General features: G+C 46.5%; 2 protein-coding genes and 1 long non-coding RNA gene across 7 annotated transcripts; 1 reads left to right on the forward strand and 2 right to left on the reverse strand.

Moving 5' to 3' along the window:
- Nucleotides 1–2,039: 2,039 nt before the first annotated feature.
- On the reverse strand, nucleotides 2,040–6,581 carry B9D1 (B9 domain containing 1). The gene is made up of 7 exons (XM_085237788.1): nucleotides 6,206–6,581; nucleotides 5,999–6,067; nucleotides 5,816–5,927; nucleotides 5,652–5,748; nucleotides 5,196–5,258; nucleotides 4,808–4,875; nucleotides 2,040–4,646 (listed from the first exon to the last, which is right to left on the reverse strand). The coding sequence occupies exons 1-7, from the start codon at nucleotides 6,326–6,328 to the stop codon at nucleotides 4,501–4,503; spliced, it is 678 nt and encodes a 225-aa protein (XP_085093914.1). The 5' UTR covers nucleotides 6,329–6,581; the 3' UTR covers nucleotides 2,040–4,500.
- Nucleotides 6,582–8,898: 2,317 nt separating this feature from the next.
- Nucleotides 8,899–211,393, reverse strand: CACNA1H (calcium voltage-gated channel subunit alpha1 H). 5 transcript variants are annotated; one of them, XM_085237778.1, is made up of 36 exons: nucleotides 211,010–211,393; nucleotides 210,465–210,745; nucleotides 120,072–120,183; nucleotides 119,082–119,215; nucleotides 115,159–115,256; nucleotides 111,965–112,124; nucleotides 104,099–104,414; nucleotides 92,504–92,596; nucleotides 89,822–90,611; nucleotides 85,527–85,939; nucleotides 61,209–61,360; nucleotides 60,001–60,186; nucleotides 59,212–59,329; nucleotides 57,585–57,740; nucleotides 53,634–53,724; nucleotides 51,290–51,498; nucleotides 49,149–49,583; nucleotides 48,316–48,416; nucleotides 47,781–47,904; nucleotides 47,580–47,648; nucleotides 47,298–47,482; nucleotides 45,081–45,207; nucleotides 44,391–44,516; nucleotides 43,598–43,687; nucleotides 42,477–42,669; nucleotides 35,350–35,501; nucleotides 33,546–33,655; nucleotides 32,256–32,389; nucleotides 31,596–31,666; nucleotides 22,625–22,703; nucleotides 21,079–21,200; nucleotides 20,121–20,459; nucleotides 18,821–18,967; nucleotides 15,082–15,265; nucleotides 12,516–12,694; nucleotides 8,899–11,929 (listed from the first exon to the last, which is right to left on the reverse strand). In XM_085237778.1, exons 2-36 carry the CDS (start codon nucleotides 210,728–210,730, stop codon nucleotides 10,820–10,822), a joined length of 7,371 nt encoding a protein of 2,456 aa, XP_085093904.1. In that variant the 5' UTR covers nucleotides 210,731–210,745; nucleotides 211,010–211,393; the 3' UTR covers nucleotides 8,899–10,819. The 5 variants fall into 5 exon arrangements, with proteins under 5 accessions (XP_085093904.1, XP_085093903.1, XP_085093907.1 ...); XM_085237777.1 differs by having other exon boundaries at nucleotides 42,456–42,669; XM_085237781.1 differs by lacking the exon at nucleotides 18,821–18,967.
- LOC146543232 (uncharacterized) lies at nucleotides 211,179–219,576 on the forward strand. Its single transcript, XR_014886849.1, has 3 exons — nucleotides 211,179–211,291; nucleotides 216,651–216,684; nucleotides 217,237–219,576. It is a non-coding gene; the product is annotated as an uncharacterized LOC146543232 (long non-coding RNA).
- Nucleotides 219,577–288,358: the final 68,782 nt, after the last annotated feature.

The raw sequence follows: 288,358 nt of genomic DNA on the forward strand, positions 1-288,358 counted from the left end.
CATGATGTTGCCAGGCCCATGTGGGCCAGTGATAGGGCTGGGCAGAATTGAGCTGAAACTCTTGACTTTCAATCTGTTTTGTACCTCAGGAGGCTCCTCTTCTGTAACCAGCACTGCTGCAGGGAAGCACTTGTCAGCTTGAATCTGTCTGCAAGGCACTCATTTTCAGATGGGGATAATTTCTAGCTGCTGCATTACTGCTGTTGCAAAACAGCCTCAGCAACCTGAGGACCAAGGCAGCTGGCACCACAGCATGGAGCAGTTCTCCATGGGAGCATGACTCAGGTGTCCTTCACACAGTGCTATTAGCTAACTGTCATTAGAGATCTCTAACATCCTCCTCAGAACTGCCACGAGAGGGCAGGAGCTGATGTTGCTGTTTCTGGTTTTGGTAGAGCTGCAAAGAAATTTCTGACAGGTTTTCAAGTCAGTGTTCAGACCACATCCTTTGCTGCTTCCTTCCAGGGCAGCTTCCACCTTGTGGCAGGAAAGCTCTCCCACAACACAAGGACAGTTGGTCCTGAGCCCTCTCCACAGGGGGATTGTTTCCAGGTGAAGTTTGATCTGTTCCCTGCTCTGTGTGGAGCCGCAAGAACCTCCATCCTCTCTATTGTTTTTGGTATTGTCTGCCTGGCAAGAATGCTGGGGGGGACTGTATTTATTGGGATCTGCATGTTCACTAAAAATCCCCCATGTGCTCTGTCAGTGCTGTGTTAGAGTGCAGCAGCTGCTGTGCTAGCACTCACATCCCCACCACCTGCAGAGTAGCTGAACACAAGTTCCAAATAAGCAGGAAAAACTCTTTATGTGGAATTAAGAGGTTAATGGCCAATTTCACTGTCTGGGAGAGATTTAAGTGGAACAAAGCAGAGGCTGCAGTGCCAGCTGACAGCTTTGTACAACCATCTGTCTTACAAGCACTGGGAACTTCAGTCCAGGGTTGGAGAAGGGAGAACGATTAAGTAGTAAATGAGGAGGGTGGGAACAGCTGCCTGGAACATGGAAGAAAGGAAATTACTTCAGGCCTCCACTATAACTTTTTTTTTTTCCCCTGGGTTTTGGCTGTTCTCAAAGCATGGGTTCTTTAACCTTTCATATATTAACAGCAACTGCAGTGAACACTTACAGATCGTAAATCCCTTCCTTATTAATGTCAGCCACAGCATCGCATCTCTGTTTTTTTGTCATGAGAGCAGAGAATCCCTCCAGTGTGAAACAGCTGCAAACCCTCTGCCATGGCTGAGTAGCAGAGACTTAAAACTGAGAAAGTTGTCCAGAAAATCATAATGGCAACAGCAAGCCTGCCTCTGGGACAAGAACATGTTTATTAGATAGATCAACAGTCATCTTTTTGAAGAAATAGATGGCATTGAACTCAGGAAGCTGTTATTGAAAACATCATCCCCACATGTGCCACTGCATAAGGAGCAGACTGCATCAGTCTGAAGAGTTCCTACAGCAAAGCCTCCATGCACTAAACATATTTTAAGACCTTTCAACCAGGTATCACTTCAGATGGTAGCACAGTGTGAAGCTGTATGCAGGTAAATTCACTGCAGCCCTCTGGGCATGGAGTTTCGACTTCATCTGCTTTCAACTGTATTTTTTCATGAGTAGAATCTCTGTTGTGCAGTTGTGCTCCGATTAGAATGGGGGCAGGTAATTGTACTCAAGGGAAAAGATATTTGAGCAGTGGTAGCTGGTGATGTCTGTGTGTTCCAGGTCTTTCACACACAGCTATTTATCCTGCTACTGTCAATAACTGCTTCCAAAATACTTTTGAAAAGGAAAGAAAATTCCTCACATCTCTTCTGAGCCAGCAGGAAATACTTACTAATATTGATTCCATTGTGACTCAGCTGAGAGATTACAACAGTTGCCAAAACAACTGGTTTTACACTTCTAGTAAAGGGATCCACCAACAAAAACATGCCAGGATAAAAGCACAGAGATGAAAAAGATCTGCAATCCCATTTGGAGAAGTATTTCTCAGTATTACAAAAGATGCAAATGCTCACAATAAAATCCCAGTGCTCCTGTTATCATTTTAGAAGTTATATTTATTTGGTGACACTGCACAGAGTGAAATAACCACATCTAACTGGCTGCTTTTCTTGGTATTTGTTCTGGAGGCTCTGCAGCTCAACACTGAGCATCTTTATTCCTACAGTTTCAAGGTCTTGGTAGTTCACTTACTGGTATCACTGTAAGCCCTTCTCACAGTCACCTCCCGATACACGCATTCAAAACACATGAGGTTACATGTCCACATGTAAATATGAAGATGACTAAGCAATTAGTCATTTTACCACAGCATATACTTTTATGCTGTTCTTATAGGTACAATTGATACCTTGGATGATTCAGGACTTAGAAACATCCATGCTGGCACAAACAAAAACAAACCCTAGGCAGCTGAAAGACAGAAACAAAAACATTTAGACACAGGGGTTTGTTCAGCCCACAGGAAGAGCATTAACAGTAGCTTATAGGAGGATTCAGTGAAAGGCTGTAGTAAGATGTGAGAAAAGAAGCTGTTCAGACTAAGGAGCAGCTTTGTGTCCTCACACTGAAGGCATTTGAGAATAGCTTCAGAGCTTCTGTCACACACTGTAATGCTATAATGTGATGGAAAGTACAGCAGTAACAGCTGAATGGCAAAGTCTTAGGCTGCAGCAAGTGAGAACAAACCCAAATGCAGCAGAATAGGATGCAGAAACAATGGAAAAAAAAGCTGCTTACCTTCGGAAGGTAGGCAGCAATCTCCAGCAAGATAGCTTTGCTTCCACTGCCAACCCTTAAATGTGGTGTGGGAAGAGGTGGATCCTGGCTCCACCCCTTCCAGCCACTCAGATGCATTGCACACACCTGAGCTCCCCTGGGTTGGCCCTGCCTTTCCACCAGGTGCTCAATCACTGCTTCGGGCCCTGACTTAACATTTCTGCTACACACCAATAACAAATAACATGGTTTGGGTCATTCATTTGGGTTATGCAGTGAGAAAACCTAGTTACAGCAAACATGAACATTAATTACCTAAGCAAACGCCTTCCTCACACTCTATTCTCTCTTCTTTGAATCCATACTGTCACAACTGTGTGTGATCTGAATGATTATGTTGGCAGAAGACTATTAAAAAAAGTTGCAGCTTAGAACCTTAACTAGTGTGAAACACCAAGATCTGCTGGCCTGGAGGGACCATCTTAAGCAAATGTGGTCTTTTCTGCTACTCCTGACTGTCCTGTGCAGCACAGTGCCTCTGGTAACCAGTGTGACTTGGAGCTAAATACAGCACACATGATTGGTTGGCTGAGACTGTAATTTCAAATCCTTCTCTAAGGTTTATCATTTTAGTCAGTAGCTGCACATGAAATTCTCTTTGTTCTGTCAGAGGTTAAGAGCACGCAGCAGGCATATATTTAACACCATGATCTCTCTAACACTTGTAAAACAAGCTGTCTTTTTTTTTTTTTTTCCCTCCTGCAGCTTGATGCAGAAATACAGTCTGGCAATGAAAGAATCATCATCTTGTTCTTAAATACAAAAACTCAGGTTGCTCCACTAAAAATGTGGAAGGGTTGGTTTCTACAGTGCACAACTATTTTATTTTATTTAGTTGCACCAACTAAGTACTAAGTGGGATTATAAAGATACCTGCTGTGGCTTTTGCAGACAGAACGTGTGGCACAGAGAAAAGCGTGTGTCCCACTAGAACACTTCCATACTGCCTTCTTTTTTGGAAGGTGTAATAATTTCAGTAACTTCCCACTTGTACTACAAAATTATTAGTAAAAACAACTTGGATTTGGGATTGCACTGATGTTTTCAACAAAGGAAAATTAGTACAATCACAAACCTTCCTATTCATGAAATATAAAAAGACAGTATAAAAGGCTGTTACAAAAATACTTGGCAGGTCTTCTTTTGAGACAGTCCAGTATTACGCATAAAAAAGCTTGTACAATCAATAGGTGGACAGAGGTTAGGCTAAGTAGAATTATTGCAGTGGAAAAAATAATAAATGAAAAATGCTCACCAGTGTTGTAGGCTCACAATAAACTCCAAGAAGAGCAATCTCCAGAAGGATCCTTCCTCAGTGGCAGTCAGCACTTAAATGGGATCTAGGAGAGGTGGAGCCAGGCTCCACCCCTTCTGGTAGCACAGGAGAATTGCCTTCACCTGTGCTCCCACAGCTGACTCATTGCTTGCCTCAAGTGGTCAATCAGAGGTTCAGGCCTGATCAACAGTTCCCATACAATGCTAAACAGATCTGACAGCATTAATTTATATATTTTCTCACCCTGTATCCTTCTGAAATAATAATATTCTACGTAATTACTCCAAAGCCTTATGGGTTAGTGTTTTGTTTTTAAAATGAAGGTCAGGTAAAATGTTCTCAATTGAGTCAGGTGCTCATTTTCCATTTGAAGGAAAAAAAACAAAACAACAATTCCCAGTGCTTAACTTCTGTGTGTACCTCTGACCGTCTCACTTCTGAGTTCAATACTTATGAATCCTTTCTGTAGCAGGCACCAGAGAGGGGTTCTGCATGTCGCTTGGGCTCACATCATAGCCCAGCTTCTTCATATCTTTAGTCACGACGTTGAAGGAAATGGTGACAAAGCCTTGAGATCGTACCCTTGTTACTAGAAGAAAGAAGACATGAATAATGCTGGTTTGCAGCAACTTTTGAGTCATTGCTGAACTCAGTAACAGGGCAGGACTGCTTTTCCAAGAGGAGAAGCAGATGGCCAAGCTGTGGCCTGCTGTCATCTAAGGGTTAGAGCAGGAGTTCCTGCAGGATTACCTTCTCTTCCTTCTCCCCGTGCTACCACTTTTGGATCAGTAAATTCTGGACGTCTCCCTGTGAACCAACTTGGAGAAGAGAACAGAAAATAAATAATTGGACACAATTGGTAAAAGAATTCAGGTACCAGACTGCTGTCCTTTTTTTTCAAACCAACAATTTTGAAACGTGAGGATGAAAACCCAACAAGTTTGACAGGCATTTAACTCAGTTAATAAAATGCTTCAAAACACCCAGACACCGGAAAATGTGACTTTACTTACAAAGCTCAAAACCGTCTGGTTATGACAGAAAGAATGCACACATACTCATCAGTGAGCAGATGGGCAGACGTTTGTGAATAAAAAACCATGAACTACTTTAAAAATAAGCAGTCTTAAATGATTACCTTGTAAACTTCTGCAGCTTGGATGTGGACTCTGGAACAAACATAGCAATGGTTCTTTTATGCCTAAAACAATTCAGACACATCAGAGCACTGAACAAATTAAAAAATACTTCTATCAAAAGTGTTTGCATAGGAAAAGCATAACTGAGTCAGTTTCCAGGGGTGAGAATGAAAGCTTAGCATGTGCTGAGTGTAATGGAGGGAGAGCTAACGTACTGCTCTTCATTTGTAGGCTGACTTCAGGCAGTTCTAATTTAAGAAGTACCAAAATCTTAAAGGATTGCCAAAAACTATTGGATAACATGGGACTACTGCTAGAAATTCCGTGTCCCTTCTGCCTAACAAACAAGACATGGTAAGTAGATCCAGGGATACTTTTGTCTCTGAAATGACTCGGTACCTTGGAAATTCATCTCTATTTCAGCCCTGAAAGACGACGGGGCTGTCACACCTCACCTTCCCGGCGTGAAGGGAACGTGAACGGCTCCATAACCTCTGACCACATCATTTCCAAAGAAATCAGGTCCGTAGACGCTCACTACAATCTGCGGCCCTGCAAAAGACGTGGCTGTGAGAGAGGCTCCTTGCACGCAGGCTGGCTCCCACCCCGCAGCACCCACAGCCGGACGGGTTGGTGCTCTTGAAGGTGATGTCGATGGGGAAGTTCCAGACGAAGGTGGTGGGCGCGACGTCGCTCTTGGAGGTGATCTGGGAGATGCCCTCCTCCAGGCCCTGCGGGGAGAAAGCGGCGTGAGCCCGGCCCTGCGCCGAGCGTGCTGCCGGGGGCGCAGAAGGGGCCTCACCGCCGCCGGAACCCAGTCCTGGCCGTAGACGAAGCAGAACTTGCAGTAGAGGTCGTCGAACCCGGGGAACTGCAGGAGAGAGGCTGCGTTAGCGGGGCCGGGCCCGGCCCGCCCGTCACGGACCGGAACTGAGCCGGGGCCGCGTTACGGGGCCGAGCCGCCGGGCTGGGCCGCGCTGCTCACCGCTCCGAGTCCCGCCCCGCTCACCTGTCCGCTCTCGATCTGCCCGTTGACGGCCACCATGAAGACGCTGGGGATGCCGGCGGCGGCCATGTTGCCGGGGGCCGTTGCCGTGGAGACGGACGGAGCGGCGGAAGGGACAAACTTCATCGGGGCGCGGCGCTCCGCGGAACGGCGGGGCGGGGTCTCGGAAACCTCCCGAACTCGGGCGGCTCTTTCTAAGCCGTTCCTGCCGCATCAGGCGCAGGGAAACGGCCGCTAGGTGCTGCTGCTGGGCAAGGAGCCGAGCCTGGGGTGTGCGGGGGGAGGAACGCTTCGGGTCGGGGCTCTCTGGGGCTCCCACGCCGTCTGGTGTCACCCCGCGGGGTCACGGAGCTGCTTTGTCCCCACAGTTTCCATCGTTATTCGTTCCCACGGACGCGTTCTCTGCCGACATTCAGTCAGATTTTTCAGGTTGTATTCGAGATTTCGACGCCCAGCAAACAACAGCCGGGCAGCAGGAATGGATCCAGGCGGAGGGACGGGAGAGGATGGCCGCAATGTTATCCTTTCCCTCCTGCCCCTCAGGAAGGTTTCAAAGAAAATCATGTATTTCATCCGAAAATTGTCAGGGGGAAAAACAAAACCGCTCCCGATCAGCCATCCATCGCTGCAAGCGAAGCCATTTAATTAACGCTCCTTTTGCGGCTGTTTGTCTTGGCTGCCGGCTACCTGGGCTGGCAGCTCAGAGCAGCCAGGAACGGTTACCGATATCCCCCTGGAGCAGAAAAGAGCAGCAGAAAGCCAAAGCAGAAATGTCGGCCTTTGGTGTTCTGCGCCCACCCCTCGTTATGGTGGGTAATTGATGGGATTGGGGTCTGGCTCTGACAGCAGCTGCAGAGCATTGCTATGAGATGCACGGTTTTCTATTCAGAATTAATTTGTATTGGAATGTGTTTCCATTTGTGAGACCTTTTTTTTTTCTTTTTCTTTTTCTTTTTTGATTAATGAGGAAAATTAATTAGGGCCTCCATCTGAGCCATGGAATAAATTAGCATGCCAGCCGGAATAGGGAGAGAGTGAGGAGGAGGACTGAGGAGCTGCATTTCAGGTTTGGTCAGGGCTGGAGGGACAGGAAGAGTGAGCAGCTCTGGGGATGGGAGTGGGAGAAGCTTCGGTCTGGTGGGATGCAGCAAAATTCTGAATGAAGACCCTGCCAAGAAGCCATAGACCCAGCAATTAAAACACAGCCCTGGATTTAAAGCTTAATTGCAGTGGTTTAATGGATAAAGTCAATTTGATTATTCAACCTAAGAAGGATTGTACAAATATCAAATAGTTATTAGTATCAGTGCCACCCGCGTGATCTCACAGCACTGATTGATTAAGGGCTGTCTGTAATTGCATGGGGATGTGCTGCTCTCATGCGCTTATTCTCTCAGCTTGGCTGTTTCAGGTCGATGCCATCTGAGATTCAGCCTCAAGGTCCTCGCTTGCTCCCCTCCCCAAGGTCCCTGCAGGCTGCACTTTGGCCAAATGATAATTAAAAATGCAAAAGAGCAATCGATCCATTTAAACAGTAACAATTCACATTCATCCGGTGCTTTTCACTTCCAATCTTCAGCAACACCACCCTTGCAGGCAGCCTGGTGGAAATGGCTCAGTACTGTAGAGGTTCAGTGAGCAGGAAGATCAACACTGAGCTCTGCTCTGTTGGATATGGCCACATCTGCTGCTGAGGCTGCAGCTCGGGGCTCACGGATGTCTTTTCCCCCCCCATAGGAACTGCTGCAGTTCTGGTGCTGCCTCTGCTCCACAGCCAGAAATGAGGTCTGTGGTTGGCCAGAGCCACCAGTAGGGTGCTTCAGCACGGGGGTGCCCCAGTGGGGTTGCAGCAAACCCCTCCTTCTGGCTGTCTCAGTGCCTGCTCAGCTCCCAGCCATCGCAGCACATCGAGGCGAGTTGTTCCCATACTCACAACTGTGTCCTTCCAGATATTTCATCCCCTTGAGAAAAGGAGAGCCAGGAAGACATGGGCAGGTTCCCATTGTAGCACTGGCCGGGGGGACGCTGGGGATGCAGCATCCCTGAGCACGGGGTGGAAGAGCTGCACTCAGCACACAGGTGATTCCCAGATCATCCCAACACCAACACTTCCAGGCTGCCCACGTGGACAGGGAGAGCCATAGAGCAAGCCCAGAGCTTCACCCTGCTGCTGATTTGGCCTCATTGTTATTAATTACCTTGGAAAGCACATGTTGGCCAACCAGCAGATGTTTTAGCCTCAACCTGGCTTTTATTCCTCAGCAGGAACCCCCTGGTCAGCAGCAGCAGGCAGCAGACAGCTGCTCTCTGTTGGAGATGGGTTTGTATGCAGCTCACTGCCCACTGCAGTGCCTCGACTGGAAATCACAGAGCAGAGCAGCACTTTGTGGGACAGACCTCCATCCGTTGCCGGGCTCCCATCAGCCTGGGTCCAACCCCGGGGCTTTGGAGAGTGGCAGCAGCACTGCGGGACACACAGCATCGCTGTGCTCAGCTCAGGGCTCAGTCCACATCCCCTCCTCTCCTCAAAAGGACACAACCACTGCCCCCAAAGCGCTGTTAGGAATTACCTTTATGGTGCTTTTCCAGAATCCCCCATTAAACCAACAGGAAGGAGTAACTGCAGTTATCCCCCCTGGCTGCTGATTGCACAGAGCCACGCGGGGCCCCGGGCTGCTCACAAAGTCAGGCCAGGCTTCCAGTTTATACAGTTTAATACATGTGAAACAAGATACATTTCCTTTTGAGTAATGAATGCATAAATAACAGAAGATATATGTGGATGCATAAATATGAGGCGGCATGGAATGAACCAAACGAAAACGGTTGCTTTAATTCTTTCTGTTGGTTGGTTGGTTGGTATTTTTCCCCCGTGTGTCTTTTTGCTGCTGGTGAGCAGTGCTGGGGCCGACTGACACATGATGTCAGTGCTCTGTGGTGAAGCTGTCCTGATCAGAGGGCCTGGCTGAGGAGCATGGAAGAGGCAGGAAATGGAGGCTAAGAACAGAAGATCAACCCCAAAACTAAATATGTGTATATTAAAAAATATTGAAGTGGTGTTGACTTGAACTTGAGAGGCTTTGGAGTGTGGCAGAGGAACCATGTGGGTGTGGGTGGGGTTCAGGCTGGATATGAGGAACAATTCCTCCTCTGAAACAGCGGCGATGCACTGGCAGCGCTGCCCAGGGATGATGGGTCAGCGGCCCTGGAGGCGTTCAGAACCGCGGGGATGTGGCACTGAGGGACGTGGTTTGGTGTCATGGTGGGGTTGGGGATCTGAGAGGCCTTTCCCAGCCTCACTGTGCTGATTACCACTCTATGAATAGAAGGGGTTACGGCCACCACTGTGATCTCATAGCGTTCCACCAGGAGGAGAACAGATCCCGACCTGCTCACGCAGCCCACCACCACCACCAGCTCTTTGCGCCTGGACATACTGTACAAATAACTTACTTTGAACTGCAGGAAACAAAATACATTTCTTAAATAATTTACTATTTATTTTTGTCTTTTTTTTTTTTTTTTTTTAATCTCTTCAAATTTAATTTTTGCCTTTTTTTAGTGTGTAATGCAGGACACCTTGTTTGTGCATGGTACTTCGGATTATTGCAGCGTTTAACCTGAATATCTGTTAAAAGAAGGAAGAAAAAAAAAATAAAACAAGCGAAAGGACCATTGTACAGACGAGAAGAATGAATAACTTATTATTGCACTGGCTACAATTCAGTAGTGATTTGGTTTCTTTCCGTTGTTAGGACACAACCTCTAAAGTACAAAAGAAAAATGAAAGGGGTGGCGAAAGGAGGAGCTGTGGGCTGATGGTGGAGGGGAACAAAGGGGAAGGAGAGCAAAGGAGGAGCAGAAACATTTGGAAAACGAACGGCTGTAATAATCAGTTCACATAAAACCCAAGGAAACACCACCCGGTCGCGGAGTCACACGTAATGCAAAAAACAGTATTGTTTCTCTATAAAAATATGTGCATTATGAAGAAGAAGAAGAGTTTTTGTGGGTACTTTTTTTTTTTTTGTCTTTTTTTTTTTTTTTTTTCCTTGTTTTGTATCTCACAAATACATTATTTCTATTTATATAACTGCTGATATACAGACAACGTACAGCTCCCATCTCCGGGGCGCTCTCACGGCATGTGACATCTCTAAAAGTGCCTTTTAAAAAGTTGAGCATCTTTTTAAAAACAAAACAAAACAAAACAAAACAAAGAACAACAAAAAAAAAACCCCACAACGAAACGACAAAGAGAACCCTCAGCCCCCATCCGCCACCACCCGGATCAATGTGACCGAGGGCGCAGAGGACCGAGAGCCGCCCCCCACCGCCTCCACTTTGCCCTTTAGAAAAGCCCCCTCTGAACCCCCGCCCCGAAACCCGGCACCGTTTCATCCGTTTGTTTGGTTTCTTCTTAAATAATAATAATAATTTTTTTTTTTTTTAATGTTTTCGGGTTTTTTTTTTGCAAACCTCCACAGCGCTTAAGAAGAAGGGACTGCAAGAAAGGGAAAAACCAGAGTGTGGCCACGTGGCCGCGCATTCCCTTCTGTGTCCAACCCCACGTCGGTGTCAAGCCCTTGAGACCCCCCACACCCCCATCCCAGACAGCTATACGGGCTCGTCGATGTCTTCTTCTGTCGCAACAGTCACCAAGTCCTGCATCCGGACGGGGCTCTTGGCCACGCTGAGCAGCTCTTTGCTTTTCTCGGCGTTGCTCCGTTGAGTTTTTAAGGGCTCCGGCTTTCTCAGTTCGCAGTCCGGTGTGGATCGCCCACTGTCCAGCAGATCCGAGAGGCTGCTCAGGGAGCCGCCGCCATCCGACTGCTCGAAGGAGAAGCCGGGGATGGCGAGGTGCTGGGCACGGCGCTCTGCTTTGCAGCCCGGCTCCCCCGGCTGCGCCTCCGCCGGCTCCAGGGGCTCTCGGTACGCCGGGAACTCGCAGGATGGGGTCCTGCGGCGCAGCATGCTGTTCTCGGAGGCTTTGGTGCGCGAGGCCGCCCCGCCGTCATCCTCCATGGGAGGATCTATAGAAATGCAGGGAGGGCTCATCTTCTTCTTCCTCCGGGCTCCATGGATGTACTCAGACTCCGGTTGGATGTGGGCGGGGGAGCGTGGCTTTTCCTCGGCGCGCTCCTCGAAGCCGCAGTCCCCATCACGGACGGAGGGGCAGATCTCGATGGAGTGCCGCCTTTGGTCATCCCCCCAGCTGGGCTTGGTGAGGAAGCCCTTCGTATCGATGCTGTAAAACTTCTTCAAGTCCCTCTCCTTGCTGCTGCCTGCTGCCAGGCTGCTTGTGCTGCAATTCTTCAAGGGCACCGGCGATGCGGCCGGCGAGACGAACGGTGACGTGGAGCAGCTCCCGGCCTCCGAGTGCTCCCCCCAGTCTTTGGCTGAGCTGTTGATGTGGCGAACCTCCTCGTCAGCCAGGTCGGAGGGCTCCAGGAGGCAGCCCTGGGAGCTTGGGGGGCTCTCGGTGGGACTGGAGACCCCGTGCTGGCTGCGGGAGTGTTTCCGAGTCAGCGATGGGTGCCGGTGTGGGGAGGTTGGTGGGGAGCGTGGAGGGGAGCACGGCAGGGAGGAGGCTGCAAGGTGGAGAGGGCTGGGGGTGAGGGTGTGCTGAGGGTGCTTTGGTGATGGTGGCATCTCTCCATGCTCTGCTTGCACGTTGTCCTTGGGGTCTGGAGGGTGTCCGTCCACCGAGTCTGTCCGAACGGCCTCCTGGAATCAGAGAAACATGAAGGCTGGAAAACATCTCTAAGATCAACAAGTTCAACCCCAACCCATCCCCACCGTGACAGCAAATCACATCCCTTGGTGCCACATCACTATGGTTCTTTAACACCTCCAGGAACAAGGACTGCACCACCTCCCTGGGCAGCCTGTGTGAAGCATCACTGCTCTTTCAGAGAAGTTGTTCTTTCTAATAGTAAACCTGAACCTGCACTGGAAGAGGAGAGAGATGGAGATGAGAAGAGCCTGGGGGTCTGCCACATGCTCTTCACTGCATGTGGCAGAGAAGTTGGTGCGTGTACGCAACCCTCACTGTGCTGTTGTGCCAGCTCCCATCAGACCATGGCTGTACAGGAGAACATTGTGCAACCAGCCCATGGCAGGAGATGGAGCTAGATGGGTGTTAAGGTCCATTCCAACCCAACTATTCCGTGGTTCTGTGATTTTATGTCAACAGCACCAGAAACATTTTGTTCTAAAAAGGGGAATGCTGCTGTCAGCTCCAAAAAAAGTGGAAAAGAGAAACAGCAAGGTGACTACAGGGGTTTCCCTCTCTAGTCTCTTGGCCTCTTACCTGCCGGCACAGCAGCTTGTTCAGAGTAGGAGAGCGGGGGACGATGTGCGGGGGAAGGACCTTCCAGCGGTGCCAGCCCTCGCGGCCGGGGGAGCGCACAGCCACATGGAGGGACTCGGGAGGGACCCTCAAGGAGGAGCACGTCCCCACGGGCTGCGAGCGGATGGAGGTGATGGACCCTGGGACACAGAGAGGGGACGGTCACTGCTGCTGCTGTGGCGCCTGTAGGCTCCAGCGTAAATGCTGAAGCATCTGCGTTACATGTGGCTCTGCCCTCTCCAGGATATTGCCCATTATAAACTTGATGCTCATAGCTTCTGTTTTCTGTTTCAGATAACAGAAACCTTCTCTTGCAACACCCTGCCCTGGCTTTTCCAGGAGGGGACAATTCTGACATGCACAGGGCAGAATTCCCATTTGCCACCACTCATACAGTCCCACCACTGCCTGACACGAGGCCGAACATGGCTGGCTCCCATTCATGGCACAGAGGCTGCTCCCTGAGCTCAATACCAGGCAGGAACTGCTCTCCTCCTGAAGAAGGCTCCCAGCTCCCTGGCTGCACCTAAAGGCAATCCCACCTCCCCATCCCCTTCATAGTGCTGCTTTACTGCGGTTCTACTTTGTTTGAAAGACCTTTGTTTTTTTATTTTTTATTTTTTTGGCTGCAAGATTTATAGTCCTCATTAGCTTGAAACCCAGCATCTGTTCCTACACTGCTGCTCCATGTTAAAAACACAGCTATCCATCACTTCAAGAGATCTCGCCCAGAGGTCAGGGAACTTGAACCTACAACAAAAGCCATCCAGACAGTTTGCAGTTGCATTTCAGAAAGAGATTTGTTGTTGGGAAGGAAGAAAACGTATTGTTTAACCACTTTTCTTTTGGAGTTTTTCTCCAGAACAGCACAGAAGCAGCAGAGCAGTGGGCTTCCCACCCCCCCAACCCGCCCCACTTCTCCCTCTTTTGTTTTTGGGCTCTCCTATGGGCAGAGTTTCACTCTTGAGTAGTGCTATTCATGCACTAACCCAGGCTTCACAAAACGTTTTTTTATGATGCAGAAAAATGCTGTCATAAAACCTTTTACAAATATAGTCATAAAATCAAAACCCTACACTTTCTTTCCCGTCTTTCATTGGAATTTCCTTCTGTTGGAAACTTTCCATCTAGCTCTTACATAGAAAACAGAAAAAAACAACCCTCTAATTAGCACAGTCAGGAGCACTGAATGAATCCAAACACTTCTGGATTTGTACACTTTTCTCCTGTTCTTCCAATAAATCAGCAAACTGCTTGTATGACCACAACAACCCAAGACCTGCTCATCTCACAGCACGTTCAGAATGTTGGCACTACGATATGGGCAGAGCAGCAGACATCCTTAACTAACAGTGAAAAGCCCATGAAAAAATAAATGCTAATGGGAATGTGTGTGTGCTCAGTTTTACAATTCATGTACCTTACAGGACTATGACTTAAGTAAGAGAGAAAATAAGCACCCATCATAGCCATCGTTTGAGTGTTCCTGGAGAGAAACTGGGGAAGGATGAAGAGTCCTTGGTCAGCTCCACCCACCCCTGCCCACATCACAGCAGTCCTATACTGGCATAAATCCTGATTTACACCCACCACAGAGATGAAAAGCATCCCCAGCCATCCAGCCATGAAACTCAACCTTGTTTTCTTTGCTCAGAGAAGAATTTGCAGGTGAAATAATACTAATACATACTGAGCAGAGAACATTACCTGGTATCCAGGCTGCTTGAGCAAATAGAATTAATTCACCTAAGGAAATCAGAGCAGACCTTGCCAGTCCCATCAGGGTCTGTAAACCCACTGCTTCTGTCCAAGCAGCACGTGCATTTCCAAATGTTGCAGTAGAGGAAACCAGGCTGGTGATGCCTGGGAGCCACTCAAGCAGCACATGTGCTTTTAGGGAGGCAGATAGTTTCTTTCTTATTGATTTCCCCTTCAAACCAACTCATCAACAAAGGAGACAGAATAGGGAAATGTATTTGGATGCAGTTTGGTAAATGTATGCTCCCAGGCCCTGCGTAGCTTGTGACTCCCTGGCTGCAGGGCCTCTGCCCAGGATTCACTGTAAGGCTGTGGAGACACCGGAGGGTGCTTTCTGATCTTTATGCTCCCAAAGAAACTCCTCCATCTATGAACTCAATGTACCATGCTAAAAGGAGCTGCTCTGAGACTGAAACAAGAGCTGTAAGGAGCTCTTCAGGAAGCACTGCCGACATTAGCTTTCATTCCTGCTGATTTTATTGATTCGTATCCCTGATGTCAGGGCTGATCACTCGAGATGAAATGTGCAGTTAATATCCTTTTCCTCAGCTAGCAGCCTGTCCTCCACGCCTCTCCCATTGCCTGGCAGCCCCACTTCTCCCCAGATGTCCCCACAAGGGGATGTGACAAAACCACAAAGCTGCAGTCCTGCAGTGGTGTCAGGACAACCAAAGCAACGCCCAACCCATACGCAGCTCTGGGGGCATCTTCCCCATCCAACCACCATGTGTGTGCTCCAAGGCTTCGGCTGGAGCCACGCGGATGGTACCTCGCTGTGACTTGCAGGGATACGTCTCCATCTCCACCTCGTGGAGGGGAAAGGGAGCTTTGGCTGGCATCACAGGCCGGAACATGTAGCTGTCATTGGGCAAGGAGTGCATGCGTGAAACGGAGATCTTGCGGACCGTCAGCAGGTTCTGGGAGTCCTGAGGCTGCGGGCTGGCCATGCCTCCCTGCAAAGCAAGAGAGAGAGAGGGGTCTGTCAGCATCTGGGTGGGTTTATGGCTTCTTTCTGCTTTAAAACCTCGTGCAGATGTTTCTCTTGGCATCTCACAGAGAGCCTGCAGCCCTGGTGACTGCAATGGCAGCACAGCTGATACAGAGTTCAGACTCTGGCTCGAATGAAACAAGGCACCAATGAGCCGCTGCTCTGCTGGCAGAGCGGGCCAGGCCCCACGTGCTTCTGGAAATCCATACATGATCTCCTCAAACACACACAGACAGAGGCAAACATTGAAACGCACACCCACAGCCCACAGTAACACCACTACAAACCCTGCGGCCTTTCCCTTGTGACATTTGGGCACTGCTGACCCCAGAGGAGGCAGCTGCAGGGCATTTCAGGGCATCACAAATGTGGGTGCAGAGCTGGATTCAGAGAAGAAAAGGGATTTCTGTGTTTGGCCTCAAGCAGGGCTCCTCAACACATCCCCCTCACAATTCACCTTGTTATCTAAAGTACAGTGAATCCCTCTGGTTTTCCTTTAATGTCAGTCTCCTGGTGACTGATTGAAAACATTTTCCCAGCTGCATGTCTTAAATTAAATGTATTTTGCTTTGCTCCTCTGGGCTGTTTTTTTCCCTCTGTGCAAGCAAAACCTGTGCCTGAGATCCCCCACTGGATAATTTGGAGTTCACCAAAGATCTGGTTAAATCTGCTTTATTTTATTTATTTTCCATACATTCCTCATGAATTTCTGTCCTCAGATCCCAAAAGAGACGCATTCTGAGACAAATTACTCCATGCTTTTGCCCTCTTGAAGTTGGCTGAGGAGCCGGGGGTCCAACAGTGGCTATTACAGATGGTGGGCATCTGGAGCATCCCTCTGGGCTCAGTTAGAGCACGGTGTGGTGACTGTGCCAGCTGGCCCTTGGCCATCACAGCTAACGAGCTCTCAGCTAACGAGCTCTGGCATCACAACAGGGACTGAATGGTGGCCATCCTGGTGCTGCATGTAGAAGAAAAGTCCTTGTCTCATTGTCTTAGTGCAGCAGAAGGATTGGGGCATTTCTCTAGGAAATCTCAGTTCACCTCTAAGGGATCTCACCTATCCGTCTTCTCTGGCTGGGACAAATGGACAGACATCCCCTCTGACATAAACAACTGCAGTTTTCAAGTTTTCAGCTATTGAGACCCAACTGAGGGATTTGGGTACATTCCAAGTGGCTCTGAGCCACTGTCAGAAGTCCTGTAACTATTAAACGTGTGCAAAGAGTTTGTTGGCTGACACCTGGTGAGCTGCTCTTGACAGCTGGAAAGGTCTGGAGCTGCCCCACCACCACTGCTCCTCCTCCTTGCTGGGAAACGCCTGCTGTGCTTGGGAGCTGCATCCACAGCAATCAGCATAGCTCCTTCCCAGCCCATGAAACAGTGAGGGAGGACCCCAGCACATGATGGAGAGGTGCAAGGCAGGAGCCCACTTGCTGTGAGTCCCCCCTCAGACCAGCAGAAATGCAATAAAGGAGGGTCTTGGGGATGCAGCATGGTGTTAAGCATTTTTAGTCAGTGAGCACTGCTCCCTCCTCCTTTGTCTGGGGATCAGAACGCTGTTGGAGCTCTGGTGCAAAAGGAACTCAAGAAAAAACAATTCTGCTAATCTCTCTGCAGGACATGACCTTTGCTGAGTGATGGAACGCCCAGAAGGTCCTCTGGAAGCAAAGGCAACCAGTGGGATGCTCTGCACTGGGGAACACCATCAATTCTCAGAGGCTTGCAGCCTGCAAGCTGTGGGCAAAATTCCCAGAGGAAGGGAATTCCTGATCCCAGGGCTGTGCATCTCCAGCACTGCTCCAGCTGTTGGGTCCTTACATGGGATGACTCTGGCAGAACCTGGGCTGTATGTCAGGTAACAAACTGTCACCTCTGCCAGCAGAAAGCCACAGTCCCATACAGCTGCATTTACAAAGTCACAATTATCACCTGTCCCTGGGAGATGCCTTCACAATGATCCTCCTTTGGGGTCCCACAGCTTTCAGGTGGCTCCATGAAAGGGACTTATTTGAGGATTATTCCTTCATATCACTCACTGCCTGTCTTGAGCAGGGATAACCTGCTTGGTGGTCTTCAAGAGCTTATTGTGAACCCAGAAATTGTCTGGGAATGCTGTGAGATGCTTGCCACTAGGCAGTGCTTTGACAGTCATATGAAAGAGGAAAATGGACCAAGCCTGATGCAAATTAATTCTGGGTGATCGCTGCAAGTCTTCTGATGGCAGTGGGTGTGCTCCCCACTGCTGCACGCACAGCTCCACAGCAAAGTGCTACACTGCATCTCCTCTTCCAGGCCCATTTGTGCTGAATGACTGCAGCCCATTGATTTAGGATATCCAGGAGGCAGGATGAGTGAGGGAGGAGGCAGAGAGATGTTTACTAGCCTGCTCTGTCTTGCTGCTCAGCAGTGACAGAGTGCCAGGGCAGATGACATGCAGCAGCATGGCATCTTGCAAATGGGATGGCGCAGGCAGAAGTGGGGCAGCTGCTCCTCTGCTTCCCAGTGTCTAACGAGGCTCCTCTGGCTGTCTGGGGCTGATGGTAGAGACCACCCCACTCTGAGGCTCCTAACATGATCTGCTCACCCACTGCCAAGCCAAAGTCAACCCCAGCGTTGAAGGAAGAAGCCTGAAAGCAAAGAGTGCAGGAAGCCGCCTGCTGTCAGCACACAGCTCAAAACTCAGCCCTCACCATGCCTGGCTCAGCTCCCCTTGGACACCCAAGGCTGACTGCATGTCCTCGTGCACAGGCCTGTGCATGGCACATCCATGCAGAATCTTTACGTGATGGGATCTGGGTGCCAGTCTGTGGGGCTACAGCTGTACTGGGGAACAGAGTGACCTCCCCAGAGCATCCCCTGACACCACAGCTCTGGTGCTTGCTGAAAGCCTCACAGATTAACATGCTGATCTGCTCATGCCTTGCTGGTTCCTCAATACTATACCAGAAACAAGGTCTTATAGATACAGTAAGATAACCACACCGGTCCAGTTCTCTCCACAAAGCAAGAAAAGACTCTGCCAGCTTCCAGCTCTCAATGCATTGCTTGAAGACAGACAGCTGACACATCACGTAGCACAGCACATCATAAAATCACTGAGTTTGGAAAAGACTTCCCAGATCCCCACCATGCCCACTGACCACATCCCTCAGTGCCACATCTCCACGGTTTTAGAGCACCTCCAGGTACAGTGAGCCCACCACTCACTGGCCAGCAGTGCCACTGCATCACCACTACTTTGGAGAAGAAACTGTTCCTCATATCCAACCTAAGCCTTTCCTGGCACAATGTAAGGCCATTACCTCTCATCCTACTGCTGCCACTGGGAGGAGAGGCTGACCCCCATCTCCCTGCCCAGCTCTCCTGCACATGCAAAGGCAGAACTAAGAAGGATTGAGGATGGGACGAGCGCTGCGGCCGCCAAGCAACAGGTGGGGGACAACTCAGACAGCCCTGCCAGCTGCACAGCACCAAAGCACAATGCCACAACGCAGAACAACAGCACGGAGCCATTCACCTCAGCCTCGCGGCCTCGGGGGTGGTGGGAAGGTGTCAGGACATGGTGGGAAACAGAGCAGAAGGACGGGATTTCCATCATGGGAGTCTCAGCCCCCTCCAGCGTGTCTGGGATGGCTACAGACACGTTCTCACAGCTCAGCGCCTCCTTCAAATTAGGGAGATAAAAAGCATCAGTAGCAGAGCAAGGCCGTCCCAGTGCTCCAACACGTCTTCCCCAAGGTGTTTTGCCCTGCTTGCTCAGAGCAGGAAGGAAGTGAAAAGGAAACGTGGGCTGCACAAGTGGCAGGACGTGGCAGAGCACCTTTTGACACCTCCCTGTGACCCTGCGTGAAGGGATGTGCACTGTCTTTCCCTGCTGAGAAAGGCAACGCAGGTGTTGGTTGTGTGTTTTCCTGCAGGAATCTCTATTAGCAACTACATTTATGTAGTGAATTCCCCATTGCTATGTAACTAAATTCCTTCTTACTCGACTTAATAGAGTCTGATGGATTTTACAAAAATCTAATTTAATGTAATTTAATCTCACATCCCCCATTGATTTTGCAATAGATCTATTTGCGATCATGGTGACAAAGCAATTCTGTTTTCACTCTTAATCATATGCTGCTGACATTGGATGAGACAATCATCTCACAGCCCCTCCTTTATTCCTCCTGACTTCTGATTGCCTCATTTTTCCAGAGAACTAGAAGAACTGGGGGGCAGATAGTATCTGGGAGATCAGCCCCAAAGCTTCAGCTTCTTGGTGGGGATGTGACAGCACCCAGGGTGCAAGCTGGCCATGCCTTAGGCAGAGCAAGAGCTTCAATTTGCTTGAGGCTTCTCTTGAAATCCCAGAATGGCACTAGAAAGAACCTGAGCAGGATTTCTGTTGTCTGTGTGAAGGGAATTTATGCCATCCCTCGCACATGTGTCAGGGTCAGAGCACCAGGACTTTATGAGATTGCTCCTTGGTGCTGCAGCTTGAGCTGAAACAACAAGGACCTGGAGGAACAGGATAGGGAGGTGGGGCACTGTGCTTCTAAACTAAAAAATCACAACCTTTGACTTTCAACTCTCCCTTAGAACAACATCCTGGACAGTGTTAGCCCTGGAGAACGTCACAAGTTGCCTTCCACCTCGGGGAAACCTCCTGAGATGGCTCAAGGCGTGGGAAGGCAAGCTGCCTTCCTCCCATGCTGCCTGGGCTCTGTGTCACTGGGACCAGGCTGCCCAATAGCAGGCAGCAGGAACTGGCAGGAACCATCCCCTCCCTACCCCGAGCACAAGAAGAGCAGACACCTCAAGCAAACCATTACCAGGGCTTGGTGCTTCGCCTGCACTGCTGGCTCTGACTTCATGGCCTCCTGGCTTCTGCAGGGTGCTCTACTCTCCAGGGCCACTGCACCTCCCCTGCTGCCACTGGTGGCTGATGTGCTTGCTCCTCGGGACATCTCCAGCTCGATCTCAGCATCCATCTCAGCATCCTCCTTGGCCTCCTTGTTGCTCTCCTCCAAGTGCTTCATCAGCACAGCCACCACCACGTTGACCAGGACGAACTGTGCGATGAGGACGAAGGTGACAAAGTAGACAGGAGAGATAACAGGCAGGTAGCTGAGGCAGTGCTTGTCTTCCCGGGTGCATTCCCGGAGAGTGTCCTGCAACAGAGGGAACAGGGGAGGGATTCATAAACTCTGGGGCTCCAAATTACAGAGAGAATAGTTTAATTTCAAAAACTATCAAAGGTAATTTTCAACCTACATATATTGCAACATATACCAGGCACAAAGGCTTGTGGGTGCAACCCAAACAAATGGAAGAAAATATAGACTTCATCTACAAAGAGGAGGATGGTGTTATGTCCCAAGAGATCAGGACATGGAGTCTGTGGTTACTTCTCTGAGCTACAGCAACTGGCACAATTTGGTTGTGGATGCTCCATCCCTGGAGGCATTCAAGGCCAGGCTGGATGTGGCTCTGGCAGCCTGGTCTGGTGGTTGGCAACCCTGCACATAGCAGGGGCTGGAACTGGATGAGCATTATGGTCCTTTTCAACTCATTCTACGATTCCATTTTCCTAAAGAATACTACATATGGTAAAAAAAATATGAAGTTTCAGGCTGAGCAAGACTTGGGTAATACTACGCTTTGAGAACACACTTGACTTTTAAGGAAACTGTTTTTGTTTTCAGACCAGAGGTGCCTACATTTGCCAGAAAACTGCAGCTCCATATCTATAAAGAAGAAGGATAAAGAAGGAAGAGAGATTGCACACACCTTCATGATACCATTCCAATTGTCCCCCGTGGACACCCTGAAGAGGGTGAGGAAGGCCATCCCAAAGTTGGTGAACGTCGCGTGCCGGCTCAGCCCTTCGCAAGGATTCTCTTCACTGCAGTCTGCACGAGGATGAGGTGGGAGCACATCAGTGAAGGCTGTTTGCCAATGCTCATTCAGAGCTGCCCCTGGGCCCCTTTTGCTGCGGTGTTTCAACAGACACTGCCCCTCACAGTGTGCTTTGTCTGTTATTCTCCTGATTACATTTCCCACCTTGATCATTCTTGCAGGGCCTACCTAGGGTAAGGTTTATTTCTATGCAATAAAATCAACTAATTTTCCTTTTTTTTTCTTTCTTTTTCCCCCAGAGATAACATACTAATGAATGCAAATTGAGCATACAGAATATCCTCTTTCAATAAAACATGAGCTCATTATGTTTTCCTGATAAAAGGCAGCAATGATTCTTGCACAGGAGTTTTGCCATTAGGCATTTTAGGGCTCGCCTTGTCCCCGCCATGTGCTGGGGTACCTGGGGGCTGGCACTGGCAAGGCTGTGCCTGGAAACACGGAAAGGATTCAGCACAGCAGAAGGTACCTCTGCAAATAAGACTCTTTTCCCCTTTGTGGCTGAATAAATACATATCCATATATCCAGACAAGTAATATAAAATGCACAGTATTTCATTTGAGGTGGACACAGGACCTGTGGAGACTGAAAAATAATTTGTCTTGGGTTGAAAGAAATATTCTGCTTTCAGGCATCTGTAATCTGAGCACAGGGCTGAACTCATAAAGGGGATTAATGACAACCATAAAATCACCATGGAGGATGGGCCCTTCTGATGCTATCTGGGATGTAAGCATTGGGAGGGCAGACACGTCTGCTTTGCACTACACGTTTACAGGCACTCACTGCCTTGCCCTGCTTGCCCAGCTCAGCCAGGTTTATGCTCTTCCCTCTGCCTCTGCCTGACTTTGGAGAGGTGGACACGTGCATCTTGAGCTGGAGGAAGAAACGACGCTGGACCTGCAGGAACCAGTGATGTTTCCTGATTTATGCAGAGAGAGGAAAGTGATGCTGAGAAGAACAATGGATGGACTAACTTGGGCAGCTGGAAGAGCAATGTCAGCCAAGTGCACAAAACTAATGGAGTGTGGTGGAAGCTGCAAGGAGGGAGGTGTTTATGGTGGCACTACTCCAACACGAATCTGACTGCCATCCAGCTCAGCAGACTCGTGTGCTGTCTGAAGTAGCAAGCTTCCATCTTTGCGAACACATCCACGCTAGACAATTATATTTAAACACTAAATAGCTCCTCTACAGCCAAGGGTGGTGTGGGACAAACCTCTCATGTGTGTGTGCGCATTGGATAGGTTCTGTATTACATCTTCATGTGTCACCCGTGACCCTGAGATCAAGAGAAAGCTTTAATCTTCAGACCGAGAGCTGTGAAGACCCAAGAATAAGGGGAAGAAAGGAAGCAGCTAGGTATCAAATAAATATCAACCGGATGAAATAAATTGTGGCAGGCACATTACTCACCTAGCTTGCCAAACAATTCCACTCCCAGGGCAGCATAGATAAAAAACAGGAGCATAAAAAGTAGGCCAAGGTTCCCTACCTACACAAGGAGAAAGCAGAAGAAGGGTCAGGCAAGTTGAGGTCACGAATTCAATTGCTCCATCACATTTTAAATACAAGCAACAGAAGGACACCAGTGGCCAGGGGCATTTCATCTCCTGGCTTCCAGCATCCTGCTGCCCTTCCACGATTCTGCTGTGACAGACACAGAGGGGAAGGAGCTCCTATGTGCAAAGCAGCCCCTGGGCCGGTGCCTCTCTATCCCATTTCCACTTACTTGGGATGCTGTGCTCTGCCATAACCTGGCCAGCCCACAGCTGCAGCCCCAGTGTCACTTAGCACTGCATTTCAGACAGGGGTAGCTTAAGGGATGCTGGTGGTTTAAGTGACTGTGTGCTCTGCTTTGAGTTTTAAGGACCTTTCCCTTCTGCTTGCCAGGTTTGCAATTCTGAGCATGAAGGCTGAAGGTTTCAAGACATGTTCTGAGCCACAGGAGGACTCGCCTGGTTTTCAACAGTTCTGCTACTCTGGAGGACTTTTGGAAAAGGAACACGTGTTCCAGTAGGATGTATATTCTCCCAGCCTTGCCAGAGACATTTACAGATTTTTCTCAGCAACAACTACCAGACTTCGAGCTTTCAGTGTCTCAGAGGAAAAGCCTTATTCCATATACCAGCACTTGGATGCAGCATCTTGCAGTCTGAACGCTGCGTGGTGTGCTGCTATCAGGTATCAGCAGGCATTTGCAAAGAGGCTAAAGGGGATGGTAACAGAAGTGCAACGATGCTGAAGTGAACCCAGAGGTTATTGATAATAACAGCATTACATTTATCCACCCCAGAGTCTAAGCCTTTAAAGCACCTCAGAGTGCAGATTATTGGTGATTCAGGCAGAGAACGCAAAGGGGAGAGTGACCTGACCAGCTAACTGCCTGCATTTTACCTGCCAGTAACTCTGGCCACGTTTACCTTTCCTGCCACTTTTAAATGCCTGCGTCTATCGGCTTGTGATGGAGGCAGAGCGACTGCTCCCCCATTAGATGTGTGTCGAGAGCCTCATTTTACCTCTGAGTAACAGCTGGGTGGTGATTTGGGTACCCAGGGGATTCACCATCTCCAAGGTGCCTTCCAGTTAACTCTTCAGTTTCAGAGAGTTTTCTTCTCTGAGGTGTTGCTGGATATTCCTACCATGCTGCTTAATGGCATCAGAAAAGTTATCAGGATAATAATGATAACCCAAATTAACACAGCTATGGGGTAGGTGTTTCTTGTTTCGTTTGGTCTGTTTTTTTTCTACTGAAGAAATGGGAACAGTCCAATCACCCAGTGGAGACTGTAATTGCAATAAAGCCTAAACAGGCTCCTACACATAGAGCTTTGCAATTCTACTAACACTGTTACCACACTCCAGGGAATAATAGAGATAATGCAGTGATGTGGATGGCTGCTCTGGGTTATTTCACTGCATGGATTTCTTTGCCTTCTGGAGTAATGCTTTCTAGCTCAAGTCTGCAGGTCCACTGACAGTTTGTAAGACATGGGGAGGAAGTCTGCAAAATGACTGCAAATCAGAAAACACAGGAAAGGAGGAACATGCATCCTGCCAGGGAGGCAAGTGAGCAAATAATAACATACAAAAGCGATAAACAAGTTTTCTAGGTTGAATGTAAATGAAAGACTGATGCTGTAGCACTGCAGAAGAGGAGCTTGGATTTTTTTTTCAAAGCAACCTATAAGCTGAAAATTTTACTGCTGTTTTAATGCTTTACAAGTCAGCCTGCAAACTTCTGGCATTGATGAAAATCCAAAGAATTTAGACTAACATCAAAGTTATTACCAGGTTATCACTCAACACTATTATCCAGCTGCCAACATACAAAGCACGGCAGCCTTATAGGCAGAAATGCTGATAACTGGTTGTTTTGAACTGAGCTGACACTTGCTCATAAACAATGTGCACAGTGAGAAATTGTAGAAGACTCTGTATTTAAGATTGTGAAAAATTACATTACTGAACCAACATGTCCCATAACTAGTTCAGAGAGCACTCACGGAGCTGCTGTATAGGCTCAGGACATCATGATAAGGCTGAGAAGTGTTTGAGGATGTATCTGCCCTGGGCTGAGAGCAGTCAAAGGGGCAGTTTCAAAGCTTGGCTGATGCACAGGATCTCTTGGAAAGGGATTGAAGTCTGACAGCAATGTGGAAATGTGACCACATAGGAGACAGCAGCAAATGAAAGACCCTAGGATGGCTGATGGCATCATCTTTAGTGCTAAACTCTATCCCATCCTGTATCTAGACATCCTGAGGTCACAGCTCCTGACTTGGACAGAGTACCAGCTGCTCAGCAGCCTTTGAACACCTGATGCTCAAGAGAAAGCAGCTGAGCAAAACGGATTACCTCTTTTTCAGGTGCTTCAGCAAAACCACTTTGCTGAAGTCTATTTGTGCAGCTTCTGGCTATACTGAATCAGTAGAAGTCAATGCCAGATTTAATAGTTTGTCTCTCCCAGCGTGTGGCTCTCTGGTCTGCATCTCTCAGTAAAGGAAAGGAGGGTCCTCGTCAGCCCATGGCCTTCACCAAGACATGAGCACAGAGAAAGACCCCAGGCACGTTCCTAAGATGAGCTGAGGTGGAAGCAGTGAGGTCAGCCAGCAGCTGCTGAGCAGCTAAGACAGCAGGCTGCATGTGAGCCTGTGACCTTGGGTGAGTCATTCCCCTCCTGTAACCCAGCATACCCATTTCTAATACCCCTGTGAGTAGGTAATTAATGTCTCTAAAGCACTTTGAGATCCACTGAAGCCAGACAAAAAAAATGCTATGCGTGAATCATGTAGCTGCAACCAGCAGGAAGGGGCAGAAGCACGTCCAGGCACTTTTCCCAGCATCCAAAGGCTGGGATGCCTGTGCTGGAATCTCCATCAAGAACAGACATCCAACTCTGGTCAGAAAGATCAGCTTTGGCAGCCAGTCACCCAGGCAGGCTCTGAAAAGTGGTTCTGCTCCAGCAGCTCTTAACAGGACAGCCCATGCTGTGTTTATCCATCAAGCTCCCCCTGACTGGTGCCTTTGGCTGGGCAGAGAAAACTACAAATAACCCCAGCCTCTATCAGCCAGGGGCTATCCATCATTTACTGTGGCTCCAGTACTGGGGGGAGGCTGGGGCCTGGAAGAAGTGAAGCAGAGATGAAGAACATCTTGGAGAAGTTGTTGGTGTCCTTAAGTACCTCACAGAAACCACAGGAGAAGATGGAGCCACTGGTAAATATTTGTGATTCCTCCTGGACCTTCACTCCCTGGCATTCTGGCTGCTATCTGCTGCTGGCTAAAGTGTGTGTGCCTGGGGCAGGGGATGCTGCGGGGAGAGAGGCAGAGCTCTCCATCCCATGCAGAGGAGTAGGGAGGCCCAGTGCAAGGAGCTCCCTCCCTTCAATACAGTGCATTCCAGCTGGATCTGTGGGCTGCCATTGCAAAAGTCCTGGAATAAACCCTGTTTAGCAGTGAGGAAAGCTACTCTCCATATTTCCAGCAAAACCCTTCTCCCACCACTCCTGCGTGACCTGGGAAGGCTGTCCCTGCTTTAGCTCTTGCAGACACCTCTGCCATTAGCTTTCTGCCTCTCCCTAAGTGACACTGTGGAACCACTGTGTGTCCTGTCAGAACCCAACCTCTGACCTATGCCAGTAAAAAGCCATTATCTGCAAGCACAGGGCTGCAGAGAAACTACACCAAGCTGTGCTAGCTTGATATGCAAGTGCTGTGCCTCCCAAGTGACACAAAGTGATGCTGGGCTGCAGGAGGCGTGACAGATGCTCCTCTGGACACAGGCCAGTCTTGCTGTCAACGGGATATAACAGATGAGATCTGAGTTCTTCCATTTCTCAGTTTCCCTCTGTATTAGATCACACTGCTAGCAGTAAGGCCAGTTCCCCTGTGGATTGCTGTGCCTCTGGTCCTAATCTGAATATCGCACAGACAGTGGCGTTCACTCCTTGTGAGAAAGCCCCTGGGGATGCTCAGATGCCAAGTGCTATGGGCAAGTCACTGTGCTCACTGTTAATGCACTGATACCAGGCACTTGGGCACCATCACTCCACTCTGCCAGCTGTGTGATCCTGCCCAAATCCCTCAAGCACCCACTGGTCTCTGCTCTCCCTGCTCTGGATGAGGCATTGATGAAATATTTGTCTTCTGGTGTCCCACTCCTGCAGTGGCTGGTTTAGACACACTGAGGTTCTTCTCGTGCCTCTTCCTGCTCTGACATCAATTATTTCTGCATCACTGGCCCACACCTTGGCATTTCAGTTGGCCATGCAGGCAGTGCACACAGGGATACCTGTCAAGAGCAATTTCTCATAAAATTAAGCCTCTGCCAATCCATTCCAAGGACATGAGTCTCATCTTCCTTCCAGCGCTCTTCAACGAGAGCAATAAGCTTGGAAGCAAGAAAACACAGGCTAATTTGTGCATTAAACCTAAGAGAAAATGGACATATTTGCCTGGAAAAGAGAGGCTATTTGTATGAATTCCAAGAGTAGTGGAAAAGGGCCAGCCAGACAAGCTTGAGGCTGTGATCATCTGAGTGGTGCAAATACAGGGCCACTAGCTGAACGGAATGAGCTCCCCTCCCTGTGTATCCACCGAGCCCCACAGTGACCAGTGCTACCAGCCAGCAGAGCAGTGGTTTCCTTGTTTAGTGATTTCTGCTTCTTTTCTCTATGGATATCTCTCGGGCAGCTCTGCAAGGCTTTCCAGTGTGTAGCATAACACATACCTACCTACCCATCTTCCAGAACCAGACTCAATTGAAACGCCTGCTGCTAAGACATTTCTATTCTTGCTTCACAGTCATTGTGTTTCCAGCACCTGGCAAAAGCAGGCTGTTGTGCATGTCCCATAACTGCCATTAGACAATGCCAAAAAATATGTTCAAGAGCTACAGATAAGCACAGAAACTGCAGCACTAAGAAGAGCTCAACTCCTGCACAGGAACAAACTATAGACTGTCCTTCAGGGGACGGATAGGATGAGGAGTTCTTCACTTTTTTTCTTGGCACAGACTGTACATGGGGGGAGTTCCAAGCTTTGAAGACAAGGAGGAGATACGCTGGACAGTCCTGCATTTAATTAATGTGCTGTCCACAGACCAAGTGAAAAAAAAAAAAAAGAAGGAAAAAGAACTCAGATTGTCTAAATAGATGGGCTGGATCTCAATCCTCGTCACAGTGGTGCAAATCAGAATTAGAGTGGTGCAGATGAGCATAAGAAAAAAGAAAACAAAGCTATACAGACCACCTTGGAAAATAAGTCCTTGTAGCTGTTCAGTTGTGCCCTGTAATTCCATGACTGTTTCATTTGTTTCAGAATTAAAAACCCTACGTTACTTGCTTGAAGTGAAATCATGGCATCAAAAAGCTCATGGATAAACCAACACCTTTTGCTCCCTTTGTGTCTGCTGCTATTCCTGCAAACAAGATTTGATAGGAAAAATCCACATTTTCCTCTTGTTGGCGGTGCAGAGCCAGGCTGACAACTGGGCTGGACTCCACTTTGTGCTGTCAGAAGCAGTGGTGGCAACTCAGCACCGCTGCATGTTACTGCCAACTGATACTAGAAATGCTGTGCAGACTGAGCTGGGCTGCTTGGTATGGGGACCACTTACACAATAAGCATCTTAACTCAGCAAATGCAAAGCTATGAGTCTGAGGGTCAAGGGCCAACCATGCTACAGAAAGAGTGAATTGTACATTGCGGGGCAGGGGATGTGAAAGAGACTGAGATTACTATTGAGTAATATTACTATTACTGTCCTACGGTGCAGACATTGCGTACAAAACCAATGCAGCCACCAGACATATAAGCAAGTGAATAGCCAGCTGAAGCGTGAGTGGTGTAATTCATTACATAACCTTAATGGGGCCAGAGCTCATAAAGGAGAGTGAAAAACTTGAAACAGGTCTTGAAAATATGCTTCATACTGAGAGATCAAAGGACTTCAATGCTCTTCTGTTTGTGAGAATGCGAGAGATTATTTTCTCTCTTGTTACCTCCAAAAAGAAGTTCTTGAAGATAAAAGCAAAGTAACATCCAATGAAAAAAACAAACATGGCTAATTCAGATTGAAAGACATCAGATTTTTTTTAGCAGAAAGAGCATATACCTATTGGAAGAATGCATTTCACCAACAGAGGATGGCTGATGCCTCAACACTTCCCATCCTTAAACAGGATAGGGTTGCTTTTAAGACACGCTGAAGTCCAGCTCAGAGCTCAGGGCCCTGTGTTATGCTGGGAGCTGGCCTCTGTGGTCACAAGGAAGTTTTCAATCTGTGAACAGCCTTGAACTGGCTGAGTTGGGTCTTGCAATATCTGAGTGGTGATGTCAGTGCTGGTCGTGCTAACCCAGCTCTGTTTTTAGCTGTTTGGTTTAAAACACTGGATCTATTTCAAGTTTACACCAATGCAGCAGATTTTAGCAATTTGTGCTTTACAGTCCATGACAGGCTTCTTTTATTCTCCAAAAGAGTGCACCACAGGTCAGAGCTGAGGCTGACTTTGCCTTTCTAGGTGACCCTGGCCCCATTACTAGCTTCACCTCTCAGTCAACCAGCTGTGAAATTGGAAAATGGATTCCTGTTTGAAAAGGAGATACTGTCCTAACACTGTGTGGTGGGGGTAAAAGAACCAGGACAGCACAAGCAGAGATGGCCTACAGCAGGGATGTAATGACTGATTCAAACTACCCCAAACACTTTCTGGGGCTAAGAGGGAATGGAGATGGTGGACAAAGATGGTGCCATTTTGAGATCTTTCCCTGACTGCTCTTTCTGTATCTTTTGCTTCTGTTTTTTTGCTCTCCTCCATTTCTTTTCAGACTCCTGGTGAAGGAGAGGGGCTATGTACAGGGGTAGACAACAGTTTACTAGAACAGGAGGATGCATCAGGGCAGGAAGCCCTTCTGCACTGGAAACAGAAGCTTGAGGTCAATCTGTATTCCAAGAGAAGAGACTCAGCCTGTTTTATGACATCCACAAATTTGGATCAAAATGGCCATGTCCCCCAGGCCTGGGGATAGTTGGTTCTCTAGGATTTACTCAGGCTCTCTCTGATGCTGAATAAAACCAAACAAGAAGGTGATTAAAGTAAACCAAAAGAGAAAGAAAAAGATGAGCACTGTAATGGTAATATCTTATGTTTGTAAGCCCATAAATGGGCATTCTACAAACACCAGATGAAGAATTTTCCCCTGAATGAATAAACATGGAATTAATTTTTCTTGCCACTTACGTACATTCAGTGAGGATCTCCCAGCTGTGGTTTTAGGCTATTAAAATAACTGGAGTAGGAACTCCTCCCCTGCCTTTGAAATGAAAACTGTAGCTTTATGAAAAGTGACCACTGTGGAAGTGGTCTCTCCAAACTTCCCTGCTCATCTTAAGGATTTCACTGATGGGCAAAGCGACATTTTTATCGGCACCAGATCTGCTTGGAATATCCCTGGGGATTTCCCTGTAAAAGAGGCTTCAGTTTGAATGTTAGCTGCAAGAACACCCAGAGGAAACAAAAAGCCTGGCCTGCAGCCACCCTATTGTTTGGGGGAAAGAAAAGAATGAAGGAGAGAAAATACACTCTGTAATCACAATGCTTTCGAAAGAAAAATAATAAGACACAAATCAAAAGTTTTCTTGAAATGCCAAAACAGGGGTCAAGTTGGTAAATTCCATGCTTCAGTCCCCGCCAAGATGGAGCTTTCCTTCACTGAAAAGGAGATCTGAATACCAAATGGCAAATGTCTCACATTAGAAACATCTTTATGATAGTGATGAAAAGTAGATGGGCCTTTCCAAGAAAAAGAAATTTCCCTTGTTTCCTAGCTCCTTTTAATAGATCATGCACATAGCAACTAGCTCAAAGAGGTATATTTGGGTAATTACACACACTAGTCCTACTAATTCCCTGCTTGATCCTTGAGGTCCTGAGACCCCATAATGGCACTTGTTTCTGGACAAAGCACAGCAAAGTTTCCTTTCTGATCTCAGAGCATCTTCAATCCATCTTGTTCAGGAGTGAATAAATCCACAAGAATCCAGAGTCCCTTCCCCACCTCCAGTGCTGCCTGCTATATATTCCTACATGAAATAGGAATGTGTAGGCAGCTGAACTCTAAAGACAGGAAGATCAGGAATTTGAACACCAAACCCACAAATCAGCAGAACACAAATAGTGTAAGATTTTAAGTACAAAGGAGCCCTAAACTTCTTGGATTTCTTCTGATGCACTTCAGATTTTTTGGGGGGAGGAGTACAGGTCAGCAAAACTTCTTTCCTTCTTTCTCCCCCCCCCCAAATAAATTGATCCTTAAGAAAGTAGTCCCAGGAACTGACCACTTGAATGATCCTGTCAAGTGCCATTAAGATTGGCAGAATCTTTGTTCTTCTTGCAGCGCATGAGAGTTCAGTGATTTGAGACCTCACTTCAGGCTTTTAATACTCAGAAATTCGTCTCCCACTTGGGGTTTCAAAGTCTCCTCTGTCAATATATGTCAATAAATGTGGCTGTTCCTGCCTTCCAAAGAAACCTGCTGAGCTGGAAGCTAACCAGTTCCAGAGCTTTCACCAATAGCTTTCTTTGTCTGTTCTGGTCTTTCCTGAACTTCTCAGTGAATTCTGTGTCTTAGAAGAGCTCTGCCTACAGCAACACGCTCTTTGTTAACTCTTTTTCCACCATCCTGTTTCTCCCATCTAACACAGACTATGTAGACAAGGCAAAACTCCTCTATCAAGGTGCTGGTGGCAGTGGAAAAAGCTGACATCCTTCCCAGCTGGCTTCCAGTGCCCACCAAGCTCCATGGCTCAGAGCCATCCCCAGGCCCAAAAGGCACAGACTGTCAGGAGGAACAAACCAGGCATGGATGAAGTCTGGGAGCTTACCTGGGGAAGAGCTTGTACCACTGTGTCCAGGAGAGCTCGCATTCCAGTGGCCATTTTAAGCAGTTTCAGCACTACAATGAGAACCAAATCCTGTTAAGCAGAGCTGGGAAACATCTCAAGAACCCAGCAAGGAAATCTAGCTTCAGACCTTGTAAATGAGGGGTCCCATCCCTCTTGCTTTCACATCATAGAGATGGCAAAATCACTGCATCCTGGGAGGGCCCACCAAAAATCCAAACATCCCTACTACATCCCACAACAACTAATGTTAGTGACACTAGTGAAACAAACCCAACGTCACAAAAACTACAGCATGCCCCAGCAAGAAAATGGGAGACCAATGGGGAGACACTTTGCTGGGGAGAAAGCATCATCTCAAGCTTTGATCCTCCACCACTGGAGGATCTCTATCAGTTTCTGATCTTGTCTGGTATTGGCACAGAAGGACAGGGAGCCCAGGTCTGAATCAGAGACCAATCTGAGACACCTCTTGAAAAACCCACAAAACCCCACCCGGCTTGTTCCTGAATCAACATTCTGCAGGCTTATCTCCTAACTGTCTCAAACCAAACTGAAACAGCAGGACTACAAGAACAAATGGCCAAACCGCTTCCTGACGTGTCTGGAGGGATGGCTGAAGACCTACAGAGCAGGCCGTACCTCTTGCTATTCTCAGCACCCGCATGATGCGTATTATTGTGGGATTGATGGGCAGTGCAGCGTTCATCTCAATTTCCTCCAGCGTGATTCCCACAATTGATAAGAGAACTATGGCCAAATCCAGCTGATTCCATCTAATAGACAAAGAGAGGAAGGACAATAAAAAGAAAAATTTAATTGCATGTTGACAGCCATCCAAAAACAGAGAATTAACTTTCAAAATCAATCACAAGCAAATTCTAATGGTCTCTCTGCTGTCATACCTTCTATGCCCGTGATCTTCTATGTGGTATAAAAACAACTCACTGAAGCTGGCACATAGCCCTGAGCAACAAGCTGCTGTTGGCTGGCATTCTATACTGGGAAGTGCTACTGCCAATGTTGGGGCTCCTATTGCCCCTTGGTATCCAGTTGGATCCAGTTGCAGGGACAAGATATTAGGCTAGATGGACCTCCGATGTGATGCAGCACAGATGCTACATGTTGTGTCACCTGTTCCTTCAATTAAATTACTCCACTTGAGTATCTTAACTGATTCACAGCCTAACAATTGCTGAGGACCTTCCACACCAGTACTGCAATACAGTGAGATGTGAGACTGAGTGTCTTTCCAATACAATTTCCCTCTTAAGCAACGTTGCTCATAGCAGCTTCCACCACCCAGGCACGGTAAATAAAACAAACACACTGGTTTTGTGGAAAAGTGTCTGATCTCACCCTGCTCCTCAGCAAGTTGCCAGACCATATCGTGCTCTCACACACTTCTGGCTTCTGGCTGAATGGTAGAATATGATCGGTAGGTCTCTGAAGCTAGGATCTGAAGGCAGTGGGGCTGAACACAACTGTCTTTACCTTCGCCAAGGGCTTCTCTAAAGCCAGCAGCCTACCAATGGAATGGGTGGGTCCAGCAGCAGAACAGACTTGCCTGCAGAACTCCATGAGTGCACACTGCCAAAACTACTCTTCTGAGGACTACATTAATGCCAACAGGTTTTCTGACCGCTAGGCTGAGCTGGTCAGGTCTGACAGAGAGGCAGATAATGGCAGAAGGAGGGGGTCTAGAATTCTGTAGGATTTCCTGAATTCCCTCTGCAAAGCAGTCCCAGCTGCTTTTAGGATTTTTAGTTCCGATACTATAAAGTTTGCACCCATGGAGAGGCAGCCCTTTGCTCTCCCCTGAGCACAGCATGCGGTACTACTGTAGTGATGCTACATTTATTCAGCAACTGGCTTTGAAACTGGGTCACTACAGCTCTGTCCCAATTACAAAGGAGTTTAAAATACTCTTACCTGTCCTTAAAGAACCTTCGAAAACCAAATGCCACCAACTTCAACACTGCCTCGAACACAAAAACTATGGTGAACACGTAGTTACAGTACTTCAGGGCTTCATCCAGGGACTGAAAAGAGAGGCAACAATTAAATCAATCTGCCCTTTCCTCAATCCAGTGCACAGGGACTGGCAGACACAAGGGTGGGAAGACACAGAGACGTAAGAACTAGTGATGTAATAGACTGCAGAACTCTGGTACAAAATTGCACTAAATTACACAGCAAAACACAGCATTAGACACTGATGCAGACCAAACCTTCATAAGCACTAATATTAGATGTGCTAAGAACAGTAAGAGCCATCAGTCCTCCAACTTCACTACATAAATTGCTCAGGGTCTGGGGCAGAGAGAAAATTGTATCACTTTCCCACTAAAAAAGTTTACTTTTTCTGAGCTGCCTTAATGGATGATTTCATTCCTGCATGGCAATCCTTAGGACAATAGCTTTGATTAAAGCACTCAGGAAAAATATATAATATTGGAGATGGATTAAGTCTTGCCTTCTTGAAAAATGTTACATCTCTAAAGCTGGGCAAATATATCCATATTTGGTGCAATGTTCACTCTCTATAGAGCTGCTCTCGGAAGTCAGGAATCCACAGTGTTTATACTTCAAGATGATGAGTGTTTATAATGGATTTGATTGGAATTAGAGGCCAACAATAGCAAAAGAATCTTGCTTGGATCTTAAAATAGATAGCTGCAGAATAAAACAGCTCTTTGGTTGAGTAAGGATTTGGAGAGAGGAGGGAAGGAAGAGGAATTTAAATGAAGTGCAGGTCTCTTACAATAAAAAATAACAACAATGAACTTCAAAACAGACACAGTTGGAAATAAAATGCATCAGAGGAGGAGAAAAAGGCTTTTCTGCTCTCTTGACAGAGGAAGCCTCAAACCACAGGAAAGCTGTTCTCCTCACACCAGTGTGATGGCTGTGCTTTGCTGACTCTAAATGCTGATTTTTTGGGAACAGGAGCTGAAAGTTTTTCAGATGTTAGAAATCCTCAGTGCACCACTCACTGTCCCTGCTTCTGTTCCTAAAATGGAATAGCTAAGTTAAAAGAATGTGGTACTATTTTCTATTTCATATAAAGCTCACTGCCTAAGCCCGAATTCTTGGACCATTTGTGAGGTTTGCTTTCAGGTTTACACCACGCTGTTAAGCGTGAATGTAAAACAAGTATAAATACGATCTCATCTGGATAAATAACATTTACATGTGAAACAGAGACTGTTATGTAAAGGAACGATGGAGGCAGAACAGCATTCAGACTGCTGGCGTAAAACACACACATTACTCTGTGGCTTGGTGCCCCCTGGCTTAGCTCCCAGGAGACATTTGCAGGTTACCTGGCAGAACGTGCAACACTGAAAAAGCAAACACTAAGCCAACAGCTCCACGAACAATAATGCAATGGAAGGTTAATATATGCTGCAAATGTACAGGCTATGTGATTTATACCAGAAGTTTGGAAAAAAAGGACTTGAGGATATGTGAAGGAAAAAAAGAAAGGCTATACTTAGAATTGGTTTATTTCAAACTCATTGAAAAAACGTTGCTCTGCATGCATTAGCTTCGTTGTTACATCCATTAACAGAATGTTCTAAAACCCTGGACTAAAACACAGAACTGTTTTACAGGCTGATAGTTAGTCAGAGCTGGGATAAGGAGAGAAAGTATTTGGACCAGCGTTTTCTTAGCAAAAGTAGAGTTTTGAGCCCACGTGGCTGCGTTTCACACATTGACAGATGGCTCTTACCTTTGGCTGGTTGTAGTGCTCCATCGACATAGTGATGACGTTGACTCCAATGATGAAGGTGATGAAGAGGTCGAGATAGTGGCTGGTGCAGAGGGTGTGAATGTATTTCCGTGCTGGAGAATAGTCAGCGTAGTAAGGCCTGCGCTGGGCTTCTGCAGGAAAAGACAAAGAAAGGCAACGCAATGAGCACAGGCCCTGCTGCTCGCTTGGCAGCTCTCACAACCACACCTTACACACACACAGTGCAGGCAAAGTCCTTGGGAGAACTGATTGGAGCACCTGATTGAAGGCAAAGCGCCTCTACTCAGCAGTGAGGTCTTCAAGAACCACAGTGGGGTTTCCAGGCTGAGCCAAACTCCTTGGGTCTGCAGAAGGGACCCCCATAGCGCTGACAGCCAGGTCCTCTTCTCCCCAGGGTTCCCTGTTCTTATTGCTCTGCCTCAAGCTAGGGGACAACCTTCATGTAATGAGACTCTGTCACAAACCAGGAAGGGTGGCAAGCAGGATGGAAACGAGAACCAAAAAGCTCCAAATCCAGCAAAGCTTCAACTCCAGTTTAGAGAAAAGGCCCAGGGCAGGTCTTATTGCTCGAGACTCCAACACATCTCTTCTCAACCAGTTGTTGACATGGTACGTGTAAGTAAGAGAAAAACATAACCTGAGCTCAACATCTGCATGAGAAGGCTTCTGGTGTGTCACTGAGGTCTACAGAAAACACAGCGACGCTGTGGCAAAGTGGAGCACATGCGTGAGGGTTACAGCACACAGGACAGCATCACCAGCAATGGAACGGAGTGCTCAGCGCTTCTCTCTACAGAGACCATCAGGAAAAGCTCCTCTGCAAATATAATAAGGGCATGATTGCATCTAGAAAACATTTACGCTCTGACCGCGTTAATTTTATCTCTCTGCCTCCGGTCATGGCTCCTTTCTTCTCTTTGAAACAGGGAAACTTCTGCACGTGACCAATTTTGCAGAGCTGTTCCAAGGCAAGCGTTTGGACGCTGCCCCATGACTGAATTCTATTTACTGCATGCATCTCTTAAATTAGGCTGTGACCATGAGTTGGCTGAGGCCACTCAGATGGACTCTCTTTTTGAAGTTAAGAAACGTAAATATTCAAAGAGTGGACACTCAAGGTCAAACTCAGCATTAGTGCAAGTTCTGCAAGTGGAAGAGACGTGGTAGGTCACACTATGCCAGAGCAGGATTGTTCATAATAAAAAGGGCAGTTTTGCAAATATTGCAGCAAATTCAGCTTTAAGTGTAATAACAGTTGGGAAAAAGGGTGTCGCTTCACCTTAAAAACAGGGAGGGAAATGAGGCTGAAAGCACTCAGTGCCCTCGTGAAATACATAATCCATTCCTCTCATCATGTTAATATCTTTCAGATGGAATGACTCTTGAAATGTGGTTGGTTTTGATTTTTTTATTGGTAGTGCAACTAATGCCAGATTAGAGTCCAAAACCTTAAAATAAATGAGATAAAAGGAAACGGAATCTGCTGCTCTCTTTCAACTACTCTATTTTTTATGACAGTTAAAAGTGGAGTGGAGGCATTCTGAAAACATTTCCTTCAGACTGAGGTCACGCAGACTTATTTTTTTTCTGCTGAAGGGTGTGGGAATACAAGGTGAAAGAAAACACAACTGTTTTTGAATCCATTTTCATGTTGCTTATGTGCCTAAGTCCTACCGGCCATCTTGGACTCTCTTTGCTATTGAGCTCGGCTGCTCTGGCGTGTCTAAAAAGCAATAATAAAAATACAAAATATTACTGAAGTCTGCAAAATATGCTTTTGTGTGTATTCAGGATTTTGACACACTTGGTTTGTTGCTTTTTTTTTTTTTTTCCCCCCTGTAAATGTCTTTTTGGAAATTGAAAAAACAACTTCTGGGAAGGTTTGAGAATACCCTCAACAGATTTTATATATAGTAAGGGTCTACTTATGAAGGATTAACAATTAACTAACAGACCTCAGAAGAACACTAGCAATGGTGGGCAGTATCTGGATCTGAATACCCTGCTAACCCTGGTCATCTGGTTGCCCATGAAACTTGGGACAGGTTTAGCTTCAGCCAAGATGAGGGAGCCCTAGGGAACGCCTTTCAGGGTTAGTATGTTCTGTACTCCTGAAGCCAGATTAACGGATGAAAAAAACATCTCCTGGGGGTACACATACAAGGACAGTCTGCGATACAGTCGGCAATGCTTGGAAACACATGCAACAACACTGTCATACTCAGTGCAGCAACCCATGCAATGTCCATTAGAGGAGATACTGCTCATGCGAGGCTAATGGTAGTGAGCAGGGCAGCGCAGGAAGGGCAGGGCAGCTTCTGCTCTTGGTGATGCTGGTATTAGGCTGGGGCAACCCCATGATGGCAAAAGGTTTGCAGGAGGGTGAAAGCAGAGAGAAATCAGTCAATGTAGCTACACTACAGCTCAGACCCTCCAGCAGTTTGGGTGGAAGTGTTCACTGCACACACCTGCAGCTACAGCCTGCTCAACCAGAGAGGTGGGCTCTGCAGAACCTGGACGGTGGGGATTTGGGCACTGCAAACAGGGAACACTGAATGCATCATAAATTAGAGCAGGCAAAATGCAACCTGTGCCTGGCTGCTCCACAGAAACAGCTTCTGTGATCAGACTCCAGCCGGCCAACTGGCAGACAAACATCAAATGCAGACAAGCATCCCTGCAGCTGCAGCTGATGGTTTGAGTTGGTGGAAACATGGGAGGGAAAGGGAACACCATCAAACACAGACAAAAGGAAAACCACAGTCTTGTCTCGTTTCCACTTCTGAACGTTGGCGAATGCTTGGAACTCACCTCTCTGACGAGTATTTAAACTTCTTTGCTTGTGATTCTGCTGACATAAAAATTAATGAAGCACTGTCTCCCAGCTAAAAACCATTTAGGTTGGCATTACAATTGCTTGCTAAAGCTCCTCCATTATTCTCCTCTGCATGAAACATTAGAAAGCCCTAATGGCTTTATAAGCATGCTTGGCACAGAGTAGCTCTATACCTGCAGCTGCCTGGAAAAATAAGCAAGATGGTTTGATAATTCCCTAGTTGGAAATATTAAACGCTAAGATATGCAGTGCCTGAATTTTTAGTTACAGCTCAGATGTTTCTGCTGGATGCACGGCATTGAGATAGGCTAATTTAAATACCACTGTGTGCTGCCCATGATTGCTCATCCCTAGAGAGAAAGGCTTACAGTGCTCTGAAAGGTATCTATGTCGGGTCTTAAAACAAAACCAGCCTCTTGCTTCTACAAAGCCCAGATGCTCGGCTCTGTGCTGGGAGATGCCACAATTGGAGTTTCTGCCCCGTTTTTGGCACAGAGTGTCCCCCAAACCCACTTTCAGCCCTTGAAGCCCAAGGTGCCGCCTGTGTCTGACCTGACCTCGCTCTGCTCAGCAGCTGCTGGCTTCACCAGATGCAGGTGGGTTGGGTTTGGCCCCGTGTGCCGAAGGCAGAGGAGATCAAACCGATCCATGTGACTTTAATCAAAGACTTCAATCTGGGGAGGCTGCTTTCAGTCGGTGTCTTCTGAGAACTTCATTAAAAGGCTTAGGAGCGGCAGGATGATTAAATTACCGCACTTATTTAAGTGGTAGATAGAGCTGATGGAGGTAGGGACTGTGTCAGAAAAATATTCTAGTTTATCTTTGCAAAAAAAAAAAGTACTCTGTGCAGTTCTATCTTTAAAAAACACACCAAATACATTTCTATGGCATATTCAACCCCCTGCCCTCTTTTTTTCTTTTTTTTCTTTTTTTTCTTTCATGTGAGCAGACTTAACTGGCAAGCCCACTGCTTACTGCAGTGCTGAAGAGCTGTTGCACCTATTTTGCACATGAACAGTGTCTGCAGTGCATGGATTACAAAAGCACTCACCAAGAGCTGATGGGAGAGGAGAAAGGGACAGGAACTGATGAGTCCATGTCACCACAAGCACCCAGAAAGGCACTGTCAAAACACTGATGATAGGGATAAGCAGAAAGGCAGTTCCCTCCTCTCAGTGCTGGCCATGCTCAGCTGGGTCCAAACCCTGGACCCAACCTGCACATCTTACAGTTCCTGCCTCGGGTCTGCTTGGATGGGGCACTGACAAGCTGAGGTTTAAACCTTTCCCAGTTCTGAGTTGCAGCCTACTATGCCCAAATGGTGCATTCCTGCATGCAGGAACCTACAGGTGCCCAAAGATTTCCATATACAGAAACACACACAGGGTCACCACACACAGAAGGCATCACAACAGAAAGGAGTAAGGACACAATGACAAGGTGGCACACAGATGGGCAACTCCAGGTGGACGGAGGCTGCTGTTAACAGCCCTAGTGCTTCTTTCCCCTACCATCTCTTCAGGTAGGAATGGCAGCTGAAGGAAAAGCACAGCTAGGCTGCCCATTGTGGCTTCCTGCCTCCTCTGCAGGACCACCTGTCTCCCGTGCACCATCCTGTCCCATGGGGACTGGGCTCTCTTCCACCCGCTCCACCATGTGGGTGAGAAGTACTGAGGTGGGGTACATGGTGAGCTGGGCAGTCTGCCCCTCGTCACTGTGCAGCATCCCATGCCAGCACACGCACACCAACAGTCCAGCAGACCCACGGCCACACATCACCAACCGCATCTCACATCTTTCTGAGACTGCTCCTTTTTCTTTTTTTTTTTTAAACCAAATACAATAATTTTCTAAATTACCCAGGAGGAGAAAACCGCTCCCATTTAAATAAAAAACTCCAAACATTCAAATCTATATAATACATATAAAATAACAAACCTCCAATATGTGTATCTGATATTTGATTTTGCCCCGTTAACAACGCAAACTTGGATGCTGAGTTCTCCAGGCTGAACAGAGGCAGGTAGGAGACCTCAGAGCCAGATGATCAGACGTAACCTCCCAGAAGCCCTGCACATGGCCAAATGTTTAGACTCTTGTTTGCTCTACTGGACTTGATCCCCTTCCAGAAAGCTGTCCTCCTCCCTGTGTGCTCTCAGTGAATTGTTACAGCCTATATCTCTGTAGTGCTTTGGTCTGCAGCACAAAACATCTTCTTGACTCCATCCTATCTATATCTAGCTGGCTAAAGGACAGCGTAACTGTGTCCATCACTTTGACAAGGACTGGCTCTTTTCAGTGCCTAGCAGTGAGCCACTGATGTGCTTGTAATAAGATTTACTTACTAATCAGGAACAACAATTGGCTGTGGATAAGCTACCCCACTTTACCTGTGCCTCAATCTATTTTCTCTAAGGATGCTTTATGTTCTTTGTCTGCACAGAAGTTATTTTTTTCGCATATAACCTTTGAGTTTATCTGAGCATCTTCTTGGGTCAGCACTCTGGGGTAGAAGAACTGCACATGCAGGAGGACTTCTCCTTCTCTCCTTCAGGGAGCCTGAAACAGATTGCTTTTATCATGCTTGAAATGCTGCCTTCAGGGTTTCCTCTTCTAATTCTAGCTGGAGCCCCAGACAAACTTAAAGAACAAGATGGGAAAAGAGAAATGAAATTGCAGTTACATTTTTCTAAATCTTCAAAGAGATTCAGAGGCTGTTTGTGACTGGCTAGTTTGACCGAGGTTTGATTTTAACCCACCTTCTTAACTCACAATAGCTAACACAAAATGGGCTTGGCCTTCAGTCTGGTGCCAGGTCAGTCTGTCATTAAGGCCATGAGGGTGCAGAAATTAGTGCTGAGGTCTCTTGTGACTCTAATAAAGAGAAGCAAAAGAGCAGGAGTGGAGCTGCAAGGGACAGAGCTGCCTGCCATCTGATTCAAGTGTGTGGATGAATGGAGGAAATTGGCTAGGGATGGGGTTTCTGTCAGCAAAACCTCTGATTGCTATGTTTTTACAGCCAGACAAAAGACTATTCAATCTAAATGCAATTTCCATGCTTAGAATGAATACCTATGGGTTGATGTTTGGGAGACAACTAGCCATTTAATCACAATGAGATATTATATCCTTATAAGAGAATTCACACACAGCATAGTGCTAGGCAAAGAGCCTTCTCTGGCAAGCGGGGCCAGAAGCACTCCAGCCTTATCCCTGATCACAGTGGCCAAGTCTCCCTGCTTACTCCTGCAAAACACTTGCCAGCATCTAACACAGGCCATCTCTGTTTGCTCGAACTGCCTGGGAAGTTACTGTGGCAGACTTCCTGGTGGTTTCCTTAGGAATACCCTCCAGGTGCTATAGGTTTATCCCTGGTGAAGCCTGCCAAGGAGAAGTGGAGGTGAGAATTAATACATGAGAAACCCTGGGAAGGTTTGAGTGAGGAAAGGAGCACATGCTCCAGTGTTTCTCTGGTCTGATCTGATCATTCCTACTGAATACACTAGTAAGCAGATTTCAGCTAAAGATTTTCTGTTGCACCTTAATGGTCCTGCATCTGGCCAATATTTGTACAAATACTGTTTGCACGACAAACAGAGTGCCAGCATGTAGCACTGAAGGACTTCCCCCAGCCTGTGATGGGGCAAGCATCTCTTGTAATGGACATCTTCCCAAGAAGGCTTTTCTGGACAGCCCCATCTGAGGGCTCTTGGTATGTTCATGCCCTCATGCATCATGGTTGTAGCATGCAGGGCCATGCACTAGGATGCTAAAAAGCATTACAACTACTTGGGCTAAGAAAAGAATTGATAAATGAAACCATCACCATCATCATATGCAAGCGGCACATTAAGCCTCAGGGATACCCTCAGGACCGGCCTTCACATGCACAGCAAGCATTGCAGCTGTTTACTCACTGCATCCCTCAGTCACACCACGAGCTTCTGCTTGGTGCTTGGGAGCGTTAGGGACACCTTTGCCTTGCAGAACGTGCCAGTTCCTGCTACAGGACACTGCTTGGAGGAGGATTTGCTCCCCAGCCAAGTAAACAGGTAATGCTTTACATCAGGCTTGTAGAGGACAATTCCAGGGTGTTGGCAACCTGAGACTTAAGGTACCGCCAACCAAGTAACGAAGCAAAACAGCCTCTTGGAATCCCATGGAAACAAAATCAAAGAGAAATGAAAAGTCTTGCTTTGGGAGCAGGCAGGGCTCAGAAAGATTTTGGTTTGTAACGCAGTCTACCGACCAGACAGGTACATCTCCTTACTCCTGCGCTTTTTCTCCAGGCGTCTCAGACGCTTCTCCTCCCGACGCCGGGCCTCCTCTGCCTCCTGGTGCTGCCGGCACTTGTGGAAGTTCTCCACCACCACCCCCACGAACATGTTGAGCACGAAGAAGCTGACGATGAGCAGGAAGGAGATGAAGTAGAGAAGCATCCAAGGGTTATGGTTCTGGATGGGCTAGTGAGGTGGAGAAGAAAAAAATGAGAGAGAGGAGAAGTGATGTGGATGAGATGTGTGCAAGTCGGCATATTTGGCACCACGTAGCTAAAAGACAGTACAGTACAGTACAGCTGTGTGGGGAGGAGGAGAGTGCTGGGAGGACTTACATTTTTCCTCTTATTCATTTTTTACTGACTGGAATTGTTCTGTTTTTTTTTTGTAAAACCTGCCCTACTCTCCATAACTTGGCTTATGGAAATTATTTATTTTGGCACTTACTTCACATAGCTTAAAATAAATCCCAGTTCATCTGTATCATCCCACCTGGGTGATTTTTTTTTAGGTAAAGACAGGATTCAGCTTATTTTTTTGAGATAAGTGCTCACTGTTAATGTTTCTAATGTTATTCTGAAGCAGGAGAAAACTGAATGCAAGAGTTACAAGTAGTTACAATCACGTACTACTCACTGAAGACTCTTGACTAACCTTTTCTGATGTCTCACATCACAGAATGCTTCTTTCATGACATCTCTGGTTGTCTTCCCGTCTCATGCATGTTTGCTCATTTTCATCAGGTCTTCCACAGAACCACAGTGCAATAGCACACATGGGACAACTCAAGAACTATCATTGTAATTAAAATCCCCATCAGTGCTTGGCTGTATACTACAAGGGGTACAGCCACTATAAGAGCTGTTCAGTAGAGGGCAGAAACCCTCTGCAGCCTGACATGGACCTCAAGTAGGTCCCGTAACTCTGCTCCTCTCTCTCCTCCTATGATTCTATCATGATTCTATGATTCTACAAAAATGAGGGTTGACTGGGTATATCACTGATGCTTGATGAAGTAAGAGATACAAATGTATGCAGGTTATGGAACTTCAAAAACCAGTCACCCAAGTATGGAATTTCTGATGGCAGCACTTTTAATCTCTCGGTACGTTACCTGTTGGTCAATACCCACAGCATCCAGACCATCATACATGATGTTCACCCAGCCGTCTTTGGACGAAAGGACAAACAAGGACATGAGAGCCTGTAAGAAGAAAAGCAGGGAAGATTGTTCTAGCATTTTAGCTCTCAAGGAGGAAACTAGTAATGGGCAATGCTCAACAAAACAACGCACAGGTCCTAACACATGATCTGGCCCAGAGTTGGTGGAGAAATGCAACATATTGTGGTTTGATTTTACCTGTTTGCATGTCTGGCTTAAAAGTGAGCAAACTGGTAACTCGACTTTTCCCTCATATATAGATTGATTTTTGCTCAGCCACATCAGGCTGCCCAGTTGCTTAAGCATGATTAAAAATCAATGTCAGGCTGCCCAAATGTCATGAGGTTTTATAAAGTAATCATACACCCCAGTTTCTACTGTGGACTTTCTAGCCAGTATAGAAGATCTTATTGTTTTTTCATTTGTAAATCTAACAACTGGAAACCAAAAGATTAAAAGTGACAGTTGAGACCCATACAAAAGGGACTGCATGCAAAAACAGCTCTTCTAAGACAAAACTCTCTTATTAAAGAGAAACTGTATAACTTTAGGCAGTCTGATTGCAAAACATCAACAGGTGACCTGATTCATTCCTACCCAAAGTCAGAGTTGTCTCTGATTGATGATATCTACATTGTTCTTGGAAGCTTCCTCTGATAGATGTTCTACACCTTTCTCAAAAATACATTTTAAATGCTCACTTACTAAAAACTGGTACAAAAAAATCCCTCAATGAGGACTTTACCTGTCCCAAATTGTCAAAATTGTACTTCCGCCGAACCCATCTGTAGTGTGCATTAGTGCAGTCAGTCTTTGTAGTGATGTTTTTCACATCAGGACCATCACAGTAGTAGAACTTGCCTTTAAAAAGCTGTATTTGAGAAGCCAAAAAGAAAGAAAACAAAAAAAGGAGCAGCTATGGAAAATCCGTCCCCCTGATTTATCTTTCTGTCCCCTCATAGAACCTTTTGCCAAGTTCAAATTCCTTTTCTTTCCTCCCAACTCAGATACCTGTCTTAACACACACAGCAGGAAATGAACTCAGGTGAAAATTCAGGTCTTGAGACAGAGTTGCTTCTTGCCTCAGACACAAAAGTAGGAAGGAGATCCTTCAGTCCTGCTCTGTTATGATGGGGGATAGGAATCTCTCCTGTAGAGGAAGAGCTATCCTATAAATCCCAGCACACAGAGCCAGGTGTTTTTCCCTTCCCCTAGCCAGGGAGGTCTTGTCTTCTAATCTTGTGCACCTTCCAATGAGCAGATGTCAACCCCACCCTTGAGCACTCCTTATAGGGTCTGGCTTTTCTTTCCTAACAACTGAGTGAAATCTTCTCCTGGAGAGATTCAAACTCATTACTTCCATCTTAACCCCAGGTGACAAAAACTCTTTGGCAGCAGGTGCTTACAGACGGCAGTGATGAGGGAAATACTATACCTGCACCCCTAAAATCCCAAAGATAATGAAGAAAGCACAGCAGATGAGAACAATATTCCCAATAGGCCTCAAGGAGGAGATCAAGGTTTCTACCACCAGCTTCAGACCTGGGGCTCTGCTGATGACTCTGAAAAAATAGCAAAACAATAAAGTCTTTTTTTTTTTTTTTTTAATACATTTCAGTATGTTTGTTTTTCCTCTCCTGCTTGGGCTGCAGTGAAGCTATCACAGCCCCTCTCTATCTGCAGGCAGCATTCAGAGATGATTACTGATGAAGTTAGGCAACCAGAACATCCACAGTTACGTTAGATGGAATTAAAAAGTGTAAGACACTGTGTTGGGCAACCACTTTCTAGTAACAGAGAGGAGGAAATACTCTCTACTGGCAAGATATCATGGAGGTTCCCACTACAGCTTGGTCCAGAGGGCTGGGTCCCCTGAAGCCCCTATGAACAGAGCAAAGGGGCACAAAGCAATGCCCACCTTGCCAGCACTAAGATTACCAGAAGCCTCAAAGGCAAGGTCAGAGTGCTGGGCTGCCCTCCTGGCCCAAGCCTTGTGACAGCATCTCAAAAATAGTCATTTTGATTCGAATTTCAGTTTGTGTAGTAATTAGTTCCTTAGCGGACTCTTCACCAACAGGGACTTGCAACCAACAGCTCCAGAGCCAAAAGGTCATCCCATTAAAGAGCAGCATGGTTTGCTTGCTGTGAGGCGGTAAGAGGCCAGGCATGCTCTGTGCGTGGCCTGGAGCAGGTATTGTGGAGAACAAGTATTTTCCTTTTCTGTTTAAATGCCTGGAGAATGGCTCTCCCATAGGTGTCTGAAAAATGCGTTTGCACTCGGAAGTGTAACCAGCCTGAGCAAGGTTTTCTGGGCAGGCAGGTGTACTGACTGAAGAACACCAAGGTTTTTTTTAGGAGGGGCCTGCAGAGCCCTTGCGGGGTAATGAGGCTTTCATACCTGCCAGACAGAAAAAACATCAGAACTGTATGCTGCAGGGACAGAGGGTTTCAATATGGTCTTGTTTGGCTGCACATAAAGTGGCTGTCTGAACTGCAGCTACAAAGCATTAGGAATGGTTCCTGGAGGAATCCTAGAAGCTGTAATAAGTGAAGCCTCCATCGGGTGTGATGGATTCCTCTCTATTAATAGGATCTGGCCTAGTTATTCTCCAAGGCCAACTCTTTTTTCCCCTTACATTTGCCTATGAGCTGCCTGCACCCTGACTTCTTGTCACTAGTTACGTGTGTCAGACAGGTGCCCTGAAACCAAACCAAGCCACAGTTTGTCCAGGGTGACCAGAGCAGCCAGCACTGCAAGGGGACATCGCTGCCACCAACAGAACAGAGTGTGGGAGCAAGAGAGGAGGCAAATGCTTATAAAGCTATTTGTCACCAAAAATACAGAGCAGCAGACAAATAGCTCTTGCACTGTCAGTCATGGGCCTAAACAAGATTGCCTCTTTCTAATATTCTCACAAGCAAGCAGCAAGCAGCTTTTCCTGAGATGGCCTACAGGCCTCTGGAGGTGCCTATCTTACTGCCTCTGAAATTTCATGAAAAAAGCCTTGTGTTTCTTTCTTGCTGAGCAGGATGGAAATAGAACAGGAGCCATGAGCTGATAAAAATCCCCCAAGCATTAACACTCTTTGTTATTGCATCACTGTAAACAAAATACAAATTCTTTTTATTTCTTTTCTCAAATAATGAAAGCATCTCTCAATCGTATTCCTAGCTGAGAGCTAAATTGTTTTGCAGTGATGTTAGATATGCAGGCACAGGAGAGGAGATATAGATGCCTGAGCTTATCAAATTATCATCAGCACCTGTTCAATTGCAAATTCTCTCCCAGCCAATGCTACCTCCTTGCTTGGGAATGGCTGCGAGGTTGCACAGTTTAACAAGGAGAGAGACTGATTTGTAAAACGGTGATAAAATTGCAGGCTGGAGGAGGCATTCAGTGCACTAACTGCCTGAGTATGATAACACCACTCGCTCCAAACTCCATCCGCTCTTCTCCACACTGGAGAAGACAAGTTATAATTAGAACTAATTTCACTCTTTTCAAACGGTTTCTGAAGATAAGAGCTCCCCAAAGATGATACCATGTTTCAGCTTTTCGTGTTATTAAGCAATGCCTTGATGGATGGATCATACACATTTTTCCCAATGTCCTGATTTATGGACACAAAACAAACTGTATCCAGGAACACACCGGAGAGGTCTCAAGGTCCGCAGCAGTCTCAAAACTCGAAGGACACCCAGGATCTTTGCTCCTCCTGCTGATGCCATGGAGACAATAATGTCTATGATGGATACGAAGACCAAAACTCCATCCAGGACGTTCCAGCTGCTCTGCAGATAGGTGTTCTCCCCAGAGAAAAAGCCAAGAGCTACTACCTACAGCCAGGAGAGGAGGGACATTTAAAACTGCATTCGTATCATAACTCTGTCAGATTTTCAGCCTCTGTCAGTCACGGGACAGAGATGTAATTACCTTAACCATCATTTCAGCCACAAAGATTGCAGTGAAGATGTAATTAGAAACACTCAGGAATATCCTCTCCTGTAAAACATCAACCAGCAAAAAACAGCGTGTTATTTGAAGAGGATAGGAAACAAACATCTTCTATTTTTCAGGGTCTTGCACTGACAAGATTAAGGTGTTCAAGTGAGGTCAAGGAATAAAATGACTCACGGTGCTGTGCGGATCTATGTCTGGTCGCTCCAGTGCTATTGTAATGCAGTTGAGAAATATGAAGACCAGCACCACATGATCAAACATTTTGTGGGCAATGACCTTCTGGCACATCACTCGGAACCTGGAGAAATGGAGGAAAGAAAAATATCCTTCAGATGTTTGGGTTGGAGAGAGACTCCCACCCGAACGGCACGTCCTTGAAAGCCACCAGCAGCTGTGCCACCAGCACCAGCCCACATGGTGAACTAGTCTCCCTCCACAAGCACAAAGTTTCTACCAGAAATAAATAAAGAGTAAACAGATGTAATAATGGCTAGTATAAATGACGGTTAAACCATTCTTGTTCCCAGACAGGCATGGAGTGGCCAAGCAACAATTCTGCCACAGTTAACAGAAAAGTTATCTGAAAATCAAGGGTCAGATTTATAAAACACTCAGTGCTTCTGCTTTGGAAGGATCTTTCCCAAGGGAAGGTCAGCTATAAATATCATATTCCTTTACTGCCCAGATGTGGTGGGCTGGGATTTCTTACCGATTCTGTGGGGAAAACAAGTAGAGGGACCAATCCTCGTGACTCTTGCACCATGCTGGTTTGTAGGGCTCCAGGACTTTACGAATCCGGTAGCAGTAACTCTGGATAGAAAAGAAGAAACACCTTTTCTTCCTCTTTTATTTTCCTGCCTCTTCAGCTTCCACAGTCCTTCTGTGAAAGGGAGCAGTACCTGGCATTTCAGAGTGCCTGAAGGTAGTCCCAGCACTGGGGCAGAGCTAAGGCAGGCATAGGGAGGGTTTGCCATATTTTTCTAGTGAAATAGGGAGGAAAGGAGGGGAAGAAAGGGGCTGCTTTACAGTGTGATACAAACATGACAAATCAAGGCTTCTAAGAATGTGTCATTTCTGTGATTCTGTGATTCTGTAATATCATTTTGAGATCCAGAGCTGTGTCAGAATCAAAACGGCCTCAAATAATCACGAAGTTAAATAGTGAAGAGAACTCTCTTTCTGAACTTCCAAGCCTTCAAGATACCAAACAGCTCCTGAGAGCAAAGTCATGAGTTCTGTGATCTACAGCTCATTTTTGGAGGCTTCCTGACCAAGAAGACAATAGCAGCCAGACAAAAAAATAGGTAAATGCCAGCACATTCTGTTAGAGACCACTGCAGTGTAACAGCCCACACCATTAGTGTGAAAACCTTTTGGGAAACAGAGGCCATAGATTGGTTTTATCTACACCAGCCACCAGGCCCCAACACATCTGAGCCTGAGCTGGATTTTTAATCAGCCTTCTTGGAGCGCAGGCTGATTAAAAGTGGCTGATTAAGCAGCCACTTAATGCACGAGTACCCAATTTTCCCCTCAGCTTACATCCTCCATGTCATCCTCATAGTCCACGGCCTCTTCCTTATGGCCATCGATGTGCAGGAAGAACTCACTGGGGACGTGCACCATCTTGCCATTGCAGTCTTGGTACTCAGCAGGCAGAACAGCCATGGGGCTGATACTGAGCGAATGGCGCATGGGGGGCAGCTGCAGCAGCTCGGGCAGGTCTAGGGAGCTGCGGTAATCCAAGGACTCTGCCCGGCGGTGCAGTGAGGGCCTGCTGACCGTGCTGGACTTGGCGTCATCGGAGTCATCATCTGTGCTGCCTTTCCCCTCTCCGGAGAGCAAAGACTCTCTTTCACCAGATTGGTTCTTCTTCTTGAGGCTTGGGGCTCTGCCCAGGCTGTTCCAGCTTGAGCGCCGGCTTCCCCAGTTGCTGTTGGTACCCCAGTTGGCACAAGGGGAACTGCGGAGGCTGGACTGAGAGAGGAGAAAGACATTTGAGGGTTTGTTTGCAGGAAGAAGTAAAAGGTATGGCATTTTCTCCAGACTGGAGGATCCCTCTTGTTGCCAAGCGTGTCTTCCCCTTCCAGCTTTCCTTACTGCTCCGACTTCATCACACCAATGTCTTTAGATGGGAACCAAGCACCCACTGTGAAGGCACTCCTTGAGCTACACCCACAGCTACCAAGCCTCCATGCTTTGTCACTTCCTACTGTCCTGGTAATGTCAGTTGTGCATAAGAACTAAACCCAAAGATGCTAACTGCCAAAACAGCATTTTCTTTCCTCACATGCAAGTGGTTTCAGCACAACCTCCTTGGCTTCCAGAAGGGTGCTGGCACCCAATCACCCAAGTGTCACTCAGAAACTGTGCCCAAATTTGCATTGCTTTCTCTTCAATTTGCTGCATAAGGAGGTAGAACGAATGTCTTTCTCACAGTGAATTTCTGGCTGTGAGCAGTGTGTTAGTGCCATTTGGTTGGCAGGTGATTGCTACACTAAGAACACTTAAGGTCAGCACAGGAAGACTAGAAGGAAAACTCCTTTTCCCTTTGTGGCTTCCTCCCAGCGCAGAAACAAGGCAAACTGCCTTTCTCGTCCTGTTCCTCAGTGTTGGCCAGCTCTCCTTTGACTGCTTCATCTTCCTTTGGCTGTTGGCACTGATGTGTTCTCAGAAAAGGGATTCAAACCATGAACAATCCTCTCCAACTACTCACAATCCCATGAAACCCCAAGGCAAACAGCAGTCATCTCTATTTTCTTTTCAAAAGCACTACCTTGACTAAGCAGCTTACCAAAGGGATAGTGACTGTCTCTGCATAAAGTGCCTTCACAGTCTGCTGCCTTGATTTGAACATGATATTGCAGTTACAGAGCAGAGGAATAAGACAGATAAACAGCAGCAGAAATCCACTCTGTCTATTAATTCTGCTCCCTCTGTTTTCACAGAGCTGCCCTCCTGCTCCCTGGTTGCAGGCAAAATACAATCAGTTGCCACACCAGCCAGCTCCAGCCTGATCTGTGCTCCATGAGCTGTGCCCAGTGGCAATCAGTCTGCTCACATTTTGCTTTCTCTACTTCCTCTCCAACAGAACTGCCATACAATAAAGGGGGCTCAGCTGTTGGGGTCAAATGCTTCATTTCCCGCAGATTCCAGCTCCAACCCTAAAACACTGATCTCACTCTGCTCCACGGGTACACTTGACACCATGACAGCATAGCATGGCCAGCAGGTTTGGCAGAAGCTTCTCCTCAGAGTGGTTTGCTAGGCCAGCTGCATGAACCTGTGACCTATTTCACATTGCTGCTCTCCAGGGAGGAGGCTTGGCATGGACTTCTGATCAGATGTTGGGCAAGAAAACACTGAATCTCAGCACATCCCTCTCTGCCTACTTCACATACTCACTGTCCTTGAATGTAATGCTGTCACTGTCCTGCCACAGTGTCCCACACCCACTCATTTCTCCCTCTAGAATTTGTTTTCCTGCCTTTCTGTACTTCCCATCCCTCTGCCTTCTCCACTTTACAGCAGAGTACACACAGTAAGGAGCACAGCAGTTGGCCCTGCTGCGTTGTGGCAGCACCAGAAGCACCAAACCAGAATCAGTGTATAGAACTTTATGCATGCAATATCTGTGCTACTTTCAGGCACTTGAGAGAGAGTAGTTAGTCTTGAAAACCTACCGAGGACTTCTGATCGTAGGTCAGGGGATCTAGAGAAGCATTACTCCCTCTCCTTGAGTCCACAAAAGTGTGCACTGAATCCACGTGTGGGGAACACTTCGGTGTGGGCATCGGTGTGGCAGCGGTGCGCATGATTATAGGGGGTGGCATGCTGCCCCTGCCCTCCAGGTGCCCATTCGGGGTGACAGCAAGTGAATACATCTTCATCTCTGGAGAGGAGGGGAGAGAAAACACACGGTGGATGTCCAGCCAGAGTGACAGAAATCACTCATCAAACAGGCATTGTTCCTCGGGTCTTTTCAGGAACTCTGCCAAACTGAGATGAAAAGTTGTGGGGAATACTGAGATTAACTGACCGCGTTGAAAGGCACAAGGCAAATACCACAGTGTTTTCTAAAGGGAACTGCTTTTGCTCGGTGTTTCTGGGGATTAGGAGAACGGAATCACAGGTTTTTGGTTCTGAGAGAGAGTTTATAGGTAAAGGGCACAGAGGACTGGCTAGACACCCTACAAAGTCAATCTGTTCTCCCTGACATAGCCTCCTGTGCAGAGATTTTTATGCTGTTCGGATGTGCTCTGAGCTCCTTTGTGTGGAAGGCACGAAGCAAACATTAGTCACTGCCTTTAGTCATCTGTTCAGAGGGCAGGAAATGGAAACGGCTTCTAAACATCTACATGCCTAGAAGAATAAACCTTCTGTAACAGAAATTGAATGGTGTATCCGAATGTGGTAATGTAGGAAGTATTTCAGCTATAGAGCACGTATGGACTGCTGCAACTGTTTTCAAACTGAGGACAAGCCAAATGTAATGCCTCTGGCCCAATGGAGCACAGTAATACCCCAAACCATCAGCCTACTTTCAAACACAAGAGTGAAGTTGAACTAACTCTAGTTTTATTGGGTTTAGTTGATTCTGGTTTAATAACTGTAGCATCACAGTCCTATGGAGGGCAAAGGATGGGACCACCTGTGATGGGCAGGAAAGATGGAGAAGTCTGCAGTGAGAAATCCAAGTAAGTGCATTACCCCTGCTATTTCTCCTCCACTGGCTGGTTTTGTAATGCAATGTGCTTCTACTGTATCATCTGTTTAGTTGCTGGCTTGGACACAAATATCTGATCTGCACCACAGAAGTCCCTGGGAACATTGCCACTCACTTCAAGGGGTGGAAGATCCAGCTCAAAATTTGCTCATCTGCAATACACGTTCCTCTTGCCAGTATATTTGTTTACAGACTAACAGCATTGTAATAGAATTGTTAATGTCCTTATGCTGTTTAGTCACTGGTTGGCAAATAGGAGGCTTATGGAGACACACCATTTCTCATGGACTTTGACTGACAATAAGCTCAGCCCTGTTTTCTATTCTTCTACTACCTGAGAAGAGGTGAAAATATTTCTTTCCCATAGAGCTCTCTTATTATTTGAAATTGTCCACCAAATAGTTGGTGCAAAGGAAAATTAAGCTGTGAGTCTCCTTGCCAGGTATTTGCAATGGAGATTCCTCTCCTCATTTGGTGTTTGGAATTTGTTATTTGATCTGCAGTCCGAGTAGCTGTGTCACCTTGCTGTGATCTAGCTCGTTCTCAGCTTTCTCAACAAATTACTTCTGTCTCTTCCTAAGCTGAATTCCATCTGTTCACCAAAATCAGCATCATTTCCTTAGCTGAAATGCCTCCTAGTTTAGAAGCATTTAAAGTAATCCTAACAAAAGCCCAAACTGAGCATAAAAAAACAGAGAAACTAAACTGGCTCCTGTTTACCACTGTAATACTCACTCTCTTTCAATACCTGATCCATTTCATTCCCCTACCTTGTTGCAAACACTACAGAGTGAAAACCATCACCTATTATCCCATGCTTATTGTACAGCAATACTAAATGCAGTAGTACAGTGTGGACTTATTTCAAATCAGTTGTCAGGTCCCCCTGCAACACAAATAATCAGCACCATTTCCATCAATCAAACCTTGCCTAAATGCTCTTGTGAGAGGAATCAAAAAGAACAGATGAGAACATGATTGATCAGAAAAGCTGCTGAGAAGTCGTGTGAGAGTACTGCTGTCAGCAAACTGTTCTGTGGTAATGATACAGAAGAAACGATGAGACATAACTAAATATTCTACTGAAGATGGAATGAGGAAAGACATTTGTTTAAAGGAAACATCAATGCTCATTTAGCTTCCCAACACGCTTCACGTAGCTGCTCTGTTAACACACCTATCAGACTAATTGTGAATCAAAAATGATTCTTCCACTTTCTTCCATACGTTTCATGAAGATGACTGTGGAGGAGAGCTGTAGCACAACTCAAATTCATGGGAAAATAGAAATGAGATCCTACCTGTTGCACGGAGGTCTTTCAGCTTCTCAAAATCATCATCAAAGTTGGCAGATGTCTTGTCCTCATCTGTGTCTGACCTATTGGCATCCCCCTGCAGAGAGAAGAAGGTAATTAGCAGATGATTCATTTCACCTTGAGCACAAAGCCATTTGGATTAGTTAGCAGCTCAGATATACCTCAGCTTATCGTGGTCAGTTAGAGCTCGGCCCAACGACCATGAGAGGAGACTGCCAAGCTCCCTCTATGTTTCCCTAGGGAATGACCCCTTTTCCTAGATATGATTTATTTTCATGCTTAGAAAGAATGATATTGTGATTGTGACAACTGTTCCTGCAGTGTTGTTGCACTGTTTCTTCACTGCCCAACCTGCCACCAATAATGACCAGCCTAAGTCATGTGCAAGCCTACCACCAAAGAGATACTGGCTGGTTCTCTTCTGCTGGTGGGTCTGCAATGAGAAGGGACTCTGGCAGGCTATCAGCATGGCTGGCTTGATCCACCGAGACCTCAGTAAAGCAGTGCAAACCAGTAGTAAAAGGCTGGATTGAAGCAGCTGAGCCTTGAGAAAGGAGCAGAGTTCCTTAACTGATGCCTGAACAAATTACTATGGTTTCTAGAGATGCGGTGCTAAAGCATCAGTGAACTTAATTTCATCCGTGAGGTATTGCTAACTGGTGCAGCCAAACAGACAGGATGACTGAAAGGTTTAAGCTCCTTTATTCATTTTCTCTGTTTCAGAGCAGAAACACCACTGCGGAGTAACTAAAAGATCTGCATAATTTTGGAAGGTTTGTTGGCTTCTCTGGAGCAGCTCTGGGGTAGGTTTCAAAATGACAGGGGAACAATGGAAGCACAAATATGCAATTATGGTCCTGTTTGAAATTTGGCTGCTTGTTGTCCTAAGCGTAAATGAGGAATAGTCTGTACTAAAAATGGTTTTGTGGCCAGTTAAGCCTATTCTCTTCTAGGGATACGCCTGCCAAACTTGCTCCACAAGCAGATCAGAAGCTGAGATTAAGCTGAGACTGTGTACTGTGATTCACAGTGTAATTTTTACTGTCCTTGCTGAAATACTGCTGATGGTTCAGAGCTTCAAGCCTCTTTAAAGTGCACTCTCTTAGATGCACAAGTCTCTCCCAGGAGTCACTCTCCACCCAAGGGAAAGAAACACCTGAGCCAAGGGAAGAGAGGTGCACATCACTGTCTGTCATCACTGCTAACAGCATTTCTTTGCAGGAGGGCAAAGTCAGAGAGGTCAAAATGCGGATTTCTGCCAACATACCAACAGAACTAGAGATGAAAAAAGAGAAGTCAGCTCCATCCAGCTCCAGTTTCTTCCTGGGAGTTATCCAAGGAGACTGTAACAGTCTCTGGTTTACAAACAGAGATAAGTTATGCATTTATAAGTGAACCGAGCTCTTGCAGCCAAAACACAGCCCTGAGAAGGCTTTTCTGTAGCACAGCTGAAACCTCACTGTGAGGCATCTGACAAGCCCATAGCCCCGATGTCAAATTCTATAATAAATGGAAGTGGAGAGCAAAATGTGCCCTGCAAATGTCAATGCCTGTGGTTGCTGGCCTTTTCCGAGGCAGCACTGAGTGAATAATACAAGCTTTGAAAAGTATCCTTACACATATTTAAATCGCAGTCCACAACAGCTCCAAAAGGAGCCATTAACTCTGAGCAAGAAGTGACAGCCAATCAGCCAGGTCTGTAATCACACACTCAGGGAAGATTGCACAAGGCTGCCCATTTCTGGCTTCGTATTAGCAGGTGATTCAGCCTCTAAGAGAGCAGGCAGGCAAGGAACAGGATCTATACAGTACAAATGTACCTGCGAGCTGCCAGGCTGCTGAGTGGAGAAAACCTTCTTGTGGCCTCAAACACACAGCATCAAAGGATGCTCGGGGGCTGCAAGTGTAACAGAGAAGCAGAGGACTTTGCAAGGGCCCTCTATTCATAAGTGTAAGACTTATTAAATCTCCATGCACTAAAGAGGCACAGCCAAGGGGACAGAAGTAAACAGGAGAACTCAGGGTTCCCAAATGTCTCCACTTTGCTATGAGCATCAGTGTATCAGCACAAAAGGAGCAGGAGTGGCTTCCAGTCATTCAGGTTACACCTCCTTGTTATCATCTATTTGGGTTTCCCTGGCATGTCCTCTTTTTTCCACCCAGATTTGCTGCTTGGTGCAATCACAGGAGATCTGACATATGGCTGCCCACTGAATACCTCTTTTCTGAATTACCATGTGGCCAACGTATCACTTGCTTCTAAATCCAGTTCAGAAAAATCTATTGCATTAGCACAGACTTCATTTTGCTATGGCCTGTGTTGTTTATCAACAGAATGAAGGTCAAACACAGCCACTCTCAATACAGCCAACAAATCTCCTAGAGGAAAATAATGTTTGGTCTGGAAGACAGCAGTTACTGCAGGGCTTGTAGAAATACTGGTAATTCTTTACTTTAGTCTCACTAAGTTAACGGCTAGAATGTACATCTTCATCTGCCACACATTCCTAGCACATGAATATGGCAAAGGTGTTACAGTACCCAGAGCAGAGCCAGCAGATGCTGAGGTCTGTGACACTAAGAAAAGGACATTAGTTTGAAAGCAAACAGCATTAACATTAGCTCTGACTCATGGGGCATAGCTTGCTCTTGGAAAAGGATCTTCATGCTCTTTGCAGCCAGCTGTGCAAGATCTTCAGAGCATGGGCCCCACTGGACAAGCCATCAGGATGCTCACTCATGCAGTGCAGAGCCATTCATTCTGAAAGAAGAGAGCTGGACCACTTGCATCTCCTCTGTGTATGCAGGTGGCACTCACAGCTCTCAGCATCCATGAAACAGCCCTCAGCAACATACAGCAGGGTTGTTTTTTCACAACCTGGGCCTTGGTTCCTGTTGTTTCAATTAATTTTCCTCTGTTAGTGCTGTGAGGAAGCTAGGAGGAATGTTTTAATAATGAATCTATGCAGACATCCTTGAAGGACATAATGTGGCTATGCTGGCTTGAGAGAAGGGAATTGTTGGTCCATGAATATTTCAATTATATTCCATGGTCCGTGATGGCTTGTCTAAGTGTGATATAAACACGGCAAATGAGAGCATGATGCCATTTCTGGGGAAAAAAATGAAAAGTGAAAAAACCCCATAAAAACAGAGTTTCTCTTCCCTCTTTCCCTTGGGAGCTAAGGCGGTGAAAACTGAAACCATTCTCTCATTTTGTTTCTTAGTCAGTGTGCTTCTGAAGCCACTCCAGCTTTTCCTTCTTGATGGTCACAGAAATAAAAAAAAGCAACAATTACAAAATTCCAAAGCGTGACATAAACCTTTCTGATAGCACTGTTCCCAGCTTTAACTGAGACTGGATGACTTTTGCTAAGTCTCAAATTCATTTCCATTTGCACTAGGACTTTGAAAAACAATGTTACAGACATTAATTTCAAGTGTGAGAAAAAATTTATGTAGCCTATATCATATCCCAAGTATCTCAAAATTTAGTGTTTGCAACCTTGCAATGCAGCTTTTTTAATTGCTGTGCCACTAGTCTCAAATAACAGACAGGGGATAGAGTCTCAAGCAGAGTCCTGGATTCAGCAGTTTGCATCCTACCTGCTCCACAGGACATGAGGTGCCTCATAAAGAAACACAAAAGACAGTATATATGTGAAATTTAGGCAAGCTAAATCCATCCTAAGTGATTTCCACCCTGCAGCGGATTAACCCAAGTGTTGCTCACCAAAGTCTCATGCCAAGTCCAGCTGGCCTTATTTGCAAGGACAGACTCAAATGAGCTCCACATGCCCAACCCAGCTTATCTGCACTGCTTAAAGTTAAATTTAGTGCTGCCTGCATGGTTGGATCCACTGACGTGAACTGATCCATACAATCCTGCCTGCGCATGGTTCGCATTTTCGCCCTCCCCCTGCTCAGATCTCTTACCTCTGCCTGGAAGCCTTCCACCAGAATGGCAACCAGAAGGTTGAAGAGCACGTAATTGCCAAAGGTCATCAGGGCCACAAAGTAGAGCGCTGCCCATGAAGACGTTGATGCCATTCCATTGTACAGGACCACATTCCAGTCCTCTTGAGTGAGGATCTGCAGAGAGGTGAAGGGGAAGACTCCAATTACTCCACTTCTCTCATCATAGCAGCTGCATCCAATTCCTCGCTGACATACTCATTCCTTCCTCTCCTTCTGACCTTTTCTAAGCCTAATTATGAGCAGGTCTCATGAGACAGACAGCAAAACATTCATTTAGTCAGAGCTTCGCACAGGAGAGCTCTCCCCTGACCAAACCTCCCCTCTCTGCAGGAAGATCTAGTGTGCTGCTGCCCGTAAGATGACTAGTTCAGATCCAAGATATAGCAATATAAAGGATATGGTAGTAAGAGTCCCATTATTTGATGGGGGTATTGCCTTCTTCAATAACCATCAATAGGTAACAGACCTGGGGCCGGGGCTGTTGTCCTCTCTACAGATGCTCTTTTTAAGGTATATTTTTAAGGGCAGGAAACGTAATATTTGACATGATTAATGACATGAGTTGGCTTAAGAAACTCAGAGAAGCAAAGCAGTTTCCACTGGGTAAAACTACTGACAAACTGGACAAAACAATATACATCTTTGCAAAGTCTTGCTCCAAGGGGTCTTCCTCAGGGATTCCTACTTTCCCAGCTTCCCTGGAGCTCAGAAATCCAGGGGCCTACAGAAAACAGATGAGAGCTGCATGCTGCTCATTAATTCAGGCTTGCAATGAGAGTGGCCTCTAACCCTCCTGAAAATAAGGTAGCTTTGGGGGTAGGAATGCAGTCAGTAGCGCTAAGCCACGTCTCTTGTTAACCTTCATGGGATGTAGGGCCAAATCCTTGTGCTCTGTGCTGACTCTATTTGTCAATGAAACTGTCAGAATAAATGCAGAAGTCTGTATTTATGTTGGAAAAAAAAACAAAACAGAACAAAACCAAACCAAATCTATGAGACTACAACTGATTTCTCCTTGCTTCTTTGCAAGAAGAAAAACTGCAAGAAGTTATAAGATTCACAGTGAAGGCTCCGGGCTGGTTTGCACCTTGCATTTAGAAACTTTGCTTAATATTGTTTACACTGTGCTCCATTTGCTGCACTTAGGCTGTAAGGACTGAGCTTTTTAACAGAAAAGACTAATCTTTATATTTAGAATGTCCTGGACATAGCAGCTTATTGCTCCATTATGGAATAGCCAGTAACTTCAAGTGTATAACAGACCTTGCCCACAGAGGAAACACAGCTTTTGGCACAAAGACTTCCCCAGCAAAAAGAGCCAGCAACACCAGTCCGATTTGTGATAGTATTCGCTAGTCTCGGTTAAATGAAATTGTTCAGAAAGTGCATTTTTTGTGTGTGCAGTGAAGAGAAGTGAGGAGACAGATAACTACACAACAGGAGCAGAATGGACAGCAGACTGTGGGTCTTGACCTTAACTACTATATAAAGGGAAAATAAGGGTGGATTTTTAAGTTTTCTTGACTTTTACTGACAACAGTAAAGTCAGTAAAGACTTCTACTGACAACAGAATTCAGAGCTTACCTGAAATACTGTCACAATGGCCCAAAGCAAGGAATCAAAATTCTTTCTATCTGGAACTGTGTCTCCTGTATCAGTCTTCAGACTGAACTTGCATCCAAAAAGATGCATGCCGAGAATGCTGGAGTGGGAGGAAAAAAATAAATAAATGGAAGAAATAAATTATTATGCAAAATACGGTTGCATGGAGGGTTGCAGTACTTTTTTAGGACACTTTTTCCCCTCCCAGTTTTCTGTGTGCCAGTGGTATCTCCCAGGAAGACGGGCCCTGCATTACCACTGACATACATGATCACCGATCAAATCCTGCTATTTGGCTCTTGTGTGTCGTGTGTCATTATAATTATCTATGCTGAAGTCAAATCAGGCATCTCATGTTTCTAGAAAATGGCAAATTACATTGCCAGCTGCCTAATCCATCCAGTTTCCAAGCACAAGATCCTTAGGAGCATTATGGGGTCAAACAGACAAAAGCTTTGGAGTCTGTATAACTTCCACCTCAAATACGAGGCTGGTAGAGTTCAGTTTCTGACAGCTTGCTGAGACACAGCTAAAAGAGATTCCCAAGAACTCCAGAGCAATGGTTTTACTGTTGTTGCCCGTTTGTGTTCTTTATTTATCTACAGAACTACAGTTTTGCACAGAAAAACAGAGGCTGCAAGGAAGTAAATAATCTGTTTTGTCAGTCTATCTTCTGTCATGCAGGCAGCCTTGCAGAAGTGCTGCATTCTCATCTATGCATTATATATGCAGAACGACTGATGGAAGGAGAAGAGCTGCAACCTCTGGTACCTGAAAATAAAGATGAAGAGCATGAGCAACATGCAGAAGGTGGCAACGTTGTCCATTGTCTTCATGAGGACCACCAGCTGGCGACGGAGGGCAGGCATGAAGCGCACCAGCTTCAGCACCCGGAGCAGCCGGAAAGTTCGGAGCACGGAAAGACCGCCGTCCGACTGCCCGATGATCTCCCAGACACTGCAGGAAGCCAAGAGCAACTATAAACAGCAGTCCTGTACACTGACAGCCCTAAGCAGGCTGGCTTCTTGCAGGATTTCATGCCATTTAAGTCCTAAAGGGGTAGTTTATTTGCTGCTGCTTTCTCACTTTTGAAAAACACCTTTGCTTCCAGCTGTGCAGAGCCACAAACTCATGCACAACCTATATCCTTTATAGCTGGTTTCTTGGTTCTTTAATTCCCTTGCTTGTGGCTATTCACAACACAGCATGTCTCCTGCTGTCACTACACACAGCCACAAACCTAGCCACAAGAAGTAGATTACAATTTTGTACCAAGCTAATATGCAGATGGATTTACATTTGTGGGGGTGGGTTGGTTTGATCTGTGTTTAATATTTAACAAACCACAACTGGCCTTTGTTCTGGGCCTTTTCTCTGTTTCTCACTCCTCTGAACCAAAGGGATGGGCCAACAGAAGTCAAGAGCACTATCTTGATTTACACTTTCTACGTCTGCCTTGTCTTCTCTGCCTCAAAGTATCGACCAAGGTATGAATAGTGTTGGTAGATTGAAACCCAGCATGGAGAGGTGCTGCACAACCTTCTCACATGCATGCTGTGCCATCCTCAGTGCAGGCTGAGACAGTATTGCCTTGGGAGACGAGAGCAGAGCACTGCCCTCTCTTGCCCTCCTGCTTGCCCTGCTCTGGCCTGAGTTACATGTTAATTTGGGAGAAGCACACTGCTGGGATACAGACACTCACACTATTCCTTTCCCAGGACCAGCAGTTCTGCACTCCAGTGGAAAATTAACCACAGTGCCAGACATGCGGCGTAAATAGACCTTACTCTCCATCTGTCAGGTCCATTTACTTTGGATGGCCCTTCTAGTGGTGGAAATATAAAATGGGGCATCATAATTATACCCCATGATAACCAGAGAACTCAGGATTAATACATGTCACGTCATTCCCTTCCCACTCCTCAGCTGATCCAAGCCCTTGGCAGAAAAGCCACGGTGGAGAAAGAACTGGCAGTGACCTGATGACAACTATGATCCCATCAAAGATGTTGTACGGGTTCTTGATGTAGCCGAAGAGGCCAAAGGCAAGGAGTTTCAGGAGCATCTCCAGGGCAAACATGCTTGTGAAGACGATGTTACTGATCTCCAAGGCGTTGGTCAGCTCGTCTGGCTATGGGGCAAAAAAGCAACATGGTCAAACAGATGCACAGAAGCCATGGGCTGATCTCCCTCTGGAATTTGCACTAATGATGCATTCAGGCCATGCTTTTCCTGTGTCCCCCCCCACAGTCCCCAGAGTCTTACTGGAAACATGGAATCCCAGTCCATTTTTGAAGCAGTGTCTGAACAAGTGCACTCAATATAAGGGCCCAAGAAACTGTGCAAAGGAAGGTGCTTGTCCATTCTTACAACAACATCTACAAAGGTAGTATGGCTTTTAAGTCTTCTATTTAGAATTGCATCACTCATGCTGCTTTTATTGCAGAGTTTTACAGGTCTGCTATATCCCATGCAGAAGCACTTTCAACACAGCATAGCTCTATTTACATACAAACAAAGCACTTTTCCTACAGATAGCTCTTAAAAGTATTAGGAAAACAAATATCTATGAAAGTCAATAGGATCAATAGTTTTATTTCCCTTGAGTGCCTTTAGAAATCACCCCTAAAAAAACCAAGATGATTTCTCTTTCTGAAGTCCTTGTCAGTAACTCACAACAGACCTTGTTAAAGAGACAGCAGTAGAGCTGTGAGTGCCAGAATTCCCTCTAGGATCAGAGTGGGTTTCTCTGATCGCACTCGTCTGCGTGCAGCTTACACCTAAGCACTGATTTTTCCATTCCCCTCCTCCATCATCAGCACCAAATCACCTTGGGCTACAATCTCATATTTCAGACACGACCTCAGAAATTCCCTTCCTGAGAGGTGCAGCAGTGCCTGCCCAGCACCTGGGCTCCTGATTCATAGCAAGAACCTGGCACAGCAGGGACACATCCATAAGGTTGGCTGGGGTTTGCTCCAACAGCACCAAGCTCTGCAGTGCGCATTTCTAATACTCACGACCCATTCCTTTGTAAAAGAAAATGACTCTTTTTCATTTCCTCCATGTAATAATATTGCCTAGAAAAAGGTGTTATTTTCATATCTGACTCATCTCCTGACTGATAATAACTTCCTTTATTCCCCATCCATCATTAGATGCTATGTTAATAGTTGGCAGTTTCTTAGGGATGTTGCTGCATTATTTGTGGCTCTGAAGGGAGAAAGCACAGATAATCCTGTGCCATGACCACATTTAACTTCACGCTCCGCAAAGTGGATCTCTGGCAATTGAAATAGAGGGGAAAAGAGTTAACTTGATGCTAAGAAAAGTCTGCACAGCCCCTACTATTGGCAGTCTGTGGGCTGCTAATGAACCATCACTCATAGGCTAAATTACTTTATGCTATAGACTGCCTTTTGCTCAACCATTTATCCAAGAAAAACAGCATGAAGAGCCTCAGTCCTAATGATTACAGTTCATATACACTAATTACTAAGAGACATCAGGGGAAGGACTGTGTAATTTCCATTCTTTAGTTTCCAGCAAAGGGTGACCCAGGAGGCTATAGGGAGCACTAAGACAGCATGGCCCCTGGGCTGCCCTCCCTACACCTTTCTCACTGCAGAAACAGCGATTCCCTCCCTACCATCAGTAAGCATTTGTCACACTATTCCCTTCCCCAACAATGCCAAAATGTCCTGGAAAAGCCAGCTGAAGAAAAGGACTGCTTGAAGATGGCATCTAACCAGCTCCCCAGTGGAGACTGCACCCGAAATAGAGCCCTTCTGGCTCTGCCAGCCCTGTGTAAAGTGACAGTGGTGACAGGACACCGTGCCCATGGCATCCTTGAGCCATTTGTCACCATCAGCACACAGTTGGCACGTTCCGCCTCCCCTCGGCTGGGGTTATGCAAAAGCACTCTTAAGAAGCAGAATAGCTTGCTAAATTCTTGCAGCCCTCTGGGCAGCAGAATGAGTGCCCATATAGAATCACAGAATATCCCAAATTGCAGCTTGCAGTGCTGCAGTTGTCTGATCCAATAGAGCCACACCTACCTCAGCACTCTCCCAGTTCATCTCACTGCTGCCGGATGTGCTGCCAAGAGCCACAATTTTATCATGAAATTGGGATACCTGGTGATCTTTTCAAAATCCCTAATTCAATACAACAACCTCAGGAGGTTTTACCAAAAAAGTCACTGTCCAGACTGAAAAGCGTAAGCTGGACAAACTTACAGACACCCTCTGGCAAATAAGAAGAATTTGCAAGTTCTTATTCTCTAAAATCCCATGGTTTCTAAGCCAACCCTATAACTTTTTGTGGCCTGTTGAACACATGGGATTGCAAGCAGTTAATGTGGCAGTATAACTGCTTATATTGATGTGCCAACTTCCTTTGACAGTTTGCTGCCCCTATTGTTTACTCTCCAGCTTTTGCTTTGTATTTGAGTTCAGAAGAAAAGCTGCAGAAATCTGTCATGGGCAGGGAGAGAGGGCATGAGGAAGAGGGAAAGGAGAGGACACAGATGGGATCATCAATAGCAGTGGTGAGGAGCTGATCCAGCAGATCAAGAATGATGACGGGGGAAGCCTGGGTAAGGTGATGGCATCAGGCTAATGCTGCAAAGCCAATAATCGTGCTTCAGATGAGATTTTCATTATCTTTCAGTGGTCGTATTTGGCATGAGGCAGAACTCATTTGGTGCCAAGTGCTGCTGGAATGTGAGGTGGTGAGAGTGCAGTCTCGCAGTGACCTGCAGGCAGAACCCACTGGGCAGTGAGAAGGATGGGTGGCCCTCCATGCTGGCTGAGCTGCTGATGTGAGCTTCTGTATTATTAGAGAGGAAGCTGAACAGCAGATTAGCCAAACATCCAGTGATACTGTCTTCAAATATAATTACCTTCTTTCAACATCAACCTAGAAAACAGCCTGCTGTGGGTATTTTTATGGCTTATGAAATAGTTTGTTGCTCTGAGTGCAATTCATTTCCACTTTTCTCACTTACTGATGAGCAAAGATCTAAAGGAGGGTCAAGGAAGAGACACTTGGAACCTAAGATGGATTTGGCCATTCCCCTGGAGTCAGCCACCAGGAGACACTGTTGTGTTGTTCAAATTCAAACCAACCCCAGAGCAGGAATTTTTCCAGGAGCCTTTTTTCTCTGGGAAAAACAAAATGTTGATTTGCTGAAAACAAAACTTTTCATGGCAAGGATTATTTCTGTCAAACTTCCCGGCTGGCAGAAAATGAAGGTGCAACAAAGCTTTCAAACTGCTGTGATGTCTTGTTTTGACCTGCTCAGAAAAGGAAATTTCAGACGTTTTGCTTGAGATGTGGTTGTGCTGTGAAACACACCTGCCTTTCCAGCAAGGAGTGGCTAACAAAGCTTGGCATCAAAACGATGCACATCCAAGAGAGTATTTCTAAAGCGGCATATTTTGCTTTTTACCAAATGCTTTGTAAGCCCTAACAGCAATGACAAGGCAACTACTTCCTCACTGTAAGGCTCCAATCTGTATCAGTGAGAAGTTCCTTTTTCAAAAGACAGTGAGAGTGCATGACCCCTCATCCGCTCTGGATATCTCTACATCTTTTACTGCTGCAATTCTTGACCTTTATGGTGATTCAAGTTTTTAGAAGCAGGACAGGTCAGGCAGCAACCAAGTAACACAGTGTGATGCTACAAAACATCCAGGAACCACCACAATGGATGCAATGCAGGACATGGTGGGTAAAGCTGTCCCTTGGGCATGAGAGACCACAGTGCAGCTCAGAAAGAGATGAAAGTGTCATGCTGAAGACAGCAGAAATGAGCACAAAGAATGACTAATCCACACGTACCTCCATCAGATCAGGTCCCAGGTAATGTCTGTAAATGGTTCAGATTCAAACACAAATCTCACAGATTTCAGACTCAATCCTATTTAGCTTCAGGAGTAAGCATCCCATCATGGGATCAATTTGCAAGATTTCAGCATCCTTGAATGTAAGTTTAAAGCAACAGTTAGCCTTGACTCCAAGCAAAACACGTCCCAGGAAAGCACAACCACCTCTGCTCACTTTTAGGCCATATTTACGCTGCAGAACATTGCAATGATTCAAAACCATGTTTTTATTAGGGACAAACCTCAAACATTTCAGCAGTTCATTCCAAGTTCAGATAAACAGACAAAAAATCCTTTTCTAAATAGTTTGGGTCTGAAAACCTCGGAAGGATGGTCTCCTTCTGAGAATCTGATATTTCTGCTTTTAGTAAGATGCAGTGCAAACCCAGAGCCTTCCTGGAATCAGGAGAAAAATCAATGAAAGAGAAACCCATAATGGTCAAATTATTGACGGCGCCTACAAAGAGAGGATGAAGACCATGAGTAAGATTTTGCAGCCCGAGATTCTCTTAGTGCGGCTGAATTACTGCAGTTCTTCAAGCAAGCCACTTTATCTCCTTGTACTTTCCTTCATCCTTTTGCCAATCTTCTTCCTTCCCCCTCTTGATTCCTGCATCCACAGAGACCTATTTTACATAGCTTGGGCTCAATCCCCAGCAGGTTGCCTCTGTGCTTTGGCTGGGAACCTTTTTGCTCTGATACTGAGAATAAATAATCATGTCTGCATCACACCGGAGAAAAGGGCTGTTAAACACCTGGTCCCTCCTGCTGAATGAACAGGGAAGGATATTTCTAAAGTAAAGGATGTGCTTTGCTTCAGCAATCCCCCTCAAGTCCAAAGCAGTCGTTCGGCTCCTCCTGAACAGGCAGAGCAGAGGCTGGCAGAGACGCAGAGGAGTGGTAAACAAATCCAGAACATTTAGTCTCATAAACATCCTTTGCACTTGTGTTGTTTTTTTCTCTAGTCCTGAGCCGAAAGCTGTCAATGGGATTCTGAGCACTTGTTTATGTTGGCTTTTCTTGTTTTATACTTTTAAGCTCAGTCTGCAGTGACTCTGACCAGGAAGAGGAGACATAATGAACCATCAATTTCCACTTTGCTTCCGGACACTCTGCATTTTCTCTCTTCACACTATTTTCAAGGGCTGCCATTTTCCAATTACCAGCTAATCCATTACAATGAATTTACCTGCCTGTGAGCTCTGGCATCACCTTTGTTTCATAATTAATACCTGAAGAGAATGCAAGAGAAAGGCGGGGAGCAGAGAAGAGGGGCCTTCAGGCTAATTACAATGAGGTAGAAGGAAGGACAAAGCACACAACTCTTGGCATTAATAAACCCAAATCGTGGCAATTACTACAATCCTGGATAATCCAAGCCAAGCACTAAGCATCTTTACATTTTAGTATGTCTACAGGTTGTAAAAGCATATCAAGACACCTGCAGCCTCTGTCACAATCTTACCAGCTGCAAAAAGGTGTGAATCCTACAAAATCCATGCAAAGAGCCCCAGGTGTAATGACACTCTCAAGCCCCTGCACTGCCTCCCAAAGAGCACCATGACCACAACCCTCTGAGCTTTCATCCCTTTGCCACACACTGGCTGCACACTAGCTACACTTGAGCCAGCTTTTCCTCTATGGGTGAGATTAAAGCCTGCTTGCTTCACTCATAGAAGCCACACAGCCTCCTACTTAACTAATCTATTTAACTGATGGATTACTGGGCTCCATATTACATTTGTACAGTTTACATGCTACTGTGAAAGCAATTGCAAGATGAAAGCCAGTTTTCTGGGACAGATTAAAGTGATGTTTGGGAAGAATTAGTTTAGTTTAGTTTTTTTTTCATTAGTTTTTTTTTTTTTAATAAGAAATAGTGGTCAAAAATTGTGGAAAATAGTTTAAACGAGTCTGGAGCACTGGCACTACAGGAGGGGAGCGAATCAATGAAACTGCTAAAGAGAGCTCGACATTGCAAAATATTCTTCTTTTTCTAAAAAACCAGAACATGTGAGAAATGTCTGTATAATGCTAATGCTACAGGCAGACTCTCATAGTGAGCTTCAGCCTGCGACGCTGGAGCTTTGTGCCTTCCACAAACCTAAGGTGAGGTGCTGGGTAAAACACAGCGTGGTGTTGCTGGAGGCTGGGTTTAATACACTGAGTGGGTGTGCAAGCTGCAGCCCATCTCCCTTCCTTCTTCTCCTTGGAGGTGGCTGCTCACAGCAGCTGGTGTTCCCTTACCTGCACCCAAATCCACATCACAGGCATCTTGCTACAGAGCCAATGCTGGCATCCACCTGAACACGAGCAAGAGGGCTCAGCCTCCTGCTGTGAGAGCAGCGCAGGCTTTGATAAAAGGCAGCCCCAGCTGGGCTGGGTTGCAGGAGGTGTTTCATGCACTGTGGTGAGATCTAAGTGTAACGCAGAAATGTAGTAACAGCTAACACCAGAAACGGGTGAGGGAGGGTAACCATAACCAAACTGCAGCAGAAGTGACAGGGCTGCCCTAAACTCTGCTAGCTGTGTGCTTGTTTTTCTTTGCAACTGTTTCATTCTTTACAGCTATTTCATTCTAGCATCTATAAAACAATTTGGGAAAAGGCTCTCTTGGAGGGAGTTTGAAGAGCCAGAAGCTCACAGCTGAAGCAGAGAGCTGTCAGGGAATGCAAGTGACATCTCAGAAGGCTGCCAGCAAATGTGAAGGCCATGTTTTAACCTTTTCTCCCCATTTTTTTTCTCGCTTGTCAAAGACCGAAGTGGATATAGTGATATTTCTATGGTGAAAAGAAAAGAAAAAAGAAAAATAAAGATAAAAGAAGAGAGGAAAAAAAAAAGAGATAAAAGAAAAGAGAAGGGAAAAGAAGTGAGAAGAGCAAAAGAAATGAGAAAAGGGGAAGGAAAAGGAAAAGCTATTTAAGACTTGGCTTCTTTTCTCCTTTTCATTCCTTGCCCTTAATTTGACCTTAAAACATAGGAAGAATAATGCAAGTAGCCCTTCGAGTTACTGCATTGTAAAATATTTCTTTTATAAACTGTCTTGATGTAGGTTATTGACTCTTAGGACTCTCACTATATTACAATCAACTTCAAACTAGTTCAGCTGATCTAGACCAAAGCACAGACAACAGAAATTGCCTTGCCTTCATATGATATGGCTTCAGTTACTAGGAAAAACTGCTTGGTTGGTGCTCTTCCATGTGTACAAGTGCAGATAAAAGTTATTTACGCTCTCTGGCCTTGGAAAGAGACCAGCAACTTGAACCAGGATGCCCCAGGTCCTAGAAGCCTGTCCTGGCCACCAGGATGTCCGCTGATCTGAGGTGCCTTCTGCCCTGTGTTGGATAGTCAACTAGGGTTGGGGTTAACAGGGTTAACAGATGGGGTTACCATCTCTGCTAGAAATGTGGCTTTGACAAACTTCTGCTTTCTAATGAAAAAAAATGTTTCGCTGAGAGATTTCCAAGGGTGCCCTACTTGTAAGTAGGCAAAGAGAAGGAGAGATATCTCTTCCTCATGTGTACTGATGAATGTTCTCTTTCTGGCTTTGCAATTATAAATGGCAATTTTTTTCTCTTACTCATCTCTACTCTCAGGTTTTATGCTCTCCTCTAAATGGGATCCTTCATGTGGAGCGATAATAGTTTAATTGAAGGTAGCTGATGGTAATTTTTCTTCCTTTCAATTGACCTACTTGATCTCCTAATGCTCTGTGGAACTGCTTTTACGTCTCTGCTCTGTGGATGAAAGTCACTGCTAATAATTTCTTACCTAACTGCATATTGTCAAAGAAATGCAAAATGTACCGCTCCCTTTTGGAGCTGCAAACAAGGCATCAGTGGAGGACTGGAGGAAGCTGCACAACCCTGATGAACTCCAGCATGCAAAAAAATAAAAAAGAAGGAAAAAAAAAAAAAGCCATTAGAATAAATTAGAATAAATGTTATCCAGCAATGACCATATAAACACCAGTTATATACAACCTGGGGTTACTGTACGAAGCCTTCACATTCACTTGGTATTGAATCCTGGGAGTGTTTTCTACTGAAGAAATCATGGCTGCCATACTTCTATCTCTTGTAACAAAAGCTATTGGTCAGGGAGTTAGCTCTGAGGGATAATCAGCTCCTCTTTGTAGCTTCCTTAGGAAACTTCCCGGGCAGAAGGTCCCACATGGCACAACATATTTGCTGTATTACTTTTCCATTTCTCAGTTTCATTCAGCAAAATGCAATTTCATTTCAAGTGGCATAAATGCCAAGCTGGATTAGATCAATTGCTGTCTTCTCCACCCTCAGGAGGAAAGGACTTGGGCAATCTGAATCGCTACCAGCAGTAGCATACAAAACTACAGCTACTATTCTTGAAAAGTAGGTCAATCAGCCAGATTATATCTTGATGGAAGATCACATGGCCTGACAGATGGCTGAAAAAATAAGACTTGAAATGAAATAAAAAAAAATAAATGAATAACCCCGCAAACAAGGCCCAAAGTGCTCAGGTTTAGTCATTAGGGGAGAAGTCTCAGGAGGAAAGAGCCAGCACTCCAGATAACAACCAGGGACGAAAGCCTGCAGCCATACGCCAGGCACTGCTACAGCCCATCTGGGGACAGAGGCCGGAGCACAGACTGTGAACTGGCTGCCTGTCACTGATAGACTGATCAGTTTCATCGAAATAGGAGAATAAAAGCAAATCTGCCTGAGTTGAGGATGACAAATGCCCAGTTGCTTCTACAGTGTTGGGTGCAAGTGAAGCAACTGGACTGCACCTACCCCAGCACATCAGAAAACACCCCTAGTGACCTGGCATTTCAGCAGAGGACCTGTTACTTCTGTCCATTCTCTCCTCTCTCGAGCAGCTGTTAAATATCATCAGGCTTCTCTCTGAGAGCAGGATGCCATCCATCCCACTTCGGCTTTGTTCCTTTAAGAGTGGCTGGCGAAATTCCAAGGAAATTATACGGACTGAATCATTCTCATCCATATGCTGGTGGAGTCCTTCAAAGAATCAGCGGATCTGCGAGGCACGACATCTCTTTGTGAGGCCTGTGTTGACTCTCGTCCAATATACTTGGCTAATCTCTCACCATAAAAAAATTATATATTCACACAATGGAATGTATTCACACCGTTCTTGTCTGTTGCAAAGCTTTTTGGTCTTGACCACTCTCTGTGCTGAAGTCAACAAGAAGTGGACAAAAATCATCAGCCTAATGCACCAAATCAGCTTCACAAATCATGCATTATTAAAAAGATAATGCATCATGGAATATGATTTTTTTTTTTAATTTATACTTGGGCTGAAAATACCTTGCTTTTCAAATCATTAACTAGAAAGAAGAGCTAGAGCCTACAGTTTCCTTTTAGATGCAAACTGAGTGAGAGGATTTCAGGAGGAGGTAGAGAATTTAAGATAAAGCACACAGTATTGTGAAATGTGCTATCAAAGAATAGACACAAAGAATATGCTACAACTGCTTTGAGATATAAACGGACACAAAGGAGTCTGCACAAGAAATCAAGGTTGATTTCATTTGCAAAAATCTTGCAGCCAAATTAGAATTGCCTATTTTTGACTGTGCACAGAATCTCTGTGGTTACAGCATTGTACATCAGAGGTTCTGTCTGTGGCCATTAAAGGTGGCAGATGCATGAAGACTGAGAGAATATAGAATTGTTTCTGAACAATTTGACTGTTCTGAAAGAGGCACCTTTAGCAATGATTATATAATCTTTCCCCACATCTAAGCAACAGGCTCGCTCACTGATAACAGACAGATCAAAAGCCTTTGGGTTGTCATTAGCAGACAAACTCAATAGAAGTTGTTTACTTCACCCAAGCTAATAGAACTGGAAATATTTAATCAAAAAATGGACACACTCTCTCTATTACTGCCAAGATGATTCAGAAGGGGCCACTTAAATCTATTTTGTCAAGACATTATTCATCCCCTGCTAGCAGACCTTTATGGAGAGCCCCTTTGAATAATGTGCATTCGTGATTTGTGGACTGTGTACTGGTATTAGGAGATGAGGAGCATCAAGAAAACACACCAGAGGACTGCTGATGGGAAGAACAGGATGGGGAGTATGTTTAGTCTACAGCTGACAAAGACCTTGACTAAGTCAACTATTAAGCCCAAGGAGAAGAAACTGAAGTGGGCTGATGGGGAAATAAGTTCAAGGAGAGGAGAGGATAGTTCTCTAGAAGTTTGAGCAATCTGCTGTAATTGAACTCTGAGCACGGGGTATAAAAACAAAAGATGACTAGGAGAGCTTTCCTACAGACCTTCATATAGAAGAAAACAGAAATGTTGGGTGGACATCAGGAGAAGATTTGGTGGTACGATTCTCACAGGGATTGTCCACTCGAGCCTTGATTTCTGGGTCATCAGGGGAAGGTCTAGTGTCTACATCTGGATGCTGAATGTCAGGACTCCCAAATTCTTTTCCTAAATCCCAGCTTTGTAACTGTCTAGTTTCTCACATGATCCTCAACAAGTATCAGACACCATAGCACAGGCAGAGTGCAGAGACTTTCTTTAACCAAGGACACCCACCTTATGCAGTTGTCCTAAAAGATATGAAATGACTTATGATCTTAATATATAAAGAATGGAACTTGCCTTAGAACAAGAGGATGAACTGGGTGAGTTGAGCTCTATTTGCTGTGTTTTTTTTGACACTGGCTGAAAAAGATTTCTTGGGTTATTAGATCCAGGCCACTAATATTGTGGGTAGCTATATTTTACTGCTGTATTTGTAAACTGATGAAGTTCGGTTCTCAGGGATATCTTCTGGGGACAAGAGTTGTGGGAACCTCCGGCTCTTTTATTCTCCAGACAGGACTGTGTTTGGTACAGACTTAGATTTGATGTAGTTTTTCTGCAGCTTCCAGAAACACTCATGAGCTGCTTGAGATTCAAAAGCTTCATCAGCACTGAAATGATTATCTGCAAATTCACATCTGTAATACAGGCAGCAACTCCTCTCTTCTCTGCATCAAAGACATACGCTGGGAGCCAGCAGAACAAATTCAGGGAAAATCCACCTTTCCTCCCCTCTAGCAAGCCTAAAGCAAACCAAGGAATTGTTACAAGGTCATATTTGTCCCTGAGAACACAATGCTACAAGCAGACCAGGGTGCTCTATCCTGCAGCCAAAGCAGGCAGATGGGAACTTCAGATCTGCCACACTGTTCTTGCAAGTGAATTATTGATACATTCTTCTTAGCCATGAGCATCACACTAAAGTGGCAATTAAAACCATCCACAACAATCAAAAAGAAAAGGCAAAAATGGGAGGGTATAAAACCAGACCGTATTTGCTTATTGGATGTAATGAAATCAAATCCCTACTAAGACAGAGAAATAACAATTACTTCAGCCCTAATAACAGAAGCACTAATTCAAGTTATTTTAAGTATTACGAGGTTGCTGTACCAAGCTGCCAGAGATATAGGGCTGCTGAACACCTGAGAGCAGGGACTCTCTCCCCAGGCTGCTGCAGTGGATGCATTGGGTTTTGGAAGCTGTTAGTTCAGCCTTGGTGAATTGGGCAAAGGGGACTGTCATTCTAACACTAATTACACTGCTAATGGCAACAATAACAACACCTCTCAAATCATCAGCACCGATCTCATGAATGCCAAAGCGATGCAATTAAGTGCTGCTGTCATTTCAAGTGGACCTGCAGAGGAAAGCAAAGGTAAAAGAGGCAGCACACACCTTCTGATTTACCAGCTTGTGGCAGTTTCCCTATGGAAGATGCCACGGTTGGCCCTCGTGCTTTGCACAGGCCCTGCAGTCCTTTGTGCTGCCTTGCACCACCACCCATAGCCTGCTGTGCCCTGACCAAAGCATGTGGCTCTGCCATCCCGTGGCCCACCACCACGCACTCACCAGGGGGGATCTGCCAGAAGGACCAGACAAAGTGAAAAAACGTATTTAATTTGCAGCCTTCACGCATGTCACACATGAGTTTTCCTCCTGGCAGCACTTCACACCCTTGCCATGGCTCTTGGCTGCAGGAATGATGCTCCTCTAGCAGCGAGGGCCAGGTGGATGGGCCCTTCTTCCAGCTGGACCTGCTGCCTGGGGCTTCGATCCACTCCCTGCCCTGGAAGCAAGGCCAGGCATCCCCTGCTGTAAGGCAACCCCAGGAAAAAGCCAAACCAATCCCTATCTTCCACACAGCAACATCAGTTTTCAAATGAAACAGACAACGCAAGATTTTACTCAAAGAGAGTGGGAGTGAAAGAGAACAGAGTTGCAATTTCCAGTGTAGTGGCTTTAATAAACTAGCAAGGCTAAGTCAGCCACACGCAAACAGTGAGCCCTGGAGAAAGCAACTGAGCTTGCAAAGATTCAGCCCCAGTGGGAATCCTCCTCATGGGTTTCCAAACCAGATAGACTGTGGTGAAAGCTGTCATACTACTTTATTTCTTAGCCTCTAAAGTATCAAGGGATGGGATACACAGTGGTTCTCAAGCAATTATTTGCTAAACATCGGGACTCGCTCAAATGCTCTCGCTTGAGAAGGCAATGGGTGTTTCCATGGCAATGAGCTATTGCCTTGGTGACTGTGGGCCTGGAAGGCCGCTGCGAAACCACTGTGACCCTTGGACACCCAAGCACAGCAAGGGGCTTCCTCCTTTGCTGTCTGATGATTTTTCTTTCATTTCTGAGCTCATCCCTGTCTAGAAGTTGCTGCGGCTTGCTGTGCCAGGGACAGAGGTCCAAATTATCACAGAAGCGTGCCCTCTGCATCAGCCTCTCCATGGCACAGCACAGAGCAGTCTTTGCTGCCAGCCAGGTGGACACCAGCCCTATGCCCAATCCTGGCTGCCCTGAGCAGTGCTGGGCCTCTATCTAAAAGCTGTAAAAGGAAGAAAGCAGAGGAGGCTCAGGACTTCATACATCAGAAGTACACCAATCTATATGCATCTAAACCTTTTAAGAGGGGTCAAACTGAGAGGTGGTGGTGTTAATAGGGTGAAGGCGGGAGCCTGCACACAAAGAAACAGCTTCACACCCAGACAGGCATCCTCCTAGGCAAGAAATTCATCTATACTTTGGTGTAAGACTGAAAAAAAAATAGGCATGTCTCTCTCTAAACAACCTTCACATAAACTTTCTGCTATCACAAAAGCTTCAGCCTGGGTTGATACAACAGAAAATTGTTGCATCTCTACCTTTGAGTACTTCACTGTTTTCCTTCCCAACTTTATCACTGAAACACACACTTCTTCCTTCCTGGTGACCGGCAGTCTAAAACCAGATCAACTCGAATCACTAGAGTAAATCTTTTCAAATTTGTTTAAGCCCTGAACTTTGCAACTCCAAAGTGGTTTCTATGGAGATGCTAAAAAAACAGAACGACACCTTCTGGGTGCTGCATTTGGCACAGCAAAAACTATGGGTGCGTGGCAAACGTGGGGTGAGAGGAGTGAGAGCAGGGAATTAGAGCCTCAGAATGTGAATGCTTACACAGAGCTGCAGTTAATGGGGTAAGTCACTGCTTCGTTAACCAAACTGACACGCTGCACTCAGCAACGCACAGAGTTTAATTAACTGCAGGTGATGGGACATTCACACAGGGAAAGACGGCCTGCACAATTTCCTTATGGTGTGGACATGATAGGGAGAGGGAGGGACGTGAGCATTTGCAAGGCAGAAGCAATCCTTGTTCATTAAGAGGTTTCTCAGAAGTGCACCGAAGCTGCATTTGGCTGCCTCTCAGAGCAGCTCTATCTCCTCTCCATCTTAATCTGCAAAACTGGGCAGAGGAGTCCAAATCTTGCAACTTCCTACACAATCTATTTTAGAGTCTCAAAAACAAAAACAACACACAACAGGAAGGATGTGACTACTAGAAATATGTCTGAACTCTCCCACACTCCAGCCCAATCAATCTCGACAGCTTCTCCATTTGCATCATTAGAAGGAGCTTTCCCAGCTCATCCCACTCCATCCCATCTGCACAGTCCCACTGGATCAGAGCTCGGCCTGCACTAATGCCCAGCTGCTCGTGCCAGGGCCCAGCTTGGCTCTGCTCTGCTTTTCCCAAGTACAGTGGGACACAGAGATATCCACAGCATGGCTGGAATGTCACTTCTCATGTTGAGAACTGCCTTGAGCCATGCTGAACATAAAACTTGTGCATGGAGACCCTACACAGACACAGCCATAAGCCTAATAGGTCTGACAAGACCTTCTATACCAAGTATACTATATTTAATACACCCAAAGAGCTGTTTAAGCAAAGGCCAAAAGCCATTTGGTCTTATTTAAGCAAACCTCCATAAGAATCAACCGAACTTCAAACTTCAGCCCAGGCACATGCAAGAGTAAGGAAGCACATGGCCATGGTGGGGGCACAGAGCAGCGTGCTGAGCCCTTGCTCCTCCAAAGAGAGGCAGAGGACCCCTTCCTCCAGCTACAGCAAACTGGACACCTGATTTTAAATGAGCACATAATAAATGACATGGAGCACTGCCCACCTCTCTGTGAGTGGTCACCCCTGGGATTTGAACGTACAGCTGGCTGCACTAAGTCTGGCCAGTGCCAATCTGATTCTTAAACTATTAAACCATCCCTTCAGGCTCTGTATCTTGTACTTCCTGTGTATATTGTACAAGGGAAAAAAAAATGATTTGGGGATTTGAGAATTTCAAATAAGGACTAACAATTAGAAAATTATTTGTTTCAGATGATGACAAATAACCTGCAGAAACTCAGAAAGTATCTGTTCTTTACTCCACTGTAATGACACGAGGTCCTCCGCAGTGATGTTTTACATGCTTTCCCAAGAGCCCAAGCTTGTTAACCTTCATTTTACTGAATGTTTTCAGAGAAGTGACAGCTGCAACAATAAATATGGCATGCAGATTTCATGCTATAGTTAGAAGATCAAATACGTATGAACACCTCTGCTACTGCACACTGAGCAAAGGGGGGAAAAGGAGTGAGAGGAAATCTATAGCATTAAATCATTTCTGAAACACAAAAGGAATTCTTCAGGCTTGGGTGGGAAACATCTGCTCCACCATTAGCTGCAGGGTCAGGATCTGTCTGTTAGCCTCAGCCTGATTGTCCATCAGTCACAGGTTAAGCAGTCTCAGAAACAGAGAGAACACGTGCATGAGAAAGAGAGAGGCATGTATGTCCTCAGTCACGTACACAGCAAGGGAAGGATTCCAGCTACTTTGGTGGGTACCTGCATATGCTGGAACTCTGGCAGCAGGAAGAATGGGATACAAAAAAAGAGAATTCCAGCTTGAACCTTGGGAGACTGCAGTGGCACAGGGGACAGAGCTAGGGAAAGCAGAGGGAATGAGAGGCAGGAGTGTATCTTTGGTATCTCTGCAAAGTGCTGTGGTGGTAAGCAGCCCTATTTTCACCTCTAGGGACCTTAGAGGTGTTTGAAGCTCCCAGTCCTCAGCACAAACTGGGATTTCTGGGATTTAATCCTTCTCTGCTTCCATGCTCTGCCCCTTCTACCTTGGCATACATATCAGCTGGTACCTACCAGGACTTCAGCACACCACACCAGTAGTTCTGTTTAAAGAAATCCAAGATGCTGATCTCTTATTTTAGCAGGTTCAAGAGACCTTAGCACAAATGAGAAATATGGTCCCCATAACACAGGTCATTCGGAAGAAGATAATTGCTCAGCAACTCTCACTGCTTTCAGACTCTTGGGCTGGAAATCATTTACACAAATGACTTGACACTGTTTGCACTCCCAAGAAGCACTGACCAGAGACAAACAATGCTAGCTAACACAGTTGATAGCTCTGAGCCCTCCACAAACAAAAGGAAGTCTCATTCCCTCCCATGTTGAGCAGCTCCCTGTGGTTAAATTTGTTTCTTACTGATGGGATTTGGGACAGGTTGGAGCTATGAAGTTTCTGCCTGGATGGGAGACTCCAGGTGGACACACTCCAACTCCAGAATAGCATTTATCACCCCATGGAAAAGCCCTTCCAACATGGAGAGCCATACCATCTACCACAGGGAATGAACAGCACTGCTGCGAGTTATGTTTTACCCAGAGAGCTAAGTGAGAAATGTGAGCACTGTCCTACGGCTCCACAGGTAGAGCTGCTAGAAGCAATCAGCACACTCATGCTTCACAAACCACCTCAAACCAAACTAATTTTAAAGCACAGACAAGTCCATGTATAGTCATGCCGAGAGCCAAAGAACTACAGGATCCGTCTGTCTGCAGCAAGCTCAATTCCCTTTGGAGCACGTAAACTAAATAAAAGACTTTTCCTTCTGCTGTTTTCTCCTAGGGGACTATGGTAAAAAGTTTTGGATTCATCTGTGCATGGGACAGAACAGGGAGAGTGGAGATATTCATTTCTAAAAGTATCGGACATCAGACAGCAGAGAAATGAAACGCCTTCACAGGGGGGGAGGCCTTGGGTCTTCCTGCCCCTGTGCTTTTCTGTGGCAGATTACGGCTCTAGCAAACGTTCCTGCTACAGGGCCTATGCACAGAGTGTTTTTCCCAAATTGGGACTCAGGCTGTCTTAAAGGCTGTAAACCAGACAGAGCAAACAAAAATAGAGCTTGAAAAGAATGCACACAGGCATGCCAAATCTCCCTCGTTTTTGAGTAAGTCTCGCTACTTTCAGATGCAGCTCTCCACTCCCCCCCACCTCTCCAACTCAGTTATAATAAAAACATCCTCATCTTGTGACAAAAGATTCAGAAGGAGGTTTCAAGGAGATGTTTAAAGCTTCATTCATAATTCTGGATAATCTCACTGTTCTAGCTGGTGAACCCTGGTTAAAACCCGAGGAAAACCCATGACTCAGGTTGACAGCAGCAGTAAACATACCTGCTTATTTCCTTGCAGTGATTCTTCTGCTCTGGAGAAAGAAGCTAGCTAGACTGCTACCTGGGCATCCTGAATCCTTTGCCTGCGAATCCTCAGCACTGAGAACATAGGCAGCACGCAGTTACCCAGCTACTGAATCTTTTCCCAGAGCTCACAGACTACATTGTCATCACTCCATACGCACTGCCAAACAGTAATCCCACTTTGCTCTTAGGTGTGCCATGACTGTCTTCCCTACAACTCCCTAACATTTTATCAGTTAAATGTATTTCCAAGTCTTCCTATATTTTTCTATATCTTCATAGAAAGAATTCCACTGGGAATGGTTGGAAAGTCACAAAGATATTAAATATGAATATTTCTTTTGCTAGCTGACAGTTGGGAACAACCACCCTATATGCACTGTTAGCCCTTGGCCCAGCATTATCTTGCACCACCCTACCCACTCTCCTCTCTGCATATCTCCCTGTGTTATGGTCCATATCTCCTCGTGTTATGCTTCTATTGCTTCTGGTTTGAATCTGGAATGTAAACTTGCTTTTGCAGCATCTACCTGCAACCTTCAGGCATAAATACTGGTGCTGAGAGAGGCACAGCGCTGTTCCCATTCCCACTGTTATTAGTTGTAATAACATCCAGCAAGCTGGGAGTCTCACATGGTGGGGTGATGTACACAGAACAAAACACAATCCTTGTTTCTGAGGAGCAAAAAAACCCAATAAAAGCAAAGAAAGATGCAGAACTCCCAGGACAAGCTAAGGCACTCCCTGCTTCCTGCCACTCCAGGGCATGTTCCTCTCCTAGTCTGGTAAAAGGTGGCACTCACTGATGGCCAGCAGGAAGGCACAGGCTCAGTGCAATGTCGTATTCATTGCTTGTGAAAACCACCTTCTTCATTACGGGCTCTCTCTTATCGCAGTCTCCCTTTGCAGCAAGCAGACACCCCGCTGTCCAGCTGTATCAAACCTCCCAGCCTTGGAGCACATTAAAGCCATTGTCAGTACAGCATTTGAAACTGGCTGCCCAGGGCTGTGATTTACGCGCATTTTTGTGATGAAATGCAGCTGGCAAATGCACTCTGCTTTCATTCTTGAGGCTATATTACACTTGGTTTATTTTACCTGCCAGTTGAAATGCAAACAATCCGTCTACATTCTATATATAACCACCCGTTGCCATCATGCGTGCTTGTGAAGCACGGGAGTTGAACGGGCTCAGCCACAGAAGGCACTGGGGCTGGCTCAGCTGACTTATTGCGTGACCCAGATGGAAGTAAAGCAGCTGGAGGGTCTGGCCACGTGCTGCAGGCCCATTGCTGGCACCGAGCAGAACACCAGCTTCCACACACTGTTTATGCTGGGAAGCACGTTACTGTCACCTGCTTAAGGAGTCATCTCAGCAGGGAGCGGATGCCATTTGTATGGTCAATCCCTCACACAGAGCAACTAGTGGCATAAGCGAGGGGAAGGAACTAAGCCATTAGTGGTGGGAGAAAATGTGCCTGCAGCTCTATGGGGAATAGCTCTGCATTACCCCATAGGCCAATGAGCACATCTATAGGAACCAGATCAGACTGCAAGCTCCCCTTGCCATGACTAGCTCTGCTGTTCTCCTGACTCTCCCGTGACTGCTCAGTATGTCAGCACTCAAATGAGTTATTATGCTCAGTTTCTGCACTGGAGAGGTGCTGTTCTTGTCTGGTAGGAGGCAGAGGAATGGAAGGATCTCTAGTATGCTTGCCCTTATATAGTAAAAAAAAAAAAAAAAATACCAAGAACATACAATCCAGCAGAGCAAAACAGAACAGCGGAGGAATCAGTTAAATTAACTTAAGTAAGAAAAAAGCCTCCATGAACACCATTCACAGCAGGCTTCCCAAGGAAGGATGTGATTTACACCCTTTGCCATGAAGGCTGCCAAGGTCCAACAGACGGGTATCCAGTCTGCAGCCGGACACCTGCCTCTGGACTGCTAACATTTGCTATCTATCTGCTATGTTAGGACAGAAGTACTTCACTTCTTGCCTGTGACCCTCAATTCCCTGTGATATGGGAATGAAATGTTTGCTGGATGTAAGCACTCACCCATGAGTTGCTGCTGGCTCAGATCAGAAGCCTTGCAGCCTGAACTCTGCAGAGAGGATAACAAACTTGGTGGCACTTTTGGAAATGTCCCAAGTATCTGTCAAATGAGGTCTGGAGAGCACTCAAAAAGTGGTATGATCTTGGTGCACAAGAAAATGGGAAACACTTCCCCAAAGTCTCCAGATAAAGCCCTTCATCTTCCTCTCAATGGTGAGGACAGAATTCAGCCGTCAGCAGGTGCTTGCTGAACGAGTTGAACTTCCATTGCTCTGCTCAGAAGACCCAGTACATGCTCTCAAAGCCTCCCTACCAAACCAGTGCCTGGGGAAAGCCTCAGAGGGAAGCAGGGATGAACTGGGCTGAATTCACACATCCTGGATTGGGCTGGTGGGTATCTGCTTACCTCAATTCCAGACAGTACGTGAGTACTTAAAATTGCATCACACGAAGTTTGAAGAATGAACAAGTTTTACTAGCTGAAAGTCAGAATCTCAGATCAGGATAATATTTTATTGACTCACAACTCAAAAGGAATTTAAGCAATTTGCTTCAAATGCTGCTGAAAGGTTCCATTCTGCCTTCTGAATAAGTGCGGAGCTTTCCAGGCCAAAACAATTTTTCAAGCCAAAATTGACAAATGCTCACCAGAGAAGCTGGTTGCTACCTTAAATCACACAGAATCACTTTTACTCCAGAATAATAAAATGTGCTACTCAAACCCAATACTTCTCTTACACTGATAAGCCATGGACCACTGGGTGCTCACTAAGGTCATCTCCAACCTACTGCAAAGACAGCTGCTCCGAATGAGACACGCCATGGGTGAGAGATCAGAAAACCAATTAGAAGCTCTTTGAACAGCAATAGCTTGGAACAAATACTAATTTGTACTTCTCTTCTGAGAAGTGAATATAAAATAGCATTTCTACTGCCATTTGATGTAAATTGAGCCTTTTATGTGGAATCATTACAAGTATCAGCAGCTACTTCTGCAAATTCCACTGGGAAGTCAAGTAGGGGTCTCTTCTAACAATTTAGAATAGTCAGGGGCCCTCAGGGATGGATTTGGAGCTCGCCTTTAAGGAGAGATATCACCAGCATTGCTCTTGGACAAATGAACAGGATTCTGTCCTTCTGCCAGATAATGGGGGAGGTGGGAATCAAGTTCTCCTAGCAGGGCTGAACTTGTCTCACTTTGGCCTTGACAACAGATGAGAAGGATTTGAGTCCACCACCCTTTGCCAGGGCTGAACTGACCTTGCAGCAGAAGCCAAATGAAACAATTCTTCAGACCAGGCACTGAAGCATGGGCAGGAGCTGACTCTGAGGCAGCAAGCTATCAGCTTTCAGTGTCAAAGAGGCACTCAGACAGCTGGTTCCTCAACAGGTCTGACCTGTACCAGGCTTCACACTGCCCCAGTGGCACGGCAGAGGGCATGTTTTTGGAATGCACTGTTCCTGCCTGGTTACTGCAGTACCATGGCACGTTCTCAGATACCCTGGAGAACTGTCAGCTGCAATGAATGCACAATAAAATCATCCAATTTATTGAAATTGCCTGGAAGATTAATGTGAGGATTGCCTTCCTCTTTGTACTTGGCTTTCCTCATCTGTGGGAGTACCTATTTGTGCTTGAGATAGAGAAATATATAAAGCATAAGAAAAAAAATGAAAAAAAAAAAATAAAAAGAACTCCAAAGCAGCCAATTAACCTTTGAAATACAAGTTGTGCTGATGCTAACTAACAGCATCCTGTAACTTCCTAATTACCAGCCTTGTACAACCTGGCAGTTGGAGATGTGCTGGCTGTTAACCGGGCGGATGCACTGTGCGGGAGGATCCGATTGCTGCTAATGACTGATGTCCCAGAGAAACTCGCTTGCCTTCATCAGCTGCCTCCTGCTACCCAGACCTCCTGCCACACACTGGCTGCACTGCCATATAATCCTCAAGTCTGGCTTCAGGAAGAGCTGCCTGCCAAAGGACAGCTCTGTGCAAAGCTGCTCCAGCATCTCCTCTTCCTCCCCATGAATTCTCTACTGCTATCTCACTTGTGCCTTGAGCCACAGGAGAGGATCCTCACCTAGGAGAGTATTATAAAAGGGCTGCATGCATTAAATGGGGTGCTGCCAGCTGTGTTAGCCAAGAACAGGCAGAGTAATTGTGTGAGCAGACTGCTGGGAGCTTCAGACTCCCATAAAAATGCACATTCAAGCCTTGAAGGAATTTGGATATGGACAGGTCTCTCTCAGGGGCTCCAGCAGTGCAGACAGAGAACAGCCAAAGCTCTGCTGTGACACAGGCACCGCACCTTGCCCTGCAGCTACTATGAGAGCCAGCAGGAAAGTGATGAGAACCATCAGGTTTTTCCTCCAGCCTGGCACCTTGCAACCTTGATTCCCTCCATCAAGAAGGGAGGGACAACGATGCTGCTTGCTTGCCTCCAGAGGGCTCCATGCGACTTCTCTGCAAAGTGCTGTCATGTCCCAGGATGAGAGGTAAGATAACGCACTGAGGATTGGTACTGCTCTCTCTTCCATGCTATGTCTTATCAGTGCCCTCCATCCAGGCCACATGCACAGGACTGATGCCTTGGCTTGGAACATCACTCAGCTAAAAAGGCATGTAGTGCACCCATCTATTTGCAAAGTCACTGATATCTGTATGAAGTCTGAGAAGCCAGAAAGGAAAAGGAAGCAGTTGTTAATGAGTTCTTTTGAAGGGACTGTGTATTTTCTTACAGTTGGGGAGATTTGGGGAGGGCTTCCCTGTGGCTGTTGCATTGATTGCAGCCCAGTTTAATAAAGCCAGATAATGACTGTTCAGTAAAACAAACGGCAAGAATCAGAACTAGGGAACTTGCTTAAGCTGCTCTACCCAGAGCAGATGTCTCCATGGTAGATGACGTTTTGCAGAGCTTCAGAGCTTGTGCTGCTGAGAGGGCAGGAGGCTTCCCCACAGCAAGCCCCTGAATGTGGCTTACTGTGAACAGTGAACAGCCCAGGGGAGCAAAGAAAGAGGAGAGCCAGGAGAATAGTAGAGGGTAGCTTGCCTTGTAGACAGGCTCCTAAACACGGGGGAATGGCCTCCAAGTTTGCCCTTTGGAGAATGGAGAAGGAGATGATGGAAATGCCTGTGTCTCGCTAACAGCCTGGAGAATGCTCACACCTTCACATCTTCTAATATCTGCTCTAAGCAGAGGTATGGAGCACCATGGCAGCATCCCTCAATCACCAACCAGAAAGCAATAATTAAACTTTATCCTGGCATGAAGCATGCTGTACCAAAACAAGCCTTTTTTTTTTTTTTTTTTTTTTTTTTAAATCTTCCTGCCCTCCTTTTCCAACACCACCCTGCAGGCTGATGACAGCTTTGCTCAGGCATCTTCTCCTTAACTTCCCAAAAAGCCAGCCCTGCACCTCAAGCCTCACAACCAATTCTCACACCAGGAGAACTGCAGGCTCTGAAATTACTCTGCTTTGCTTGCAGAAGCCCCAGACTTTTGTGTCAAGCAGTTCAGGAGCTCAGAGCCATTTTCTCTTGCTTTCAGATAATACCTCACCCTGCAGGTGATGTTGATGGGATAGTGTTTGGGTGAGGTGCATCAAGCCTGGGTTCTGACAGCTCTGCAGCTCATTATCCTTGCTGGGCACAAGCGACAAATTTCAGGCAAACACGTGGAGAAACTTTTACAGGTTTCACTTCAAAATTCCCCCCTTTTCATTGGACCCAAGCTGGGCAGTGCCTGTGAGCAAAGCTGGCATGAGCCTGATGCTCCCTAGCCAAAAGCCTCAGAATCTTTATTGCCATTGGTTTTGAGATGGTTTAAAGCAAATGTTTTACAAGGTAAGATCCCATAAAAATCTGCCGGCTGGAGTTTTCCTTCATTAGCAAGGACGTAATTATTGCAATTTGCCTTTGTACAAGTGACTGTGGACAGACTCCATGTGATCCCCAGGCTTTCTCTGTGCAGCCTGCCTAAAGCTTTCCCCAAGCACCCATCACAGCAATACCCAAGGACTGACAAATGTGTATCCGCCTGACAAAAGAGTATCCATGCAGAAATGCAGCTGCTGTGAGGAATGAATGGTTTATTCAAAGGTGACTGACAAGGTGTACTTCCTAATTTTAAAACTTGTGGAACAACTAAGCAGACAGAAAGCTGACAGTGACAGCTATTGCTTTGTTGAGTTTGGACTCTTTCTGCTGTAAGCATGAACTAATTTACTGTTGCACAGCTGAGGTTCATGTGTTTCAGCTGAGTACTCGCTTTTCTGAAAGAAAATATGCCTCAGACAGCAGAGTATGGCATATGGTCGTTCAAAACACCTAAGCAGGGAGAGAATAGAGGAGTAACACTTTGGAGGACTGTTTGCCACGGTCCTGAAAAGAACTGAATTCTGGAAAGTGATGGAGAAGAAAATGCAGAGCATCCTGCCTTTCTGCGTACCATGCTATTGTTTGCCTTTCCTCCTCACTCCTGAGCAGACGGCGGCAGAGAGGGGGAACAGCTTTATAGATACTGTCTTGTTCTTTACTTTGCAGGGGAAACCTGGGGGAACACCGGATGAACCCTGACCAGAAAATGAGTATGAGGATCTGCTGCCCTTCCTGAGGATATTTTCAACACCCAATGCAGAGGCAGCATGAGAAACTCCAGAGCACGTCTTCAGAAAACAGCTGAAAAGCAACCATTTCTTCCTGAGACAGAAAAGCATAGCCTTCCCCAGAGTGACCAGCTGAAGACATCAGATGACTCGCCTCCCTCTCCCATCGCATAGCCCCGTGGCTCCCATCAGCCAGCAAGGACAAGCTGTCCTCGGCTCCCAGCACTGCTTTCTGCCATTGCCACGTTCACACTAATACTGGGAACAGCATGATTTCTCTTTCCTCCCTCCAAGCACTTAAATGAAAGATCTACTTTGCACCCTATGAGATAAAATTAAACATGTTGGAGCCTTCAGGGTGGAACTCACTTTTTTTTTTTTTCTTTTTCTTTTCCCTCATTGCTTTTAGTATTGCCTGATAGCTGAGGTTCTTATTTAAAGGTCAAAGAAGATCCTTCTGAGTCGGTGGAGGTGGAGCTCCTGGGACGGGCAGCTTCGTACCCACACATCAGCAGCACAGACCACAAAGGGGCATTTCCACCAGAACAACTCATGCTCCTATGAATAATTCACAGCAGATAACTCTCAATCAGCCCCTGAGCTGCCCGGCCCTAACACCGGGCATTTCACCTCAGCACCTCAGTGCTGCTGACAACCACCTTCCAGGCTTTCCACACACATGAAAATGCTTCTGCTTCATACACGCCATCAGGATCAGGCTTCGGTCCCACCTGGCGTTTACAACTTGCACAAAACCCACTCTCCAAAATGGCTTTGCCACAGCCATCCCGTGCCACAAAGCTGCCACACCACGAGCACCCAGCACAGCAAACCCTCCAGGATGCTGAGGCCAGCCGCACTCACCTGCTCGTGGTACTCGATGCCCATGCTCAGCGTGTTGATGAGGATCGCGATCATGATCCCTCGGTTGAAGTACTTGCTCTCCACGATCCTCTTCAGCTTGCTGCCGAATGCCTTCCACAGGCGGGTGACCTTGTTCCTCTCCTTGGGTTTCTTTTTCTTCCTCTTCCTCCTGCCCCGCTGTTGCTGCAGCTGGTCCCTGTGGTCGCCGTGCCGCAGGTCCTGGGTGAACTCGTAGATGCCGTTGCTGTCGGAGTCGCAGCTGTCGGACTCACTGAAGGCGAACTCGGGGTCCTCCAGGAGGCTGGCGCAGAAAGGGCAGTCCTGCAGCTCGCAGCTCAACGTGCCGCCCGGCGGGCTGGGCAGTGGGCAGGCCACGCTCAGCCCTGACAGCCGGCTGGGAGTCCTCCGCAGACCTGCAGTGGGAGAGCGCACCGTGAGCTCCTTGCACCCGTGGCCTCCCTGCAACATGGCGGCCATGCCCTCTGCATCCCTATGTGGGTGGCAGAAGTGGCTTCTGCTACATCCTTGAATAAAGCCTTGCAGTACCCCATCTTACCAAGCGGCTCTCGATCCGCCTCATTTTTCCCTCTGTTCTGCTCTCTCCAATCCCCAACACCCACCCTTCAACCCTGTCCCAGGGCTGAGGGACCTCTCCTTGCAGTGTGATGGCTATTTTGTGCTCTGCTGCTTGGGAAGGACTGACCCACACACCTCTCACTTTCAATTATTTTTGATTATACCTGACCAAGTTAGCATCATTAGCGGTGATCTGAGTGCTATCAAGCTGTTACACCCGACTTAGGTAGCGCTTCCATTTAGATAATAATGAGGAGGGAGAGGGAGAAATGAACCAAAGATGGCTACAGACCACGGATCAGTTTGGAGTCACGTAGTCCCTTTGCTCTCCTTCATCCCTTCTTCAGCTTTTAATAAAGCTCAGGTGTACTCTTTATTTGAGGCACGGGACTGAGCGTTCAGGGTGTTCTAAAATCAAATACATCACCACATGTTTTGTGGTGTGAGGAAAAATGCTGAGTGTCCTCATGGGGCTGGGGCACAGTGATGACGTGGGCAGGCATCATGAGGATGAGTCAGGTGGAAAAGAAATCAGATTTTGTTTCCTCCCATTCAGGAACCAAATCCCCAATTTCCTCATATTTAGCAGCCAGATACTAATGGCAGGAAAAAAAAAAAGCCAAGAGGAATCAACATACACTTTCCTTGATGGAAAACAAAGTGCAAATGCCACTTTTCCACTGGGACATGTTCCTTCCTGGAGATTGGAGGGGGTACACATGGATGCCTTTCAGGGAGACCATGCAAAAAGCACCAAGCGGATGCTCCTGGCTGTGATCCCAGGAGCTTGGAGCTCACCCAGCAGTAACGCTGCTGATTTCAGCCACTCCTGGCTGACACTTGAGGACGCCTTCAAAGAGATGGCAGGAGCCCACAAAATCCAGCACCTTGTTAGACTGAAAGCTGGGTGGTGACAAAAGTCAGAATATATTTTACTTGCCTGAATGTCACTCAGATATCAGTGGCTTTCAAAATAGTCGCGTAGGAGAGGGCAGACCTCCTCTTGGTCTTTACATTGCAGACACCAGGCGAATCAGAAATATTTGCCCCCCTATGCAGCCTGTCAGCAGCACTGGTCAGTGTGCACATCAGCAAGGCATTTCTGACTGGGATTGGTCAGATGAGGAAACACTGCAGCATGGACCCATCAGCATGGATACAGAGGCAGTGGGCTTGCCAGTCATCCTGTATGCTATCAAAGTGTTAAAAATTGTATGAAAAACACTGGCGCCACAGATGTCTTCAAAATACCAAAGTCTCCTTGGCTGCCTGCTAAAATAACCTCACAGCATTGCAGGGCACGAGAATGCAGAGGAACAGGCTGTACTTTATGCTGCTCAATTCCACAACAAAAGAAGAGAAGAGAATACTCTCTCCCACAATTGCATCTTTCCCAGCAGACACCAACCTTGCTTCCAGCTGGGTTTGAGAGTGCCCTGGCTGCTAATACCTCCTTAATGTACTCAGTTATCACTTGTGTGCTCCCCTTGCACAAATCTTGCAGTGAACAGACTCTGCTTGTTGACTTGTAAGAACTAAGTGAAACAGCCTTTTGCTCAGAGGTGGAGGACAGGAGGGTCACCTTCCCTGCCTGGCACAGAGACTTAGCATGGCTGCTTTGCTAAGTTCAGGCAGGGATGGAGAACCATGAGTTGACCTAAGATGTTTGGCACCTAAAGATCCTCCCAAAGCCTGGAAGACAGTCTATCATCCACAGTGTACAAAAAGGGATGTGGTGCAGAAGTGAATCTGACTCAGGCCTGTGACAGGTGCAGGAAGGAGAACCTGGAAAGAGCTGGAGTTGTGGAAGTGAAGAGCTGGGCATTTGTACACTGAGATCTCCAGATGGACGTGGCCAGCTTGCTTCCTCTCCCAGCCCCTGTGCTGCCCACGGTGCTACATCAGCTGCTGCAACCACCACTTGCTTCCTCTACACATAATCACACTTGAAACAAAACAATCTCAGATTTGTTTAAAGCACTGAGGTGTCCTCTGGGCTGAAATGCTCTGTCAAAAGAAGGTATTATAGCTCCATTATTAATAGCAACTTCATCTAACCTCAGGCTTTTGAAGAACCACCAGAGGCCACGTGAAAATCTGCAGATTCAATGGAGTGGCCCTGGAGTGTTGCAGGCTTAGCTGAGACGTGGAGATTCGTTCTCCTGGAGAGAGTCCCAACAGCAGATCCTCTTGTGAGCACAGAGGACCAAATCTCTGAGCTGAGCACTGCCTTCTGCAACAGCTCTTCTGCTCGTCCTTGGTTTCCCAGCTCCAGACTTCTGTGAGCCTGGACTATTATCTCAAGGTAAATACACATTCTCATAATAACCTTCATTAACTTCCATAGTTAAAGATGTACCAGTGATTCATATAAAACCCTTGCTTAACAACGGAAGAACATTGGAACTAACCTTGGCCCTCCTGCCCTTCTGCTAAGCTCCAAAAGTACAGAAATATCTGCCGAAGGCAATTTCTATAAACAATCCACTTTACCCTTTTGTATGGTCACTTAAAAAAAAAATATTAACAAAGACAAGCCAACCAACCTATTTGGCAAGCAACCTTTACTGTGACCTCCCCCAAGCTAGGCTTGGTATTTTTTCAGCACATACATCACTAGGACAAATATTTGTGTCCACACATAAGCAGATAAACAGTTTTGGAAAACACACGCATTGATAAAAACAGATGATGAGTTTGTGTTGAAGATATAAAAAATAAACATGGAAGCTAGATCTTTTTGACTTTTTGAGGGCTTAAGACTATTTTTGACTCCAGCTTTGTTGAGAACTGGAGAAAATATGCAAAACTGGAGAAAATATGCAAAACAGAAACCTAAGAATTGCACATAATCACTACTCCAGCAGTGGATGATTTATATCAGAGTGGAGATAAAGCTACATTAACCTAGCAGTGCTATTGTGGCTGTAGTCTGTAGAGATAAGGATGGGACAGAGGTACAGAAGAGTCCCTAACATGTTTTTTATTCACTCAGACTGAATGGATCTCCAAATCTGCAGTAACGCTCAGTCCTACATTTCTTCTACACTGGTGAAAAAGAAGAGGAGAAGCCTGAGAGCTGCAGATCTGCAGTGCTCCTGCTCTCACATGAATCCTTTCAGGATTAACACAGAACTAGACTTTGCAGTGTCCGCAGGCCTATCTCCAAACCTTCTCCTCTTTCTTTCAAAAAGAAACCTTGGGCCTCAGAGCCCATCAAAGCAGCACCAGGGGGTCTCTGGAAGTATCTGCTGTAGGTTATTTCAACACTTCCCTGTTTTACACATCTTATATCTCCTTATACCTCATGCTCTCCCACCAGCTTCCACACACTATTCCTTTTCAAGACACTTTTTCAATTCCAGGGGCTGCACTGCTCTGTGCTTGGGTGGGAGCAGAGGAAGAACATTCAGGATATCACAAAGCACAAAGAAAAGCTCAAAAATACATGCTTTGTAACCATGGAAAGAGGCTTGAAGTCATTGCCTACATCATCCCATACTGTGCTTTACCCAATGACAGCAAATGCAAGGGTAGCAGGAACAGAGCTGTCAGTCTCTCAACCTGTCCTACTTCTGGCTTCTGTGATCACCTGAAATAGCATTCACAAAACAGCTTTCATCTCCAGCAACCTCCTTGGCTATCCTTAACATCTCTCTTGAGCAATCTGCCCTTTACCCTTTCCCCAAGCAAAAAAACATCAGCTCATTTGTCCTTACCATGCTCTCCTACCAGTTGCTGCAGCTTCCCATAAGAATCCGTGCCCAAAGTTACAGGGCTATTAACTACAGCCACAGGTGAATTGCCATTCTTCTTTCCTTTGGGAACTGGGACAGAACTGGCTTTGCTAGTTGGTGAAGGCAGGATGGTAGGATAATTCATGTTGCCACGGTTGGAGAGTCCAGTAGTGAGTTTAATGCTTGCAGGGGCATTGGAAGACTTACAGTTCACTTGTGGTCCTTCAACGTGACAGTCTGCGTGGTAAATGCTATGCACAGACTCCGAGTCTGGAGGAGGCGCCGGGCTCTGCAAGTTGGGTGATGGAGAAGGGAGCATCAGCTGCCCGCCAGGCTTCATCACCTTGAGTTCCAGGTCGCAGATCTCCGGGTTGGAGCGCGGCCCCCGCGGGCTCCCATTGCTGATGTGGTAGTGGTGGTGATGGTGGTGGTGGTGGTGGTGGATGAGATGGTGAATGGAGGTGATGCGCTTTTTGCTTCGGCGGCTCTGCCCGTTTGTGGTGTTGTTTGGGTTAACTTTTTTCCTGCGTTTGCTCTGCCAGTTATTGTACAGGCGTATCGTCCGCCGTTTCACCTTCCTGAAGATGTGGCAGATGTACTTCAGCAGCTCCTCGTAGCAGCTACCTGGCTCTGAGAAGCTGGCAATTGTGCTGTCATTGGAGAGATAACGGGCCCGCTGCTCCTGCATCAGCTGGTTCTCCCGCTGCTTTGTTTCAGAAAACTGTGTTGCTATCACAACCAGGCACAAGTTAATCATGAAGAAGGAACCGACCTGGAGAAAACAAAAAGGAATGAGCAGGGGCTTTACAAAGCAACGCATGCTGTCCGAGCTGGAAGTGTTGTTCTTAGAAATCCTGTGATTTCCAAATGTGACAAATCTCAGGGTCTGCTCACCAACATGAGCCTGAGCTGCTAAATTTGTTCCTAAACCATGGTAAATTATTTTGGCAGTGGCAAAGAAAGCTGTTAACAATAGCCTTCACCACTTTCCTCCTCTCAGCAGTGATGACATTTGCCACTAATGCAGGGTGCATGAAACACAACATAATCAGTCACTACAGCAAAAGAGATCACTAGGAAGCACCCAGCCAATCTCCAAGAAAAGATGGTCTGAAGTCCAATCTGTGCTGTACTGAGACTGTCTCTCCCTCTATCACTTCACACCCCGCACAGGGCTTCCTCCTTTCAAGGAGGACAATCAGGGTTCGTGTGTTGTAAAGCTGTACTCGTGTACTTTTCTGACATGGGGAAACTCATCTCTAGGAGATCTAGCGCTCCTAGAAAGGTCTGATTTACTGTCTGGTTGAACTGATGAATTCTTAGGTGACAGCAGGCTTTCAAAATGAAGTTCCAAGGACAAGAATGTGAAGTGACCTAGGACTACATCCCTCCCCTCAGCTGGTGAGTCCACTAACGGCTTTTCATCACTTGAGTTCGTAAATCAGGCAAAGGAAAATGTCAAATATTCCCCTTAGAGAATCACTCCCCTTACACGTGAAAGGGACTGACGTCAAGAAAGTACCAGGGCTTACCCGGCCAAACCTCTGTGCTGAGCTTGGTAGGGAATGCATGGATTTAATCTGGGCCATTGTTTGGTGAAAATCTCAGGAGAAGCCGACGGGAGTGCTATTCTCCAGTTTGTAATACCAGCCTGGAGAGTGCTTCAGAAGCAGCAAGGGTGCCCACCCCAACTCCCAGTGACCAGAGGGTTAGTCTGATGGCTTCTCTGCAAGGATCCATATGTAGAAAAGAACTCGAAAGAGTGGAATGCAACTCTCCATTATGCATGGCCCATTTCTAAAGGCTCAAACATCACCAGCTTCAGAATGCTGTATCCATTATTGGGAATCTCTCACACTGCCCTGATCCATGCAGTTGAATTAGCTGTGGTGGTCTGATTTCCAAAGGCTTTCAAAACCACAGAGGCAAGGACGGAGTTCTATGTAAAGAATATTCAGTCATTAAAACACTTGGAAATGCCCCTACCCCATGTCCTACTTGACATCTACATGAAACTTGTCCCTTGCACTCCTCCTGACTTAAATGTTTCTTTTCCACAGACGTACACCCCTGGGGAAGGTTGTGCCCTTTATAAAACAGAAAAAGAGCCTTGCCAATGTAGGGTAGCAGCTTCTGAGAACAACCTCAAGCTCCTTCAATGAATAACACTTTGTTTCTAGAAATGACAGCACTGTAAGACCTCAAAAAGTTGTAATTCTATTATTACCCTTGTTTAAAAGGCTCATGGGAAGTTCAGCAGCTCTTTTGAGTGCTCTTCCTTGATATAAGCTGCCCTCTGGCATGCTGAGGAATCTAAAGGAAGAAAAGCTGTATCTCCTCTACTTTTTGTTCTGATTAGCAGTTGCTTGGCCAAGGCACAATTGTTAGGACATACCAAGGTGACAAGTCCAAGACTGGTAGACTATGAAAGAAGACCATATGGCTTGACAAGCTGTGACTATGCATCACACGTGACACCAAAAAGGACAGAGCCTAGTGTAGCCAATAACCTGTCCCTAAGCACTAATCACAGCCCGAATCATTAGACTTTAGGGTGGGAGGAAGTTCTCCCATCCCAAATCCTAGCTGGCTCTCTTCTGTGAAAAGGGAAAATCTTTACCCCACAAGGACAAGGAATAGGAGCATTTCACAGTTCATACTTACAATTATAAGCAATATAAAATATATAAAATTGTAAAAAGAATGTGCATCCATCACATAGTACATGATGTCAACCCATCCTTCCAGGGTTATAACCTACAGGAAGACAGAGAAAGAAAGCGTGAGAACAAGAGTCAGTCAGTAAACATCAGTCTTCTGCTACTCATCACTCCTTAGCATCTCTCAGGACCTACCCAGACCTGCTGCACTTCTATTCCCAGTTGACTCAGGATAAACCAAAGGACAGTCCTGAGGTTTCTACAGAGATTTGGCACAATAAAAATGATACAACAATACAATAAAACATCTGAAACGCTGGTTCAGAGCCAGTGCAAATAAATCCCAAGGAGGGGTTACAAACAAAGCAGAAGTCTCTCTGTGCAGAGATCCGGGCCTCTACCTCAGCTCCAGGTTGTGTAACACTACCTGTAAAACTCTAAGGCTTTAAGCCAAATTTGTTTCTGCAGAACTGGTCTCTTTGTGATACCTACTGTCTCACCACTACACCTGCATGCCTAGCATCGTAGTTGCAAAGCATCTGAATGGATAAGAGTTACTTTAATTAAACAGAGAACTGTGTTCATACTTGTTTTCTCAATCTTCCTTCTCCTAAAGAAGCAGCTGAGGATTTAATTAACACCACACAGACTGTGTGCAGAGCAAAGCGAGTGCTGCCATGTAATTTACACTTTTTATTTAGATAAAACATACCAAACTTCTAGTGCCGTCTTGCTAGTGGTGCTAGAGCTGAAATTCCAGCACAACTTCCAACAAAATCAAAGCTCCTTCTGAATGTACTTGCACTGATGTACCCCTAGCACAAAACCCAGAATTACCTGCAGCCTCCAATTTCAGTGGCATCATTCCCGAGTTTAACTATGCTCACAATGATGGAACTGAAACATCAGTCTGCTTCGTCACTGTGTGAATTAGTTTGTTGGGAACAAGGAAAGGATCAAGCCTGAGCAGTACAGATGGCTGTCTATATGGACAGCACAGAAAAGCAGGCCGACAAAGCACTTGTCAAAGCAGTGAATAAACAATGTTCTCTTCACACCTGGAGCATCAGGGCAAAATGTTTTCAGGGAAGTCAGATATGAATTCCTGTCACTTTTCTCCCCTTTTTGTTTGTTTGTTTGTTCCTGGCAGAGCTGCAAGAAGCTCTTTGATATGGGTCTCTGGGACATGACCATATCTGCAAAAGGGAGAGCACTGCTGTGCTCACAACCATCAGTCCCCACAGCCTGTCTGAGACTGTTAAAGCTCAAGAATGCTGGAAGAACTCACCCCTGATTCCTCTCACCTTAAAGTCAGTGCAGTGATGACTTACCAGAAACTTTTCAAACCCAGTTCCTGTGTTGAAGCACACCCACCCACTGTGCAGTGGGGTGAGAAGGAGCCATCCCCAGTGCTCAAATCCCTCTGCAGTCAGCCTGCAGCCAGTCCCACACTAACACCAGTAAAGGTCATCTGCCAGGGAGCAGGTACAATTGTCTCTGCGGCTATTATGCTGTCAGCACTGCTAAAGCCTTGGAGCAGTCAGGTCTGATGACGTGCCAGCTGCATTTACACAAATTGCGTCCACCTTTCCTGGTCCCCATTACATGCATTAGATAAAAATCACATCCTTGTACAGGTATCAGAGAGCAATGCTGAGATCTGGTGCCATGGATTTAACCAAAAAAAAAAAAAAAAAAGAGAATACTCTTGGTCAATGTGAATCCCAGGGATTGAGCTCTGATAGGAAGCATTCAGCAACAGACACACCTTGTGTGTGGATGCAAGGGCTGCTACTCACCCTCACTCTGAGAATGGGCTAAGCTGTCTGGGCAGACACTGGCAGTAATCAGTCTGTTCAGTGGTGTGAAAGAGACAAGCAATCAAACTCAAACTACCTTTTCCTATCTTTCATTTAACACAGTTGAAATTGAGAGCAGAGTCCTTTCCAGCCCCATCCCTTGCATGCATGGCAGCAAAGCATCCCCACTCAGTGCACGTGCCAGCTGTTGAGGAAAGCGGAAGGATCTCACTGGGACACAAAGGTAAGCTAAATCACTGCCAGCTATACGAGAAACTCCTTTGTGCTGTTCAAAGTCCCCTCCTTCCATTCCCCTTCTCCTCAGCTCGAGGGGCATTTCAGCACAGCTGCCATAGCAGGTGCTCTGGCCATTTACACTCAGGGATGAAAAACGAGACTCCAAACGTATCAGATACACCTCTGCCGAATTCACATTTGGCTGGCAATCCTCAAATCAAATGTATTAAACCAATAAAACACAGCCCTCTCTACAAAAGATGTTACCTGAGGGCTGCCATTGGGCTTCTGCAGGCACTGCCAGCTCCCACCTGGGAACAGCTGCCAAGAGAAGTGTGAGAGCCAACCCAACATTTATCGAAGTATTTTTCTTGCATGCTAGACAGCAATTGCAGCAAGAATCAATCAACGTGCCACATTTCTCCTCTGGAGGGCTCATCCAGCTTTCAGAATATTTAAGATGTAATTAGAATTTGCATTATTTACTACTCACTTGTAAACCAAGTGGGACACAGGAGGAATAAACAGACCGCTGGGCTTTTGTTCTCCTGTTTGACATCATCGTGGATTCATTCTTGGACTCATCACCCAGTATAAATGCAGCAGTACCTAGGGGAGGATTCCCGAGCTGCCGAGGATTACAGAGTACTAGCAATCCTGTAAGAGAGCGTGCTCACAGACATCTGCCTTCTTTTTTTAATCAAATAGCTCTGGAGAAATGCAGGACAACACACATGCATGGCCACCTGTCTGGACTGAAACAGTCTCTATGACTTTTATAGCCTGATTCTTGCCATGCTGAGGACTTCTTTCATGCTGCCCTTTAAAGGGCTCCCAATGACTTTACATGTGCGTTTCTATCTGCTCCATGATCCCACTGCATACACCAAGCAAGGCCTTGGTGTAAATGGGAACCTGACCATTTGAATCAGCCAACAGCTGGTCTATCCACCACAAACTAAATTCCTTAACTATTTTTGGAACCAAGACAGAGGCATCTGCGCTGGTGCAAGGTTCACTGCTGCGGCACAGACTTTGATCCTACACATTCATTCTCAGACCAGATGAATTCAAAGGGAAAGCTAACAACTCCTTCTATTCTCTCAAGAATTCCAAGAACACTGATACATTTTTTTCAGTACTGCGTGGACTACTGTTCCTCCCTTGGGGCCTCCTGAATGCAATACCACCTACTTTGCTAAGCAGAAATGACTTCTTCCACTCTGCAGTTTCCAATCTGATTAATCCACTTGATGGCAGCTCCAGCATTTGGCCCTCCAAGCTCTTTATACATGTTTTCTGAGGACCTGGAGCACCTTTTCTGTGCTTTCCAATCTCAGCAATCCATTCTCAGTAATGAAATTATGTCTAAGCCACGGTTGCTCGCAGACAGACGTATAAAGCAGCCCCTTCAAATGCACCAGTTCAAAACTACCAATAAACGCAACATGCAATCATTTTTCAACAGAGATAAGATGGCAAAAAACACGCTTTCTAATTCTGCCCTGATGAAAAAGATGTGCAAGATATGTAGCACACTAAAATCATCAGCTGTAGGGAAACAACCGAAAGATTCAATTAAGATGATTGGCAAGGTTGCCCTTGGGAGTGCTGCCAACTGCATTTGCATGCAGCAGACCTGGAGGGAAAGGAGACATTGCCCCCTTTGCACAGGAAAAGGATTTTGGCCTCCAAAGGACTGAGGCTCTGGCCAGTGAACAGAGCCATCACCAAACCTCTGGCAGATCCTGTGTGATGCTCAGTGCAGTCCTCACCAGCTCACTCAGTCCTGTAGCTCTTACACAACATGAGCAGGGATAGGATAGGTTTATTTTTCTCCCATTAATACCTTTGAGGCAAAGTACTAAAGCCCTAAATCTTGTGTCGGAGCCTCTTTCACATCAGTGCAAGGATTTAACTGAAAGCTCACTGAGGTGAATGGAAAGACAGATTTTGACTTCATCAATCTTCAGCTCCTCCATGCAGTTCCCAGTCTGGCATTTCCCCATCACCACATTCAGATGGACAGGAGGAGAGCAGATAGTTGAATTTTATTTTCTAGTCTCCAGCTCCGTGATTCTGCTTCTCCCGGTTTGCTCATACCACAATAATCTCATCAGCTCTCACAAAGATGCTCATCTGATTTATAGCAGCATAACTGGGGACAGAATCTAGTCAAGCTAATCAGAATCAATGTGATACTCCAGAGTGAAAATCACAAGGGAGATGTAGATTAAAGACACTGGCAATTAACTCAGACCTCCTCATTGTTCCCAGGGAGACAGAAAGTTTACATTGTTTTTTTTTCCTGGGGTCACATGAAAGGTCTCTGCAGAACAATTTCTTTTATTATCCCAAGGAGTTTTCACCATAAAAATCTCTGTCCTTGCGCTCTGCCAACATTTTTTGCAAGTTCTTGGCTGTAGTCCATTGAAGAGCAGGTTATTTTTTGCTTTAGTGTCAGTTAAGAAAAAGGAAAAAATAATAAAAAAATAATTACCCAGGGAAAGGAAAAACCACCAAAACACCCAAACTTCAATCTAGGCTCCTCTAATTAGCAAAGCCAAACACTGAACTCTTTTCTGGATATCAGAAAGCACCCATGGCTACTGCCGGATGGACTGCTGCAGACAAACCAACCTCGAGGTGCCACCAATCAGTTGAAGGAAGTCAGGAAGGTTGTTGTGAGTCCAAGAACTGAAGGTGCAGCATGCAGAACTCCAAGCTAGCCCAGAGGCCGGACCTCTCTTATGGCAGAACTTCACTTCTCTGATTACCCGAGCCAGCTTCATATGTAGAAACAGCCTCCTTACGCACAGGAACCAAAATCAGCACATTGCACTTTTATCAACCACCATAAAACACCCTGGGTTGATTTTAGAATTGCAGGTGCTTGTTCAGCTCAGCACCCGACTGGAGCAGGAGGTGACAGATAGAGAAACCTAAGTGTTTCCAAACCATTGGAAGTGTTCACCTTCATTCATATAAACAATTTGCACTTAGCCTTTTTTTTTTTTTTTTTTTTGGCCTAAACAAGGTCCTTTGGGGACAAGATGGTCATTATCTGCAGCAAAATCAATTATGCTAAACTGAACAGCAACTGAATGCTGTCATGATTATTCCATTTTGTTGGTTTTGTTTTTTACTTTTATCTCATTTCCCTGGCCAGGCAGCAATACTTTTTTCTACAAATCTCATCGAGACAAGATACAACAACATAAACTCTAAAAGCTATTAATTACTGTGATGCTCTCAGTAAGTTTTATAAGGCCTCCAGCATTCATCTCAGAAAGCCTCTTATCTATATGCTTTGTCCTCTCTGGAGCATCAATTTGGCTAGCAAGCACTGGCCAGTGAATAATGGAGTATTCCTCTTCTGGAGGCAGTGTGCTTGGCAGCTAATCAAATTACTATTTTTGAAGTCAATTTCATAATTTTAATTATTTCCCCATGACACATGTTGTTAAGTAACCTGTGTGGTCAGAAAAACAGATTTTATTGTATTCTGAGTAATGTCCTTTGAACAGCTGCTTCTCCTTTCACTTTGAGGACTCGCTCACTTTGCAAAGAAAGTTTAAGCAACTTCTGTATAAACTGGGAGTCTTGCAAAGCATGCATCTGCTCTGAAAAGCTGCAAAACAGAAAATAAAGGGAAACAGTGCAACCTTGCATTTATCTTGGATTAACGACAACCTCTCAAGTTTGTTCCATGGAAGCATGATCCCTGGCCAACACTACCAAATCAGAATGGATCCCAAAAAGCAGAGCGCAGCCAGCGTGCAATAAAGTTGGACAGGTCATGATGTTATTGAGGCTCTGAACAACATGAAACTGAACTTAAGAGCTTAAAATGGCATCAAACCTCAGCAACCTCTGCTGCACAGTAAAGGTTTGTTGCTCTCTCCCCATTTAGCGCTAAATAATGCAAGATCCTCAGCGAAAACATCCCTGATTTCAGATGACTGCTGCTTGTAACAAATCACATCTCAGTCCATATTCATGAGGTTTGATTTACTGGGATAATTATCCTGTCTTCATTGTTTGTGTAAAGTATCTTATGCACAGGGAATGTACTTAACTGCTTAACTTCAGCAATAATGAGTCCATTATCATATAGATCCATAAATCAGAGTTTCATAGCAAAGCTGAAAGATGAAGCACCTGCAATGAGAAGAGAGCCTACGCCAGACTGAGAGCCTTGCTGAAAGCTGGGTGTGCACAACAGAGCTCCTCCAGACACCACTGGGACCTGTAGCAGTTTGGGGTACTGAGCCCAACACAGCAAGGATTTTTGTTATCGCTAACATTACTCCAGAGATCCATAGCTTGCTGCAGGAAACCCCTCTTTCTATAAATAGCAAAATCTGTCATTTTTGAGGTAGGATGAAACCCTTCCAAAGCTATAGAGTTTATAGCAGGTTTCTGTCTAACCCTGGATCCTTCTAATACCTCCTACGTGTTCTGCCTGGTCCTGGAATCAGGATGGCTCTGGCTTGTGCTACATGGGACAATTCCTCCTAACCTTCAAAATCAAAGGTTTTTCAAAAGCAGGTAGCCCTCTTGGAAGCACTTTCTGAGATGCTTTAAAGGGGCTGGATATTTTTAGATTGGGTATTCAGCATGAAAGCTCTTCAAATGCAGCAAATGACGTTTAGTGTGCTGGCCAAATTAAGAAACAACAACAACGGAACACCAACAAAACTCAAACCCTGTAATTTAGATGATGGCCAAAACTTCTCGCCAAACTCAGCACAGATGAGCACTGCTGACACACAGCTCCAGTTTAATGACACACATCTCTAGTTTAAAGAATGAAATGTCTGACCAAGAAAAGTCCCTTCTTGGACAAAAAAATTATCTATTCAACAAACTCTGAAAATAAGGGCACTCAAAGTGACAGCTGCTTCTGAAAAGCATGGCCCACAGGACTATGTGTTGCATGCATACATAGAATTGCAGTTGGAAGCTTCAGGCTGTTTCCACTTTCTTCTATTCCATAAAACAGCCACAGAATCATAGCACAGTTTGGTGGGCAGTGACCCACATCTAGCAGTTCCAGCAAGGAATAATAGTTTACAGAGAAATGGGAGAAATGAACCTTCCCCCTTCCAAACCTGGAATCCCATGATGTGAACCTCCTCAGCTGACCCATCTGCAGGCAGGCATCGTGGTGGCAGCAGTCAGCAGCACAGAGACAAACCAAGCTCCCCATCAGCACGTGGAGCAGGATCCAAGTGAATCAATCCAGGATTAGATTACAGGTTTTTTTACAATTAGGATTAGAGCACAAGTTCCAAGGAGCTTTTTTTTTTTTTTCTGATGTGCTGGGGCACAGGAAAGAGAACTTCACATGCAAAGGACCACGTCAGCAGGTGGCTGTCACTGCCAGCTGTCACACTGCTCAGGCAGCCTGCCATTATCTCCAGAGTACAGCATCCACAGAAGGACAAATGAAGGAGGAAGTGGGTGGCATCCATTCCCCCAACTTCCCATCCCAAACTTTTCTTCTTGAGCAGGTCACCACGCCTGCTGGGCTGTGACACACTCCTAGCTTCAGCAAACCAGGTGCAGTGAGTTCTCCACCTAAGCACACAATCAAGATAATTCCTCAACCTCTTGCTGCTGCTGACAGTTCCTTTAATGCTGCTCTATTTCCAGACATCTTTGAGAAGGTGATTCAGCTTTTTCTTTCTTGGGCATTCTCATCATGTCGTGCGCCTGCTGGGCTGTCTTCAGCTCTCATGAGCACGACCAGGTTTTTCTTTCCTCCTTCTGACAGCAGTAAGGGAGATGCTGAATGCAAAGCAGTCTCCTCTGAGAATTCCCTCGCTAGGGCCTTCTGATGATGGGCCAGAGATGTGTTACCTGTAGGACTTGATTAACTTGTTAACAGAGATGTCTTCTTACAGCAAAGCCTCGTAGAAGCAATATGCACTCAGAAGCCAGGAAGAGAGTCACGAATCCGAGAGCTGCATCCAGATAGTAATTTCAAGAGGATCTTCTAAGGAAGCCCCTTGGAAAATGCAGATATTTCTGGAAGGCACCGTATTAAGAAGAAGCCATGGAAAGGCAAAATCAGCCCTCACCAGAAGTGCCCTAGCCCTTCAAGTTGCCAAACAAATATTCTCCCGTGTTGGACGAACGTTTCCTTAAAACCTGCTCTCAAAATTCTGTCCTTGCACCTACATCCTGGAAGGAGGCACAGAGGAAGTTTGTTCCCTTGATCTCTCCTTGCTTCCACCCCACTGATGGTTATTGTTCCTTCAGCTTTGCCTCCCAATGTAAAGTTCTATTATAGGTCTTTACTCTTCTGCAGGTCAGACCTGAAGTCATCTACACAACGGTTCTATGATTTACAAAGCAGCCTGAATTATCTTTATTTTTCCCAAACTGTGCATCTCAGCAACCACCCCACGCCCTTGTGTTGTATGTATAATGGGGTTTCTGCATTCAGGCCTGGCTGCACGAGGCTGATGGCTATGAACATGGCAGCCTTTTGGTTCTTCCACTGAGACTGTCAGTAATTCAAATTAAATTGGACTTTGGTTAGGTGAGTAATTCATCATTTGCAGTGTGACAATACCTGTAATTACTGCTCTTACTGTTATGGCTGAAACTCATATGCAGTAAAGGGATCTTAATATCATGCCAAACCTCACAGTTAATTTAGGTTCTATCTCCTTTCATTTATTCTCTAATAAGCTAATTAGTTCATATAATTTGCCATTGAACGTGTCTTTGTAACAAATATATACATGAATTAGCCTATTACACAATAAATGAGGGGAATCAAAACATGAATCATTTTCAGGATTACATAAGGAATTATTATCCTTGCAAACACCCATGGATGCAGCTACTGTTCTTATTACTTTCAGATTTTGTCTGGACTGGGTTGGCTTTTCTGTTTGATGCTTCTCACTCTTCTGCTTAGGTCAGCAATGTGTTTCACTGGTTGGTGTGCCCCACCATATGTCCCATCTGTATGCCAGGTTAGCTGCAAGTTTAGGACCACTACCATAAAGCTAAATGTCTTTCAGCTTAGATGCTAAAATCCAAACTCTGGCAGCTGAGAAAGCTCAGCCACGCTGCTAGCTTTGTGCACTGGCATCCCATCCACAAGGAGCAGAGAAATCCAGATTCCCCTGTCAAAGTCTGCTTTTGGTTTTGTTTGTTTGCAGACTGCACAGTATCAGATTGCCCTTGAAAACTCCTGGGCACAACTTGCAGTCACCGTACTCAGAAGATTCCTTCCCTATTTCACCTGTGGGGCTCATTTCACCAATCTGCCTTCTGACAGCTCTTAAACCGTGCTAGATTTCAAACTCATTTGGGATAAATCATGAGGGATGCTTTATCCAGCTGAGTCTTAAGACTGCCATTATGCAAAAGGGAGGCTCGCCAGCCCTTGAGGTTCAGTCCTCTGTCATAACCCTTGCAAAGTACCATGTATTCATTATTCCCCAGAAGGGCTCAGGACGATTTGATCTGTCTCATTCAGAGCACAGCAGAGTGCTTTCTGCCCAGTAATTCAATAGCATCTCACAGGGAAGCTCCCAGGCTACGAAAGCCATCAGTTCTACTTTCTGCACTCCTTCCTCTGAGGCCTCATCTAACTGCTGACCTGGTGCTGCCCAGCCTCAATATTACACGTAATGAGAGCACAACTCAACAGCTTAGCTTCTTGAATGTTCTCTGCTTATAGCAATTGTTTTGATTTAGCATCCAACCTCTTGCAGTAATGATTTAGTCTTTCCACACCCAAGCTAAGCAACCACCTTACTCCCAACAGCTGCTACTTTACCTGGAGTTATATTGTTTTCATTTTCTATTCTGAAAACTCAGAGAGGACAAGGGAATAAAGATGTAAGAGCCTTGTTTGTCTGGGAACACTAGCATTTGGATGGCCTAAGTGGCATTAAATTCATCCATTAACCTGTTGGCATGGGTTGAAGTGATCTACAGCTACAAAATCCAACTTTGCCAGACCCTTTGCTCTTTCCAAAGATACCAGCTGAGATCTTTGCAGGTTAAACCTGCACATCTGCAAGCCCTGCATGCTGGAGAAATGGAATACCAACATGAAATGAAGGCTTGCTGCCTGCAAATCTGCTTGGGAAGTACAAAGGAAGCAGGAGCCCTGGAAAAGCACCTGCTCGATTTCAGTGCACTTGCACAGGCAGTCTGCAACACATCGGCCTCTGCCTTTTCTCTAGAAAGTACATTGCTGTCCTGTGGTGGGAGCCAGAGAGGACCTCCTGGACGCATCCATCATCTGTGTGAGAGCAGGAGAAGGAGAAAGCAAGTGCAGCCAGAGACCCACCTAAGACTCATGCTTTGATTTCCCTCTTCCCTTCATGCAGCACTCACTACCAGTCGGGATTCTCTTGTGACATAGTAATTCCAGGAGAGAACCCGAGCATCTTTAAAAACAGCTTAACAGAGGCATGAGGTCTGTCTGAGCCCTTCTGGGTTTGGTTTTGAGCCCCTGACACCATGAACGTTGCAATTTGAGGTTTGTTGCTGTGAGAGCAAACAAGATGCTCAGAGCAAGCAAACGCCTCTTCACAGCTCTCAGATAAAAATGACAAGTCATTATGTTCATATTATAATATGAACAGAAAGAAATTCAGAAGTGGAATTTAGAGAGGTGAATGAGCAATTACTTGTCATTAAGAAAACTGAAAGAAGATTGTCTCTCTTTTAGGAAGACATCACCTGCTCTTCAGGAAGACCAAACAAAATAGGATGTGTAGCTGAAAGCACAAAGAAATCGGTATCAAAAACAAACTGCAAAATAAAGACTGAAAACCACTCACACCTCATTTCAAATCCACCAGTCCAGTCCTACGAGACCACAGCCTCGGGACTGTGCAGATGAGCTCTGCAGTGTTCCAGAGCTACAAATGCACTGAAAATGCTCTGGTTACTGGAGTATGCCTTATCATTTGCCAAGTCTTCCCCAGCCTGAGTCAGAAGCACTGTGGTCTCCATTGCAGAGCTGTACAAGAGTGGATCAAGTCAGACTCCAGCCCCATGTGAGTAGACATCTCTTCCCAGTTATTCTAGCCAGAATAGTCTGTCTGGGTTATTTACTCCTCCCCACAGCATACCATGCTAACCAGTACAACCTTGTAACTCTTGATTCAGACCCAAATTTTGCCATCATGCTAGCTGCTACATTTCAGAACAATATTAAATCTTGCTTAAGGATGTGGACATTTTTCTCCATTTCCTGATACTGCAGCAATAAATAAGGACCCCAACTCTCAAAGAGACTTCCTTCTTAGGATTTATCCAGGTCTAATCTGCAGTGCCAAAACTTGCCAGATTTTTGTCTGCCTGAAGCATTTCCCCTCTCTTCCAGAACACTGAAAAGTAGCCATTCTCTCCGAGTGCTCTGTTGGAGCATTGGTGCACAATGTCTGATTCATTTACTCTACGTGTCTTTATGTGCAGCTTCATGCAGCAAGCAAATTCCTTTCTCCACTGAGGTATTGATAAAATCCTCCCAAGCAAAGGATGACAAAACAAATACACAGGAAACCTTTAGAGAATCATACCTGAAATATAGCTATCCAGGCATAGCCAATATTATCAAAATTGATAGCTCCATTGTGTGGGTTTACATCCCCTGCCATGCATACATTGTAATACTGGTTCCAGTTTATGCAGGCATTCTTGCTGCTGAAGTCAGGGTTGTATAAACTTGGGGTGTAGGAGTCCATGCTCAAGGTGCACTCCACCTTGTACTCCTTCCTGGTTGGGATGTTGGAGCATTTCTGCATGCCGTTCTCACGATGGGATGAGCAGATGAATGGATTCTCCTCTGCTTCGTCTGTGCGGTAGTACGGATGCAGGAAGGTAAGGTTATATGTCCTGGAGGGAAAGAAGGAAAGATGGATGAGAACAGGGTGCCCAGAGAGATGGCAGTGCCCCATCCCTGCACACACCCACAGTCAGGCTGTATGGGGCTCTGAGCACTGATGGCTGTGGGTGTCCCTGCTCAGCGCAGGGAGTGGGACCAGATGGCCTTTAGAGGTCCTTTCCAACTCAAACCATTCCATGAAATGCATCAACAACTCTTCCTGCAGCTCCACATGACAGCTGCCGTGACACAGCCACCCCCCATTACCATCTCCCTCTGTGCAGTGTCCCCTCTACAGTGTGTCCCTGGAGTCAAGAGGACCAGTGCCCATCACGCAGTGCAAACCCAGCACCTGCTCCTCAGTATATAGAGCAACCAAAGAGAAGCAGGACTAATGAAAACTTCCAGAGACATCACTTATGTTGCCTCTTTCCATGGCCAAAAGCAAGACTATAAGTCTGGACCATACCTCATCAGTAGGAGGACAGGGTCTCAGCAACTGCACCATTCTGAAGTGCCTCCCTTCTGCCTGCAAATCCCAAAGCCCTGCAACTCGATGTCAATTCTTCCCATTTCCACCTCATCAGACAGGGGACAGCAAGCCACAGCTGAGACGTCAGCCCCGACCATTGCCTGTAAAGCTGTTTGCTTACAGCATCCTGTAAGGCTCCAGTGATCTTTCAGTTAAATATCAGCCAGAGTTTTCCGAGTGAGCAAATGAGGCAAGACGGCTGACAGCTGAAATGAAGTGGTAAAAAGAGAGGAAAAAAGCAGCCCAGGTGCTTCCTAAAAGCCAAAGCTAGTAACTTTTTGTTCCCAGCTAAGGATTTTAAGAGAGCTCTTCTGATGCTCAGATCATGCTTCAGATGACCTGAAGGCAAAGCAGCTTTCCAAGAAATTTCCCCCTCAGCACGTCTCCAGGATGAGTGAGCTGAACTTTAATAAGGAGAGAGGCAGCTATGGGAATCTCAAATTCCTTCTGTTCTTGCAGAAGGAAAGAGCCCACGTTAATGGGAACTGGATGCTGATTTAATTGGCCTGGATAAAGTTATTAAGCGCTGTTAGAGAGAAGATAAGCAAGTGCTCTAATTGCAGCACGGCAGGGATGTGCCTTTTCCAAGCGGTGCTTTGAATCCAGGCCTCTCCATGGCAGTGGACAAGCATTTGTGGGGCACATCAGCACTCACTGCTGAAGCACTGCTCAAAGCAAGAAGGTGAGAAGACCTCCAGCAGCAGATCTGCTGTTCAGAGTGGTGGGGATGTAAGGTGCTCTACAACCAAGAAGGAGATAAGGGAAAAGGCAACACAAATTACGTGACCAAGCAAGATGTGGGTAGCAGACAAGCAGGTAATTCTTCAAGATAGGACAGCTGTATTTTTTTTTTTTTTCCCAATCTGCTCTGAATGTTCCCAACTATTGAATAAATGCAGCTCTAACAATTGCAGAGCAAGTGACACTCTGTATGATGGTCTGAAATTGCTCCCCATAACCCTTGAGTAAAGCAAGAATCACTCAGCAACTGCACTTTAGAATAGAGCAATTGCTGCAGGGTAGAGCCAAGGGGAAATAAGCCCTGAACAACTTTCCTAAACAACCTTTTGCTCCATCAACGAACTACCTGAGATGGGTGCTGAGATTCATCCAGCTGCAAGAGGAGCACGGCAGAGGAATTGGGCATTGTTGGCTGTGAATAACAACTCATTCAGCAGCTTCAGCAGCTATTCACCTCCCATCACACAACACTCCCATTTCCCCCCAGACACAATTGTAAAATCTGCCTCCCCGTATTTTAGATTCAAGAGACAAGGAAGAAACACATGAAAAATGTTTTTTCTTCAGCCCTCTCCTTCCCCGCCCACAGAACAGTTTCACTAGGAGGAAATTTCCATATAAAACAAGCAGAAGATAAAGGTGAGCACTGCACCAGCACCTTGTTTGCTGGAAGATCAGACACTTCAAGCAGAGGAGTTTGTCACACAGAGGGGGTTATGGTGGAAAGGCAAAGGATTAAAAGGCACCGAGACACAGGGATGTGTCTGGAGTTGCTATAGCCTGTAGGCAAAGACAGCAGAGGAACTTCAGTGAAGAAACAGAGGGAGCAGGAGAAGAGACAAGCAGCGACTCACCAGCAGCAGGGAGCTCTGTTTTAGCCTTAGTGGGTACAGAGGGGCTGCATTCAGATGCAGAAACTCTGAGTCCCTAAGGCAATGGCAGGAGAGTCGCTGAGATGTCTCACATGGCGCCTCCCCATCGAAGCACTAGACCTCCAGTTTAGGGTCTGCAACTCCACAACTCTCATCAAATCCTGATGAGATGCATCACGTAAACCCAAAGCATTGGCTCTGGTTGGGCAGCTCCCAGTGCCCAAACCTGCTGCTTGCAGCAGGGAGAGCCACGGGCAAGTCTCACAGCCCATAAGCTGCACACCTGTAGCTATGCATCGAACTCCTATCCCTGCAACAAGGCTGAGTGATCTTGGAAACATCCCTTACTCTTTCTTGTTTCTCTTAAAGCAATGCCTTTTGATCTGGATGTGCCGCTCCAGATGACACTCCTCCAGACTAGAACTGATCACAAACGAAAATTTCCTCCAGAGCCAGGAGGAGCTGTGAAACTCTACAAAAACTTATTTCCTTCCCCACCCTGGAAGCAACACCAGCAGCAGGAGTTCCCCAGTCGCAAAAGGCAGCTGGCAGCGGGTGGGACAGGAAGGCTCAGCATGCTGCAGCTCACAGGCCAGCGTAATTAGGATTCTACCCAGAGCAAAGCTGGACTTGCAGAGGGAGAGGGACCATCTGGAGGGATGATTGGGTAATTAGCAGCTATGGCTGCACAAGCTCCTTTCCCGGGAGCAGTTTCATGTTCAAATGCAGACACACATACGCCTGTGCCAAGAACACTGCCCATGGAGGAAGTGCTCAGACAGAAGGGCTGATGCGTCAGTGTGATGCTCTGCTCCGATCTCACAGCCGAGCCCCTGGGAGCTGCCTCTCCCACTGTGGCACAATGACACACAGCATTCAGCCACACGAGCTGCCTTTCACACCGTGGCACAGTGACACATGGCATTCAGTACCGCATGCAGCTGACTGCCCTCCCAGCTGCAGGAGGGACACACATACATCGATTCGGATGAATCATCTTCATTTCAGCCCCCAGAGGTGATCTCCAGCCTCCCGATGTGCCCAGCCCAGCTGGGCAAGGACACAGCTAGCAACATGCCAGCTGGTTCTATGGGAGCCCATGCACCCAGTTTTGTTGCAGGGAGAACGCAGCCAGGCTGGGGAGCCATAGGACCAAACCCCATCTCGTTCCATGCCCCTCTATTCGCTACACATTGCAACTTGAAAGGCCCTCAATGAGCCAGTCAGATCCCAGAGGCTGCATGTTGCCTCTGAGTCATGGTGTAGGAAGCCCTGGGCTGAAGGAGAAAAGGCTGCTTGCAGACACGCTGCCTCGGGCTGTGATCTAATAAGCTGCAGAGAGATCTGGGCACAGACGCTGGGGAGAAACGCAAAGAATGACACTTTGGTGACTGTGGGAGGAAAATAAAGGCAGGAAAATAAAGCATGGCTTTATTGCAAAGGGTGGATGAAGTTTGGTGTGGTTCTGCTGCTAACTGGTTTTATCTTTCCTTCTCTCTTCCTTCCTCATTTTTGCAACATCCCCCACACCCCAAGAAATAAATAAAAATTACAAACTAAAAGAGCCCTGCCCTTGACAGGCCAAAATCAAGTGCACCAGGGCCAGTTCCTGCCCAGCCCTTTTCAAGGCTTTCTCCCTTCCTTGTCTACCTGGACACAGGACACCATAAGCATCCATCCAGCTGGGAGGGACCCATAGTGGCACAGAGAGTGCAGTGGGAAGGGACACCCCAACCAGCAGCCAACACTACAAATTTAAGCCCTTCTTCTAGTTTCCCTGTTTGAAGGTTATTCTGGGAAAACCAAAAAGGGGAAAGACAGGAAGAGAGCAGGAGTGAGAAGTAAAGAATCCCCAACATCCACAGCTACCCTGCCAAGACCACCTACCTCCATATGCATGAAAGGTCAGTTGGGCTGCCCTGGTTCTTGCCAACAGGCACAGTTCAAAGAACTTATTAATGGTAATGAATCCACTAATCGCGAGACTCTTGTGCTCTGGGGAAAAGTCATGAGAAACTAAGCCCCAGAATGGATCTTGTTATCACATTAGAAAGGATTAACGCCCCTTTCTCGGCCAGCTGCCCAGTGTGCATCTTTCTCTGGGCTAAAAGCAGCTTTGCTATATTTCCCTGGGCATGTTTATGTGCAGGAGGGATAGCATTGAAGCAGGAAAGTCCATCTTCTTCCATATCAAAGGAGGCTGAAGTGCTTTCTGCCCTATCTGTGTCTCAGTCCTGCCATGGCATCATCCTCTAAGTGCTGGAGCATGGTCTGAGCACAATCCTGCTTCAGCTTCCTGAGGAATGGAGGAGGAAAGAGAAAAGGCAGAAAGCACCAAACAGGCTCACTTCTCCCTGAGGGGAGGCTTCGTTCTGGAAGAAACCCCGCTGCCAACCCATCTCTGCAACATGGAGAGATGCCGGGAGGAGCAATTAAGCAACCCTCAGAAGTACTTTTCAAACTGCCAGCTGCCTGCCTGGGCTGCGTGCGCCTTTGCACAGGTCTACAAAAGCCAAGGAGCCAAAGGCAGTACAATACCAAACGGATACAGAGTTAATTAAGACCGAAGCGCTCACATTAGAATTGTCCTGCAGCATTAGATAAACACGAAACACTTCACAGCTCTCTCCCCCTTCCAACCTGCTGAGCTCTCTGAAAGGCTCCACAAGGAAGAAAATGCTCCTCTGCATAACGACATAACACACAAGTGAGGAGCAGCAACAACACTCTGGGGGTGACCCAGATCCTTTATTGACCATGGCAGCATCTCCTGCTGGCAGGAGGGAGCCAAAAGGGCTGCATGGGGACAGCAGATCTGAGATCTTACAGATAAACTGCTGGTCACGCTTGCCTTTCCCATCCATGCTGAGCTCTCAGCTCTCAGCCCAGGCCAACCCAAAAGCAGCATGAAATTTCCCTTTCAGTTCCTACGGCTGGGAATCTCCTACACTCACAGCCCATCCTGGTACTGCTATTCCTGCTGCCATGTGATGCTAATTGAAACAGCCCGGCCACCAAACTCTCCAGGAGCTGAAAGGGCTCTGAACCACCAGAGCCCCGAAGGCACCACAGCTGATGTCCACCTCTGGCCAGGGAGTCACAGCCTCACAAATTCATGGAAAATACCACGAGGAGCCCTGCCCATAACTCAGGTCCTCCCCTTCACAGCACTGCAAGGAAACCTGAACCAGGAGCATCACCTGCTCAGCACAGGGCACCATCCACCCTCCATAGAACACAGCTTGCTGGAGCACTGGTGAACATTATTTCAGGCTGAGAACAACAACACTGGGATTTAGTAGGACTTGGCAGATGAGAGTAGATGACCAGCATCTCATTCCTAGTTTCCTGCAGAGCTCCACTCTGTTTACTTCTATCCAAAACCAGAGCTTAACTTTAATCCTACAGCCCCTGCCTAAAGGTTTGGATGTTGTTTTGTTCTCATTGGCAGCTTTCCCTGGGAGGGAATGGATGGTCAAGGCTCTCAACAGTGATGCCAAGCACAGCAGCTCAGCACAGGGATGGAGCAAGTGATGAATCCTCTCCAGCCCGACCCTGGGCTTGCATCTCCATGCTGCTTTGCAGGCAGTCAGCATCCTACTGCTGGTCAGTGGGAATTGCTTGTTTGAGGCTTTGGACTATGTGCACATCTTTCCTTGTTACACTACTCCTGATTCACTCCATGCCTTTGCACCTACACAACTTACTGCTGGGGTGATGAAGGCTGCTGTAAGGCTGGATCAGCGCACGCTATCTCCATGCCTGGAACTGTGGATTTGCTGCCAGTTTCCTATGGTCTTAAGTTTACCCAGCAAAACAGACTCAGATGGCAATTTCAGGCTGGGTGAGAGCATCAGAGCAAATTTGGGGTTTCTCCGAAGCTCCTGATGGGCTGTGAAGGAGGAAGGAGAACATATCACAGCACTCCTGCCTCATCAAACAGTTCTCAGGGCTGATCACAAGGAACCTGACTGCTGCAGATTGGTCAAGACCCTGATAAACAGATCCTGTCATGCCTCTGATGCTGCCAATAGCCTTTACATAACAGCCTGTTTCTTGGCTGCTTAATATCTCTATTTAGCAAACAGTCATCTTGCAATTAATTTTAAAAGCTCCACTTCGTAGGAAATCATGCAGTATTTTAGACTCCTGGTGCAGGGTCTTTGGTGGTCCCTCCCCACCCAGCTACAGCTCTGTGCCACCACACTGCTCAGTGTGAGGCAGGAACAAGACCCAGAGTAAATCCAAGGGATGGTACCTGCTCATTTCCAAGACAATTGCAAGCAGCAGATGATGGCAGACATAATTAGAGGCCCTATCTCCTCTTGAAGAGCTGAAGCTGCCCAGTTAATTGCCTTCAGGCATTTCCTCACCTCTGAGCCACTGGTGTCTTCAGCAGCTTCTAAGAGGAGACTTTCTGCAAGGATTTGTTTTGCATGCCTCCTTTTCTGCAGGAGCTCACGGGGACACTGTCAACTCACATGCAGTCCTGATTTTGCTGGTGATGATAAGGCAAGCAAGGGCACAGCTGCCCTATGACAGGGAACAAGTCAGCAGCTATGGGTCACCCAACGCCAGCTCCAAGTGTAACAAGTGATGGACCAGAGCCAGACCCATCCAGGCAGCCCAGACAGAGGAACTGGGAGGGAGCTGGAGGCAGGTGCACCTACAGCCCTGCTGAGAGCGGGGCCAAGAGCCCAACGCTGAGCTTAAATGAAGGGCCACAGGCAGGTAAAGGTCACCTGGGCAATTAAGGTCTATTAGCACCTGCAGCACCCGGCAGGGATGCTGTTCCATACAACTGCTGAGCTTGGAAGAGCCTAAACTAAAGTTTGCATCAGCAGATGATTGGATATGCTGCATGTTCCTTATCCCTGTTTCAGGCTGAGAGTGGTACAAATGTCTTTAATGCCTTCAGCATCATGGTACTTATCTTACTAGTCCTACAGAGACATACAGGATGTTTCAGCAGCATCTCTATGCCACTCCATGTTCTAGCATGCACACTCGTAATTAACCTTGTGCTAGAGGCTGTGCTGCATTGGGTGACCTTCCAAACCCACACAGCAGTTTTCACAGTACTCTCATGCTTTTGTTTGGTCTAAATCCTCAAATTCCCACTGTCAGGGTTCTCAGCTTCCGTGGACATGGTGCTAACACCTTTGTCCTCCAGGAAAAAAATGAGAAAGCCACTGCAAACCCTCAGGAAGCTGCCAACAAGAAGCAGCTAGCTGGAGTTGGAGTCCTGCAGCCAGCAACCCACAGTGTCTGAGTGCTGGGAGGGAAATAGGACTCAGAGGGTGTGCTGGGGGGACCACTTCTGAGCACCCTCTGAGTGCCACCATCAGCACGATGGGCTCCTCCATCAGGGAAAAGGGAGAAAGGAAGAACAGGAGGAGATTTCTGCTGTACTTACGTTGCCAAATTCCTGTCCAGGAAACACCTGTTTCTTAGCAGCCCTGCCCAGAGCTGCACACCGACGATCCCAAAAATGAAGAAGACAAAGAAGCACAAGAGGAGGACGTTGCCTAACATAGGCAGAGTATCTAACAGCAGGGTGACGAGTATTCGCATACCTGGGGGGAAAAGGAGAAAACAGGTTAGAAGAACTGGGTGATGGGACAAGCAGGATGCTCTGTGCCTTGCAGCCAGGGTGGAGGAACTGGGAGGTGCCCATCAGATTTTCCATTCGGTCCTGCATATCCCTGCAAGGCTCTCTGTGAACATGCATGCACACTGGGGGCTCCCCAGCACCTGTGCTGCAGGGACAAGTTGATTTCTGTGCAAGAACTTTCAGCTTTAATAAAATGATGGAGCAATGAGTGAAGCTCACGGGGCTGCAGCAAACCTTTGTGTCCCCATCAGCTCCTGGCATCACTCTCTGAATGGACTGAGCAGGGATTGGGTGCTGCCCCAGGACACCTTCAAACCCAAAGAGAATGCCAGAATAAAAAGAGAATGAGGACTTGCTGCTCTGCAGAAGTTAAATGAGCCTTGGAGACAGTGACCGGCTCTCGTTTCAACAGCAGATAATTGATGAGAGGAGGAATAATGAAAAGAGCAACAGACAAAAGCAAGTGCTAAGTCATAGGAAGGAATAAAAGAAGAAGCTGAACATCAGGAGCCTGATGCTCGGCAGAGAGAAGGGCTCAGGTTTACAGCACGATGGCAAACCTTGCATCTGCAGGGTCAGGTGGTGACACTGCCACCTCTGGAAGCATTTTGTCCCACTAGAAAGTGTTCAGCAAACTCCTTTCACCACCTGTGTGGGGTCTGCTCCTCAGCCCATCAGCTGCCCCGCAAAGGGATGGGACTTGGAGCAACCTGGTCTAGTGGGGGGTGATCCTGCCTATAGCACAGGTTGGAACTAGATGATCTTAAGGGTCCCTTCCAACCCAAACCATTCTATGAGCCGCATTCACACCAATGCGAGCTGTTTTTCCCCCATTGATTTCCAGCTCACCACTAGTTTCCAATGCTCCTGCTCATCCCGTGATGCCCCTGGGCCTGGTGAAAGGAGGAACGATGTACCACGATGCCTCCAGCTCCGCACCTATCTATCTTACAAAAAAATGGTTAAAATTGCTCTCTGTGTGCCAGACAACGTTTTTCCGCTCAGCTACTTCTGGTATTTTGGGTTGTTTGGTGGCACCGTTCTGGAGATGGAAGCCATCTGCTCTCTATCCGGGTGCTCGGGGCTCTCAGCAGAGTGCAGCTCTGCCATGGGAAAACTCCACGAGCACCGCCTGGGCTGAAACGAGGATTTCTTTTTGTTCCCAATCCATGTGAAACGGGCTCGGAACCACACAGCAGAAAAATAAAAATAAAGCAGCAAAATGGGCTTGAAAAAACAGTGGCCACTACTAAAAAAAAAAAACAAAAAAAACCCCACCCAAACTACTGCCCCTGCCAAATGTGTAAATTGCAGAAATTGTATTTTTCCAGTCATTTCCAAGGAATAATTTCTAATAGAGACGATGTTTTTATTGGCTAGGGTTCTCCTTTCTTTTCTTAACAAATAAAAATAAAATAATCTCGTGGGTGAATTTATTGTGCCTGGAAGCACGGCGCTAGCAGCACTGGCTGGAGCCCAGGAAAGTGCCCAGGCACCACAGGGATACATTGCTGGGCAATTTCTCATGGGTCCCTGCAACTGCGTGCCAGCTCCAGCCATAATTCATATTTGCTCAGTGTTGTTCTGTGGCTGAAAACACTGCTCTGGATGACGGCATCCCACTGAGGACATGGGCACGGACTGAGAAGTGGGGGTGTCCCAGGTGATCCCCTGTTGGAGGTGGAGCATCCCTATGGATGAAAGAAGAGCAACGGAACACTATTGGAAACCTAAGACATAGAAGGTTTTTCCTATCCTTTCTCTGCAGGCCCTGGATTACAGCATTGGTCTGAAACAGTGACAGCAGTAAAGTGCCAAGCGGAGGGAGCTGGTGTCTCATAAAAGGTAAATCTGTGATTATCCATCCTCCAGGCCTGGCACGCTGGACAACACCAAAAACGGGCTTAAATCTTTAGGTTTGATCTCATATGCTATTAACAAAACTTGATGGTTTCCAGTTGCCAGTCTTCTGACCAAAAGAAAACAACCTCACTAACAAGGGTAGTAGTGGACAGGGTGAAAGCCACACTTCAAAGCTCCCACATCAGACTGACAAAGAGAACTGCATGTCTGTCTGAAGCACTGGAACTGAAACGGACCCGGGGGAGTTTGCTGTGCTGTCTGTGGATGTGCCGACGTGACGGGCAATTAATCCCAGCAGGATGCTCAGGGAGGGTGGTTGGACTTGATGATCCTAGTGGTCTTTTCCAACTTTCATGATTCTGTGATTAATTCTATGGTTCTATGACTGGTGGGGTGTGTTATTCAAACATGCTCTTAAAAAGACCCCAAAATGTACGTTTTTGTGGTGAGAAGCATGCATGATTTCCATGCAATGCTGCTGCATTTTGTGGTGAGCAGAGCATGGCTAGAAAGTGAATAAAGAGCAATGAAATTAGAGCCTTGCAAGGGTCGCTCAGCAGACAGCTGGTATGGCAGGAAATTATTTCATCTTGTTGGTTCATCTTTCAAATTGGATTTAGGAGACGAGCAGCTGAAGCCACTTGAAAATGGATTTAGGGACCACTTGAACTTCCTATTGTGGATGAACCCAATTTTGTACTACATGACAGCAAACCCTCCTTCATGGTGCTTTACCAATGATGGAGAATACTGCGTTTCAAATCCTGAACTCAAAGAGACCGAAAGACCTTAAATAACCTAGAGGAAAAAAGTGAGTCCATCCCAGGCAAGAAGATCTCTTCTAGAATAGATCTCTCCCATTTCTCTATGGGAACTCTGCTATTCAGTGGGAGATGGGAGTTACTTGCTTCATGGTGTTCACAAAAATGCTGGAAATCAGCCACAAAAATTCAGCATCCCGGGTATAAAATCTCCCTTGTCCTTTGCTAACACCACTAATAATAATAAATGATGCCTAACTTCACATTAAAAAAAAAAACCCAAAATCAATGAACTTGCCCTCGGCAGCAAGAGAAGAGGATATCACAAGGCTTAAAGCTGAGCCCTCCAAAGCCATGCTGATGGTTACTTACTTGGGACCCTGTTAATGGCTCGCAGCGGCCGCAGCACGCGCACGGTGCGGATTGCAGACAGGCTGACGTTGTGTCCATCCAGGGAGTACTCCATCATGCTGCAGGGAAAGAGAGAAGAGGTGTCAGGCCATAGGATGCAGCGTGGGCATGAGGTTGTGGGATGGGGGAGCAGCTGCTGATGTGCTGTTGATATGAGATATAATGGATATTTCCACCTTTGAAGGGCTGCAGACATGGTGCATGGACAGCTGGTGGGCATACACCTGGGGAGCTTCTGTTCAAGCAGGACTTGGCACAACGGGGAGCTGCAAATAAGGGACACAGAGCTGGGGCTCCCCATGGCTCACCCTTGCTGCTACCTCATTGCGCACAGCTCCACATCTATGAGATGTTCTGATGGTACACCCCCTGCCCTCATCCCGGTGCATTTTCACACCAGCTTATCCATCCTCCTATGACCAAAGTGTGAATAATGAAGCAAAAAAAAAAAAACAACAAAAAACAAAAAACAAACACAACTGTGAAGTAGTTTGGTTCTCATTTTATTATTAAGAATAAGGAACATTTTATTTTTCATGCTCCGTCTCCATTTCACATAAATATTTCTTTCCCAGGCTGGGAAGGACATTAAGTTTAGTCAGTTTTCTTCTTTTATAGCAATGAGTGGCAAATGTGGGTAGTGTTGTTTTTTAATGGGGTTATGGCTAGTTAGCACAGCTGTAATTACAATTTATGAGTTTGACTACAGGGAAGCACTTGTAAATATATCACAAATCTCTCACCATGTCTGTTCAAATAACATAATAGCATCAGAAGAACTCTGCAAGTAAGCTGCTGGATACCATAAGGAATGAGCATTGAAAAAATAAAATCAACAGATACAGGAGAAAATCAACAGGAGAAAGGCAGAATTGCTGTCAGAAGAAGCTTCAGTGGAGAGATTTTCAGGTTAAGCATTCTCCAGCCAGGATGGACCAAAAATGGTTACGTACCATCAAGAAAAAGTTGCCATATTTTCTGAATTTCAGGCAACAGAGAAGTAGGGTTTGGTTTAGGGCCAGCCTTGCTTGGGAATATCACTACCTGGGTACTCCTGCACTTCTTATTTGGTGCCTTGCTCCGCTCTGCTGAGTTTGCCTGGGAATATCCAGATGTTTGCTTCTCTGTTGCCTTGGACTGCAGCTTCTTGGTGTCACCTCGCAAAATCCCTGCCTATGACACAGAGGTGCCTTTGCTCCTTAACCCTTACTCTGTGCCCAGCAGTGACTTGGGGCTAGCCATTTGATAACCTCCCAGGGATATTTTTGTTTTTTTTTTTTTCCTGGAGAAGTTAACATTTCTTTATAAATCAAAACCACCTTAAAGCTTGTATGTAGGAACTGAGCCCAGCATGACAAACAGACACAGCACAAAACCAGACCTTACACCCAACATGTGCTCACTGAGCAGCCAGAGTGGGGCTGCAGGGACCACCCAGTGGAGATCCCACTCCCACTTGCACTGATGGGCCCAGAGGCAGCACTGGGGGCCTCCTGGAAGCAGCTCTTGCAGGAATAGGGACAGCACTGTCTCAATGCATAGACCTGAAGCCTAAGCCTGCTGGCTGGCTGGGTCCCAGCACAGCACACACACGATTTATCAGGTTTTGCTGTAACTCAGACAGTTTTTGAACTCCTAATAGCACGTGAAAGGAATACCGACTGCTCCATGCACCCATGTGCTTGTTTAAGGGCCAGCTCCTGGGCCTTCACTTGGAGTTTCAATACTGCTGATGAAAGATGAATAATCCAGGGTATGGCCTAGAAAATAGCCTTTCTGACTCCAACATTCTGGATTTCCATGGCACTCCACTTCGGATTTCAAAGCAAGTTGCCCACTGTAGCCATCTTGATCCACTTGATTGATGGTGATGGGTTCCAGGTTGGACCTGTTGCAGCAAAATCAACTCAAGCCTTCATGGAAAAGTCCAAGGATCCTTTGCCAAGGAGAAGTTTGGGGTTCTGATTGCACATTGCACAAGGATACCTTGGAAAACTGCAGTGGAAACTTGTTGGAGTTGGATGTTAGGGATATTCATGGACTAGAGGTGATTCCCCATAGCCTCTGGGTACTGGGAAAGAAGAGGCACAGCCTTTGTCTGCTGCCGTGAGCAGCTCCCACTCCTCCAGTTGTCAAGATAAAAATGTCCAAAGCACACCACATGAGCCTGCAGCACCTCCAGGGAAGGATGCACAAGAAACATCTCTGCTTTCAGCCTTTGTAGACAACATTTTTGATGCTTGGGAAATGCTTTCAACTTGGCTGCTGGACAGACCCAGAGGTTGTGAGCTCCATTTGCTCTGAAATTTTCCAGGGTACATTTCTCAGGCGAGCAGAACATGAAAGGGCTTTCAGTGCTGTTACAAACTTCAGACACAATCTGTTGCTAGAGGCAGAAGATATGTTTATTTTGTAGGTTCCCTGCTCACCCTCCTTTCTCTTTGGTACATTTGCTTGTCAGCCAAATCAGCTTATTTAAGGACAGTGAATAGGCCGAACAATGCAGGCAGCTTTGTGTAGCACTTCTGATCAGAACTGCTTCGTAAGAACTGCAGCACAGCCATCCACTCATCGGAAAAAGCACCTGTTATTCCAACTGTGTGCTCCTTGCTGTATAGGCCAAGTATACTCAGGTACACTGCCATGATCTGTTTGATGGCTCTGCCTGCCCACCAGGAGAGCTCAGCATGGGGTCCTGTTGGTGCACTGGTTATGGACATCACATTTCTGACCCCAGGTTTCCCCCACAGTCACAGCCCCACTCTTCTGCTAAATGTTTAAATGCTGCTGCAGCAGCTTGGGAAGTTAAAAAAATAATAATAATTATCAATGACTGCTGTTGTTCTTGCTGTTCTTCCCTAGGCTGAAACCTCACACTGGTTCAAAGCAGCTCTGCTCAGGAGGGCTCCTGTTTGATTCAAGCCTGTAGGGCCATTCCAAGCTATACACCAGACAAATAACGTGGATGAAAATGCAACTCTCTAAGCGCAGTTAAGATTGTACATTGCTAATGTAAGGGTAAAAACAGCTCAACATATTACAGGAATGGTCTAATTAACCCCAGGCCAGTCATTATAAAACCAGGAATTCAGAAATAAGGCAGAGCTCTGTCATTAAAGCAGTCTATCCATTCGTAGGGCACACTGAGCAGGTAAGAGAGCCTGGAGTTTCTAAAACCCATCTATTTATAGAATAAAGTTTTAGACTTGCCAAGTTTTCAGTTCACACAGTTACAATTTTGCAGGAGCTGATGTCAAAAGCAGACAGATCTTCCTTGGGCAATTCCGCAAATAAATTGTATCTATTTATTAACACATCCTACACAAATAAGCAGCTGTGAGAGACGGTATATAAACACAAACCAACAGAAGTTTACTGGAGACATGTGCATGCACTCGTAATTTGGGAGGATCAGCAACAGCAGCTGCTAGTCAACTTCTGGAGAGCCTCTTGCACTGGGATTTCAACCTTCTGAAACAGATCTCAGGCTTGATTCCCCTTGTTTGGCTAATTTCTGCTCCTGTCTCACTCTAATGGTACCACATGGCAGGAGTAGGACTGAGCTGCTGTGTGCTTTCTCCATCCCTTCTCAAGATGGAAACCTTACCATGAGCACAAGGTTAGATCAGCACACGCCTGGTCTGACATTGGCCAAAGGATCCCTACTGGCAACCCAAAGGCTTTTGCCCTGACAGCCACACTGCACTCCGTAACTCCATAACCAGAGGTTAAACCAAAGGAGACCTATGGGACTTGGTTTTGGCTGGAGCTGGGAATCATACACAAGATGTTATGAAAACCATCCAGGACAACCTACAGATTGGGTTCCCCGGAGTTTTCTGGCTTTCACATCAAAGGCAACTTTATGAGGTTTTGTTACTGACCCTGCCATCACAATGAAGAAATCCAGGCGATTCCACGTGTCTCCAAGGTAACACTTCTGCCCGAAGATCCCCAGAGCCACCATCTTGATGACCATCTCCACCGCAAAGAAAGCGAAAATGAAGTCGTCAAATGCCTGGAGACCAGTAAAAGATTATTACAGTCAGTTCTACTCTGCTCTCTTACCACGGAAAGGGAAAGCAGAGGCACTCTGTTTATCCTGGCAGAGGCTGCAGGGCTGGGCAGCGGTACCAAAGTGCCACCTACTGAGCTCAGAAATATGACCTACAGCACCTGGTGGGTGATGGCAACCCCTGGGCATTGCTCCTTGGTTGGTCTGTTGCCTGTAAAGCACGAGTGTTAGTCTCTGGCATTTCCATTTGAAGGCCTAGGTGGATTATTGGTAAAAACGACAGTGTCCACATGGAAGCCAAGTTCCCATTGTACACCAATGTCCATTCACATGGCTGTGTGAGCTGCACCTTCTCTGGATATTACCTTATCCCTTGATAAACTACAGTTTTGCTCCATTATTTCACTTCATTTAATAATTAGCATCCAAATGTCACTATAAAGGAGTTAAGGTTTTTCTACCTCATATTTTGGCTTCTGTTAACTCCTGCAAGCTGTGGCAGCACAGAATAGCAATGGCTTTAGTCACAGCCCTTTTCTGCCTGCAAACTCTCTGGGATAACACTCTGTTTTTCACAAATACACTCAATACGTTGTAATCATTCAGCCAGTACCAGGCTTGGAAAGGAGAAGGAGCTGCTGGGAAGGATCCCATTCGCCTCCTTGTAATGCTGGAACACTCAAAAGGAATTAAAGCAGCAGATACATGAGGGATTCAAATGCATTGAATGTGTTGCACTACCACCTGTCAGGGTGACAGTGAATGCCCAAGTGTGTCTGATTGCAGAAACCACCTCTACATGTAGGGCTTTCTGGGTATCCTGGGGATGTGATGGGTTCCAGTTCAGGGCCAGCCTTACCTCCAGGATGGTGCAGCGCTCCGACTGGCACTCCACATCTTCGCAGGGCTGGAACATGCCCAGGGTGACACAGTTCAGAAGGATGACCAGCATGCTGACGTGCTCGAACCAGGTGAGAGGAGGCGTTAAGGAGAGCACACATTGCCAGTAGGAAGCTGCGGAACCACACAACTTACACGTCACAAACCCTACATTCATCACACAAACTGAAAACACCCCTTAGCATCCCAGATTTGCCAAAATCTGAAGTCCACCCGAAGTCCTCCACACCACCATCCTGCTGTATTTTGTGCATGCCAAGGACAGCCCTTTGTCCTCCTTCCATAGCAGCACTCATCTCCAGAACTCAAAGGGTTTTACCACTGAACCACTCCAAATGTTTGACAACGTTAACTCTGTCACTGCCAGATGAAAAAAGACCAAACAAGATGAATGAATTCAGGCATCATCGCCACCAGAAAAAATAGCTTGGAACCCATTCCTTGCTCCAATCCACAGGGTTGCTTCCCTTATTTCTATCTCAAGCCAAAGGAATGCATTCATAACACAGCTCTCTCTCCCCTGCGTGGTTTCTAAGCTTCACGGAGTCCAAATTAAGCTCTGCACCATGACTGAAGATGAAAGCAAAGCAAAGCAAAGCCAAGCCATCATGATCAGGACGAGTTTTGGTAGGGCCAGCCATGCTGGCATGCTGCAACATGGGATGTAGGGCACAGGGTGCTCAGCACAGCTTTAGGGAAGGAAAGGGTTCAAGGCTGGATACCTCCACAGTCTCCAAAAAAGACTGCATTGTCTTGCAGGATCCCCCAGTGTTCAACATTAATAGTTACAGCACAGTAAGTGGTGATTTGCATCACTGCAAAACAGGCCCAGAGCTTATGGTTACTGCTGTTGGTATAACTATTGAAAATAATAATAATAAAAAAAGGTTTGGGGGAACTAAACAGGAGTTTCACAAATTAAAGATGAATGAGAGAACTGTTCTTGGGAAAATAATTGGAAACACCTGTGTATGAATAAACCTTTGTTTCCAAACACACCAGTGAGGGATCATGGAGAGGGAAGAACATAGGCACTGTCTCATTTCTGATAATGAAAAACTGCCTTCTTTGAACTTGTCTAAAACGGACACACACGGAATAAACCAAACAACTGAAACAAATAAAACCGGGCTCCCTCGATGGGAGCTGGAGCAGGTGAGCTTCTGGCCACAGGCCCAGAGCACTCGTGTCTGCAGCAGCACCAGCACTGGTCTGTTTTAATTCCCCTCTCCCTTTGACTTTGTTCTGATTTCTGACATTTTTAGGGGCTGTCTGGCTCCCCTTTCCTCTCAGCTAATTAGGAGCAGAGCAGTAATCCTGCTCCACAGAGAGAACAGCTCATGTCAGACCCAAACAAATCCTAACCCATGGCCACGTCCTACTTACAATATTTGCATTGCTTGATGGGATTCGTGTGGATCTCCCTGTAAACACAGCTCCTGGACTGTTCCCAGGGTGCCTCCAGCCGCATTCATTCCACTTACATATGAGGATTATTTTTTTCTTTAAAGAAAGAAATAAAAGCATATGGATGCTTTTATTTCAAGTAAAACCACGAGTAAAACCTGTGTAGCACGCTGATGAATGAGGTCTGCTTCCCCTGGAGGAGGAGAACATAAGGATCTGTTTACTCCAGCCTTGCTCCTCCACTGCAGCAGCGATGGGGAAGCACTGAGCTCACATCACCTGCACTTTTCCCCACAGCAAGAATGAATGAGGCTTCAGAACCACTGTCCAACATGGGCTGCTTGCTCTGTTGCTCCTCTCAGTCTACTCCCTGCCATCCCAACCTTTGTTTTCAGCAAAGCCAAACAAGAATTAGGTTTTGTTTTCCATTAGAAAACACTGATTTGTCAAAAGTGAATCAACAGCACGGACTGGTTTTGACAGCCACGCTCCATCAGAATGGAGTTCTTCAGATAAAACAGAGAAAAGCCTGTCCCCAGGAAGGCTTAATTGCTACTGAACTTAGGAGTGCAGGCAGTCTGTTTCCTGCTCAGATCTTTCTCACCCTGGTGCCAAATCACTTTGTGAGCTAGGGTCAGCCTCCACCAAATGGCAAAGCTGCAGCGGCAAGAAAGAAGACAGAAGAACTTTGGCTACTTTGGAAGAAAAAGGTTGAGGAGGAGCTGTGGGGAGTAGCTCTGCTTTGGTGGGAGAATGGAGGAGAGGAGGGAGGAGGAAGCATTAAGTCCCTGCCCTATTTATTTTTGAATCAGATTAATGATGGCGTTTTGCTCCCTAATTTGAAAGCAGGATTACCCCGAGAGCTCTGCCCTAATGGGACTAATCCTCCCTCCCCTCTGGTGTGCAGATATTCAAAGCTCAGCTCACTCCCTGCTTCCTTGCTGCTAACGCCAGCGGAGCCCCCAGCGCTGGGACTCAGCCCTTGGCCAGCCAGAACTCCCTGGAGCTCCCCCAGCCAGTTTTCTGACTGCAAAACCGGTACCCCAGGCTACCATGAATATCACTGCTCCAGGATCATCTCCTTCAGAAGCAGCCAACTCTGTGGCTCTCAGACTTGAAAAGATGCAAAGGGGAGATCCAGAACCGCTGGAGGCAATCATCGCAAAAGATTTGCTTAGTGTTTCATCCTTTGCTGCACATTCCAGGATAACAGCATCCAAGGCGAATCTGGGCCAAGCTCACATAGTTGCACATGCTCTTTTGCTAAAATCTAACCCTGTGTTTAGAAGAGGCAGCACAGAAATTAGGCCCTGCCCCACAGTTCTGTTGGTACCACCTGCTGCTAGTTCAAAGGCTGGGGCTGATGCACACCAGCAGCTTTCATGGGGTTTGACCAAAATCACCACCAGCAGTGGCTTGAAGTTGGAGAGTGCTGGTTGCCCAAAGATGCCCCAGCATGGCCACATCTTCACAACAACACATGGCTGATCTAAGCCCCATAGCAAAGAAATAGAAATGAATGACTCCGCTTCATTGTAAATCCCAAACACAAACCTCTCCCAGTTCCTTCCCCCATAAACTTCTGATTCTTGGCACAAAGAGAGGTGCAGTGCAGAATGAACGGCAGTGATGCAACTTGGATCTCTGCTGCATGCATTTCGTCCAGCAAAATGATGTGGAGAGTTCCTGTTTCTGGAAGACTTCACTGTACTTACACGTTTGCACAGTGTTATAAGGGGATTTCTTGGCCTGCAGGCCAAAGTCTTAATATTTCCTTTAAAAATCTGGAAGCCTCCTTCAATATAAAAATGAAAGGCCTAAAAAAGAAACTGCTTGTCTAACCAGAAAGCTATGTTTTCAATACTCACATTAAAGCTGCCCAGGTTTACTGCCAGGTCTGCAGGCCTGGGCTGCATTTCAGTGCCTCTCTCTCTCTCTCTCTCTCAAAAAAAAGCAAAAAAAAAAGCAAAAAAAAAAAGCACAGAAAACTCCAGGTGTGGACATGGGAAGGGCTCAGTCATCCCCTAACGCACTGCTCTTCTCCCTCACCTCACCATTAAGATAATTTCTACCATCCATCCCTTAAACTTTAGAAATATTTCTGCAATAAATACAATAAAACCATAGTGTCACAGTAGTGTCATAGAGCTCCTTGCTCCACCCCAAGCCTCGTGATGAAGGAAGCGCTGCTTAACCCCAGGGGCAGGGGAAGCGGAAGATGCCCCGGGCCCAAACCACAACAGAGCAGTGGGAGCCCAGTATCCAGCACCAGCAAAACAGTGAAACAAGCTCATCATCCTTACTGTTTTCCCATAATCTTATTATTTTTAAGCCAGTCAGGGGATTTCAGAGACTTAACCCATTATTTTAAAGGCCTGGATCTGGTGGCATTGTGATTATTGCTGTTACCATATCTGTACGTACTGCACACAGTGCTGAGGAATAACACACAGTAATAAAAGCCAAGATATAGTTACAAGGAGAACATATGTTTACAGAAGCAGCAGCCAACTGAAGTTTCAGCTTTTACAGTCTAAGATGTGACTAATGCACTAAATATACACATACACACACACATATATATATATACACACACACACATCTGAGGGATGAGGATCTTCAGAACAGTCTTGGAGAGCTGAGCATGCAATGCACCTGGGGATGTAATTCCTGCTTTGCAACTCCACAGTCTTATTTTCCATTCAGAAACAAGGCCAGCTGGAAGCCAGGGTGCTGCTCACAAGCTGCCCAGCCCAGCATCCATCCCCAGCAAAGGACTTTGGGGAGGTGTGGGATGCTCGGTCCCCACCATGTGGATGTACATTGGGATGGGCACATACAAAGTAGCTACCATAGGAGATAGCAGCGTGGCTCTGGAGCAGTGAAATGCTTACAGGAATCATAGAACTGTGGTTGGGTTGGAAGAGACCTTAATGATTACAGAACCATGAGAGAATAAGTTGGGCTGAAGAACCACAGAATGGGTTGGAAGGGTCCTGTAATGCTATAATGGGATGATAATAGCAGGATGGCAGTCTTTAGCTACAGCAAATGAGAACAAGCCCAAAAGCAGCAGCCATAGATATAGAAACGAAGGAAAAAGAGCTGCTCACCTTTGGAAGGCCTCAGGTAGGCAGGGATCTCCAGCAAGAGATGCTCCCACCTCTACTGCCAACTCCTAAATGAGGTTTGGGATGGGGTGGATCCTGGCTGTACCCATCCAATCATTCAGGTGCACTGCACACACCTGAGCTCCCCTGGGTTGGCCCTGCCTTCCCACCGGGTGCTCAATCACTGCTTCAGACCCTGACTCAGCATTTCCACTACAAGTCCTTACAGCCCCCTGAGTTCCACCCCTGACATGGGTCCCTGATCAGGCAGCCCATGGCCCCATCCAACCTGGGAAATGGCAGCAAGCTGTAGCAACAACACTTCCCATCACCTCATGCAACCAGAGCCAAAAATAGCTTTAAAAGCCTGCAATATCCACCTCATCCTTTATGCTAAGCAATGGAAAACAGTCCAAACTCAAATGGTATTTGGTAAATAGGAGCAGGAACAAAAAATGAAAGGGAAGAAGAAAGAAAAGAACTGTGAGAAAAATGACTCAGAACAAAAATCCCAGGAGGCAGTGCTGGCTTGGGCTGGCATAATTTTTAGGAACATTCTTATTTTTAAAAAGTTGATTGATTAAAGCTATTTTTAATGCTCATACTGCACCGGATCATTGGAATTCATTTACTTACGACTTGTAAAACAAAATGAGGCAGCTGCACTTCAGAAATATATACCTCCCCAAAAGCACCACAAACATGCAGCCCAGGAGCAATATTTCAGCCTGAAAGACACCAAGTTGGCACATGTCATTGGAGACGAGGCTGACCACAGAGAGTTCTTGTTTAAGAAAGCATTAGCCTGAGTTATTGGAGCAACTGCACCCCATTTGTTTGTTACAAAACGTGAAATAATCACGAGACACCAAAAGGACGCAGAGCAACACGTGTGAAAGCCAAGCGATTGCTGTAGGACGTGCCTTTCTCTCCCAGCGTGGGGATAATTCACAGCCAGAGAGCAGGAGCAATGATGCTAGGCACAGCTCCCAGCCTTGGCATCACTGGATGCTCTGCACACAGCAATCTGAAGAGCATGGATGCACAGTGCCATCTCAACGTCCCCACATTGGTTTTGGCATGGTGGGCTCATTGGAAATGTGTTTGCACCAAAGGCATTTTCTGTGAAAGCACCAAGAAGCTGGCACTTGTCCCATCAGGAGGGTTGCTTGCATCCACTGAACCACTGCTGAGAATGGGCAGCAGTCCTCAAATAACCTCCCCTGTGCTGACAAATCTTGGTAATGGCTGTAGTGCAGAGATCAAAGCTTGTTCACAGATCATTCACTGGCAGTAAAAGGAGGATAAATCCATCTCATTATGCACCTTAAATCATTCACCTTGCTCAAGCCAATCTTTTGGAGCCATAATGAATTTAAAAGCAGTTAACTCCAAGTCCTTGTCATGTGTCATTTGTCAGACAGCTCCATTTCCCTGCCTCTTGTCGCGGTGCTGGGAGGCTGTTATGAGCTGGGTGTGCAGCTGTGGGGGATTAAACTCCCAGCTGAAAGATGACATGGGCAGGAAAGCACCTTGAGGGGTGCATGATGGATGCAAAATTAATCTCCATCCTTGGAGATTTCTGAGAGTGAAACTGGGATCGTAACACAGCTCCTTCCTGCCTTGTGCATCCCTGCCCTGTGTCCCCTCAATCTCAAACAAGCAGGGAAATCACAGAAGCACCAAGGTTGGAAAAGACCTCCAAGATCATCCAGTCCAACTGTTCACCTACCACCAAAAAATGTTCCCCACTAAACCATGTCTTTTTTGTACAGAATGACAGAATCACTGAAGTAGGAAAAGCCCTCCCAGATCCTTAAACTGTACCCATCCCCACAATTCTGGAACACCTCCAGGGATGGTGACTCCACCACCTTCTTGGCCCTGTTTAAACGCATCGCTGCTCTTTCAGATAAGAAATGTTTCCTAATATCCAACTTAAACCTCTCCTGGTGCAACTTGAAGATATTACCTCTTCTCTTAAATCAAAAAGATGTGGTTCCAACCCCATTGGAAAACTTCCCCACGCCACTGCCACATGCATGGGGCAAATCCTCTCTGCTGGCTGTAGAATGTTAGTGCCTGCCAGTGCCCAGGGCAATGACAGCAAATGGACTGAGCATGTCATTGGGGCATCCTGAACTGCTGTGGGATGCCCTGGGAGGAAATAAGGTTGTATCGATTGAAGTGATGTTGATGGATGCACTGCATGGGCCTTGGGAGCAAAGCACAGTGCTGGCAGGAGCACACCAGGAGGGCTCCTTCCTGCTGCTCCCACAGCTCACGGCAAAATGCCACTGTCATTCCAGGCTGTTATTCCTGACGGACCATTTACAAAGATCCCAGGGCCAGGAATGGAGTGAACCACACCTGCTTCACCCTAAACACATCCAAACGTTCTATGCACACATCCCAACCTGCTCACCCACCATATCCACTCAAGCTCCCAAAATGAGAGCATGTCATGCTCACCATATTCCCAGCCATCATTTTCCCAAACGAGGAGCCAAGGACTGAAATACGGTTGTGCCTGGTCCTCTCTGCCTGCGTGACTCACTTGATTAAAATACACATAAGCACCCATCTCGGTGGCAAGCAATCAGAGCAGGTAATTGCCTGAGAGTGATGGGTGTGTGGGAGAGCCGCCGGGATCCTGGGGGAAGAGGGTCAGTGCAGGCAGAGAGCTGCAGCCGCATCCTTGGGGGGTGGTTGAGTGTCATGGCAACGGGGGGATGCTGAGAGGATGCTGCGGGGTTGAACCCTGGCTGAGCACTGTGCAGAGGGGGCTGCAGACAGGGGGTGGGACGGGGCTCTCCACCCACCTGCTGAATCCTATGGGGCAGCAGTGTTTTGGCTTTCTGGAGCTTGCTTTCTGGCTAAGGGTAAATGCAAAAGTGTCGTTCCCCCAGAGGGACATGTGGGTGGATTCAGAGCAAATGCCCACAGATCTGACAGATCTGAGCTGAGCATTACTTCCTCTGTTCTCCCCAGGATCCTGAGGAATTCACTGGAGGAGAATGGAAAGCAGCCTCCTGTGCCCTCAGTCAGAGCTGTCACTGCAGGGCACTGCCAGGTGTCGCCAAGTCCTCCTGGGGAAAAAACTCAGTGTGAAGATGAAGCAGCTCCAGGGCTGCAATTCCCATGGAAACATTTCACCTTTGCATTCCATTTGCAAAGGTCCCTATAGGGAAAGGCATTCCTCTCCCAGCCTGCACCCAGCTGTGCTGCTCCCTGCCCAGAGAGCACAGTCCTGGGGAAGTGAACTCAGCTGCAACCTTGAGCACAGAGAGAAGAGGATGACTTTGTTTTCTGTGTCATCTCTCCAGCCAGGGAAGAAATGCTTTACAAGAGAAAGCAAGCAAATAAATTAAACGTTGCAGAAACACCGTGTGGTGGGTAAGAAAAATCTCCTTTTACAGATGGGAAATGTCAGCGCAGGAGGAGGCTGGAGGGCTGCAAAGCTCCTGCCAGCCCTGCTTGCAGCCCTGCAGTGGCAATCTGGGGACACACAACAGTCCCATGAGATGCACATAGGTCTCAGCGGGTGTCAGGTGGCTCACATACAATCCCAGCCACCCCTGGACAGAATAACTGGTGCCATCCAAATGGAGACAGCAGGATAGCGTGCATTGCTGGGCTGATAGCCAGTGCTTCTCAGCACGACCTCCCTTGTGGGAATGTGGCTCTCAGGCCAAGATTATTGGGTGAGTTGCTCAGAGCAAGAGCATCCCAATATCACATACCCCCTGCGCTTGCTGTCCTGGGCAGGAATTCCCTCCAACAGGAATTGCAAACCTCCAAGCAGGTCATGCTGTATGGGGGCAAATGGTGTCTTGCTCTGACCAAACCCAAACCTTCTTGCAGGTTGCTAATGGCAAACAAAAGGCTAAAAGATAAAAATGCTGTAAGAGAAACAGCTGTGCTTTTCCTTCCTCTGTCCTTTGCTTCAGCTCAGGCACAGCTGTGTGGGATGGAAACAAGACACAATGCAGCCCAATAGCTCTGGGGATAACAGGCTGCTAAAGGCTCAGGGGTTGAGAAGAACTTCTGGAGGCCTCCCTCTGCTCAGCCCCACAACTCAGCATGGGATTGTCTCAAATTGGATCGAAACCCAAACCCTGCTGACCATGTTCTGCCAACCTGGTCTGCGGGACGGGATGAGCACAGACCAAGCATGGTGCCCCATAAAGGGACTGAGGGCACACTCATAGAATAACAGAACCATTAGGGTTGGAAAAACCCTCTCAGATCACCAAGTCCAACCTCAACTCATCACACCATGCCTGCTGACTATGTCCTCGGTGCCACATCTCCACGGTTCTTAACACCTCCAGGGACGGTGACCCCACAACCTCCCTGTGCAACAGTGCCAACACCTGAACACTCTTTTGGAGAATAAATTTTCCAGTTACCACATGTGAGCCTCCCAATGATCCTCAGCAGCAAACAGCAGGCAGAGCCAGATGAGCCTGGTTCTCCAATAATGCAGCAGACAGATCAATTCTACGCTGGGGCAGGTGAATCAAAAGGAACAGAGGCATCGAACCCACCTCTGCAGATTCGAAGTGTAGGATTGACTCCCTGCAAACCTCGCAAGACCAGCAAAACTCCGCTCGAAATTCCTTCAAGAAAGCTTTTGGAAGTGTATCAGCATTAACAACAGAAACTGCCCTTCTTGCCTCACATGGTTAATGCTACCACTTGGCTGCCACTATCAATATCAATACAATGCTGCTGTCCATGTAAATGTCACTCCATAGCAGTAATGTCAATGCCACGGTCCCCAGGGTCAATAAACAGCGATACCAAATGTCACCCTGCCAGAAAGCATTGAATAATTGGGAAATGTTAATAGAAAGGTAAAAATCAGGAAGGCACGTGGGACAGAAGGTTTGTTTAGAGGAGGAAACAAATTTCACCATGGAGCAGAGCATTGACAGGTGCTGGATTCGGTCCCACTGCTGCAGCCTTTGTGTATCACCATTGCTGCAGGCAGGGGCTGCCCAGCAGCCTGTAATGATTGCAATGGGGTACAATAAGGGTAACTCCTACAAGGAGCTGGCAGAGCAGAGAGCCTTTTCTTGTCCTTTTTTTTTTTTTTCCTTTTTTTTTTTTTTTTTTACTGACTGCAATACCAGAAAGAGAAAAAAACAGGAGAAAATAAAATGAAATCCCCAATCAAACACACTTCATGTTATACTTGGATCTATGGCACATTCTTCTGATGAATAGAGGTAATTATTTTCCAGAATAATTTAAGCAGCTTTGATTCAAGGGGCAGTTTAGATTGACATTTAAATTACCTCAACTTTAAAACGAGCTGTGTTATCAGCTGGTGAATTTCTACCTACTGCTTTAAATAACTCCATCTCCCATGGCTGCAACGTAATAAACCCCCAAATTACAAGAATCACAGGATGCAAAAGACCTTCATCACGAGGGATGGGAGGAGCTTTGTTTTGCGCAGGTGATGGCAATGCCATGAAGCAATGCAGGATCCCTATGCAGTCAGGTACACTATGGGGCAGACACACTGCAGTGTCTTGCAAATTTGGGATGAGCATGGAACAGGCAAATGGGGAAATATGACATTAATTGGGTGGAACGGTGATTTTGTAACAAACTGCAGCCCTGGATGGATGGTCCCTCTGGCCCTGCAGGACTCATTGATCACGTCAGCAGCGACATCAGCACAAAACCCATCGATTCTCCACTCCTCTGTTCCGGTAGAAATGTTTAATTAGGGGTGTTTTGGCAAGGCTTGCCGGTCCTCCGTGAGCTCAGTGGGAAAATACCCTCTCCAGCTGGCTCAGCTATCACAGCAGGGATAGGAAAAGGGGATAGGAAGAAACGTACTTATTCTGGTCTGTGGTGATGTATCTATTTGCATCATCAGTAGGCAAACCCAACATGCAAGCATCTGATTATTACTCTTATGGTGGTGAAAATGGGATCTGTGCCCAAATGCAAAAGCAGACGAGGCAAATCCTGGAAGCTCAGCCCCACCCCGAGCACAGCCCTGCAGGGGCTCACTTCTGTCAGCCTAGGACCGAAATCCCACAGTGGGGCTGTGGACAATTCTAGGATGGGGATGATGAAATGGGAAGGGACAGAAGTCCTTGAAACAACTTCTGAGGGACATGGCTGGTGGGTATGGTGGTGATGATTGGGGTTGGACTTGGTGATCTTAGAGGTTTTTTTTTTTTTTTTACCTTAATGCGTTATTTTTTTGACTCTATAATTCTGCAGCTATCTGCATTCTGCAGCGACCCTCACAGCCCTCACTTCTGTCTGCTCAGCCCTGCTGTCTCTTACTCCTGCCTCCAGCTGGAGCATCATCAAAGCAAATAGACAGTGAATCTGAGATGCAGCAGACACAAGGAAGGAGGAGCACTGGCCTCCCTTTGGGCAGAGGGGACATGAGCCAGTTCTCAGCAGCTTTTGGGCCACACAAGGCTCAGACACACAGCCACCAGCCAGACCTCACCCTCTGCTGAGCACAGCTTTGATGCTATCTCATTTTTTTGTTTGTTTTGTTTTGTTTTTTTTTCTCCCTTGGTACAAATCAGCTTCAGTTTTGTCAATTTGAGGGTGGGGGATTTTTTTCCTCCTACCCCACTGCGCTGAGCAACAGAGCCTGGTTTTGCATTAAATGCTGATTGCCGTGGTGCACACTATTTAGGGAGCAGATTCTGCACCCCAACCTTCTCATTACAATAATGGTGATTAACACCTTCACTGCTAACAATGCAGGTGGGATGGAAGCCAAGGGATGCTGCTGCAGAGTACCCTCTCCTTTGCAGCTTGATGCATCCTGCCCTGCAAACCCTAACCATCTACAATGCTTGGAGAACCTTTGGATTGATGTGAGCATGCAAGGAGCTCAACTCACTGCATAAATCATAGAATCCTGCTGGGGACTCTTTCTCCTGCATTATTTTTCCATTTAAAAGCCATCACCCAGGGCAGCTCCCCACACTAAGCAGCACCCAGCACTGCCCTGCTGCTGCCTGGGGAGCGGACCCATCCATCTCCTGCTCACAGCCAACAAGCGAAATTGCTCTGTATCCTTCCCAAAATGCGTGGAATGAAACTGAGATCTATTTTAACAGATATTCAAAAGGATGCTGTCAAGTAGCTTAGATCCAAAATGAGGGATTTTGTAAACAAACCAAGCAAACAAAAGACTTACAATGCTTGATATTAATAGAAAAGTTGTTGGGCTGCATTTTTTATTTTATTTTTAAACAGCAATAAAAGAAGGCTTTTTAAAAATTCCCCCTGCAGTGTTTGCAATCCAAACAAAACAGCATTACCCCAACACATGAGGAATGAGCCCGAGGAGGAGTGGGCACTGCAGACAGTGGCTCCAGGGTGGTGCCACAGAGCATCACTCTCATTGTCCCCATCATCCCATGGCTAGCCATGAGGATGCACAGCCAGCAGGACAAAGTCAGGACAGTAACAAGCAAGGAAATTCTGTTTTGCAAGCATGAAAAACATGGGAGCATTTCTCCCTTCTCCTAGGCTCAGGGAGCAGCCAGCACCCTAAATCCTGGCCCAGGCACAAGCCCTCAGCACAGGGAACATGCAGGCGTCGGTGTGGTCGTGGGCTCCCAGCACTGCAGATCACAACAGGTCTGCCAACTGCTGTCATAACAAAATCCCATAGCATTCCAAGCATCGTGAACAGAAAATCCCCAAAGCACTCCCCACTGTTCTAAGTCAAGCTTAATATTTCAAAAATAGGAATAAATAATAAGAAATGCATTTTACCAGGAAGTCACAGTTTTATATTGCTCCATGATCTCTCCCAGCAGAATGCACTCCATTCAGACCTGAGCAAAGACCAAACTAACTATGGCACAGCCTGGTCAGGAGCAAAATAAGGCAAACCCTTAACACCTGCTACAGCTCAGTGAGGGCATTTCTGCTGGAGAAAACTGCTCCCAGCTGAGCAGAGCAGCCCACGGGCGGCTGCACGGAGCTCAGCCAGCTCAGCTGCTAGTAATTGCTTGCCTGGGGTGGATGCTGGCACTTGGCACTAGCTAGGAAGGGCTGAAGTTTTATTAAAAAACTCATTTTTCATGAAATTGGAGATTAAACTACTAATCGTACTCTGCTGTTGTATAAACCTTTATGCCCTCGGGCTTTAATAAGTTTTGCAAAGGAGTGGAAGGTTTATCAGCTGTGTCCTGGTGGCAAACAACCTGCGTGCAGCATTCCTCCCAGCCTGGGGCAGCCCCCTGCTCCCGGGTGTTGCACGGGAGGTGCTCAGAGAAGCCACAAAGAAAGCTTTGCTCAGCCAGGCCCAGGCTGGGAGACGAGAAAGCCGGCACAATTTACGCTGTCGCAATTTACACTTTAAATGAGTTAATGCTCATGAAGTGCTCTCGTGTCAGTGCGGGCGGTTGTCAGAGCCAACGCAACAAAATGCTAATTCAGCTCCGCAATCAATGGTGCCTTTCTTAGAAGTGGCTGGGTAATTATGTCTAAACAGAAACGAGTTTTTAAAAGAGGTAAACAGCTGAAATTCATTACCTCTCTCTCCAGTTATCTGGAGTAAATTGGCAACATTGGCAGACATGGGAGGTTTCTGAGCACTGCGGAATTTGCAGAGGTGCTTCAGCTCAGCGGGAAGAGGTGCTCAGGGCTGCAGCAAGGAGCTCAGAGCAGGTCTCTGCAGATGGTAGCAAGCAGCGGGGCAGAGTAAGGGGCCACTGCTGAGGTCAACCTGATGGCAGACCCCAGGGCATCCCAATGCTGGGGTAGGGGTTTGGAAACACAGGAAGAACAGCAACAGCAAGAGCAGGAGCATCTCAATTGCAAGCACAGGGTGGAAAAACGAGAAGAGCAACATATATGGAGCAGCACAGGCAATTCTATGAAGCCTCTGTGGTGCCAGTACACTATGGGGCTTGATGCATGAGATGGCACAGAGGAAGGTGGATTCCTGCTGGTATTTTGCTGGACAAGGCTTTCTCCCCATTGCACTTCAACAGGGTGATGCTACCTGCAGAAATGTGGAGGTTGGAAAAGCCCACTCAGATCTCTGAGTCCAACCCCAACTCATCCCTATCATGCCCACTAACACATGCCCTCAGTGCCAGTTCTCCCTACCTCAGATAGTGCATTAGGATATGGCACTTTGCATTACCACCAGCACAGCCCCCAGAGCCCAGCTGATGGAAATGACCAGGGCTCAAGGCCTTGTTTTGGTGCTCTGAGCTGCAGCTTCCAGTGTTGTTCCTTTCTTGGTTGTGTTGGGTAAAGAGGCGGCTTTGGGACTCTGCAGGGCTGTGGTGAGAGTGAAATTTGCTGAGCAGTCCAACAATTTTTCCAGAAAGAAAAATATTTTGCTGTCTCCAGACTGCACTGAGTAAGAATAACTTTCAATTCCCCACTCAATTAGCTGAGCATTGGAAGGACCAAAACATGCATCTCATTGTGCCTCTCTGGTCTCAAATCAACCTCGAGAAAGCAGCTCAGACCCCACATCAGTGCTGGTGCATGGGATGCATGCTGGGATGGGGTGATCAACCAGCGGGGTCTACAGAGGGAAGGGAGAAAGATTTGGGTGGAGGGGGAGAGGAGCTTGCAATGGCCAAGGGAAAGGAATGGTCAGAGCCATTGAGGGTTGTGGGGACCAGAAGTGGGGTGTGGAACCAGACAGGGTGAGGCTGGCACTCTGGAGGATGCTCTCGCTCTAAGACACGCAGAGAAATATATCTGACTTAGAAAAAAATATATCCAAGAAGAAAGAACTATTTGCCTGTGGACCAGAATTCATTAATTGCAACAGACAAATTTAGGCTTAGTGCTTCGTTGGCCAACAAACTGCTGGAAAACATTTAATTAAAGAATTGATGGGGAAGCCTTTCGCGTGCAGGGTGGACGAGCTCCCAGCCCTGCGTGCCCTCAGGGAGCTGCTCTGTGCCAAAATCCCCCCAAGGCCATGTCCCCATCAGTGGCACAGAGCCCTGCAGACAGGGAGACCCCACACAGCCCCCAGGGAGCCCCACAGCAGCTCCTCTTGCTCAGTTTTGCTCTCTGGGCGATGAATAATGAGAAGAAAAATGAGAAAGAAAGCACTATGACAGTCAATTACTGCCTTGTGATTAACCACCCAAGAGCAGCCCCTGCTCAGAACGGCACTCGATGCTCTGCTGGAATGAAACTATCCCACTGGATCCCTTGATGGACGTTTAACCAGGAAGATAAAGTACCTGCTGATTTATTTTCTTGTTTTCTTATACAATCACAGCTTCCCAAATGTTAATGACTCTGCGCTCTACAACTGCTGGTGATATTTGCATATTAGCTTTGCTTTTGTAAGGGTGAACGTGCTCAGCTCTGGCTGGCAGCGGGACCAGAGTGTCATAGAGGCACAGAACCATTAAGGCTGGAAAAGACCTCTCAGATCACGAAGTCCAGCCCCAACCCACCCCACCATGCCCACTGACCACGTCCCTTAATGCCACATCTCCATGGTTCTTCAACACGTCCAGGGATGGTGATCCCATCACTTCCCCAGGAGCTTTGCCCCAGGTTCTCATCTGCAGCTCTTTGGAAGTAAAAGCAAAGGGCTCGGCCCTCTGAGAGTCTCAGCACAGGGTGACAAAGCTCAGATAAAGCACAAAATGAACACTGACATTTCTCAGGAAGGGAGGCAGCTCCTGTATCTGAGCTCACAACAGGGGCTGGAGGTTGCTGAGCTCCTGGAACAAAATACCTGTATGAAAGGGTTTATCCTTCTCATGCAGACAAATCCAAGGATAAAACCTATTTTATAAAGAGAGGGAATAGCTCCAATGATAAAACCTTCCCCAGCATTCAATGGGAGGTTCAGTTGCTCAGTATCAGCACATGGGAAGAGCAGGATACCTGCAGGAAGGCCTGTCCCCAGCGATGGCTGTCCGTGACCAGATCACATGCTGACATCACACAAAGCTCTCACAAAGCTGCCCGCTCAGCCCATCCCAGTGAAGCAGCCCAGAACTCAAAGAAGAAAATGCAGCATCTCCATTTGAGGTGAACAAGATATGAAACAATAAGCAAAGCATAGGTATCACTGTTTAAGCTTCAGCAATTAACCGCAGAAAGTTCTGATTTTCCCCACTGTGCCCACCTAATTTCACCACCTGTAAGCAGAGCACCGAGGTCCCTTCAGCCCACCTCCTCCATGCGGGCTTTTTCTTAACCACCACCAAAATTGCATCGTGATGGACCGAGTGCTGCTATGCCCCACAATGTAGCATGTCCATAAACCACCTTCTGGGGTCAACGTGGGGGTTTCAAATGAAGCAGGATTCATTCTGAACTGTTGGGGGAATCCAACCAACACATCTTTCCCCTCAGAATCCTCAGTCCTGGGTCTCAGTGCAATGCCATGACTGAAGCTGCCTCACTGCTGAGATGCTCCAACACAACCACGCACCACTTCCAATAACATATTCTGAACGAAGGTACCGTTTAGAAATGTTTTATGAATATGTATTAAATGATTATTAGAAGCAATGACGGTGCATTCTTTAAGAGCTTATTGTAAATCACCGCGCAATAAAATACATCAAAAATAAATTCTCATCCACTGACGCTCTAATAAGCTTCAATAAAAACACAGATCAGAGCTCATCGTGTGCTGAGCAGCGCCTTGTGCAGCTCTAATGAACTAATTTACTCTGCTTGGCTCCTCCAGCCTGCAAACCCCAGTGCACAAACCTGCAGCTCCCAAAGTGCTGTGCATGGAGAAATTGTGCAGGGATGGTCAAGCACTGGGCTGGGACACCAGATGCATGAGAAGGGTTTTTTTTTTCCAGAAAACATCTTTCAGCAGCTTTTCTGCAAAGCTAGCAATGCTCTTGCAATGCAGCAGCTCCCCTGGTGCAGGTTGTCCCTTGCTGCAAGCACCTGGCCCAACCCCTGACATCACCACAGAGCTTTCCTGTTACTTATCTGGCAAAATAAGTTTCCACAGTGGATGACTCTTTTTGTAACAGTAATAGAAATCTGGCTTTTCACTTAAAAAACACAGCCTACAAGATGAAATTCAGATTATCCTCATTTGTCAACTGGCAATCACAGGACAGTTTGGTGGGAATTTTCATTCAAACTTCATTCACTTCTCCTTCTGCTGATCTGTGGGTTTTTTTTCTTTGGTTCTTTATTTGGTTCTTCCTCTCTGGAAGATGTGCCTCTGAAGTCCTCTTGCACAGAAGGAAAAAACCCCACTGCCACCAACACCCACTTCTGCTCATCCCAAGCACTGCTTCACAGCGAACACCTTGGCCTTTGGCCTTTCCCTTGGCCAAACTGCTTGATATTTTGCAATGAGAGTTTCTATCAGTCTTTACTGCACTCTGAAAACAATCAAAGAGAGGAGCTGAAATGCTGCTTGCAGCCTTAAGGGTGGTTGGAGAGGGGAAATAGCACACAGCAATGGGCTCTGGATCACTGCAGGATGGGGCTCAGCAAAGCATCGTGGGTGGCTTTCACATGGCAGAGCTGCTTTACCTCCATCATTCCCCTGAATATGGAATTTCAGGGAGGAGCAGATCACATCTGGGCAGTGATGCCCAATTATGTTTTGATTATACCTTCAGTTCCCCAAATGAAAGTGACCAAAGCAGCACCTGCAATTTGGCTCTGAGTGCAGAGAACAGCTGTTGGGGAGAGCTGGTGCTGGCTGCTGTGTGCTCACAGGGTTGGTGCCTTTCGATCTGAGTTCTCCCTCAGAGAAAATGCAAAAAGAAAAACCAACCCCGAAACAACAACAACAAAATCCCTCCGGTGGAAAATTTCAGTGTGCATTTTTCCTGGCTGATGGGAGGAGTGGAAGAACACTTCTTAGAGGATGAGTGTTATCTGAGGATAGTTTGATGGAGCTCTGGTTTTTACTGATGGTCTCAGTCTCACATGCTCCCTACTAACACTATAACCACACACCTGCATGAGTCTTCTGCAAACCAAGACAGAAAATGTTCCTTAAGGCCATGTATGGGTCTGCCTTCCCTGGTAGCAGGGAGTTTACCCACCTCCCATCTACAGACAGACATCCGGACACAGCTGTACACAGCCATAAGCTCAGCACTGCTCCTTGCTGCTGCTCTTTGCTTCTCCTTGCAGGACAGCACAGCACCAGGGAAGGCTGTAACAAAACCAGGTGATAATGGCAAAATCATTAACCAGGATTAATGATTGGGTTCTGTAAGGCACTGATGCATCCTATGGTCCCTCTGGGATAGAAATAATTGGTGAATAATTGCCATGCTTCTTGTTCTGCTTCATCTGGGAATGTCAAGTCTTGTGTGGCCCCAAACCTCATCGGGCAATGCAAAGAAAGGAAATCAGCTTAGATATTAGAAAAAATTTCTTCTCCATAAGCGCAGTCAGACACTGGCACTGCTGCCCAGGGAGGTGGGGGAGTCACCATCCCTGGAGGTGTTTGAGAATTGCGGAGATGTGGCACTGAGGGACATGGTTTGGTGTCAGGTGGTGATGAGTTGGGGTTGGACTTGGTGCTCTGAGGGGACTTTTCCAATTTTAATGATTCTGTGATTCTGTGAATTCCATAGTACAGCTCAGCAGGGAGAAATGCTGCCTGGGTTCCAGGTGGGAACCTCCTGGCTGGAAGTGGCCTTTGTGGCTCAGGGACTCTGAGCAGCCTCTCACTCCAAATGGACTCTCCAAACTCATCCAGACAAAAGCACTTCTTCACTTCAAGTCCAACTTGTGCTGTGAGCACTTTGCTAAACGTGGTGTCAAGTGGGCTGTAAGGAAAGCCGTGGGAGACCGTGAGCTGGAGCTGGGGAAGCTCACAGAGCAGCACCCGTCTGCCCTCTGTTCACTGCAAGTCCATCAATCCTGCAGAGCAGCAAACGCTGAAGTACTGCAAATCTGCATTAACACACGTAACGTGGCAGCCCCGGACAGCACCGGCACACTGCTCAATCAAAGTGTCAGACAGCAATGAAATTAGGACTGGATGAAATTGCAGTTATAGCCCAGCAGTGACAGCTAGGGCATGTGCGTAATGCATCCTTTTCTCCTCTCCCACGCCTCGCTGTAGCAGGCAGAGATGAATTTACAGAGCTTAGAAGTAACAGCAGATCTCAATTTTCATCATTTATAAGGACACGGTGAAGGCTCGTTCTGAGGAGCTTAGGAGATAACCAGTACCAATTAAAGCTAAATCCGTGGTTAGCCACTCGGACAGGCTGCCCAGGGAAGCGGTGGAGTCACTGTCCCTAGAGGTGCTTAAGGAAGGAGTAGATCTAGTACTTAAAGACATGGTTTAGCGGGCAGTATAGCTGGGAGGTGGACGGTTGGACTAGATGATGTTGGATGTCTTTTCCAACCTTAATGATTCTATTATTCTATTCTACGATCCGCTCGTGCTTCTTGATACCCTTCAGATGGCAAACAGAAGAGGATGAGACAAACTTCTCAAATCTTGGATCTTACATGAGCTTCAGTTCTGGCTCTGAAAGTCACGTTGCTCCCTTCACACTCACCTCCACAAGGCTGATCTCCACCAGCAAAGCCACCTGCACAGACACCATAGCATGGGACCCCACGATGTGGCTGCACCATGGCACAAATCCTGGCTGGGAGCTTTGGCCCAGGGATGCACTGCTCTGCATGGGTTCGCCAAGCTCAAGTTCTCCTTCACTCTCACTGAAACCCTCAAGTTCAACCTGGCAGCACGCACATGGTCACCCCCACGATGCTCCCTGCTATTATGGAGCTACAAACATCAGAACTTGAGCTTTTGCACCCTGCAGTTTACCAGCAAAAAGCAAAATATGTTGCACACTGCAGAGGAAAACACGTAGTAAAGAGCCTTCCACAACCACCATAAATTCTTTTGAAATATTAATATTAATAATTAACCATGTTCCACTGCATTATCTCCTCTCATCCTCTTCAATGCAACTTTCTTGTCTCGCAGATCTGAAAGTGAATGTGAGTGGCATAAAATGTTAATACTTAGGGACAACATAAAAGCATCCCACCCCTTCCTTTATCCATCTCATGATTTATTCTGTTTTCACATTCTCCCTACAGTTGTTTTGCAATGACAAAGTCGCATCTTTCACAAAACACAGAAATACGGGTCCACTTTGAATCGTGACTAAGCAGTCCACTGAAGGATTAAAAATAAGAAAAAAACCCCTCTGATTCTTTCCCCACCAGCAGAAGCCAGCATATCAAATTTGAGACCAAGGCCACAACGGAGAACATTCTCGATCTGCAGAAAGTATGTGCCAAAGGAGATGGGGCTGTTTTGGAGCATGGGCGGTTGGGGAGGAATGCATTCTTGGTTGCTTTCCTACAGTTTTAAAAAGTGGCTTACATAATAAGAACCCACAAGCAAAAGGAACACGTGAAGCCAGAGATATGCAAAGGGGTTCCACTTGTTGGAGCCAATGATACCCGCTGTCACGTCTGCTTCAGATGCCTTATCATCATCATCACCACCATCAGAAGAGAATGACTTTGGTCTCCACCTCTCAGCAGCCCTCTTATCTGCCTTCTGCACTGCTTTAATCTGTTTGCTTGTTTGTTTGCTCTTCCTCCCCAGCTGGATACAGAGGTTGAACTGAAAAATATTTGCATTCCAGCTCAGAGGCATCCAGACCTCTCGGTCACATGCAAATAGGAAATCTTTGCATTTAAGATCTGTCTGACTGCAGAAAACCCTAAGAAGCCACTCAAAGCCACTTGTCCGTGGTGCCACACGGCTAATGGACAGAGCACAACAAGAGCGTGAAAACCCATGGGGTGAAGCAACTTGCTCTGCTCTATGGTAGAGCCTGCCCCTGGGTCAGCTGCTCTCCGTGCATTTCTACGTTCATCATTTCTTTAATTAAAGTGGGATTGCGCCATTGCAGTGGGAGGAAAGCAAGAGCCAAATACCCTTTCCAGGAATCCCAGGAATATTTGCAAGGGAGCTCTGTTTCTCGTTGATTTGCAAGAAGCTCGTGCCTACTGAGGAATTTTACTAAAAATACCGAGGGTGTTTTGACATTGAATGGTGCCAGAAATACACCCTGTCCACGGTGTAAGCAGGGAAACATATGCTGTGCTCCATTTCAAGGTCTTCTCCCAAAGCCTTGCTGGGAGCTCGGGGGTGGAGAGCGCTCGTTAAAATAGTGTTTTGCAAAGTTCTGGGGAGGCTGCTGGCAATCGGACGCATAATTCTGGAAACGTCTCAGCAGTAAGAAGTGACTAAGTGCAAGAGGAGGATTTCCCCTATTACCTCACTTGGGTTTAGGAACACAGCATCGCGTCTGCCTGCCTGTCCCTGCATCCCCACGTGCGCCCGCATCGCCGCTCTCGTGCCTAATTGCTTCTGACAACCTCCCACCACTACTTCAGCACTTGTCACCTTCAAGAGATGAGCTCTTCTTTGATTTATCTTTTTTCCCTTCCCCATGGTGTGTCAGCCACTCCATTGCAGCTCGGCTGCTCGTCCTGTGAAAAATCACACAGCTGCAGAGATAGAGTTGGATACAGCCATGGATCTGCAACCTGATGCAAGGCTCGGGTGGATGTCCAAGGGGTGATCCTACCTTTTTGAATGGCCATGCCATCAAAAACGTCTGTTCTGTATTTCCATGCAAATAGAAAGTGCTTCAGCTGAGAAAACTGCTCAAAGATGGTTCATAACAAGCTCTGCATCTCAGCTCCAGATGATCTGGCTGCAACCTACATGAGCACAAGGACTTCTTGCAAGCAAGGTGGGAACAACACGACGGCAGGAAGAGCTGAAGCCTTGGATAGGAGACAACACACCATCAGATCTCCCTGTAGAAGGAGACCTCAGCTCTTGATTTACAAGAACTATTACAGCTTAGCACTCACTAGCTACTGTTGGATTTTTTTTAATGTATTTTTTTTGTAATCATACAATCACAGAACCATGAAAGCTGAAAAAGACCTCTGAGATCCCCAAATCCAACCTCAACCCATCCCACCTTGCCTACTGACCACAACCCTCAGTGCCACAACTGCAAAGCTCTGGAACACCTCCTGGAACAGTGATCCAATCACCTCCCTGGGCAGCAGTGCCAGTGCCCAACCACTCTTTTGGAGAAGAAAGTTTTCCTAATATACAACCTGAATTACCATTATTATGAGATGAAGGTCTTAATATAGCACATGGGAGAGGAAATAGCAACACCACAGCCTCCTTGGCCTAACTGACCCAAAGATTTGGGTAAGGAATAAGGACATAAGCATCCGTTCTTTGACTGAGAAGCCAAATGGGGAGGAAGTGAGGAGGTGACACAAGGAAGGGGACTTTGATTCCTCTCGCATGTTATCTAAATCAAAGGTTACAGACTGACAGCTCTAAATGAGGACTTGCCAAGCATTGGCCTCCTCATTGTCAGAGCCTAAGAAAGCATGACAGAAGTGGTGGGTGTGAATTTTAATGTTATGTTTTGCCTGTTCTTGGGAAAGCTTCACTCGTTTGCATTTGAAGTTCCTTAGCAAATTATTCTGACTTCTTTCTTTTTATTTGTTTCTTTTATTTATTTATTTTTTTTCCTAAAGAGCAACATCTGGAGTGCTACATCCACTACGTTAACTTTTAGGCACCTCTGAAGGATATGAAGGGGAAGAGAAGAGCCTCACCAGCAGACCTGCATAGCATCCAAATTGGCATCCTCTTTGCCAGAGATCTCTTAACCCAGCATAGCAGCACTGAATTTGGGGCAGCCGACCCAGCTCAGAGCTGAACCCAGCAACAACCCAGAGCAGAAAGTTCCCAAGCATCCCAGAGCACCACCTTTCTCCCCGCCACTGCTTTGCTGATGGTTTTGTTGCAATCTCTGCTTGGGAAATTGCAATCCTCGCAAATCCTTTGGCCATCACTTGTTTAACAAAGCTGAGACATGGAAAAATGCAATTGTGCACAGAGAGGAACACTGCTGGAGGCAATATTCCCATGTGCATGAGAAAGGCAACTTCCTTTGCCCCTTATCACTTTCTTTTTCTCACAGTCAAACCATCATTTTCAATGACACAGACTATGTTGGAGCCATTTCTGTATCAGATGGCCACTCAGAGCCTGGTCTGCCCAACCTGTGTCAAAGGAACAAGGTTGCATTGGAAGAAAAAAGAAAATCCATCTCTCCAAAACACTGCTGAGGCTGCAACAGCTCCAGTTCCAAGCTCCCAGCAATGACTGATTTTAAGACCTGTTCCAGTTCTGATTATTTGTTGCCACCGTAATTCACCCCAACAAATGTCTCATATGCATCCCTTGTGCTCACGCTGCTTTAGGATGGAGCATGCAGCTCTGGTTTCTCCACCACCAGGGCGATTTTCACCCTGTATTCCCTAATCTTTTCCATAGTATTTCCTTTTGCTGGGTAAAGATTCAATGCTACCGAACAAAAAAGCAGCAGCCAGGTCTAATTTATTGAACTGACTCTTTCTATGGCTCTTACTGTGCACTCCGCCTTGGATGAACAATGAATAAGCTTAAAGAACAATACTCACTCTTAATTAAATGGTGCTGCAAAAAATATGCATTGGTGTTGGCCCATGGCCACGCTGTTTAAGATTTATTAAATTTGACAGTTTAATATGCTCTGAATATCCATGCTCCTTCATAAGTAGTGCTCAGAAAACAGTTTAAATATGCTTTCAATTTAATTATACTTCATGCCTACTTCCCTCGTTGTCAGCAGGGTGGTGTGCTGCAAGCTGACCTCGCCTGCAGAGACCCTGATGGGAGGAGAGCAGCAAAGCCACAAGGGCTGCAGGCGATGCTGTGAGTCAGAGAGGTGTGCAGAGTCGCAGTGACGGGAGATGGGACGTTCCCAAGGCATGCACAACGTCACCTTCATGCAGCCATGGGATGCTGTGCCATGGGATGGACCCCGGAGCCCATGGCTCTGTATCAGTGCCAGGAGCGGCTCCTGCAGCCACACGGTGACAAAGTGTTGAAACAGCTGCTGAGCTGCAGCCTGCCTTGTCACACAGCTGGCAGCTGGTCACACAGCTGGCAGCCTGCTCCTGGCTCACAGACACTGGCAGAGCAATGGGCACAGAGATCCGTCTGCACAGGAACCAGGAAACCTGGCTTCCCACACCTCTCCACAGCACACCTCCACTGCTGGTAGAAAAGGGGATCCAAACTCCATTGGCTTCCAGCCTATGAACCATGAGATACAGCCTTGATTCACCAAATATGAGCCCTATGCCTCACTTCAGTGCTCAGGTTGGATATTAGGAGCAATTTATTCTCCAAAAGAGCAGTCAGGCACTGGCACTGCTGCCCAGGGAGGTGGTGGGATCACCGTCCTGGAGTGTTCCAGAGCTGTGGAGATGTGGCACTGAGGGTTGTGGTCAGTGGGCACGGTGAGATGGGTTGGGGTTGGACTTGGGATCTCAGAGGTCTTTTTCCAACCTTCATGATTCTGCGATTCTATGAATGTGCCACCTGGCTGCTCAATAATGCTTCAGAAACAAAACTTATGCTTAAGCCATGGATGAAGAAGAGTTACCAAAAAGCAGCCTCAGAGCTCACAAAAAGGAGGACTTGAAAGTAGTGTCCTCATTACTTAGAGAATGTCCCTTACTTAGAGAATTACTTTAAATGTTGATGGCAAAGTGACAAAGTTGCCAGCACTCAAGTCACCAGCAGATTAATTATTCCTGCTTTTGGAAGGGAGATATCTAATTTAATCAAACACACTTCAAAAAGCACTAATTGCTGTGGAAAAGCCTATCATTTACCTAAAGGGCAACCACATTCAGAAAAGCAGAAGAGGTGCCTTTGCTTTCATCCCACCACCATCACCTTTCATTATTTCTGATAGCTACTAATGACACCGTGGACACAGAGAAGCAGCCTCATAATTATGAACCGTCTTTTTGGGAGCCAGGTAACACATGCTGTAATTTATGCTTAGGCACTGAGAGCTGGTGGCAGTCCTAGCAGTGACGCTCACGTTGTCCCTTTTCAAACCCAGAGTGTCCATCTGATGAGCTCTGGGAAAAGGTCCTACCCTCGAAGACATGCTCAGCCAACCCATGGCAGCTGAAAGCAAGCAGCATGCTGGGGGAAATGGTGAGGATTTGAGGCAAAAAACCTGCAAAATTCTATGTACGTATTCACAGATCAATGGAGAACTTGTACTGGATGAGCATTAAGATTATAGCCATTGAGAAACATCAGCTTATGGAAGCAGACTTAACAAGCTCAATCCCTAGATTACTTTACACCAGTGGAGGATTTTGGCCTATGGCTTTCCTTTGTGAATTGCTACTTATTTTTACAGCGCTTTGCTATTATGAGGAGTGATAGTAACAATAATAACAAGCAGACATTTTCTTTTTCCTAGCACCTTTATGTGCTGTATTTGCTAGCTTCTGCCACGCTTTGCAGGTTCACTGTGCCATGGCTCAGCCCTGGGGCACCCAGCATCACTGCACCTGGGAGCACTTTGAGGCCTCAAATAGGTTTATCCCTACAACACTCATGGAAAGCTCTTTTAAGAGGGATTATCCACCCGTTATGTACAAAGGAAATGGGACATAATGAGGCTGAGTGGCTGGCATGAGATCACACAGGAAGGAATAACTCCTGGGTACTGCCAGGCTGCAGCAGCATCTCCCCTGCTGAGCGATCCCAAGGACTTGGTCATCCATAGCCATGGCAATGCAGAGGGCACACCACTGCTTCTCCCACCACCAGTCTCCATGAGGAAGGAAACCCCATGGTGTTAAGAGCTGATGGCTGGGAACCTGGTACAACTTTCCATCACGGATCCAGAGATGGGGCTCAAACTGATTGCCAAAGGCTCTCCTTTCCCACTCTCTAATAGTGGAGCGCTTGTGCTACCGTGACCTCAAGGGAGAGCACAGGGGTTGAGCTAAGGTCTGCCTGACCGAGGCCACCAACATCCTTCCTTTTATGGCTCAACAGCCTCCCTCTGTGCTAAATCCAATACACTTTGGGAAAGCAAATGGTCCGGTGTCGTCACAGCCTGTCCTTATTCAATCACGTTAAAAGCCACAGAGATAGTATTATTCTGGATTAGAGATGAATAAGGCTTTTAAAAACAAACTCCAACCAAACCAATCTGCTTACAAAAAAAGCATTACAATAAACAAAAGTCAAATTGTTGCTATCAAATACGCTCTAAACCAATAAAACTTGCAAAGGCTGAACTGCTGGGGCACGGGAAGGCTTGTGGAGCAGACGATCTCTCCCTGAGCTTCAGCACATTCAATCACTCATGGGGCAGACAGTGGATAATTTGGGTCAGTGCTTAAGACATTAAACCATTGCTACAGCCCTTCTGATTTAACAAGCTTTGTGACTAAGCAAGCAAGGGAAAAAGCAGCTCAAGTTTATAGACCTCCATGGATGCTTGTATTTCTCCATGCAATGCTACACCATTGCAACACAGAGCTCTTTGTCTCATTTTGAGCAACTCCTTGGTGAAACAAAACTTGATGAACAGAGTCAAGATGAATAGACAGATAGATCCTATGATTCTAGGAATGATGACATTTCCACGCTAGGCATGGATCTAGGAAGCCAAACCTCCATGGAGGTGATGCACACATCACTGATCCCAGTATGATGCTCTCCTCAGCTCAATGCTTATCCTAGAGATCCTTCAAGTCTTGCCCTGAGGGGGATGCCATTAGGTTTGCTGTCATTGGTTGGCCAAATGACTGAAGCACCCAGAGGAGTCCATCCCTTGAGTCATATCCCCATGATGGAGTCTTCAGCAAAAGGAAAGAAGAGAAAGAACACCACCTTATTTGTGGGTTTCATGTGTCCTTCTTGGGATGAGCACGAGATACCTTTCCCAGCCCTGAACAAGGCACCTTGAAGCAACGAGTCTGCACCAGGAACCCACTTGCACTGCACCTCTCAGTAGACATACAGAAGTTATTTCACATATAAAAAAGCCTCCACGTATAGGAGGCTTTTGTTTGCATTTACCATTTAGAGGATAATAGACCTATTAATTCCAAGTTTTCATAACACTCCTCTCGTACAATCACACAAAAGCTGAAGTAGCAGCTTTATTAGTTTTAATCTTCATTAAGACATTTTGTGCTCTCAGGCCTCCCTGTTCTCTCCTACATCTGCACATTTTCTCCTTTCTGTCGCCTTAGGAATTAAAACTTGAATCACACATTTTTCTTGCTACGAAGCCAGACTCATTTTGTCACAATTGCTGACTTTAAGAACACATTTCCTAATTGCTAATTAGGAATTTCCTACTTTCTTGCTACAGGCTGAGCTTGCAAACGTGAACTGCTGCTTCCTCCACCAAAACTGAACATTTTGGTAAAGCCTGGGGTTTCCATTCTCTCCCTTCTTGTGCTCTGCCCCAGAGAGGTCCTATGGGAAATGCTATACTTGAGCATTTGACCAGGACCAGCTCCTCAATGCGCTGCTCAGGAAACCCCAACCACCCCCTCAGCAACACTGCCAGCACCCCAAATTCCCTTTGCCTCCCTCCTTTCAAAGCTTGAACTCACTTGGACTCACAGTGCCCTCACTGTCTCCAGCAAGAGGCTGCAGCCAATGCATCACCCAGCAGAAAAAACATGGTAGAGCCAAAAACAAAAGGGAAAAAAAAAAAAAAAAAAAGAACTTAGAAATTCTGATTTTCCAATGTGTTTTTGTAGGCTATTTTGGTGAGTAGCATGGAATTGCTCACTACTGACATGTGCTACCGGAACATCGACCCAGCCATTCTTTTATTTACTTTTTTCCAAGTCATTATGAGCAGAGGCTACTGGGGACAGACTGCAATGCTCCGGAGCAACAACTCATCCTTGGGCAGGGATGCAGCACTCAGAACTTTCAGCCAGCACTGAAAAAGGAGCAGAACGCTTAACGTGAAAATCACCAACAAAAAAAAGCTTTGAATTCTCAGATGAAAGCTCAACAAAAACAAATTCGGGAAAAGAAAATGTGTTTATTTCATGAATCCCCTTCAGAATTTTCTTAATTGACATGTTTTGGAAAGGTATGCGTACGAAGTGAATGCAAACAAAACAGCTCTGCTTGGAAGAAGTTGGTGAAGGAACTCTCACCAGCCTTGCAGTCCCTGAAATTGCCTTTTACTTCAACATCTTGGCTCAGCCTGCTCCAGAAATACCGCAGAACAGCAGTGGTTTGGTTTTACAACCAGCTCGCTCTGATGCTCCGATCATCACTTCAAAAGCACTTTAAGGCTGTCAGATGATCTGCATCGATATTATGTATGACTCTTATCAGCCACGAATATAAGAATGCTGGAAGACCAAAGCGAGGGGAGAAGCACAGCCCTGGTACAGCAGGGGGACTGATACTATGGAGAAGTTCCAGGGGAGCTCAAGGTGCCCTTGGCCAGGACAGCAGCTTGGAACTGTGGCTGGAGGAGACCCAGCTCTATCCCAATGTAGCCCTCCTGCTGGCAGGGCTTGATGGTTGAACTAGACACTCTTAAAGCTCTTTTCCAACCTTAGTGATTGTATGATTCTTCAGCGTAGGGGAAGGATCTACGTTTCTCCTTGGAAAAGCTTTGGGTCTATTGCTTTATCTTCCTGATCATGGCTCTAACAAGAGGTTGTTTGCTGGAGCTGCTGTGATATGGAAGCACGCACTTCTCCCACGCATGGGTGGGTGGGTGCGAACTACAAAGAGCCCCATGCTCTCTTCAAGAAGCTCCCCAGCAGCTGTTTGTTGGCAGCTCTGTCACCCCTCTGCTCTCGAGGAGTTTCCAGAGCCGCTTTTACACCAAAGGCACAGGGAAAACAGCAAGGAGCCAAACCCTCTGGCCAGCAGATGTGTGCCTGTGCCACCATGAGTGCCTGCTACAAAGCAGTTCACATGGGTTTCCCACAGCCCCAGCCCTTCTCCAGCTCTGCAGATACACTGCACTGCTCACAAGATTTCTGCCTTCTGCACTTCTGTCTTTACACTCCCATACGGGTCCAGCTTCAGCCAGGCACTCTCATATGTGTGTGACGTTTGGCATTTGGTGCTAAAATCGGGGCATGTCATGAGCTAATTGCTTTCTCAAATGGCAATCCTGCCTTACTATAGCAACAGAGATGCACAGAAGCTTTTCAGTAAACACAGTGGACATTGGTTACCTTAGAGCCACAGAATCGTTTGAGCTGGAAGGGACCCTTAAAGGCCATCTAGTCCAGCTACCTTGCAATGATCGGGGCACCCACAGCTTGATCAGATTGCTCAGAACCTGGACCTGCCTGACCTTGAGTATCTCCAAGGATGGGGCATTTGACCTTGTGCATCCTCTATCAATAAGCACTGCAAATGGGAGCTGCTAAGACAAAGAATTGCATTTGCAAGCCACAAAGGTGGGGAAGCAGCAGTGTGGGACAATCCCTGCAAGCCCTCCATGGGGATATGCTGCTGTCTGCTCCTCTGTGCTATAAAGCACCGTGTGCAGCATCACAGCCTGTATCACAGCTGACTTGAACCATACGTTTTGCTGAACATATAGTGAGGAGCCACCGGCGGACAGCAATAACACTGCCACCTTGTGAGACCTCGCAGGGATAACAGACAGACTGCAGGAAGGAGGGAAAGGCCAGGTTACGGATTTAAAGAAAAGTGCAGATAGAAAATATTGGATTGATGACACCGGAGAGGGCAAAGAGGAAAACACAGTGCACACGCATCCGTGCTGCTCCTCGAAGCTGTGAGCACATTTGCTCCTCCTGGCTGGCATCCTTCATGTACATCTCTGAGCATCCTGCATGCCATGCGAGCAGAAAGCTGCCAAGTTTGGGGCTGACACGATCACAGTGAACGAGAGCAAGCAAGAAGTTGCAAGCACGAGTAGCAGAGAGCACAGGGAAACCAGTCTGCAGCACAGCAGTAAGTTCAGGGTTCAGAGACAAGAGCCATTGGAAATTCTCCGAGGGTAAAAAGCCAAATCGATCACTGTCAGAGGTATGTAGGCAAAAGAATAAAACTCCATGGTCTGCAGTCTGCACATGCAGACCTTCAGCTTGCTGATGCTGTTATCCCAAGGACAGGGACGCCATGGGGCAGCAATGAGCACAGGAGCAGGCTGGGTCTCAGCTGTGCTGCCCTGCAGCAAGGCACGTGGAGCAAGTGCTGGGAGCTCCCCACTATGCTCCCTGAGCAGAAAGGATAGAGATTTCCAGCAAAACACCAACCACTGGGATAAGCCCACCCCAGCCCTTCTCCAGATGCCTTACAACTGCTGCATATCTGAGCACAAAAGGACCAAACCCCCAGATAATGCTATTTTATGCACAACTTGCTGCCAAAGAACTATTATCAGTGTTCTCTTTCATCTCCTCTCCATGCCTCCTTGTTCCAGATGACTGAATAAAATAAAACCAAAATAAAATCAAAAGGGTGAGACCAAGGAAGAAAGGGCTACTCAAATAAGCCCAGCTTGATGGTTTCAAGACCCAGATTGTGGCACAATGGGATGGCCTACATTTCCCAGATGATATTTCTTTTTCCCCCCGGTTTCCCGGACTGCAAAAAAGGAAAGAGAAAACCCCCAGTCCCACTTCTCTCACTTTCCCTTGAAGCAGATGGACAAATTCATAAAGCAAGTGGCTGGTGGAAGGAGAACAGAGCTGCCAGGGAGCTATAATGAACCCAGACTGCCACAGAATGAACACGAAGCTCATTTCCCCCCCCCTTGCTTTAAAAGCTTCTGCACGAACCCTTTTGCACGCTCCAGCAGTCAACCCTGCAGATGGGGATGGCTGCACTGGGCAGCCCTATTGCACCCTATGAACATCCAATGGAGTGCACAGTGAGAAAAGCCAGGTCCTGCTGAGGGTCTATGGGGATGTACCCGCACTGCCAGGGCTTGTCCAGCCCAAAGCCCCCGGGCATGCAGCAGCAGCCGGTGGGGACGCCTGGGGAAATCCAGCCTTGTCCTGGGCAGCCGGGGCTGGTCTCAACTTACACAGTAAATCCCGAGGGTTCCCCCACATGAGTTCTTCAGCACTGTGCAGAGAGTGTCTGATCCTACAGATGACTTGATACGGGTAACGTGCTGTTACTAAAAATAACAGCCACGTAAATCTCACTGAAATAGGAAATAGGAATTGCCATGCTCTCAGTGCTCTGATGGGACAGTGCTCACTGTGTCACTGGGCAGCTGGCTGCAGAGTTCCACACTTCTCCTACACACTTTTGAAAGTATTACCAAGAGAACACTGCTGAAGGGTTGACAAGAGTCCAGGCTGGATGGGGCGAGCTGATGCGCTCGGTGTTGTAGTGCTCTTGACTCCAAAGCAGCAAGCATGGGAACAAGCCCAACTAACTGGAGATCTTCCTTCTTCCACTAATGAACAGTACTGTGTTCTATGTCTTAAACATCAGCCCAATTCACCCGCTGCCTCCTGTCCTCCTGTCTCCCAAATTCATTTCTTCTTCGTGCGGCCCTCTTGGTAGCTCCAGTTAAAAGCAGCAGACACATCATTGCCCTTAAATCATGCAACTGAAGTTTCCTACTCAAATCTATCCACTGAGAAAAATGAAGTCAATGAAGCTCACTCATTTCCATTGAAAAGCACTGAGAGACCCAAAGCTGTTTGCAGGACTCGGATGGAGATCAGCAGCTCACAACACATCACTGGGCTGTTAGAGGATGTAGGCTGGATACTACGAGAAAGAACAAGCTCAAGCAAGCGATCCCAGTAGCACAGAGCTCTTCATTCTCCTCCATCAACAGCCCTTGAGGTGGCCAAGCCCTTCGTGTACACTGAGATGAGAAATTCCAAATCTCACCATGCTGAGAGCTGGGCAGGGAGTATGGCACAGCTGGCAGCCCTCCTTCCCCTCTGTCTCACATTTTGGGGATAACAGAGCCACGAGGCAAGTCTATCACCCTGAACAATGTCGTTTACAGCAGCCTGCTTGCTTCATAATAAGCCACTCTTTAATACTTGGCCACACAACTCTTATTAACGTTAAAGTGACTAATGGACAGAAACCTCCCTGGGCATAAAGATAGGAATTATCTGCTCCTGAAAATATCTCTTTCCATTGCAAGCTGTCAGATGTTGTCTTTCCTCATTGCTTTGCTTTTCCTTCTTGCTGTCACATTCTTATTATATCATCTTCCACCCCTCAGCAGAGGTTCCAAAAGGGGCCCCAGTGTCTGCACAGATGAAAGCAGCTCCTGCCAGGCTGGGGGCATTCCAGGAAATTCCAGGAAAGCTGTAGTAACCAGGATTCAGCCCCCCTCACCCACCCAATGCCAGCCCCATCTCTGCTGTGCCCAGTGTTGGTGATGGGGTTCCACAGGCTCTTGCAAACCTGCTGCCCTATTCTGTATTTTTTTGCTCTTTATAGCATTATCTGACTCAAGATAAAAGCAATGGAGCTTGATTCGTGTCTTTAGGCAGGCACACTCCTAACTTGTGTTAAGCAGGGAGAACAGGGAAGAAAAGAGCCTGATATTTTACCCTTATCTCAGCAACAAGGGTCAGCGATCCTTTATGCTTGACTAGTGACATGGCTTTTCCTCAAAGGCTGAAGGAGATATAATTTCATTTTGCTAAACAAGCCCAGAACAGCTTTGCAGTTATCTCTGCATGTGATACTGGGAATGCCAATGTGCTCGGTGGCAGGAAAGCAGCAGCAGTGATGGAGAAGTGATTGAACCATTGAAATGTCAACCCAGGAGAACCTGGTGCAGAGACGGGGCAATGACCCTTCATATGTGCCCAAATTTTGGCCAGTTCTCTGGACCATAAACCTCATTACCCATACAGCCCATGTATGTATCTCATATTGGAGGATGCACTTCTTCCTCCTGTCCAAAATTTATGAGATAACTAATGTAATTTGTTGTTTGCACCCTTATTTCACCTCTTCCCCTATTATGAGGAGTTTGTCCTTCAGTAGCTAAAGTCATAAATTTTCTGAGGGAGCTTTTATCCAAATGAAGGCAAAGTGGGTTTGTCCATGAAACAAGAACCTCCACAAAAAGTTCCCTCTCGAGAGAAGAGTGCAATTTCTCACTGAAAAAATGTGAAGCCATTTTCAATTGGTTCTGCATGATACTTGGGCGCTCAGGTTTCCCACAGCCAGCATTTTTGCTTGAAAACCTGAAATGTGCACTGCCTCAACTCCTTTCCTTTGGGCTGCAAATTTCTGCGAGATGAAAACCACCGTGACCAGCTCCATCCTATCTGCAGTGCCTGCGATGTGGCCAACTGTGAGCTCTTCAAGGAGCAGGATTACTCAATGAGTTGATTTTAGCTTTTTATGCAAACAAATTAAAAACCAGGATCAGGAAAAAAAAAGCAACACCTCTCCCCTGATGCTGTGCTTCGTGGCAGAGATGATGGGAGAAGAAGGCGCCTCCTGGGTCCATCAAAGACAATGGTCCATCAAAGACAAATCCACCACACAATCCTAGAAACTTCTGATCCTCCCCAAAACAGCACAACTAAGCATGGCAAAAATAATTTTTGCCTTTGTTTGAATTTTGCACAAGCTCTAGAAACACCAGAAAGCACCTTCAGCACATTTAAGAAGTACCAGCAACGGCCTTTGGAGACCACAGAGCTACCAAGGGAAGCCAAGTAAACCGGTGGCTGTGAGCTGACCTGACATTTCCTCCCGATGGCTCACGAAAGCCAGCAGGACCCCCCCCAGGAGCACCCAGGTGTTGCTCCACCGCTCTGCATCCCACCAGCGAAACCAGCCACGTGCTGTTTGTGGGCCATCCTCGTGCTCACTCATAACGTATTTTACGTATCGCCTCCAGCAACTGCGCTCTGCAGTAATTACAACTCTTCAACAAGGCAGCTCTAGTGATGTTTAATACCAATTACTTCATAAGTGCTGTTTAATTCATGCTTCTCCCACGCTGCTCCTGCCACTTACCCTCTACAAAGCTGCAAGGACCTCTGCCTCCAGCGGGCTCCTCGCAGGTATGCCCATACAGGATCATTTTGATCACTGCTGGCAATAAAAGCTGTTGGCAGTCACCTCGAGCACACAGGTTGGAAGGTAGCACCAGGGCCCTGATATTTCTTCAGGTGTTTTGCTGGGGTTTGTAATTAACCACAGAATCATTATCTTCCTGCGTGCTGAATGTTTTTCTATTTCAGGTATCACAAGCGTCATCTGTCTTCATTAGGGGACCTCATAAATAAGTTCCCAACCGAAGACTATGCTCCCACTGAGCCAAATGAGGTTTCTCATCATTTGATCAATTGTGTAACAGCTTCCGAGAAAAACCCAAAAGTGAGCGCATTCGCTGTTTTTCTGTTCAATCAAGGGATGATTAAACATCATTTCCTGAGCGCAGCATCTGCACGGGAACGGAAAGCCCTTCAGCAGAAACACAAAGGGAGTCAAAGCGGGGCTTTGCAATCCGTAGCTCAGCCCTATGGGCCTGGAGGGTGAGAATGGATGGGGAACAGCTCTCCAGCCTGGAACCTACATGAGGTTGGGGGAAAAAGCACTGAATAGGGACATAAAAACAAGAGAAAATACAACGGGTGTCCAAGAAAGAGGATTACAGGATAAGGGTGACCAGGGCAGCCCCAGGACCCAGACAGGGAATGTGGTCCTCACATAGAAGTGCAGCCAAATTCTCTGGGGGAAGTGAGTGGATCTGCAGCCATATCTACTGGAGAAAAAATTGTCCCTTCATGTGTTATTCTGTTGTTTAAGCTCAACTTGACATTTACTCTCTCTAATGTCAGATCTTTAAATCTAAACACTTCAACAAGGTTATTTTCCAGCCTTCCATTTGCTTGCCTTGATTAAGGTTAACTGGTCCCCCCGGTCTGGGCCAAACAAACAGACTGGTGTGAAGGGATGGAGAAATTCGTTGGAGGGAGAGCACGGAGAGTGACCTCTGTCCAAGAAGAGCCAGACTTTGGGCACACAAATGGTTGAGAAAGTGCACGGGAAAAGTCAGCAAATGGACAGGATGGAGAATGGGAGGTCGGCAGGGAGGAAGGGCTGCGGGAGAAGTTGCCACGCTCCCACTGCCCTGCCAAGGCAATGGGAACAGATGGCCTTTCCACTGATAACGTTTTATCATCTTTGGTTATTTAAAGAAACTGCCCGAATGCATTTATAGTGACTCTGAAAACCGTGTTTCACAAGAATACAAATATATAAAACATCACAAATAGATTTAACCTCCTGCCAGCCACTGCCAAGGAGATCACAGCATCTGGGGCAGCTTTGCCAACATATTGCAGGAGCGGCACTTCCAAAATTGTAATTAACCAACAACTCCCAATTCTGAGCACCCCCAAATTGTAACTCTGTACAACTGTCCAAAAAGAAAAGGCATGAGCAAGAAGGAGACTTACCCTGGTGCATCCGTGAGGGAGCACTCCCACACTGGGAAGACCCCAACCCACAATGATGGAAACCACGTCCTCACTTAGAGCAATCCCAAATGTAAACCACGCAAGTGAGATTTCTCATCCATACCCTGAAACTGCACAGCAATTGAGTCTTTCACCATAGATAACCTGGAATAAGCAGAACCTGTCTGTCCCTGCTCTCTCTGCCGTTTCCTCCCCACCCCTTTTATAATAAAGAGTCAAAGAATCATAGAATCGTTAAGGTTGGCAAAGCCCTTCAAATCTCCAAGTCCAACCCCAACCCATCCCATGCACACTGACCATGTCCCTTAGTGCCACACCTCCACAGCTCACGAACACCTCCAGGAACGGTGACTCAACCACAACCACTGCATCACTGCTCTTTCAGAGACAAATTTTTTCCTAACATCCAACCAATTTTCCAGCACTGTGCATATCTCTGAGCCACAAACCCGAGCACTCCTGCCTCAGGTTTAGGAGAAGAGAAGGTATGAGCAAGGCCAGGAGTGAACTCAGTCACTGGCAATTACCAAACGGGCAATTTTGGAACGGGTTGTGATTTTACCAGCTGGTTTCACCAAACAGGAACAAGCGCTCCAGTCTTCCTCAGAGAAAGAGCCTTCCCATGGCTTACAATGGAGCTCGAATGAGGAGCCGCATCCCAGGGCCATTAGCAAGATTTAAGAATGTGCTTTCAATTTGGGGCCCCAATTCCGTCTGCTCCTAGCAAGTGAGAAGTCTGGTTCTCAGCGTTTCTTATTTAGTCTCCTGGTAGAAAGAGAGCAGGAATCGCAGTCATCCAAGATTCTTTATGACTTGCGTTGCTAAGGCTGCCTTGTAGTTGCATACCCTCGTCAGCTCAAATTTCTCCACAAAAATAATTAAACTGAATAAAAATCAGTTTGAGCCCTGAAAAACAAACAAACAATTTAAAAAAAACACATGTTCATTTTAAGGGTTCACAAATTCTGGTGCCTCGCTTTGTCTGTCAGCCCCAGGACTGCATCCTGCATTCCTTCTGCACCAGCGACGTGTGGGCTCTGCTGGCAGGATTTATCCCCATCCTCACTGCACTGCTCTGTCCTGTGCTCACCCCTCATCAGCACCGGGAGCTCATGCTCACTTAAAAGAGTTCTTTTCAGAAAGAAGAGCAAGGTTTGAGAATTGCCAGGAATTGTCTGTGCGTGTCGGCAGGAGGGGAAGCAGAGGGCTGAAGGTAATTCCCACTTCGAGGTCTGCTTACTGTAGGGTTGCACAAGTTGCTTTTAAGGCACTTTATGACATCAGTGCAAACATGCTAGGGAATTACTGCCTGAAAGTCCCCACAACAAGACTTCGGACAACGATGCAATTCCTTGCACACATGGAGCTTTGTGGAAATACCATATTTAGATCGACTTAGGACCACCATCCAGCTCCACAATTAAAAAGAAAAACCAAACAACATGTTATTTTTCTCCCCTACCCCATGACTTTGAAGCTATGAAAATACTGCCATTTAAACAATGGCCTCGATTTTGTTTAAAAGGGGGAAAAATGAAAAAGCAAGAGTCGAGAAAAAAAAAAAACAAAAAAAAAAAACACAGTAAAAAATAAATACAGTGATTCCAAATGATTTTCCAGAGGGAACAAAAGTCCTCCAGGACAGCTCCATCTCACTGCTCAGCAGTTTTTCTGTTTGGGGGTGAGGAAGCGCTGGATATGGCAGCTCCTTGTCTGATGTATTGATTTAATCAAGTTTCTGTTTCATCTTTGTGTTGTTACCATAGTTGCAAGCTGCTGACAAGGTATAAAAGAAGGAAAAAAAAAAAAAAAAAAAAAAGCCAACAAAAACCCCACAACTCACATATGCGTAACAATCTATGAAGTTCCCATTTCATTGTTTAGAGCCCAATTAAATACGTTTCCCAGGAGGTTTCTAGGGAAGCTTGGTTTCCAACCACTCTGCAAGGGAGGGACACACTTGCTCTCAACCTGGCAACACAGACAGGTGGAGGTGTGACTGGCAGAGCTGCAATGACAACGCCTGCTCCCCATTGCCCCCGAAGTGCCGCATCCTTCTGTTGCAGCCTGCTCCATGGCAATGAGCTATAAAGCAAAGCTCAAACACATAGTCGAAGCCCTGGCTTGCTTTTTGTATTACTCGTGGCTCCCTGCCTAAAACATCCTGCTGGCTCCAACAGGAATGCCAAACCCACTGGGAAAGAAGGCATGGCATTCCAAACCCTGCGGAAAATGCAGCTCATGGGTGGTGGAAGCTATCCCCCCATCGGTTGCATTTCTGCATGCACCCATATGTGCATATCTGCATATGTATATACCACCATGGATCTATATGTAACAAAGTGGAAAATGCCACATTGGTGCATTTGCTTACAGCACCACCTTCACTTTTCCTCTACAAATACAGAACCGGTGGTGAGGAAGGGTTATGGCTCATTGAAATCAGAGGGTTTCCTGCATTTGGCACAAGTCCTGTATGGGTGTCCCCAGCCCAGCTCTCACTGCAGGGCTGCAGAGCATCACGGCTCTGCACATCCGGTCCCTCCAAACCCAGGAGGACTATTTATGGGCGTCAATGCAAACAAGAATTCATCTTCATGGGATGGGGACTGGCTCACATCAAAACAAAGTGGGATTTTCTTTGTTGGTGCCAAGGCGGTTCCCACTGGAGAATGCAGCTTAATTTTAAATGAAAAGCTCGGTATTTTGATGAGAATCAGGGCTGGCCAGAGGAACACAGGGCTCTGGGCATGGAGGGGAGGGCACCTTGGGGCTCCCCCCAGCCCAGCAACCACAAATTCTTGTTCCCCTTCCAGCCCTGGAGCCGAGCAGCAGACGAGTGCCTCGCTGAGCACAGAGAAATTCAGAAGGGAACTAAAGCAAAGAACATTTTCCAGCATGCCAACTTGTGACAGAAGAGAAATCCTTGAAACAATTCTATGGAGCCAGGCAAGCAACGATGGGATGCACGAGGATGGGTGGCAGCCAGAAACCAATCACAGAACTGAGAGGAGTTCACATCAGCAGTGGTTGCCACCCCAATATTTTATCTCCAAGTCCCTTCATATTTTAGATGGCCACATGCAGCCCCTCCAGCACTCCTTCTGCAACATCTCCAGGGCTTCCTACAGCTGAGAAACCCAAGGGAAACAAACGCATGTGTGGGAAATCCCCTCCTCCAGCTGCCCCTTTGGAAGCAGTGCTTTGGCAGCGGTTGGATGGCAGCATCCATCCACACACGCACCAGGCTGGACATGTGCTCAGTGAGGAAGCCTTTAGGATTCCTCCCAGCTCCTGCAAAGCACTCTGGCTATGCACTGGAGCTCCACAACCCAACAAGCTGACTGCATCCCTGCTGAGCCCCAAAATTTGGGACAAGACCTGGCATCCTCATGCTGCCTGCATTCACACTTACTTCTACTGCAGGTTTAATGGGAAGGGATTTTTTCTCACTCACGGTAAATTTAAGATCAGATCCTAAATATGAATCTGAATTTTGATAAAAAGGACTTTTGTGCACAGGAAGCAGAGGCTGCCTCAAGCACTGCTTGCTATTTGTGTTTTACATAGATCTCTGCAGCCCCTTCTACTTGAGTTTTCCAGACAGCACTGGATTAGCACAGAGCTCAGTGTTAGCACTGCACTATTACCAAGAAACAGCAGGGATGGATGCAAACCCAACTCCAGCAAAGGCATTTCCCAAAACGTTGGCAACCAGAGCATTCAGACGTACACGTGCATATACATTCAGTTTCATTCTCCATCTTCTAAATCAACAGATTTTAACTTCAGCTGAGGGGAAAACACTGAACTTTAATTTAAAGGATTTATGAAACCATCAAAGAGGAAAAAGTTGGCAGCTGGAACTTTTGGATATTGTATTTTTTGAAATAAATTAAGAAACATGAGATGAGGTCAAAGCAGCAAAGCTTTCATTTCTTTGCTCCCTTTTATATTCTTTTCTCCTCACTGAGTATTTTCCAGCCATCAGGACAGCACTGAGGTCGCTCTCCAAGCCAGGATGCAGAGTGCTTGTGCAAAGTCCCTCAAAGATAACACTGGGTTTTCTGACTGTGGCAGGTTATGATTAGGGACCACTGGGGACTGCTGCTCTGCAAGCCCTAAAAAGGAGTTTGTGAGCTTGAAGTTTCGTGTGAAACGTCCAAGAAGATGAGCTGGGGATGGGGGAAAAGAGGGAAGAAGTTCCAACTGGACAACGTTATGTGAGCCTTTAACAGATTGCTGTCATAATTATGGGGCTGGGGTAAGTTTTAGTGAGCTTTATCAAGAAATAAATACGTTTTGGGAAGTCTCCCTGTGCACTGCTATTGGGGTTTAGCAATGCCACCAGCATCCTCGTGGCCATGGTGCTCTTTGCACTCCAATATGATGGATTTTTGTAATGCTTCCCATGTGAGAAAGCTAATTAAGTCCTTTGCTGAAGGAGCTGCATCTTTGTCACTGGTGGGCAGTCATCATTTCATTTCATTTCTCCTTTTTTGGAGAAACAAATCAGGAGTTCGGGGGATGCATCTGACTGATTCGGTCCACTTCGATGCACCGGAGCTCATAGATTTGTATCTATCGATTGCCAAAGAAAGACCTTTCTGTTGGCTGTAAATTGGAAATGCTCACATCCCCATCAGCCTATTTAATTATCACACCGCTCTAATTATATCTTTAAAGTTATCCCTCATCAAACTGCAATTTTGTAGAGCATTAATTAAAGAACCCGGGCGTCCAGCGGAAGAACCTCCGCCAATTTTTACTCTCATCCACCTCCCAACCCGCTGCTGCGAGGATTAAAGCCAGAAGTCAACATTTACACTTAAATCCAACACAGAGAAGAGAAGGCAGGAAGGGGATATAAATACACGGCGGTCACACTTTGGGGCATGCTTAATGAGCTCTCTGGGGAAAGGTGCCCAGTTGCCACATGGACCGAGAGGGTGACAGCATCCTCTATGTCACATCCCTACCCTGCTCTGCACGGCTCCCAGTGCAGCACTACCTCAGGGCAATGCTCCTGCTGCTCTGCTAAAACCAGAGGGGAAAAAACAAGGAATAGGGGGAAAAAGCATTAAATGGAGGAAAATCTGTCTGGTGGCTGAGGGTGTGTGAGCTGTTAGATCCCTGAGTCCAAGCCCTGAGTGCAGACCCTCAGCTCCCACCAGGCAGCTCGGGTTGGTATTTGTGCTGCTGGGAAGGGATTCTGATGAGTCACCCTTCAGCAAAAGTTCATGCAGAGAGGATGGGGGGGGAGCACCAGGGAGATTTCCAAACATGGCAATGTTTGTTTTAAATTCAGGCTGAAGTAGATATTCTGAAAGGTCTATAGAAAATATTTGCTTGTGATTAAGCTTGCTGGCTACTGGATGTCACCCACGGGCCAAGGAAATAGCACAGCCAGTGCTGCAAAGCACAATGCACGTGAGCATGAAAATAACACGGCGATGGCTTTCCTCTCTACAGGAGAAGGTTGTCTGATGGCAACATGACCTTTGGCTTTGCCTGACCACACCAGATGTCGGGCATCCCTTCAGCAAAGGTGCAGGCTGCAGCCGCTGCCTTTGTGCAGCAGGACTGGTGACCTGAGATCACTTTGTTCCCATCCCATTGACAGCTCAGCCACAAACTTCTGGCTGCAGATCCTGGCAGACTCAGGTAGGATAATGATGGCAAGTGCCAAATCCCACTGCAGACTCAGCATCATTGCTAGGATGTGGCTCCTGGCACAAACAAGGGGAGCGGATCAGAGTTTGGGGAGCAGGAATGGGGCAATGCACAGCAAAATGAGCAGCAAAACACACAGCTACAAAGCATGAGAAACAAAGCATGAGGCCAGTAGCTCCCTCAGGCCAGGGCACACGGGTGTGAGCCCTGCCACGCTCCCTAACCTCAGTGTATGCACATACAGCTGAGCTGCTCCCTGGGATAAGGCAATTAGTCATCCTGCAAACAGTGGGCATGTTGCAATTACGTCGTGATACCTATAATTACTCCTAATTCATTTAACCAGGAAGTTCACTACTGATGGAGAATAATTACATGGTGGTACAGCGTGCTTGGTGTACCTGAAATCTATGTGCATGCAGCTAGGGGGTGATGCTCGATGACCTGTCCATGCCATAAAGTACTGTCACAACTAGGGACACCCCATAGCTGCTGCCCCCAGCAGCCCCATTTGGGGATCTCTGTAATGCCACTCACAGCCCAACCAATGCACTGAGATGAGAGCTCCCATTCTGTTCCCTCACTCTGCTCCGATTGCACTCATGCAGACTCTCCCAGTGGCAATGCCCATGCTGTGGATGTAGGATTTGGAGGGATCAGTGTATCCCTGAGGTTTCCTTATCCTATTTTACAAACCCTTCTCGCTTCCCCACCACTCTACAGCTGATTCACTGCCTTGCAAGCCCGGTGACAAAGTTTGCTAAATAAAATCTCCTCCAGTTTAACATCAATACATTTCCCACACACTGGGCGCAGACGTTCTCTGCTGTCTCCTCAAATCCAATTGCAGTACAAATAAACCAGGTGGGTTCGCTGAGTGGAAGCGGCAGATACTGCTGTGCTAATGGGGGATGAGCTGGGTGGCAGGAGCCGTGTCCCATCTGCCCACAACTGCATGGAGGCAGCCATGACCACACTGGGCTTTGCAACAGCAATTGAGCACCATCGGTATGGGTTTGCTGGGGAAACGAGGTGGTTGTGTGCACTTATCCTTCTAAATGAAGAAGTGTGAAATTCCAAAGACCAAATCCCATCCAGTTCTGCTTTCAGCCTCAGACAGAAAACAGAATCACAACTGGCAGCAGCATCCCAATGAGCAGCCAAGACATTTTCATGGCTTCTAAGGTGGCTGTGGGGATTCCTCATTGAAATCCCATGTAAGACATTCGGGGAAAGCCCAGTGGGTTTTGGTGGGAGCTCAGAGTCTACAGATCTACCTCCAGACACTAAGCCAGCACTGTGTCCCGCACCATGTCCACACATTTTTGGGGAGCAGAGGTGCCTGGTTCAGGGTACTGAGAAGGTGTCCACCGCACCCAACCATCACATGGGGAAGAGCCATCAGCTGAGCCCTGTCAGCTGGAGAGGAGCCGTGCTGCCATGTGTGTGTCATATAAAAGGAAAGGCTATGGGAGTATAGGGGAAAATCGAAACCTTCATGACAGTGCACATTTGACCTTGATATTTTCACTGTCTCGGCCAAGGATTAAAGTATGCTATCGAGTTCCTCTGCCTTGGAGAGCTTCAGTGCCACGAGCTGGGCTGCGTGTGGGTGTAGGATGTCTGTGCAGATGTCAGGGCACCTGGAGCATGGGGTGTAAGGATAAATCCCCCTCTGCACCGGGATGCCAAGGGAGCCTTGCTGCTGCTCCCTTTAAAGAGTGCCTCTGGATTGAGAAGGCTCAGCAACACACATACATCTAGCACCCCACATTTCTACCCTGCCCTGCTGACCCATCTGTGGGCAGAGCTTGCGCTGCTGCTGCTGATTGCTCATTAGCTCCAGTTAATTACCACTTGGCTGACTGGCAGTTCTATAAATGCCCATTCATTTAGGTAAACGAGAAAGAAATTCACAGATCTCACAGCCCCCAGCCCCACCCCTGTGGCTCATTGCCTCCCCCCCAGCTCAGGCTGCCCAGGGCCCATCCATGGCCTCCAGCACCTCCAGGGATTGGGCACCCACTGCTCTGGGAGCAGTGCCAGCACCTCACTGCCCTCTGAGTGAAGAATCTATCAAAATCTCCTTCTTTCTGGTTTTAAACCATTCTCCCTTGTCCAGACTATGCCAAAATATATGTGCATGTGCATCCCTGAGAGCTTCATGGAGGAACATGCAGACCCCGAGGAACAAGCCTCATGCTATTCCCTCCCTTTTTAAGCCCCTCTTTGAAGTCAAATTTGACATTTACAATGGAAAGCAACTGGTAAGAGGCACGGGACCTCATGCCTGGCTGCTGAGATTCCCCTAGGTTTGGCCCCGACCCCAAGCAACGCCTACGCCGAGTGCTCTTCAACACTTTTCTTCTTGCTCTGTTTCACTAAAGGGAAGTTTTCTCCTCTTATAATTTTAATTAAAAATAAACCCACCCCCCATTAATGCCACAGGGCTCAAAATGAGATTCTCCTAGGCGTTGCCTTATAAGTCCGTATTTTCAAGAAGTTTATAACTCAGCTGCAAACACACACACTCCCTGACTGACTTTTCCTCTCTTTCCCCCAAGCACTCCATTAACCCCCTCCACACAGGAGGCGAATCCAGGGACCTTCCTCCTCCAATTCTCAGGCCCTGAGCTCCTACCATGGCCCTGCACACTTCCTGTGCAGCCCTCACAGCCTGAGAGAACTCCCGCAGAATTCTGAAAGCTGTTCTCATTTATTGCCTTATTTTTAATTGCCCAGGGCTGTGGCAGGAGAAGGCTTTCCTATGGCATTTTTCTGGCACTTTAGACTGTGTTAGCTCCTTTCCATTTGGAAAGGAAAGCCTGAAGACATCAAAATGACAGCCTTGGAAACCCAAGCTGTCCTGTCATGCAATAAATCTGGCTTCAGGGCTTTTTCTATCACATAAATGCTACATCAGGCATTTTTTGGTCCTCTACAGTCTGTGAGATGCCAACACAAAAGCACAGAACTGACTTGAGAGCTGTATTTGGAGCAGAGAGGAATTCCTCTCCTTGTGCGTGCTGGGTCCGGACCCCCTCCTAGCTGCCCCCAGTCCCACTGTGCTCTGTTGCTGCTCAGCTTTAAGCCCCTTTGGGAGCTCGGATTGCTTTCAGCAGCCATCAGGCAGAGCGAGGGTAGATCTGTTGAGTGATAACATCACGGCACGCATCGTCATTTTAAACACTCGCTTCAATATCTGTATTCACATCAACACAGAGAGGCCTCACATTACTCACTGACACAATAAGTAATACGTAAAAGCACCAAAGGAGACATTCCTGCCTGCTGAGTACCTGCTTTGTCTTTCAAAATATAAGAAAATGTACTTTTGCGATAAATAAAACTACTGAGTGATGTCTCAGACCCGAGGCTGTACCGTCTCTGGCTTTGTGTCTAACACAAAGTGACACTGCAAATGCTTTTTTCAACATCAGAAACATTTCCCATCTTCTAATGGGTGCTGAGTGGGCTTGTCTGGCCTTGCTGCCATCCCCTTCCAAATCCACCCTTGTTGAACACAGAGGGTCTTGGAAAAGCAGAGAGAGAGCAGAGAATAAAAGAGAAAAGGAAAACAATGTGTGAAAGTGTTGATTGCTCAGTGAGAAGAGTTTGTGTGGGGCCCCGATAGACACAGATTAGAGTAACCAGCAGGGAAAGTCACAGAATGCCAGGGCTGCAAGCCCTGCTCCCAACACCATCCCAACACATGGGAGAGCATCCCTGGCAGAGCATCTCCACGTGGCCAGGGCTTATCCACAATGGTGAATGTCACCTTCGCAGGAGGACACATCCAGATGCATCATCTAAACAGTTCACTGCCATATATCTACTTAATCCTATTTCGGCTTCCCACTACTGGGTTTCCCTGGACAAAAAACAATACCAACAGAAAGCTCCAAAAGCAAAAGGTTGCAAACTACATCACTCACTGCGATGTGTGGGCATCTACCCAACTGTAACCAACACATCCCATGAAACATCACTTATCACATCCCAGGAGGGTCAGACTCATGCTGGCACAAACTGCCCCAAAGGGCAATGAGAAGGGCACCAACCTATTCCTTCCTCTCAGTACAGCTCTGTCTCCTCTCAGAGTACAACAGTGTGAGGCTTTTGTGAGATGTCTACGAGATGATGAGTCAATAGAATTTGATTATAAGATTAATATTGAAGAATGTGCTCATTAACCCTGCTGCTCACAATGACAAAACGTGTTGCCAACTTTCTGACAAAGAAGCACAGAAATTAATTTAGTGACTAACAACATGGAGAATTGCATTACTCCAGTATTCTCCCCGTGTCACAATGTGTGAACACCCCTAATAGCACAAGAATTTTCCTTTAAACTAGAAAAAAAAAAAAAGGCACAAGATCAGACAGAGTTGTACCATTTGCTTATTAAAATGTTTTCTTGATGCTTTTTCTTTTTAAAACCAGTTGTAGAGTCATAGAACCTTACAGGTTGGAAAAGGTCTCCCAGATCCACAAGTCCAACCCCAACCCATCCCACCATGCCCATTGACCATGTTCCTCAGTGCCACATCTCCATGGATCTGGAACACCTCTAGGGATGGTGACTCCACCACTCCCTGGGCAGCGTTTCCAGTGCCCAACTGCTCTTTTGGAGAAGAAATTGTTCCTAATATCCAGCCTAACCTCCATTGTCAGTGTATACCAACAGTAGCTGCTGGGTAAAAGTAGTTTACCCAAACTTTGCAGTTATTATTTTGGATTGGTTTCCCAACTACACAAGTCTGATGGATTTTAGGGGGAGGAATTGCATCAATAAGGGATATGTGGCACTTCTGCTGAGCACAGCAGCAGGGCTGTGCATGCTGGCACTGCCCGACAGGCATCGCCTCCATCCTGCACTGCACTGCACTGCTCGGTGATGACGCACAGAAAGAAGAAAGAGAAAAAAAAGGGAGCAGTTGCTCCCCAGAGAAACCCCGACACAGTTCAGGCAAAGAATTTCATATCTGTCAGGCAACGCAGTTCAATAAACAGCCAATTCATCTGGCTCGCTGCTGCTGCCTGGCAATATTTGCACTAAGTTGCTGCATTTTCCCCTCCTCCTTACTCCTGCAAGTAATAAAGGTGACAGCTTCAGCCACAGGGAGGGTTGCCAGCTAAATAAAATAGTCATTAAAAAGAAATGTACCAGCCTGAGGATGCTCGTTTTCATGTGTGCCATTGGTTGGAGGCACCTCCGCCCCGTGCCCAGCTCTTGCCAAGGAGGCAGCAGCCTGGCATCATCCCCAGCCCTATCCATGTAATCCCCCCCCTCTGTCATTCCAAACCACCTCTTCCTCTCAGTGTCTGCTTTCATCACACCATCCCTTCACAGGTCAACCCAAAGTTTCACAAAAGAATCCCTGAAAAGATCCCATTAACTCCTAGTGCTTCATTGTCAGGTCATTCTTCTTCACAGCAGCCTGATCTTATAACTGTGGATGATGAAATAATGGGAGGATAAACGAGCTGCTCCAGACCACAGCGACCCAGAGCTACAGATGGAGCAGGGCTTTCACCTCACAGGGAGTCCTTGGGCAAAAGAAGTTCCTGTGCAACATGTATGAGCACAGAGAAGATGCAAAAATTCTTAAAGGAATATTTTTTTGAATACGTTATGAATGGGAAGCTTGCAAGCTGGCTGGTTGCAAGGGGAAAGAAAAGCCAAAGTTGGGAATGGGATTTTTTTCTGCCAGCCCTTATTAGGTAAAAGGGCTATTTATAATGCTCCTCCCCAGCCAAACCCAAAACCTCTGGCACGATACCACAAACTTTCTCTGTTATCACAACGTGAACTCTGATGTCACACATTCAAGATTACGACATCACTGGCCAAGTTCACATCCATGAAACAACCCCTATGAATCCCAGCCTGTCTGGTCCATTAATTAGCATTCAACAGCACAAAGATGAGCAAATAGAATAAACGTTATTGTCTCCTTGGTAATTTTTTTCCCCTTTTTTGTGCACTGAGAGGCTCATGACCTTCCTCCAATTCACTGCACAGCCCTAAGTGAGGCTGAGAGGACCCAAGCAGGGAGTTGTGCCCCCCAGCACCAGACCCAGCTGGGCACAGCTCCGAGCACTCTGCCCCTAACCCTGCACACAGACCCCCTACCGCACCCCAAAATACAAATGGAATTACTCAGACACTGCTTGGAAGAGCCTTGAAAACCCTAAAAAAAATACATGCAAAGCCACAGATGGCTCAGAGTAACTCGCCCTGCCCTGTGCACTCAGTTTGGTATTTGTTACAAGGACCTTTCTGAGCTCTTCCAAGAGCTTTAATCTGAGACACGCTGCCCCCAAGGACGTCCCCAACGCATGGATTCCTCCCCATCCCTTCCCCATGTGCTTCCAAGCTTTTGTCTCAGTGCCTTGTGAGCCTCATGCCAGAGAGAGACACGTTGGCAGCAACCGAGCCAATTTAATTGCTGCCATCAACTCATTTCCAGACAAATGAACTCATTCATGATACACATACGCTGTGAACATATAAAACATCCCAAAGTTCTCGCAGTAACGCACAACACCATCAGCAGAGAGAGGGGCAGAGGGGGCTGCTGCTTTCCAAATGACAAATTGCTAGGGCTGATTTCCCACCAACCATTCCAACAGGGGGAGGGGGCTACTAACTGAAAGCAATCACACAAAGGGCCCATTTTCCCCTACTGTTGGCCGCTTTGCCCTAAACACACCACTCCTGAAACAAAAGGATAACTGAAAAAAACAATAATTTTGATGGTCAGATTTTGCAGTCATAAAATGTTTCTACATTTCCTTTGAGGGATACGAACTGGAGCCCTGCATTCGTCCCATTGTAAAGCTACCATCCATCTCCTAACAGAGTTTCCAAGCTCAGCAGCACTATAGGACATGGTGACTCTTATAGCATGGTACAGCCCTGGGATACCCAGCAGGTATTCCATGGCCCTGGGATGCTCTCTGCCTCTCCTCCAGCCACATGCAGGCACAGGGGCGGCAAAGTGAGATGGCTTTCTGGGCATGGTTGTTTTTTTTTTTTTTTTTTTTTTGCACGGTGGGGATAGGCTGATGGATGGACTTGGTGATCTCAGTGGTCACTTCCAATCTTAATGATTCTATGATTCTACATAAGTGCTGTCCTCATGCTACCAGGAAGCTGAGTTCCAGCAGGAAAACATTTGTACCAGCAGCACACCAACATAGAGGCGACTTTCAGGAACTTTTCATCCCTTGTACAATGGTGCCATTGCAGGGAGATAGCACAGGTGCAGTTTTCCTTGCTGATATATGCAAAGAAGCAAAAGTACAGAGAGAAGGGGGCATTCCTCTTCCCCCCCCCCCCCCGCCTCTATACACAGCCTCTGCCCTTTGATCTCAGCACGCAGCAGATTTGAGATGCAGCTCAGTGTTAGTATGAGTGCAGCAGCATAAATGCAAAAATGCAATCCCTACAGATGTTGGTTGCATTGCATAAACCAGATACAGACAGTTAGTTTCATTTACTGGAGGTGGAAGCAGAGCTTTGCACAGCAAAGGAAGAAAGAGAAAACCCTCAGCAATGAACGTGCAACACATTCCAACTCCACCAGCTCCTGCATCTCGAGCAGACAGAGGTTTCTTCCTTTCAGATTTCTACTAAAGGCACAGCTACTTAAGAGCCAACTTCCAGGCGAGTTTTTATATGAACTGCTCGGTATTCCTAATAATCTTTTAATTTTAGACGGAGGCTTTTCCCTGCTGCTGCAAGCAGGAGTTTGTGCTTGCACGTTTATGTGAAAGTACTGGGATGCTGCCACTGTTTAGATTAGAGTCCTACTGGGAGGTTTCTGCTGGAAACAACCCTTATATGGATTGTGCAACGAGAAAAAAAGGAGTGAGCAGTGCTGGGCCTCAGCAGCCACCAGCATCCCCTGGTCCCACTGGTGGGAGCATCCTGGGGGGCTCAAAGGAGTGGGGCAGAGCCGGCTCACCTGGCTACCCAACAGTTCAGTGAACAAAGTAGGCAGAAACAACCCTGCACTGCAGCCCCAAACACACCTCCATCGCTAGGGACTGTGCCACTAAGGCTCCGTACCCCCATCTCAGTTGCAGATCCATCCCTCACCATTGGTTTTGGAAGAGCAACCCTGAGCATCCATTACCCAGCTCACCCTACCACCAAGCTTCATGCTCCCACCAAAACCAGAGTCAGCACTATTGAGTGAATAGGTCAAAGGCTTTTGAGGACTTGGGATTCATGGTGCTTCCTCCTCAGACCAGAGGAGAAACAGAAAAGCCCAAATGATGCCAAGAAAGTCCCACTCTGAGCAGAAATGCAGCACTTTTCCCCAAATAAGAACTCCGTAATTGCCTTTCCAAGACAGCAGAAGAAACGTGGATGTATCTGCTTGTCCTAAATGCCATCCCACGACACAGGGCTTGGAGAACACAGATTTGTGCTCCAGATCCTGGTCTGCATCAGCACTAATGGCTTCAGCCCCGTTACAAATTGCATTCCGATAACAAGCTGTTGAAATACCAAAGTTTTCCAATTCTTTGCTTTATCCCTGCTGACTATAAATAGCCCTGGCATTTCCAATGGTACAGCCTGCCTTGTTGAAATTTGATTTAAAAGTAAAATTGGCCGGACTCCTTGTTAAATTATCATTGTTATTCATCTTTACAGACATCCTCCCCTGTAAACGCTGGAGCGTTCTACACTTGAAGCTCAGAGCAGTGACGTGAAACAAAGGCATCGAGAGAGACCTGAACAGCCCTGGGTGCATTGCTGGGTGCACTTCTGTCCTCCCACTGGAGGAAGCCCTTCTCTTCCCCAGCATAGAGTCAACCCCCGAAGTCCCATCACCATCCATGCACCCGCGTGACACAAACTGGAAGGAAAATCAAATCCAGATGCAGCCCCGAGTGACAGCCCTGTGCCAGCACCGCTCTCCTCTTGGCGCTGAATACTTCTCTGCCACCACCTCGCAGGATACAATGGAAGGAAAAGATCAGATAAAAAATGGTTTAATTTTATAAGGCATTCCAGCAGCAAATTTATGTTTCAGATCAGGTGTTAATTGCTGCTCTCAGTGTCTGGTGCATTCGGTGCCAGTGCAAATATTGCAAATGTCACATTATTTGTGTTCAGCAGGTGAAATGTGCGAAATTCTGCATCCAGACTCACTGAGAGCAGAAAAAAAAGTAAGCACTGTATTTAGAAGCCATGAAGGGCAGGGGACTAAAGAGAGGTATGGGGAAGGGCAGCTCTAAGGACTCCAAGGTGAGATGCTCTGAGATGCACAGAGTGCATCTAAAACAAAAGGAAAAGGGTTTTAAGGAGTTGCGATCCTCTTCCCAATCTTATCTGCTTCCTTTGTGCCAGTGCCTTTGGGCAACGCACTTAGGGCTTGGAGCAAGGATGGTAAAACTTCTGATTTTTTAGTGCTGCATCAGATAAATATCTTGTCCTCTGTATATTGCATATGACTGAAGCCCTGTCCCAGTAGAAGCGGCATGATGACCTGCAGGATGCCTCTGCTTCTTCCCACCTCTAATATAAACAGTTGGATAGTGTGGATATGGAGTTGGACCATTTTAAAGGGGCTTGGAGGGGAAAGGGGCTCCTGCCCAGCGCTGCTGAGGAACTGCAGACACATTTCCCAGAAGCCCAGGGCTTGAGGCAATGCAAGGACCAGCTCCAGCCCAGCTGCAGGGGCAAGGAAACATCAAGGAGTCCTGCAGCCATCTCCAGAGCATTGCAAGAGTCTCCTCTAGCAAGAGGAACTGGCCTAGATCCACCCATGTGGGCTTCCTTCACCTGGCACAGGCCTGATTCTGGAGCGTCACTGGCATGCTGGCCATCCTTCATCCCTTTACACTGGACTGACTCTTGAAATCATGGCAACTCACAGTTTTAGCTCTGAAACAACTGGACAAAAGAAGCAGAAAGTAGCAGACCTGGGATACAGAAGGAAAGCTGACCCTTATTTCCACATGAATTGTGCAACTTCCAGTCCAGGAATGGACAAAAACCACAACTTGAAAGCTCTTTCAGACCTATGGAGCAGGACATCCCAGACTGGCAGCAGCTGCAGGAGGGAGACAGAGGAAATAGCCTGCCCTCCACCTGCACAGTCCCTTACTCCTTATTATTCCTAAGTTCAAAATCCTCAAATTCATTCAAAAAGCAGAGAAAAATGAATGTTAACCACACATCGAGAATTACTACAAAATGACCAGGTAAAATCACAAGGTGATGAGCTCTGGAGCTGACCACCAGTCCAGCTGAGCCCAGGAAGGTGCCCCTGGCCAGCACAGGACCAAAGCAGCATTGAAAGCAGACTCCCACCCATGGCTTCACACATGGGACTGCCCCACAGCTCAGGTTTGCAGCTGGGAGAGAGTGCTGTACAATGCTCCTTATGGCTTTGAATTAAAAAAGGGAAGCTGGGATTTAGGTGCGTGCTCACCACTGGATCAAACCTGGACTGAGAACTAAGAAGAGTAAAAAAAAAATAACCCCAAACATTTCAACTACGCATCATCCGTAACAGTATTTGACAGAAAAAGAAAAAAAAAAAAAGAAGTAAGCCATACTTCAGGTTATCTTGCCTATGTTTAGTTCTGTGCATTTCTTAGTCATCAGGAATGCACTCACACAACTGGATGTCAGGTTGGTGCGTTCTGCAGAACCACCACCACCTTAACTGATAATTAACTGGGTGATGTTACTCCAGCTCAGCATGAAGAAATCTGGGCTTTTTGGCCACATTTCCTCTCTGCTGGGCTATGGGAAGCGGGTGCTGTGCTCCTCCCAACATCTCTGCAATTTCACTTCCATTAATTCCATTCCCATCCTTTGTTGTCACTGCATTTCTCTTAAATGTTCAGTGGCTCTGCAATTCCCCTGTGACACCGCGCCTTGTGCTCAGTCACCCACTGAGGCTCTAGATGTGAGTTTTATTTTTTTTCCATTAAAAGCCATAAGTGTTTTCATGAGCGCTAAATGTGAGTAATTAATACAAAATCAATGAAGGCCCCAAATCTGCTCCTGATCCTTTGCTGGGCAAAATGGAGAGAGATGACTGGTGCCACTGGGCCCAAATCTGGGCTGTTGTTTCCCCCATGCCCACACAGCTATTTTTAATTATCTCCACTGAGCTTAAAAAGAGCAATTTGTGCGGCCACTCTACTTGTGTCAAGCCGACCCATTTATTCCAACATAAATCTTTCATGCTTGCTACACAAGAGAACACATCCTCCAATCGTAAAAATTCATGAACCAAAGAAATAATTAAAAAAACACAGCTCTGTCAATTAAATTAATGCAGCAAGGGAAAAAAAAAAAAACGTGAATAATTCCATCACAAAGTCCAACCAATACAAAAGCCTTTTGATAGCCAAAATCCTACACCCAGGCAGGGCTGGAGGCTGTCCAACACATTTCCAGTTGGTACCTATGCGTGAAGAGCGAGCTGCACTCGTCTTGTGCTTTGGCACTCGGAACAATACCAAGTGATCTCAACCAGCACTCATTTATTGACGGGAATCAATGATGCTGCAACAGATTGCATACCCCCGTCCTGCCTGTATGCCGCAAATGGAGAGCTGCACCCTCAGATGAGCTGAAGCTGATGGAAATGCAGTGCCTGCTAATGGCAGTGGCTGCATTCCGATGATTATGTATTCTTTTTTGCCTCCATTCAGGGTGTAAAAGCCTTTTCCATGACGCACCGCGCCCGGCGCGAGCCTGCCCGCTTCCCAAATTAGCAGGAGTTGGAAATCTGAATCCTTTACAGGCCATTAAGTGTATGGGAGAGTTTATATAGGATGCGATGCCTGAGGTGGGAGGGAATGGCAATGGGTGAGGAGCCAGGAAAGTGCACCGTGTCCAATGGGAGGATTTGGAATTTTTGATCAAAGCCAGGAGAAGGATTGGAGAGGGGCAACTCCAAGAGAAAAATAACTGAAACGAAGTCAAGGGGAAAGGACAAATCTAACAGAAACATTCATTCATCTCTTATTTACATACTGGGTTTTGAACTACTCATTTTTAATTCAGAATCAGGGCGACTCCACGAAAAAGATTAAAAAAACAACACCCAGTGCAATCACCCTACAAAAGAGGAGGGATTAGAGTCCAGAAGTACACAGATATGCATTATTTCATAGTTCTGCAAAAGGAAAATAAATCATCCTATTATTTAGAGCAAGACAAATGCAACAAGGTTCCAAACACCCATCCCAGTGCTGAAATTGCTCTCCAAAAAAAGCCACAGCTCAAAAGAAAGCACAAAGTGCCACCAGGAAGTTTAAAGAGCACTTTTTCACTGGTTTTATTTCCATAATAACATGAAGGAAAAAAAACAACCAACAAAACAAACAAACAAACAAAAAAAAACCACAATAGGTAATTAATATGTGGGCCAGCAAAGCATCAATTTAGACATCTCAAAGGGGAGAGTGCAACAAGCAGCAGCTCCACCAACTCACATCTATTTCTCTCTCCTCTTGCTTTGATCTCACTTCATTGCTCCTTGTGAGGATATCATCAACAAAATGGGAACCACTGACAGCAGCAGAAAAGCAAAGGGCAGATGGGCTGCTCCATTTAGCATCTCCCCCCCACCCCTATCCTGAGCCTCCCTTCCTGTCCCCCAGGGATCGAGTTAAACTGACAAAACCCAAACTGTGGATCAAAAGGGCTGTTTGGCTCTGGCACAGACTACAGTGAGACTGTTGTACAGAGTAAATGCTGTGGGATAAATAATGAATTGGAGCAGGTGGATTCGTACCCTCACCACAACCCCACAGCACGGCACCATCCAGAAATTAGCACTTTGGGTTCAAACACAGCAGGAAACCCCAAACTGGTAATTCCTCCATAATCCTTTTAGTCCAGTGGGAATCTTCACCTTTTTCTATTCACTGAGTCATAGGAGAGATTCCAGGCTACTCCTTGCTGAGAAACCTCATTTCTTAATGGCAGCGAGGTGAGAAATGCCCCAAAAAGCGGCTAAGCAAATGCCCCAAAAAGAGGCTGAGCAAGCCTTGAGTCAGTGTTAGGCCAGGAAAATCCCCCAGAAAATCTGCATAAAGCACTTCCAAACCCAGCACTTGCCAGCATCAAGATGAATGAGTGGGCACAGAACTGAAACGAGGAAATAAACTCCTCTATTTCTCCCGGAAAAAGGGCTCTGCATTCACTACTCAGTGCTGGGTGAGTCCCAGCCCAGCGGAATCTCAAAGAAGCAGCAACATCTCAAAACTGTGGCTGGATAAAAATACAGGGAAAGCTGTGGGGTGATGCAGCTTTGCACTGGGGACAATCCCATCTCACACACAAAGCTGAATGTCCCCATATCCCAAAGACCACGACCGATGGCCACAGCAAGAGGAACCCCCCTGGAATGGCGACCTGCACTTTACAGTTGTAAGAAACACCTCCATCACTTTACAGTACAAAGCACAGCATCACCCCAACACTATACAGATGCACTTTGATTTTCAGTCCATCATCAGGGAAACCACGGGGTGGGGAGGTGTGAGGGGGTCCCCTGCTTATTGCCTGCATGCTGGAGATGCTGGGGTTTTGCAAAATCCTCTTGTGCAGAAAGCAAACAGAGCAAGGGACCAGGGAGACATGACAGCCTGGGACAGGCTCTGCAGAGAACCTGGCACAGCCACTCCTGAAACATCAATTAGAGAAATCGATGTTGCTATCAATTAACAAGCAGCTGTACAATTTCTCTTGCCTTTCCTCCTCATTAGCTCCTCAGCTGAAATTCGGCTTAGTGTGGCCTTTTGCAGAAGCAGGAGAAAGTGCCCAGCTGGACACGTGCTCCATGTCCTACACAATACTGAAAGCATGCAGGAGGCACAGAAAACCCAGGAGACATCTCAGGCACCTGCTGTCCTCAGACCCTCCAGATTTTGGGGTTGCCATTTGCAGCTGGGAAGGTTATTATGTCTTTTTGAAAATGAATTTGAGGGAGAGCAAAGCAAGCTCCTTGCTGCTGTCAGCTCAGTCCCTTTCCTGCAGCAGCCAACTCATCCTTCCCACAAAGATCCAAGGGGCTTTATTTGAGGGCTTTTCCCTCTCCACAAATATCCACAGCTCCTTGTCACCACTAAGGGCCACAGCTCTCTTTTGAATGCAAGCATTTGATCAAACCCAAGATTTTGATTTTAAAAGAATGACTTCCAAATTCACTATTCCTAAACAACTCCATCTAGATATATTAGCTTCAGAATAAACCACTTGATTCCTCTTTATGTCGATCTGTTTTTAAGGTGTTTCCCTGAGAGACAAAGCCATAATAAATTTGTGGCCTCAGAGGCATACTGTGGCCAACATTAGCCTGGCTGGAATTCAGCCCAAGCAATTAGCAACGGCAGGAAGAGTTCTGAGCCCTGTGAGCTCCTAACCCTCAGAAAAAAAAAAACAAGGAAAGCTAAGAACCTCTGATATCCAAGGATGTGTAACCCTTGAGGAAGACAATCTGTCTAGCTAGGGCTTCCTGCTTGATGAGTACTCCCTAACTTCCATCCCTGCCACATACATGTTTATCCAACTCAACCAGCCATCCAGGGTCTGCTTTGCCCCAGGTATGCCCAAACTCATAACTCAACACAAACCCCCAAACTGAATCACAGAATCACAGAATCATTAGGGTTGGAAAAGCACTCTCAAATCATCAAGTTCAACCGCAATCCATCCCACCAACCCATGTCCCTTAGTGCCACATCTCCACAGTCCTTGAACACCTCCAGGAATGGTGACTTCACCACCTTCCTGGGCAGCCTGTGCCAGTGCATCACCACTATTTTGGAGAATCATTTTTTTCCTAACATCCAACCTTCATGCAGCATGCTGCAGGAGGTCGCTCCAGCTGAGATACAGCACAAAGGAGAGTTGTCGATGACAATCCCCCCAGAGAGGAACCCCCAATGCACCACTGAGCCCAGGCTTCACCCTCTGCCAACCTTGTCCCATCCACCACTCTGCTGGGTTCCAGGGTGGATCCCCAGGGTGTGACTGTGAAGACACAAAGCTCAGGAGGGATCAATACAGATATCCTCTGGCACCACCCAAGATGGTGGCTGTCCTCCCCTGTCACCTTCCTAACTGGTGGCCATTCTTCCATGGGCTTACCTGTTCCCCCAAGCTCATCTCCATCACATCCCTTCTAGCCAAAAACAAAGCTCCCCAGCATCGTACATGCTGCTACTGACCAATCAATGCTATTGATTAAGTTATAAGGGCAACTGGCAGGACAATGAGGCAGCAGGAACTGCTAATCTCATTTAGAAGCCAGCTATAAACCATCAGCACCATCTTTGTTGTTCCTCCCGAGCACACTGATGGCTTCCTGTCTCTTCCGCTGGGCAGCCTTGTGCAATCTAATTGGATAACAGCTTGCTGTCAGAAATAAGGGATCTTCGGGATTTTTCTCTCTTGATGCGGGAGATGTCCCTTCAGGACATGGAGGCAGCAGCACCACGAGTCCCCTGGGAGTCCCAGTGGGACACGCCGTGCTCAGAGCCATTGAGAGCAGCAGCTGGACTTGGGATGGGAGACCACAGTAGGTCAAGAGCTTGCAAAAAGAGTTTGGCTGAAAAGTTAAGCTAAAAAAATGTAAAAAAGCTGGTTGCACAAGCAAGCACCTGCTTTCACAGTGCTCCTTAGCTCCCACCAGAGCTCAACGCAACATATCAGCTACTGGCTTATTTACCTGCTTTATTCACCTGTCATTCCTGCAAGGCAGAGCAGCTCTAGTGAGCACTGAAATGCCACCATCTTTCTGAAATTCCCATGAAAATCTTTCTGACATCCCAGGAGCGCACCAGGTAGACATATAAGGAGGTTTGCACAGAATTCCTTATTTACAGTGCAAACTTTATGCTTCAATTTTGGCTTCAAACAGCAATTTGGGAACTCATAGGCTGGATGAATCAGTGATGCCCAAATAGACCCAGAAGGGGTGGGAGCTCTGTCCCAGGCAGACAATGGAAGGGAAAGAGAAATGACTTCCACGTGGATCGTGCCAGTTAAAAATTCAAAATAATTTAAAAAAACATAATCATTTTAACATTACAGATCAGCAAATGAGTCATGTAGCAATTGGACATGGAGGCTTTCTCTTAGCCACGGGAAGCCAAGAGCAGCAAAGTCTCATGCCAAGAAGCTGGGTGCTTTGGAGGCCATGCAAGAAATCCATGAAACATTTAACTAGTCTCTTCAAATCAGAGAGCTTTAAATTCAACATAATGCTTAGTAGTTTCACATCTTCCTTTTTGCTTTCTACTGATTATGAGCAATAGAAGCAGAGGACTTAATCAGCCCTGACCACGCTCCATGCCTGACCCCAAAGACAGCCAAATAGCCAAAGCCATTGCTTTAGTTGGGAAGAAGACCTGCACAAAATTAACTCTTCTGGAAAATATTTCTATTACACCATTGGTTTTATGGTTTCTCTCATTAAACAACAAATGCCAACTCTGTAACACAGGGTGATGTGCTGCTAATTCAAACATAGAAATATGCTAAAGGATTTTCTAGTTACTTTTGTTTGATTAGAGAAGGCACAGCACAAAATCAATTCATGGAGTCCATTAATGGGTTCACCCCCATCAAGGTACAAAAAAATTCACATCCTTCGTCTCTCCTGTTCAGCACTATTAAACTTGAAATGAAAGACTGAAAACCTGCAGCATTTAAATGTTCACAGGAATATAGGCAAAGCCCCTTTTAATGATACTTTCTGCATTTTGGAGATGGGCTTTGTGTTCCATCTCGCTCACGCCTTTTGACAGAAGTCAAAGCAAAGAACTTGTGGAATTCGGATTACGCCAACCAAAATCATCCCTGGCAATGCCACTGCCCCACAAATTGAATCAGGCTCGTGTAGGAGGTTCTTTCTTCAGCCACCAGATTTTGCAAAGGAGGAGGTGACACGGCATGGCCCATCCTAAGCTCACTTGTCACTATAATAACGCTTTGGGGACACACTCAGCTTTTTAGCACAGCATCTCCAAGCTTTTCAGACATTTATAGCGGGTCTAAAGGCAAGGAAGAATCAGCAATTTGTCCAACATCATATGGCAAGTGTGCAGCAGAGACAGGATTCAGAACCCAAGCCTTCTGATGCTCTGCTCCATTATTCCCAGCACTTGGGTGATCTGTGGAAGAAATCCTTTCATCCTCCTCTGATTTTTTTCAGGTCAAGATACGCAGCTATCAGTGCAGTGCTTAATTTCAAACTTGACCTTATTTTATTTTAAAAAAGCTTTGCTCTAAAATGCATTTGATGGGACTTTTAAGACCAAAAGAAGATGTAAAAGAAAGAAACTATACAGTTCTGTTTTGAACTGAAAATCTGCTAACCTTCTGCTTTTCCCCAGACCAACAACTCAGAAGTGCCAATCCCAAGCCCCAGCCCACCCCAACCCCTTCGTTTTGCTTTATGGCACCCATTCCCACGGCTCTACCAGCAGTAAAAGCGAATTTGCATTTCAGTTGGAATCTTGAGTCAGCAGTGTTTTGTTAAACATAACCATATCATATCATTATTGAAGACAATATAGCTATTGTAATTACTTCAAAACAGGAAAGAAAGGAGTGAAAAGGACACCACTTCCATTGCATTTTTCTATAAGGCTTGATGCAAAGCAGTATAATCCAGGAAGAGAAGCAATATATCATTTGGCAAGGGATCATTTGGGCTTCCCAAATACTTCATAAGAAAAGGAAATGCTATCAGAACTAGTGCCTGATTCTCAATCTTCTGTAAAAGCAATACAAATCAAACATCTGGGCTGGTTGTGTGCTGGGTGACATTGTGTAACATGGGAACAGTACCAAAACTAATCAACAAAATTATCTCCCTGTAAATCACTGCAGTCCAATGACAAATCTTTTATGAATTCTGTAGCTTTTCCCATTTTTCCCTGCTGCCTGGGTTGAATAAAAGACAAGCATCTTCGTAATCTAAAGATGCTGTTCTACTGGCTGGGGGGAGAAAAACCTTCCCCCAGCAGCAGCAATCTACCCGAGTGTCCCAGCACAGCACTACATTTTCATATGTAAATAACACAGTGGGAACATTTCCTTCTGAGTTTATGCACGCATGCTATCCACGTTGTAAAAATAAAACACATTTAGCGGAGACACCACATCCCATGAATGCCAACAGCACATCTCCCACTGTCTGCAGTGGGACAGTGGTGCCCCATCCCTGCACACACACACAAGGTCAGGCTGGACGGGGCTCTGAGCACTGATGGAGCTGTGGGTGTCCCTGCTCAGTGCAGGGAGTGGGACCAGATGGCTTTTAGAGGTCCCTCCCAGTTCAAACCATTCTATGATTCCATTCTATAACACCAACTGTTCCCAATCTCTGAACTTGTTGACCAAAGACATCACTCTTCTGCTGTTGGCTCACATGCATCCATCAGCACAAGAGCTGCCCTAGCAAGGGCTGAGCAAGGCTTTCAGGATTTGACCCAATTCAGATTTTTTTGGCATTTTGCTGAACTCCTTTTTGCAGCCTCAGTGACCCACTCAAGGCATGTGCATGGACCTGCCACAAATAACTCTTCTAAGGGGCTGGGGAAGGTGCTTTCCTCTGTCAGGAAAGCCAAGCTTCGTCTGCATGACTTCCTTTGTTTCCATTTACGTCTTAGAATCATAGAATCCTTAGTGTTGGAAGGGACGTTTAAAGGTCATCTAGCCCAACTCCCACAGCCTTAAATTCAGACTATTGTAGCCAGGAGGGAAGGGGAGAAAAGGAATTTCCCAGGACTCTGACCCCAAAAAGAGCACCTTTCCTCTACACCCTCACTTGGGGAGTTTTGCTGCCGGTGCTGCATGCACTGCTTGAAGCTAACTCAGGAAGACAGCTCAAGGACTTCCAGAGCCACGATCCGCAGGGAAGAGGCATTGGTGGGATGAGGGGAACACACTGCTTGCTGCTGCTGCTCTGATTCCACATTATTTTCTGTCATTGCTGCCACTGTGACTTTCTGTAGAGGACGAGCACAAACACAGAGGGACTCTGCAAGAAGAGCTCCACAAACGACATTAGCTGTAAGAAATCTGCCTTTCAATCAAAGTTGCCCAAGCACCTAAATAATAAAATCTCTTTTCAATGTGATGTGATCAAAAATGACAGAAAAGAAATAAAGGGGGAAAGAGAAAAGAAAAATAAAGAAAAATAGGTTGTCCTGGCAACCGGAATACCTTTCCAGCACTCTGGCATTATTGGATGAAATAAAACAAATGTTCACTAATTAAATTCATAAAGGGTGGCATATATCAGAGCGTGACCACTTAACATTTTGTTGTAGAAATTGTTATTTCTTGCAACTGAAAGATTTCATAATGGTCTGGCTTTGATCTAAATGAAATACTTAAATCCTCTTTTCATTGAGCAGAGGGGTTTGTTTTGTTGGTTTTTTGTTGTTTTTTTTTTTTTTTTTTTTTAACTTCAAATGATAACAGCAGAAATCATAAAAAAAACTTATATCGGTCCCTCAGATAAAGGAGGCAAGGCCATGAACAGTCTCTCACGTGCAATGATTTAATTTCCTTGGAATCAGCCCGAGTGAAACGGAATCACATCCACCAAACCCGGATCTCATCAAAAACATCAGCGTTTCGACCCGATTCGACAGCCTGGGGACTTCATGCCAGCAAACCAACAGGCAACCAACATGCAGTCCTTCCCCAGCACACCCTGTCCAAGGTCAGGATTGCAACGACAGCCTTGAAGAGGGTCTGCCAGATTCAATAAATCCTCCTCAGTCTCCTGACTGCTCTTCTTCAAAGCAAGCAATGGAGCGGTGGGAGCTGTGCACATAATGTTGTACTGCCTGTTGTGTTTTTCTGTGGAAATTTCGGAATTCCAGAAAGAAAGAAGAGTAAGAAGAAGAGTCCAGTTGGGTTACCCAGCTGTAAAGAGGCAGAAATCCTAAGCAGATGGGTTAGGATGCTCTGCACAGGCATCCCAAGATGGTCAACCTGCAGCCGGGATCAGTGCACCCGAGAGGCAGCTGCTCTCTCTGCAAAGAGAGAGAATGGCTTCGGCACATCTCTTTGGCTTTGAACTCCAGGACCTCTTGAGATAAACAGTCTAAATTAAGCAGCAAAACATTCCAGGCTCCCTAGCAAAGCCATCCATTTCAGAAGAGCCCTTGGAAGGCAAAGCATCTACTGGAGACGAGCACAAGACTTCAAAACATTTTTTGGTGACTCCAAGCGGCCTTCCACAGATTTAAACACAAGATGACCGGCCTACTCCAAAACTCAACTTTCTTAGGAAAAGCAAACAGCTCTTCTGAGTGCTCCTAATCTAAATCTAAATCTTCTAATCTAATCTAAATACATCTATTTAGATCACTACATGCACTGTACTGGAAGTGCTGAAAGAGAGCAAAGGCCAGAAGGCAGGCATTTGATGAAATATTTATCATTCCAAAACAAATAAAAACAACAAGAAACAAAAGGATTTTTTTTTTCCCTCAAAAGATTTCTTTGCAATGTGTAGTTCTGAGGAAGAACACTGGGAACAACAGAAATATATGAGATATAACGAACTGGGAGGAGAGGGAGGCAGGCAGACCTCACCCCTTCCTTATGGACACGCTGCTGCCATTTCCTGCATTGACATGTGAAAACATTGGAAGAAAACACACTGGTGATGGGGAGGACATCATCCATGTGCTGCAGCCAACAGCTCCTGCAAAGGCAAGGGGTGGGGAGATCATCTCTCTTCTGTCCGCAGTATTCAGTAGGAACGTGGGAGCAGATGGGATGGCTCCAACATCAGCCAAACAGCTGCTTAATAATGAGCTGAGATTTTTCAGTACTGGAGGAACTCCATCCAGAGAAGCCACTGCCAGCAGAGACGGGAGAGTGGGATGTGGGGAACCGCCTGGAGTGCGTCAGGTCTGGAGGCAACAAACAGCCTCCAGCAGGAAGGAAGCAAAAAGGAGCAAGGGGAAGTGCTTCATCTACAGCTCCTTCTCCATAGATGCAAACAGCCCATTGATACTGCAGCACATGGCAGATACATGAGCAATGCTCAAAGTGCAACAGATTTGCACCACTACTATATTTCCTGAACTGGAAAGAGGTAACAAGCAGCACACAGAGCACATCTTTTCCCATGAGGTAGTTCTGTCCCCGTGCCCATCCTTCCCCAGTCATGTCTTTGCATGCAACTGAGGTAAAACAACTCTTCTCTCTGTCATTGGTGGGAATCTGGGCAGACACAGTGGCTGAATCACTTAGCAGAACCCCACTACACTTGCCAATCACTTGGTGGGCTGCATTTATTTAATTTTCCTTTTCCTGCATTGTGATAATTTCATACTGCCAAGAGCCTTCCTCCTCTTTCAGATAAAAAAATATCAACAGCAACATCCTGTATTACAACACGTTCAATTTATTTATGATCTCTCAAAGACTCAATTAGCTTCAGTTTACTCATCTGTGAGATGGGTACGGGATCTCATATCTACTTCAGAGCTACCATCAACCGCAAGATAAATTATTCATCATTTTACAAGGTATCATTAGCCATGCTCTTTCATACCTCAGAATACAGGCACATGGAAAGCTTTAGATGATCATCATTAACGCTAGATAGCTTTCATCCCAGTGATAGCAATCCTGGGAGAAACGCCCTCGGCTATTCTCATTTTATTAAGGAGCCAAAGTCTGACTGTGGAACGAGGATTTGGGAGTTCTCAGTGTTGCTTCCTTCCCCTGCTGGACTCTGGCCTTCTCTTGCCTCACTTCTTCCACCTCAATCACAGAGCTTTGATTTACTCACACCTACAAAGCGCTACCATCAAAAAATATCACTGTACAAGAGGTGCCACGAGAGGGGAAAAATATCATCATGCCCAAAGCCTGTGATGAGAGGTGACTTGGCTTTAACAGATTAGTCAATACTGCCTGGTGAAAAATAGACCTTCTGATGGATTTCGGTGTCTGCTCTGCCTTGAATAGCAAAAGCACTTAAGTGCTTACGCACACTGCTTCTCCCTTCTTTGACAATTTACAGCCAGGGCCGGTGGCTGGGAGATAGCTGGCACAAGGAGATAAACTGCCAGGCCTCACAGATACTAATCATCCATTATACGTCTTGCTATTGCTTGCCAATGAGACAGTGCTGAGACAGGGGAGATTTTGGTCACGTTGCATTCGTGACATAACTCAAAGAAAAAAACACCTTTCTTTCTTTTCTTTTGGGTGGTTGTTACTGACATTATTGTATCTTCTCAATTGCTCCACTCTTGTTCCTGCTGAAGAACAGCTTTTAGATGATAGGAAACCCAATGGCCAGACCAACCATAGCAAGCAGTGCCACGCTGAATCAGCAGACAGCCTCGGTTCAGGGCTGCATTAGCACTGTGGTCTCATAATGAATTTGTGTTGCCTAACGAGCTCATGGCGCCAGGCTGCACCGGCCACTCCGGCAGCTAGAGCAGACACAGAGGCAGGCACACTTCCCATTAAGGAAATGCACCTCTTTCACCATCCTTACAAGAATATTGGTACTAAATAATAATGCAAATGTGTTTTTCTTGCCTCTTTCTGTTTTTATCACATACTGCTTGCACAGGAACGGGGATGCCCGAGTATCAGTGGATGACCCTGCAATTGTAAACTTGATTTTAGCAGAGAAATACAGTCAAGTAGATGTGCACACCAAGCTGGTATCACTGGTACAAGGACAGCCTGCAGGATCCGGCCCTGGGTCTCAGACACCTACATCTGTCCTCTGCTGTCCACTATGGAAAAGCCAGCTCCTAGTGCTCCCCATCACTATACAGGACTGAAACACTTCCAAAACAAACCTGAAAAAAAATATGGGAACAGGGACACAGTTGCCCACATCGTGTGACTGAGGACTGTCCCCATCCTATGACAACGGGCAGTGGGGCCACTGCCATCCATGCTGACATCCACAGAGCTAACTTGGATCAAGGCTCCCAAATTGACGCACTTTCTAATGGCAGAAAAATAAGTGAAAAACCAAAGATGAGCAACTTCTGTGCATCTCGGATGGGCAATTGGAGCTGAGGGCTGTAGCCCTTGTCCTAAAGTGCTCTAAGCCGTCTTGCTTCCAGCCACAAAATTCACTGTGGGCACTGGATGGTTTGGAGTGTTCATCACTCACACACATGGCACGGCTCACAACCCCAGCTAAGCACACCCTTTGCAAAAACACAGGGCTGCAAACTAACTACCTTACGGTAATTATCTGACAGCTCCCACATTCTGCTACTGGGCCGAACACAAAGAACTTGGGGAAAAATTCACCAATTTCCCAGGTTTTGCCCCCAGAACTGGCACCAGCTTGCTGCAGCACTGAACCCAATAGTGATGCAGAGGAGGCTGCACGCACAGGTATGTGGGAACCAAAGGTCATGTTTGCAGCAGTGCTCAGCTTTGGATGGAAAGCAAGCAGAGAGAAGGAGATCACGTCTGGGATTTTGAGTAAATGTTAAACTCTTTGCCAGAAAAAAAAAAAAAAAAAGGAAAAAAAAAGGAAAAAAGGAAAAAGAGAAGTTTCCAAACTTGCAGGAGGTGCAAGGTGGGACGGCTGGTTTATGGTGTGAATCACCCAACACAGTGAGCAGCAGTATCTGCACATCCATGGCGGGGATGGAGCCAGTGGGGTATCGGTGACATCCGTTGCCATGGGAACACTATTACCAGGAAACTCAAGGCTCAAGGTGGAGAGGAAACCCCAGAGATTCATTAGCAACAGGTTCCCATGGTAACTGCTCCAAACTCATTAATAATTCTCCCTTCCCCCTCAAAAAAAAAAAAAAAAAAAAGAAAAAACTTTTGGTGTGTGGGTGTGCAAACCCCCAGGGAGGGCTGAGCCAACAGAGGATGCGCACACACACACATGGCACTGAGCCATCCCCCACCATCCACCCCCAGGATTTGCCATTTTAACCCTTGATATAAAATAACAGCAAGCAGTTAGGGTGGACAAACACCCTCTGCAGGGCAGCACCATGCTATAAGGGGTATGTCAGGCTGGAGAGGGCAAAATTAAAAGGTTTCTCCATCGAGATGGAGACCAAACAATCCTGGGGTGAGCTGAGAGCAGACATTTCTCCCTCCTGCTCCACCCACACAGTTCCCTCTTCATCTCCCACAGCCGAGTCCTGCTTTCTGCTTCCTAAAACTGCTCACAGAAAATACTGGCACATTCAGAGTGAGACCCAAACTCCAGCACTGCCCCCTCCCTCTTGACTTTCTCCGTGCAAAGTGGGCAGCGATAGGCAGGGACACCCCAGTTGTGTACATGGAGGGACACATCAGTAATGGGCTGGGACACACCAGCATTGGGCAGGGACACCCCGATGATGGGCAGGGACATCCCAGTTCATATAGCATCACAGGAGATCGCATGCAGAGGCGCTGGGGAGACACGGCAGCATCGGTCTGATTGGAAGGAGACAAGGAAGGAGATGCAAGCACTAAGAGGGCTTAGAGAGCAACCTAGGAAACCTCTATATTCTCTGCTGTAACGGCAAATTCGCTGCAAATGAGGAAACATCTGTAGCACAATGCAAGCTCTGCAAAGTGTTTTTGGAGGAGGTGGTGGAATGGGATGTTCTGCACGGCAGTGCTCTGGGCTTTGCACTGAGCTGGGCACTGGGCAGGCATGGCACACAGTGCTCCCACTGCCTGGCACAGAGTTGGGGAAGGGGAACAGGAATTACACAAAAACAACACCTGTGTCAGTACAGCAGGACACACACTACAGATCAGCATAGAAGAATCCCTGCTTGTTTGTTTGTTTGCAACAAACATTCACTTTCCAGCTGAGTTGAGGTTTCCCTCATTTACACAGAACCATTCGGGTTAGAAAAGTCCTCTCAGATCACCAACCCCAAACCATTCCCACCACACACACTGACCGGGACCCTCAATCTAAGTTCTTTAACATCTCCAGGGACAGTGATTCCCTCACCCCCTGGGCAGCAGGACCAGCGTCTGACCACTCTTTCAGAGAAGAAATGTTTCCTAATAGCAAACTGAGTCTCCCCTCACGCAACTTAAGGCCATCACCTCTTGTCCTGTCACATCTGAAGTTTCAGGGAGAAATGCGGCTTGAGGGACAGCAGTATTTGATCCCTAAAGAACTCCTTTATTCCAAGATACCACCACCACACATCTTTCAGATCCCAATAGGTTCCCTAAACACGTACAGACTCCAATGCATGGAGCTTGTGCTGAACTCAAACACAGTGGATCAAGGAGGTTGAAAAGCATTTGCTCAGCTTTCCTTTGCTATTATTCTGCCGTTATTCTGCATGTCTTCTCAACAGGGGAGCTCTAGTATTTCAAAAACTGTCCAAAAAGCATAGGACAAAGCAGAGCTAACCCCAAACCTACTCCTTTTTATTTACAGATCTTGGTGAGATTGCTCACAGGACATTAGGGAGTGTTCATAGTATGAAGTGTTCTGGAGCACCTCTATAACAACCACTATTCCTTTCAAAGGCAAATAATATTGAATTAACTGTATTAATAGTATAATAACTAAACAAGCCTGGGGGAAGAACGTATGGCTTCTACTTTTTCATGTTTGTTTGCTTTGTGTAAATGAGACATAATCTCTTATGATAAACTATTATGAATATCAAACAAATCAAGCCGTCTCTGTGGTTTTTATCCTCTGCAGTTACAATAAAAAAGTCTCAGCAATGTTAACCTAATACCTTTCACATGCAAATATTACATCCCAGCCTACTGCTGTCAGACTTTCAAGAGAAGCTCTATTTCCTATACCTCCAGCCTAATCTCTCATTTAGATGTTAAATAGTAACACTGACATCTTGGGTGAAAGAACCTCCCACTTCAGAGAAGCTGTCAGATAGTATGGATTAACACATTTGGGAACTCTACATATAATATATGAATTAAAAAGAGTTTTGTTTATGAGGACAGCAGAATGAGCTCACCACATCAGACTGCTGATACGAGTCAGAAATCTCATTAAAACAATAAGAACTCAGGTTCACTGCTTTTCCTCTCTGTTCATTAATATAAGGATGACACTTCCAAACCTTTCCTCTCACAGCATCACCTCTGGATAAAGGGACTCTTTGGGAATCACTGCGCAGCACCAGTGGATGAACATTAACACAGACCTGCCACGAAGTTGCTAAGTTTCAACTTCCAATTCTCCAAACAGCAACAAACGTAAGTAAATGAGCTGAACAATAAGATGTTCATAATGCAGAAGTACCCCTGAGCCCCAGTCAGAGCGGGATCCCATCACGCTCAGTATGGCACAAACATGCTACAAGAACAGCCCTGCTCCCACTGAGCTCCCAGCCCAGGATTGTTTTTTCAATTTTAATAAGCCAAGCCCCAGACACCTCATAACCTGGCATCTTAACTGTTTTCCCATGTAGCAATTAAGCGACAACAGCAAGAAGCAACTTCAGTGCTTCCCTTTATTACAATTGCTTAGGCTGCTTTTAAAGTTCATCATAGCATGGGGGATGGAAAGAGAGAGAGAGTCAGCAAATTAATAAGCTGCCAAAAAGAAAGCTTTCATCTGGATACGTTCTGAAATTGGACTTCCTTTTAATTCTGCCTGAATAGGACAGAGCCTTTTTCCCATCATATGATGGGTCAAAAATATATACACTTGTTAGAACGCAATTGGATCAAAGGAGCAAAGGTCAGGGAAAATGCTTTCATTATTCACCATAATAAGACTGTAAGACTTGAAGAGAGATATTAATAGTGCTCAAGAGGGAGTTGCTTGGCTCGCCGCGATGGACTCTGCAGGACCAGCATGAAGATGATGGCACAGGAGAAAGCTCCAGTCTGATGCTGCAGTTCTGATGGGAGAAGGTAACCCAATGACTTCCTTGCAATTGAAGCTGTGTGCACATTTCTGGCCGCACTCAGTCCCCATCCCACTGCAAGGCACGAAACATCCTGCATGACTTGGCCACAGAAACTCAAACCCATCTTCTTGTAGCAGGGATGAGCAGCCTCCCACAAAGCAGCACTGCATATGGCTGATCCACCATGGTTTTGAGATAGCTGCCTTGTTTGCTGCTCAGAGATGTAATAACCAGGCCTGCAATTCCTTCAGTGCCAGCCAATCATAGAATGCTTTAGGTTGGAAGGGACCTTTAAGATCATCTAGTTCCAACCCCCCTCCACAAACACACACTTGCTATAAGCACGGACACCTCCCTCTAGACCAGGTTGCTCAAAGCCCCATCCAGCCTGGCCCTGAATGCTTCCAGGGGGAGGGCATCCACAACCTGGCTGAGCAAACTGTTCCAGTGTCTCACCACCCTCACAGGAAAGATCGCAGAATTAAGCATGCAAAGCTGCTGAGAGCTTCTTAAAGCTCATGTGCATGCACATTTGTGGGGTGAAATTCATCTGAAATAAGAGAAAAAACATCTGCCAAGTATCCATGTATGTGAAGTCAGGTCAGCTGCTGAAGATGCACCTCTGGGAGGACACGTGTGCTTTCTGCAACAGCTGAAGCTTGGGAGGGATATCCCAAGATCTGCATGCCATCAGGAGCACTGTGTCTATAAAAGCCACTCAGCATCTCACTGCTGTTTAAACTTCAGGATGCTGATGGGACAGAAGCTGAGGGTGGCGAGGTTAAAGCCTCCTGAAATATCACTGTCATAAAGCATTCCTTTGCAGAAAGAAAACCCCATAACACTGGTCATCTGATGAAACCCAACTTAACAACAGTCACTTCTCCCCAGGGACCACTGCCTGATGATGCTCCCAGCTTCAAATGCTTTGGGGATGACACCTTACCACTCTGCAGATGCCCAAACCATGCAAATACAAAACATCCCCACTATCACGCATCCTGAACACAAGAGAGAGGACCGTCTCTCTCTTCTGTCACACCACCCCACAAGCAGTGCCATCTCTCTGGATTCAAGGGCAGAAATGTACTGTGAAGGATGGCAGAGGAATGTGAAACACTCCTACCAATGGAGTCACCACATCCCCTCAGCTGTGGAGTGCCAGTGCTGTTGAGGCACACAATAAATACCACCTACAGGAATGTGCTCTTCAAAAAAAAAAAAAAAAAGGTGCCGAATTACAAGTTGTTTTTAGAAACGCCTATAGCTTTAACCTAAATAATCACACTAGATGTGGGGTTTAATTAGCTTAACAAGCGGAATTAAAAACAACTTACACAGAGTAGGATTAGACTAAAGATGTTAAATGCTGCTTGTTTTGTCCTATTAAATGCTGCTGTTGGGTTAATGTAGGTCTTTGGAAATGTAATGCTATCATGGCCTTGAAAAGCAAAGCTTGCCAGGGAACTGTTTCATGTGTAAGACCCCAAAAGCACAGGGGAAAGGACGTTGCTTTGGATGGGTTGGTTCCACCATTCCAGTGCCTCTCACCACAGCTCAATTTCACTTTAAATAAGCAAGCTTCCATAGAGAAGAAAAAGCTCAGTATTTTAAGGCTCTGTACAAAGCAGTGATTCCTTTCCTCAAGGACAGTACTTTATCTGCTGCATAATGAGATGAAGAAATCCCATCAGACTAAAACAAGAGTTAAAAGCGCTGTGCAGACTGCTCCGGGTTTCCCCCCAAAAAAATAAAATAGAAAAAAATTAAAAACAAAACAAAACAAAAAAATCACCGGATCTCTCCAGCGTGGCTTCAGGAGATGGTTTCATCTTTCAGCACACAGAACGCTGCAGGCCTCTTTCAGCTTATAAATGTCCTGAAACCATCAGGAGAGCCACGTCTCCTCTGAGCGCTCGCACATCTCTCTTCATTAAGGATCCGTGCAGGGAAGTTTTTAGAGCACCAAAACAACAGGAGGTAAAACGCAAGGAGGGGGGGAGCTGATGCCTCCTGTGTGCTCCAGGGAAGGATGGGCCACCAAACTGCATTGCCTTTAGGATTGCTTTACATGTGAATAAACCCAAATATTCTCACTTCCCTCTAACTTCAAGCACAGCCATGAATGCGTGCCAAGAGCTCGGTTCAGCAGCTGGCTGTGCAAGGGAGCAAACCCAAACCAGAGATCAGACAGAAACAGGTTATGAGCAGCTTGACCACATTTCCACAGTAACTGAAATAATGGCACCATGAGCCTAAAGCTCCCCAGCCTGAGCCCCTGGGGTGTTGAACTCAAGGCCCAACTTTCAGTAGCCCTGAATGACTATAAGGAATAGGATCCTAGAACGGCTTAGGTGAGAGGGGACTTCAAAGATCACCCAGATCCAACCCCTGCCATGGGCAGAGCTGCCACCCTCCAGATCAGGCTGCCAAGGGCCCATCCAGACTGGCCTTGAGTCCTCCAGAGATGGGGCATCCACAATCTCTCTAGGCAAACAGCTCCTATGGCCAAGAAGGTGCTCCATAGCCCTGCACAATCCCAAATAGACACCAAATGGTTTCCTCCCAGTCTGTGAAACTGGCTCAAACCCATCCTGCATGGTCACAATGCATCCTCCCTGCAGCAGCATGGCATGGCTTGCTGTAAACACAGCTTCTCTTCTGCTGCAAAACCCAACAAATTCAGGTGACGACATTTTCTGTTCTAGAATCTGCCTGGGAAATTTGTATGCAGGAGCAAACATGCACCAGGACCAAAACAAACCAAACCAAACCAAAACAAAAACAACAAAAATCCTCAGAAGTGTCAAAAGTTGCACATTTTGCTCAAGCTATGATTCTGAACCCCAAAACTTTTTGGTGTCTTTTCCCTGTTGATAAATCATTTGGTCTAAAAAAGCTCCCCTGGCCTCATCTGCTTTCATCCTTTAGACCACTATAACTGCGTCCGTGCTCCCACTCACTAGAACAACTTGGCTTTCGTAAAGCAAACAAACATTCGGATCAATGTGCTGAAAAAAATACAAACTGAGAAACCGTAGATGTAACAGTAGGGATTTGTTTGTTTTTAAATCAACAATCGGACTGCACAGCTCACCAGTGCTGGGAGATGGATTGCAGGTCCCACAGGTTGGCCGATGTCCACCATACAAACCACATAACACCCAAGGAAAACCAATGGTCTGGGCTTTCCTTGATTACTGTTCCTCACAAGGTCAGGGCAATGGGATGCTGCTCCCATTGCGCTGCCTCGGCTCAGCCCCATGTCATCAAATCCATGCAGAGATGTGCCTATATCCAGCCCTGTATCAGTGTTCCATGTGTGTAAGGCCTCTCCCTCTGCCCTGCTCCACAAACCAACCCCATCTGGGGCAATGAAGCAGAAGCAAGGAGTGATGCTTAGCTTCCTTGTCTTTGTGAGCATCCCAAAGAAATTAAGAACTGCCACCTCTGACACAAGGTCTCTTTCTTTGCTTCCTGCCCCTGTTTTAGAAACACTTCTCACTATTTTTATTATTTAAAGTTTTCTCCCCATTCTCTTCTTGAAGCAAAAGTCCAAATATGAGTTCCGTTCTATCAAGGCAAGACAAAACGTCCTAAAGCTAAAACTATTCAGTGGGACCCAGATCAGGTCCATCAGCCCTATGGAAATCCTATACACTTTTTCTTTTTCCCTACATTCTTCAAGTTTCTCCAGAACATTCAGCACATGCAGGAGGATCTGCTCCATCTCAAGGATGGAGATGCTCCTGGAGGTGTTCAAGAACCCTAAAGATACGGCACTGAGAGACATAGTGGGGATGGGTTGGGGTTGGACTTTGGGATCCTAAAGGCCTTTTCCAAACATAACGTCTCTACAGAAGAGAAGGTGAGAAGGCTCAGCTGTGCCCACACTACTGTATTTCACACCCCACAGCACTGCCCAGCACTAAATACAGCTACAAAGTTAGCATTAAAAATAACAGCACAGAGAGGCAAAGTAAGAGTTATAAGGAAGGAGAAAAAGTGATGCTTTCAGCTGAGATTTAAAGCGAGCAGCTGAGTCAATGAGGCAGAGAGGGAGTGGAGGGAAACACTGCGGTGCAATAACTGCTTGTCCTCAGCCACGGAAGGAAAAGATGAACAAATTGCCTCCAAATTGCCCTCCTTAATTTTACAGCCTGCTGCACATCCCTCACCCGCCTGGCTGCTCAGCTCGGCTGCCTGCCCCATGCAGACAGACAGATCCCCTCCTTAGCACACCGAGCTCCACGTGGCACTTGCACATACACCTCCCAACCCCAATTTCCCACACTTTGCAGCAATATACATCCCTTTTCTATTAATTTGCTCTCCCAGTGCTCTTATTATTTAAGTTCTGCATTACTTAACTCTCCAACGTGTTTTGAGACGCGTAGTTTGCAAAAAAGGCACTACGCAAAATAAAATTGTATCTTCTGTTCTAATTTGTTTCAGGGGTTAATTACCAGTTTTATTGGGTTTTTGAATACGAACGTGTGCTGCATATTATGTACAGCACAGCTGCATACTGTAAGTGATCCTCTGTGTATTACAAGTTTTGAAAACAGTAAAGGAAAGGGAAATAATAGATGGTCATTAGGCTTCACATAGGTTCCATTTCTCAAAGTGGTTTTTTTTTGTTTTGTTTTAGAGTCAATATAGAGCTTTTTCTCACAGCCAAAGAACCATAGAATGGTTTGAGTTGGAAGGGACCTTTAAAAGCCATCTGGTCCAACTCCTTGCAATAAGAGGGACACCCACAGCTCCATCAGTTATCAAAGCCTGTTCATCTCATAGTCCCAAAGCCACAAGCACACTGAATTGAACTAAGCCTAAAGAGAGCATTATTGGGATTATAATGCTAATGTCTTAAACACACATAGAATAGTCCCCTTCGATGGGCTGCTATGGATAGCGGCTCTGCATAGAACCAAATTGGGATGTCCCTGCCCCACAGACCCAACATGGAGCCCTTGTGGAGATACACCTAAACCTGCAATCAGTTTCAGCACAGCTCTACAAGAAGTTTTTGGAAGGGTGAAGACGCAGGGATGTGCTGTTTTATTGGTAAAAGCAGGAAGAAAACCCTTTTTTTTGTAAAAAAGAATGGCATGACATTTTCCTCGGCAAAAGGTGAAAAATCACTTTTGTTGAAAAAAATGAGAAAGAAAAAAAAAGTGTTCAGGAAAAGACTCACTTGAGGAGCAAGGGGAGGTAAAGGCCTTTTCAGCAGGCAGAAAGAATAAAGAAACAGTTGCCTATGGTGAGAAGAGCAGTGATGGGCACAGGAGGAGGGCAGGGCGAAGGCAGCCCTGGGACCTCCACAGCAGCAAGCAGCTTCCTCCTGGCACTGCCCTACCACCATGAGATCAGCTCGAAAGGCTGGAGACAACAAAACCCATCCAGAGAGTGCGTGCCATGGCAGGAAATCTCCCTGGACCTGGGCTGGTGGCCACCAGGCACATGGAGTGCTGGGGATGGAGTGCATCCATCCCACTGGCAGTCACCACCCATGCCTGCCTGCCTGCCTGCCTCCCTCCCATCAATGGCCTCGTGCTGGTTGGAAAGCAAAGGGCAGATTTTTGTTTTTACAACCCAGGTAGCATTCATTTTTCAGGGATAAATAAAAAGAGTCAGCAAAACAAGTTTGCATATAAAAATCACAATCTGTAACCCTTGAGCAGAAGGGTGCCAGTGAGTGGGTAGACCCAAACTTGCGTATGGGCTGGCACTAGGCCCAGTGTCGGCAAAGGACAGCTCCTGAGCTCAGCACTGAGAGAAATAACTATAAGTGAATGAAAAAAATCCCATCTGAAGCCCTGTGGTGGCACCAGGTCCCCACTCCTGCTGCTTTCCATGGCCCCCAGCTGCAGGTGCCTGGGCTGCAGACTTGGGAACTGCCAAAACTCAGCAACACACGTGGTTTCGCGACAGGGAGCTCCTCCCAGGGCTGTCCTGCAGCTCATCATCCCCTGCAAGGGGCCCAGCCCCATGACAGCTCAACCAGACGTACACCATATTCCCGGCAGGATTTATAGCTGACACCACAGCACTCGGCTCAGACGCTAATTCCAGTTAAATTCCCGTGACAGATGAAGCACGAGCTCCCCATGCCCTCCCTGGCTCTCACCCTTGCCAACCTTAGCACTGCTGAGAGGATGTGAAGGATCACAGCCAACCCTGCTGCAATGGACTGGGGACTCATGCCCAAAGCCTCTCCCTACAAACACTGTCCACTCACGCACCACCACAACCTCTCAGACCATTCACCCCTTTATTATAGAGAACCGTAGAGCCAGTAAGGCTGGAGAAGATCTCTCAGAACACCAAGTCCAACTCCAACCCATCCCCACTGACCACATCCCTAAGGGCCACATCTCCACAGTTCTTGAATACCTCCAGGGACAATGATTTCACCATTTTCCTGGGCAGCCTATGCTGATGCATCACCATTCTTACAGAGAATAAACGTTTCCTAAAATCCAACCTTTATCTATTCCTCGTGTCTCAGATTTTAACCATACAACAGGTTTTAACCCCTAACACTATGGTTTACGTTTGGTTCACACTGCGGTTCAACCTCTGAAGACCAAACTGCTACAGAACTGTGATCCTGACCAACCACAAACCAGCCCCAGGAGCATCTGAAACCACACAGTTCAATTGAGGAAATCGTGCACCAATGTGCAAGAGAGGAGGAGTAGGAGCTAGGTAAGAACTGCTCATGCCATAGGGTCATGCTATAAGACATAGGCGCATCTCCTCCACCACGTAGCCCAAAGTAATTCAGCCAGGTCAGGGGCAGCCTTTGCAAGCATGAGCCATACCCACTAGGGACCCAAACATCCAAGTGCACAACTTGGTCCATGTCACAATGACATCTTTTCCCTCCATCCTTGATTTCCCACGTTTGTTGCAGATGGGTTTCAGGAGGCGTGAGGACTCCTAAGCAAACTGATGCTGTCTGGTTCCTGTAACCAAGGGCACCGCGATGCAATTACATGGTGTCTAACAACAAGCATTTTCTTCCCTCGTGGAGCTCCTAAAATTACCAATTTCATGGTTGATTTTGCTCCCTGCTCATTTCTGTCTGTAACTCGCATCCCCCACATTTCCTGGCTCCCCGTGTGTCGCAGCAGGGATGGGCTCATGGAGTTGCCTGGAGCCTAGTGAGAGGGATGTGTCACCAGTTTTGTGTCTGTCCTGGTGCTTGAGTCATTTCCAAGTGCACTGGAGATGCCAACATCACACATGGGTATGCAGACCTGGTGCTGTGGCAAAGGACGAAGTCATCGATTGCAGGCACAAGGCCCAAAGGCACCAGGCATCCCTGTGCACACTGTCACCTACAACACAACCAGCCCCACAGCTAGGTCCTGTCACTTCCCAAATGCTCTTTTCAGTCCTTAAAGCCCCCATGTTCCTCCAAATCATAGTTTTACACAAAACTCCTTACCATGCAGGGTACGTTCTAGCTTGAGGGAAAAAGATGAGTTCTGCATGAAGCTCCTAACCCGCCATGCAGTTGTTGGTTTAAGGTTTTCCTCTCTAACCCAATCCCCATGGGCCTGAGAGGCATTCTACATCCCTTTAGCAACATATTGGTGAATTTGCATGGTTGCATTTCCACTCAGCAAGAAGGTCCCTCCATGCCACTGCCTGCATATAAAATGCTCTGCCCATCCCATCCCCTCACAGAATGGTGAGGTTTTACCATACTGCACTTTTCTTGCCATGCTCGCCTCTTTGCATTAATTTCTTCGAACATCACACAAGTATTCTGACCTTACAGCACAGCCTGGAGCTCCACCATGTACTCAGGACACCCAACTCGTGTCCACCACCTTTCATAGCTCTTCAAATGAGACATAAAAATCTAGAGTCCCGTTAATCCCAGCATCAGATATTCATTTCTGGCCAAGACTTGTGTATCTGGCCAGTGAGGAATGGGGCTGATCAGTCCCGTGCTGATTTCTCACATCAGGTTTGCTTTTATTTAACAGTATGTCCCTCAGAAGTCATACATCTCCGGCAGCTTCAGCTTAAGGAAGCGTAGCCTGCTGTTTATAGTAACAAATCTAATAATCAAATACAGTCTGGTAAATGACAAACTGTTTATTTTCCCCTCACATGAGGAATTCTTATAAAACTGCTGAAACATTCCATTTAAAAGTCATTTACATGACGATGTGCTGGGTGCTGTCATAAATCAGGAAAAGCAGCCTCATGAATAATTTCAGAGACTAAAAACAATCCCAAACAGGAATCTTGCGTGTGCTTTTCACTGAGGAACACACAAGCATAGATATGTTTTGCTTAATTAAGACAGAAGGAGACCACGATTGATGTGAATTGTGAGACAAGTTGAGCAGCACTTGCCAAGGGCTAGATGCGTTTGGCTTTTGGCGTGATGGGGTCATGGCAGACTTTGGACTGTCTGCTGTTTTGCAGAAGAACTCTCCCTTCCTTTGGGGCACCCAAACATGGGGCCCAGCCAGGCCATTAGGGGATAGGCACACTCTGGGGAACATACACAATGCTCCAACCTCTACCCATGCCTGCATACCTGGCACCAGCAGAAATTCGTCTATGTCCTGTCTTTGGTAGCAGGCAGGAGCAAAGAAGCAGAGAAAAAAGAATATGAAAACCAAATGAAAGTGAAACGATAAGATCCAAGACAAAAGAAACACCAAATTCCTGCTTTAAGTTGATAATAAGTAAAATTGGAGCAAGTGACAGCTCTGGAGACATCCACTCTGCGTGAGAGCAGAGGTTCTGACTGTGCTCCAGCCTCATCCATGTCCAGCAACAGCTCAAGGGAGTTATGCTCATGACGATCAACAGCTATTTGTGTTAAAGCAGGTGTTTCCCATTTAAAAAACAACAAACTAACAAGGGTATAAAAGAAAGATAAGAAAGAAGTGGATCCCTGTAGGTTTACTTCTGAATCTGGAAGCCCCTTCAGTCTGAAGCCTTCATCGGCAGGAGAACTGAACCCTTGAAATACTTCACTTGAAATAATTCATACGCTTCCAGAAAGAAAAAAAAAAAGAAAGAAAAAAAAAAGGGGGAAAAAATAAAAAACAAGCAGTCCTTTCCCACCCTGCTTTAACCTGAAATATGTCAGCAGGAAAAGCCAGCTGAAACCCTGCACGCTCCCCAGATGGGCAGTGAGGTCATCGGTGGACGTCTGCCCATGTCAGACTTTAAATCCCATTTTTGCTCCCTACATGTCATCGGTGTTTGAAACCTCCCCGCATGCTGGAGCACCCCTTCTGCAGCAGAGGTTTGACATCTAGTGGACAGATGGCTCCCAAGAAGCTGTCACCGTGCAGGCAGGGGATGTGAGCGTGAAGTCACCTCCCTGCTGGATGAGACTCAAAGAGCAGGGGCTCACCGGCCCCCACAGACAACCACACGACAGCTGGGGTGTTACTGCAACCAAAAGACACCAGGCAGCATCAAGATCAGGGGGAGGTTACCCAGGCCCAGTGCTGGCAGGAGATCCAAGAGCAAGGTAGGCTCCAGGAGATGCTGGGACATTGAGCAAGCACATGAGCTGTGGTACTCTATTTTTGAAATGCCAAAAACAAGCCAGTGTCTCCCTGCTTCACTGCTATAGGGTTACCAAAACCCAACGGGGCTGCATGGAGACATCAGTCCCACAGGCTGCCAGCTGCAGCGTGGGTTCACAAGGGGAGGCTCAATAGGGTCACCCACTCTCATACCTCCTAAAGGCTCCCTTCCACCTGACAGCTGCAGCAAGGCCTAGGCTACCAGTCTGTGAACTTGCATAAATCAAAGCATCTACAGCCATCAGAAAGGCAAACCAGACTGCCCATAGACAGACGACTTCATTACTTAATTTAGACAATGCTGCTCAGACATAAAGCATTATCCTCCTCAACTCACCAGAGCCTCTGCAAACAACGTCTCGAGATAAATTGATCAATTCTCACAAATTGCCATAAGATACAAACTCAAGCATCAAGGTTCAACCCCGACACCAGGATAAGAAAGAACTTTAGGCTTGAGTACTTGTGATTCAGTTCAGAAGAGGCTGAGATTTGCATAGCCACCTAGGGATTCAGCATCCCCAATTCCCATTAAAATTTATGGGCTGGAGAGAACAAGAGCTTCCACAGGAAGGCCAATTTTTGCTCAAACTTTCTTTCCAATTTACAGACTACAGCAGCTCAGGATAGAAGCTTGGACAGGCTCTGAATGAGAAAGTGAAGCTTTTGGAAGGCTCTCCAGCTCTCCAGCAAGGGCAACGTGTCACAATGTACCAAAGAAAACAACACTGCAGGACGAGAGCCCAATAGATCTTGTTCTTCTTGGCAGCCCTATTAAATGCAACACAACAGTACAACTCTTTAAAGATGCTGGTCTGGGTGTTACAATGCAGAGGGCATCCAGTGGACATCCCGTCCTCTTGCTATGAAACAACGAATGGTAACAGACTGCACTAAAAGCCCTCTGATGCTGCATAAAACCTGGAGTGTCCAACATGGGACTGGATGAGGACACACTCATTGGGCCAAACGCATTCCTTTTGATGTCTTTCAGGGAGGATAGGTCTCCCTGTTTTACAGTCTGGTGACCCACAGCCCAGCCTGACCCCAGCCTCTGGCCATGTAAATAAGGAGCAGTCAACCTGGTACAAGACATCTGTGAGATCTGCAGCAGGGAAAAATGCAAACGTCATTTCTCGGGGCTTATTCACCACCTCCTGCTCCCAGACATAGCGTGATGTCAGCCTGTCGCTCCATTTTGCTGATACCTTATCCTATTTTGCACGATGTGCTTTTCTGTGTTGTGACATTGCCTTGGCTGCCAAGGACACAGAGGGGCGAGGGGGGACTCGGCGATAAGGGAGCTCAGAGGAGGAGAGGCGAGCATCATGGGCCAGACAGAAAGACACACAACTGTATTTGCAGAACAACAGACTCGGTTAAGTCTCCAGACATCATAAGACAATGTAATGTGGAACTGTGTTGTCTGGGGAATGCTTTAGAGGAACCCCAGCATCCAACCGTAGAGTCCCATATGTTTTGATAAGAGACTGTTAAAGGCACACTTCTATAAACACAAGTCACATTTTGTATAGATAGGGGCTGTAAATGTTACGTTAAAATACCTCAATTGCCTCAAAGCCGATTCATGCTCTGCAACTGCCAAGAAAAAAAAAAGAAGCGAGCCCGGGATATTTCAGCTATCTGAAGTTATTTATAATAAACTCTGACTGAACTGAACATAACGGGCCAAAAGAGCACAGGAAGCAGCGATGAAGGGTGGTAAAGCTCACACTGCAATCCATCACCCCCGCCGCAAAGCCAGTGTGCAAACAAGGCAATAAGTCTGGCTTACATCAGACAGAGCCAGGAAACGCAGGGTTAAGGTCAGCTGAACTCGGTCCTTATGTGACCCCCCGACATGACATCCAAGGACCTGTGTGCTTTGGTGCATCCCCAAGTACGGCCATGGGGTGACACGGAGCCTCCTTCACACACTTCCAGCTCCTCATCGTCACAGTCACTATTAGTGCCATTAAACTGCACTGGCTCAGGGATATTTTAGCCTACCAAATTTCTCTCCAACCTGTGAAAGACCAGAGGCTGCCAAGAAGTGATGTCTCAGATGTCGCTCCCCTTTCTTGTGACGAGCTGGAGGCTTAAATCCATCCTTCAGCTGATACTGCTGCTGACATTGACCCATCCTGGAGAGCAGAGATGTGCTTTCAAATGCAGTGTTAAGAGCCAAAGTGACAGCTTATCAGGACAAAATGATATGAAGCAGGCAGGGGATTGATTTTGCCTAACTGATGCCTCTTGTCTTGCGTAAGGGCAAACTCTACAGCCCTTACCAAAATGAGCAGTTCTGCTAGGTTGCAATGGGACTGTGGGAATGCACAAGTGCAATAGAGGACTATATAGTGGAAGCTCCCTGCACATGGAACCCACTGGTCTCAGATACGCAGCAACAGGAAAATATTAGAAAAGCTCACAGCAAGACAAGATTTGCAATGACCACATAACACCCAAAGGTTTCTATGATTTAGCTTAAGTTATTCCCTTTCCATCATCCCCAAGCTCTGCCCATCCTCCTCAAGCCAACACCGGGGTAATCAGAGGTTCTGGAGCATTTGGAGAGCACTAACCATATGCAGTGCATAGCTTCATAAATTGCTACTCACCTCTAGAACCCATTTCTCAGAAGAAGTTTTGTACTGCTCACAGGGATATAAATTATTTTGGTGATGCTTCACAGGAAGAATTACAGCCCCAGCCTCAGCCTTGACTGTCAACCTGTGTCTCATACCTCAGCTGCTGGCCCCTTGCATGTCACCCTCTTGCTTCTTGGCTTTGGTTCCTTTCTTTCTTTCTGCAAGATGATGACCTTTCTTCCCCGAAGCTTTCCAAGCACATGATCTGCTCTTATAATGCAAGTGCTGCTCTGTAAATATTAATAACACAACAGCAAATGGGCTCCATAATTGATTGCCTGTGCACATGAGAAGCAGCTCGGCGAGCTCCATTCCCTGACAAACATACACAGGAAAGCCTGGTAGGTGCCTGTCAAAAACTCAACAGAGCACCAAGAAAACAGCCATGACTCAGCAGGGCCTGGGAAATTTCAATAAGATATGTGTTTAATTTTTTTTTTTTTTTTTTAAATGTAAAAACAGACTAAATACAGCCTTAAGAAGACCCTCCCTCGGCTATGGCCAAGCATTGATTTTTTCCAGGCAAGCCCTGCTCTAGCAGTACAGTAAGATTTCAGCTCATCTTAATGGGTGTGTGGAGCTGTGGGTTGGGGATGGAGCCATTTCATAAATGCGAGAAACACTCAGACAGGATCAGAAAAATGGAGCTACTCCATAGCATGCGAGATGAGCATCTAGCTAAGTCCCCAGTAATGAAAACCTGTCCTTTCCTGCAACACTGGCCCTCAATGACCAAGTTTCTCCCAGTCTAAGCAGGCTGTGAGCATGGCAGAAGTGGTTACGGCACAGGTGTATGCCTGGAATTGCAGAAACAACATTTGAGATTAACGATAAAAGGAAAATGCTGCAACCACATCAGAACCAGAAAGCCCTTCTCCCTTCTCTTTCATTGCCAGTATTGAGAGAGATGAAACTGAAGTCTCTACTGGGAAGGGAGGTGAAGGAAACCCCAGAAGACTTATAGACGTGGCGTTTCCCAGTGCCTTTGGGAATGGATCCAAACCTCCTTCCCTGAGAGCCTACTTCATAGGACACCACCATCCCAGGGTTTGTTTCCCACCACTGGCATCTCTCCCAACCCTCTGTGCCCAGAAGTCCGAGTCCGTAAAATGAGAAAAATAATCAATCCAGAAAAGAAATTCAGGAGAAATAGATGGGGTATTATTTTTTTTTTTCCCCTACAAGAGTTGCTCTGTGCGGTTCAGTCCCCCAGGCTATGAAATTCAATAAGCCCTAATGTTCCGATCACTATAAGCTGTCTAGTCCCCACCATGCCAAAGTGGCTCAGATTTAACAACAAAATTACAGTGTACATTATACCATTACAGGCTCCGCACAAACACACTTACAAAAGGGCTTGGTAATAAGAGGCTGGGGATACACAGTGTGTTTAGGGCTAAATCCTGCTCCTGGATCCATTCGCCTTGCTGGCATTGGAATTACCTATCCAGAACATGGGGCCAAAGAAGAAGAATAAAGTCTTGTTTTCTCTTCCAAAGCCAACCCATTGTCTCTTGCTGAACCTTCTCTGAGCTTCTTCTCTGGTGGTGAACCAAAGTCAATGACAAAGCTCTTGCAGATTCATTATTTCACTCCAGGATTTCTGTTAACACCTCCAAACCCATCTGAATACATCTTCATGGACAAACCAAGGAATAAGCTTGATTGCTATCAAGCTGCACAAGAAGGGCTTCCATTCCTTTACAACAAGTAAATAAATAAGTAATGCAAAGTCTACTCCGCTAGGAACAAAAGCATAGGTACAGACAGATAAGTATCATGTACGTATCATACAGATATGTGTTACACATGCACACACACATTGCTTTTGTCTGTCCCTCTGCTTTTCCACCATCTGTGCCTGAAAACTGAGCCCAAAGAATTCCCATCCGCGGTACCAAATGCTGCAGTTTGCTTTGTTTCCTGGTGAGCTCTTCATCCTTCCCCACATCTGCCATCGCCAACAAGGGAGGTATCACTTGCTGCTTCCTCTCCTAAGCCACGTCAAGAAGAAACCTGGGCTGCAGCTCCTCTGAGACAAGAGTTCTGTGCAAATCGCTGCTTTTCCAACACAAATCTCAGAGGGCTTAAGCCCTTGCATCAGAACAACAGCAAATCACAAGAAACGTGGGCACTGGAGGGGAACCGAAGAGTTGGGTATGCCAATGGTCCCAGGGGACACCCAGTCCCAAGGCATCCCTGCTTGTAACACCCACAGCTCATGGCACTCTCCAGCCTTTTGGAACACAACAGATGTCCCAACCACCACGTCCCATCCTTTCTGGCTGACTTCCTGCAGCAAGGTTTGTGGAATCTTAGAAAATCTGGCAAGCCCTTCTCCTGCTTTGCAGGACAAGGATGGGAGCAGCAGGCGCTGAGCAGTGCCCAGCCTGAACTCACTGCCTGAAGGAACCATGACACAGAGATGTGCACACAGAGTTCTCTTATATCTCCGGATGCCTTCCAGAGGCCCAGCTGCTGAGCAGTAACGGCAAGGTACTGGTAGCATTGTGAAAGTGCACCATTTCCATCTGTCAATTGAAACTGGCATCGTTAGATCCTGAATCCGTGCATTTAATCCATTGCCAAAACTAGCCCGCCTGGTACAGGGCTCAGTGCAGATTTTTATTATGGGGAAGAAAGAGAAAAATGGTCTCTTACAGCTGCATCCCATCAGAGCTCTGACTCCCACCCAGCTCTGAGTGACCGCCCCATGCACCTCAGCCCCAGTTCTCTCCCAGTTCCCCCTCTATGCAGCCCAGTGGCTCCCGATCGCTGGTTCAAAAATCCAGCATGCATCCCAGTGACTTTAGGCCTTCTGAAATCTTAGGATTAACTATTACGGGAGATCACATCATAACTTTCCCACCATCCCAAAAGCTAAACATTCACTTAAAGGTATATCTCATTTAAAATCACAGCGCTGCTTCACCAGTAGGATTAACGGATTGGATATGAACGCCAGATGCTACCTTAAGAATTAAGGACAAAATCTGAGCTCAAGTTCTCTTAAAACATCTGTGCAAATAGAGGTAACATATTTCTTGCATGAGCTTTAATGCTAATGGCAGAGGTTGCTGCGGTATGGTTTGGGGGCCCAGGAGGGTCGAATTCAGGGAGGAACGTGGGTAAGAATGCAGCCCACCATGTGTTTGTGGCATGCAGACGTGGGGCTGGGGCTGTATTGCGTCTCTTCCTCATTTGCATGGGCACAAGATCTTGAGCTCTGTGCATAATCCAGGGAAAACTAATCGCAGCTCTGTCAGTGGGCACTCACAGTGCTCCCTGTCTGTAAAAGCAATTTAAAACAACCAACCAACACAGAAACATGATTCAGAGTTCATTCACTGTAAACTAATGTGATCCTGGTTGCTCTAATGGAGTTACTCCAAACATGTCATTTAGGCAGAGACCATCGGATAAATCTCATCTTTTCCTTCCCAGTAAGGTGGGTGGATGCTGCTAGCTCCAAACTAAAAATGTGGGTGACAAAAGCCAAGGAAAAGGTAAACTGGGGCTGGCTGCAACCTGAGCGGCTCTAGGAAGGTGCTGCTCAGAGCTTAAGCTGAATTATAAACTTAAACCTGCTTTTCTATTTAAGAAAACACACCAAAATACAGTAGAACATCTCAGAGACAGCTAGATGGTAATTAGGAAAAGGTCTAGAGGCAGAGAAGCCCCAGACTGCCTAAAACTCTTCCACAACATGAGGAAATAGCACTGACTCTGAGCTCAGGATTTTTGCTCCCGTTAATCAGCAGAGTTCAACTGGATAGCATGGTTTATGATGGAGAGGACCTCAAAGACCACCCAGTTTCAACCCCCCTGCCATGGGTTGGCTGCCTCCCACCAGACCAGGCTGCCCAGAGTCCATCCATGGCCTTGAATGTCTCGAGAGATAGGGCAAACACAGTGCCTCCTGTTTCAGTGAATGGTGGATCCGGCATGGAGACATGCTGGGAAAAAGACGTGGTCTCATTGCATCAGGCCAACTTGTAACAAAACTGCAAACTGAAATTGCATTCATTGGTTCCCACCAAATCTGAGAGGTGAGAACTCTGAAGGCAACCAAAGAACCTCACAAAGCGCAGTCTGGGATGCAGCTTCTAAGGGCCTCAAAAAGCAGCAAATGAATTGCTCTGAAGCATTATAAATTACGGCCTGAAAATAAAAAGTAGTGCTTGTGAAAAAGCTACAGTTTACAAGAAATGTTTATTAATATCTACTGCAACAAGTCAGCGTCTCTCTCAGTAGGAAATATCCAACATGGAATAAATTTTTAAAAATTAATAGAAAAGGGAAAGCACACACAAACACACTGAAAGAATCGTAATGATTGCCTGCAGTGAGCTATGGGTATAGCAAGTCGTGTGCAGATGCACAGTTAATTTCTGAACCACCCAGCTCTTGTAGGAGCACTAAGGAGGTTAAGAAATGAGGAGGAAATGGGTGAGCAGTTGTTTTCTAAGTGCATCTGTAATCAAACCTGCTCAGACATACCTGACTTGGGACAATATTGAGACAGATTTGTACTCTGAGTCACTGCATGCATAGCCTGTAACTAAAGCACAAATGCAATAGGGATGAATTACAGAACCACTGAAGCTGGAAAAGTCCTTTGAGATGCCCAACCCACCCCACCATGCCCACCGATCACATTCCTCAGTGCCACATCTCATAGTTCTTAACACCTCCAGGGATGGAGCAGCAGTGCCAGTGCCCAACTGTCCTTTTGGAGAAGAAATTACTCCCACTATCCAACCCGAGGCTGGTGGATGTGGCTCTGCTGATGGCAGCGTGAGGAGTGAGGAATGGCAGCAGTGTGGCTGCAGCACAGCAGGGGCGGGGGGCAAACACAGCTTACAAAACATTACGTTTTTAAAGTAAAAAATCTGATTTTATTTTCATTATTTATATTCCTGATCTACTTTGCCCAGATGTGTTTTGGTTTTGTTTTTTTTGTTTTGTTTTTTTTTCCCTTTTCTTTTCTCCTGCTTCTGATTCAGCTTCATTCCATCAGCCACAATTTCACATTTCTATTGCTGGGCACCAGCACCAGCCCCATCTGCTTTCCCTTCTTCACACTCCTGAGCACACACAGGTGTTCCACACGCCAACCTTCACTGCAAGACAACACGGAAAACCCCCATCTGCTTTGCAAGCATTTCTGTAATTAGCTTTCCAACCTCCCTTGTTACAAAAGCCATCCTGAAAGCAGGAACCAAGCATCCCCACGTGCCTGCCGGAAATCACAGCCATCCCAACATTGTGCTCCAGCACTAGGAGCTCTGTGGCTCTACCTGCATGTCAGTCACTTTGCGAGGGATGGGAACTCCCACTGCTGAACCATGCACCTGAGCTTGGCTGGGAGATGGGAACAAAGGGCAATTTCACAGAGAAAAGCAAGAGCTGAGGAGTGCAGTACAGGGTGAGGGAGGCACGGACCTCGGGTGCCAACCGAGACGGTTTCTGTTGACATTAAACAGGAAGCTCGGGATTAAACTCTTGATTAGCTGTATTGAGCCAACACGGAGCGCCAAAATAAGCGGAACTAAAAACACATGTGGATATACAGCGTATTTTTAGACAAGTCACAATTTGCACAAGTTCTCTCCCTCGCCGTGCCTAATTGCTTGCCATTCAGCAGGAGATGCTGCCGGGTGCTGCACCTGCACCTCTCCCTGCACTCTGTGGGTGCTCAGCAGCTCCGGATGATGCCAGAAGAATGGCTGTTTGGGAACAGGTTTTTTCCACGGCACGCTTCAATATTTTAACAGCAATATTTATACTCTGAGATGACAAACGATGATTAGTTCAAAGCCTCCCGCTGCACTTGTCAGGGTATGGTCTGAATAAAGCCAGATTAGCAGCAAAGGCTCTCTGATAAAGCTCCTCACATCTGATACATGCTGGTTACGGAGCAGAACGCAAGCAAATAAAGTTTGCCAAAGCAACGGGAGCCGCTCGCATCCACACCTCCGTGTGCTCAGCACAGAGCCCCGAGCCACAAATTGCAACACTGCAGCAGAACAGAGCCAGCACACGTTGCTCATGCAATAAGGAATGAACCAACTGCAAGCCCCAGCTCGAAGCTGGATCCACAGCAGCACCCAACAAACAGCTCGGCCCTGTCCATAGCACGGAGCTGCAGTGTGAACCAGAGCGTCGGGCATGGATCACATACATCATTTTGCACAAAGTACATCCAAGTGTATTTATAGACACCTGCACTGAGGGATGGTTTGGAATAACACGCAGGATGTTGTTGGGAATGTTGGGTTTGCCCCAAAGTGACGTCAGGGAGACCAGCAAGCGCTGCAAAGAGCTGTGCCTCAGAAAATATAATAAAAACTAGGAAAAAAATCAGGTTTGATGCAAGCAGAGGCTCTACCAAATAGGAGAACAGAGCCAAGTCCCACAGCAACCCCGCTGGCACCGCCACGCTCTGTAACCACTTGAGAACATAAATCACAGGAGGTTTTTTTCCGACGAAGGCACATAGAACTCAACCTATTATGAATCAAGGAATGTTTTTATGAATCACGAACAAAGCAGCAAAGTTCCTCCAGCCTTATCGAAGCCGTGCTGCCACTTGGGGCTGTGATGGAAAGCAGGTCCCAGCACGGATTGCAGCCCATTTCCCAGCCACGCACGTAGGAAGGTGCCAGGGGGCACCAAGTAGCATTCCTTGCTGCTGCTCTGGCCCCAGTGTATGCACAGAGCTGGCTGCACCCTGCCCTCCCAGCACAGCTCTGCTGCACCCAGCACCCATGGGGAGCAGGGACACCCGGTGATGGACACAGCGTGACTCGGCACTTCATGGTCCAAATGTTAGCAACAGCAAAATGCTACCTTCAAGGGAAAAAAAAAAAATAAATCAGCTCTGTATACATACATACATAACTTGGGGCTGCTGTGGGCTGACAGCTTGGGAATAACCAGGAAAGGACCTCGCAGGGTCTCAACGCCCAAATCCTGCTCTGCACCACACAATGTGCACACAAAGTACACAACGTCCCACCCACAGCCCTCCATAAATAAACCCACGTAGGAGATCAAGGACTGGAGAAATAAGTAAGTTTGCTTCCAATTATACATCTTTTAAAAACAAGCAAATAACGTCGGTAATAACACAGAAGGTAACACAATACAACACGAGACAGCAAAGAACTCAGCTTTGACCACTGTCTGTGTCACAAGAGCTACACCCAAGCTGTGTATTTGCTCCAACCCATCATATATATATATACACACACACACGGATTCCTGCTTCGAGCAGGGTTTGGAGATAAGCCTGAGCTGGGAAGGAGATTCCTGAGCTGCAGTCATCGCTTATGAAAGCTCAATGCCTGCACAACACAACGCACAAACACAGTTTGACAACAATCAGCCGCTCAGCACCACGGAGCCCCGGCGTTCCGCTCCTGTGATTAAACTTTTATGGTCTCAACTCTCCGCTTATTGCTCCCGTATGTGAAAATCCGCTCCGCGCACATCTTTTGCTTTCAGTTGTTGGCAAAGTTTGGTGTTTTTGTTAATACATAAATACGTGGGTTTTTTTTTTTGTGGGGGGAGATTTTTCCACTTCCAAACGAAGCACCGTCACCGACCCCACAGCCACACACCTCCTGCCTGCTGCCCCAGCTCCCGACGCACAGCCCTGGGGTGGCTGCATGCCTCTAGCCCGGCGCGCTCCCGGCCCCGTAAGCTGATCCCAGCCCCACCTGTCCCCCCAAGGACCAGGCAGGGGCTTTTTTTAGCTGCTCCTAAGCCTGGCAGCAGCCCCCTCCTGCTTAAGCTGCAGAGGGAACCATGCCTCTGGCTGAGCCGCGTGGGATTCCACCTGCTCCAGGGCACAGGTCTGCGCTATCTCTGCTGACGACAAATATTCCGAGCGGCTGGGCTGCTTTTGCAGTTCAAGTGATGTGGGATTGACAAGGGCTTGCCCTAAGCCAGGAGATGCACTCAGCAGCACTCTTTGTGCTGTGACGGCATTTCCTTTTAGGATGCTCCTGCACCCAGGTCTGCGGTGCCCACCCCAGGAAGATGCCACAGAGCTGCCTACATGGAAACAGACCCCAATCATGCAGGATGGAGCACCCACAGGATTTGAGACACGCTGAGCAGACTGACAACTCAGTAGCACAGGGGTAAATAAAGGCTTTCTGCATAGCAGCGTGCAAGTTTTGGAGCAACAACATAACAACATCATAGAAACGATGGACCCCACACTGTGAAATACCCCATGAGCCGGGGACAGGGGGACACGGGCATCAGAGGCACAGAGGGAAAACTTCCCCAGCATCCCCAATCACAAAGAGAGCAAAGGACAACAAAAAGCAGCACTGAAGGAGAACACCTGCTTTACAGAAAGGTTCAGTGCTTCCCAGAGAAGCACTCACCTCAGACACAGATTCTAAGAACTCCATAGTTACACCCTTCTGTCCGCAACAGAGAGAGATCTGCGCTTTTACATAGGCAGGAAGAGTCACCACAACTGCATGGCTGGCCAGAAACCCCCTGGTGCTTCCAACCTCTGCTTCAAGTTACTTTTCTTCCCCTGAGACAACACTGGCAGGGACCTCAGTCCTTAAGGGGGGACCTCAGCCCTCCTCCCATCTCTCCAAGTTTCCCAGCCCTCAGCAGTGGCATCCAATCCCTGAGATGCCCAACACCGCCACGCACCCAGGCCCAGTTCCCAATGCGATGCACACCTCTGTGCTCCTCCACACAGCTTCCAAAAGTACACCCAGCAGCACTGCGAGCACTCTCACCAAGAAATTTAAGGGCTGACACTTTCTCACTGCAACACATGGGACTAATGGTGGGCAGGAGGAAAAAGAGGGGGGGAAAAATCCCAGCCAGGAGCTTGACCCCTGTCACGAGCGTTGGTCTGCTCTAGCCAAAACATGCCAGCTCCGATAGCAGTAATGCTGAAGAAGGGGCTTATGAGCTTTTATTAGATTTCAGCCTTGCTATGAACCAGCCGTCACAATTTCCATCCGATATGATGTCACACGAGTTAAGTTTTACAAAGGAATTTGCTCTCCTGTGAATTCTTTGGCAAGATACTGCGACACAAAGTTCTGCCCAACAATAAGAGCACAGCCTCACCCACACAAGTTCACCTGAGCCCATTTCCCTAGAATGCTGCTGGCTGGGAGGTGACACCACATCAGCTGTGGGTTAATTTGGCAGCACCTGTGCATTAGCAGTGCTGAGCCCAGAGCAATGCTCCAGAGCCAGCTGTTGCCAAAGCCTGGGGGGAGGCTTCACCCTCCTTTAGTCCCCAAAGTTTTGAAAGGAGATGATCTACTTTGTGAGAACAGCTCTGCCTCAGATGTGAGGATATGGAATGGATATTTCACTTTTTTTTTTTTTACTTACAGAACCATCCTCCACGTTTAATGGCTATAGGGCCGAAGCATCACCGTGCAGAGCTCCTGCTCGTTTCCTTCTCCCTTCAATACACACACGGCCCTTCTTGCAAAACCATAAAGCAGAAATCTCTCTGCGCAACTTCACATGAACCCAGCTGAAACAAGGGGAAGCTCAAGGCCATAAAAAAAAAAAAAAACAACCCTGTGGGCTTTTCCCTCCAAGGATTTCTCTTCCTAACGGATTAAGGCAACGTCCTGAGGAGGGTTGTGCAATTCCTCCTAATGACACTGCTCACCCGGCGGTGGAAAGCGGTGATCTCAGATGCGCACGGGTTTCTTTGGTTAACTGAAAGGAGATCAATACTAACGGTATTAATAAATAATGCTTTTAATAGCGGCGGCAGGATGCAGGCAGCGAGCTGCAGGCAGGTACCAGGGTAGAGGTAAAAAGCATTAATTATCTGCACAATGTCAATGCTGCTGAGCTGACGTGCGGAGCACAGCTAAAAGCTCACTTCTGAAGATCACCGAGACAGACTGACAACTCTCTGCTTTCACACAGGCATTTTGGGTAAAATTCAATTTTCCCGTATGTCACAACTGAAAGGAACAGGCTGCTCTTTCTTATTTAACGTTAATAAACTGGGTAAAGGACACAGGAGACGGGGGAAGATGCAGAGCTTTGCTTTCCCTCCTCCTTCCCTGCCTGCAAGTTGCAAAAGAACAAAAGCAAAGGGGAGTTTTTAGGAGCAATGCGTGTGCCCTCCCCAAACTCCGACCCGCTCCATTTTTCTGCCACAAGAAAGCACACATGCACTCCGAGCTCTTATATAAACAGCAAAAGGGTCAGCGCCTGTCTGAAATTCCCCCACCGCGTCTCAAATAAATACAAGGTCGCCTATAAACTTCTCTCCCTCCCACCCTGACTGGGAGAGAAGTGAAGTTGAAGGGTTTCTCCCTGTTCTGCGGGTGGCAGCTCGGTACTGTCCCCATCCCTGTGACACCGGAGCACCTCATCCCACTGCCCCGTACACAGCTGAGACCTCACCGTGTTCCTGCCCGGGGGGGGTTGCACATGGGGAGTGATGTACACCCACGTGTCCCACTCTTGCAGCAAGGGGGTGCAGACCCACATCCTCCTCCTGGGAACGGGAATCAGGGCAGTGCAGACAGGGGACCACAGGGACCCCAGGGCTCCAAGCATCCCTGGGCACTGGGATGCAGAACCTGGTGAAGTGCTCCAGGCACGGGAAGGGGCTCCGGGAGTGGGATGGGGACGGTGTGGGGTGCGGTGTCCCTCGGGGAAAGGATATGGGTTACAGACCAGCCTGAGGCACCAGCTGCGCGGGCGAGTGGTTTGCTTGAGGCAGAAGAAAGCGGTGGGTGCCAGCGCCGGGTAAGGCACCTGCTCCTCCTCCTCGGAGGCCAGGTCGGGCGGCGGGTCGCGGCTGGGAGAACCGCTGGGAACGGAGCCTGCATCGTCCAGGGGCTGCTCGGCGGGGCGGCGGGGCGGCACGGTGATGGGCACCCGCACCTCGCCGCCGGCCGGGCGCGGCTCTCGGCTCTCGCCATCACTCATGGTAGCAGCCAGGACCTGCGGGGCAAGGGCAGCGGGTGAGGGGCTGCAGCCCCCTCCCAGCGCCGGGGCGCGGCTCCCACCTGGCCCCGCCGCTTCGGCCGCAACAAAGCCGGGCAGTGTGGGGCGAGGAGCCGCCTCCGGGCGCGGCCGCTCCCACGCTCGGGAAGGGAAGCTGGATGTCCGTGCCCCCACCCCTCCATCACCCTCCTCTGGAGTGCTCCCACCCATCCTTTAGATTTTCAGGGATGGAATATTGCTGGGGAGAGGGTGGGGTCCTACCTTAGTTCGGCGGAGCTCGGTGTCCACAGGAGCATAGCCGTGCCGTGCGGTTCACATGGGACCAGGCTGCAATCGGGGCAAAGGGAGGCGGACGACCACCCCCTCCATACACAGCTTCCCAACGACAACGTAAATCCAGCGGAGGGGGCGGGGGGGGAGACCGGGGCTCGGCGTGCAGCGTCCGCCCTCGGGGATGGAGGAAGGCTGGGGAGGAGGAGGAGAGGTGGCGGGGGCGGGGGCCCTTCCCGAGCCGAGCGGAGCCGAGCGGAGTCTCTCCCGACGGTAATCCCAACGAGCGAGCGGGCGGCTCCGCAACCGCTTTGCAAAGCTTCGCCCGTGCTTAACAGGAAACTTCGGATTTACCGGGGGAGGAGGGAGAGAAGAGGGGAGGAGAGAGAAGCGGAGGCGGAGGGGGCTGGGAGCCCGGCGGGGCAGGGCGGGGGCGGGCGGCCGGGAGGAGCCGGGGCAGCCCCGGGGGGTCGGCTGCATGTTTTCCCCCGGACGGCCGCGCTGCGTTCCCCGTACCTTTGTTCAGGCTCCGGGCGATGCGCGGCGAAGGGAAGATCCCCCCCGGCCTCTCAGGCTGCCACGCTCACGAGTAAGGGGAGGCGGACCCCTCCCCTAAAGGCCTTACAACGCTTTTTTTTTTTTTTTTTTTGGAGGGGACAGGGTTTGTTCCGCCTCCGCCGGGGTCCCCGTGGACGCGTACCCCAAAGGGGCGGATGCAGCCTCCCTCCATCCCCCGTTTGTGCTTTTCTCTGAGCGCAGCGTTGTGGGAATGCATCCAACCCCACTCCCATGGGGGTCCCACAGCCCTCCCCCCCCCCGAGTGCCACGGGGGCATTAATTCATTAGTCTGAATAAATAAATGGATAAGCCCAAGTTAGAGGTCGGAGCGTTTTAATAAATAAAGATCAGCTCTTAAACTGCAGTGATTTTTAGCTGAGTAGCTAATCTTCTCAAGAGCTTAGCTCGGAGGGATCAGAATAAACAGATAATAGAAAGTCCGTTACAGGCACCATCCCCTTAAAACTCTGCTTAGGAAGTTTGATTCTTCTAAGTTATTTCGAATTTGGTGAATTACATCCGACTGTAGCGCAGGTGGAAAGAGGGGAAAGGGAGATTAAGAATGTTAGCTCGATGCATTCCCTTCGACTGGCATCTTTTAAAGAGTGAGCTCATTCTATACCACCACATTCAATTTGCAAATGCAGTTCCCAACGCTATTCTTCATGGTTAATAACTGGGAATTGATTGAAAAGGGAGGTCATGCCGCTCTCCGAGCAGAAAGCACAGAGCCTAATGGGGCCAGTGAGGAGATGGTTTTACACACGCGCGTTCGGTGGTTGTTTTATTACATGTTTGCAGGTTGTGATTAACAGTATGTGGCCATTTTATTATTGAACAAACAATGCCTCTGACAAGCAGGACACCGGCCTGCAAAGCGATGGCGAATGGTGCGAAGGAGAGATTGCGCTCGGAGTTTCCATGCTGGATAATTAGGGCAAATCATAAATTACTGTAGGAAGGGAAGAATTGTCTGTGAGTTGGTGTGGCTCTCCTTGAGCAACTTGAATTCCACTCGTAAATTATCTTGCTCAGGAAAATGACCTTTGAAGGAACAAAAAGAGTTCTACTATAGTGGGAAGAGGCCAAGCTTCTGCTGTCCAGGCCATAAACCACACGCTGCCTCCTTCCAGCCCCATGTCAGAGAGCAGGATGCTGCTCCCCTGGCCAACAAATCCACCCTCAAAGCCGTTCCCCTGCAACTGTCCTTGTCTGGGCCGGGGCTGCGGGGAGCCTGGGCTGCAGACAGCCTTTCCATGGCCAGGCATCACATACTGAGCATGGAAATTTCAAGGTCTTAACCTGTTGTCTGATGGAGAGTATTTAAAGCCAAGAGCCTTATTAATAAACTCCATACAACGATGGCAGCTGAGAGGGACTTTTATTGCAAAAACAGAGGATTCTGATGAAGCTTGGCAAAATAATAGGTCCAAACCAATCCTCAGTGAGGATTTTGGCTCATCCTCCGAAAGATGAATTAACTCCAATGGTGGTCATTGCTGAAGAGAGACAACATTTTGCTGGCAAAAACACTCCCTCCCTCCCATGCTTCCTACTTAACCTACGTGTGGCAGTTGGAAGGAGCAGGGCAGATCCTGCTCCATTTACTCCAGATGGCTGCGCTGGCAGCAGGAGGGCTTCTGCAGGTCTACACCAGCCAGAAGGATCTGGCCACAGCACTGCTGTCATTAATAAGCCAGCAGAAATCTCAAGATCAATACTGATCTGAGGATGTATATACCCTGAATGGGCACTTGGCTTGCGATTTCACAGCCGCCCTAATGGGATGTGTAATGCTCTTAACTGGCCCTCATAGATCGTCCCCCACTGGCACGCACCTGGCTGTACTCCAGAGCACACAGGAGGTGGGAAGGCTGGAGATGGGCACAGCTGCCCCAAAATCACATAGGCAGCAGCCACCCGGGCCAAGACAGCTTCCATAGCTACAGCAGCCACAATGCTGCTGTAAATTAAACAGCAGAGAAAACGGATCTGCTCCGTCACAGCCCACACGTGGATTGAGGGCATCTGACCTCGCTTCCTTCATCATCTTCATCATTTCATTTATTTAGTGCAAGGCAGCTATTTGCTGGTACAGAAAGACAAGGTAGGACTTTGCAGAAAGATCCCCAAGTCTTCTCAAGTATTTTTCATAAAGCCAATTTTATGGACTAGTCCCCCTCCCACTTTTCCTACAGCCTCCCTAGGGCTGTAAACCCCCCAGTGACCCTAAGGAATGAGGGCTATCCTGGCTCTTGCTCCTCTGTATGACACATGTCCTGCACCCCGCTGTGACTGTGACACAGAACCTCTTCCCATAGAGTGCAAGGATCAGCTGGAAAAAAAAAACAAACCACAACGATCTGATTTAATTTTGGGGTATGATGCTATAGCATTTCCCAGGTTAAGGTGAGATCGGTGGGTCAGACCCACAGCAGAAAGCTGCTTTGTGTTTTTATGCTGACCTCCCACATACGAAGTCTGATGGAGGTGCTGAATACTTTATGTAATAATTTTTTTTTCCACTGGATCTCATTCTAGCTGACTCAAATCTGAGTTCTTCTGATTGCAGAAAAACCTTCAAACAAGGAACAATCTAGCTAATAGTGCTTGCATAAATCATCCTCAAAATAATGAGTATCTGTGGAGTGAATTCATTTAGCTAAATAGATGGAGGACCACTTTAAAATTATTTAGAAAGATTAACAAAAGAGAAGGGAAATGAAAAACAGATAATAAATTGATGAGAGAAGGGGAAAAATTGTATTAGAAACAATGAATTTGTAATAAATTCAGAATGCTAAGGAGAAATTTCCAAAAAAGGAGATTGGCACTGTGGTACTTTGGCTGTGCTGGTGCTAAAATGTATTTTTAATTAAAAATACATGGATGTTAAAATGCATTTTAAAATAGATAGATAAATAGGTCCCCAGCCAGCATTATATTTTTACTTTTATGATTTTCAAATTCACCTGTAATTTGTCATTTCCTCAGCACCAGAAAACACTTCACCCACTCCAGGGCTCCTTCTCCCATTGCACTCCCATCTCAGCCCTTCCCCTGTGTGTTGCAAGGTGCTGCTGTCCCCATAACAGCCCTGCATCTTGGGTTGGCATCTTGTAGCCACAGGCTCTCAGCTGCCAGATTGGAGAAAGCCACCAGGATCACGCAAGGAGTACAAAGGCTTCAAATCCCACCTAAATCCCAGAGCAGGACCTGCACACTGTGATGCTTCTGAGGTCCATTCCACCTCAATTCCAATTATCCTCCAGAAAAACACCATTTTCCATCCACATCAGCTTTCAGTGCCGTGTTAGAGCAGCACAAAGCTTCAAACCCTTCACCCACCTGCACTGCTACCAAGATGCAGCATTTCCAAAAGCAAACGTATTCCAAACCCACATGTTTTGAACAGGCTCAAAACCTGCTTTGTGGCTTCTCTTTCTTCTGTTGTGTTTGCTGCTTTGATTTATTTAGTTCTCGTATCATGCTTAGTCTTGCTAAATATAAAAGCTGTTTAAAATAACTGTGCAAAATATTCTCCGAGTCCTTGAGGAAAAAAAAAAATAAAAAAATATAGTGCCCAAATCTGCCTTCTCACGTTTTATGCTTTTAGCACATGTTGTAAATAGAATATTTCCATAAGAAATATTTGTTAAAAATAATTTCCACGTGAAGTTGATTCTAATCCAATAGCCCAAGCAGGGCAGGAGAGGAGCTACCAGGTTGGCAGTGACAGGCAGTGCTTTCCTGGAAAATGTCCCCAAAACAAGGGCACAATAATACACTGAGGGCAGTGTGGAATGGCACAGGGTGCCCAGAGAGGTGGTGGTGCCCCATCCCTGCACACACCCACAGTCAGGCTGGACGGGGCTCTGAGCACTGATGGAGCCGTGGGTGTCCCTGCACTGAGCAGATGGCCTTTAGAGGTCCTTTCCAACCCAAACCATTCTCTGATTCTATGAAAATTACTGGAAGGCACAACCTGAAATGGGAGAAGAAGTTTGCCCTTTGCTTGTGTCTTTGTCTCCGCACTATGGTGCTTACACACACACACACTGCTTGGTGAGAGGGAACCAACACCAAAGAGCCCCAGAGATACAGAGTGTCGTCCCTGCAAAGAAAGAACAAAGTCAGGCTGGCTTGAGGCTTGCTGTCCCATTGCTCTGCCTTTACATACCTCCTGGCAACTTTCCTCTTGGACCTGTGGTCAATTTGAACACCGTCCAGCATTCATCAGCACCTATGCTACACTTCCCATCTGCATTTTGGATAACTTTGCTTGCTGCAGCAAGAGCATTGCCTTCCACAGAGCTGAAATTTCATGTTCCTTAACGTCACTGATGACTGTAGCCTTATGCAGTGAGAATGAGAGGAGCTTTGCTTTTACGGATGCCTGCTACATTCCCACTTGTTTATTAGATGGGCAAGACAAGACAAAAATAATGACTTTTCAGCTTGTTGCCAGTATCAAAAACACTTTTGGTGCAGATCTAAAACCTTAAAGGCTGCAAGAATCTGATTTCTTGGTGACAATTTATTCTTCTACGCAGAAGACAACAGAAAATTAAAGGCAAATAAAGCACAATTTAACTAAAGAAGTACCTGAGTAGATTTAAAATGAATTAAAATGAATTTGTTCATTTAAATGACTTCACTGTAGGTCAGGCCCCATCAGAGGTAAAATTATTCTAATTGATTTTATTGTTGGTAAATGCATTTATGGTGTGACAGAATACTTGAAATCACTGAGGCAAACTGCTGATGGTACAGACTCACTAATTTAGTGGACAAAATGACCTTTCTTGCACTAAGAACCAAATCTGATGGGGAAAAAGTCTTTTAAATAGCTGCTAATAGTTTAAATGAATTACCCAAGCTGATGATGTCAAGGAGATGAATATATTAGGGGATTTAATGTACACAGGGATATATGTAGAATATGTATGGGCTGAATATATTAGAAGATGCTTTGCATGAGCAATAATTTAATTTGGGACTGTTACGCATCCACAGAGGGGAAGCAAGCAGATGCCTTTTACACACACTAAGTGGTTTGACATTTCTCTTCCAGCCCTCAAAGACAACTGTTGGGCAGCAAACATAAGGTAAGGAAGTATAACCAAAGAGGCAAAACACTGCAATGCTGTGTGTGTTCAGATATTAAGCAGCAAAGTGCTCAGGGTCTGGGATGCATGCAGGCAGCACAAGCAGTGCCCACACAGGACCAGCTGAATGCAACTGAATGGAAGAGGAAACTAGAACTAAGCAGTGCCTCACCCTGCTCCAGCTGTAATTTCCTCGTGCTCTGAAACTCCTATAATGTTCTTTACACAATTTATTGTAAATCACCCATGGCTTGTTTAATGCTGTGCTGATTTTATCTTGATTTATTGCATTGCCGCTCTGCCTGGTGAGGCAGCAGCCTGATTTTACTGTCTTCCATCAAAGCCCAAACACCTGTAGGCTGCCATGGGTGTTCGTCCTCAGAGTACCTGCATGTTGCTCAGCATCCCATAAACTCACCTGCAGTGGGGTCAGCACTGCTCTGCTCCCTCCTTCCACAGTCACCAAGGTCCAGCACTGCATAGGCCCGGGACATGAGCCCATGCACCCTTCTGCCAGCTCCTGTTATTCTTTTGCCTTAATTCCATACACAGCACCTATGGAGCCTGTGTTCCTCAGACTGCCTCCAAAGCTGAAATCAGGAGAACAAAACCATTAACAACCTTACAGAGAATGCCTTACCCAAGCAGTCTATCTGGCCTCACACACGAAGCCTGCGACAGAGGAGCAGATCCAGGCTCCCCCAAGCCTTAGTGACAAAATGAGCTTCTTCCTCGCTGGGCAGCAATGTGTGTTGGAAGGTGACAGCCCAAGATGGTGACATCCAAGTGGTCTCTGGCTCCGAGGAGGTCAGCAGAAGAGGCTCTATATGAAGCATGAGGCTCACAAAGAGTGTCAGAAGGTCAGGGGAGCATCTTTTTCTCCCTCTTTGTGGAGCAGCCAACTTTTACAAGACGCAGAGAACAGCTGCCTGAAAGAATCCTTTCATCACTTTAGACAGCGAACAAAGCCAAAAATAAATATTTCAGCTTCTGCAGTATTTAGAAAGACTTTATTGCTCCGAGGCCAAAATTTCAGCCTATCAAAGTCTCTTTACTTAGCCCGAGTTAAATGAGTAACTGATTTAGAACCATTAGAAAATACTGGACCAAATGCACAGCGAAAGTATAAAGCGTTCCCATGAAACTCTGCTAACTCCTGTCTCCAAAAACTGAAATAAGTCCATGCAGCCAGTCCCCAAGGGCACAGCCCAGAGCTCTACAGGCCCCATACAAGCGCATGCCTTCACCGTGCAGTGCCCTTGGCCCAGGGGTGTCTCTTAGTGGGCTGTGGGAGAGGGCTGCTGCGGGGCTCCAGCTTTGCAAAGCAGAGAGCTGTGGGACACGAGGAGCATGCTGGCTATTTTAATCCCACACCGTAGACATCGAACAGCTGCACGTGCCGGGTGCAGGCTGGGTGCAGTCACGTCCTGGTTTGCAAACCTTGTCTGGGACACCTGGTCTGCTCCTCCCCTGCAATAGCATCTCAGGGCTGTGCAGGATGGACAGACGGACACCCAGAGGGTGCAGGGCTCGCTGTCCTGGTGGAGTGCACCGTCTGCTCATCACCCTCTCCAAAGCTTGCAAGACATAGAAAATCTGAGCAGTAGTTGCTAGGGATAAACACAAGGCAGGGTCAAAGTCAGTTCTACTCCCTGCAGCTCAAGGTTTCCCAGGCAGCTGCTGGCAGACTCTGCTACAAGGCTGGATAGGAATCATACATTGCCCATACATTGCCCCAGCACATTGCACGTGGTCCCATCACACTGCTACCACCAGGGCTGGCTCACACCCATGCCACAGGAAGGTTTGGAGGTCCAGCTTCCAGCTGAAATCTCTGCAGCTGCCTCTTTGCTTTACGGCCAGCAGTACCAAAGTGAATAGGAATTATTTAGGGTAATCCTGAAAAGGAAGGGAAGTGTAAAGTGTTTTTTGCTGGGTAATTTAGAAGTGGATATGGCAAAATGCACCAGGGTCTCACCCATGGGGCAACGTTGTGGCAGCCGTGCATAGATCAGTGGCACGCTGGACTTTTCCATCGTCTTTTTTCTGCGTGTTGTAGGTTTCCATCAGAAGCAGGTACACAAGTCTAAAGAGACAGCACATGCTTATAGAAATAAGGCTCTTGCTAGATGTAATGGGAGCCAGGCAGCTCAGGCTGCATCAAAAAACTGAGCAAGAACACAAGTCTTCTGCAAACTAAAGGCAAATGAATGCAAGAAGTCCTACTCCATCCCACCTTTGCCCTTCCATTAGCTCTGTATGTGAAAATGTTCTTGTTTATAGACCTAGAGAGACAGGCAAGTAAATAAAAGTGCAAACAAGCTAGAAGCAATAGGTTAAATGCATCTGCAGGACAAAGAACAGCTCGGTGGACGTGGCTAAACAGACATCAAGCGCACAGAAAAACTGTGTTTCTGAATAACACGATTAAGTGCTGAGAGACTGCAGCTGGCTTCTGCTTGGGTGCTCCTCTGTGGGCAGCCACCCCAATGTGCTGCAGGTCTGAGGGGTGCTGTTGGCTTACATCCCTCTGCACAGCTCTGAGCTGGGTGACCCCAGCATGGCCATCTCTCTGCCTGCTCTTCCGTAGCAGGAGCTGCTCCAGCCTTCTTATGGAGAGGAGGGATGCTGCTCTTGGAAAAGCAGGTGCTTTACCAATAGAATTTCACCTGTTAAGGGAAATCCAGTTTGCTGCAAAGCTGAGCATTGAAAAGAGGTGCTGATTTATAGGAGAAAAGTGACAGCACGCGTTTTGTAAGGGGGGGAAGAAGGACGCTTGCTCAGCAGCTGAGATGCACAAGGATTTGCTTTCACATCTGTTGCCACCTGGGTAATTCACATGAATAAAGCCACCTCTTATCCTGTCTCAGTCTGTAGCTCATTTCATCAATCAGGGTCCAACAGTTTATTCTCTCTTAGGCCATACCCACACAGGGAGAAAAGCAGAGACATCCTGGCTACTGCCTCAAGCCTGAAACTGAGCTGCTAGCAGGAGACTGAGCCCAAGTCACCTTGTCCTCACTGCTGCTTTAAGCAGTCACATCACTCAGTATCCAGCCAGCCTTAAAAGTGCTCTTTTGCAGAGATGTTTCTATTAGTTAAGGCTTTCCTGGTGTTCTACAAGTCAGAATTCAGCATCCCCAAGGTCTCATGGAAAACAGCAGTGCTTTGCTCCTCCAACCTTGCTCATTGCAAGGGAATGTGCCAGTCAGTGACCCACCAGTGCTGTTAACTGTTCCCTTGGAACAAGGCACATTTATTGTCTTAAATAACTCAGAAGAATATACTTCAAATCAACTATTGTTCATTAGAATTTGTTAGCCTGGACCCAAGGGCAGTCACGGAAGCTAATTAGAATTATTATTTTCAGGTGACATGTATGAGGAGCTCCCAGGGATGTTTTCAGCCCTCTATTTTAAGGCTGAGGTGCAATTTTCAGGGTTATTTTCTGAGATTATTTAATAGGATGGTTCTTTTTAATAATGTAGAGGGGCTACGGGAGGACAAGAAGGAAAACCAGGCCCCACTGAGAAATTCTGGGGGGATAAATAAACAAAAGGACATTAATAACAGCAACAGTTTATTGCACTAACAGTGCCATAGAGCCACTTGCTGGCCTAGAACAACCACTTTGATGCTCCCAAATTCTGATGAACTGACCACGGATGGAGGATACAGGGCTCAGAACCCAACACAGACTCATTTGTGTTATGTTTTGGGCTCTGTACCTGGTACATGTGCCAGTGCTGCTCCTCCCTTCTCTCCTTGCACTGCTGTCTTGTTGCATCCTGCCCCAGTGCCACCAAGCAGCTGGTGAGAAGCAGGTCCCATGGTCCCATCGCTGGAGAGCTGCTTCTGGTCCAGGAGGCGGGTGTTTGGCTTGTCATTCAACCCAGATGTTTCCATCCACACAGGCAACATGATGCTGAGCACGTCCCTCTATGTAGGGGCATCATCCTGCCTTGGTGCAGGGCTTTTTGGGGGTCGTACCAGAACCCCCAGTAGGTACTTTCTCTGCTGAGGAGCCACTCACTGCCCTCAGTTTGTGGCAGAGAGAGAAACTGAGAAGCAAATTAATGATGCAGACCCGACCTTCTCAGCAGCCGTTAGACTGTCTCCAAAGAGCTCACTGCTCTTAATGACATCTCCAGAGCTTTGCTGGGAAGGAATATGAAAGAAGAGCAAGAAAACAAGCTGGTCATCTTCAGTGAGTGATTGATGCCAATGGACTCCACCTTGCTAAGCATTTTCGAACAACATTTGCAGCTGATGACTTGGTATTTGGAAACCCAAAGGACCTGGAAGTAGTTGAAAGAAATTTTCATTCGTGAAGGTTGAAGTGCTTTTGATTGGAGCCATCTCTGCACCCGGGACAATGAGCACCCAAACCAGCCCTGCTGGATTTGGGGCTTTTGGACTTTAAATGCCTCAATACGGATCCTCAGTGCCTCAGTCAGGCAAAAGGAGAAAAATAAAAGTACACCCAAACACCAAAAATAGAGTCTGAGGGGAAGAAGTGAAACCAAATCAAAGCTTCCTTGTGTAGAGCAATGAGTATCAGATCTCTGCATTGCAGGACACACAGTGTGTTCCAACTGTCTCCAACTTTGGAGGGGCCACTTCTCTCCCTGCCTCGATTTCTCCTCTTTTGGAAAAAATGTGCTGAGGAGTTCCTAGGGGCCGCTGCTCGCAGGACTCTATGGCATCTCCATCTCCATATATTGTGTGCCCTCTGCCGGTGGCCTCTTTTTCCAGGAGCACAGCAAAACCCCGCAGGAAAGGGCAGGATGGACAAGAGTCTTCCCTCTTTTGCAGAAGGAGGGTCAGATGTGACATGAGAGAAAAAGCAGCAGCAGAGCGAGAGCAAAGGGAATTTCCTGCTGCACATTTTGCCTTTCTTACCCTCTTTGGACCAGGATGGATCCTGCTGGAGCCCCAGCATCCCTGCAGTGCATCATCTGCTCTTGCCAACCAAACACTCTCCTAACGCAACCACGTCCCAGAGATAAATGGGAACTGAATTATAGAAGCTCCCAAGATGGACTCAATGATCCTTATTGGTCCCTTCCATTTGCTAATGCAAAGCACATATTAGAAGAAAATGCTCATCGCTGTGTCGTGTCTCCACAGGCAGTGCTGGTGAAGGATGGCACATCAGCTGGGCTCCACCAAGGTCACATCAGCCATGCTCACCACCTTGACTGCGCACTATGAATATTTGGGTGCTTAGATTTGGTTTGCATGAAAACCCAGGCAAATTCAGCTGGTTTTGCATCACTAATCCTGCTAATGCCTCCTTCTCCATCCCTTTCATTCTGCACCTTGCATCAGTGGTGCCTATGGGGACAATGCAGTCTTGTGCTGCTGCTCCAGCATTTGCTGTGGCATCCTTCAGCCCTTCTCAAACCCAACAAAAGCCTCTCTTCCAATGGCTAAGAACCCATTTCCCAGGTTATTTTTTTTATTTTTATTATATATAAAATTCATGCACCAGCATTGTCTTTTAGCACAGATGATTCATTTATTTTCATCCACTGAAACATCCCCAAAATATTACTTAACCAAAAGCCAGCCAAAGAAGAAATGCATTTTTCTTTTGTGGAGGGAACCAGTTCTCCTACCAACAAAAAATATCAAGGCAAGCAGGTTCAATGTGCCTTTGTAAGACTGGATTGGACCCGGTCCTATTTTCATCCCATTATTCTTTCCTTCACAATTTGTCTAAAGCTTTGCAGACTGTGAAAAGCCACTCGCTGCCTGGATTGCTTTTCCTCCTCCTTTCATAAAGAGAACTGTTTGCCATTCTTTGGTTATAGGAACCACTCCTGAATGACATATCTGTTGGCAAAGTTTTTTCACAGATTTATTTTTTCTCCTGCCATTTTCTGCCCTTTCAGGGTCTACGTGCAGAAGCTCTGCTGTTTCCTACACCAAAGTCTGCTTCAAACCTGAATTGTTTTCACATAGTTAAGCTCTCTTTAGCCATCCCTGCACTTCCTGCCCCTCGTAGCACCATTCTTGCCTCTACAGATGAGGAAAACGCATGTGACCCAATGATCTCTGCCTATCCAAGCTCATATGAGATGCAAGCACCAGGATGGTCTCTCCCAATCTCAAACGTTGGGATTTTTACCTCTGAAACACACAACACAAGGTCAGAGGGCCATTCCTCAGCCTCCATCCCATCACCTCCAGTTCCTTACAGCCCGTTTTCCCAGTCCCTCACCCCCAAGACCCCACCTCATGCAGGATTCAGCCCACCTCTGCACCAGGTGGCTTTAAGGAGATTGCATCGACTTCCACACTGAAAAGGGACAGAGGGGAAAAAAAGAAAAAGAGCAACAAAACACAGCAGAAAGCACTATAAAAAGAGACTAATGTCACTGTTTAAACAAAGTTGTCTCCTGCGATAGTGCTAAATCCTTTTTATGACCTTTCAGCCTTCGAGAACAGTGTATAAGACAGTTTTCTATTTGCTGGGCTCGCTGACAGTAACTGTTCGCCTTGGTACCTGGAGTCTCTTTACAGAACAAATAAGGCCCATTTTACTATTTTCCTTCCTCTTTTAAAACATTTAACCATTTCCCTCCTGAGCTGATCCAGAGAAATTGGAGAGAAGGAAGTGTTCTCCAAGAACAGCATCACAGGAACTGCTGGGGGGAGATGAAGCACATTCTGCATGTGATTATTACATAAATGATGCTTTGATCACCAAAAGTAAAGAACAAGGAGACAGTTCTAATGGTCTCCAAACACTTGAAAAGCTAATGTAGGAAGCAGCTTTGATACATGAGACAGTGGCACAGTATTTATTTTGTGACCTTTAACAAGTACGGGCAGTGCAACAACAAGCTAATTTAGTGGGGGAAAAAAAAAAACACCAACAACAAAAGAAAGCAGAAAAAATTAACCTAAGAGCTTCATGGCAAAGGGAGAAGAAGAGATACTGAGGCTGGAAGCAGCTCTGTGAATGCGTGCTGGGAACTGAGCCCTGCAAAGCAGTACAGGAGCAATGGGTGCTCAGCAGCTCCTGCAAACAGTGATTTGGGGATATCAGCAAAAGCCCCAAACTAGAGCACCTTCACAGCAGGCATTAGCAACTATACTTTCACACAGCTACAAGTTCAGCAACAGCCTTTGGGGAGGTTTTGCAGGGACACCTCCAAACTCCCATGGCACGAGAAGATGGGAGGGACTGCAGACATGTGGGTAGAGTCCCCAGGTGGGAAAATCAGGGAAGAGAACTTGAAGGGATGGAAGGAGGCAATGACATTGTCTGGAAATTTTCAAGAGATTTTTGAATATTTAGGGATAAGAAAGAGCAAAGATGTGCATGATTCTTTTAAGTTTTCCCTATTGGCTGTTTGAAGCTGACACATTCAGAGCTATGGAATTAATGAGTTTGTTTCACATCAGCAATCCATAAGAAGCCCCAAGAGCTCAGACAAGGTCCGGCATAGGGCCACATGCAGTTAAAGTTCCTGTCCCCACAGCTACACCCTGGCCATTTGCAAAGTTTAATTCTCAAAAGAAAAAGGCAAGAAATCATTCAATTTCTAATGCCTGTTCCAGCTTGAAACCTGCAAGGAGAGCACTTGCTTTGTGCCATGAAGCCACTGAGAGCAAAAACTGCCCCATGGGAGAAAGAAAACTTCCCAAACAGACCACCAAGGCCTTGGAAAATCAGTCTGAACAAGTGGCTGGAAACTGCCAAGTTCTGGCCAAAATCTCTAACCAGTTAATGGCCCATGTGAAAGAAAAAAAAACAGCATGATAAACACTCACAGAAGTACAGTGCCCATCAACTAATTTGTGCATGATGAATAATTCAACCACATCTATTAAAAAGGCTTCAGCTGAGTGAAAACACACCGAGACGATAAGGCAGGGATGGGGAGGAGAGCAGCCATCCCGAGATCCTGCTCTGCACCAGCTGAACCCAGTGGCTGAAAGCTGAGGAGAGATGGTGGAGAGAGCAAGGCAGGAGATGGGAGCAAAAGGAGTTCCTGCTGTCCCTAAAAGCATCCTCCAACTGATGGCATGGAACATTTCCACACTTACATTTTCTTTTACAATCATGACGCGCTGACAGTGACCCTGAGATAGGTTGGGAAGGAGCCCATCCACTTCCACGAGGCCTTTATTGAGGAGGATGAAGCCAGAACATATTTGAATCATCTGGACTTTTGGAAGTCAAATCTCAGATTTCCTTGCAGAACATCCAAAATACACAGCAAGTAACTGAGGCAATTGGCTTCACTCATCCAAACTTTGTGTTTATGTAACTACAGAAAAAGCTCTGGGCCTTCGTCTTCCTAAGCAAAGCTTCGCTTCAGCCTACTATAGGCAAGTTTGCTTTTTCTTCTTTCCAAGGGCTCAGCATTTCTCAAACTGGGGTTTTCAACCTGAAATGGGGTCACAAAACCTTTTCAGTGGGGTTACCAGCTCTGGGCAACCTTGTGCTTATTCCCGATAATCTGCAAGGCTGAGATCAGGGAGGCATTTTTGGTGTTGTAGCAGGACAGTCCAGCATAATTTAATTTAAATTTATCTTTGTTAGTTGGAAAATTGGTCTGCCTCCTCTTCTGGTCAGCATTATTGCTTGGCCAAGGCTGGTAGGAAATATCTGCTAAGCACTGTGCCAGAAGCAAGGGAAAAAAAATATCTGTTCACAGATAAGTGTGGGATAGCAGTAGGAGGAAGAGGGGGTCAAATGAGACAAAATTGTTTCCTGACCCTTAAAAATAGGGTGAGAGACCTGCGGGCTGGCCCCAGCTCCTGACACACACTGTGCTTATGTGTGTGTAGGTCCTGGCCAAAAATCATTTTTTTCAGGTGACCAGAGCACAGAGAAGAAGAGATGCAGCATCACATCCACTTACCCAAACGAACACAAACTTTGTGCTGTTTGCTGTGGGTTGGGAGCTCCACAGTACTTCCCTTCACATTGCTATGGCCAGAAGTATCCCTGGCAATGTCACTCACGTGGGATGTGCTCTGCTCCACTTTAGGGCTCTTTTCCATTGTCACTGTGATTTGAAAGAGCATTAGCAGGACAGTGACAGTAGCCTCATACATATTAAATACACCGAGGGTGAAATGCTTAATAAGCCATCACATTTGGAGCCTTCTTTCCCTCTCGTTGGTCATGTCTGTCTTGACTTATTCCTCTTCTGTAGAGGAAGTGGCAGGATTTAATAGCCTTTTATTAGCATGTCAGCTTTTAAAATGGCCAAAGCCTTATTCGTAGGGTAGGTTATAAAAGAAAAAAAAAAAAAAAGGAAATGCAGCACATTCAAGAGAAATCCTTCTTGTTTCAGCCAACGAAAGAGTCAAAATAAATGTGGCTATATGCGCCTGGCCCCTTTCTGTCACATTTGAAGAAGAGCTGTCACACTTTCTCTCCCCAAGTCAATCTCGTTTTTCCTTCTTTCCATGCTTCACGTCCGACCATTCTGCAAAGCATCTCGCTCAGGGAGTTTGGGATCTCATGCCCCTGCATGAGAAAGGCAGTGGCACCACCAGCTGTAGGGCAGCAGAAGGGGTACAAGTGCAAAGAAGTCCCACACATTTCTACTGAGTTAAGATCTGCTCCACCTTCACCCATTTTACTTCCCATTTCTTTGGGATAACTATACCTGAAAAGAGGTTCATTTTTTAGATTTTGGTTGTTTTTTTTTTTTTTTTTTCCCCTTTCAAATCCCCAAAAGCACTCATTATCTCCATTCTTTTTTACCACCTGCACCTAAAGAGCTGACTTTCAGGTAAAGGGGGGATATCATTCCTTCACCAAACCACAACTTCACAGCCTGAAGTTAATAAGAGAGAACAGGAACCCAACAGTCCCAAAGCTTATCTACCCCACAAGCCACATTTCAAAAAACCCTCCTAGAACTCAGTTTTTTCCTCTCCATCCTGGAGTTACACAGCTATAAGGGCTCATATTTGATACCCAGGCCCACAGCTCAGCCTGACAAAGGCTGACCCCAGCATCCAGATTCAATTTCTGTCCTCCACAGCACCAGCACGTTTCTGAAATGAATCCTCATATCAAGCATACAAAGATATTTGTCCTAAACAGATAGTCCATAAAACAACATTTATGTCATATAAAGATAAGAACGTTTTTTCTCATGCTTACTTGGAAGGATTAGACAAGTTCATCCTTCTTTCTCCCCAAGTTTAGTTTTCTGACCAATCTCACATCTTATTCTACACCTTTCAGATTTTGGGGTTCTGCCTTCAGTTGAAAAGCAGCATTTGTTCGCTGGCTGGCTTGAATGGGAAAAGCCAGAAGAAAATCTTTTGTCATCCCAGTCCAGACACAAGAAGTTCCCCAATGCATCTACATGCCGATGGGCTCATTAAAAACGGACCTGAAACTCAGAGGCATACCCTTCATTACTAACTACACTGTCCTAAGAATCTTATTACCTTTAATTGGCTCATGGTTGCACTGAAAACATGGAGCTGACTCCACTCTAATCCATGCAAGCACAGCCTTTAGGTTTCAGCTGGAAGCAGGTTTTCACCCCAGAGCCTCTTAGAAGCAAAAATCTTATTTAGGTCAGAAGTGACATTTTCCTTTCTGAAATAGTAGGCCAAACGCCAACGAAACTGGAGCACGTTAGTTGGAGCAGCCCAGGGATTTACTTTACAATACTGTGTAGTACACCCATGTGAACACAGGGGGAAAAAGAAAAAAAAGCAATCTGCTGTGTTGAACTTCTGACAGCTTATTCACTGGCACTGGTTGAACAGCCGAGTTTCCACCCCAGAGAAAAATCCACGTTACTGTTAGAAGAAATCCCCTTCAGTTCCATTTGGAACAAAGCCCCACACCAAGACTTCATCAAAATTCCCAATCCAGAGACAATGCATCCTTGCTCTTCAGCTATCAGAATACATATGAGAAGACTTTATGGAGTCCAAACGAAGAGCTCAGCTTCAGAAAGTTGCATTTCAGTATAAATCTGCATGAAAGGACCAGAACTGTGAGTGGTTAATGGCTGCACAGTGCTGGGATCCTGATGTTTTAGCAGCTACTTGAACACATACAGCCCCTGATAAGCACTACCCCAATGGTTCCAGGCATCCCCACACAAATCCCCAGGCCAACAAACTGATGAACTCCATGCTCCAAATTCTCCCAGTGAAATGCTCTAAAAGCCAGTTAACTTGAATAACAGAAACCATCAAGCTCCTGCCTAAACCAAAACTACAGACAACAACTTACCAGTCTTTGTTAATTGAAGCTTTATTGGCACAGCCTGATTGCAGGCTTCTTCCCAACAGCATCTTGAATCAATAGCTCAATTGCCTTCTTGTCTTGTTTGTTTTCTGGTTAAATTCTCTGATGACCACAGATGAGGGATGAGTTACACCTCCAGTGATGGACTCAGAGGTCTCCCTGATCCACCTGTGAAGGCAGTGGGCTCAGGGAGATGTGCCATGGGGACAGCCCAGCCTTGCAGCACCCAGGGAGTTGTCCCTCCATCCTTACTGCCTGGGAGAGGAGGGAGCAGGAGGACACAAGCACATGCCTGAAGATGAGCTGACAGGCAGCACATCGTTGATACGGATGTTTCCCACAGCAGTTTATCACTGCTTTTTGGCTGTCTTTTCTTCCCTAGCCAACCCTTGCACTTGGAAGCAGCCTGGCACCATCTGATCTGCACTTGTTCTCCAGTAATGATATTTTACTATTGATCACTGTCACTGATAGCTTGTTTCCTACTTTTGACCTACCTAAAGTAATTGTTTCCTGCAACTCAACCATGGCAGCTTTGAGCGGGCTTTGTAAGCCACCCCCTGGGTCCTCTGTTAAGATAGTTCTTGCCAGATGAGACAACTGGCTTCAGATGTGTCATTATTCCCATAAATAAGATGACCCCATTAGACAACTCCTGTCATGCCTTTGTAATTTGTAAGAAGGCAGCAATACTTTTGTGCCTCTCTGCTAAGTATTAATCTCCTGGAGAGACCAGGAAAGCTATTTTAAGTGTGACCTGCAAAGTAAAGACAGTCTTTTGAGTCCTTTTGTTCCTTAGATCCAGAGAAGAGGTAAGGAACTGGGCTGTGTTTCCTACTTGGAGCTAATGGAGGACAGGAGATTTATGGTACTTGAGGATATAGATTTCGATTCCTGGAAGACTGCATGAAGGATGAGAGTAGGTAGATTTACAATTTCCAGTTATCAGGGAATTGTAACTTATTAGCAGTCAATCACAAAGTTAAATGACAAAAGAGATTTCTGGCTGACTTAGAGAACATTCGTACAGCATTAGGGAAGAAGTGGGTGTAGGAACCACTAAAGAGTCCTAATATCTAAGGTTAAAAACAAGGCAGAGGAAAAAAGAATGACAATCTAAAGCAATGCCTCACAAATCAGCATTTCTTAGGTGGCCCGGGGTTGACAAGCAGGGACACTTCATTGATCACACTTCCCAAAAGATCCTAATGACAGCATGCCCTTATAGCTCCCAGCACAGCCCAGGGCAACGCAAACAGGGATCCCATGTTGCAACCTGGGTGTCACAAATGGTCCCACAGATGCTTCAGAGAGACGCACAGCCCAGCACGCATCATTGCCTTTGATGTGGATGCAGATGCATATCCACCAAGCAGTGCAGAAATGGTTTCATCCTTGTAATTACTCCCTTGCAATGCTATGGGTACATCATGCATTAGCAGCAGCTTCGGCAGCGCTGATGAGGCTCCAAGCAGCTGCTGTTGAGCCACGGCATGATAAAGTCTGTAGAACCAGAGACCTGAACTGCTCTGGACAACAAGGACAACCAAAAACAAACCACATAGTTGCTTTCTTTTGAAGATCACCAGAGATACTTCTAACCATCCCACTGGGGAACAGAGGAAGGGTTTTCGGCATGAAAGCAGCTTAGCTGCCCATCTGAGATGAGGTTTTTCTTCGACAAGAGACACGTACTTGTCTGTGTGTCACCTCACTTGTATTTAAACCCTGTTCAGAGGGCATTTTATTTCAAGAGGGTTTAAACTCGCACGCTGCGCCAGAGAGTATTTCATCCTTGAAATACTCCTCCAGACAGGAAAGTTTTCTCACCAAAGGTTACAAGAAACCAGCTTCTGACATTTAATCATGGTGATTTGCTTCAGCAGGCTGGTATAAAGTACCACTCAGCATAAATAAAGACATCAATCTGGCTGAAATTTCCCAACTGCTCCAATTTCACAGGGCTAAGAATGAGTAATGCTCTGGTCTTGACTCCAGCTGGAGCATCTTGAGGATGAGGTGGTCCCCACGGTGAGTTTGGGGCTTCAAGAGAACCTCCTCCTAAAGCAAACAAGGGGCAAAGGTTTTCTTCATGCTGCTGTCACACTGTACAAGGTCAGCACTCAGTGCTCTCATCTGTGACAGCACAGGACCAAGCAGTGCTGGCCATGCCCAGCCCTAAATCAAAGCTGTTGACTTAGGGCTGCTGTTTACAATGAGAAAAGCTGTGGCAGAGGGGTAACATGACTACAAGAGCATCCCAGGGGATTCTGGGCTGGCAGAACAAAATGACATATGTAAATCCATTTCACTGGCAGAGATCTGACTATTTGAATAAGTTTAATATTAAACTGACTCAAACATTGGAACAAGACAATTATCAAGGCAGTTCACATGCTCAGACCCATAGGGCATGATGTACCTTCAGCTGCGTTGTCAGGGTTTCTTAGTTCATTGTGGCTTTGAAAATTGCTCTGAAAGATGCTGCTTACCTTAAAAACACCCTGGAATGGACACAAACACAGCAGGCAGGATGAGCCTGCTGGCATATAAGCTTTGGTTTCCTCATCAGTGATGCGATCCCTGCTTTTCTCAGTCATGAGCCTCCATCCGACTCTCCTGTTTAAGAGCATTCACTGTTTCAGAATTTTCTTTGCATAACAAACTGTAAATACCACAGTCAGAGAGGCAGGAACACAAAACCATTCACTGTTTGTAGTTTTACTGCAGAGCCAGGGGTTTAAAGCACAGCATTTACAGGCCACTGCCCACAAAAAGGCATCAGTAGAAAGTCACAAGCAGCACTGCTGGGGACTCATGCAGCTCTGCAGGGCTTGACTTTAGACACACTTCATGGCAGAGGTTTGCACTTATTTCTCTGCTGTCCCCCAATAGCAGCTTATAAGCCAGAAAGGCCAACAGCCCTGTGATAAGGTGTCTTAAACCACACTGAACAGCTCTCCAGGGGACAGCTCATGGGCTAACTCAGCCTCTGACCAACTCGTTAGAGGTTAAGCACCAATACTGAACATAAGGTTGAGGTCTCTCAGGGGTAATCTTTGTAGGAGAATAAAACACAAAGAGGAGCATGGAGCCCATGCTGTGATCTAACAAAGGCCTTTGGTTACCCCACAGGGCCAATGAGCCAACCAGGGGAGAGCTCCTCACACTGCAGTGCTCCAAGATCCCCTGAGCTCAACCCATCCCACCGTGCCCACTGACCACATCCTTCAGTGCCATACCTCCACAGCTATGGAACAGCTCCAGGGATGGCGACTCCACCATTCCCTGGGCAGCAGTGCTGGTGTCTGACTGCTCTTTTAGAGAAGTTTTTCCTAACACCCAACCTGAACCTGGAAGAAAAGTCATGACCAGGATGGTTGAACGCTCAGAAAAGTGCTTTCAAACCATTTAAACTACTTCAACAGTACATGCAGGGATGTATTCCTTCAAAAAAACAGTGAAAGATGCATCCGTGCCACCAATTACTCAGCACAGGAGGGAGAGCAGCAAGGCATGAATGCCAGTGTCCCAGGAGGGAGTAAAGAGGCTTCGCAGGCAGCACAGCTCCCTGCACAGCTCCTCGGCTTCCTCATTTAGAAGGAGAGACAAAAGGTTGCATTCCCCACTCAGCCCCTGAGCAAGAGATAATTAGTAGCTCATTGTCTTAAATCCTAATAAGCACTCCCCAAACTAACTAACTGTGTTGGACATAATATAAAAAATGGTTCTGGTGAAAACGCAATTTGTGGAACAGTCTAATTAGATGGCCATGAGAGCAAGGAGCCTGTACAGCACCCGCTGCCGAGGGAGACCTATTTGCACAAACCCCAGAAGATTGCCATGTAATAGCAAGAGCCAATTTCTTCATTTCCTAAAGATCCACTAGCAAGCAGCCTCCAGACTCCCTTTCACTATCTGTGAGCCCCAGAGTTAGCTAGATAGAAGATTTAATCTCTCCTCTTTGAATGGAGCAGTGGAAAGCAATCTTTTTGGAGTTTTCACAACAGCTGCCCAGGGAAGTGCTGCTTCACAGCAAGAGCATGAATGGGTCCAGCTGTGGGTTCAGGCTGCTGCAGCTCCCATACCACCATACCAAGTTAGTACAATGCCTGGTTTCTCCAGGAGAAGGGACAAGAGTTGTGTTCTGACATAAATGCAGGTCTGTAAGCACTGCTTGCTTTGGCAGCCAAGCTTTTAATTGATGCAGCACCTTCTACCAGCACCCAGTTTGGAGACCTTTCCCTTTGAATCCTGAAGGCATGGGACAAGGGGAGTCTGCTTTCTTCAGATGACAGTGCTTTAAATAAAAAGTTCAAACCTATGTTCTTGACAGCTTCAACAAAGCAATTACAGCCTAAGTGAAGGTTACCAGTACCTGTGGTCTTGGCACAGCTTGTCTTCTGAAGCACCAACAAGCAGCAAATAAGTGTTTTGTCACAAATCAAGACTTCCCTAGAAAAGCCAAAGGAAGGTCTGCAGGAACCTCAGTGCCACTTATATTAATAGCAGAAGCATGAGGAGCAGCACAGGACAGAGATGAGATACATTTCCCCCCACTGTGAAGCTAGCAACCAAGTTGAGCATAGCACTAAGCTTATGCTCTCGCTAGCCTGGGGACATGGGCATTCTGCTTAAGGCACTGCTTTCAACACTTGTGCAGTAGGCCGTGCTCCTTGGAGGTCTGTTCAAACCATGGGGAGATCCCACTCCATCCCTGGCTAGACCAGTGCATTGTTGCATGAAATCCCTGAGCATTGGCTCAGCCCAGCATGACGCTTGCAATACAGGCACTTTCCTGCTGTGTACTTCCCTCTGGCCACAGTGGAAGTAACCCAGAAGTGAGAGATGGCAGCCAGGGAAGGCACAGCTGCATTTCTCCATTCCCTCCTCAGTGCCCAGGGCAGCAGGGGAAGGAGGAAAAGTAACCTGGAAGGTGACTGAACAGCAGGACACAGCTTACTGCATTTGAAATGCTGCAGCTTCCCTGTGCTCTCCTACAAGAGGAAAATCAGCTGGAGGAAAGTGCCTTAACCCCTCACACCAGCACCCCTGGGGCTGCTCAGGGTCAGATGAAATCAAGCATGAACAGTAAGAGAGGGCAGGAGGATTTCCCAAGTAAGGCCAGCTTTTCTGCTTGGCCAGCCAAGCCACACAGCAGTTCTAGAGATGCTGCAGACTGACAGTGCTGCAAAGCCAGGATGCTCCCATAGCAATCACACACCTGAAAGGGGAATCTCTATCCCAGGGCACAGCCTATGAGGAGTTTAGATCTTGCAGAATCACAGAGTATTTGCTACAACCAAGTTGAACAACTTCTGTTTCCACGCCCAGAAGCAGCTGTCCCTGAGAGCTGCAGCTCCCTCTGACCTTGTGCACAGACATCACTGCACAGAGCTTTGAGGGTGCCGAGTGACTCGGCAGCACACAGACAGCTCAAAGTAAATAGGGCTTATGGAAGAGTTACTCAGGCACTTCTGAGCTTATATCCATCACCACAGCTGTACGATACCTGGGCTTTGTGCTCACCTCTGAAATATTTATGCGCTAATGAAGGTGGAGGCAGAGGAAACTCTGAGGTCACTTACAGAGCTAAACTCCTCATTGCAGCTGAAACAGCTGAGACAGCAAGTGAGTCGGAAGCAATCGAGAGCAATTAAAACATGCCTGTTCTACATAACATTTACTTGTTATGCTACAAGGGTCCAAAAAGCAAAACAAAGGGGTTTTGCTACTTCTTTCCTACTCCATTACCCTTGCAACCAGGAGAGCATATGAAACACCTCTGCTTTGCTCGCTGCTCCCTGTGTGTTCAGCTTAGCTCCCCCTTGTCTCAAAAGCTTAAAAGCTTGTTTTTCCCTTTAAAAGCCAACTTGCCTGCCAGGTAGCTTCTCTTAATCTCTCAGCCTTGGCTAGAAGCCTCTCTAGGCTGCTGAAAGAGATAGCTGCTTACCCTTTGTTCTTGCGACAAGAAAAGCCTCAGCTATCAAATCCTTTCGGATTCCTTTGTAGTCTGAGAGACTCTAAAATGGAAAGAATAAAAACCATGTATCAGTCTTACAGATTAATCACTACTAAGGCTAGTGGCTAGACCAGCTTACAGCCATGTCTCACATCTCTACAAAGCAAGCCTTTACCAGACAGACAGCTGTGAGACGTAGCCATTCATCTCAGACAAGGAGCATCGCGCCCTTCCTAATGTCAGCATCAGGCCTGAGAAAGGAGCCAAAGGTCAAGTGGGCACATCCAGCTGTGGCTTTTCCCCCAGACCCCAGGAGGGTTCCCAGGAGCTGAGCAAGCAGGACCCAGGCAGCCTCCATCAGCAGGAAGGACCGATGAGGACATCCCAGTGGGATGGGCAGGAGAGGTGTGTTCATGTCAGCCTAGGGCTGCTGCTTTATTTCTCAGTGACACAAAGGCATGGTGTTGAGCACACTGTGGTTTCACAAGTATGACAAAAAAGAAAAAGGCACATTGCTCCCATGGAGGCATTTACAGAGGCTGAGAGCTGATCACAAACACTGCAAGCAAAAATAGTACCCCAAACTCTCAGTTATTCCAGAGCAAACAAAGATTTTTCATAATGAAGTTCTCTCATAGCTTATGTGGAATTGGTTCAAAGAGCTTTTTTCAAAGTCATTTGCAGAGAGCATTCAGCACTGTGGGTGTGAAGAGGTTTGTGCCCCCCAGCGTGTCCTTGCAGTGCTATTTTCCTGCCTGGAAAGCAAAGCAGACCTCCACACAGCCAGTTCTCTATCAGGAGGATCTCAGCACTCCTGGCACAGGCCCCTAATGCCTCCAGCATGTGGAAACCCTCATGCATCCTGACAGTGAGTGTCAGAAACAGCCCCAGAAGAAAAGAAAGCACAGTCACAAAGTCAGCTCCAGTCAGCATTTCACAGCTCAGCGTTAGACATACTGGATCCTCGTTCCTCAGCAGGGCTGTGAATGACTCCAGCCGCTGTCACTTTTCAGACAAAGCCTTCCTGAGAACAATTCTTCTGGTTCAACCTCAGTTCAGCATGCACCAATTTCTGAAGCATCATTAGCTCCCCTGCTATAGCACTGCTCATCACTGAGCCCTGTCCCTGTGCCATCCTCCTGCAGCTGCTCCTTCCCCACCCACAGGACATGTGGCTCTGATCCCCTGTGCCTTGGGAAGCAGCTCACCCTCCTCTGTCAGCATGATCCACATCACCAGTCCTTCTACCACTGCAAAACGTTGCTGCTTTCCAGAGCAAAACAGCTTGAGAGAGGATTTAAGCAGAGGTTAACAAAGTTCTCTCTGCTGAGGAGCAAGCCTGCTCCTGGGCTGAGCAATATTGTCCCCATTTCACGTGGAAATAACACTATAAGCAAGCAGCTGCTGTAACCATTAGAGCAGAACGCATTACAAAGATACCAAAAAAGCTTTTGTAAGCGATTTTCTCCCATCTCACCCTCAGGCACTCTATCATGTTAGATCAGTCCAAGCAACCCCACTAGTCACATTTCATCCACTCCAGCCAGATGACAGAGGCAGGTGCCAGTGTCACTGCACCCTGGAGTGAGCCACGCTGGGCACCTTCATTACGATACACCACGGATTTCTTATTACACCATGGATCCGGGCCAGTGGCTAGAGAGGCTCACGCTGGCAGCATCCATGCAGATTCAGTCTCAGTGTCATGATATTCCCCAGCTCATTATCAGTTTCCTCTTCCAGTGCTCAGTCAATATTAAAGACTTTGAAATGTATATGTGGTTATAGTCCAGGAGAGCGTCTCCAGGGAAGCAATTTGCTGCAAATACTGAGCTACTTAGAAATATTTATATATGCTAGGAAGGGATTAGGCTTCGTTTAGCATTTTCTCCACCTTTGAACTTCATTTAATGCAGTATTAAGCCCAAGCTGCAGTAAATTGTTCTGAAGTTGTAAATGAGAAAGACTTGTGGAGCAATAAGATTGTTCAGAGAGGAGAAAGAATGGATTGCTCAGTGTTTTCCAGATTATATCACAGTAATTGAACTAAAGAGTGCCCGAGATATCAGCCCAACAATCTTTACTTGCAGTACAGTGTTCCCAAACTAGGGTGCAACACGAGGAGACATAGGAATCCTGAGAACAGCTTAAAAGTATAAAACCTGTGAGAAGGACCTGCCTAAGGTATTACAGAGGAGGCATTCAGAATGGAGCTGCACACCTGTGTGTGAGAGCAAATCCATCTTAAAGGGAAGAGCACCATATTATTCACAGCTTCTGACCAGTCCCTGTGCAATAGCCAGAAGGGCTTTCCCAGACCCTGAAGGGAGGGAAGGAGCACCAGCACTGCATTTGCTTGGCTCTTTGCAAGCGTGGGTGGCCATAGCCACAGGGTCTTGGCACAGCCACCTCAAGACAGATGGGACTGCAGAGAGGCTGGGAAAGGCATTAGAGGTGTACGAGCCTCACCGCAGAAATGCTGCACCACCTTACATCCTGCCAGCAGACCCAGATCAGCCTCCTCGGATTATTTTGGGCTCAGGGCATCAAGATAATAACCTGATAATGGAAACCTGTTTCCTCAGTGCCCACCACAGAGCGCATGCTGGAGCTGTGTGAGCTCTGGTGCCCATCAGGCAGAGAGCATCAGACCCTCTGCAGGGACAGCATCTGCAAGAGATGATGAACGAGGAGCTTCTGGAGCCAGCAAACAGAACTCCTGGTGTGCAGGCAACTGGCACTGGCCCCTGGCATTCAACATGGAAGATTCATAGTGATTGCCAGGCAGCTCAGGTCTCTACAAACTGTTATTTTTCTTACTTCTGCCATTGGTCTTTTTTGACCATTATCAAATACACCTCCAGCAAGTGGTTAATACGTTAATAGCTTGCATGCTTTTAATAAAATTATTTTTTCACAACTAGAACCCAGCACGTGTTTTCACAGCACTAGCCACCATCAAATATTTACTCTGCTCAAAGAGCCATCAGCAACCTGAACAAAACCATTTTTCAAATATTGAACAGAAAAACACACTCCAATCTCTTTGAGCCAGTTACATCTGGCTCCAAGTTGCTGGCAGATGGAAGGAAAACTGGTTGCAAATGCTTAAAAATTTAAGCTTCTTGCATTTGTGAAGACAGTAAGTCAAGAAAACACACTCAGAGTGAGGTAAACAATATCTGATTGTGAAGGCACTCAGTTTTCAAAGGCAGAAGATAGTAATATGCTATGGAAAGACATATAGAGTGTTTACACAAATGCAAGCAAGGTAAGCATCTCCCTGTTTGGCCAGCTCCAGCATCCCTGGGCAGTAGTACAGCTGTACTTGGGTACCATCATGATCTACTCAGGTTCATAGAAGGCCCCCATAAATCCCAAATTTTTTAGAGTTGCTGAGATACCATTGCTTGAAAGCTAAGCCACATAGACACACTGAAATATTTTGGGTGGGATTTGCAGGGACCCATTTTGCCAGAGAAGTGTGCACCACTAGAGAGTTACAATCAGAGCACTGCAGATGCAAAGTGCTTCTCAGATTAGTTTTCAGTACAGCTTTGGGACCCTGGGTGAGCAGAAACTCCCCAGCTCTGAGCCTGCATATAGACCATTAGCAACCCTTGCTTAGAAACCCCAAATCATCACAGCAAATCTTTCCTTATGACTGCAGGAGGAAAGCCTCACATCAGGGTCACTCAGGGTTGCAATCCCCCTCCTCCCCACCCTGGCGTTCCAGCAAGTCAAACCCCCACTCAGGGCAGTTTTTAGCCACACCTCAGCACCCATGCTTCAGGCCACAGAGGCACCACACCAACCTGGCTTTCCCCTCAGGGACCTTTCATCCTCCCTCCTGGTTCACACTCGAGAACTGGCAGTTTCTCAGGCCAGCAGCATGAAATCCCCCAGCTCCACCCAGCCACCACCTGCAAACCTCCTACAGCCCCTCTGCATCCCATTATATACCCACCCACTTGCTCCCAAGGAGGTGCAGCTGATGCTGCTTTCAAGGGTACTGGGCTTAGTGCAAATCCAGACAGCCCAAATGCATTCCATTAAGTAATTTTTCCAAGCAGATCTGTCATTATTCTGCAAAGGTCTCCTATTCCCACCTTCCATATTGCTGCGTTTTCACTGATAGGTCTTTAACACATGAAACACACCGAGGAGCTTACTGAAGATCTGAATCACAACATAGGAAATCAGGGCTCTGCCAGCTGGGGGGAGGAGTTTGCAGACCCTGGAAATAGGTTTATCCTGTAGCAGTTGTTGTTTATGAGCCCTGGGGTGTCACGTGTGTGCCTCATTGCAGAAAGTTTTTTCTACCATTCACTCAGTGCCAGGAAGTAAATTTCTGTGGTTCAGGAGAAACAAGCTGTGGCAAATCCCTAATGTAAGGGAAACCAGAAAGCTTTTCCTACTCCTAATTATGCTGTGTTTCTAAACTTTCCCCTATGGCATGCAATATTAGAGTTCTTTTAGCAGCTTTTCTAAAAAGCACTGACAAAGGAGGCATTGTTGCAGCACTGAGATCACAGACACTTCCCTGGCTCTGAGCCCACCAGCTCCATCAGATGGGATGGATTCTTCCTGAGAGATGCACAGGGCTAGACTGAGCTGGGACTGAGAAAACGGGTAGATTTCAAAGCATTAAATAACACCTGAGGGTATGCCAATGGACAGAGTAAATGGAACATAAATTTGTGAAATATCTCATATTTTTTTCAGTGGCCTGGATTTGATCTTTAAGGTCCCTTCCAACCCAAGCCATTCTATGTATGATCACAGACTCATAGAATCATAGGGGTTGGTTGAACACAAATATACTTGCAGTATATTTGCGACAAACTCCCCCCAAATCCCTCCTCTGATGCTGAGTGTTGGCACTGGTTGCACACCCATCCCTATGTGCGTGTCACAGTCCTTGGCCATCCGTGTTGTCATCACTGCTGTATTGATTACTGCATTGAGAGCATGGAATGCCTCCAAGCAGTTTGCTCTCGTCATAAGCAGGATAGCTCACTTACATTGCTGGCCTGTTCATCTCCAAAGAGAGAGGTTGCTTCCATGTGGAAAATAAAATACTGCCCGTGGGAGACATGCTCAAGAGATTGGAACAAATTCATTGATGCACCACCAGATCCCTGCAAAATACCCTGGTTTTATTTTGTGTTGATGAGCAGAGGAACCGAGTGTTCCCTCTGCGCTACTAATCTGTCACTCAGAACAAAATAATGTGAACGGTGTACCAGTGTAGCTTTGAAAATTTTATTAAATGCAGACAGTTATTCTGTAGATAACATTTTCTGGATCATGCATGAATAATAATGTTAATGCACAGCACTGTCGTGAAGTGTAGTCAGAGAGAAAGGGAGCGTTTCCCATGTACAAGGGAGAAGAGTTGCGTGCACAGCCTGGCCAGCTGTTCTCCCTCCAGGGCAGAAGATGCTCTTTGTAGTTTTGCTCACTGAGCTCCCAACAAATTATGTGGAAATGGGAAGAACAGAGAACTGGGTTCCATGAATGATTCAGAACCAGCAGCACGGGGTCTCCCAGCCTTGGTTTCTTCTTCCAGCCTCCTCCCACACAATGTCTCAAGGCACAAGCCTACTTTGAGAGAGCTTTATTACCAGAGGGACACAGAGTGGGGTTTTCAAAAGGCAGTTCCAAAATTCAGGACTTCCAAAAGCCATGGACATAGTTCCATGGGAGCTTTCCATGCAAGACCCTGAACAAGTGATTTGCTTCCACTGGCTTTGTGTTGCACAGCGACCACCTGAGTCCCTAAAACCATGGGTTGAAGCTAGCAGAGAGGCCAGAGCCAAACTTTTGGACATAAATCCATGCTTAAAATACCTTCATGTCAAACAGTGTGATTCAGAGCTCAGGCACTTCTAGGGTTCAGCAGCAGTTAGGTAGGATTGAGAGATGAAAGTCCAGAGCTGCTAACCACCCTCTGCTCAAGCCCTTTATCTGATCTAACCCTAAGTGTTCAAAGCTTCAAAGCAGAAACCACTTTTCTACTCTTTCTCCCTCCTTTGATTCAGATCTTTGTAAATATCAGCATGGAAGAGAAATTTGGAATGCTCTCTGAGAGTTTTATCTCCTTTCCAGGCCCATTAGAATGGGCAAATAAGGTGTTATAGTACACACGGCTCAGGACTGTTTAAATGCATTTATTTTTTGGCAGGAGATAAGTTTGGAAATTTGTATTTAAATGATGATTTGGATGGAGTCTGTGTTGAGGAATTCACTGTTTATAGGCAATTTCATTTTATTGTTTGCTCATACTGATGTCGCTATGGCTTTTGTTGGAAGTGGGAGAAGGCACAGCTCTCCTTAACAGCCACAGTGGGTGAGGGCTGGTGGAGGAGACCTGCTCCAGTTCAATTCTGCAAAGCTGAGCTTTGCTTCAAAAGGCTTAGAAGTGGCTTAGTGTTTGTGGAAACTTCTGAATACCAAAAATGAGGGGCCTTTCGTAGTACTTCAGAACAAATATTTCAAGTTAGCAGCCAAGCTGCGTGAAAAAAACAGCTCCTCAGCTGTGCCTGCTGGATCCTGTTGGCTCTGCTGAAATCTCCACTGGGAAATGGTGAAAAAATAAAACAAGAAAACAAATTTCAGGTTAGCCCCCGGCGTTTTGTTGTAATTGAAAATACTGAAACAAGATACAAGATTAACTCATTTTTATATGTATTCATACCTCTATTCTCAGCTGAGATGAACAAGGACCAATGGGAAGAGCAGAAAGCCATGCTGATAGGTGTGTCCCCATCACCTCTCAGCAGCCTGACATAACTAACAGCTCCTTGGTAGTTACTGGGGAATACTGGTGGAGGTGGAACCCCTTTCCTGGCAGTTAGACCCTGAGCTTGGTGCCCTGTTTGAGCTGTGGGGGATGACATGGAGCCTGGTGGGCTGGGCCAATCCATCCCATACCTGACAACCACAGTGCTATTCCTCCATTGCACATAACTCACTTCTAATTATTTATAGAGGGAAGAGGTGGAAATGTCATTACCCTGCTTAATGACTCAGACTCAGAGTCCTCCTGGGCATTTCTTTCTTTCTTTCTTTTTTTTTTTAATAAACAAAAAATGTGCTTGATTGTGAAATTTAAATATTTAACAACATTCACTTGCAGAGCATTTAGCAGCTGACTTTTCAACCTCCCTCTGTATTTCCATTTTAATTCTGTTTGCTGTTTCAGAGGAGCACTGATCCCTCCTTAATGTCTGGTTTCTCCCTTCCTTCTGTGCTGTTTGGAGGATGCAGAAATGTTGCACTCATGTCTCTGTGTTTCAAAACTCACTCATTCACATGCAGTTCTTCCCTATAATGAAAGGATTTCCTTGTGCATCAGTCAGTTAAAATAATCACAGGCTGCCACTGTTCAACTGCATGTAGAAAAGGAGAAAACGATATCAGTAAGCTGCTGTGTCACTCAGCCCAGATGCAATTAACATCTGGACTGGGGAGTTTCTCCCCATGAAACTGGGGAATTTCACGTCCATATACACAGCTTTCTGCCCCAAATCCATCAGCCCATGCCTCTGTGTTTGAACATGTGGGAGAAAGAGAAGGGACAATAATTACCCACACAGGGGTTGGCTTTCCATAGCACCTGACACCACAAAATCTCAGTCATGCCCGAGGCGCTGAAGGTCCTTGACAGCCATTTCACCTAAATATAAAAGAGATACCAAGATGGCATTGGGTTTCTCTGAGTCCTGAATGTGTTAGAGCTGGGTCTGACAAGAAGCCTGATAGAATCACACAATCATGAAGGTTAGAAGAGGCCCCTAAAACCATCAAGTCCAACCCCAACCCATCCCACCGTACCCACTGATCATGTTTCCCAGAGCTGCATCCCCATGGTTTTCAAACAGAGATGGTGAAAACTTCATCTGTCTCTGCTATCTTACTTATGGCACATGGGAGATGAAACGTGGACCAAATCTCAACTAGAATCTCACTGATGTGTGGGTTTCTGGCCAGTGTTCCCAGTAAATCTCCTGCGGCCTCCACAATGGAGCTTCTCCCACTGGAGAAACACCTGTAGCATCTCGCATCTCCTTTGGGCTGTGTTGAAGGTCCTGAGCGCTTCCCCAGCAGGAGATTTTCCTGTCCTTGGGAACATTCTCATTGCTGGCAGGATTAGACTCATAACTTGCAGCCTCCTGTCTCTGAGGGGCCAATCATGTTGGGAAAGTTGCTAGAAAAAGAAAGTTTGCCATGTGCATGTCAGGGCATGAGAAATGTCCTTCCGACCCACTCTGACAGATTCTTACTGGATCATTCTCTATCTCTGAAAGGCAAATTTTGTTCTGCTCTTGTCATGGCCAGGTTAATGTGTGTTCCCTCTTTCACTGAGATGTCCCAGAAGGAAATGAACGTCTCCTCATCTCGCTGATCTCCTTGATAGAGTTTTACAGGGTGGGCATTTGAAACTCAGCCGCTGGGGATGGGAATGCAAAATGTGTTGCAGAAGATAACGGAAAGGGAAGCAGTTGAGGGTTTATTTAATTAATACATCAATGTGTACACTTAATAATATTTTTATTAAAAAATCAGCTGTACAATTCACTTTCACTCATAGCCCTTGCCTCTTTTCAGCAGCAGGAGGAGGATGTGAAATCACACTGGAAGACCTTGAGGTAGGTCTTTTTTTTTTCTGTTCGAACAAAAAAAGAAAGAAGCAAACGAAGATGATGGAGCGTTGCGTTCTTTTCTAATCACTCCAGTTAATTACTTTCAGGGGGGCAGAGTGCTTTCACCAAATGAGTTTCAAGGCCACTGGAGGTGCTCAGCACTTGTGTTTGGGAAAGTTTTACTGGGTACAAAAACAAGGCGCAAAAAGTCACCTCTAAAAACGCATCCTTCTCCTTTCCCTTGGGAAGGGAAACAAGAGAAGGAATATTACTATGAGTAATGCAGTGGGATCGGAGAAGGAACAAAATCATAGCGAATATCAAGAATAGCTTTTTAACAATGAGATGTATCAGGCTGAGGAACAATTTCCTGGGGGAATAATAAATAATCCATTGTCGTCGTAAGTGCACTTAAGCCATACTTTTCTGCTGCATGTCTCGGAGGGCTCCGGGAAGGATGGAAGCACTATTTCTGTTTTACTGGTGGGGAAACTGAGGAAGTGCCCAAGGTCAGAGCGGGCGATGGGAACCTGGAGCCCTGACAGCCTGGAGCCGTGCGACTGCAATGGTTTTTGGCAGCAAAGAAGGGCAGTGCAGAGGGACTGGGCTGGGGCTCAGTGAACAGGACAGTCATCTTTCTCTCCAGGCTGCCAGAATACTACGCTTGCATTAGTATCAGCTTGGATCCAAGAACCTACAAGCAGCCAAGGCAGTGAATACAAAAGTGCAGTTCAGCATCACCAGGTGCCTTGTGTCAGTAATAAAGTCATGTAAAGCAGCTGCAAAACCATCTCTCCTATCAGTGTTTTACCTGCACTGCTTCCTTTTTCTTTGTGTGGGTTCAGGTGGCTCTACAAGTCACTGGGTTACAAAAGAGGATATGGAAAATCTGTCTGAAAAAGATTATTTATTAATTTTGAATGCAGTCCTCCCACATCACAGCAGAGGTACAGTGCTCTCCTGGCACAGGGGTGAATGAAATTCCTATCCATAGGTTTCAGCAAAACCTCTTTTATGTCAAAGAACATGAGTGAATGAAGAGGATCCTGCCAAGGATACAAGCTCTTCTGTAAGTGCTACAGGATCCATTAACCTTGCTTTTATGGTTATTATTATGATTTCAAATGAGCCTTTTCTACCCTGATTCTTAGTTTAGGCCAAATGCCTTCAGCTGAAGTGGGTGCACCTTTACATGGAGCTGGCAGAGGCTGTGTGTGCAGTGAGAAATGTTGACGGACAGATTTTTCCCCATAAATCTCCATTGTTTTGGTATATTACAGGTCCCCAAAGCTTCTTTGGGGCTAAAAGAAATTTAAGATCATCTTAACAACTGCATCGCTCAACGTGTTCTTTCTCATCCTCTGGGCAAGGAGGTGAAAGGTTCAGATTTAGTGACCTTTTATTTCCCGTGGTAGAATTTTTTAATCTGGCATTGGGACTTCAGCAGCTGAAACACAACTTCAGTCGATATAGGAAACTGCTTTAAAAGTCAAACATTCCTTAATCAGTGCTCAGTGCTGATCCAGGATTCCTGTGGGACTGGGAGCAGAAGGCCGAGCTGTCCCATGCCCTGTCCTACAAGCACCATAAGATCATCCTATTGGCCATGGAAGGGCTGCCAGGTTTTCTGGCAAGCTGTGTCATAAGACAAGGCTGGAGACGATGGTCATGATGGATGGTCATCCAGAGGTCTGGAAGATGAGTGGATGCATTCTGAACCTGCAGAGCAATTATAGCAATAAAGAAAACAGTGGAACATTAAGCATTTGCTGTGGTATCAGCCATAAAATAGACATGTCCAGGTGCAGCAGAGGCAGGGAGATGAATGTTCAATGTGAATACATCAGAGAGGTAAACATTGAGAAAGAGCAGTGCTATTTAAGCTAATGGACAATTTTGGCATGAGAGCAAATAAGTATAAACTGTCTAGAGGCTAAAAAGATGTTTTCATTCTGCACAGGAGGGAATTTCTAGCCCTGACATTCAGTGGTGGGGATAGGGACAAAAAAATGAACCGGAGTGATAATGGGGGTTAATATGGGATGCAGTGGGGACTGCTGGATGAAAGCCACAGAGAGCTACATCTCGAGGCCCAGGAACTCCCATTCCCATATTAAAAGAGCAATAGGGACTCTTACTTTCATCTGTTTTTATCTCCTTCTTTTCCCCACGCTTCCAGTCCATAGTATTCATCCCACGCTCACCTGGCAGTGTCAGCTGCTCCCTGCAAGATGTTTCCCTGCTCTGTGCTTCGTGATCTCAAGGTTGTGCTGCAGACAACTCCAAGGCTGCGCTTAATTCTAGGGTTTATTGTAAGGGAGAGCTGGAGCAGGTTTCCTTTCCTTACAGTCAATTCCCAAGGCTTCAAGCTGTGCATAATGTTAACTCCAGTTTTATTAGGGCTTTAAAGTGTATTTTTATAACATTTTGGCTCAAACAAATTTACCAACCATAACACAAAGCAGATAAGGAATAATAAAGCACCAATTCATATGCAGTTTAAAGATGTGGTCTGTTTTACGGCTAAATCAATGGGCAGATCTTCAAACAACGTATTTCCTCTGGACAGAGGTGATCTCTGTGTCGCACACCTCAGTGCTGACACCAGTGTCACACATGTGAAGGTCAGATGCAAATTGGCAGTCTGATTGATTTAAATGCAGATCCACCAGCTGATAAGACCGCCTTTAGGTTTTATCCAGGTTTCTCTGGGTCAGCTCTTTGCTGGCACAGAACCTGCTCAGGTTCCCTTTGAAATCCCTTTGAAGGGGTGAAGTGCTGCTGTCTCCAGCAGAAAGGCATTAGATGGGAGTTAGCAATGCCACTGACATCTCACTGTTGAGTGGAATGAAGCACTGGGGAACTAGAAGCATTTCCTTCAGCCCAGAAGTTACACCATGGATCTGCCATCCCATGATAAGACGTGCCAGAGGGGCAGCTGGGGATGCACCCCAGGCACTCCAGGAGGTGATATTGATGCTTTATTTGTCACGTGGGGATGGTTCTTAATTCAAACCTCACGTCAGGGCAAATCCTGATGTCTCTGAGCTCACTTTTTGGGAGCTTTGCTTTCCAATCTGCAATTGGCATGGGTTGGGAGTGCTGATGGAGACTCTGCAAGCCACATCAGCCCCAGCATTTCTCTTGTTCTCATCCCGAAGGGCTCCTATACATGGGAGCAGCTCGCTGATATTGGAGTACCAGGGAGCTCTGCGCACAGCCTCCCTGGAAGCCTTTTTTCCTGCATCCATCCATCAGCAAGGAGGGCTCTGTGTGCTCCACCACCCCCGTGCCCACTTTGGTGGGAAGCCTGGGTGACCACGATCCTGTCCTTCTCCATTTTGCCAGAGCTATTTGCATACATTGCCCATCTGTTCCTATTCAGCATCATTCTCTGGCCGCATGCACCAGCATAAAATTGCAATATCTCAGCTGCAAGACAGGCAGGAAAATGTTTGCTTAGGAAAAAAAAAACAACCAACCACTATTATTTTTTTCTATCGCGCTTACATTTTATGGACGCATTTATTTTTCTGAAGCTCTGTAAATGCTTGTTTTACAAGAACCTAAATGTGGCTAATTTTCCCCTGCTTGCATTCCTGGAGTGTGAGGGAACCTGCCAACCTTGGCTCCGTGTCTGCAGACCATGGATGCTATTAAATGACGAGCTGCTAACAGCTTCCTGCCATGCAGATGGCAGCTCAGCGACCTTATTTCGATGGCATCCTCACTCCTGAGACAGACAAGCTGAAGGGAACCTGAACGTAATGAAGCCACTGGCAAAAATCCCAAGCAGTGGGGAGGAAGAGCGGGATATCGAAAAGGCCCCTAAGTGAAATTAATTAAAGTCATTAGAAGTAATTTCGATTATTCATCACCTAATGATTTCTGCAACTTTTAGACAATCTGGAGTTGTTTTCCATCTATTAGCCTAACCTTATAAATGTGTTATAAAACCCAGAGAAATAATTGATGTGTATGGAAGATGCAGGAAGAAGTGCTGGGCTCTGTACAGCAACCTGTCTGACTGCAATCAGGGGAATAATGGATTATAATCTTAATAAGAATAATACTTGAATTAAGTAATTGGGATGTTAAACGGCCTGGTTTGGGGAAATATCAGGTTTAATAACACACAAATGCATTTTGCAAGCTGAGTGTGGTGCAGATGCTACCTCCAGCTGGAGGGACATAGGTATGTACCTTCAGAATGTATCCAACTGGGGCTATTTGGGAAGAAGAGGGGCAGCCCAGGAGCTTTTCCTATGTCCTGCTCATGGGTTACAGGCAACTTTGTTGGGAGACACCAAGGCAATCGTGACATTGCCACTTGCAAAGCGCCAGCGCTCCAGCTGAGCTGTAAATTCCCCACGTTTTCCCGAGCAAACAGCTCCTTCAAAGGCACTTCAGCAGTTTTATCTTTCGCTTTCCCCTCTCGCTCCTTTGTGCGGGGCTGCGTTTCGGCAGCGACGCACCGGGACAACTGCTGTGATCGGCTGTGCAAAGCGCTTTGTTGTGACATCACTGAGCTGAAAGCGGTGCCTCTTCCAGGCTCCATCCTGGCACACACGGGGATGGTGCTGCTGTGACAAGCGGGTGCAAATTGCGTTTGTGCAGTGACCTGCCCTGCCCAGGCGTGGCACAGCTGCTGCTCTGGGGAAGAACAGCAAAATGCCCCTTGCTCCAGGAGATAAATGACAAAGAGTCTATTGCAAGACTTGGGGTTGGTTCTAGGCATGCACCGTCTGCAGAGAAAGAAAAGAAAGAAGCCCCTCAATTGTCTCAGCCTAATTTGCCTCGAGTCTTGCTAATTAGCCCGAAAGATTTCCACAGTGATGCAGATATATCTGATAGTTCTATAGCAGCGTTTCCCTCCTGCACAGTTAGATACAAGGTAATTGGTGCGTCTGGACCCCGAGGCTTCTGGTGCTGGGTGCTTGGAGGTCGGTTGTCTACACCGACAGCCCTAAGCTGGGTCTGTGGGGGGGAGAAAACCATTTTCCTTTGCCTGGAGCAATCCAACAGCTTTTGGAAATGATGGCAGTGGGGAGAAGCACCTCCAGATCGGGTGGAATGGAAGGATGCTGTGTGCGGGCTGAACTGCTGCGGCCGGCTGGGTGTAGGGTGAGTGTGGGCACGGCGGGCTTTGCCTCGTTCTGCCGAACACGGGGGGATTTTTGTTGTTGTTGTTTCCCATTTGTAAGACGAACGATCCCAGAGCCTGGTGGGGATGTTGCTTAGCAACTGAGTCAGACGTGCAAGAGATAAAATGCAAAATCTCCTTTAAAACAACATAGCAGGTTTCACCTGACAAAAGCCTGGAGTGGATCAGCCGGGGGATGCCCCACACGTGGCTGTGCGTTGCAGGCAGGGCATGGCCCTCTCCATCGGCATTTCGTGCTCTGTTAACTGCTTGGCTGCCAAGCGCAGTGCATTCAGCAGTGCGTGCTCTCTGCTGCCTTATTTCTCATCCAGACCCAAGAGGGGGCTGCGATAACAGCTTGCTCTGGGGGGACCATGAGCTTCCAACAGAATTTCTGAGTTACTTTTCCTTTTTTTTTTTTTTTTTTTTTTTAATGGAAAATATCCTGTCAGCCGCCTTTATTTGTCTTCCTCTAAAAATATAGTCCCCAAATACCCCAATAAAACACCATCTCGTCACATTGAGGACGTTTGCTAACTGAACGGGTTGAAGGAGCCGATCCCATGGTGATGCTGCTCCCTAACCAAGCCCTATGGGCACAGCGGCACAAAGGAGGTGCTGCATCTGCTGAGATGTCTTAATGAACCTTTTCCTTTCCTCCTTCCCAAGAAGCTTTACAAAAGTGTGACGGCAATAAAAACAATTAAAAGAATGTGGAGCAAAAAGGCATCTGATGAATTTCAACTGATTTCTGTGTTTAAATGATGCGACCTCTAATCCTGCTCTCCAAATAAATCGTTGCTAATGGCTGTTGGAAGTGCCTCTCAGCAAGGAGCTGTACTCACAGGATTATGAAATAACAATAGGATAATCCCAGACAAACAAAAGAGGCAGTCAAGCCCCTGGTTTTCAGTGTATTGCTTCAAGTGGGCTGTCCTGTTTGCTGTGCTTTTCTGCTAGTTGTGTTGGTGAGCAAACAATCTGGTGGTCCAGAGGATGTGATTTGCATCCTTCAGACTTGGGTAAGTCCTGAGGAACTGAGGAGGAATGTTGGGGTCTGGGATTCTGCAAGCGCCAGCTGCTCATAGGGGAGCTCCAAGGCTTTATTTTAAGCTTAGGCTCTGACTCACCTCTTACAAGCAGTACACTGCACTCATTTGTTTTCCTGCTCTTTTACATATTCAGTCCACTTGGACTGAGTTGGCTCAAGCATGAAGTGAAGCACATCTGTAGGAAAACAATTGCTTTTGTCTTCTGGCTGGGGATAGAAGAGATTATTCTGATGGCAAGATAACCCAGTGAGGGATGTATATCCATACCTGCAAGGAAAGGAGGTGACCTCTGCCTGGAGATGAGCTGCAGAGTGACAAAGTGTTGCTGTTGCAGTCCTGCACCCAAGAAGGCTTCTTTCTGTGCACCAAAAGGCAGGGAAACAAAGCACAAGAAGGTTGAAGGGTTTCTTTGGTTAAAATCTAGCATTGAAAGACCTTAATGCCTTCCCTGTCCCCATGGAAAGTGGGTAACCTCCCTGGCAGAGGGAAACTGAGTTCCCTATCTAGTGATGTGGATGAAAACCAACTGAATCCAGCACTACAAAGAGACTCATTTTGCCTTTTCCTTAGGCTGCTAACAAGGGTATGAAGTAGTATAGTGAATGGAAAGGATTCCCTCTACGCACAACTATTGTATGTGGCTCAGCAAGAACTCTATTGAAAAGAAATAATTTCCTGATGGGGAACATCTCCATACCTGTTTTCCAGGACTCAGGATGGATGTGCTGCCTCTCACCTGTGCCTGATGGCACTGACACAGCCCAGAATCACAGTGTTGAGGTTTTGGTTAGATATGAGGCTGACAGACCCCATGCACAGCATCGGGCAGCTCTGTTTGCTGTGAGATCCGTGCATGTGAAGAGCATGCAGAGCAGAGCAAGCACAGGAGTTAATGTTCCATGTAGTGTGACACACCTTTATTCAAACAAGAATTGAAGGAACAACGTTTCAAAGCCATAAACGTCTTCATTCAATTAACATATTAAATGAAAGGTTAATTTATCTGGGATGTTTAAGTTCGAGTCTAATTGGGGTGTGACCGTATTTAAAATGGCAATTGATTATTAAAAATATATCTATTCTTTCAAGCTCTAACTAGCATGGGACTGATGAATATTTTACTGCAGAGAAGCCAGAGCCTCAATAGATGTTTTTAACAATCTCAATTGGTGTTAAACACAGAGGAATGAGCTGTCATTTTAAATCTAAGCGGACGTATCTGTTTGCAATTAATTGTGGTGGTTATCGCATCATCCTGAAATGCCAGCTGATTTTTGCCATGTTTGCTCTCAACTTTACCCTGAATAATTAGTTAATATTAAGCCTGAATAAAGAAGCCACCTTCCCGAATCCCTATTAAATCTTAATTTCCAAAGCGTCGAGGGTTTGGCACAGGAAGAAAGAGCATTGGAGGTGGGATGGGAGAAGAGAGCATCCTTATAGAGAATAGGGAGGAAGAGAGCATCCCTATAGAGAAGAGAGCGCACTGAGAGGTACTGCTGCTGTCATCTAGAGGGCGAGGTGCAGAGCTGCTCCGTGCACCCACTGTGCGGTGCTGAGCCCAACCAAGTGCTGCTCTGCTGTGCTGGGGCTGTGGCAGCTCTTCGCTCTCTTCTCCCCTGCTCCTGTCTCAGGGCAGCCTCTGCCTTTCTGAATTACGGATGTTTTCCCAGCTGCATCACAAAGTTTTATCAGATTTTTTTATTTTTTATTTTTGTAGAGAGTCCTAATTTGGAGTTGTGCTGGTTGTAGCCCTCCCATTTCCCACAGTCGCCCTCCCTTGGGAACTGCCATATTATCACTGAATGCTGTGTGCTTTTTAATACCCAATCAGATTTTTGGGGTTCTCTTTGGGATTTTGTTTTCGTTAGCTTCTTTCGTATGAATGCATTACTCATCACCTCGATGCAGATCACAGGGAGCCCCTTTGCCTGTTCCCTTATGTAGGTGTGTGTGTGTGTCTCAGTGGTGGATGACATCAGGTAATTTAAAAGTTAACGATTTCTTTTCAATGAGAATCTGGGTAACGGAGTGCATTGTTTGCCTTAAAAATGAAACCTGAAACTTTAAATGGTGAGTTCATCCCTAAATGCTGCTGAAGATGTCTGGCCAACTGCATTTCAGCCCAGTTCTGGATGTCTTCCACACAATCTGTCACTCAGTCAGCTTCCTTGTTATGCTTGGATTTGACGTTGGGTTTGTGTCTGTAACACAGCTCCTGATTGACAAGAATGTTATTTTATAGATGACTCTGAATTCATATTCATGTCTAACAGGATTTCAAGTCCCTCTCTCTGATTGGCAGCCTCTTTCTAGGAGAATTTTTCTCCTTGTTAAACAATACTATATATTCTGTGAAAATGAGGCATGGACACAATGTCAATTTGACACAGTTTTCCCAGTCTCATTGAGGCCAGGCATCACTCAGAGCACTTCACCTCCAGGTGCTGGCCAGGAGTTGCTGCTCTGTGAGGACTCATCCCCAAGGGAAGCCCAGAGCTGTCCCCCAGCCCTGCATAGATTATTTGGCACCGCCTCTGCTCCCACCTCCCAGTTCCTGTGGTAAGCCAAGAGATCAGAGCATCCTGCACCTGCACCACAATCTCAGGAATCTCATCTGGAAGGATTTCCTCCCAGCTTCTCCCCTCTAAAAGGGATTTCTTCCCTGTGCTATCTTCCAGTGCAGCCGGAATCTGTCCATGCTTTTGGTGCTCAAAGCTTTGCTTAAGATGTTCACAATTATGATGTTTGCTTGAGATCTTCAGCCGTCCCAGTGTCCTGTAAGTGCTGTCAGTGCAGTACCCCAGCTCTGTCCCATAGATGTGTCTGTGTCTCTCTGACTGGAATCAGCAGTTGGCCATTGTCATTGGCTCACTGGTCACCAGATGTCCTCTCAGAAAAGGTTTTGGGCTTTTCTTGGCTCCAGACTTCCCATCCTGGCACAAATCACGTCCCCCTGCCAACCCAAGGCGTTCTCTGTGCTGCCACCCAGGGACAGAAAGAAATGGGTCAATGGCTTTGCCAATTAAAATTTCAGGAAACTTCATCCTTCCTGATGCCAGTTGATAAGGAGCAATTAAAAATTAAAGGTGATGATGCTTTCACGTTCCCATGGTTGAACCCTGCCTGGCTTCCCTGCGCATCCCACTATCACATTATTCCACTCACCGAGGTGGAAGGAAACAGCCCCACTCAGCTGCAGGCACTGGGTTGGTGCCTCTGCTGTCAGGTGGCCCAGGGGACACCCAGGAAGCTTCACAGAGCCCTATCAATTGCAAACTTGCCCGGGGTGCTCATAGTGGGTAACGCAGAGAGAAGCAAGGGGAGGTAATCCCATAATCATGAACAGAAGATGATTCCCATGATAAGCAGATACACTGACTGAGCAAGCAAACAGCGCTGTTAATCATAATTGTGCTCTGAAGCGCTTACAAACCAGCACTCGAGCGATGCAAGACGTGCAGAGGAGAAGACAAAGCGGCGCTGAGAGGAGGCCCCCATCCCACCACCAACCACAGCACGAAGTGCTGCCCAGCCATCCTCCCACAGATAACACTGCCCTATTTAATTTTATGCTACAGGCATCAAAGCATCAATCAGGCGATTGTAAATTGCTAGAGCTGCTGTTCATTTTGCCTGTAAATCAGGAGTGTGTGGCACGGCTAGACTTACGCTTTTTATATATGCATAAAATTAAAGTCAAAGCCATTGGCAGCCTCGTTAACATACTGTGTTAAAGACAGATGTCTGCATTGACTAAACTCTGAAAATAAATGAATAAACATTTTAATAAGGTTTCAGCTCTGACACTTCACTGAAGCCAGCGCAGGTACCGTGATTTACACCAGGAATGGCTGAGGAATACACCAACTGTATTGCCAAGTGCCTGCTGTTTGTTCACCTGCTAGTCTATCCAAGGGACCCCTTGCAGCGTCCTTCCCTTCCTCATTACTGTGCTGGTTGTTAACGGAGCTGATGATGTTGGCATTGTCGAGGTATGTACATCATTTAGACCCTGTTTGGCTTTGGAAAGGTGGTTACAATGAAATACAACCATATAGGTGGTTATGGTTGACTTCTGCCAGCTGAAGTCCTGACTCGTGTCTGAAGTAGCAGAGTCTGAACTGTTGGGTGGAAAATCGGAGAGCCCAAGTGACAGCTTGAACAATGAGGCCGTGAGCAGATTGCTCGTGTTTGTTTACAGTGCCCTTGGCTGTTGTTGCTCATGGAAGGGGCTGACCCATCTCCACCCTTCCGTGCAATTCATTAGAGAGAAGCTTGGAGCGCCTGCATGGTGTTAGCTGAGATTAATGGTGACCATGACACAGCAATGAAGGTGACCAGGATTGGCATAGATGAGTCTGGTTTGAGCTTCTGCAACAGTCAGGGCAAAAGATAAAACCTGGAAATTTTGCACAGTTCTTGTTTCTCATCAACCTATAGGTTGTTTGTCCGTATGTACCAGCAAGAAGTGTGAAACCAAAGACCCCGAGCTACGCAGTGACTGGTCCTGACTGCAAGAAGAGTCAGTTTACAAACCCAGTGTTGTGTGGCACTGATGACTTCCAGAAAACTGGAGTGGACATGAGAGTGAACCATGTGCTCGAGATGAATCAGGAATCCCATGTGGGTGACTCAGTCAAATGGCTGCCCCATTGGCAGGGCTTGTGGCGTTGGACGGGCTGAAGGAAAAATGCTGATCAGGATGTGAGCCTTTCTCAGGAGAGGTGGGGATGGGCTTTAGTCAGAACACAAGCTGTAACTGTGTGGGTGCACGGATGTATGCACAGAAGGTGGTGCACTGAGATGGATGGAGGAACCCTGATGGTGGGAGACACTGAGGTCCTTCATGGACTAATAAAGCTGCTCCTTCCTGCAGTCTTCTGAAATGCCCTTCCTGGGCCTGCCCACACAGAAATAAGAAATAGGGAGGCAAGATGGCAAATACATCCTCAGATGTCCACAGATTAGGCATCTAAATCTGAGCTCATCTTTGAAATTCCCTTGCTAGTCTGTGGGAGAAAAAGGCATTTTTAGAGCATGATTCATTGACCTATTTTAGACAGCTCCATAAGGACAAGATGAATCACCCTCTTGGGTGCCTATTTCTTTCCATTCACTGGGAGTTTGGATGACTAGCACAGATAAAGGCATTTACACTGTAAACCACAAAAGAGAGATGCACTGAATGTCTTATGGGGTCCTCAAGGCAGAGGCAAGTTGGAGCAACCCTGAAGTCCTTGCTAGAGTCCCATTTCATGCACAAAGCAGGGACAAATAGTGTCCTCTCTACTTTATGGTTTCCTTAACTCTTGGTTGTGAATGGAATTCCCATGTCTGTGCTGTTGCTGGCATGGTGGGCTGCTGTGTGTTTTGGTCTCTGCATGTCTCTCCAAGACACCAGCCATGTCCGTCTGTCCCCACTGCCTCTGGTGTGAGTTGAGCACTTGAAGCTGCCAGGCTGCTCCATGAGTAGCTCTTCTGCCACGTGAATTTGCAAAACTGAGCTGGAAACTGAATACCATCTGCATTTCTGGTGAGTTCCTCCTGCTTGGTACATCTGGTCAGGTTGGAGAGGTCTCAAAAACAGCTCTTCTTTGGGCATTTTGGCACTTTCAGCCCCCACCAGTGAACAGAATGAAAACAGATGAGGAATTTATAGCTAGATCTGTGTGAGAGCTCCTATTACGATCCTGGTTTCCAAACTCTTCCAAGGTTGGGTTCAGGTCTTGCCTGAATGTTCGTATTAATCAAATGCTAGTTGCACACGTAACACCTACAACCTTCCACAGGAGAAACATGAATTCATTAGGAGGAAATGTTGACAACCAAGGGAGTACTGTTTTCTGCACACAGTACTGTTTTCTGCAACAGTGACCAAGCCTGCAAAAGTGGAGCTGTTATAATTTAGCCCTGCCAACAAGGTTTACACTTTTGGCCCTGTTTGTGCCCATGAAGCCATTCCACCACAACCCCCACACAGCCCTTTGCCTAGCAGGGTTCCATTTACTTTTCTTTTTAAATAATAACCCTTGCAATATCTCCTTACTTCGGTGGGTCAAGAAAGGTTTGATACAACAGTTTTCTTACTGCCATAGCTTTGGCAGAAGGAAAAGCCAGGAAATTGGCTATAGAGGGTAGTTGTGATGGTCAACATGTTCTGGATGTGAATTTTTTGTGTATGTGCATTCAGTTGGTAGAACTGAGCTGCGCTTCTGTCACTGCTTTTTTTGTGCAACATTGCAATCTGAGGAAGTAAAAGCACTTTTTGAAAACCATCTTGCAGAGCCAGTGCCCTTCCAGGACTTTGCAGACTAACTTACAATGAAGTTATGGCTTTTCTTACAAGTAATCAGGGGTTTGCATTCTTGATGGCAAAGTTGTGATGAAGGTAGCAGATCAAAAAAGCACCAAGCAAGGCCAACCCAACTCCAGCTAGAAGTTTCCAACCACCATAGAAGAGAATTTGACTTCAGAGCAGCACGTTGAGGAGCAGCCTGTGTCAGGGCTCTCTGCCAACAGAGGAAAGGGCATTCCTCAGGCTTTAATCAAGGCAATCTTTGTGAAAGCTGGTCCCACTGGAGTTACACAGCTGGTTTGCTCTCCTCCTGTGGCCACTGCAGCCCTACCATTTCCACCATGTCCTGAAGCTGCTGGAAACCACGGGTAAGCAGTCCAAGAGTAGAACAGAACACAGAGAAAATTGCCTCCTGATTTGATGTGATTATAAAGCAAATATTGCAGTGGTGAAGGAAATGGAAGTGACAAGTCCCTTTGCTGCGTGATTTGAAGAAGTAACACTTAATCCAGCGCTGCCAAGTGAAGTGCTGGGTGAGGCTGCTCACAAGCGTGAAATTGGCAAATTGGTGGCAGCACTCATTATCTCAGTCGTGTTTCATTGTGTGGGCTTTGCCAGGATGGGGTTTTTCCTCATCTTTCATTAGCAGGTTGCTATGAAATGTGGTAGGAGATAAGCGGGATGAGCTCCACGCAGCTGAGCATGTGCCCAGGGATGCTAAAGATAAGAGAAAATTGGGCATTTCTGGGCAAAGTCAGGCACATCTTGCTGCCCTTCAGTTTTTATCGATCCCATAACATTTTTATGGAGAACAACGAAAGTTGTTATCCAGTTGTAGCTCAGATAGTCCTGTCTCTTGGCCATAATAATTCTGAAAGAGGCATTATTCCACTCTTCCAGCAAATTACAAAAGATTATTTGTGCTAGCAGCTGATTACCAAGGAAAGGCTCCCACAATTTGGTCCTATTGCAAGTAACCACATTAGTAAAGATCTGAGTATGAGTTTGATGATTTTTGCAAATTCCAATGGAACTCTGCCCAAATATACTTGTAATTGGGGTTTGGGGCCTATTTAAAAAAAAAAAAAAAAAAGTAGTTGTTTTTAACTAGGAATGAAAGCTACAGTCCATTAGGATGATTGCTAGGTGAGCTCAGTGTCTCTCAAACCTTCAGCATGGGCAAAGGTGTAAACAGTAGTCATCAGTGGTATTTTTCTGGCAAAAATCCCAAGAAGCCTATGATAAAGAGAAGATTTTAAAAGCTTTTTTTTGAGTAAATCAATTTTCATTCTTTATCTGTGTTCCCAACCTAAGTGAAATGAAGCCTCATTTCGGCAAAATCTGTGACGCTGGGCTTGAGACACGCTTTGCAGCAGAGGTCAGGGCACTGTGCTCTGTGCTGCTTCTGGTGAGCAACAAAGCACGGGGCTGTAGGAGGGGGGCCAGAGGTTGGCTGCAGAGATCAGCTCAGGACCTGCACAGGAAGGGAACATCTCTCTGCCCAACCCGTACAAACAGCCATCCAAGCACCAAATGGTTTTTGCTCCACAAAAGCTAACCCATAACATTAGAAGCGTTTCATGCAATATCAGTGACCAGATGAAAGGCACTGTTGTTTCTATGGCTGAATCCAGATAATTGCACTTTAAGTGTATGCTCTCATTAGAAAAAAAAAATTCTCAGCAAGAGTGGTAACGCATTTGCACTGCTGCCAGGGAGGTGGTGGGGTCACCACCAATGGAGGTGTTCCAGATCTGCAGAGATGTGGCACTCAGGGATACGGTTGGTGGGCATGGTGGGATGGGTTGGCACTGGCATTGGTGATCTGAGAGGCCTTTTCCAACCCTGATGATTCTATGAATCTCTATAAAAGTATATTCACAGCTGGGGCATTCATCAGAGGCCTTTTTGTGGTCAGAAAACAATGCAGGAGTGGCAGTGAAGAGCTGCAGATGGCTGACCTACTGGGGCTGGTGTCCAGGTACCTGCTGCTAGCTTCCCTGCCAGCATGGAGCTGCCCTGCCCAGCTCTTTGAAAATCTTCTCTTTAGAGCAAGGGGCAGCTAATAATAAGCCGATTTAGCAATTAGCATGACATGAAGAAGGGAAATATGAGTGCCCTGGTTCCAGAACCATCCTAGGCATGGGGAAAAAATGCCAGTTTTAATTCCAGTAAGATTAATTTTACATTTTAATTAGAAAGATGAAGGAAAAAAAAAAAAAAAAGAGCAAGTATGGATTGCTTTAGTAACTTATAAAGCATTGTGGAAATTTGGCTCATGATGGATTTTGTCTTATTGGCAGCAGCCATGGGGGAGGCATTCAGTAGGAAGGAGTTCCGCATCTTCTCAAGGGATACACACACATGTGCTGCACTTGCAGCTGCCCATGGATAGGCTTTCAAACAGAAAAATCCACCCAGCAGAGATTGGCCTCATGAACCTCAGAGTGAGCCCAGGCAGGTGGTTTTCCCGGCTCCCCTGAGGTCTGTAAAGCTCATTTTGCAAACAGATGGGAAAGGAAATCATGCAACCGTACCTTTGATGGCAAATATTTCAGGGGTAAATGCAGACCTTCTGGCTTGTGCTGTGCAGCATCTCCTACTCTGGGGCTCTCTGGGCCAGGACTCGAAGGCTGTAAGGCAGAAAGCGATAATCCTTGGAAAGTAAAGGCTCCTCCATCACCATGAATTCATGACTGCCTTAACTGTCAGCCAAACCGAGCCCTTGCCAGGGATCTCCAAAGGCTCTTCCCAGTTCCCACTGGCCCCACATGGTCACTTCACCAAATCCCTCTCACATCCTTCTTGAAGGGTCTCCAATCCCTCCTTCCTTGTCCGTTTGCCTTCAGCACATCAGCAGGAGGAGCATGGGCAGATGGGGCAGGGCTTGGTGCTGCTCTTCTGCTGCCCAGGCCCATCTCCATTCCCTCCTTAGACTTCTGGCATGGCTCACTGCAGAGATGACCTTCAGGGATTTCTTTGCGATGTTTCAATGAGTCTTTATTAAGCGTATGAAAGCAGCAATTTTTCTGCAGACTATAGCTTAGTAAAATATGAGATTATTTTCCCAGGGATGGCACAAAACTCATCCATTACATAAACGTCATCCTTTTCCAGATTCCAATGAAAAGAATGTGGTTTGCTTTATAGATTTATCAGAATTTGGTTGGCTTCTGAGGATAGCCTCAGATGGAAGTAGTCATTCACTTCTAAAATATAGCTTTAACTCCAAAGAGATTTATTTGGAGGGATGAGAACCTGACCAAGACTAATTGTTAGAAAGCACTTTTAACAATTCCCTCCTGTAAGTTATCACAGTTGAAGTAATGTAGATTAAAAGATTATTATTTGAGTTTTCAAGTATCAATTATGCCTCTATCGGAATTCATTTGCTCAATTACTGTTTCTACTCATTCCAATACACTCTAGGAAAACAATCCTCGTTCTTTCCGTATAATTAAAGTCATTTATGTTTTTCAATTGCTAAAACCTAGGCTTTTTTTTCCCCCACCATTTGAAGGTAAAGCTCAACTCAGTTTCTTAATTTTAGCTGCTACTGCCTTCTTGTCAATATGGTTAGTTAATGGGCAGGGAATCCCTGATCCTCTCAGGGAGTCCTGCAATTAATTTTACAATGTCAAAAGGAGGTTGCCTATGGCAACCTTTTCATTTGCTTGAGTGCTTTCACGTGGGTTAAGAATGAAGAATTATCAAGGTGTATGTAGGATGCAAAAGCACTGTTATAATGCAGCATAATTAAAAGTCATTTCTTCTCTCAAAAAATGGCAACTCGTTGCATCTGAAGAAAAGAGCGATGAAGCTGCTTGGTGGATTCCTGACCTCCAGGACCTTCTTTGCTTTGTTTGTGGCAGTGGTTTACAACAGATCTAGAACTGAGTGGTTTGAAGGTAGAGAAATTTCTGCTTAAAAACGAATGAGAACCCTTGAAAAGAACCTGCAGAGCCTACATTCAGTTCCCTGCAAGCGCATCCTCTCCTAGATACTTCTGTTGATCTATGCACCTCACTGACAGAAAGGAAAGATAAAGGTCTGGAGCTCTTCCCTGTATGGAAGGAAAAGCCAGCCATGGAATGGGGAGAGTTCTGCAGCTTACTGGTCAGACTGGCATGCTGAGCCACCTCCTCATGCTGAAGCATTTGGTGTGAATGGCATGGAACTGCTGGATGCACAGGGAATGCTCTTCATGCTTAGCATGCTTCTTGCTACCATAGAATCATAGTCCTTAAGGTCTGAAAAGTTCTCCAAGATCATCAAGCCCACTGCACATCCTTCAGGGCCACATCTCCGTGGTTCTTAACACCTCCAGGGATGGTGACCCCACCACTTCCCTGGGCAGCAAGTGCCAATGCCTGACCACCCTTTCAGAGAATATTATTTTCCTAATATCCAACCTGAAATGATGCAGGTGGTGGAAGGTCTGAGGCATTTGGTCTCTTTCTGAGCTGCTGCTGGTGCCAAAGTTCTGCTGAGTGCCCAGAACAGAGAGAGGGGCTTGGGCAAATCCCACATTGCCTGGTGGATAGGCAGAAACTACAACATAGAACACAGTGTTAGCCAAGGCTCCAGCAGAAATTGGGTATTGCCAGTAGACAGTCTCCCTTCTGATGAATGAGCAAGACAAGAACACTGAAGGGTGAATACAAAAACAGCATTATTGGCAAAAAGTCTTCCCAGTGTCCAGCAATGGCAAAATTCATGCAGATGATGCTTCCCCCCGCCTACAGGGAACATAAAGGTAACATTTCCTTTAATTAAAATATACCTGCTCCTCAAAGCTAATCTTCTCTTAATAAGCAAAACTTGCTGTGCCCTCTCCAGCAACCTCTGCATACAGTGTTAATTAAACACGGCATCTTCTGACAATGCATCAAGCGGGCAGCAGGAGGCAAAATATGCCTTGGCAATGCCTGAGAAAGCCAACTGTGAGCCCAGTCAGTACCCAGTCACCACCATCCCCTGCATCTTTGCACCACTTTTTTTTCTTTTATCTTTTTGAGGTTCTGCTGCGATGTCATTTACAAAACAAACATGCAGAGAAAAACAAACAAACAGTAACCTGTAGCTGCTACTTAATTTTCTATTGATGTGAACAAGACACCAGCAATCAGCCAGCCTTTGCATCACTGCTATTGCTTTCCCAGGGAGAAAATGCCCTTCATCCCCGTGGATTTCCAGGAAAGGGAGAAATTATTCCTCCCCCTCCAGCTTCCCATCTCCACTGAGATGGTTTATCTCTTGGCTTGGAGAACACCTCCCCCAAAGCCCCACCTGCATAAGAGTAGTGGAGGCTGTTGTCTCTGTCTAAAGGCTCTAGATAAACTGGCTGAAACCGATGGAAAACCCCCTCAATGTTTAAAACAGAACTCAAAATAAAAGGCTGTACAACAAAGGTTCACCCAAGCCCAGCTCTCTCACAGTACCTTAGTATACAGACAGCAAGCTGCTAACACCCTCCAGTGAAAGCAGGCAGAAGCTAAGGACAAACTTCAGAAATCAGTATCAAGCAGATAGACATCCCTTTCATAGGTATAAATAAAAGTGTTGCTAGCCAGCACGATGGGATTTCATAATGTAAAGCAATATACTGAGAGCAAATGGCTGCTAAGTCCCATAGCACATCTGAGTGTATAACCTACGGCACTTCTGCACGGGGATTGCCAAAAACCTTTGGAGGATTATTAGGAAAAAATGACATTACACAGAGTTTTGGTGTCTTTCAGCTGAGAATCTGCAACTGCACAAATGCTATTTAGGTTGGATATTAAGAACGATTTTATCTCTGAAAGAGCAGTCAGGCACTGGCACTGCTGCCCAGGGAGGGGGGGGTTACCTTCCCTGGAGGCGTTACAGACTATGGAGATGTGGCACTGAGGGATGTGGCCATTGGGCATGGTGGGATGGGGTGGTGTTGGACTTGGGAGTTTGAATGATTCTGTAATTCAAAGGTATCTTCATTATAATAAAAAAATATATATATATAAAAAAAGTTGGCTTCCTCACCTCACAGTGACATTTATTTGCAGAGAGGTGGCAGGGAAACCATATGCAACCCAGGAGCAAACAGGAGGAGGACTCAATAATGCAGAGCCATTTGCAACACTACACGACCATGGTCTCAGCAAAAAGCCATGCTCTGAAGGACGTGGTGCTGCAACAGATGAGCTCAGATAAACCTGGAGAGCATCACCCATGCTGGGCCCTCTTTGTTGACGAGCTCATAGCTTTTTTTCTCCCCTGTAGTAATATAAAATTTCTAAATTCCTCAGCTTCATGGAAACCAAAATTAAATAGTTTTCATAGTCATTATGAACACCAGCCATGCATAAAAATGAAAAAGGACCTATTGAAGCTAAAGCTTGTCAAATAAATACACCAAGCCTTTTACAGTACAGAGGCTCTTTGAGTCAGCAAACCTTTAAACATCAGTTGCCACGCAACGCTGGTAACATCAGATGATGAACAGCTCAGCAGTGCGCACTGAATGTGGTAAATGCAGGGTTTCAGTATTTATGTATCACTATTTATTAAGGTATTTCTTTATGCTGTTGACAGTCCCTGATAAAACAAGGACAGGGATGCTATTAAAATCAGATCTGTTCCTGCAAGGGAAGATTGACTGGGGCTGCTCAGACATAGCATAAGCTATATGGTATGGCATATGGTCCCTATAGGTCTTGAGGTTGCCAGAAAATGAGAAATTGTCTCAGCCAGCAGCCATCTGCCTGGAGTGAAACGTGTTTTCTCAGGGTGAATAACTAAGCTGAGACGCATCTTTCACATCACAAAACGGAGAGGGCAGATAGGTGTAATTTTACATGCAACTGACAAAAATCTTTGGCCGTGGGTGGGAAAAAAACATCAGGTTCTTTATCAGCAGGCAGGTAAGTGGATTGGGGTGGGTGGTGCTTATTTCATTTCAAACCCCCAACGCTTTTCCAGCAGTGAAGCTTTTCTGGTTTCAGTGATGTTACCTGGGGGCAGAAATAGAGCCCTTTCCATCGTTTAAAGGCATCCCTGAAGACAGCAGTTGCAGGAATGATGATTAGAGCACAATACGGCAGCAGTTTTTCCTGCCAAACTTCCTTTCCCCCTGTGGTCCCCATTTTAGAAACTGTAATTTTCAGGAACTCAGCTTTTCAGGTGAAAATTGTCATTAATCCATGGTGAACCCATCAAGAGACCTCGCAGGCAAGAAAAGATGCGAACTTTTCTAGTTAGAGGACAAGGTGATGGCTCTGGGGACCTGGAGTCCTCGTTAACACAGGAAGCAGTGCCCCCAAACTGCAGCACTTGAGGGCGTGCTGCCTGGGATTGTGCATTAAAAAAAAAAAAAATAATAAAAAAAAAAATCCATCCTTATTACAGTAGAAGGAAAATGAAGAGAAGCTCTTAAAGACTTTGCTTTGAGTAGGATAGAAATAATGGAACCGATTGAAAGAGTTAAAGCATGAAGTGAGTATATCTGCATTGGTAGAAAATCTGCACATATGGAGATAACAGCCCAATTTTACATTTGAGAGGCGACAGCATTCTATAAATATTGAAATATGATGATGTTGAGCAACTTGTGCCTGGCAAGTCCTCATCTCTTCTCCCATTTGGCTTTCTGCTGGTGCTGGAGCATCTCCTGCCAGCCGAGGTCCCAGCCCAGAGCCTCCTGGACTGAGGACCTCTGGCCCTAACCCAGAGGCAGCTCCTTGCACCCCTTCCAAGCCTAAAGGCACTTGGCAGAAGGTCAGTTTGATTTCATGAAGCGAAGCAGCAGTTGCTTAAAGGGGGAAGAAAATAAATTGTCTTTGAATAAGCTGCGAGGCTCCATGCTGCAGGTACTATAAAAAAAAAAAAAACACAATACAGTGATAAGATGTGCTCCAGGCTGGGCAGAGAAGAATGCTTGTCCTTCAGAGGGAAGAGCTATGGGAAGCTGCAGATGGACAACAGAGCCAGGGTACAGTACAGGGTGCAGGGATCTGTACAATGGATCTACCAGGGGAAGACCAGCTCCATCTGCCCTTTCTTCCCGCATCCAATCCTGCAGGCTTGGTGTCTTTTTCTATTGGCTCTACTACAGAAGTGGATTTCCAAAACAGTTCTCCGGGATCACAGAAAACCATCCTTTGGTTTGCCAAATGGAGTGCCACCATTGACTTTAGATCACAAAACGTGAGCTACCCAGAACTTTTTACAAAAGAGAAAAAATGCTGGGTAGCATGGTGCAGCCTAACAAACTACTTATAAAAACAGGATTCTTTTGCTGCCTATAGTGCTCTGCTCATTGGTGTTCTGCACTGGGATTCCAGCAGGTCTGTGATGCAAGAGAGAGCTGATGTGCTTCGATAAAGTACAGTTGGTAGAATACAGGCGAAATGCAGTTGGCTGTTTCTAGTAGCACTTGTGGCTGGCCCATGGCATACTCATGAGAGCATTTCTGAGAGCTTCACATGCATAGATGAGATAAAATGTTAATTTTTCTCCAGTTTCCACAGCTGGGCTTGCTGCACAGAGGAACAAAAAGGAAGATGAATCTCTTCTGGAGAACAAAAGCCCAGGGACTTGCAGGTGACACCATCGGGCTGACCTCAGCAGCAGCCAAGCAAGAGGGCAGAGCTGGGCACACATCCAAATCTCCATTCAGAAGCGATGCAGGGGACCCATCATCCAAGTGACCTTACTGGCTGCCCTGGGTTCACAGGGCTCTGAGGGCATCACCACAGTTCACAGCTGAAGGGCAAGACAAAGGGGATGCTCTGCGCCTCTCAACCTTGAAAGAAGGACTCCTGCATAGAGAGCCCATTATTTATGGCTCAGTCAGTATGAATTCAGCTTTTCCCCATTTCAATGTGCTGACACCCGCAGAGCCACACAACACAACCCTCACTGTGCAACCAGAGCTCCACTGCACTGCACACACCGCCCCAACTGCAGCAGAGGCCATAAGGCAGCCCTAAATCACAGCAGAGGAAGCAGCTTTATTTCCATTTCAGCACTCAATTATTAAGAGCTGCTTTCCCTGTTTGTTTACTTTTCATCCCAGGGCTGAGGTATTTAAAGTCTATAGTTTTGACCCCAGTTGTGTCCCTTCTCATGAGGCCAGCTCTTTTTATGCCCTCTTAAATCTTCTTTCAATTTGCTTGAAACTCCATTGCCATTCATCTGAACCAGGACATTAGACAAGATGATTCTCCAAGACACACACAGCCGATATATTGCCGACGCACATATTTACTCCATCTGGTGAGTTATCTCCCATAAAGCTTCCCTTCATCCTTTGCATTTTGGTTTGCCCCTTTGCTTATATACCCAGGCTATGCACACTCTTCTTTTAATCCTTTTTCTTTTTTTTATTCTCACAACAGTAATAACTCCTAGCACAATTAAGACAAAGTTAAGCATACTCAACAGTTCATATCAATTCTCCTTTCTGGCTGACTTCATCATACAAAGTGCTTCTTATGCTGGAAGGTCATTTGACTGCCTCCAGGCAGTTACTTGGTTGGTATTGATCTCAGCATCATTCTGCATTTGTGGGCTTGTTCAATGCTATCTGCCAGCATTATGTTAGCATGTAGCACTGAAAGCAACTAACAGCTTTCAGTGTTGCTTCTTTAACTGGAACAGGGATATTGGAAGAGGTGCTAGTTCTTAGAGGGTTTCCAGAGTATAATTTCATTTTTTAAGTGTTTAAGACATTTTTGTTAGATCCCTTTTCCTCTCCTCTCCTTAACTCAGTCAGCAGATGGATTCATATTCTTTCATAGCTGAAAGCTGTTGATGCTACAAAAAGGCTGGGGGAGAGACACGGGTAGGAGAACCTCTGCCCCTCTAATCAAGCAGCAGTTCTATGATCATGGTATCTCCATGAGCATCACCTGCCCTCTTGCAGCTCACTCACAAGAATAACCTAGCAGCTCTGTCCTGGCCTAAACTCAGGACAGTGCTGCTAGAATTCAGAGGCTCCAGGCACACACAAAAGCATTAGCTCCTTCTTGCCCCACGTTAAAGAGGGAAAAGATCCATTTCCAATGAGCAGAACTCAAATGCCAAACGTAAACCTAAATTTGTTCACCTCAGAAGCAGAAATCTGACCAACCCAAGCTCCATGGGAACCCACCAGAATAATCTCCTATCCTTCTCTTTGCTGCCAGCCCTCTACCTTCCAGCACAACCCCATTGCTCCCATCCAGAGTAGATTACTTACATGCCCCTCAGTCACAGGGGAGGCTGGAGGACAAGTGGGTGCTGATTACTATTCCTGCAGGCTAAACAAAAACAGCATTATGCCTTTTCTTTTATAGGACGAAACTGGAGGCACTCTAAACTACAACCAAGGGCACCTGGCAAAGGTGGGAGTGTCCAAGGACAGGCTACATGTGGGTGAGTTGGGTGCTGCATGGGAGAATTGTGGCTAATGGAGAATAATTAGTTCAAGACTGTGACTTACTGGTCAGCTGAAGCTTCAGGATAACCCTGGAAATGGGGCTGAGAAAGCATTTAGTTTCTTTTTGGGGAAGCAGGAGTGTATGGGTGTTCAGAAGAAATACGCTACATTGCATCTCTAAATAGACCTGATTTGTTTCATCTGCTTCTAATTGAGGAACAAACCAGCCAGGCCCCAAAGACAGGCTAAGCACTCAAGCTGAAGTGACAACGATGCTGTCAATCACTTGGAAATGGGGATGCTGCCCTTTATTCACCCTCTGCAATGATCTCTGGCAAAATATGACAGACTGAGAGAAGTAGCTGAGCCTTACAGAGTATGAAAAAAGCATCTGGGGAAAGGCGATAACAAGGGGTGACACGTGTCCTGGATGCTGTTAGCTTCTGAGAAACGGATTTGACTGTGCCCATTGTGCCAAGGACAGGCAGCAGCTCTCCCAGACTCTGGGCCTTGCTTTGGCTTGGGGTCTGACCTCATCTATTGCAAGAAATGGGCGGGAGGAACCCCTCTGCTGTGCATGAAGACAGAGGGGGTAGAGCCTTTTGCTCATCAAGTCAAAAGTATTGCTGAGTAAAGGGAAGCAGCATGCCCTATCAAAGTACCAAGGGGGGAAGATGAGTAAGAAAACTGCCTGTAGATGGGCCAGGAGATGAGGTGATGCTGCAGTGGCAGCTGTCAGCACTTGGGGTCCTGCTGCAGAGGGGCTGAGCCAGGGATAGAAGTGCTGTGAATCCTGCTGATGCTTCCTGTCAAACAAGAGGCAGTGCATTTGCAAAACGTGCAGATTTTACACTTGGAAGTCAAAAGCAGTCAAGGGGATTCTCATTTTATGGTGCGTATAACACGTGTACGTGAATCCTCCGGTGGAATATTTAAATGGTAATCCATCCCTGAGCACTCGAAGGGAGTAGTTTTCCTTCCACACTGACTAAATGGCGAAGGACTGTTAGAAGAAGAAAACAAGGAAATATAAATCACACTTGCAGCAGCAATTGTATTCTTCTGCACACGGCAGCCCTATGTGGGCTCTTTGTGCTCAGATACCCGGGGTAAAGAGGGGGACAGGAGTGGCAGAGGTGTGACGGGGATAAGGCTGTGAGCAGGAGAGATGCCACAAAGGGAGATGCCGATGAGGTCAGCCTGGGAATCCTCACACGGCGTTACACAGCCAGCTGGTTTCTATAGAAACACGGAGATGGGGTTTAACATGGTACATGAACAAGTTTTAATGTCAGCACTTAATAATAATAAAAAAAACCCAAACGACTAAAAACCATAACAATAGAAATACAGTGAGGGAATCCTTATCACATGTGCACCCCGTGGTTTCCCTCGGCTGTGTCAGCACTCTGCTCTGGAGCACTAGCACTAAAATAATAGAATAAAAGAATATAATAGAATACGCAGAAATGACTCAAAACAGTACCTAGGTTTTTGCTCTTTATGCAGTGAGTATGTTAAGAAAGTCAGCTCATGCATTTTTCTGTATGATTTCAGTGCAAGGTTTTTTATTCCCAGTCCTGGAGATGCTCACCCTACCTGGACTGCTCAGGAAATCATCCCTGCTTGCATACTGGGACTCAACCAGCTTGAGCATCAGGTGATTTGGGATACCCAGGTAGGAACTAATTCAACAGGGAATGCAACTGCACACCCCATTTGGGGGCATCTATCAGATTAGCAGGATGCAGGAGCCCAAAAACCTGCCCTGTCTCCATTTCTGTTAAAACATATGTTGTGCCTTCCGAGAGGTCAGCCAAGCAGTTTGCAAGAACTAAAACAGCTCAGAAGTAATACAGAGGAGTTTGTTTTGTTTTTCTTTAAATCCCAGTGAGACAACAGCTGCTCTGATGTAACCAGTCCTATCATCCTTACCAAAGAAGTGCAAATTGGAGATGGGAAGGTATGAAACAATTGTACCTTGGTGATGGAAGGCTCCTGAATGTGTGGGCAGTGTGAGCCCTAAGCAGCAGGCACAGAGCTCTTTGGAGGGAGGCTGGGACAAGCCACTATCCTCCTCCTCTTCCTCCAACACGACATGCTCCCACCTCACCTCCTAAATCAAGGGGATTGTCCAAGTATCTGCTCCAATCCATCTAAGTGATCAGTCCCCTTTGGCACAGGGAATGTCAGCAGTGTTTGCTGAACTCCACATTTTCCCAGGAAAGTGCTTGTCTTTGGGGCATCCCACAAAGCCATGCTGCGGTCCCAGGCCCTCAAACATGAAGCCAACGGGACCTTGTGCCCAATGTGCTTGAGAGCATGGCTGCTGTCACAGCTGGGCACCTCTTGGCCCTACACATGTAGGGACTGGAAGCCTGAACTCCAAAATTAAATCTGCTTTCTATCACTTGGAGGGCATGAGAGGAGGACTCATTGGCTCTTATGAAAGAACTCTTTGCTAAATTATTGTATCTCTACGATGCTCCAGGAAACCATCAGGTCACGTAACACATTGTTGCCAGACAGCAAATCCCATTCACCTGGGAGTTTGTCAGCGTTATGGATGGAGAGGAGGAAGAAGAAGAAGAGCTTACTGAGCTCCCTGCATCTCTGCTGTTGCAGAGTGCAGAACCATGGGAGTGTACACACCCCGTGCAAAAAAACAGGATTTTTGGCACCAGGAACTAAAAATCATGGAGAGTCAAAACTAAAAGCATCCTCAGGAATAATCTGTGCAGCAGAACCACCCAAATACACAGTGGCAGGTGAACACAGGAGCATGAAAGCTGTTTGAAGGAGGTCTCTTACTGTACTGATGCTAATAAGAGCAAAATAAATCATCTTACTTTTACCATAAAAGTGTTTTACACCATTCAATTAAAGCCTCTGAGATAAAATCATTTCTCCTGGGTGTTTTCCTTTGCTCTTCTCTTTCTGTCGGAAGTCATTTCAATATTTTACTATCTTAGTAATAAAAAATACATAACAGCATGCCAGGCAAGCTCATTGCAGCAGCCTGCCTTCTCTATGAAAAAATTCAGAGCAGCCTTTTGCCTTGCTTTGTGGAGATAGAAACGTGTGCTGGGTGCCAAGGGGCTGCTGTAGGAGCAGGGCATTTTCTTGGGGCTGCACAAACCAGGCCAGGTGCCCACCGGTGGGGCTGTGGGGAAGGAATGCACTGCCACACTCCTGTTTCTCTCCCAAAGTCCAAAGGAAAGGAGGAAAAGTGGAGGTGAACCAATACTTCCCTAAATATTAATGAGATGGTGCTGCCCAGCTGTATCCTTTAAAACACTCTGTGCTTAAACGGTCCCAAGTGGAGCGGTGTATCCTTTTCCCTTGCATTGTTTAAGAAGAGCAATAAATCTACAAATGCTTTATTACTCAATCCTACTAAAAATACATTAAGCCCTTCTGGCGAGTTCTAGTTCTGTAAAACAATTACTCGATTCTGATGTTTGAAGTAGCAGAAATCAAACAAGACGTCACTGGATACTTTTCAGACCTCACGTTCCTTCTTGGAATGAATTCTCCCACATTGAGCTGATGTCACTAGAAAGGAATTCCTTCAGTTAAAAAGAGCAAAGCAAGTTTAGGGTAAACACCCGGAAAAGGACTTATGGGGAGCTGTTGGTCCGTGCAAGAAAGAATCCCTTATATCTCAGGAATGTGCATCTGTATACATAAGTGTATGTAAAATTACTTTTCTTGTACATCCTTTAAGAAAACTCCCTTCTGTTAGACTTAATGGTATTTTTCCTTCTTGTGTAAGAACAAAGGGATAAAAAGCCCCTTAGGAAACAAACATCCCATTATGTCATGCAAAGGCCGCATTAATAAAGGATGAGCAAAGAGGGGGCAGAAGATGCATGAAACTGGAGCAGAGCTCTGAGCCTAATTAGACCGTTCTCCAAAATTTCTCAGGAGGCACTTGCGGAGGCTGAGGAGGTAAATATTTTATAAGGGGAGCTCCCTTTCTCTTCACATTTCTCCTTGTGCCTTCTCCTGAACTAATTAGTTGCTTTGTAGAGGGAAACACTGCTAATTTAAGCCTGAAGGGGCCCTGCGTGGAAAGCATGGGGTGTTCCTGGTTGGCTGAGAAAGGCGTTTTGGCTCCTACCTGAGAGTAGGGTTGGTGGGGGCAGGAGGGCTTTGTGCAATAACAGGGTGAGAGTGCTCTGCTAGAAGAGTGGGGTGGGCTCACACATCACCCAAATGGGTACGTGCCCCCAGCACATGGGACAACACAGTGCCCTCTGTGTCCTTCAGTTCCCACTGCTTGTTCCATGGGCAGCCCCATCTCCCAGCAGCACAGCATGGTTGGGTTGGAAGGGACCTCCCAGCCCTCCCAGCCCCACCCCCACCATGGGCTGGCTGCACCTCTCCCCCCCCCCCCAGCTCAGACTGCCCAGGGCCCATCCGTGGGCTCAGGTACTTCCAGGGATGGGGCACCCACAGCCCTGGGAGCAGTGCCAGCACCTCATCACCCTCAGCTGCAGCTTCAAGGCCAAGATCAGGCACATGTGGGCTCCTGCATGCAGCTGGAAAAGCCTTTTTTCCCCACTGTAAGCAGCTGTCTGCAGGGCCCACGCTGCCAGCACTGGGACTGAAGCTTCTCTATCATCACAGTGGGCACTGCAGTATGAAGACATCCCTGCTCCATCGAATTCAGCAGACTGAAGTTCACCTTCTAGCTGTCTACACCCTTCTTAATCCATCCCTTTTTAGACTTTGCAGATGTTTTTCCTTTGTTTGCTGCCTTCTGGTATTTCAGCACATGGGATTCCCAGCACTGAGATTATAAGATGTCCCTTTGCCAGGGCAAGTGCTTTCCACCTTAGCAACGTGACACCAAGGACATGAGTAGCATAAAAAGCAGAATCAGGAGGAGCACACAATGCTTTTTATGTGGGTTTTTATCCCCCTTATTTCCTTGAAAAGTACTAAGAAAAGGAGTTGACCAAGGAATTGATTAGTGTGCCCTCTCTGCCTCTGGTTTGAGATTTTTGTTGAGGTCCCATCCTGCAACCCTCCCAGTCTGAAGGGCTCTCTGGCTGAGATGTAAAGTTTCCCTCAATTCCAAGAATCCCCATTGATCTTTTAACAGGATTTCCCACAGGCTGGCTATAACGTGGATTAAATAAAATAAAACATCCTGCTTTTCCCTTTCAGCTGCAGGCATTTGCTCAGCACCGCATGCCTTTACGTTAGGGAGGAGATTGGGAAGCTGTGAGCTCGCAAAGAAATGTTTTGATCTGTGAACACACGCTGAATCCTGGTAAAATCCTGTAATTTTATGATGCAGCTTCTGTGCCCAACTGAAGAGCTGCCAGTGGAGAAGACATTGCCCCTGAGAGCAAAGAACTCTATAGATATACATATGCACAGATTGTGAAGAAATAACATCATAGCACTCCTGTCCACGCTCCCTAGCATCTCCTCTTTCTTGATTACAGACAGCTCAGCACTAGCAAGGGGATGGAGGGGGGAGGATTTTCTCCTCCATTCTTGTCTCCTTGGGGTCTCCCCAGGGTATCCATTCTCACCTGTACCCCTGGGCTCCCTGCCATGATGGGGGATATGGTCTGGGCAGTTGGGGTTTTGCCCAGAGCCCTGACACCCCCATATCCATGGGGCACAGCCACAGCTTGGTGCAGTTGTCACCTCTAAAAGCATGGCACTGGGACAAAAGGCAGCAAAAGCAGCAAGCTGGACACCCCGGGGTATTCAAATTCCTCCCCTTCCTGCCCTAAGAACCACCCTAACTCCTACCCCAGACAATTTGCTCTGCCTGTTTTCCCAACAAAGCACAGCGCAGCAAACTTTTGCCCTTACCCTCTGTGCATCAGAAGCAAAGGGGAAAGAAGCCCCAGCAGTAACAGCCAAACTGCTCCCCAAAGTGCTAATCCATGCATTACAATTACACTTCAGGCCAGATGAAAAATTCATCTCTGTAGCACAGCCACACTCATTATTCCCCCTCCCATTTCTCTGCCCCCTCTTCCTCATCTCTCCCCTCCCCTTGAGCGTGTGCAAGGGAGAGGAAAAAAGAGAGCGAGGGCTTCTCCAGTCTTTAGCTTCCTTCCCTGCTTGAGACAACTAATGAGATGTGCGTGGGCGAATGTCTCCTGCACCGTGTCAGAGCTCCCCTCACATGGATGGAAGCATGCACACAAAGCACTGGGCTGCACGTGTGGATGTGTGTGTGTGTGTGCACATGGCTGTGTGCTGTACATGCTGGGGCCTGGGCGTGCACAGCCAGCAGCTGGTGGACAGCCATCCTCCCCTCCTGTAGGGGTTAAACCCATCGGTTATCCTCTTTATTAGGCACGAAGGAACTGTGCAGAAGGGGAGTGGGATGTCTGGCCCCTTCCTCGAGCTGTGAGAAGAAGGAATTTGGTAAGGTTCAAGCTTTAACCCTTCTTCCCCTCTCCCATGTATTTAGCAACGTGCTTCCAGATCTTTATCTGTCCTCCACACTAAGACATCCTAAAAAGAGCAGCAGTGAGGATCTTGCTGAATGCCTGAGCACCAGGCAAGGGGGCTGGGAGTGACCTAGGTACTCCCAGAAATTCACATCTGCTGCCAATTTAAGCCGCATGCTGTTTGTTACTGCTTCTCACCACTGATCTCCCCTTCTGCTCTTGGATGGGTTGGCAGGATGCACACTGCACTGCATGGGATGAGCTGGGCATGTTTCAGCCTCTTTCAGCCCATGTTTCCACACAGAAAATCTCAGAGAGCTCCCAATAGCATCTAACATTGCTAAGTTCATGGCATAGGAGAATGGGATCCTGATAGCACTGAAGAGAAAGGAAAGCTGAACCCCTCCAGCTGTTCATTTCTATGCATGCTGACATCAGCCATAGACTCGGATTCCTGGAGACAAGAGAATAGTTGCTTAGAGCTGGTTGGTATTCTTCTGTCATCATGATTTTGTTTTGATTTTTAGGTTGAAAATTCAGCCTCTGTCAAAGACAGGATTTCAGTAAGAATATTCCTATTTCAGTCAGTTTTTCAAGGTCATACCACCAAAAACAAAAAAAATCAAAAGATGATTTCCATAGGGTCAAGTTAAAACTGAATCAAAATCATTGTTTTTCAGGTTAACCCAACACTCATTTGCTGCTTGGCAATCTCATAGACATTTTCATTTACCAAGTTCAAGTACGGTGAGTGCACGCATCCCTCCCAGCCTTGGCTATTTATCTGGATATGGCATTTTCTGGACCCACTCAGTAACTATTTCTTCAAACTAAGTTTTATATTAAAAGCAAGAGTTAAAAGTTTGTATTCAATTGCCTAAGAAACAGGACACACAGCAAAAATCCATTTACACATACCTCCAGCGAATGCATCAGCTAAAAATAAGCTCATTTCCTGCAGTTAAATCTCATACCTGCTGCCGGAAACCTGAATCATGCTGCTAGCGAGATATCAATCTCACAACACAAACAGCACCTTTGGCTTTTGAAAACTATTTGGAGATCAGTGGGTGGATCCTAATGGATTACATAGGCTGTCTTGGAAGGGCTGCAAATGAAAATCTAAGCAGCAAAGTAAAAACAGCTGGATTATTCATCTGGGGTATATCACCATGAACCCATGGGCTTCCATGGAGCCTTGTTGATTTGTAGCAGCTGACCCACATTTTTCCTTAAGCTTTTCATTTCAATTGGTTTGAAGAACCTGACGAAGGTGAGAGCTTCAGTGGTGCTCCTGTTGGAGGGGGATGGAGTGCTCCCATGTGGATTGTCCGTTTGTTCCTGTGATGGACTCCTCAGAGGAACAAAATCATCATCTTGAAAAGTTACTGGAAATTTGAATGCACCATTTTTTTACAAGACATGGTATCAACTGCTTTGCTCAGATCTCAGCCCAAGTGCCTCTGCTCTCTTCCCTTCCTTCAGTTCATTCTGTAATTATACCATGTGAAAGCAATCAAGTTCTCTCAGCAAGATTTATTCATTCTATCCTCCCAGGACCTAATCCTGTTACCCTATATGAGCATACTTAAGGCTGGAGTGCCTCCTTGCATGACTTTGCACAGTTGCTTGAGGAATGCAGGCAGTGTTGCTGTCCTGAGGTGGCTAAAGGGGATGATGGGGTTGTCATCCTGCTTTACTTTATAGTGCTCCTCTACTCGGGCACAAAGTATCTTTGGCAGCCGTGTGGTTCCTGACCTACTGTTCCCCTCAGGGTTCCTTCCAGTCCTTGGGTGTCTTTGGGGGACAAGAAAAGTGCATCCACCTCACAGCTTGGCAAGGACAGGCTCTGCCACAGCCACTTTCCGTCTAGATTTTTTTCTCTACTCAGTACAAGGAGTAATTAATCCCCAAGAAGTCCTGTTGAACCTTTCAGACATGGCTTTTGCTTTTGTTTTTCTTCCCTGCCCTCCTGTTTTTCCATTTCTTATCTCCTGGGCAGGTAGGATACAAGGACCTCAGGAGAAGACAGCCACTCTCCTCTCTCCCCTTGGCAACGTTTGGTTCAATGTAGGTTTCTTTTGCTTTTCACTGTCAACATAGCTGCAGCAGCCCTGAGTTTGGAAGTGACTGACATTCCAAAAGGACATTTGTAAGTCAATTAAATCAATACCTAAGGGTATGCAGAGTCCACAGTGCTTTATATGCCCTTGCAGAGATCATGCTGCGTCTTTCACCCTTCCTTGCACTAGTTATTTTGCAGATCACTTCTCACTTATGCACTGCTTTTGAAATCTTGGTCACTTCCTCCCATTTCTCATATGGCCAAAGGCACTGTGCTGAAAAGCTAGGGAGCAAAATACCACAACTGTTGGACATAAAAGCTGCAAATCAGCAGTCCTGGACACAAAAGTACCAACCTCCATCATGAACTTAGACTGACATCTTGGTACCTTATGTCCATGTGGAGACCTTTCAAGAGTCTCCCGTGGTTGAAACATTCATTGGACATCCAGTCTAAGCTACAAGATCAGATTATTCAACATCATTGCTCTTTCTGAAGTTTTGTTTACTTCCAATGTCTTCTGTTAAGAGCAACCATACCTCCCCAGTGCTCATTTTGGTGGAAGTGTCCCCTTGGAGAGACACAACCCAGTAATCGTGCCCTGCTCCCTCATACAACGAAGCAACATTGCAGATGTGAAACATTTGAGAAACGCTTTTGCCTTTTTTAGTATCAGCTCACTTATAAGCTATCCTTTGCTTTGATCTCGGGTGGTGATTGCTATCATCCTTTTCTGAAGAAGTTGAATCTAAACAGGATGTGGAGTGTGTGTGTATGTGTGTGTGTGTGTGTGTAGCACTGAGCCAAATAAACGATGAAAGGAAAATAAAGAGGCCAGAGATGATGTTTGAAGGATTCCCTCTGAGGCAACTTTACCTCACCACCTGGCAGACAGTTAGCTATTTTGTTATGATTAGATACTGGGGAGAACTCCTTCAGTCAGAGGGCAGTGAGGTGCTGGCACTGCTGCCCAAGGCTGTGGGTGCCCCATCCCTGGAGATACACGAGGCTGTGGATGGGCCCTGGGCAGCCTGAGCTGGGGGGGCAGCCAGCCCATAGCAGGGTTGGGGGTGGACAGGCTTTAAGTTCCTTTCCAACCCAACAGTTCTAAAATTCTATGCACACAAATACTATGACAGGTGCTGAGGGGCAGGGGAGTTTTTTTTCCCTTTGTTGCACTGGATGGACTGGTTCTGCAGTCCTGCAGCTCAAAGATACCTGGCCACATGCATGGGATCTGCCCAGGTACCACACACAGCACCAGCAGCAGCTGCACAAACCTGGACAGCACACACCATTCATCCTCTTAGCCTCTTGCTGAGGAGGGCAACTGCACGTTACTCACAGTTTCCTTTCCCACATAATTGGCTGTTTGCGAACTTCTCATCACCGTGGCAGACTGATTTACACTGCTACTTGAAGCATTAATTAACAGAAATTCTGCTTTCCTTCGAGCTCAAAGAGAGCAGCTAGCAAAACGTTCACACGTTCATATGCTGCTTTTGCAGCCTGGGAAAGGTGCCTGCCTGCTCCCCTCTAGGAGCTGCAGCCCACTTGTGCTGACCTCGCTAGCTCAGGGAGCCTCACTGGTGGCTTTTCTCACGTTCCCCAACTGGAAGGGCTGTAGGTCTGTTTTCACGTCTTACAGTGTGTCTCTATGCTAGTGCTATTTTTTCGCTTGGTTTCCCAAGGAAACAAGGCCTACGTGATTATCCTGTGTTTGTGCGCGTGTGTGAGAGAGAAGGAGCTTTACTCTCCTCCTGATAACTTTTAAACCTGTTGGGCAACTACACCCACATTTAGACAGCAAGGTTGGAGATAGTATCCTTCGTAGACTTTATCTCAGCTGCACACAGTGAAAAGTTGGCATTTGTGTCTATGATGAGAAAGAACATCAACCAGCAAGATGCAGACATCAGAGATTCCACACAGAATCACTCAGCTGCCCAAGGGAGACCTGCTGTCCTCTCAGCATTGTGTAAAAGAAAATGATGTGTTAAGCATTTATAATGTGATACTATCCATCATTTATACGTACAAGGGACAGTGTTAGGGAGAGCCACTATGGGAACCAGAAAAAGGGTCTGAAGGTCTGACCCAATGTGCCAGAATCTGCCTCTGAAAATATCTTTTAGGAACCCATGTTTTCAATTCCTAACTCCACTGAAAGTTGGAGTCCTTTGATAAATACCAAAATATGTCCTAGGGCACTTCAATCTGAAAATGAAAGCTTTTCCAAAGAGTTCCTCCTTGTTGCTCTCCTGAAGCTTCCTCTCTGGAACATCTGCAGGCAGAGGTCACAGGGCTGCCATTCATTTCTGAGCAGCTTTCCAAAAATCTGCGAACCAAGGAATCTTCCTGGTTTGCTGTGTGCTCCCTTCATGAGGGCCCTGGCTTTGCTCTTCATGCAGGAAGGTTGCTGGGACGTGATGCAGGCAGTGCACTTCGGTTGTGTGCGTAAAAGGAAAAGAAGAAAGATCCAAAGTGAAACAAAAGAGGTTTTCCTGCTTTGAAATGGGAAACTCCAGCAGACACCACATAGCATGACCAGATTTATTTCTCTGCTGATTATTCTTTGGGATGTTTTATTTAGGTTATATTTCAATATGTACAGAGTGTGCACTGAACTAATTTCCCATCCCTCTGTCTACAGATGGCAAAGGATCAGAGCATGACTGACTTGTGCAGAGAGCAACGGCTCACCCAGCACACCCCAGTGAGTCCAACAAACTCCCTCCAAGGCTGTATCAATGTTTCCTGCCTACAAGGGAATTAGGATGGTCTGTCTTGAACCTCACAGCCCTCTCAAGCCCTGCTCTCTCCTCCCTGGGCCCTACCATTTGCAGCAAGGTGTAAATCACTGTCAGGTTCATTCCTTCTACCTGTTCTTCAGTGATAGCAGTGGCTTCTGTTGTTTAGCCATTATGACTAAAATGTTTACTTCTGGCTACACTCCAGGAGCTCCAGGTTTGCTGTGTCTTAGCAGAAATTCAGTGTATGTCAGCATATGTCAGTATATGTTCTAAGTACGTGCAGGTCTGAGCAGCCCTTGTTTGTAGCCACAGACCTGGGCAAGGAGAGCTGAGGATGCTTGGAGGGCTGGCACAGGCTTAGGCTCTTGTTTCTCTGTCTCATCTGCCCAGCTCTCTATCACTGGTTTTTCTGATTTCTCCTCCTGTTTTGTCTTCCTTCTTGGTAAAACAAGATTCTGCTTGCAAATTTAACTTTTCTATTGTGCCAGGAGAAAGTATGAATTCAAAGTCCATCATCAAGACAGTGATAAATAGCTGGCTGCCTCCATTCACAGAAGCACTGTGACTTTACTCCTGCCCTTCTCAGATGATCTCCAGGTATTGATGCCTTTTTCTCCCACACTGTCAAAAAGATGAGTGACTTGTAGCCTCAGAGCAGTTAGTCTCTGCACTTGTTCAGCCTGGGAGATGGTTGCTTTGATTTTAAGCTAAAGAAATGCCCAAAATCTTGTCCCACTTTCCCTCCTGAAAGTAAGTGCATGGCCTAATAAATGCCTCTCTCTACAAAGCTTGCATTTTATCCTCATCCATACAATAATACTGTTTCTGCTGAGCTGATGTTGCTCAATTCTTTTTTAGCTCAGATAGCAGGAGTTTGCATGCTCTGAATTTACCTGCCAGGTGGTTGCTGTGATGGATAGATTTCCACGTAGGTAAAGGCTGAGCCAAGAGGAGGGAGAGGAAAGCCCTGTGCAGCCTCCCCCAGCACACACAGGGAGACTAAGCTGTCACTGCCATTAATCAGAGAGCTGTCAGCACCAAGAGCAACTGCTCCAGAGAGCCACTTCTATTACAGAGGGAAATAGCAGCCCTGGGGAAGAAAGAGCCACAAATAGGAAAAGTGCCTGTGAGGGACTCTGCAAACACAGCAGCTCCCTGGTTCTCATGAAGGTTGGATCCAGCTTCATTTTGAAACAAATAAAGAGGTAGTGATAAAAAGACAGTTGGACTGGATAGAGCTGATAATGTGCCTTGCACAGGCAAGAAGACTTAAGCCCACTTGCCACCCATCCTACCACTGAATTCCTGGGAAAAAGCTTGGAAAACTGGAACCTGAGTGCCCACCTATCGCAAGGTGACAATAATAACTGCAAGTGACATGTATACAAAAACAGATTCCACGTGTTAGACTACAACCCTGCTGCTAAAGCCTCACTGGGCTGCAGCAGGAGATGGTGTAAGAGAGCTCTGCACAGGAAGCTGAATGTCTTTATTATGTTGGTAACACACCAGAATGAATTCTCCTTTAAGCTATGCTATCCTACTAGTCTGACAGCAATAAAGTATTTATGCTTGCAAAATGCATAATTTACCCATACGGAGCATTTACAAGCTACACTGATTTCTCATGAGTATGTTCATCTAGGTACCCATGCCTATATATTTAGCTGCATGAAAAAAATCGTGCTTTGATTGCATCTGATTTGCTGAGTGATCGAGCTCACTAGTATCTATAGCTCATTATGTCCCAGTCTGAGTCACCTGCATTCTTTATTAGTAACGATTTCTAATTTTCTTCCAGGTCATTGATAGCAGTATTGACAAGGCACTGAGATGAGAAGACATCCCTGAAGGGATGGGCACCCCCTCACTGCCAATGATAATATCCAGAGATCTATTTGCATATGCTAACAAGTAGCTGTGGATGTTTTGCCAAAGATTTCAGGGGAGGTAAAACTCAGAACCATGTGAGTTGTTACAATTGGTTCCACAAATTGGATTGCATTGAGTTTTCTCTCAGCTGCCAACATTTAGCACTGGAAGTAAGGCAGGGCAGAAGCAAAGATTACATCTAGTTTCATGGGAAAATGTCTTCCTTCAATGAGTTTTGCTCTTCAGATGCAGTGGTAGAAATTCTCACATGTAAAGATGTTAGTCTAAGCAATGGGGCTTTGTCTGGAACATCTGTAACCTGATGAGCAGAAATGTCTTTCCAGGTATCATGGAAAATGTATCAATCTCAATGTCATATTGTCCAGAGAAATAATTAATAAAATAATCAATTTGTGATTTGTCTTAATAAATCATTGAGCCATTAGCCTTGAAAAGGACAATGTGTTGTCTTTATTGAATTCAAGTAAAGCAACATTTAAAGTAATATTTAGAAGCACAGTTTATTCACAATTTATTATTACAATATATATGACTCCTGGACCAAAATGCCAAATTACCCTTCTTCTTTCCCTTGCCACCTGTTCACCATCACCATCCACTTCTCCTCCTCTCAGGGACAGTCACGGATTTGGGAACGTGGTAGGATGAGTGAAGAAGTAGGTAGGCTCATCTTTCATTTAAGGAAAGCCTGAGTGATGTAAGCAATTTGAGGGCAGGTTTACTGTCACAGCCCACTCAGAGAGAGATGCATTTTGATGGAAAGTAAAGATTTTCATCAAGGCTTACAAATTCTATTCAAATCAATAAGTTCTTGAATTGGGTATTCAATATATGTTAAGACACAGCTTGATGGTCCCTGTTCCCAAGGGACTTCAGAATCAGAAAGATCTTCTCATCTGGTTCACTCTAATCAGTAGTCTTGAATAACATGTCTATGTTCATCTAGGTACCTATGCCTTTGTATTTAGCTGCATGAAAAAAGACATGCTTTGGCAGTCCTGGAAATCAGTCACCTTTGAGGAGAATTTTCTGGGAAACAGAAGGCAAATGCAAAGCATGTCCTGCTCCTCCAAGGATCAAGCACCTCCCTCTTCTGTAGCACAGACACAAGTTCCAGAAGAACATCTTCAGAGCTTGGACCCTTGCTCATCCCTGGACTATTTCCAAATCACCCTTTCTTGAACACAGTCTGATCACCTCCCAGTACCCCCCTGTAACAGGCGGGATGGCAGACACTGAACTCTCCATCTTCTGGAGATGTGACAGCAGCATGGCCCAAACTGCTACAAAAAACATGGTCCTTTTGTATGCAGAGGCAAAGTCTTGCGAGCTGAGGCTGAAGTTCAGGTACCTTACAAAGTGATGATAGTGGCATGACAGGAAGGAGAGCAGTGGCTGCCAGCTGGAGATACGGCCTCTCCTGGAGTATCACCCAGCAAGGCTTTTGTCTCCATCCCCACGTGGGACTTCTCCCATCTGATGGGAAGGGCTGAGTCTGCAGACTGAGAAGCTCTGAATGCCAGAGGGGAAGAAATGGCTTTAGTGTCTCAAGGAGCTTGCCAAATGCTACCCCCACAATAACAACCCCTTCCAATTCTGCCAAATATCAAAACTAGAGGTTTTTCATGGCCCAAGGATGAAATAAAATGTAAAACAATAAATACTTCAGGGCTATAAAGCCATTGTATCTATACATTTGTCATATTCTTTAAGCTAAAATTGACTCTTTGTCCTACTTCTTTTCAACTTATCTTGACCCTTGAATTAAAACATCTCGTTGTTTTATAAAATACAGACAACCTTGTTTTAACAATTCCAGTGCTTCCTCCTGAAGGAAGTGGTTCCGAACTGAGAAATTTGTCAAATCAGCTCCCATCAACAATTTTGGCTTTAATAATTTGCCCTCTCCTAAAGGAAAAGAAACCACAACAGCTAAAATTTCACTAAGAATATTAATTGCCATCATCATCCTTACCAGCTCTTGGTCTGGGGAGCTATTCTGGAGTATGAGAATGAGAGTTTGAGAGCGAGCAGGCCGTGATTTTCACCAACAGCGGTGACAGATCATGGCTGCAGGTTGGGAAGGATGGGCTTCACTGCATGGGCCTCTCACAGGAGCCCACGGTGCCCAGCCTGCACTGCCTCAGTTCTGGCATTGTAAATACTCTGCTGGAGCGAGCCCCTCCTTGACAAAGACAAGAGAATGTGTTTGCTAAGGAAAAACGAGCTTGTCTTGGCCGTCACAGAGGAAAACTGCAAGCTAAGGCAAGATGCTGTTGCTTTGCTGTCAGGGTGAATAGGCAGAGGCAGCAGTAGCCTAGCTAAGGCTGCTCTTGAGGGAGCCCTCAGGACAGACCCCCAGTGCCTCTCCATGAGGAGAGGAAGCACAAATCTGCTCTGCTTGTCACCAGGGCACAGGTCAAGAAATGATGAATCTTGTGTGTGGAGGATTTAGAGCAAAATACAGGAAGGACAGCTGTCGGGGTGAGTGTGACAGGATCTGCCTGGAGCTCTGTCTCCAGCACTCTTTGCATCTTGCTGCTTGTCCTGAGGGATGGCCAATACTGCCCAGGGGCACAGATAAGGCAGTCTACATATTCCCAGTGCCTCTCCCAGCCCCTTTTCTCCAGGTCTGTAAAAACTGTCTGCTATTAGCAGGACAATAACATCGTGCTGTTCAGTCCCCAGAAAGACTCCAGGAGGGAGCACAAGGCACTTTCATCCGTATCAGGCAGCCTAGGGAACAAGGACAGGGAGAACTCACGGGTGGTAAGGCACTGCAGACATTACCATGCTTTATCACTGTTGCTTTAACTCTTCCACAGCCTGTTCCACATCCAGGACACCCAGCTGCTGTGGGGCCTCTCTGGTATTTGTGGGTCTTCCCCAAATACCACTTTGCCAGCAGGGATGCAGGGATCCACATGACAGTGCTCCCCACTGAAAGAAGGTTCGGATGTTTAAGGAAGAAAATCAAATGATGACACCACTATCTTCAGAAAAGTCACTATCGTGAAAGCAGTCTATGCCAGATAGAACCTATATTCTTGCATAAGACTGGAGTGGGATCCACAACGTAATTGGTTGTATTTTGCAGAGGAGAGGAACAGAACAGCCGAAAATTAGGATCCTGTGAAGAACGGACTCCTTGCAGAACCTGTTCTTGACAAAATTGGTTTTATTTGTAACTCAGGACCAGAAAGGACCTGGTTCATAAGGATTAGAAAGCACTCACCACTGACAGCGAAAAATAATTACTTTAAAACTGCAAAGTAACATTAACTGTGATTAGGTAGAAAACATAGTGCAGCCTTGACAGAAGTCTGGACATATGCTGCCTTTCACAGAATTAAATGGGCGACCTCCACAGCTGAAATGGAGTGACAAACAGTGACTGACTCCAGAACATAAAGGAAAAATAACAGTGAGAAGTCATCAAACCTGAAGTAAATAATTGACGAAGCAACTCAAGCAACCACTTCCTCATCAGAATGCTCCAGAGCTGACCTTGGCAAGAAATCAAGAGGACCCATCCAGAATAATATCCCTGTTTCACATGCAGCATAGTTTGAAATCTACAAAGAAGTCGTGTCCTCTAGCGCCCGTGCTGAGTTTTCATCTTTTAAGTGGAGCATTCAGTATTGTTCCCTCCTTTTCATGCCACAACTTCCTCTTAAAATGCAAAGATAAGATGGAAGAAAAGGCTTTCATATTAAGGCTTGGCTCTAAGGATCACACCTTCAGGAACAAATATCCATCAACAGAGGAGCCATACAGACTGAGATGGAGAAGTGCTGTGTTAAGGCTGGAAGAGCACTTCAGAATGAAAGGTGGTACATTTAATAGGTAGGTTACTAAGAGCTCTTTCCCATTGCTTTGTCTGGAGTTTATGTGGTCTTTTGCAGATGTAAGGAATGCAAGAACTGGATGTGGAGGTGTGTGCAATCTAGTGGGTAGCATCCATCCAGGCTCTTCTGCAGCAGGATGCAAACCTAGGAGTGGAACTTTGCCCAATGGAAGGTGGGACCGCAGAGTCACTCTGCTGCTTCAAGGACACACAACCTCCCCCTGGCTGTCTGCTCAATCCAGCCTTCACATTAGTCACCTCTGCATTTGGTTCTTTACAGCTTGCAGAGATGACATGTCCACGTATTTTGCAACTGCATTTTCTCAGAGACTGCAAAGCTTTTGTTTCATTAGCACTGTATCAGTTGTCTCACACTTCTCCACTGCTCCTTTAACGAACAGGGTTATCGGTGTTTCAACACTGTGAATTAACAGAATCAGAAAATTAAATGATTCAATATCCACAAATGTTTTTTTCAGGCCCGTGGTATTCGTGTTCATTCAAGTAAAGCCAATCCTGGAACATATTTGGGCAATGGCATTGCTACTGTAGCAGAATAATTACTGTAATTGTCACAAATTGTTAACTCAGTGGGTGACACGGTGAAGTGCAGTTCATTCAAAACGTACATGAGCCAAGCAGCCACGGAAAACAATATCCTCCTCTGAATAAATGTCACAGGAAGCTTTACATTTCATCCTGCTCACAGCGCCTTCAAATGGTTTTAATTTCTACTCGTTTGCATACAATTAGCAAGTCAGCCTCCTTCCTGCAGATGACTGTGCAGTCAGTCATCCTGTCTGCCACACCGCTGAGATCTGGGCTGGAGCTACCTTTGCTTATGTGCTTTTACTGTATCTACATCTGTGCTCATTTAAGTACAGGAGCTGCTGAAAATGTCACTCAGGCTCTGCTATGATTGCTGTACTCGTCGGTGATGTCTTGATAATGCTGATAACCTTCCTTCCCCTGCTTTGTCTGTGCCTGCATCTATATAATAGAGGACACCAGAACAGCTGTCACTACCTGCATTTCTCATTTGGTCAACTCATCTTATGTACTTCGAGATTGGTAAAGTCATTCAGCAAAATTAAATGAGAAGAAATCTGGAAACAAAATCTCTACATCTGAAAGCCTTTTCTTTAAGGAAGGTCAGACCTGAGCCTAGGCAGACAGAGCCCTTTTTCAGCAGAGTAGTAAATAGATAAGGATAGCAGCACACAGCTGACTTAACATCTCTGTGCATGTACCTAACAGTGAGCAAAGGATTTCCTGCAAACTCCTTCCTCAGGCAGCTATAGAAGGTTGAAACTTGTCAAGGTGATTTTCCAATCTTAAATGTTTTTTTTTCTTCCTCCTTAAGTAAGACGTTTCCATTCTGATGGATATTTTCTCATTTTCTGATATCTTTCTGAGATACTGCTTTCCACTGTTTCTGTCTTTCCTGTCTTTACTTTTTCCAAAAGGCAAAGGGGACAGAGGACTAAAACCAAATGAATTGTTCTTTTTATCTCACTATCTACAAAAAGAAGATAATTTTCTGTCACTAAGATTTAATACCCCTAAGGAAAAACAAACACTTTTTACCCCTAGAACATCATTGTTTTAACTACTTCATATGACAAAGAGATCTTCAAAATAAACGTGACATGCAATGTGATACACAACTGAAGATCATCTTTCCCATTTTTTTCTCCTATGATGCCTCCAGAGCTGCAGACCTTTTCTTGCCAGGATTGCACAGGGATCACCTGAGACAGAAGCCTACCTGCTCAGTGAGGCTGGAGCCAGTCAGAAAGGACTGGGGGGAAGGCAGAGTAAGAGTCAGCTCTAAGGCAGGGGGAATTCCTCCTCGCTGTTTATAGCTTTGCTGGAAATAAGGCAATGCCACTCCTCCAAAAGCAGTCTACTTTTAAGACGATAGATTCATCACAGCTAATCCTGTTCCAGTGCACATGACAGTCTAAAGGCCAAATTCTCATTCCTCTCATGCTGGGGTAAAAGGGTGGCATGCCACAGCCAGGCACTAACGAGACATAGCTCCGGGTTTGGGGCTTCACCACATTCACCAAACCACACCTTCAGGTGTCACCACGTTTCCCCGTAAGATTCCTACAGACACTCTGTCTGATAATTGTAGGGATGATATTTTGCAGTAATGATGAAATATTGCTTTTGAGAGTAGTGCTTTCAATAATAACAGCAATTGCATTCAAAAGAGCAATTCAGAGGCTGGCTGTGCAGGTAATTTACCCAGAATACCTGTAAAGATAGTCAGATAAAATAACTGGAACAACACTAGTATGGTGCTCCAGAGGCAGCTAAAATACTTTTTCCCATAAATCCTTTGAGTAAGACCAACCTAATAACTTCCTCAGGGAGTGACAGCCCTCCCCACAAGGATGCTTTCTTTAAATTTCTTAATGTGCAAAGGAAAACACTTGATTTCGTTTGACAGTAGCAAGACAGATGTTTTACCTAAGGATGCGAGTGAGCCAGGTTCTTCTCTGCCTTCCTTGCAACCCTTCCTTGGCTACTTAATACAGGAGCACACACTTGGAGGTCAGCCTGGGGTTGAAGATAAAAGGAGTGTGACTGAAGCCTGTTTGAGCAGCTCTTCTCTCAGTTAGATCCAGGCACCTCAGCGCATGAAAAGGAGTCAACACAAGTTGTCCTAGAAAGAAGGATGAACTGTATTTAAACAGCTGAAAGCCTGTTTGATTTCTATTGCCCAAAGCTTCATTTCAACTGGCTGTAAGCCTTCAGAGTCGCCCAGCCACCACAAAATGAAATAAGGCTCCGGCCATCCAGACCGGAACATTTGCTTCCAGCACTTGAAAGGTGCGACTGCGTGAGCAGGGAGTATGGATGTCCTGCTTTTCAAAGAGAAGTAGAAAAGCAGTAGAAACGTCAAGAAAAATGAAAAGTTAAGCACAGTATAACTGCTCCCTGTGCCACGATGGGTGCACAGTAAATCTCATGTAAGAGGACTTAGAGGGTAAGATTCAGATGCGGTCTGTAATTAGTTTTTTACTTCTCAGTATAGATGCTAAGAGAGCCTCTTCAGAGTAATAGAATGCGGGCTGTCAGATGCATTTATGGACAGATTTACATAACACAGCTGCTTGCAACAGCTGGGGTTGGTCAGCACAACCCAGGATGACTCCTTTTGTCTTATTGCTTACTGTGCCAGTGGGAGGGAGCCCAGAGAGACTGTTTAAACACACACTCTGGACCTTCTGTGATGATTTGCTTGGGGAACAGGCTGACAATTGCCTCTTTCATCTACACTTCTGAGATCAGAAGAAAATTATCAATGTCATTATAAAGACAGCGAAACAAAGGCAAAGCAGTTATTGGCTACATTCACTCTCTGTGCACTCCACTTCTCGTCTTATATTTTTGAGCCTACATGAGACACTCAAGACAGGGAGAGGTAATGGAGTCTCTGCTGTGCTCATGCTCAATTCTTTTTTTTTCTTCCTGACTTATTCTTTTTCATACGGGAGCAGAAAGAATTTGTGTTCTACGCATTTCTGGGACATACACTTTGTTCAGGCTGCAACCACCTACAAATACTGGTGCTCCCCCAAATCAGTGCTATTTTGGGAGAGAGTCCATTCTGGTTTGGACTTTGCTTTTGTTTCTCTTGGAGCTGCATGACATTGCACAGCTTTACTAAGGATAAGATCATAGACTGTGCACCGTGAAGATTAAGGGAGCTTGTTCATGGGGATACTGTGGTTTTGTTAATGGACAAAAAAGGAGATTTTTGTGAGCTCAACTTACATACAAAATAAATGTACATCACTGTGTTCTAATTGCAAATTGCTTGGCTGGGGTTTTAAAAGCCTTTCATTCCAAGTCCACTGTTTGTCAAATGTCTTTTAAAAGTAACCGTGGTTATAAAGAGCACATTATTATTGTTAATACTTAGAGGAGTCCTTTCAGCAATTGCCCTGTTCCCACTCAGTCCAATACAAATACTCCTAGCATGGATTGGAAAAAACATGAATTAAAAGGGGCCCAGATAAGAGGAAAATATCTGGTTTCATAGAGACTGTGAAGCCCAAAAGAACTCTTGAAAGGCTGAAGATCCAGAGCTGCTTAATCTGTATGCAGAGACCCCCTGCACCCCTTGAGCCAGCAGTACCGAGCTTACAGAACTTCACTCTTGCCATGATTTCTTCCTCTTTAATCTGCTGCGTTGTGTACTTTGGGTTTAATTTCCCTAGGATGAACTAAACTTTTTCACTTCACTCACTGGGTTTCAGGCACCAGAACTGCAGGGGAGCGTTTGTCTTTTCAGCACTGCCAGGGAAGCTCTGCCTCTCTCATTCTGGCCAAGGGTGGAACAGATGAGGCTGGATGAACATCTCACAGCTCTCCTTTCCTGCCCACTGCAGCACATCTGTGAAGCACAGAACCACCTTTAGCCTTACTCTACAAGCCCCCGTGTGACTTGGACAGTGAGATCCCTACACTCAGAGACTGAAACAGAAATCTGGATAATTGAAAGCATTTAAATTCCCATTTAAATCAGTGCAATTCAGATGTCTCTGCCTTTGAAAGATTAGGGGTTAGGATAATGAATCCCATTGATTTCCAGTGAGAATCCAGCGAACATCATTGACATCACTTTTGAAAGCACTCCCACATTGCTGCAGGACTTCATAGTTCGAGTAACTTCACCAAGGCTGTAAAGAAAAGCCTGCTACAGCTAAGCATTAACTCAGGTCCTCTAAATCTGTGCAGTTCTGTTGGTTCTAAAGAGCCTGCTTAATTCCATGCCCCATGTAATTTTACAGCTCCTTACTTAAAGCCATGTTACATTTCACCCCACTAAGTCCATCTCTTTAAGAGGTATTTTACAGCAGCCAAGCAGTAACATGAAGGAAAAGAACAAATCCCCTTCGTTGTTATGTGGTTTAATTGGCTGTGAAACAATTAAATAAGAAGCCTCATTTAGACAAAGAACATTGATTAACAAATATTTACCTGGAGATAGTTGTGTGGACACAAGAGAAATAGTGGAGCTGGGGAGATACAGAGGATGAACCAGAAGCTATTCAGAGCACTACAAACACAGCAGACCACAGCCTCATTTGGTCACATAACTCCACCACAGCAAGATTAGAAATTGAGTCGAAATTAAATATAAATCACATGTAATGCTATTCAGTAAGTACGATACAACGCAGTGTAATAGCCTGATATTGTATATTAGCCCTGGGGATTAGTAATTAAATTGCCCATGCTGGCAAGCAAACAAATATCTGGCTGAGGGCTGAGAGAAGCCACATTTTTGCTATGCAGAGTCATAATCTGATCATTCTGTAAGCTACTTTGGAGATAAACAGTCCAGGAGAAAATGTCAGTCCTATCTACATACATTAAGTGCAATTTACATAAATTATCATCCTGTAAAGGATCAATATGTGATTTTGTTCATGACTCATCTGTCATCTTCTTTCACCCCATGTGAAGCTGGGGGGTGATCTGTGTGTCAGTGCATGACCTTGTCTGATGCCAGCCCCCAACTCTGCCCCTGACAAAGACACTTTGAATGTGTGCTAATTGGCCAGGCTCCAATCTAGTCTTTTCCCTGGGCATTTAACACAATCTTCTAACCAAATTAAAAAGTATAAATTTCTGCTTACACTACACTCAGACACTGTGTCTGAAATCACTGCAGCTGACAATGTCAGCTATGACCTCTTTCTCAGCTGTACAAGGCTAGTGAGGGCAGACTGAATTTTTAAGCTGTTTGGTTTAAGTTCGCATAAAAACAATTGTCTGGGAAATGTGAGATGTTGCAAGAAACCGTGTGATAAGATTATGAATGTCACAAACTGTTTACATGAAGCGTTCGCAAGAAATTCTATTTTATTGTTTCTCAAGCTAAGAATTCCTCCTAATTGGACATAGGCTCTCC

This window comes from Meleagris gallopavo, chromosome 16, assembly GCF_905368555.1.
Source record: "Meleagris gallopavo chromosome 16, MGAL_WU_HG_1.1, whole genome shotgun sequence".
Lineage (NCBI taxonomy): Eukaryota > Metazoa > Chordata > Aves > Galliformes > Phasianidae > Meleagris > Meleagris gallopavo.

What these genes read in the sequence shown, in the direction of transcription:
- B9D1 (XM_085237788.1), bottom strand. Translation starts at nt 6,328, where the DNA reads ATGAAGTTTGTCCCTTCCGCCGCTCCGTCCGTCTCCACGGCAACGGCC. An exon ending in GAGCACCAACCCGTCCGGCT is followed by an intron (nt 5,749 to 5,815) that starts GTGGGTGCTGCG and finishes CGTCTTTTGCAG; the next exon opens with GGCCGCAGATTGTAGTGAGC. An exon ending in ACGGGGAGAAGGAAGAGAAG is followed by an intron (nt 4,647 to 4,807) that starts GTAATCCTGCAG and finishes TCTTTCTTCTAG; the next exon opens with TAACAAGGGTACGATCTCAA.
- CACNA1H (XM_085237777.1), bottom strand. Translation starts at nt 210,730, where the DNA reads ATGAGTGATGGCGAGAGCCGAGAGCCGCGCCCGGCCGGCGGCGAGGTG. An exon ending in CCTACGATCAGAAGTCCTCG is followed by an intron (nt 49,584 to 51,289) that starts GTAGGTTTTCAA and finishes CTCCTCTCTCAG; the next exon opens with TCCAGCCTCCGCAGTTCCCC. An exon ending in TTGGGATTTTAGGGGTGCAG is followed by an intron (nt 44,517 to 45,080) that starts GTATAGTATTTC and finishes TCTCAAATACAG; the next exon opens with CTTTTTAAAGGCAAGTTCTA.